The 268,752-nt window shown below is 40.0% G+C and overlaps 3 protein-coding genes and 2 long non-coding RNA genes across 9 annotated transcripts; 4 read left to right on the top strand and 1 right to left on the bottom strand.

Annotated features, from left to right (window-relative positions):
- Positions 1-23,874: 23,874 nt before the first annotated feature.
- RAB30 (RAB30, member RAS oncogene family) lies at positions 23,875-113,012 on the bottom strand. The gene is made up of 5 exons (XM_060157865.1): positions 112,873-113,012; positions 41,355-41,455; positions 37,931-38,014; positions 31,549-31,732; positions 23,875-26,788 (listed from the first exon to the last, which is right to left on the bottom strand). Exons 2-5 carry the CDS (start codon positions 41,445-41,447, stop codon positions 26,538-26,540), a joined length of 612 nt encoding a protein of 203 aa, XP_060013848.1. The 5' UTR covers positions 41,448-41,455; positions 112,873-113,012; the 3' UTR covers positions 23,875-26,537.
- Positions 113,013-113,252: 240 nt separating this feature from the next.
- LOC132526201 (uncharacterized) lies at positions 113,253-114,449 on the top strand. The gene is made up of 2 exons (XR_009542488.1): positions 113,253-113,369; positions 114,314-114,449. It is a non-coding gene; the product is annotated as an uncharacterized LOC132526201 (long non-coding RNA).
- Positions 114,450-114,637: 188 nt separating this feature from the next.
- On the top strand, positions 114,638-151,163 carry LOC132526202 (uncharacterized). 4 transcript variants are annotated; one of them, XR_009542491.1, is made up of 6 exons: positions 114,638-114,818; positions 121,035-121,115; positions 140,044-140,150; positions 143,145-143,269; positions 143,778-144,420; positions 150,623-151,163. It is a non-coding gene; the product is annotated as an uncharacterized LOC132526202 (long non-coding RNA). The 4 variants fall into 4 exon arrangements; XR_009542492.1 differs by lacking the exon at positions 121,035-121,115; XR_009542490.1 differs by lacking the exon at positions 114,638-114,818 and having other exon boundaries at positions 120,296-121,115; positions 140,044-140,231.
- Positions 151,164-172,294: 21,131 nt separating this feature from the next.
- PCF11 (PCF11 cleavage and polyadenylation factor subunit) lies at positions 172,295-199,509 on the top strand. Of its 2 annotated transcripts, none has more exons than XM_060160141.1 (16): positions 172,295-172,733; positions 176,420-176,545; positions 178,489-178,677; positions 179,049-179,243; positions 180,411-181,528; positions 181,937-182,117; positions 182,225-182,708; positions 183,260-184,824; positions 186,700-186,799; positions 192,212-192,331; positions 192,840-192,945; positions 195,005-195,188; positions 195,714-195,869; positions 196,271-196,363; positions 196,937-196,972; positions 198,383-199,509. In XM_060160141.1, exons 1-16 carry the CDS (start codon positions 172,542-172,544, stop codon positions 198,596-198,598), a joined length of 5,061 nt encoding a protein of 1,686 aa, XP_060016124.1. In that variant the 5' UTR covers positions 172,295-172,541; the 3' UTR covers positions 198,599-199,509. The 2 variants fall into 2 exon arrangements, with proteins under 2 accessions (XP_060016124.1, XP_060016125.1); XM_060160142.1 differs by having other exon boundaries at positions 182,225-182,315.
- A 6,613-nt stretch (positions 199,510-206,122) lies between these two features.
- Positions 206,123-261,491, top strand: ANKRD42 (ankyrin repeat domain 42). The gene is made up of 12 exons (XM_060160865.1): positions 206,123-207,173; positions 210,664-210,830; positions 218,496-218,603; positions 221,805-221,924; positions 222,781-222,916; positions 226,981-227,181; positions 238,465-238,590; positions 239,829-239,934; positions 243,975-244,150; positions 250,028-250,154; positions 254,247-254,391; positions 261,351-261,491. The coding sequence occupies exons 1-12, from the start codon at positions 206,123-206,125 to the stop codon at positions 261,438-261,440; spliced, it is 2,553 nt and encodes an 850-aa protein (XP_060016848.1). The 3' UTR covers positions 261,441-261,491.
- Positions 261,492-268,752: the final 7,261 nt, after the last annotated feature.

The raw sequence follows: 268,752 nt of genomic DNA on the forward strand, positions 1-268,752 counted from the left end.
TCAGTAGTTGTGGCATGTGGCTTAGTTGCTCCACGGCATGTGGGATCTTCCTGGACCAGGGCTCAAACCTGTGACCCCTGCATTGGCAGGAAGATTCTTAATCACTGCGCCACCAGGGAAGTCCCTTTGCTGAACCTTTTTAAGGTAAGCTGCAGATATGACATTTTACCTTGAAATACTTCAACATGAGTTTTCTTAAAATAAGGACTTTCTTCTACATAATTATTGGTACAATATCATTATCACACTAAAAACTGTAACAGTAGTTCTACAACATTGTCTAATGTTTAGCCCATATTTAAGTTTTTCTACTTGTCCCTAAGTTGTAATTGTTGTCAATGTTGTTTAACCAGGATTTCATTAAGGTGACTCCATGGGGTTTGGTTACGTCTCCTGTGTCTTTTTCTAGAAGTTCACCTCTTTTTTTCCACAACATTGGGTTTATGAAAATATCAGACCATTGTTTTGTAGAATGTCCCACATACAGATTTTTGTATTTGCTTCTTTGTAGTATCACTACCTTGTCTCTCTGTCTCTAGTATTTCCTGTAAATAAGGTCTAAAGACTTGATTAGATTTAGGGTTTGGGCAGAGATATTTCATGGATTTATGTTGTGCACTTCATATTGTATCAATGGAGACACAGTATCAAGTTATCCCACTATTAATGATGCTAAGTGAGATTGCTTGCTTAAGATGTTGCCCACCAGATCTCTCTAGTCTACAGGTACTTTTTTTCTTTTTTTTCCTTTTTTTAAGAGTAAAGAGTCTGTATTATAGTTGCCTACCAGTGGTGTTAATGAGTTTCCATTTCCTGCTCTCTATCACTATGTACTCAAGAATTTTTACTTACTCAGTGATGTACAGTCGGTTTCACTCATTCTTTTTGATACTCCATGTAATACTTGCTCCCTCACTTCTAGCTACTATTGTTTATAGCCAGTCTCCATCAAAAAATAGTCACTGTCAGCTTTCACATCACTCACTATTCAACCTGCTGCAATCTATTCTCTCTCCCCCACCTCCAGTGGCTATGGTGTTGGTAGTTTTCTAACCCTCAAATCCAATGGATTTGTCATTCCTTATTTTATTTGATCTCTTTGCACTCTATATACAGGTAACATTTTCATGGTTTCTGGTTTCTCCTAGTCTCTGATCAGGTATGCCTGCAGGGCAATTTTTTTTTTTTTTTTTTGCTGGGCCCTATATAAACAATTTGATTTTAAGATGTATTACAAAATTCATGGTCCCATGTAAGGTAGAGTTCATCAATGAAGATTTAGAATAATGGATAAGAAAAAGATGTGCATTTATTGACCAGTCAGTGCATGTGAAGATTCTTTATAGTATACAGGCAGCACCCCTTTCTCAGGCCAAGGATATAGTCTCTTCATGTTCTTTATTGTCAAATGTGCCATTCCTGGCTAATTTCATATCTCCCACTGTGATTAAAGAGTAGTAATGTAGTTACTATTGTATTGAACTATGTAGATCTTACCTCTACAGTTCCCTAATGTCATTTATTTAATGCTGGTTACATCTTTACTCATGCTGCATCCATTGTGCCACCGTGAGTACTGGCTTCCAGTAACTCTCTCAAATGTTGTTACTCTGCTTCACTGATGATTACCAAAAATGCAGATCTTACACAGAGTATGCAGGAAAATGTGAATAATAATTCATTTTCTGGTGATATTTAGCATTTGGACTTTTCTAGCATAAACGTAGAGCACGTGTTCTAACCGTGTCTTCTCTTGAACTTTTTAGGCTGTAATTACTGCATTCCCAAACTGTGATCTCTTAGCCACACCCAGGAAGAATAGTCAAGAGGCCCACGGATGGAGCAAGAAGAATAGTTTCATTTGTGCAAGGAATGCCCATTCCTCCATCAGCATGGCTTAAGCCCATACCTAGAGGGCACAAGGTCGCTGTCAATTGGAAATGAGAGGACATTGATTGGAAGAGCCAGTTGGCATAGCAGAGCAGCAGTCTTAAAAGGCCTCAGATTAGATGGGCCTGTCCTGACACACAGTGCAGAACCTGCAGAGAGGGTAAGGGGACCTCCCTGGTGCCAGTGGTGGGAGGTGGACAGAATTTAAGAACAATGTCACCATCCTCACAAACTTGGTGGTCTACAGACCAAAGACAGTCCCATAGTTGGAACACAGACCAGTGGGAGCCAATGCACAGACCCACACATACAACTCAATCTCAAGGGTCAGTAGTTAGGTAACCCCAAACCCTGAATTCATTCTGTGTCCAATATGAGAGTCACCTAAAAGCACCATTCTGGCAGCTCAGTTTCCTACTATTGTGTGAAGGAAATATTGCTTCGGCCAGTAGAAATGGTCCACTCTTCAGACCCAGGGAAATTCCATAGGCACAAGACCCAGAGCTCCTTAGAGCATTTGTTCCACATGAAGAGTAGGTGAGTGGGTTAGAGGTTCAGAGAGTACCTCAGATGGGAGAAATGGCACATATCCCAGCACCAAAGTGGGACTTGAAAATCTCAAGAGAGGCATTCTGGCGACCACATCTACGTGCGGACCAGATCCAGGCTCAGGGTGCCTTCCTTAGTTCCAGGAACTGGAGGTGAATTTAGAAAATCTTGAGGAAGACACTCCAAAGCATCAGTCTCCCTGAAGCATGGGGCTGGTCAGGGTCCTTTCTTACTCAGCTCTTAGAGGTACTGTCTGATCATCCCCTCTTATTATCCTTGACTGCTTCACTTGCCTGCCTTTTAAGAGATGGTGCCTCAGTGTTCTGTTATTGGCCCTTCTGTTGAAAACCCGAATGAACTTTTTGGCCAATCCAATACATGTACTCTTTGGTTGAATTTATCCACTCATCTGTAGTTACCACCCATAAGCTGTTTAATTCAAAATCTGTCTTTTATCTAGACTCTCCTGAGACCAAACTTGTATGTTAGTGTTTTATTATTCAGCTCAAAATGTTTTATAATTTCCATGTGGGTTCTTTGACCCCTGAATTTTTTACAAATGTATTTCTTCATTTCCAAACAGAAAGGATTCTTTCCCTAGCTATCTCTTTATGAATGATTTCTACCTGAATTACACTGTGGTCAGAAAAATTATTCTATATTATTTCAGTCCTTTGAAATTTGTTGAGACATTTTCTGGCCCAATCTATAGCCAGATTGTAAATGTTCTAGGTGTGCTTGAAACGAACATATATTCTGCAGTTACTGGGCACAGAATTTTATATGTGTATATTAAATATATTAATCATGTTCAAATTATCTATATCTGTACTGACTTTTCCCTTGTTTTATTAATTATTGAAAGAGGGATTTTTAAATCTCCCTCTATGATTATGAATATGTATATTTCTCCTTTTAGTTCTGTCAATTTTTATTTCATTTTGAGGCTATGTTATTAGACACAAATTCAATCTTGTGTCTTCCTGATGGACATGGGGAAAGTCCCGTTTCATTGCTATTAATGCTTTTTGTCCTAAAATCTAATTGTTATTACTGTACTACATTAGTTTTGTCTTGGTTAGTGGGTTTTGTTTTTCATTTCTCTTTTATTTGTTTGTTTATTTATTGGCTGCATTAGGTCTTAGTTGTTGTGCACAGGCTTTCCTCTAGTTGTGGCAAGCAGGGCTACTGTTCATTGTGGTGCGCAGGCTTCTCATTGCAATGGCTTCTCTTGTTGCGGAGCGTGGCCTCTAGGGCGTGCAGGTTTCAGTAGTTGTGGCTCATGGGCTCTAGAGAGCAGGCTCAGTAGTTGTGGCCCACAGGCTTAGTTGCTCCGTGGCATGTGGGATCCTCCTGGACAAGGGATCGAACCCATGTCCCCTGCATTGGCAGGTGGACTATTAACCACTGTGCTACCAGGGAAGTCCCTCATTTCTCTTTTAAATCTTTCTGTAGCTTTACATCATAGAAATGTTTCCTGTAAACCTCATATAGTTTGGTTTTGTTTTATTGTCCAGTTTGACAGTCTTTGTCCTCTAGCTGGAATATTTCATCCATTAACAATTAATGTAATAATTTAAATATATTTGAGTTTATCATATTTCATGCTTCCTGTTTATCCTGTCTATTCAATGTTTTGTGACTTCTTTTTCTTATAATCCTTTCCCAAAGACCTAAAATCTTTTTAATACATTTACTATTTCTTTTAATTATGTTTGTCATAAGTTTTAATTCTATATTTTTAACTCCACAAGATATAGTTTCTATAGTCAGTTTTTTATATATTTTTTGTTTTTGTTTTAGATTTACCCACATATTTACCATTCTCTTTGCTCTTCAATTTATGTTTTATCCTAGATCTTATATCACTTTCCTTTGGTCTGAAATAAAACCTTCAGAATTTTTTTTTTTAACTTTTATCTATGTAGTTTTTTCTTTTAATCCAGAGTTGTTTTTTGAGTTTTGAGTGTCCTAGCTTTGGCAGTTTACTGTTTATTTATTTATTTGGTTGCACCAGGTCTTTAGTTGGGGCAGGCGGGCTCCTTAGTTGTGTGCGGTATGCATGTGGGATCACCAGCAATCAAACCCAGGCCCCCTGCATCAGGAGCATAGAGTCTTAATGACTGTGCCACCAGGGAAGTCCCCAGAATTATTTCTTCTGTTGAGATTTTCTTGATGGAAAACTCAGGTTTTTTGAATTTGCATATTTATTTATTTGTTTGAAGATGTCTTTATTTTCACTCTCAATCTTTTTCTTTTTTTGGCCACTCCACACAGCTTGCAGGATCTTAGTTCCCCAACCAGGGACTGAACCTAGGCCACAGCAGTGAAAGCACCAAGTCCTCACCACTGATCACCAGGGAATTCCCAATTTTTCACTCTCAATCTTGAAAGATATTTTCTCTGAGTGTAGAATTCTGGGGTAGGAGTTATTCTCTTTCCACTCACAATGCCATTCAACTGTCCCTGGCTCTCATTGCTGTTGAGAAATCAGCTAACTGCCTTTTTTTTTTTTTTTTAAGTAATCTGATATTTTTCTTTCTGGATATTTTTATTCTGCCTTTAGTGTTCCTCAGTTCTATTAATGATGTGTTGAGATATGGATTTCTTCTTTTTTTTTTTTTTTTTTCTTTACGGTACGTGGGCCTCTCACTGTTGTGGCCTCTCCTGTTGCGGAGCACAGGCTCCAGACGCGCAGGCTCAGCGGCCGTGGCTCACGGGCCCAGCCACTCCGCAGCATGTGGGATCTTCCCGGACCGGGGCACGAACCTGCGTCCCCTGCATTGGCAGGCGGACTCTCAACCACTGTGCCACCAGGGAAGCCTCGGATTTCTTCTTTTAATTCTTCTTGAGATTCATTAAGTTTACTGAATCTGTGCATTAGTGCCTTTCAACAGTTCTAAAGATTTCTCAGCCATAATCTTAAAATATTGCCTCTACTCCATTCACTCTCATTTGAGAATTCCAATTAAACATGTTATGCATTCTCACTCTTTCATTTCTCTTAACCTTTCCTTGATTGTTTTCCTCTTTATATCTGTGCTGCATTCTATACAATTTCTTCTGACGTCTTCAACTGTGTCTAATCTACTTTTCTACCTACCCATTGAGTTTTTCTTTCAAAAATTATATATTTTCTGAAAGCTGGATTTTTTTTTTCGAATTTGCTAGATCACATTTTAAAGTGTTCTTTTTCCTCTAGACATTTTCAGGTTTGTCTGTTACTACTTCAGACACAGTAAGCATAGTTGTTTTATATTCTGTGTTTGACAGTTTCAGTAACTAAAGTCTTGATAGGTCCCTATTGTCATATTTTTTTTCTGCTGGTTCTCACTCATAGTGCCATGTTTCCTTGAGGCCTAGTTTAGCTGGAGCTACTTGTTTTCTTTGGAAAATTATTTATAAGAATTCTGAGGCCTAAGAAAATGTTTTCTGGGGAAGGATTTCCATTTGCTTCTGCCAAGTGCCTGGAATCACTACCAGTATAAAACAACTTAAACTAAATTCATATTTGAGGGCTTTTTATTTTTTTAATTTATTTTATGAAGTATAATTGATTTATAATGTTGTGTTAATTTCTACTGTGAGAGTTTTTTAGATCCGCCAAATGAGCTGAATTTGGGTTGCTAAATCATACAGGGGTCAGATTATGACTATAACTTCTTAGGGACTGTTTCCTTCCTCCACTGCTGAGGGTTTATATCTGATTCCCCCTACACTGAAGACCTTCTGAGGTCCTGCCTTGATGGGCAATTCCTAATCCTATTAGATTCCTTACCATGAGCAAGTTATCTTCTGTCCCCCATACCTCACACAACAATGAAAACTGAGTTAAGATTGTCCCCTAAGCATTTTGTCCATCTTTTATGGCTGAATTATTTGTGACTATATTACAGTATTTGACCTGCCATGAATTATCATTTAATAATAAATGTCCCAGGATTTTTACTCCTTTTAGATGATAAAAAAAAACTACCCTCAAAGTTGCAGCTACCTTATTAGACTGTTAAACAGTTATTAAATTTCTAAATATTGCATCTCATCAGTTCTTAGCATTTTAGACCTGGAGGGGACCTTGGAAAACATCTGAATCAGTGGTTCTCATCCATAGGCTGCTCATTTAAATCACTTGGGACCTTTTAAAACCATATTGATGCCTAGATCTCATCCCAGACCAGATTTATCAGAATTTGTGAGGATAAATCTCACATATCAGTAGTTTTTTTAAACTCTCCAGGTGATTCTAATGTGAATCCAAGGTTAAAAAGCACTGGTCTAAACCTCATAGATGAGGAAACTGAGACCCAAAGATGCTAAAAGTCTTCCCAAAATTCACATTTACATAAGGTAGAGATTAGAACGTGAAGTACCCTAAGTCTTACTCCAGGACTCTGTTGCCCCATTCTGCCTCCTTTATTATTGAATACTAAATAAAGATTGGCAACAACATTTCTTTTAATTCAAGAATTCATACAACAAACATCATGTGTTTTCTGGGTACTTGGCACTAATGATAGGATTATTAAATAGAAAAACACTCTGGAAACTTAAGGTTAGAGAAAAGCTGATGGAAAACTAGAAGGATTATCTAGTTAGCATTTGTTCTTTAAAGTCACTGCCTAGTCTGGATCTTCTACCTAAGATGCAACGAAATGTTTTGGTTATAATTTAATACCAGGGGCAAAAGAACCTGTCTTCCCATTAAAACTGATATGTTTAATTATTTTCTAATAATGAGAACTGCATCCTTGACTGTTTTTCCTTTTTCTTGTAAAGAATTCAAAACCAAACATGATGCTCAGTTATAGCCACTGTACTGGGTCTTATGCTTTGCTCCCTCCTTTTAAGTGATCTGAATTTTATTTCCATTTTTATTAACATTATGGCATAAGTGCCTTTTATTATAAGAATGCCTTTATTAGTTTTGAAAGGAAGTGGTGAAGTAAATTTTTAAATTTAAAAACCAACCTCAATTCATTAATAGATTGTTACCATTTAATGAGTAAAGTATATGTAAACTGCTGTTTTTTATTTCCCTAGAGTGTTTACCAAGGAAAACATAAAATATAGACTCCTAAATTTATCTAAGAGAGAAATTTTAGATACATGGTTTTCTCAATCAGCATTATTCATTTTATAGATTTCTTTGATAATTATCAGTTGTGAAAGTCATACCTATACCTATTAGATGACTGATTATGTATGCATACGTACCAGAATCTAATGTGATACCACAGCCAGCCAGACTTTTCTTTTAGCTGCTGGTCTTTAAAGAGTCGATAACCATTTCTTGATAGCCATAACTTATGTGGCAGACCTTTGTTAGGTTCTATCATTCATTAAAAGTATTCAGCAAATTTTTTGTTGCGTTCCAGAATGTACCTGGCACTGTGCTAGGTTTAAGATAACTGCTATCAAGAAGCTCACACTCTAATACATGATGTCACATACATTATATCATTTAGCTTTCATTCAATCCTGTAAAATATTGTTATCCCCATAGCCTCTACTATCTTATCTGTAAAACAGAAATAATACCTCTTAAAGCTACTGTGAGAGTTAAATAAGACAGTAAGTGTGGAACATGTTCCTGCCATCAAATTCAGTGTTCTTTCTACACCACCACACCTTCCAATACCAGAATTTTCTGTTTGCTTTCACCTACCCCTTTATTCTTCAGACACCATTTTGAATTAGCATCTGCTCTATGGTTGTAATACCTTTAACCAATTCCGATTCCTCACCTCCACCATGGCTTCTTCCCATCTTTCTCCCTCTATTAAAATCCAATCCTTTTCTGACCCCTTGCTTCCCCCTTGCAACTCAAAGTATTTTTGGAAATGATCCCTTATCACTGATTCATTGTTGATGGCAATGTAATTGGTATGAATTCTGTGTAAGATAATTTGGCATTATCTATGAAAATTATAAAAGCATTTCCACTTGTAAAAAGTTATCCCACAATTATATTCATATATAAAGAAGTATTAAAGAAAGATATTCCAGGGCTTCCCTGGTGGCGCAGTGGTTGAGAGTCCGCCTGCTGATGCAGGGGACGCGGGTTCGTGCCCCGGTCCGGGAGGATCCCACATGCCGCGGAGTGGCTGGGGCCGTGAGCCATGGCCGCTGAGCCTGTGCGTCTGGACCCTGTGCTCCGCAGCGGGAGAGGCCATAGCAGTGAGAGGCCCGCGTACCACAAAAAAAAAAAAAAAAAGAAAGAAAGATATTCCATATCGCATTGTTTTTAATAGCAAAATAGTGAAACAAATAATCATCAACATTTATAAATGGTTTTATATGTGTAGAATATTACTGGAAGGATACAAAAAAACCAGTGAAAATTTTTTTAAAAAGTGAAAATCAGAGTGTATGGCATTATATGTATACACATACACATATATACACATATAGACATATATATGTATATATCTTTCATGAGTATAATGATACTTTAAACACTAGGTGCCTTCAAATGATGATAGAGAACCAATTCATTGTCTTGAAAACTTATAAAAACAAAGGGAAAGAATTAAACATTTATCTTAATTTTCTTATATAAACTGTACCATTGGATAACCAAATAGCTGTAGGGAGATTCTCCTCATAAAGACTCCAACTAATACATTTCATAAATGATAGAAATGGAATATCACCATTTTGCAGTCCCCAATGAATAATGGATGTGCTCATTGAGCATCAATGGCTGCTAATATTCCAAAAAGAGACAAGGAGCACCTGTCTATTTACTAGATGACTTGCTGCCTGATTCATAAATCATTCAATAAAGTCAATTAGATCTTCAAAAAAACCAAAAAGACAAGATATTATATGCTTCCAGGTGAAAGAATATATCACTTCCTTTAATCTTGCCAAAAGTATTGAACCTGAGTCTAATCTCGCCTCTGTATCTAGCTGTCAATTTGCAAAATACACAACCGACAAAAGAACATGCAGACCTACACCAATAAAAATGAAATCAGCAAAATCCAGACTAGGAAACTGCATATCAGACAATGCATGTTCTTCAACAGATGATTTTAAGGAAAAGAAAAAGATGGTGGAGGAGCCTGTAAATCATTTAAAAGGCGCATGAAATTTTTTTTAATGGGCAAGACTAAACTCCAGTGCCTTGAGATGCACACTTGAGTATGTCAATTCCTTGATCACTATGAAGTCAAGATAGTTTCTTTGAGAAGGAGAGGAGATTCAGGAATGGTTGGCAAAGTTCTATTTCTTGACTCAAATACAAGTGTGTTTACCTTATAATAGTTTACTAAATGATACACTTGTTTTCCTGCATTTATGTTTTAGTTTATATTTTTTAATGTTTTAAAAATAATTGAAAAGAATGTAAGTAGGTGCATTGTAACGAGGGAAACAAAAGGCACAGACAGGTGGAGCATCTCTCTTTGGGCCAGTCCTCATAGTTATTTTACATACTTTGTCATTTACAGAAGTCAGGTAACTCACTCAAGGCCAAGGCCACATCACTAAGTGGCAGAGCCAAAGCTCTGATTTTTCCAGTGCACTGCACCGCCTCTCAGGCCTTAGGGGGAATGCTGCAAGAGCCCTCACCTCTTAGGCCAGGCATTTCTCTGTGAGACAACTTCTGCCTTCTTGTTGACCAGTGGCTGCAGCCACTTGAATAATTTAAGGTTGAAGGCAGGTGAAGTATTCTGCACTGTTTTTATCTGATCCATCACTTGCACTTTCAGCCTAAATTAATTTGTTATGTGATAAGAGAAAATTATCTCCATGGGAGAGAAATGAACTCATCTATAAAAATATTGCCTTTTCCCTAATAGGATTCAATCTGTTTCCTGCAGTTCCCTTTAGGTGCCAAGCTGAAGTGTATGACCGCTTGGCCTATCTCCCTTCATCACAATTCCTTCACTGGCTGAAGAATTTTCTGCTAACTCGAGCTACCAGCTCTGCCAAGAGCCAGGTGTTTGTCCATCCCTTGCCTGCCTTGGGTGGGAAATGATAACTCATGACATTGCAAAACCCAGGGCTGACCAGCAGCTTTCTCATTTTGTATACAGCAAATACAGGGGCTCAGGGCCTGGGTTGATGGACACAATAGCACCTGTAATTAGATCCAGGTGCTGTATACACTGGCCATTGACTATGACTCCAATAATTACAAAGTCAACCAACCAAAATAGATGTTATCAAAGATGGCTAAAACAGAGACCTAAAAATCAGCAGGAGCTGGAGAAGCATTTTCCCACTCTTTGAAGATCTAAGCTTAAGATGCATGTGTTTGGTAAAACAGGCATTTTTTCAGCAGGCCTTAACCAGATTACTTGTCTCAGGGCTTGCAGCTTGGCTGGTATCAGATAAAGGGATTCATTGAAAGCATAAGCTTAAGGGACATGATTAAGTTAACTGGAGTCAATAAATGCCATTGACAGTATGTTACAACTCTCTTAGATCTTGGGGTATTTCTTACGTAACAAAGGGGAAGTGGATATGGTAACTCTCATATTGAACCTGTAACTAAGCAGCCAGTCAGCCCAATTAACTAATACAATCTGCTGTAGATTGAATGTTTGTGTCCCCCCCCCATCCCCGAAATTCCTATGTTGAAACCTAATCCCCAAAGTGATGATGTTTGGAGGTAGGGTTTTTGGGAGGTGATTAGGTCATGAGGGAAAAGCCCTTATTAAAGAGGTCACAGAGAGCTCCCTCACCCCTTGTACCATGTGAGAACACAGTGAAAAGATGGCCATCTATGAACCAGGAAACATACCCTCACCAGATACCAAATCTGCAGGCACCTCGATCTTGGACTTCCCAGCTTCCAGAACTGTGAGAAGTAAATTTCTGATGTTTATAAGCCATCCAATCTATGGAATTTTGGTATAGCAGCCTGAAGAGACTAAGACACCATCTCTCAATGGCCTGCTAGATGACTAATTTTTATTTCATATATGTAGTGTTATTTATTATGTGCCTATTATATGCCAGACACAATGGCACTTTACTTGTATTATTTCATTTAATCCTCAGAGTAGCACTAGTATTCTGAGCACTAGTATTAGCTCAATTTTAAAGAAGAGAAAATTGAGGCACAGAGATAAAATAACTTGTTCAAGGCCATAACCAGTATATGGTAGAGCTAGGGTTCAAACATAGGTCTTTTGTCCATGCTCTTCCCACAAATACTAAGGCAAAGATTGCTAACAGCCTACCCTAGTATCCATTCTCTGCTTCTTCCTTTGTAATAAAACCCCTATTTTATTCAGGAGAGAAATATGCCCTATTGAAAGACTGTATTTCCCTGCCTCCCTGGCAGGTCAAGTTCTGGTCAGAAAGATATAAATGGAAATGTTGTGTGGAACTTCCAAGAAGTTTCCTTAGAATGAAGGGATCAAGCCCTTCTTCCTCCTTCCTTTCTCTTTCTTCCTTCCTGCTGTGGAGACTGGGACGTGATGGCTAGGCCTCTAGCAGCTATCCTGGACAGGAAGGTGGGCTTGAAAATAGAGGCCAGAATGAGAGAGAGCCCAAGTCACTGATAACACCATGAAACCACAGTACTACCCATTCCAGGCTTCCAACCTCTAGACTTCTTTCACATGAGAAAAAGAAACCCTGCCTTGTTTTCTCGGGTTTATTATTATATGTAACCAAATATGCCACATATATCTGTATTTCACCCACATTTTGCCTTGCACAATTATCTAAAGCTAAATAATTCTGCTCTCGATGCCCACTAATTAGTAAAATAGCTGTCTGTGGCTCCAGCTTGTTTAACTCTTTATTAAAAAGGCCCGAAGAGAAAAGAACTAACATTTGTATGCCTTCTATGTGTTAGGTACCCATATATATTATTTAACATTCTCACTGTCTCATTTCATGATCATTCCCATCAGTGCTAATATATCCTGCTTTAAACACAAAACTCTTTTTTTTTTTTTTTTTTTTTTTTTTTTGGCGGTACGCGGGCCTCTCACTGCTGTGGCCTCTCCCGTTGCGGAGCACAGGCTCCGGACGCGCAGGCTCAGTGGCCGTGGCTCACGGGCCCAGCCGCTCCGCGGCATGTGGAATCTTCCTGGACCGGGGCACGAACCCGTGTCCCCTGCATCAGCAGATGGACTCTCAACCACTGCGCCACCAGGGAAGCCCCCAAAACTCTTTTTTGACTTCATATTCCTCTCAACACCCCTTATCAGCAAAAACTCCTTAAAAGATTTATATTATAGCCACTGTTCATCTCTCTTCTGATTCTCCTGAACCCAAGCAAGGCATTCTCTCATCCCCGTCACTCTGATAAAATAACTCTTTCAGCATCATCCATGACCTTCACCCTTGCTAACTCCACGGTCATCTCTTAGTCCTTGCCTCTCTTAATATATTAGCAGCATTTGACACAGGTGATTGCATCCTCCTTGAAATACTTTCTTCACTAGGCTTTCAGAATACCACTCTGTTTTCTTCCTGTTTCACTGGTCATGTGTTCTATCCCTTGCTGGTTCTTTCTTATCCCTGACTAAGTGTTGGGAGTACTCCAGGGTTCAGTCCTCAGTCCTCTTTTCCACTTACATTCACTTCTTTGGTGACATCAAACAGTTTTATGACTTTCAGTACCATCATTGTGGTATCAGCTCCCAAATTTCTACCTCCAGCCTGATCTTCCCAAATTTCAGAAATATATATATAGCTGCCAACTCAATATCTCTATTTGGATATCGAATAGACATCTCAAACTGGACAGGTCCTAAACCAAACTCCTGGTTCACCCTGCCCGCCATAACTACTCCTCCAACAGTGTTTTCCTTATAAATGTCAGTAAAACACTACCAGTTGCTCAAGCCAAAAACTTCAGTGTCATCCTTGGCTCCTCTTTCTCTACATCTAAACCATGAGCAATGGGAATTCCCTGGTGGTCCAGCAGTTAGGACTCAGTGTTTTCACTGCCGAGGGCCCGGGTTCAATCCCTGGTCAGGGAACTAAGATCCCACAAACTGCTGTGCAGGGCAGCCAAAAAAATAAATAAACCATGAGCAAGACCTGTAGGCTCTTATCTTTAAAATATATACAGAATCCATGTTTGAGGGCATTAAAAATTATTTAAAACTTTTTAAATATGATTATAATATTGTTGTCTTTTAAATTCTTTTAGTGATACATTCTGAAGTATTTTTAGATGAAATTACATGATATGTGGGCCTTGCTGCAAAACTACAGAATGGAGAAAATGGGAATATAGAAGAAACAAGATTGATCATGAGTTGGTAATTGTTGAAGGTGAGTGATGTGTACATGGAGGTTCATTATATCAATACTAGTCTACTATGTTTTACCTATGTTTGACATTTTCTATAATAAAAAGTTAAATAGTTCTCATCACACACAAAAAATTGTTTCTGTGTGTGGTGATGGATGTTAACTAACATTATTGTGGCAATCATTTTGCAATATATACATATGTCAAATCATTATGTTGCACACCTGAAACTAATACAATGTTATATGTCAATTATAGCTCAATTTTTTAAAAAATATGAGTAGCTCTATTTTTTAGTATTTTATTTTTAATTTTTTTTTAATTTATTTTTTTTAATTTATTTTATTTTTGGCTGTGCTGGGTCTTCAGTGCTGCGCATGGGCGTTGCAGTGAGCGGGGGATGCTCTTCGTTGAGTGCACGGGGCTTCTCATTGCAGTGGCTTCTCTTGTTGCGGAGCACGGGCTCTAGGCGTACAGGCTTCAGCAGTTGTGGCATGTGGGCTCGGTAGTTGTGTCTTGCAGGCTCTAGAGCACAGGCTCAGTAGTTGTGGTACACTGGCTTAGTTGCTTCGCGGCGTGTGGGATCTTCCCAGACCAGGGCTCAAACCCATGTCCCCTGCATTGGCAGGTGGATTCTTAACCACTGCGCCACCAGGGAAGCCCCAGCTCAATTTAAAAAAATTTAAAAAGGTAAATAAAATAGAGCCAGAATAGGAGCACTTCCCACAATCTCCACACCTACTCCCATGTCCCAAGTCACTTTCTTTCACCTGGATTATAGCAGTGATCTCCTTAAATAGTCTCCCTGGTACTGCCTTTGCCTGTTTATAATCTACCCTCAACAGGGCATCAGGGTGATCTTGTTAAAATGTAAGTAAAGTCACTCCTCTACTCAAAACCCTCCAAAGGCTCCAGCTCACTCTAAGTCTAAAAACCAAAGTCTTTGCAGTGGACTCCAAAGTGCAATGATCCATGCCACCACTCCCCTCAAACCTTTGCCCCTCACTTTTTCATTTTGTTTTAGCCTTGTTGGCATCCCTTTGCCTTGAGGCCTTTGTACATTCTGTTCCCTCTGCCTAGAACACTTTTCACCAAAATGCATACACCATTCACTCTGTCACTTCTTTCAGGTCTACTATTAAATGACATATTATCAATGAGGGCCTCCCTTAACCACCTTATATGACGTATCAATACTCTACCATCACTGCTTCTCTCCTTGCCCAGGTTCATATTTTCTACCCCTCCCATGCTAAATCAATTCCATGAAATTAAGTTGTGTTTGTTTTGTTTTTTTAAACTTTGTTCACTGCTATAGTTTCTGTGACTAGAACACTACTTGGGACATACTAGGTGCTTGATAAATAAATGAATACCAATGTTGAGACCCTCATTTTATAATGAGGAAACTGAGATAAGAAGAGGTTAAATAACTTGCCTAGAATGCTTTCCATGTTCAAAGCAGGGTCTTAATCTTTGTCTTCTATACCAGTGCGCTTTTTTTTTTTTTTTTTTTTGGGCACACAGCATTCAGGGTCTTAGTTCCCTGACCAGGGATCAAACCCGTGCCCCCTGCAGTGTAAGCACAGAGTCTTAACCACTGGACCACGAGGGAAGTCCCTACCTGTGCAGTTTCTACTCCAAAAGTGCTGAAAGTATTTCACAAGTTTACAATCAGGATTAAATGTAAATATGAACATCAGTAAACTTTATAGAATTTTAGGCCACATGCAAGTTGTTAGTTCTTGTGGTTTCATCTTTAAGATCAAAGTCAGAAAGACTAGCCTGTTTCCTCAAGCTTATTTTTATCTAGATGTGAAAATACAACTATTCTCTGGGAAGCCTGAATAAATTCCAAGTATTAAAATTTAGATAGTCTGTCTTATGTTACTAATATGTGGTTTCCTGCAAGTAATGGAAATAAGATATTTTGATTCTTGAAATCTTCAGAGGTGAGCACCTGGCCAAAAGCACAGCCACATGATTGTGGTTTAAAAATAGCTCCAGGTTTCATCTCTCAGCTGCAGATGTGTTTGGGAGTATATAGATAGCATATAGCAGGTATATTCTGCCAGTCAGAAGATGTGAAATAATGGAGTAAATTAATGACAGTGATTCTCAAGTTTTTTCAAAACACTGATTTCCAATTTGCCAAAGAATTATATATCTGAATCATTACATTGCCCAAATGAGAAACACAGTGACCTAAACATTTAGATATTTGGGGAATAAACCACATTTATAATTTTCTTCCAGTGATCTGTACTGATTTGTATATGAATAAGCATTTAAAAATTCTATTCAAGTTTGCAATTTGTTCCATTTAACTAATGGAAAAAACCAATGCACAAGTTGAAATAAACTTGTCAAAATTCCCTTAATGGCAAAAAAACCCCCACAACAACAGAATGAAAACACTTAAGAGTCAAAGTTTCTCCTCCAACTGGTGGTATTTGCCTCCCAGTCTTTGCTGCTTACGACTAACTAGGTCATATTAGAATCATATGAAATTGCCAATATCTGACTGATTTTGACCTAAAAAACACAATTTCACATGGTTCAAATTAATATTAATAATAGAACACTTAAAAGCACAGGATATATAAATTCAGAAGAGAAATTCCTGCAAATACATCTTTTTAATAAACATGTTAAAAGAGCAAAATTGAGTCTTATACCAACTGCTGAGAAGCTATCATTGGACAAAAACAAAATTATAGTAAGTGATTTTGCAAAGCCCAATATTTATGAATGTTAAAATGTTAATGTCAAATAAGGTTACAGATTGCCTATGCTCAGTTAACTGAAGAACACCATGCCAGGGAGCCCAAAGTCATAGTGCGATTCCTTTTTATCCTGTTAACTCTACCATGCTCCATGACCCACTGTACTCAGTCTTAATCCAGGACATTTGTCTCTCAAATGCATATCGCAAGGCAGAGTGAGAGGCAAGAGGTGAAGTGGGGATGAGTTTCAAGAAAAGGTGCAAATCCGTGACTCCTGCAGTGGAGGTGAGAGACATCTAAAAGCAGATTCCTGCACCTACCCTATAGTATATGGTCAATAAATGGCGAATGAATGAATGGGTGAATGAGTGCCTTATTAGTAATGCATAAGTAGTCTTATTCCTAATTATGAAGGATAATATTTTAAATGATATCTCTAAAAAAATAGAACCATATAATGTGTTTTAGCTGGAAGGTATCTTAAAGATATCCAATCTAGTGCCCATATTTTACAGTTGGGAAAATAAAGGCTTGAAATTAAATGATTACCCTGAAGTCACACAGCTTCTCAGTATCAGCTGGGACTAGAATTTGACTCATGCTTCTCAGTGTAATACTCCTTCCAATATATGATAGGATAAAACATTTTTCTCACCATTAGAAATAACTAGCATATAATTTTCACCTCCTGAATATAGCAGAGGAATCTTATTTACTGTTATAATTGGAGGAGGCCTTACTCAATGTAGCCCCGTATTTTATAAGAAAGAAATCCATGGTGCAAAATGTTAAACAATTTGTCTAAGGTTAGCCATTTAGAGAATCGACATTCAAACTCAAGCCTCCAGATCCCCAAATCCAGAGCACATTTCATGCTGAAGGACATTAGTGTACTTAAAGCTTGTATGCTTTTTACATAGTTTGATGGCATATGATTGTCCAAATGTGGGCAACAGGAAATGTTTGTTTATTTACAAGTACATGGGAAAGCAATTTCTATTCACCATTTTAAAAAATTCTGTTACAAATAAAAAGTTGTTAATACATTCATCCTTTGCACACAAAATACATTCTTTTTACTTTTACTCTCAGTATGAATTATTTCTTAATAACAACCGAAGCTACAATGGACAGTCAAGTGGCTTGGCAATTTGACAATGTTTTTTCAAGAAGGAAAACCCAAACTTTAAAAGACAGTCGATATATGTAAAGGAAATTGTATATTAAAAGTGCTCCTAGGGCTTCCCTGGTGGCGCAGTGGTTGAGAGTCCACCTGCCGATGCAGGGGACACGGGTTCGTGCCCCAGTCCGGGAAGATCCCACATGCCACGGAGCGGCTGGGCCCGTGAGCCATGGCCGCTGAGCCTGTGCGTCCGGAGCCTGTGCTCCGCAATGGGAGAGGCCACGGCAGTGAGAGGCCCGCGTACGGCCAAAAAAAAAAAAAAAAAAAAAGTGCTCCTTCATTGAATCCTAGAAGATTGAGTGCTGCTCTCCAGCATGATTTGTAGCCGCCCTTTCAAAAAATGTGGAGGACTTGGAAATTCTCTAGTGATAACAATTCAACTTCTACAAGACTGAAGCAGTCTTCATGAAATTGACTATCTAAATGATAGGCTCATAGAAAAATTCTTATAGCCATATTAGGGTGTTAGCCATTATTCAAGAATCTCCTAATTGACCAGTTGATCTAAGATTATAAGTTGCATTCTCTAAGTAGGATTTTAAGAGGCCCTGCTTAAATGAACCCAAGTGACTTTGATTTGCTAGACTAATTAAAAGATGTGAAAACATATGCCCACACAGAAAACTTGTACACAGATATTTATAGCAGCATTATTTATAATAGCCAAAAAGTGAAAATAACCCAAATGTCCATCAACTGATGAATGGACAGGTAACATCTGGTACATATATACATACAATGGAATATTATTTAGCCATAAAAAGAATGTATTGATTCATGCTATAACATGAAACATGGTATAACATGAAACTTGAAAACATTATGCAAAGTGAAAGAAGCCAGACACAAAAGAGCACATATTATATGATTCTTTTTATATGAAATGTCCAGGATAGGCAAATCTATAATGAGAAAATAGATTAGTGGTTGCTAGATGATGGTGGGGAAGCAGGGAGAGTGATTGCCAATGGGTACAGAATTTCATTGGGAGATGATGAAAATGTTCTGGAGTTAGATAATGGTGATGGTTGCACAACTTTGTAAAAATACTAAAAAAACCACTGAATTATACACTTTAAAGGGGTGAATTGAATGGTGTATGAATTATATCTTAATTTTAAAAAGAGAAATGCAACTTCATTTTAAAATATTTTGCTCAGATTCCTGCTCCCTCATCCCCCTTTTTAATGTTGAGTGACGTTTTCACACAATCACCTTTCTATACAATGTTTTCAGCTAATTGCACTCAGGTCATCATCAGCTTATATTTCTAACAGGCATTTTATTAAAAAAATACATGAACACATAAGACATGATACAGCATCCTGTTAATATCTGCATATTAACATTTAAAATCAAGTATTTTGCTTGTGTTGAAATAGATTTTATATTCAGATGTATTCAGTTATTACTGAGAGCCTATGCTTGAAACCAACAACCAATTAAGAGTTGAGTTCATATGATTCCATGATGAACATGTTTGTGAAAACTATGTTTACATTTTGATCGAAAGAGATAGGAAAAGGGAAATCAGGGATTCTCTAAGTCTTCATAAAACAGCTTCTCTAAATATTTTAACTAGCTGCTGAGAAGACCTCCAGAATTATATATTTTGTATTTTATTTCATCCCTATACTAAAAGTCATGCATTAAAATGTATGCAACAATATATATGGGCACACTTTTTCCCTTTAGATGATCTAAAAAAAACTCAACCCTTTATTATCTGAAATTTTTTTTATCTGAAATTTTAAGCAAAGGTTTTTGTTTTTTTTTTTTTTGCTGAAAATAGCAATTTTACTCACACACTTACATTTATGTAAGTGTATTTAAGTAGCTCCCTTACGTATCAACAAAGAAGCCCCAACCTTCTGGTATGTCTAGAGGACACTTCAGTGAGCAGAAATTAGGAGTCAGCATTCCAGTCATTTGAAATTTTCTACAACAGGAACATGAAAGCCCCAACATACCTTAAAGGGATAAAAGGGTTCACACACAAAAAATTTTTTTAATAAATCAATTGACATTCATTGTCAGGGAGCCTACAAGAAAGTTCTACTAACATTCTGCAACTGTATAGGACAAGAGAATATATATTCTTAATGATTACTTTCCAGAAAGCAGTATGTTTAGCAGCTGTTTTTCAGAGGGCTTATCAAGTTTTGCTGTTGTTATTTAATCCAGGCATGACTGTGTAACCTTAAACAAAAGCTCTGTACCATTCAACCAACTAGTGACAAATTATCCTAGCAGACCGGATTCGTATCTTTTGATATTCTGTGCAGGAATTTTTGCTTTATTAGGCATTTGTTATTCCAATTTTTATTTCAGAACTTAGTGCACATGTAGAAAGGGAAAGAAACCCTGCTAAATTTAGGTGTTGGTAATTACGTCCATCAAATAATGTCATGTATGAAATTACATCCTAAAAGCAGTTGACAAAACTGGGATTCATGACTCCATTTTTACCAAGAGGAGAAAACAAGAGCCACATAACCAGAATAATTCTTCAGAAGCATGCTTGGTTATCAATTATATGTTAACTAAAGAAGAAAATACATGGATAACTGAAGAGTTAATCAACAGTAAGATTGTGATCTAAATCTGATATCAATAAGAAGCTAAGAATTTATAAATACCTATCCTGACATTCCCCAAGGGAATAATAATTATCACCTTAATGAGATTTTTCTGTCAATTAAAAAAAAATTGAGGCAGAAAGGCTATAATAAATGGCAAACATGGCCCTTTAAAAAGAAAACAGGATGAACGCATTTATCTTCTAATGGAGAATGGGATCAAGAAGAGAGAGGTTCAAATTGCACTGTGAGGTATCTCGGTAATAAGGTTAAGTTTCCTGATAATGAGTTTACGACCCTGGAATTGCCCACTGGGTAGAGAGAGAGAATACCTTTCTTGAAGTAGGTAAAGAAGTGGAGTCTCTTGGGTAACAGTTATGCCCTAAGGCAGAAGAATGGACCAAATGAGTGATTTTCTTTTAAGGCCCTTTCAGAAATGGAGTTTTTTTTTTTTTAAGTCAGGAGGATTCCTTGTTTTGTTCTAAGGATCTATAGTTGTATCAGACCATCCAAAGTCTGCTCTTAATCAAGGAGAAAACTAATATTTGAGTGTTTACTGTTTACCAAGCATTTTCAATTTATCTAATTTTTACAATAATTCTGACAGGTATTATTACTATTAGTCTATCTTGTGGAGGAGGAAACTGCAAGAGATTGTGCTTTGCATAATGTTATAGCTAATTCATGGGAATATTAGGACCCCTAACACCTAGCCTAGTGTTCCCCCCTTCTAAATACCTCCCTACATCACTCCCTGAAGTGTCAAAGTCACAACCCGCCAAGGGAACTAGAACACAATACCTCTGAAAATTCTGCTTTAACTCAGTGGGAAAGTAAAATTTTGACTCTTGCATGTCACAAAGTCAGTTAAAGAAGAGGGTAGCTTTTGTGCTCTGACTTCTTATCCAAAGGAGTCAAAGAAATTCTCACCCAAACTGAAGTGTTTCTCACCATACTGATGCAAGACCAATGACTTTTTTAGAAAGACCAATGAAGAGCCATCTACCAGCCTTCCAAGGTTGCAAGTTACCTTGCAGGTGGAGGAATCACTTGGGTAATGGGCTTTATTAGCAAGTGTTGCTTATAGTTATCTCTGATTTTCAAATCAAAGACCTATATTTTGTTACTTTCTACATAGAGCAATTTGGCCTCCGTTCTTTTAAAATTATTTTCAGATCATGCTTTTTCAAGAGAATCAAATCGACTAACCAAATGTCATTTGAGACTTTTCCAAAATAGATTTTGGGGCCTGCTTTTTGCCAGTGACCATCAGCCCATCTGTGACAGGAGCTGCAAAACTTTACATTGGTAATTTACGGGATTTTAACTGACGATTCCGCTCTGCTAAAGAGGCCTATCCTGAAATCCTGAAGAAATACCAACTACTCACTAACACTGAGCTTGGCCTATGTTTGGCAAGTGACAAATACATAATTTCCATGATTTCATGTAGACTTCAACTTCTACTAAAACAATACCTTTTTAATCTTTAACTCAAGAATCAGTTTGTGATTTCAACAGGATATCAATGAATGGACTTGGAAAGCAATCCCAGCCTAGGGCATAACAGCAAGCCAGTCTCAACCTAATGACATGTAACCACCCTCCTTCCTGGAGAGTAGGATGCACTTTGGGCAGAAGCGCAAAGCCTTAAAAAAAAAAAAAAAAAAAAGCTGTGGGTGAGCAGATATTTAACTGAACGTGTTACGAGAAGCAAAGTACTACAACATAGAATTTTAATAGGTCATCTGGGCCACCCCAACAAATGCTGGGATCTTCTCCACATCATCTTTGCCAAGTTCTTATCTAGCCTTTGCTTGACAGAGGCAGCCCCTTCCATGGTGAACCAACTTTTTGAGAAAGTTCTCCCTTACGTGAAGTTCAAATCTGTGGCCCTATGACCTCTATTCAGTGGGCCTCGTTCCACCCCTTTGAACAACAGAGTCTTGCTCTAATGTACTGTGTTCCTCTCTCTTTCCCAAGCTATATTTCCCTAAATCCTTCAAATATTCTTCAGATGTCTTAAATTTTAAACCCCTTCACCATCTTTGTTATGCCTCAGTTTGTTTTTAAACTATGGCTCCCCAGAATGATTGCAATGTTCCCATGGGTTTAGGAAAGGAGATGAAGTATCATCTCCCTTGCTCTAACATTATTAATGAGCTGTTGGAAGGGATGATAATTTCTTAATTCAGTATGCTTTCTCCCCAGTGTGAGAATGTCAGGGAAGCCAGTTTTCCCTCCAAACACAAGTAGGCTCATGTCACAGATATGAAATCCAAAAAGAAGAAAAACAAAAAACAAAAAAACACATCCCTCTCTTATCCCCAAATTAGTGTTCAGCCACACACTGCTTACATGGAGTACATTTTGTCAGAAGGATGAGATAACACATGTTTTTTCACTGCTTTTCATTTTCAAGTTAAGTCTCAAGAGGATTATAGTTGCACTGAAACACATCTGTCGGGGCCATGGTTGAGGAGAATAAGTAACCAGTTGAAGTTAAAAAAAAAAACTCTAGAAAAAAAGGGTAAACCCTCGAAGAGCTCTTCTATAGGCTAATAGGGCAGTAGTCCCTAAAGTACTTATGGTTATGAAATACAGAGTTCTGCAGGATTAAGAAATAGAAAATGTCTATCTTTAAAGCTATTGGTTTGATACATGGGGCAAAAAATTAAATAGTTTTTTCCTTATTATAATATGATCTCATTCACGTAGCTTAGTTTATTATTAAAAAAAAGAAGTTTCCATTTTAGTCAGAGGACCAATTCAAAATCACTTGCAACTGGTGTTTTTTCAGAAAGATGCATTAACTGAAACTTGATGCTGGATCTGGAAGAATTATGGGATAGCTTAAAGGGCAAACAAGGCAAATCATGATCTAACACTGGATGTCACCAGTGTCCTCCAAAGACATAAATTCATAAACAGAAGAAGAAAGAAGAATCCAGCCTTTGGTTAAATTCTGCCTCCCCTCTCCAGCAAGTCTAAATTGTTTACAGGAAACAGCCCTAATCCAAGTGTCTTATTTTGGCCAGTGGTTTTTACCTTTCTTACCAAACTCTAACTCAGAAATTGACACATTGTCAAATCAATCCATTTCACTTTCATTTTTAGTTATTTTCTTTCCTCTTTACTCAGGTAGAGGTGCTAACATGAAATGACTAAAAAAAAACAGAAGGAAAAAATGGCCAGGAAAAACTAATGGCCTATCTAAGTAATCCACAGAAAGGATAACTGGCCCCATATAATCAAATTTAAATGTTAATATAATTCAATAGATCTAACACAAGCACATAAAGGACTAAAAAGCCTTGCATAGGTAAAGGACAAAGCATAAAATCCTTTGAGGATACAGTCTGGACAAAGCCATAATATCATTAATATAAGCAAACTACATGATTTCACAGATTCCCCAAATCTGACTATATGACATGAATACGACGTGTTATAAATTGAAGAAAAGTTCGCCATATATTTAGTAACATTATTAAAAAAAAGAAAAAGATCACACCAAAATGGAGGCAGACATGGACTCTGGTAGTCTTATGAGTCAGATCAAGCCATACTGAATTATGAGAAAGCAACTCTCTTTTTCATCCACCATTAAATGAGAATTCATTTTTATTTAAGAAGGTTCATCTTAGCAAATATTGCCAAGACAATAAGGACTAGTAGGCAAACCAGTAAGTTTAGGTCCTGGCCTGTGTTAAGATGGCCACATTTAATTAGTGTCCTTTCTCAAGTTCTATTTGATAAATTTCTGTTTAACTGAAAAAGCTCCTCTTGGCACTAAGTCGTTTATTCAACTAATATTTATTGAGCACCTACAATATTGTCAGGGCTTGTTCTCAAACTTGAGATACATCAGTGAACAAGTGTCCATAAGGCCTAATCTAGAATTCATACAACTAAGAGAAAAAAAGAAACAAAGCCCTGCATTCTCATGTGTCCTTGCTGATGTGCCATAGATGGGTGACTGTAAGTACAGAAAGGCTGGGAAGGGTAACAGGGAAGAAAGGGGCCAAGAGCAGAGCTTTCTAATACCCTTCTGAGTTTGGCCAAGAGTAGATAAAGGAGACTGAGCCCTAGGAAATAATCTCAGAATGCAAGAGTGGCCCTACAACCTGTTATTTTACAACTAAATTTGTCCAGTCTAACAATGTTCTATTCTCTGAGTTCATAAAGCAACTTTATTTTCAACACACTTATGCTGTGAGACAAAGTTGAGTCATGATATGCTGGGGACTTTGGATTTTTGCCCTAAATGACAGATAGTGAACCTAAACTTAGGGACATTTCCTCAACATTTAAAAAGAGTTCTTCTGCCCACTTTGATGAACTTTTCTGAACACCTTTACTTGCTGGCTTGGTGGGGAAAATGGGGAGGGAAAGGCAACCATGATAAATTATTTTGTTTGGTGTTTATTAAAATGATTTTTCTTTCCTATAGAGATAGGTTCTAAAATAAAAGCATTTCAAACTTCTGGGATCTCTTTCTCTTACCCATAGGATCAGGACAAGCGTGGTGAGGCCAACCATAAGTATCAGTCCCTTAAACAATATGTACAGTCCCCATGTGCAGATAGGTCGCTCTGAAACCTACTAAGGAAATGCTAGAAAGGCTTCACCAATATTGTGTCTCCACATGACTCATTGCTTTAAAACTCAGTAGCTTTCACACATCAATATATCAGGACCAAGACTGCCACCATCTACAGCAACAGTGGAATTATGTATCATATCCTTATCCCATTACTCATCCCTCAATTATACTAAGCAGCAAGCTACAGAAACATCTGACAGCATCAACAGCAAATAGGTTTAATTATTTTCCCAATTTGCATTTATATCAGTGAACAAATTGGAAGGTATCAAAGTATGGCACTGAAGAAACAGTAACACATATTCAGCAGCATGGCTTCCATTTTGAGTTCTGTTTTTAAATTGGCTAAGTAAAGGCATATATACCTCCATTTGAATTGGAGATTTGCAGTAACACATGTATATAAGGAAGGGAGGGAAGGAGGGGGATAAGGAGGAGAGGAGGTAAAAAGGGAAGACCAGGAAAGAGAGAGAGGAAAAGAAAAAGAAACAGGAAAGAATGAATGGTCATGAGTCAGAGAGTAATATTACTACAAGGAGATGACAAATGACTACTCAATCTGCTTCTAGAAGCAGAATTTTTCTAAGGTTATCATTGCAGATACAAAAATTGTGAGACTTTTCATCTGTTGCTATTCTCACTTACCGTACTAAAAACTTCTACAAAATCCTAAGCCTTGGTCTGTCCAAGATGGGTAGTACCAGGAAGTAAAAGATGTGACCTGCTATCAAGGACTGTGCTCTGCTTGGAACTCTGCACGGCAGTCCATTAATCCACAGTATTTTGGTCAGATCGGGTCTGTTTTCTCACACTACTCATAATGTTTTAGAGCTAATCTTTTATATTAGGGTATCTACCATTCTCTCTTTTTTTTTTTCCATTTTTCAAACTTTTTCATTTACTTAAAGGGCAGGAAAGATGGGAGAATTGAAGAAGAAAGTGGTAGAGATTCAGAGGGGAACAGGAAAGGAAAGTATTCTCTTTCCCAACAAATCTACCCTAGAAAAGGTGATAATGAGACTTTGAGAAAGACAGCTGATTAATGGACTTCCCTTTTTTCTTTTTTTTGTTTTGTTTTGTTTCGTTTTTATTTCTATGAAATGTATTTAAGGACATCAATGTACTAAAATGTTTGGTCTGTGAAAGAGTGGAATCATTAGCACCAAAAGGAGTCATGGAGCTTGTATACATTAATAAAACAATGATTGCTACTGTTGTCACGGGTAAAGGTTTCGTTTCATTTTTACATCCCAAAGTTCTTGAAAGTGCCCATGGAAAAGAGAAATAACACTTTTCAAAATCTCCATGGAGCTATCAACACGCACCAGAGACAGGACTTGGCGTTCCCAGTTTTGGTTTACCTGGTAGACAAGAAAACCAGGGCCCCCAGAAGCCCTAAAGAGCAGCCCCCACATGCACCCACTGACGTGCAGGAGGGATCCCTACAGTACGTCTCCCCCTGGACTGTGTTCAGGAATGCGTTTTACTTGCTTTTTTAAAAAAAACAAAAGCAACATGCTCTGCAGATCATGGAGCGCCTAGTGCAATTTTCTCCTTGATCCGACTCCAGACTGCAAAAGGGTGAAACCATTATATGTTCTGCTAATGCTGGCCTGTGGACGAGGCCCTTGGCCTGCCATGCTTTGTAAGCTCAGGAGCCCACAGGAGTCAGAAGGTCCTAGAGCGGGACCCATAGTCATCGCCAGATCTCCCCAGCAATTGGTGGCCCATCAGGGCAACTGCTGATTCCTCTTGCTTCTCCTTGCCTCAGCCTTTAGTTGAAATTACAACAAGTCAAATAGCTGATACTTTTCCCTTCTCCAGGTAAGGGTGAGGATACATTGTTCACAAGTGTGTTCTGCCTGGCTTCACTGATGAGGCGGCACGCCAAGTCAAGGAAGAGTTTCTCCACGTTATCGGATTCCTTGGCTGAGGTCTCCAGGTAATACATGTCCTGAGCTTCTGAGAATTCTTCAGCTCTCTGCTGGGAGACCTCTCTCCTTTCAGCCAGATCAATCTTGTTGCCTAAAATAGTGGTAAAATCAAAGAGGAAATCGTCATTTGACTTTTTTGCAAGTTTGGAAACATCAAAATTCAACTCCGTATCTGAAGTCAAACCAGAGAGATGGGCAAGTAAAGCAAAACAAACGTGACTGTGATTCCTGGATTGTTTATTTTAAAATACCAGTGCCATTTGTAATGGCAAAGAACTGGAAACAACCCAAAAGCCCATCAGTTGGGCACTGGCTGAATAAACTATGTCACATCCATAGTTATTTGGAGCTACTTAGCACCATAAAAAGCAATGAGGAATATCTCTGTAGGCTGCCATGGAATGAAACATTAGGATATATTGTTAAGCAAATAAAGCAAAGTTGAAAAAAGTGTATATAATATACAATTCTCTAAGAAAAATGGATGAAAAAATACACTTTATTCTTATTTTTTTAATGGGAGACTAAAACAAAATTTTAATTTTAAAGATAATGGTTACCTATGAAAGGAACAAGCTTGAGGGATGAAAACCAGCCCTTTCTAAATATACTTCATTTTATAGATTTGACTTCAGAATCTTATCAATGTTTTACACGATTACACAATTAATATGAAATTAAATTTAAAAAGCAATTCCTAAAGTTGAAAGCAAAATTAAACAAATGAACCTGTTTATCATGAAGTGGCATAACCACACAAAGAGGAACTATTTCAGGTGAGTTGAAGATAATTTAACCAGTAATTTAACCATGTATCCCCAGTGGCACATACCCTAACGACAAAAAGAATTGAAGGAAAAAATCTTGAACTGTCCAGTAATTATCTTGTCGGTGGTAGTGTTGGCATCATTTATCTGGGGCTACTATACCTGTTTTAAGGGATAAAGCAAATGAGTAATTATGCCAGTGGCATTGGGACAGGGATTTTTAGCATGGGAGAAAGGAAATACGGATATAAGATTAATGAGGTTAAGTAAAATTTCTGTAGTCCTGAATTACAAATGGAAGTATCAGTGTGAATAATTCATGGTGTTATTTTATCTTTAAAAAATTTTCAACTTCTGTTTTGGAAATCTGACAAAGGTGATATGCCAACTGTGTTACTTCCCAACATTGCTCATGGTAAAAGTGACCCTTGATTGATAAATTCCATCTGGCCTGGGAATTCTATGTATGAATTATAAATACCTAATGGAAAGCCTTAACTTTAGGCTTCCCTGAGTGTGATGATTCTTCATCTGAAGAGACCCTGAAAGTTAGGCCTGTCGGGTTGTTACAAGAGAGATGGGCTCCTATGGGACATTGAGGCTTCTAGCCAGGGCAGATCCTGCACTTGCCTGAAGTGAGCCTTTTCCCTTCACATCTGAACTGTCCCGGGAGGTCCTGGACAGCTCTGTGGACTGCTATGAGGGCTGCTTCCACTGAAGAGGAATGCTTGATGCTGGCTTACTACTAAGCTGTGTTTCCTGTCCTGTATCCTTCTAAGTGACTGTGATACCATGTGGTCTATGGTAGTCTCGTCAATCAAAACGTTTCACAGAGCCTAATGAGACAACCCCCTGTGGATGCCACAGAATTCACCATATACGCACACACACACCAGCTCTGTCCACTGAAAAGCCTAAAAGCCATCACCTAGTAAAGACGATTCCTATCACCTTGGTTGTAGCCTCTAAATACAACTTCCCATTGAAAAGAAACAGCGCTTCCTGAAGAAATGCCTAATTCCAGGTCTGGGGTAGGAAATGCACTGGATGTGCCTCGAACACTTGTCATCCCAGAAATAAAGAAAATTATCAAAGATTCCTGAGTCATGTCAAAAGGACTCAGGAGCCCAGTTGAAGAAGCTCCCACTGTCAAAGTTGGAACAACTGAAGCATCAATAATAATAATTGCAAGGGGCTAGAATACATCAAATATATTTAAATCTATAGCAATATTCAAAATATAAACAAACTTCAACAGTTGCTTTGGAAGACTAGGGAACCAACTCATTACTTTGGAAAGTAATAAATGGAAAAGAAAGAATCAAGCATTTTTCTTGACTGTCCTATGAGAACAGTACCTTGGAATACCAACTATAAAGTATATCTGCTAAAATGAAAAACAAAACCTAAATCTGACCAGGCTCTAGATTTACCTACATATCTGCCACAAATTTAGGTGATAGAGGAACATATCAAATGATACCACCAGGGTGAAATAACAAAATTCAGACTTGAAAACTCCACAGGACAAACAAATGCTTTAACAAATAAATTCCCAGGGAGCAAAAATGGAGGGATAAGCTATAGCTAAAAGGAGAATCAAAAGACATAAAAATTAATTACAACATACAGACCTTATTTGGATCTTGATTTGAATAAATTTCTGATGGATGAGTCAATCAAGGACTCATTAATATTTTTTAGGTGTGAAAATGGCATTGTGGTTAGGTTCTCTTTTTTAAAAAATTTTATATCTTTTATAGAGATACACACTGAAATAATATAAATTGAATTAATATGACATCTGGGATTTGCTTCAAAATAATCTGAAGGGGAAGGCAGATAGAAGAGATGGGGAAAAGATAAAATAAGATGGGCTATGAGTTGTTAATTGTCAAATCTGAGAAATGGGTATATGGGTGTTCATTATACTGTTTTCTCTATTTTGCTTATATTTAAAATTTTCCATAATAAAAAAAATTTTTAAAGCCAGTGCTGGAGCCGCATAGCACAGGGAGATCACCCCTCTTTGTGACCACCTAGAGGGGTGGGATAGGGAGGGTGGGAGGGAGACACAAGAGCGAGGAGATATGGGGATATATGTATATGTATAGCTGATTCACTTTGTTATAAAGCAGAAACTAACACACCATTGTAAACCCATTGTACTCCAATAAAGATGTTAAAAAAAAAAAAAAGGCCAGTGCTGGGACTTTCCTGGTGGTCCAGTGGTTAAGAATCTGCCTTCCAATGCAGGGGAAGCAGGTTCAATCCCTGGTTGGGGAACTAAGATCCCACATGCCACGGGGCAACTAAGCCCTTGTGTTGCAACTACTGAGCCCATGTACCATAACTACAGAGCCCACGTGCTCTGGAGCCCACACACAGCTAGAGAGAAGCCCACACACCGAAACGAAAGATCCTGCATGCTAAGATCCGATGCAGCCATAAATAAATAAATAAACTTTTTTAAAAATAAAAAATAAATAAAAAGGTAGTGCCGGGCGTCCCTGGTGGCGCAGTGCTTGAGAGTCCGCCTGCCGATGCGGGGGACACGGGTTCGTGTCCTGGTCCGGGAAGATCCCACATGCTGCGGAGCGTCTGGGCCCGTGAGCCATGGCTGCTGAGGCTGCGCGTCTGGAGCCTGTGCTCCACAACAGGACAGGCCACGGCAGTGAGAAGCCCGTGTACCGCGGAAAAAAAAATAAAAAAAAAAAAGGTAGTGCCTCTTTCATACTGAGCTGACTGATCATGTCCCCTCATACATTCATTTAACTTCCTTTATATAGAATCCCAAGTAGTAATGCTTTGACTCATGTTCTCAAGGACTTTATGTCCAAAGTGGAGGTCTTTCAAGCTCTTCACAGCAAAGGTTCTCCATTGTGCAGAAGGGTTTTCAGGACCGAGCATGGAGCATTAGCTCATAGAGAGGCAGATACGTAACCCAGCAGCCTGAAGGAAAAGTCCAGCAATCTGTTACAAGGCAGCACATTACAGCTGGATAAACACAGGCTTTGAAGTCAGTCTTACATGCTGAGTGACCTTGGGGAAAGAACTTCACCTGTCTGAGCCTTACTTTCCTCATCTGTAAATTTGGGATCATGACACATAATATTCCTAATATGATTCCTGGCACATATACACTAGCTATAACGCTTTCTATAAAGTGTTTAACTTACTGTTAACATGATTTTTAACTTAATGTTTCTGAGGTTCTCTACTGGATTTCCAAAATTCAGGTCTTTCTAGAATATACAACAGTGTTCCTTCTTAGGAAGAAAACTTCTTTTTTTTTTTTTGGCCACACAGCACAGCATGCAGGATCTTAGTTCCCTGACCAGGGATCAAAACTGTGCCCCCTGCAGTGGAAGCTCGGAGTCCCAACCACTGGACTGACAGGGAATTCTCAGGAAGAAAACATTTTAACAACCAAATATTATTAACATTTTTCCATCACCAGTAGAGGATTTTTAACAATCTAATCTGTTTCGCCGCAATTTCATTTTTAATGGGTGCATTTGTCACCACAAAAAAAAACCATGGGTTATTTTCTGCTTTCCCCCCATACTAAATAGAGGTTCTACCCTCCTACAAGAGGAAACAAACTGCAGAATTTCCCTTATTCTTTCTGAAAATTAGAATTTTTCAAATCAGTATAAATGTAAGAAGGGAAAAAATTAACCAAAGTCCATTTTTTTAGGCAAAAAATAATTGCTTCAATAATGAATTCCTTATCAACGTAGATATATTTTACTTCTAGACCAGCAGTTTCCATGGCCTAGATTTTTTTGTAATGTTTAGCAGCCCACATAACTTTCATGGCAATCCACCTTCTTCCCTAGAGCCTGCACTGATAGGAAAATCAATCAGCAACATTTTCTACTTTACTTTTCTAAACCATCACCATGGGATAGGATCTATTTCATTTTCTCTTCAATTTCATTTAGAAGAACTGAATGTTGACCACATGAATTATACAGCTGTAGACTATACTCTCGGAAGGTACCAAGGCATGTGGCCTTATGTGATTCTAAATTCTCTGATGCTCACAAATCAATGTCCCTCCTCATTAGTCCTTACTTACCCACTAGCACAGTGATGACCTTGTTGCTAGCATATTGTTCTATCTCCCGCAGCCACTCAGGAAGGCAACGGAAGGATTCCTCACAGGTTATGTCATAGGTGAGGATCAAGGCATTGGCGCTTCGGTAATAACTCTGGGTGATGGACCGAAATCTCTCTTGACCTGCTGTGTCCCAGATCTGGAGCTGTAAAGGCATAAGAGAAGGATCAGGTTGGTGAAGCAAAAAAGAAAGACAGCACTGCCTTGCTTTAGTTTAGAAACAGAAGCACCTTCACCCAGATAACTTCATGGTTATTTTTTGCCCCAAGAAAAAGGCACCTACAATTTTTTTAAAGATTTGTTGGGTGAGCCTGGTTAAAGATAGGGATTCACTTTGATTTTTGTTTTTTAGTTTGTTAAATTATTTTGAGTTTCCCCTTTATTCTTTTTTTTTTAAGGCATTTAGATTATTTTTGTATAACTTCATTTAAAAGGTAAAATTAGGGTATTTATAATCTACTTAATTTTTATTATAAGCCTATTTCCCATAAGAATTGCTTTTTTTATCTGTAGACTCTTCATTGCTCATATCTTTAATTTTCCATTTTGTTTATTTCCTAAATCAGAAAGTATATTCCTATGTCTTATTAAAGCTTTGCATTCATATAACATATTTCAAACGTTCTCCTTTTGGTCATAAGCAATCCCTTCTATTCTTTATAAAAAATCTTAAAAAAGACAACCAAACTATTGAGCACTTACTTGCCAAGCTCTATTCTAAACACTTTACATAGAATAACTCACTTAACCCTCACAACAACTCTATGAGGTAAGTACTATTCCTATATCCATTTCTTACATGAGGAAACTGAGGCACAGAGAGATTAATTAACTTGCTCAGTGTCTCACAGCCAATATGTCCTAGAGCTGATTCAACCAGGCAGTGTGGTCCCAGAGTCCCTGCTCTTAATCATAATGCATGCCCAATTACAAAAGTCGGGATCCAGGGCAAGCTGTCACCGTGACTGTTGGCATTTCAGTCAGCAACTGGAGAGGGAAAAAAAAAATCCATTCAAATGAATATATTAAGGTATTATCTTTGTTAATGAAAACAGGAACAATGCCATGGCAGGCAAAGAAAATAATTTCTCTCCACCACTTGTAAGCTCTGTGACCTTGGGCAAGTCATTTAATCTCTTTGGGCTTCGATGGCTTCTTTATAAAAAGAGGTTAATAATATGCAAACTTGCTGAAGTCATTTACCTGATGGTTCTAATAACAAAGAAGGCAAAACTTCAACCTGAATTTCCCTGCACAGAGCAGACCTCTGAAAGAGAACTCTTCCCCAGAGCGACTGCTGAGTGCAGAACAAATCCGAGACCTTGAAAAATCACACCAACAACAATCTTCCCTTCTAACTGCATCAATTTCACATGTCACAAAATGCCTTCACCCCCATTAACAGAACATCATTTCCTCAAGGGAGACCTTCTGGAACCTTCAGATTAGGCCAGATTCCCCATCCCCACCCCCAAATAATCTCTCCTGCAATCTACCCTGCAATTCTCCCTCACAGCACCTGACACACTTGAATCACTTAGTTACTTGTAATAACTTGTTTTAGAACCGTCTTCCTCACTAGACTGAAAGCTTCATGAGGGGGAAGCTGGGGTCCATTTTACTCTCCCTTATCCCCTATACCAAACCCAGTGTCTGGCAAAGAGTAAATGTTCAAATATTTATTCACGGTCTCATTTCATCCTTACAACAACCCAGTGAGGTAGGCAAGTTTATGCCTCTCTTTCATTAACAGGTTACTCGCAAGGCTGGGACACAGACTCCAGGCCTTCTGACTCCCAGGAGAGGACTCAGTCCATACACCGTGCTGCTTTGCTGCCAGAGACTGATTTAAATGTACATCTGCATCCAAAGAGGATGAGGCAGTTGGTATCACCCTCTGCTCAGATCAGTCTAGCTGAGGAGACTGATGAGTGACCGGTGGTCCCTGCCACCAATCAGTGGCACACAGGCTCTCCTTTGATTTGGAGTCACAGCTGCCCTTTGATGATGTACATGAAAGCCTGTGTATGCTGAAGGCGACCATACAGATGTTACAGCTTTTGCCAGGACAAAAGCTACTTCTGTTCTCTGCCTCAAACCTAGGGACATGGTTCCCCTCTGCCAGGCTGTGTCTTAGAACAAGAGACTATTATTTTAATGCCGCACGGAGCCTCGAGAAACACTTGTGATTGGATTTAGTACTGCCAATCATTAGAAATCAGTATGTTCTCATGACTGGCACATCTTGAGAACAGCTCTGAGAATGAAAACCACTGAGATATTTTCTAGAATACTGACTGTATGTCTTGGCTGAGATGTAGGCTGTTTTCCCAAAGAGGCTGCCCGTTTCTAGGCCTGTGGTTAATTCCTGAGGAGATCCATATTCCACTGCCTTTATTATTCAACTTGGTTTCACTATTCTCTCTGCAATTCATTTGCTCTTTTTCAGCATTTATAGATCATTAACAGATGCAGAACACTGTGCTAAGCACAGATAGGATGCAAAGATAAATAAAACACAATCCCTGATCTCAAAAAGCTCCTAGTACAGGGAGGATGAAATACATAGTTGACTAACCATGGTAAGATATGAGATGTTTTATTAAAGAGGGGCCAGCAGGAGAGTGTCTCCTGGTGTTAGTCTTATGTCCATGAATATGTTCTCAATACCACTGCCCTGGGCTTTCTAACCACTCTCACCTCCAGTATGGGGCTGCACTGTTGTCTACTCTCTTCTCTGTACCACCACTTACACCTCTATTGCCTCACTGCTACAAGAACGTACTGCAATCATTGGTTTACTACTATGTCCCCTTGTTAGACTAGGTTCTCTAAGGGTAAGGGCTGCCTTTTATTTAACCTTATACCCCTACTGCCTTCCTAAAACAGGCCATGGTACGTGGTGGACACATTGGAATAATGGCTAACTGAATGAACAAAGGATGGTGGAATCACAAAGGAAGGATAGATTCATTCTGCTTAAATGATTAGCAGAGTATTAAAGAAGATTTCACAGATGAAACGTTTCAGCAAGATGACAGTAAGTTACTAGGGAACAAAGATGCTTTACCTAACACAGTGCCTGGCACAAAGCATCCACCCTAACACAGGATGGCTGGATAAATGAAAGGATGGACAGATGGCTGAGAGAGGAAATACATATGCATACTTTCAAGACTTTCCTATCTATGCAGTATATACCTGATGAGAGAAAAATCCAGCAAATCTTCTATTATAATCTCCTAAGGTTAAAATGTCATAAACTGAGCTTAGAGTTTTACTTATTACTCATTAATTTATGATAGGCTAGAAAAAATCAGTGGTTAGGAGAAACTTCTATATAAGTTTTAATTATAATTTCTACCCAAGGTCACCTTCATAATACAGACCACTTTAAGAGAAGGGCCTCTTCCTCAACTTTGCCTCTACTGATTGGGCACTAAGACTATGAGACCTATGAGAATCTTTCTATAAGACCTATGAGAATCTTTCTATCACCTTTGCTTAGCTGCCTGTGATGTTGGGAGTCATCCTAGAAAGAATGGGACTTGTAGGAGAGGCTGAGGGTGGATGATGAGCAGTCAGGAGAGAAACCAGGGTTCTGGTCCTGCCCTGCCGCTCGCCAGGTGGGTGATCCTGTACAAACCACGGGTGGATTCTCTTTCCATTGGCTCTGTGGGGCCCTGAGAAAGCCTGCAAACTACTAGCAAAAAGACACTTAACTCTCACCAAGAAGAGGTATTCAGTAAATGTTAAAGAACACCAACAATAATAAGACAACAACTGCTTCCTTAGTGAAGCCTGGGCTGCTCTCCTCACATGTCCAAGTGTTAATGAGACCCTTGGACTAATGTAGTTGAAGAGGGTCATTTTCTATCTTGATTCTACATATACGGCTAGAAAAAATCCCAGGCAAATTAATTAGGACTGGATTTCGGAGATGAACCAACTCTCACTTCTCATAGACGAAGGTCCAGAGGCCTAAAGTGATGATGGGAACGGGCACTGTGCTGTGATACAAAGATGAGTAAGATATAAACCTTGTTCTTGGGGAGCCTGTGGTCTCGTGGTAGAGTTAGATGCTATAAAAAGATGGATTTTAGCTGAGTATAATAAGTACTTCAAAATGAGGTTATGGTTCACGGAAAGTGGCATAAATGTAATACCTAAATCTGGGGATTCAGGAAGGAAAAATAAGCCTGTTCTTTAACAGTGGGGACCATTTCTTATTCACTGCTATCTATTCCCAGGGCCTGGCATATGGCAGGCATGAACCTTTCTGGTCAAAGGAATGAACTCATACATATATATGTATATAAATGGGAAACCCAAACATCTGGGAATACAATGCCTAAAACAGAAGTTACCTTAACCCAGCTCCTTGGGATGGTACCACCTGCCTCTGCTGGAACAGGAGGGAACTACAAGTGGCTCTTCCTGCCGCCGCCTCTCAAGTGCACACGCCTGGCTCCCTTCTCTCCCCACCCAGCTTCTTCTCACCACCCCAATGCACAGTTTTTCTGACCTTTCCAGTTGGCATTTATGTGGATTCCACACCCTGCTTTTATTTTCCAGAGCCCCCAGCTCTCCATCACTATTGTATTTAGTGTAGATGTCTTTGCAGTAAAAAAAAAACAAACCCTTTGAAGAGTCAGGGCTGGAAGAGGCACTAGGAAAGATACTGTCCCCCACTCAGGGGCCTCATCCTAAACACATCTCTGTATGTCTGTGACATGCTGTAAGAGCACCCCGGAGCTTCTCTGCCCTTCCTGAGGCATCTGAAGGTGGGAGTGCAGGTACCTATGGGAGAAGGATGCAAGTGACATGGACTCAAACTTGGGATGCTGAGGTTGGGATCTGGCTAGAACTCTGATGCCAGGGTCCTCACTGTGCTGCTGATGCCAGGGTCACCGCTTCTTTCCATGGGACTCAGCTCTGAAAGATCTGACCGTGGAATTTCACTAACTCTGAGGGGCACAGTGCCAAAGATCAGTATCTCTACCCTCCTTCCAAGTAATTTAGTCTTTTTTCTTCTTCTTTTTTGGCCACACCATGCGGCGTGTGAGATCTTAGTTCCCTGACCAGGGATCGAACCCATGCCCCCTGCAGTGGAAGCACAGAGACTTAACCACTGGACCGCCAGGGAAGTCCCCCAAGTAATTACTGCACACTTCTTTCCATCACCTCCCGCTTTCCTTGCTCCGAGATAATGGGCTTACTATGCTTTCATTCTCCTCTGCTCTCAGAGCAGTAGAGACCCCTGTCAGGGAGGCAGTGAGGTACACTGGCCCACACAAAACCGGTTCAGATCCTGCCTACCTCCCTTGCTAAACTGTGTAGCCCTGGATAAATAAGTCACTCAACCTCTCTGAAAACTATAAAATGAAGACAATTTACCACTTACCTCACAGAGTTTACAAAAAGGATTAAGTTAAATGTAAAAACAGGTAGCAGGGGGATTGATGCATATTAGGCACTCGAAAAATACTACCTCCCTTCTCCTGTTACTGAACTCAGACGCCATAGCTCATACAGGTACCAAACCATCCAGAGGCCACAAAGGGGACGGGGCAGATCATGGACCCTTCCTGGACCCCTCATTTAGTATTTCTCCTTTACTAGGGATAGGGGTAGGGTGGTAGACAGAATAATTCCAATAAATGATTCATACAACAGAATGACCCATAATGAATGTAGGAATCGGGAGGCTCTTTCATGAAGCTGCTATTAAGAAGAAACAGGGAGCTCAGGTCCGTGCTCTGTGATGACCTAGATGGGTAGGATGGGGGTGGGGGAAGGGAGGTCCAAGAAGGAAAGGATATATGTATACACATAGCTGATTCACTTTATTGTACAGCAGAAACTAACACAACATTGTAAAGCAATCGTACTCCAATTTAAAAAAAAAAGAAGAAGATATAGCTCTGCATAATGGCCCAACTCAAGAGATCCCCAAAAGAAATTTCTTCCTTTTTCTTTTTTTTGGCCATGCCACACAGCATGCGGGATCTTAGTCCCCTGACCAGGGATCGAACCCATGCCCCCTGCAGTGGAAGCACAGAGTCTTAACCACTGGACCACCAGGGAAGTCTGACATGACAAGAGACAGGACAAACTTGCCTCAGCTCTTCTCTCTCTGTCTTCCCATTTGTAAACACATCACCCATAACCCCTTCCTGCCCCTATAAATGGAAGAGAGGAACTCTGTTTGGAAATAAGCTGCCATGGCTGAGTATGTTATTTTCAGTGTGGGTTTCCATTAGGTGATTTAATAAATGTTATGAAAACACTACTTCCTCTCACACAACACAATGAAACCCTTATTGAACACTTAGTATCTTACCTTTACTTTTTCACCATTAATCTCCACTGTCTTAATCATAAAATCAACTCCAATTGTGGCTCCTTGTCCTGGGGGGAAAAGACCCTAAAGCAGAAATAATAGAAAATAACAATAAGCAAATCTTTCAATTAAATGAGATTCTCCCCCCACCCCACCCCATTACTACCCATCGCCAGCTCCTTCCTTTGGCTGAGTTAACTGTTAGAAGAGAGAACTCTGGCTAGTGTCATGGGAACCCTGTTTAATTTAACTTTGTGTGTATGTTTTGAGGGGAGGAGAAAGGAGGGTGGATGGGGGAGAGAGAAATGCTGAAAGAAGAAGGAAGGAGAAAGGGGTACAAAGAAAGGAGGAAGCAGACAGAGAGGGTAAAAGAAGAGAACTGGGAAAGGACGGGGGACCTGACTTCAAAGAATGAAACAGAAAAATCAGACACAAGGATAAGACATGGAGCTGCAGGGATGAGATCAGGATGGTCTGGGTGGGGGCAAAACGGACAGGTGCTCTAAAAGGTAAGCTCAAGGAAGATTCAAACTGGCTATTAGTCTAGGGCATGGACAGCCATGGGGGTGAACAACCAAGATGAAAAAACAAACAAGAACTCAACACAAGAAACATGAATGAGACAGTGATCCTCTGAATTTCCATCCGCCCTGAGAGTGATAACTATTTCTGTACCATACAGATATAACTACATGAGATCAGGGCCAATGACCCTGGGAAGATAACTGAAGAAAAGCAGTCACCCAGGGAGACAGTATAGTAGAAATAGCACCAAACCAGGAGGCAGCAGCCTAAGGATCTCTGAGTGACCTTAGGCAAACCAGTCCTTCTCTCTGGTATGATGTAAGTATTTCAAAACAAAGCTTTACATCAAATTGGAAGCTGAACTAGAAAGGTATGATTTTAGTAAAATTACATGTATAATGTAATTTACTGTCACATAATATTTCCTGTAAGCTTAGGGAGGGAGTTGAAGTGGGAAGGAATTCTATCAAGAAAGAACCCTTCACCTAGTTTCTCTTCCCTCTTCACATTCATACTCCAGAATTTCCAGAAATTAAAGTAAAATGGACTGTATTAGCTCTGGGAGCTAAGACTGGGGCATCTTTAATTAAGTCCATTCCCTAACAAGAGGGTTCTTTAATTAAAGTATGAACTTAAAAGACTGAGCATCAGACCAACAGAAACTGTTCCACTGCACGTCTGCAAAAGATGTAAATATAAACATTCACAACTTTGCTTACAAATATTGAATCAATTTTCTTCTATTTTGGTTTGGCTCAAACACAAGGCTGCCAAGCTTCAAGTTTACAGCTCCAGCTGTTTTGCAGTATAACAAATGCCAAAAAATAAAACAAATCCTTCCCAGTGTCTCCCTCATCATTTTGTTCCCCAATTCCTCATGCCTCAAAAACAGCTGAATCCAATTCATTTTAACTGTCTACTAAATAACAAAACTAAACATAATCCTGTCTATGAAATATGAACTTTGGGGGGAGTTAAGGGACTGGGAGGGGTAAAAAGTAAACAGAAAAGAAAAATAAGGGGTGGTGTGCTTATTGGTAAAAATTACTGTTTAAAAATCAAAGTATTTTTACCCCTAATGACAAGAATTATGCTTTTAAAAAGAAAAGCCAGACTCCTACGGTCTCAGAAGTTAGAACATGCAAAAGATAAAAAATATCACGCTGTGAACCGGAAGATCTGGATTCTACTCCTAGCCTTGCCACTAACATGATATGAGATGCTAACAAGTCATTTCATCCCTCTAAGACCTGAGTTTTTTACCTATAAAATGAGAAGAGCGGGCTGAAAAGTCTCTAAGGGAACTTTCAGTCATTAGACAAGGTCAAGGGAACTTCTGACAAAGGGACTGAAAACTTTAGGTCTCTGCAGTCTTGTCCTCCTGCCAAAAGCAGAAAGGTTACTAATGGTAGAGGGAAGTAAAACCAGTTGGAGTTTCCAATATTACGCCATGGCGGTTGACTGAGCCCAGATGCCTGTCAGCTTGTTACTTTTGATTTCACCAGGCCATGGCTTAGTAAAAAGTCCTATTCTGCGTTCATTATCATGGGAAAAACCTTGACATTTCCAAAGATGACTCTCTGCCCTCAAGCTATTTGTGTTAACCAATCTGTCTCTCCAGTTTTCCAGAGAACCACAGACTGTCAGAGCTAGAAGGGGCCTTGGAGATCACAGGGAGGCAGGAAGGCCCGGCAAGGGGGCGGAGTTTCCCCAGGCTTACGGGGCAAGAGCTGCGACGAGGGCCCGTGTCTCCACTCTCGAGCCAGTGTTCTCTCCTGGGCACCAGGTTGCCCTGTGTCTTAGACAGAAGAGCTATTCTCAACCTTCCCCGTTAGCACTTTATGAAAATGCAAGATGCATGCATGATAAATCCTGAAAAGGATGCCATTCATAATTTTCCAGGAAAACACAGAAGAAGGTCAACCTCAGAATGATTTCCCACCCATTTCTGTGTGAAATCAGGTATATAATCTCTGGCAGTAATTCTCAAAAGGGCAGCCCCAAAGGGAACTTGTACTTAGAACAAATGATAAGGACTCAACCCAGAGGGAACATTTAATTTAGTTCAAATAGTCCTTCACTGTTCTCATTTCATTCCCGTGGAATAGATTAGAAAAATCAGCATATTTGGTTCTAAACCAAAACGATTTGATCAGCTTTCTGGGAGGAACTGAGAGGGCATCAGCAGGGAGCTTGAGGGGTTTAATTTGAATTTGAGTTTTTAAAAAGTTAACATTTAGGTTTAACTTGACATCCAGATTCATTTGTTTCCACCTTTGGATTATTATTAACGAGTAATCTTTTTTTTTTTAATCTGATAAGCTATTTTTGATACTGCGGACTGAAAGCAAAACCACTCACCCCTTTTACTAAAAGAAGCCATGAGAGGCGTGGGAGGGCTGGTGGAGACCCACTGAGCCGTGCTCCCTGGAAATGGTTCAGAAACTCTAGTCTATACGAACTCTTACGTATAAAATAAATAAGCTGTGAGGATATATTATACAACACTGGGAATCCAGCCAACATCTTATAATAACTATAAATGGAGTCTAACCTTTAAAAATGGTGAATCACTATGTTGTACACCTATAATATAATACTGTACCTCAACTATACTTCAATTTTTTTAAAAAGTCAAAAGAAAAGAAAGAGCAAAGGATATTTCACAGAGAAAATAGTGGTCATGTTCACCGTTGCTGAGACTTCAAATAAGATGAAAAATTTTAAATGTCGAAAAAAAAACCTCCAGACTAGGCTATGGAGCTGGTACACTTGCAAAGGGCTCGTTAAGCATTGGCAGCCAAGAGGCTGGCATAGGTACCACTCACCCATCCTGTCAGGATCCCCTAACCCCGAAGGCCAGATGGAAAAACCCGACCCCAGACTTCAGACTTCTTACCTGAGTGAACCGTCGGACTAGGCACGTCTTCCCCACACCAGCATTGCCGATTAAAACAATTTTAAACAGGAAATCATAATCTTCCATACTCATTTACACAGCTGCAAGGCAAACACAGGCACGAGTGAGATGGGCCTGGTCAGACTTGCCCACAGAGCTCAAGCTGCACCACCCCGTCTCCTCGGGAACAGCAGGGCTGACTCATTTGAGGAGCAATTTAACACTCCCCTCTGGTGACCCTGCCAGTGAGAGAGGAACACAGGTGTTTGGTCACAGACGGACTTTATTCCTTCCCAGTCACCTCACACCACAAAGAGCAAATGACACAGAGGTCATTTCACCTGGTAAACTTTATTCTTCCAAGCAGTCAGGTCGCAGGTCTCTCATGTGATAAGATGTTTTCTTTTAGCATCAAAAGGAGATTGCAAATCTCTGTGCAGACAAGCTGGGGGTGCAAGGAAGCAGAGCGAAGGGGAGCCCATCCAAAGCTGAAAGGTGGTTTATGTACATGCTGTGAGTGCCTCTGGGAGGAAGGGCTAGAAACTGGGAGACTGAACAAAGGGAGGAAGCTTCCAGTCTCCTGCAAGCCCTGGGGGTCTTGGGGTCTTACCAGTGGGAGTTACTGCCATCTTCCCTTCTATCACCACCCCGTTGCTATACACCTCCTGCCAGCCTTGCTGATGCTGCAGTATCTCCCAAGGTGCTGGTCTTTTCATTCCCATAGGCTGTGTACATGGTATTTCCTCTATCTGGGATGCCCTCCCGCCCACCCTTTCTGTGTTGTGAAGTCAACCCTTTAAGGACCAATGCAAGCGTCTCTTTCTCTCTCAATTTTTCGCTGATCTTCCCCCAATAAACACGTTCATTGTTCCTCTGTCCTGAAACTTCATACAATTATTTGTTCAAACATCTGCCTCATCCTCGAGGGAAGGGATGATGTCTTTCAGCTCTATTTTCCTAGCCCATGGGACAGAGTTACACTCAGTAAATATCTTCTCTGTAGAATTAAATAATCAATGGACCTATGGCTGAAGTGTAGGCCTTAGTTTCTTAATTGTGCTAAAAAGAATACTACCTGCTCTGTCTACTTCAGAGGACTGTGGTGCAGATTTGAAAGAAAAAAAAAAAACTATACAAAAGAGGCTTGGTTAACCACAAAGCCCTACCCGCGTAAAAACAATTATTGTCTACTGAGTACCTACTACAGCACTGTGCTAGTCACCATAGGAAATACAGAGATGAGACAGTCTCTGCCCTTGAAACCAACATGAGAAAAGTTAGAAAACAATAACAGGGCTTCCCTGGTTGCGCAGTGGTTAAGAATCTACCTGTCAATGCAGGGGACATGGGTTCCAGCCCTGGTTCGGGAAGATCCCACATGCCGCGAAGCAACTAAGCCGGTGCACCACAACTACTGAGCCTGCGCTCTAAAGCCTGCAAGCCACTACTACTGAGCCCATGTGCCACAACTACTGAAGCCCGCGCGCCTGGAGCCCGTGCTCTGCAACAAGAGAAGCCACCGCAATAAGAAGCCCGCACACTACAACGAAGAGTAGCCCCCCACTCGCCGCAACTAGAGAGAAAGCCTGCAGGCAGCAACGAAGACTCAACATAGCCAAAAATAAATTAATTAAATAAATAAATTTTAAAAAAACAATAACAAAGTTAAATAAAATTGAGAAAACCAGAAAAAACCTCATTTCATAAGGTGAAGGCAGAACAAGCCCAAGGGACTCTGGAGGAAGAGGAAAAGGATGATCAGCGAGCCCAAGATGGTAAGGGTGCCTGGGAGGCTAGAGCAGCCCGGAGTCACTCCTACCAGCCAGCTGAAGCTCAAAGGGCTGAGGGTTGCAGGGTGGAAGGACAGAAGGGGAGTCCACTGCACTGAGACTTGTGAAGGAGCCAGAGGAGTAGATTCCCTGTGTGCAAAGGTGGTTTCTATGTGGATTCCAATGATCCTTGGAAAGATGACTGACGGCCAAGCCAACGTGCAGGTGGCAGCCCAGGGGGTTCTGTCTCTGTTCACCGGGACTGTGAAGGAAAAATATCTCTCTGTCAAGAATCTGGATCCAGGGCTTCCCTGGTGGCGCAGTGGTTGAGAATCTGCCTGCCAATGCAGGGGACACGGGTTCAAGCCCTGGTCTGGGAGGATCCCACATGCCACGGAGCGACTAGGCCCGTGAGCCACAACTACTGAGCCTGCGCGTCTGGAGCCTGTGCTCCGCAATGAGAGGCCAAGAGAGTGAGAGGCCCGCGCACCGCAATGAAGAGCGGCCCCCACTTGCCACAACTAGAGATAGCCCTCGCACAGAAACGAAGACCCAACACAGCAAAAATAAATAAATTAATAAACTCCTACCCCTAACATCTTCTTTTAAAAAAAAAAAAAAAGAGTCTGGGTCCATAAACAGTCACTGAACTCACTATATGCCAGGCACTATACTTGGCACTTCATGTCTATTTCCATTTGTTTTTACAAGTTTATGAGGCTGGTATTTTATGTTACCTGTTTTGCAGGTGAGTAAATTGAGGGTCACCCAAAGTCATAAAGCTAACAGCCAGACTTCAAGTTCAGAAGGTATACATGCCATCAAAAGAAGCCTCACTGCCATATGCTCCCACAGTCCCCTCCCCTGCCCTATAGTAACTCACCAAGTTTTACTGTACTTAATTATTTATATCTGTCTCACACTCCAAGTTCATCCCTCAGCATGCACGTGCACGCGCACACACAGCTGTGAGCAGCATGAGAGCAGTGAAGTCTCTGTCTGATTGAGCCCTGACCCCAGCCCCTCCCTATCATCACCATTGTCACCGTCATCATCATCATCACCTCATTCTTTATTATTAACTCATTGATCCTCACAACACTCCTATCAGGTAGACACTATTAGCATTCTAACTTGACAGATGGGGAGACTGAGGCACAGGAGAAGTTAAATAAGAAGTCATTAAGGTCCTACTTAACGGTGGGTCCCCCTTCACTGATGGAAGTGAAATTCAAACCCAGATAGCCTGGGTCCAGCTCCCACATCCCTGAAGCACTGCCCTACGGCGCCTTTCAGAATGCCTGGCTTATAATAGCATCTTAAGAAAGATCTGAAGAAATGGAATGATGAAGGGTAAGACTCAATAAATGTGATTTCCTTTTTCTCTTCCCCTCTGGCTTCAAATCCAGAACTCTTTCTACCACACTGTAGCAGTTTAAATAAGAACCAAGGTCAGACTCTGGCTAAAATGGCAGGGATTAAAACTCAATAAAGCTGTTAAAAGTGAAAAGGAAATATATCTCAGGGCTAGGTGCAAGGAGAGCAGGAAGATGTGAGGCTCTGTGGCTCATATGCGGACCATAACTCACTGCTTCCTAAGTCAACAAAAAGAGAACACAGTACTGGGCCACATTCTTTTTCTGTGCTTAGATTGTTTGCAACACATTTATTTCTCCATCTTTGGCAGAGGTCAAAGAAACAAAGCAGAGAATCGAGAGAAGAAAGTCCAAAAACAAAGACCTGAGAAACAGGGCTCTTAAGAGAAGGTCAACAGTGCCCAAATTATGCACCTTCAGAGAAGGAAGGCAAAGAGTTACGTGGCCAGAGTCACGTTCATAGTCAAGTCTCGGGTAGAGACCACCTGGAGCAAGCCACAGACTAAAAGTGAAGGCCCGGGCTTCCCTGGTGGCGCAGTGGTTGAGAGTCCACCTGCCGATGCAGGGGACACGGGTTCGTGCCCCGGTCCGGGAAGATCCCACATGCCGCGGAGCAGCTGGGCCCGTGAGCCATGGCCGCTGAGCCTGCACGTCCGGAGCCTGTGCTCTGCAACAGGAGAGGCCACAACAGTGAGAGGCCCGCGTACCGCAAAAAAAAAAAAAAAGTGAAGGCCCTTCTCCTTTCTATAAGAAATTATTTTAATGCTCCGTTAAATGTTTTTTTAAATAAACTTCTGGGAGAAAAAGTGTCTGGTCTCTTTAGAAATGCAGGCTGCCTGTGGCTACGGCTGGACTGTGAACTCCAGGTTACTGGCTGTGGTACTCTTCTGTTTCTAATAGAAAACACATTGCTGGATGAAAAGCTCACAAGAATCTCTGGAAACTATGCTCTGAGGAAGCCTTTCTGTTTGGGAAGTAATGTAACAGCTCAGGCATCACCAATCACCAAGTGATGAGACAGCATCCAAGGAGGGGGATCCCACTCAGTAGCAGTTAGTTACACGCAGCCCTAAAACTGAAAACAAAAGTTGCACCTTGTCTGGGGAGCAGACATGTCACAAGATATGCTACTGGCCAAGCACAATTCTAAGAACTGTATATTCTATTATTGTTAATAATAGCTGACACTTAATTCAATGTTTATTATGTGCCAGGTATTCTTCTACATGTGTTCACTTATTTAATCCTCACAACAACCGTATGAGGTAGGGTACTATGAGTACCATCCCTAATCATAGCAGAGGAAACAGGCACAAAGAGTTTATCCTAAAGTCATGCAGCTAGTTAGTCTTAGGACCAGGACCCAAAGACAGATCCATCTGACTCCAGAGCCCTGCTCCTACTGAAATAGGATGCTGCGGCCCCCTGCCTCGTGGCTGACAGCGTTGCTGTAACTGTCATGAGGGCTGCAGGGTCAGTTGAATGTGCCCTGAGGTCCCCTGGAGCTGCAGTGTTCTGGAACCTCCCTGGTCTAGGAGCAACGCACCCACATTGAAAGGACCACACACTGATTCTAGGTCATACAAGCACAGCTCCTCATGATGCCCTCCAAGCCCAGGTCTCTTTTAGGAGCTGGACCCAGACTTTTCCTTGAAAACCACATCCACAATTCAGTCACCATTTGTCCCTGTAACCAAGTATTGGCACAGGGAATATAAACAGGAACACTACTCAGATAAACAAGCGAAACCTCAAATATCATCACCACGATAGCTCTAAATAAATGGATATGTACAGAAGATTCAAAAAAGGAAAAAGAGATGAAGAAAAGAAAAAAATGAGTTCAAAAAGGATAAGGAAGCAAGATGTACTATGAAAAGCTTAAAAGAAAAAAAATTCTAAGCAATGTGATTTTGGCAACATAAACCATTTATCAAAGTGACCTTTTTAAAAAACAAAACAAACTGTATTCACTGCTGTACATCAGAACATTTTTTCCCCTTGCCCTTTTGGGCTCAGGGTAACAGATAAAGTCAAGGCTTCTGGTGAACACAGGGCCAGATCCCTGCCCTGGCTTCTGACCCCCAGCCCCTGCCCAAGAAAATGATACTCGGGGGACTTGTCCTCGTTCAAAAACCGTGTGTCTCACGCAGGTCCTTTTCTCTTTCAAGGTCTCAACCTTGGTCTATAAATGGAAGGGGTGGGTGAACAGGCGCCAGGGCCCCTCCTAGGACAGCCCCTCCCCAGGACAGCCCCTCCCCCAGGACAGCGTGTGCTGCCCCTTCTCTAACCCAAAGAGGCAGTATGAGAACTGGGTCTGCCAGAGAGCCGTGTAAAGTTTCCTCATCCCTAAAATCGGGATAGTATCAGAACCTACACCACTGAGTTGCTTGAGAGGCAAATCAGGTAATATATGGAAAAGTGATTCATAATCAAATGTATAATAATCAAATGTTTTAAAAAATATAATAATCAAAAAAAATTTTTTCCCTCAACCCTCTGACAAGAGTCACATATACTGATTGCAGAGCACACAGCCAAACAAAAAGGAAAGAAAATCACCTGGGGGAAATCTTTTTCCCTACCCACACCCCACCTGGGGGTAAGTACAGTTAATATTTTGGCATACATCCTTCTAAATTTTTAATATATATATTCTCACATCTATGCGTTTTTTCATTTATGGATTTTTTAAACAAAAACAATCATAATATTACAAGAAGTTTTTTGTTTTCTACAGAGTGCTATTTTCCCAAAACCCAGAATCAGAACTCACGGTCTACAAAAAGAATGGACACCCAGAATGCCCATCAGCCTTCACTCAACACTTGCTCCTATGACCCTAAAAACTCAGGAAGGGGGAGGGGGAAGATAGTGACATAACTGAGAAATACTAAATACTATAACGCAATGTTGGAGATTTAAAAGGTTTTGAAAATTTCCACAATGAAGAAAACTGGCTAACTGTTTAATCCAGGATTTACCAAACATGACTTTAGCTGAAAAATCTTTTCTTATATTAATACCTTTTAACATCCCTTGCTACTAAGCCTCCACGAAACATTAGTGTCAAATGCTATTTTATAGCATTTGAAATCAGGGCTACCCAGGTAGGGTTGCTAGAGGGAGGGAGGGAAGAAGGAAGGAAGAGGAGACCTAGCTAAATTTCAATTTCAGATAGCAAACAAATAAATTTTAATATGTTTGCTCCAAATATTACATGGGACCTATGAATAATTTTTTAGTATATAAGTATGACCCAAATACTTCCTATGACATACTTTTTTAGGCTGAGCTGGGTCTTCATTGCGGCACACGGGCTTCTCTAGTTGCAGCGCGCGGGCTCCTCTAGTTGTGGCATGCGGGCTCAGTAGTTGTCGCTTGTGGGATTAGTTGCAGTATGTGGGATCTTAGTTCCCCAACCAGGGATAGACCCTGGGTCCCCTGCATTGGGAGCGTGGAGTCTTAACCACTGGACTGCCAGGGAAGTCTCTGGGCATTCTATATTTTATCTAGCAACTCCTACCCAGGGAAAATTTGACTCATCAGGTCTAGTAGAAACAGAGGCCCTAAGCACAACCCCAGCTGTGGAGGAAGATGGGCAGGACATTAGAAACATCAAAAACAACCAAACAAGGAATAAAAAAGGGCAGCAAGTAATATTTGAAGAAAGCATTACTGAGCTGGGGTTCTTCAGAATCTGGGCCAGACTCCAGGGACTGGGTTCAGACTGGCACACAGGGCTGAGCAAGTGAGTCTCTCCCTCCTGGACAATCCCAGGGCACTGTGGACCTTCCTCCAAGTACATATCCACAGGTGGTCGGTCTGGTGGAGGGGGCCGTGCCCTACACATCTATTGCTCCTACTGTCTGTCCTTAAAGACAAGGACCATGCTTCAACAAGATACTCGTGTCTGCATACTCCACTGGCTGTGTTCAAGAAGTATAGGATGAATTGGAACTGTTTGATCTGTCTTTTGCTCTAACAAGGTTCTGTCTCAGGAAGCTCATTATTGCTTAATTACTAGAAGGCAATTACTAAACATTACTTTAATCAACTGCTGCAGCTCACTTGCTTTATATCAGCTGCTAATTTCAAGTTACTGTGAGTTAATTATTCTTCTTGGCCAGGGATGGCAAACACCCACCTGTGCCGTGGCTGCTCCTCATTCATCAGGCCATAATCCCCAGCATTTTCATAGGGCCCTTTACAGTTTACCAAATGCTTTCACAGACATGATCTAATCTGGACCTGCCAACAAGAACTGGTTCTTATCATTCATTAGGCAGGTGAGGAAACCAAGGGTTTAGGTGATGACGTGATTCATCCTAAGTCACACACTGGTGAGTTGCAAGGTGACCTCTGTATCCTACGCACCTAGAACTTCTCCCCGTTGCATGAACACACTGTTTTCCCAGGTTCCTGGGTATTTGGAACATGATTTGAACACTTACGATGTGCCAGGAACTGTGCTGTTTCCATATATAATCTTATTTAACTTTTTCAACAACCTCATTAGGTAGGCTAATTTTTAACATCTTTATTGGAGTATAATTGCTTTACAATGGTGTGTTAGTTTCTGCTTTATAACAAAGTGAATCAGCTATACATATACATATATCCCCATATCTCCTCCTTCTAGGTAGGCTTATTATTCTTATATATAGATAAGGAAACTGAGGTTCAGAGAAGTTAACCTATTTGTTCAAAATTACACAGCTAATGAGTAAAAGTATCAGGATTCAAGATCCAAGTTTTTCTGTGACAAAATTAAGTTGGAACTCTGTGAGAGTTATACTAAAATAAATTCCATATGGATTAAAGATTTGGATTTTTAAAAACGAAAACATGAAAGTGCTAGAAGAAAGCAGGATATACATAAATATATAAATCTTAAAGTGGGGCAGGCTTTCTAAGAATTGCTCAAAATCAAAGCCATAAAATAAAGATAGTGACCCATTTGACTAATTTTTTTTAAATTCTGCATTGCAAAAGAGTAAAAGATAAACTGACTAAAATACCTGAAATGCATATAACTAAGGGCTAATTTCCTTAAATGCATAAAGAGTTCCTACAAATCAATAAGAAAAAATGAATAACCCAATAGAAAAATAGGGCAAAGGACATGAGCAGATAGTTTACAAGAAGGAAATTAAAATGGTACTTACATTTAAAAAAAAGAAAAGATCAGCCTCACTCATATAGTTTGAGTAAATTCAAACTAAATGATTTATAATTATAAATAATAATTTATAATGAAAACTATAATCAATTTGTAATCAGAGGCCATTTTTCATATCAGATTGGCAACATTCACTCTGTATTGGACAGAGAGTAGAGAAATGGGGCATTGAATACTGCTGGTGGGAGGCAAATCAATGCAACTTCTATGGAGGGCAATACTGAGTTAAAACTAAAAGGGCTATTATAACCCCTCCGACCCAGCAATTTCACTCCTAGGAATCTGTCCTACACTTATACTGATACACATGTGCGAAAACACATGGAGTAGGATATTCCTTACAACAATGTTTGTAATAGCAAATAAGAAATCAGCCTAAATCCATCAGCAGGAAAATAGTTGTACATATGGTGAAAACCACGCAGCCCACTATGGATATCTGTAAGATGCATTAAGTGAAAGAAGCAAGGTGGAGAATGGTGTGTATGGTATGAAAAGAGGGGCATATAATTATTTATCTGCATATGCATAAAATATCTCCGAAAAATACAAAAGAAAACTAGCAACAGTGTTTGCTTCTGGAGAGGCTGTAGTATGTAGCTCTTTCTGGGAAAGAAGACAACCTCTAACTCTTAATAGACTCTGCCCTTTCATTCAGTTTACAATAGTGCTTAAAAGGCAAGGTAGGGCTTCCCTGGTGGCGCAGTGGTTGAGAGTCCACCTGCCAATGCAGGGGACACGGGTTCGTGCCCCGGTCCGGGAAGATCCCACATGCCGCGGAGCGGCTGGGCCCGTGAGCCAAGGCCGCTGAGCCTGCGCGTCCGGAGCCTGTGCTCTGCAACGGGAGAGGCCATAACAGTGAGAGGCCCGCGTACCGAAAAAAAATATATAATAATAATAATAAATAAATAAATAAAAAGGCAAGGTAGTTGTCCTAATACAGAGAAAGGGGCCCTTTTAAAAATATCTGTTTGGGGTGCTCCGTCTCTATTTGTTTTTCTCTTTGTCTGCCCTGCTGCACCCCTTCCTGTGACAGAGATTCAGGAAGGAATGTTCCACCCAAGTTCTGCAGTTGCTTTTTCTAGTTCATGGTATATATTAAAACATGTCTCAGAGCAGCAAGACTCGACATGGTAGGCTCATTCTTTCACATCAACTTCCCTTAAAACCAAATACCCATCGTATGACAGCCAAATCCAATGGACAGAAAAATAGTCTATTTGTGTCACTAATAAAAACAAAACTCTCGCCCATGTAAATCATGTATTACCACTCAGAAATTACTCTCACTGTACCCTGACACAGAATCTTCCTGAGGAAGCAGGAGAAGCCTGTCCTTTTCTCCCCATTTCACAGAAATGGCATTTGAAAGTAGGAGAGTGACTCACCTCAGGCCACTCAGCATGCAAGCAACAGAGTCAGAAGAGACACGTGGGTCCCCTGACTCTAAATCAGAGCTGCCGCCAGGACAAATAAAGTCTGCAAATATAAATCCCTACTGGGCGAGGCCACGGGCCTAACCACCAATGGAAGCTGGCATGGACCCGTGGATGGGAGGCAGGTCAAAAGCAGCCCTTGGCTTGCTTGCATTGGGAGGGATATTACATCCAATAAAAGGAATCTCGAAGAGAGGAAAAAGAAAAAAAAAAGCAGCCCTTGGGAATAGTTTTTAAGACATGCAAAAAAAATAAATAAATAAAGTAGGCCTGAGATCTCCACAATATTATTTTCAAAACCAAGACAATAAAATAGTTTACCTTCTTCTTTGTACATATTGTCTTTTATATTTTCCTATTTCCTCGAAATACAAAATGGATTTGGGATACCGGACAAAGAAGAAAAATGAAAAGTAATCCAAGAAACAGCATTTCATCAGAACTTTAACCAAAGCACACTTCCAAATGATCTTGTTTAAGTAAACAAGGCTCTTTCACCTTCCACAGTGAGAAGGTGTCACTGCCCTGAGCCCAAATGTGTGTTCCCACATATAAGTGAGAGGAGGAGGGAGGGCCACTGCTGAGGACCCACTTGGGCCCCCATTCAGTTCACTCCCCAGGCAGAGCTAATTTGTTTTGTACCACAGCACCTGGGGGCAGGTGCTTGACCAAGAGCCTTGGATGCGCTTGGTAGTATTGGCACCTTGATTTCCAGGGGAAAAGGAAGATACCCGTCCCACTCATTAATCCCTTTCCAAGATTGGGAGCCTCAGTCTGCAAAACATGTTTGTTGCACTGATCTAAAAAAGGCCTTCCCCAGACCCAACTTGCTGTTTCCAGCTTCTGCACAAGCCCAGGCCAGGCTCCCTCTATTGTTCTCCTCCAACAATAAACAATACCACCCACAAAGAGCTCCGGGGAGGGGGGGAGGTTTGTCCCCCACCCCCCACCCCCCACCATCGTGTTCTCTAAATCAGGGATTGTGTCTAATCTTTCCTCTGCAGAAGCTTTCCTGCGCCTGTTTGGCTGCACCGGAAGGGCCTCATTATCAGCATCTTTAGGCTCCTCCCCCAGGGTGAGCGCACAATGTGGCCCAGCCAAGAGACCAGAGGTCACGGCTGCAGCCCCAAGCACTTCCCTCTGCCTTAGGGACCCAAGGCAGACCAAGCATGGAGGTATCTCCTTCCCTGTCACTCCAGCCTGGACCCTACCCTCAGCTGTTTAAGCTGATTCCCTCCTCACTGGAAGCAGGAGACAAAGGAAAAGGAAAGCAAGTGTCCACGTGCACTATGACTCAAACGGATGAGGATAAAATGTAGCAATTCTCCCAAGTTTATCTCCCAAGATTGTGCCAGGTCACAGGAGAATGACTATTTGCCTAGAGCTTAGAGGCTTCATACACACCAGCCCATTTCATCCTTGAAACAGCCTTTTGGGTGGGATTTCATAGTTACTATCAATAAGCTTTTACATCTATAGAGCACCTCAAGTTTGCTAGGTGCTGTCCTGTAAATTATCTTATCTGCATCCTGGCAAATCCTATCTGGAAGATGGGGTAGAAATTCTCCTCCAGCCTGGTCCCCCAACACACACATACACGCGCAAGCACACAGCCTGCCATAAGCCATTTGTTGCCAAGGCCTGCAGATGTGCTGTCAGAAATGTATCTTGAATACCCCTCTCTGCACTACCTTTGTCTCTACCGCACCAACCTGGCTCAGGCCCTTGCCACCTCTCACCCAGCCAGTGACGTCTAAGCAGGTGAAGTATAAAGTGGCACAACTTTCCTCACTAGCAAGTTTTCAATATTTATCAAAAGCCTTAACAACATCCACACTCTTTGATCTAGCAATTTTGCTTCTGGAAATTTTCCTAAGGAATGATTCCAAGATGTGCACAAAGGTTCATTCACAGTAGCACACATAGAAAGTTCATTCCAGTATTACTTAGAATAGACCCCCAAAATGGATCGAGTAAAGCCTGTATCCAACAATGGAGAAATGGTTACACTTTTACTGAGCAACATGATATAACACTATGAAATATATACTTGGAAGAAAATACAGTTTTTAATAGATCTTTATTGGAGTATAATTGCTTCACAATACTGTGTTAGGTTCTGTTGTACAACAAAGTGAACCAGCCATATGCATACATATACCCCCATATCCCCTCCCTCTTGAGCCTCCCTCCCACCCTCCCTATCCCACCCCTCTAGGTGGTCACAAAGCACCGAGATGATTTCCCTGTGCTATGTGGCTGCTTCCCACTAGCTATCGGTTTTACATTTGGTAGTGTATATATGTACATACCACTCTCTCACTTCTTCCCAGCTTACCCTTCCCCCTCCCTGTGTCCTCAAGTCCATTCTCTAGTAGGTCTGCATCTTTATTCCCCTCCTGCCCCTAGGTTCTTCATGACCATTTTTTTTTTTTTTTAGATTCCAAATATATGTGTTAGCATACAGTATTTGTTTTTCTCTTTCTTTTTTTTTAACTTAAAACATTATATTTATTTACTGTTTTTGATATAAGGATAAAGTCTTCTCTTTGACAATGGTACTAGTCATTGAACCTCTGATTTACCTCTTTACATAAACCACATTCATCAAGTAGCATCTAATTTCCAGTTTCATTTCTTTAAAATAGAGATATTTGTTTTTCTCTTTCTGACTTACTTCACTCTGTATGACAGACTCTAGGTCCATCCACCTCACTAGGAATAACTCAATTTTGTTTCTTTTTATGGCTGAGTAATATTCCATTGTATATATGTGCCACATCTTCTCTATCCATTCATCTGTCGATGGACACTTAGGTTGCTTCCATGTCCTGGCTATTGTAAATAGAGCTGCAATGAACATTGTGGTACATGACTCTTTTTGAATTATGGTTTTCTCAGGGTATATGCCCAGTAGTGGGATTACTGGGTCATACGGTAGTTCTATTTTTAGTTTTTTAAGGAACCTCCATACTGTTCTCCATAGTGGCTGTATCAATTTACATTCCCACCAACAGTGCAAGAGGGTTCCCTTTTCTCCACACCCTCTCCAGCATTTATTGTTTGTAGATTTTTTGATGATGGCCATTCTGACTGGTGTGAGGTGATACCTCATTGTAGTTTTGATTTGCATTTCTCTAATGATTCGTGATGTTGAACATTCTGTCATGTGTTTGTGGGCAACCTGTATATCTTCTTTGGAGAAATGTCTGTTTAGGTCTTCTGCCCATTTTTGGATTGGGTTGTTTGTTTTTTTGATATTGAGCTGCATGAGCTGCTTGTAAATTTTGGAAATTAATTCTTTGTCAGTTGCTTCGTTTGCAAATATTTTCTTCCATTCTGAGGGTTATCTTTTCATTTTATTTATGGTTTCCTTTGCTGTGCAAAAGCTTTTAAGTTTCACTAGGTCCCATTTGTTTATTTTTGTTTTTATTTCCATTTCTCTAGGAGGTGGGTCAAAAAAGGATCTTGCTGTGATTTATGCCATAGAGTGTTCTGCCTATGTTTTCCTCTAAGAGTTTTATAGTGTCTGGCCTTACACTTAGGTCTTTAATCCATTTTGAGTTTATTTTTGTGTTTGGTGTTAGGGAGTGTTCTAATTTCATTCTTTTACACATAGCTGTCCAGTTGTCCCAGCACCACTTATTGAAGAGGCTGTCTTTTCTCCATTGTATATTCTTGCCTCCTTTATCAAAAATAAGGTGACCATATGTGCGTGGGCTTATCTCTGAGCTTTCTATCCTGTTCCATTGATCTCCAGCATTTATTGTTTCTAGATTTTTTTTTGACAATGGCCATTCTGACCCATATGAGGTAATACCTCATTGTAGTTTTGATTTGCATTTCTCTAATAGTTAGTGATGTTGAGCCTCTTTTCATGTGCCTCTTGGCCATCTGTATGTCTTCTTTGGTGAAATGTCTATTTAGGCCTTCTGCCCATTTTTTAATTGGGTTGTTTGGTTTTTTGATATTGCACCCCATGAGGTGTTTGTATATTTTGGAGATTAATCCTTGTCCGTTGTTTCATTTGCAAATATTTTCTCCCATTCTGAGGGTTGCCTTTTCATCTTGTTTATGGTTTCCTTTGCTGTGCAAAAACTTTTAAGTTTAATTAGGTCCATTTGTTTATTTTTGTTTTTATTTTCATTACTCTAGGAGGTGGGTCAAAAAAGATCTTGCTGTGGTTTATGTCAAAGAGTGTTTTTCCTATGTTTTCCTCTAAGAGTTTTATAGTGTCTGGCCTTACACTTAGGTCTTTAATCCATTTTGAGTTTATTTTTGTGTATGGTGTTAGGGAGTGTTCTAATTTCATTCTTTTACATGTAGCTGTCCAGTTTTCCCAGCACCACTTATTGAAGAGGCTGTCTTTTCTCCATTGTATGTTCTTACCTCCTTTGTCATAAATTAGGTGACTATATATGCATGGTTTATCTCTGGGCTTTCTATCCTGTACCATTAATGTATATTTCTGTTTTTGTGCCAGTACCATACTGTCTTGATTACTGTAGCTTTGTAGTATAGTTTGAAGTTGGGGAGCCTGATTCCTCCAGCTCCGTTTTACTTTCTCAAGATTTCTTTGGCTATTTGGGGTCTTTTGTGTTTCCATACAAATTGTAAAATTTTTTGTTTTAATTCTGTGAAGCATGCCATTGGTAGTTTGATAGGGATTGCATTGAATCTGTAGATTGCTTTGGGTAGTACAGTCATTTTCAATATTAATTCTTCCAATCCAAGAACATGGTATATTTCTCCAACTGTTTATGTCATCTTTAATTTCTTTAATCAGTGTTTTATAGTCTTCTGAGTACAAGTCTTTCACCTCCTTAGGCAGGTTTATTCCTAGGTATTTTATTCTTTTTGTCGCGATGGTGATGGGATTGTTTCCTTAATTTCTCTTTTTGTTGTTAGTGTATAGGAATGCCAGAGATTTCTGTACATTTTGTATCCTGCAACCTTACCAAATTCATTGATTAGTTCTAGTAGTTTTCTGATGGCATCTTTGGGATTTTCTATGTACAGTATCATATCATCTGCAAACAGTGACAGTTTTATTTCTTCTTTTCCAATTTGTATTCTTTTTATTTCTTTTTCTTCTCTGATTGCCATGGCTAGGACTTCCAAAACAACGTTGAATAACAGTGGCGAGAGTGGACATCCTTGTCTTGCTCCTGATCTTAGTGGAAATGCTTTCAGTTAGAAAATACATTTTAAAAATGCTTAGTCTAGGTGGTGGGATTATAGATTTTCTTCTTTATATATTTATATCTTTTCTAAATTTTCATCAATAAACATGACTCCTTTAGAAACAATACACTTTATTAAAATACATGGACTCAATACTGGTGAGTGAAACAGGAGACAGGTACACACAAACCCAGCTAGTGACCATCCACATTTTCAACTGGCTCTTCTAGAAAGCAGCATCTTCCTTGGTACAGACCAAAATCCATAACAGAGTTCAAACCTTCCATGCCCAGAGCTCACTACTGGGAATTCACTTTAAGAAAAGAACTGAACAAACTCAAAAAGCAACATGATCAAAAATTCTCATTACATCTTATCTAAAAGAACTGGAAACAATCCAAATGTCCAACTTGGGATAGTTCTGTATGGAACATCAACACCATGGAATGCAGGGCAGCCATAATCATGCCAGTTATGAAAACTATGTAGAAATATGAAATAATGTTGAAAATAGGCTGTAAAATTAAAAGAAGACACAAAGCTGCATTTGTCAGAACTGCAGCTATAAAAAATAAGCATGTATGTGAACAAGGGCATTTCAAAAGCAAGAACATATACTGTGTTTGGATTATGAGATCACAGGGAGCTTTTTGTTTTTTAACTTTCATTCCCCCCCACACCAGCTTTATAAACAAGCTTTTAACATTTTGCATGTACCACAGACACATTTTTTTAAAACGTAGAGAACGTAGAAAAAGGGAAAATGAATTACCAAAAGGAACACAATCATTGCCAGCATTTTGATGTGTTCTTCCCTGTCTCTTTTTCCTGTGCACTAGATGGTTTGGTTTGGTTTTGATCACTGGAATCATGACAACATTTTCTTTAAAGTAGTCACAAAATCATTTCAATTTTTTTTTTTTTTTTTTTTCAGTACGCGGGCCTCTCACTGTTGTGGCCTCTCCCGTTGCGGAGCACAGGCTCCGGACGCGCAGGCTCAGCGGCCATGGCTCACGGGCCCAGCCGCTCCGCGGCACGTGGGATCCTCCCAGACCGGGGCACGAACCCGCGTCCCCTGCATCGGCAGGCGGACTCGCAACCACTGCGCCACCAGGGAAGCCCCATTTCAATTTTTAAAAACTGGAGAACGTAACATAAGACCTGTAGGAACATACAGCGACGGGTTTTTTGAAATACTATCAAGAGAAATGACTTCATACAATGTCTGACTGTAAGCAAAAAACAGCAATATCGTACCATTGTGACAGAACAGATGGAATGATCAAAGTTCCTAACACCTGCAGAAGACTCGCAGGCCAGTATCAGTAACCATAAGTGGGGAGCATGGAGAGTGCTGTGCTACTAAAGCTGACATCGTTGGAAATTAGAAGGAATTTTCTCAGACTTGGAAAAGATAATAGATATGACAATGGACTAAGTTTTCAGATCAGAAAAAGCTTGAAGGAATCAAATCCAATTGGTCAGCTGACCCAGAATAGTTAACCTCCTTGATACCTACTGATATCCAAGCCAGCATGGACCCCTCCAGCGAGAGAAACTGCAACAGGGAAAATCACTATGTAAGCAATGCCTGGGCTCTGCTGCCCATTGAATGTGGTCCCTGGAGAGAGTGAGGGGAGGCTGAGTATGCTGTCGTCACGGAGGGGCTCGGTTTCTGCAGGAGTGTGACACTTTGGGGCTTTTCAAACAACTGACAAAGGATTAATCTCCAAAATATACAAGCCGCTCATGCAGCTCCATATCAGTAAAACAAACAACCCAATCCCAAAATGGGTGGAAGACCTAAATAGACATTTCTCCAAAGAAGATATACAGATTGCCAACAAACACATGAAAGGATGCTCAGCATCACTAATCATTAACAGAAATGCAAATCAAAACCACAATGAGATATCACCTCACACCAGTCAGAATGGCCATCATCAAAAAAACTACAAACAATAAATGCTGGAGAGGGTGTGGAGAAAAGGGAACCTCTTGCACTGTTGCTGGGAATATAAATTGATATAGCCACTATGGAGAACAGTATGGAGGTTCCTTAAAAAACTAAAAATAGAACTACCATATGACCCAGCAATCCCACTACTGGCATATACCCTGAGAAAGCCATAAGTCAAAAAGATACATGCACCCCAATGTTCATTGTAGCACTATTTACAATAGCCAGGTCATAGAAGCAACCTAAATGCCCATCAACAGACAAATGTATAAAGAAGATGTGGTACCTATGCACAATGGAATATTACTCAGCCATAAAAAGGAACAAAATTGGGTCATTTGTAGAGATGTGGATGGACCTAGAGACTGTTATACAGAGTGAAGTAAGTCAGAAAGAGAAAAACAAATATCGTATATTAACACATATATATGGAATCTACAAAAATGGTATAGATGAACTGGTTTGCAAGGCAGAAAAAAGAGACACAGATGTAGAGACCAAATGTATGGACACCAAGGGGGGAAAGCGGGGTTGCAGTGGGGGGGGGGGTGGTATGAATTGGGAGATTGGTATTGACGTATATACACTACTATGTATAAAATAGATAAGTAATAAGAACCTGCTGTATAAAATAAATAAGTAAAATTCAAAAAAAAATTCTAGAAATGGCTCAGTCTATACATACTCAGTAAAATTTGATCCATAGTTCAACCAAATTCATGGTAAAATAGAGTTTTTAATTGTAAGATTTTAAAAAAAGACATGTACCACAATGTTCATTGCAGCACTATTTACAATAGCCAGGACATGGAAGCAACCTAAGTGTCCACCGACAGATGAATGGATAAAGAAGATGTGGCACATATATACAATGGAATATTACTCAGCCATAAAAAGAAACAAAATTGAGTTATTTGTAGTGAGGTGGATGGACCTAGAGTCTGTCATACAGAGTGAAGTAAGTCAGAAAGAGAAAAACAAATACCGTATGCTAACACATATATATGGAATCTAAAAAAAAAAAAATGGTTCTGAAGAACCTAGGGGCAGGACAGGTATAAAGACGCAGACATAGAGAATGGACTTGAGGACACGGGGAGGGGGAAGGGTAAGCTGGGACGAAGTGAGAGAGTGGCATGGACATATATACACTACCAAATGTAAAACCGATAACTAGTGGGAAGCAGCTGCATAGCACAGGGAGTTCAGCTCGGTGCTTTGTGACCACCTAGAGGGGTGGGATAGGGAGGGTGGGAGGGAGGCTCAAGAGGGAGGGGATATGGGGATATATGTATATGTATGGCTGATTCACTTTGTTATAGAGCAGAAACTTGCCCACCACTGTAAAGCAATTATACTCCAATAAAGATGTTAAAAAAAAACAAAACAAAACAGGGTCCCTCAATACAAACTGACTCTTCATCTCTTACATGCATATCTAGCAAAGCCTCTGCCTTCTGTTGCAAGGTTGGGGGAAAGCTGCTGGGCTGACTGAGACAATGAGATGCCACCGCTAACATAACAAACCTCACTCAGATACTCCCCACTTCGAGGAAAAACGTCACGCTGCATTCTTTGCTTTAGAGGCTTTTAGACACTAACCCCCGGACAAGGTGCAGTGTGACTCCACTACATTTCCAAAGAACTAATCTGACCATGTCACTCCCACACTTCAGTCTCCTCAGGGCTCCCGGCTGCCTACACAAGCCCTCTGTGAGAGGAAGGACAGGACCCTGGTGAAGAGGGCGAACGTAGGAGCCAAACTGCCTGAGTCTGAGTCCTACCTCTGCCCTTCATGAGTTGGGTGACCTTGGGCAAGTTCCCTATCCTCTTGGTGCCTACATTTCTTTATTTGTAAATAGGGATAATAACTGTACCTACCTCATAGGGTTACTGTATGGCTGAAAAGAATTAATACAACAAAGCACAAAGAAGAGAGCCTGGCATACAGGAAGGACCCAATAAATCTTAGGTGTTGCTCTTATTATTGTCACTGTTGGAGAAAGTTCAAATTCCCTAGTAGGGCATACAGAGCCACCCATGACCCAGCCCCTGCTCATATCTCTGGCTTCATTTCTCGTGACCTTTGAGTTACCATCACCACGATGATCACATAGCCATGCCCAGCTCCCAGAGTGTGGCCCCCAAGGCAGGTTCATCCACAACTTGACTCACATGGGGCCATTCTCTCCTTGTTGCTGGCAAGGAACCACATAGCTCTGGAACCTTCCTCCCCTCCCCCCATGTGAATTAGCCGCTCTCTCCTTTACGCCTCCACTGTGTTCTGTGGAGACTGTCTTCATAGATACTTCATTATTCTCATTGGTTTAGGTATCCTGCTTCCCCCACTAGACCTAAAGGACAGAGGCCCTTATGAATTCCTATCTGTATCCCCATTGCCTGGCACTCAGTAGACCCTGAATAAATATAAATGCAAAAGAAATATTGATCAGAACATGCAAAAGCTAGGAATACTTTTCAGAGAACCTAAACACAAGGATGAGGAAAGCAAACCCCAAAACACTTTGATCCTAAGGAGAGTTAATTGGCAAAGATCATATAACCAAAGAAAAGAAAATGATAATTTCCCAGGGGAAAGCCAAACCTTGTTATAATGAAGTGTCTCTGTGTGTACTGGAAGAGGGGGAGGGAGAAGTGACATTAATAATGGTTCTAAACTTACTGATGTTGACTAGTTATTGAACAGCACTTTTTAAACCTTTTCTTTAGGGAAAAAAAAAAAGCTGATTGGGAAGTATTTTTTAACCTTGTTCAGAGTGCAGGTTATTTCAATATAAAATATTGCAGCGGACCCAGACTGCAAGAAAAAGAGAGAATTAATCTTTGCTCAATGTCTATAATGAGCTAGATACTTTAAAAATAATATAGTTTCTATTTATTAAGCAGAAGGTGCCAGACACAGAACCGTTCACTTTAGACGCATTATCAAATTTGATAACGCAAGTCCTCAACATCTCTGAGACATAAGTATTAGCCTCTGAATTCTACAGATGAGATAAACATATTCACTCATTCCATACACTTGTAGTGAGCACATACTATGTGCAAGTCACCGACCCACGAGCAGAGGATACAGTGATGAACAGGCAGACAAGTTCCCCCGCCACACATCTTCATAGAGTATACATTCTAGCTAGGCAGAAGAGAGAGCAATGAATGAATGTGGAAATGAGCACATACATAAATAAACAAGGAAAATTCCTGATAGTAGCAAGCGCTAATGGGAACATATGTGTATATATAACTGATTCATTTTGTTGTAAAGCAGAAACTAACACATTGTAAAGCAATTATACTCCAATAAAGATGTTAAAAAAAAAAAAAAAAGTAAAGGAAGGGACAGAGTGTACCCAGACAGCAATTTTAGAGTGAGTTGTCACAGAAAGCCTCTCTGAGGCAACTCTATTTAAGATGATATTTGAATAAGAAAAGGACAAGCACATGAAGACTGGAAGAGCATTTTAGGCTGAAGGAATAACTATGCAAAGTGCGCTAAAACAAGAATGGACTTGGCATGTGCAAGGAGCCAAAAATAGAACAATGAGGCTGGGTGCATGGTCAAGGAGAAGAGGGCTGAGACTGACATGGGGCAGGTCACATAGAGCTTGGTCAGCCAGGACAAGGAGTTTAGACTTCATTCTGAGTGCAACAGGAGGCCACCTGGAGGGAGAGGGGTGGTTAGAAATGTGACATAAACCAATTAACATTTTTCAAAGATTTCTCTGGTCCCTGCAATGGAGGGTATTGCGGTATAGATACCGGTTGAAGCAGGGCAACTAGTTAGGAGGTTACTGCAAGTAGTCTAGGTGAGAGATGATGTAGCTTGGACTAGGGTGCTGGTAATGAAGATGGAGGGAAGGAGATAAATTTGGGAATGTTTCTGAAGATAGAGAAGACAGAACTTGCTGAAGGATTGGATGATGATGGTGAAGAAAGAAAGAAATCAAAAGTAATGCCTAGACATTTTGGCTTGAGCACTTGAGGGGAACACTAGCACCACTTACTGAGGTGGGGAAGATTGAAAGAAGAACAAGTTTAGGGTAGAGACTAAATCAAGAGTTCTCTTCCGCCCACGTTAAATTTGCAATGTCTCTTAGAGATCTACCTGGACATGAATCTGGAGTTCCAGAAGAAGTTTGAGGATGAAGCTACAGATTTGAGGGTCATTAGCAAATGGATGTTAGGGAAAGCCATTGGATTAGAAGAGGACATCTGTGGAGGGTGAATAAATAGAGAAGAGAAGGGGGCCATTTCAGAACATGGGGCACATCTCCATTTAGAGGCTGAGGAGAGAAGGAGACTTAAGAAGAGACCAGAGTGGTAGGAAGAGACCCAGGAAAGTAGAGTGTCAAAGAAAACAGAGATCTACTTTGTCACATGCTGCTGAGAGAATAAGTAAGACTAAAACAAAGCAGTGGCCTTCGACTTGGCAACATCAAGGTCACTGGCAGACACAGACAGGAATAGTCCCTGTGGAACGATGAGAAGAGATTAGAGTCAGGGGAAGCAGTCAACGCCAAAACAATGGACAACTTTTAGGTTTTACTGAGAAAGGGAACAAAGAAACTAGAAGATAGCTAGAGGGTGGGTATAAGGTCAACAGAGTTTTAAATTAAATAACGAATTTATTTTATAACATTTGAGAGACAAAATTAGAAAACATTTTGGATTGTTTTGCGGGGGGGATTGTTTTCAGGTAAGAAATACTAGAGAATGCTTATTTGCTATTGAGAATTATCCTGTGATGAGGGTAAATTTCATGATGGCAGAGAGAGAGGGGGCATAATTAGAAGATCAAGGATCTACAAGACTTGGTCTTAACCCAGTTAATAATGTGCCCAAGGCAAAAGAAATGGTAGGCAGGGAGATGGGATACTAATCCAGGTCTGTTTTGACTCATACATGCATCCTTTTTCCACCACACCAATGACTGTAATCTAATAGAGTAGCATTTGCAAAAGATCACAACTCCAGGCTCTGAAGGTAATCAGAACAGAGTTAGAAGGGATCTTAAGAGAACCTGGGAGAGCTAACACAAACACACCGCTTCTTGTATGTAACCAAGCTCTGTTCATCATACAGAATTCTATTATTGCATCTTCACTCAAATGTCATTCATGAGTGCACATCTAGCTGTAGTCCTACTAGAGGCAGAACCCTCCAACACTGCCCTTTAATGTAAAGAGTGGGTTTGAGGACGGGAAGGGGACACTGAGATAAATCACAGAGCAGAGTAAGGGGGAACACTGCAGGGAATAAACTCTCTAGTGACTGTAATAAGGTAGTTAAAAATACTTTTAGAAGGTTAGTTGTGTATTTATATTCAGCAAAGTGAAGACGGAAATCATTATATGATCGTTTTGTTTCTTTCCTATTTACATAGCGACCTCAGGAAGCAAGTGACTATGGCTGTGCCAGGAAGTGGCCTCTTGTCATCTGTTTTCCATGCCCACTCCTGCTCTACCACATGGGCACGGCACCACCCCTTCAACCCCATCTTTCTCTCACCTGGTTTCTCACTATCTGTTCTAGTTTACTTCTTCCTTCAGGGCAACATACATGCCATCTCCCCCATGACGTCCTCCCTGATTTCTCCCTCTCTGAAACTTTATAGCACTAAGTACTAGTACCATGTAAATTTAGCTCTTGCTCACATTAAGCCTTTTTTTTTGTTTTTGTTTTTTGGTGGGGAGGGGAACAGAGAAAGGTTTACTGCAAGGTCCAAGCAAGGAGAACGGGTGGCTCATGCTCAAAAGACTCGAACTCCTTGATCACGTTAAGTCTTAAAACTATTCTCTGAGTCAAATATCAGAATGAGAGTACTTTTCAGTAGGAAATTCCATGTAATTGTTGGCCACTGTTACTTTGAGAGGAAAGATCCAGATTGAGTTGAAATTGTGGCTCTGTTCCACGTCTGATACACTGAGTGATCTTGGGCAAGTCACTTTCTGAGCCTCAGTTCCCCCACCTAGAAAACAGGAATACTATTACCTACCACCCACCACCTGGGTAGGTATCCAAAATGTGCTGGACAGCCCACTCTTCTGCTAAAAACCCTATGATGGCTTCCTATGGTTTTCAAAATCAAGTCCCAAACTCTTCAACCTGTTTATTATATCCTATCAACTTCTCCAGCCTTATTTCTCACCTACCTCACATCCTGTACTCTAGTAACAATGAATTCCTCATGATATTTCTCACTCCCATGCTTTCGTTTTTTTGGTCCCTGCTGTCCCTGCACTCTTAATCCACCTTGCTCAGGCATCGCTCTCCCCCTGGGAGCCTTCCTGGATTTGTCAGCTTCCACCCTTTCCCCACATACACAGGTTAGGTTCTCCATTTGGTTCTCCCATATGACCCTGACCACAGCTTAATCTCTGTAGTTACCCCACTGTTTATAATTATTTATTTACAGGCCCACCTACTCCATAAAACAAGGGTTCCTTGGGGAAAAGGACTGGGCTTTATTCATCTTTGTATCCCCAGCACAGGCACTGACTTCTGCTTCACCTTTTTGATGCTCCATTTCTGCATCTAGGAAACAGAAAGAATTTCACCTACTTGAAAGGTCAGGATTAAGTTTAAATATTCAAAGTTTACTGCAGGGTGTCAGGCACACAACTGGCCTTCAGTACATTTGATTTATATTCTCAGCATCTCCAGATTTTTCTCTTTTTCTGTCCTTCATGCCCAGGCTCTTACACTGGCCCTGTGCCTTCGCTGTGAGCCCTCTCCTTGGTCCATAGCCCTGGTTCCTACCCCTGACAGTGCCCTTTGAACTCTGAGGATTACTCAGTTAAGGCACTAAAGCAGTACTGCAACCACCTCGAGTACCTCCGTGCAAGACAATGTCCCAGATGCAGTGAAATTGTTACAACATGTACAAGGAATTTATGACCTACTAGGGGGTAGAGAAGAGGTAGGGAGACAATTAGACAAATGAAGCCTGGGCAATTCAAAGAAGGAAAAGTTTAGATATCTCTAGGGGAAGATGGGAAGGCTTTAGAGGAAGTGGCATTTCAAGTGGACCTCAAAGGATAAACTTAAGTTGAGGGGCTGTTTCTAGAGTTATATGTGTTCCACAAAACACGTTACTAAAATGCTCTTGGCCCCTCAGATGAAAAGTAAACTAAACTTAGGAAATGCTGCCTACTGCATACCCCTCTAGGAGATTCACAATACACAGCAGCAAGGCTCTGGGAGGTCTGGAAGGGACCCTATTTAACTTTGCTTAACGTAGCATCCCATATTTGTTCGGCCACTAGTTCTCCATTTCTTTCCCCCCTGGAAGATATCTATAGCATCTTGAGGATCATACATTAAGAAACAGGTTAAATGGTACCCTTTCAAAGTTATACATTTGCATCTTAACAGGACCTCTCCAAAATAATATCTTAACACCATATTTCTTTAACAACATCATCAGCAATTTAAAAAATTCTCCTGGCATCATGTCCAAAAGGAAGAAGACCCTGCAGGGCTGAGTGAGTAGCTAAGACAGAATGAATTCCCTCCCTTCTCTAGTGAGAGGCAGAGTGTAGACTACAAGCCTTTCAATCAAGGGAGGGAAAACAAGCCCTCTTCTGAGTGAGTCCATTCCTTCTTTGGTAGGATGTTTACACCCTTACAGCCACCCTCCCACCCTTTCCAACCTGCTGACTGGGTAAAAAAACACCAGACTTGAAAGCGAAGGGCACAATGTTGCATAACAACAAGCCGACAAGGTATGTTTTGCTCCTTAATATTTATCACAGTCATGACCTGTGAGAGGCAAGAAGAAAAGGGGCATTGTCTGCTTGCCTGTCCCCACCCTGGAAGCATGGTGCTCAATTACCCAGTCTGGGGGTTAACAAATGTTTACTGGGAGCAAGGTACAGTACAAGCTTTACTGTGCTCATGGTACAGAGAAAAACAAGATATAGTCCTAGGCACAGGTCCTGCTTCCCCGACCAACAGGGAAGATAGGTAAAAACCAACTGCAATGCAGCACACGGAGCTCAGGCAAACAGTGCTGGAATCAGAGGTGAGGACAAAATGCCAGCAAGGCATAAATGCAGGGACTCCTTAACTTTGCCTGGTCATAAGGTCAGAAGAGAGGCGTGTTAAAACAAGGACATTCCTCTTACTCCTCAGAAGATCGGAAAGGAGTTTTCCAGGCAAATAAATCAATCATCTGTAAATAAATAAAAGAGCGTTCTAGGTTTGATTAGAATAGGGATGGACATAGCAAAACTGAAAAACAAAAAAGCAGCCAATCTTCCTGAGAAGGGGCACACTGAACAGATGCATCTAATTTCACCGACCCCTGCTTTTTTTCTTAATAGCAAAACCGTTCAGGCCAGAGAGACAGGAGAGATGATGGTGTCAAATTTGGGAAGCCTGGGAAACAGATGAATAAGTAGTTAACAGACTTAGCAGACTCAAGAAATCTGAATCCTAAACCAGATGCAAGGAAAGCTGAGAATTTGGCTGATTTAAACCACAGAATCTTACCAGGCCCAGGACTGGCGGTACCAGGTATCCCTAGAGCAGGCGTATAGGATGCTTATATAGAGACCACAGTGAAAGCTGCCTGAAAAGAAGTTAGAGCCCCAGACACCACCTCCACCTCCCATCCCCGCCGACTGACGAAATTCTGGAGGCTCAGTCTCTAGAAAGCATAAAACAGAAATGTCTAGTATGTGCTTTAAAATAATCTGAGGAAGGGCATGGGGGATATGGATGAAAGGAAAATGTTCATGAAGCGATCATTTGTGAACCTGGGTAATAGGAACGTAGGGGATTATTGCACTATCCTCTCAACTTTTTGTAAATCTTTGAAACTTCCCATAATAAAAAGTAAGAGTGTCTCTGGCCCAGGAATGCCCAGCACAGTTGAAGGTGAACAGAAAAAGACAGGGCGCTGTGTCTACTGAAGGTGAAATGTAACAGGTTTTCATATGCCCTTTCCTCTTGACTGCCAGAACGTTGTCAAGTGGACCACACTCTGCTAGGAGGATGGAAGAGTCCTCCTGGGTGAACAGAACCAAGGGAAAACCTGAAGATGCTGTCCCAGGGGCTCCCAGCAAACAGCCCGCCCAGATCAAGCTACAGGGAGGCCCAGAGATAATGATCTCCATCCTATATTTGGTTTCTTGAAAGCGTTTTTTTTAATACAGCAGATTCTTATTAGTTATCCATTTTATACATATTAGTGTATAAATGTCAATCCCAATCTCCCAATTCATCACACCACCGAAAGCTTTTTTTGTTTTTGAGAGTTTTATTAAGATATAATAACAACTCATTTCACCCTTTTAAAAAGTGTACAATTTAAGGGTGTTTAGTATATTCACAGTTGTATCACCATCACCACCGGGGTGGTTTATTAAGCTATAATATTAAGCTTTATTAACATGTAACTTACATACTCGATTCAGTTTTTTAAAGTGTACAGTTCAGCGGTGTTTAGTATATTCAGAGTTGTACAACCATCACCACAATCGATTTTAGATCATTTTCATCACCGCAAAGAAAACCCTATAACGTTAGCAGTCACCCTACTCTCCAGCCTCAGGCAACTACTAATCTATTTTCTGTCTCTATGGATTTGCCTATTCTGGACATTTCGTATAAACGAAATCATACACTACGTGGTATTTTGTGAGTGGCTTCTTTCACTTACCAAAATGTCAAGGTCTCAACAGCTTTTTTTTTTAGTATATGTGCTGCCAAAACGAGCACTCAACAGCTTTTTTTATCCAACCGCCCTGCCCTTAATTAGAAGCAACACAACCAAGGATCACATTCAGAGTGACATATTGGGGAAGTCTCTAATGAAGATACGGACCACAGCAAACACATAAAAGCAACTGGAAGGAAACAGCTACTATGTGGAGAGGAGTGGGGTTTGGGGCAGGGAGTACCATTAATATTCTCACAAAAATGAAATAAAACTGTACCCATGAAACAAAAATAGGACACTATAAAAAAAGACACACTAAGAGAACAACAACAACAACAAAAAACTTTTAGAAATTGACAACTTAACAGCAGAAATTTTAAAAATTCAACAAAAAGATTGAAAGACAAAACTGAGGAAATCTCCTTGAGAGTAAAATCAAAAGATAAAGACATGGAAAAGAGGAAAGAAAAGTTAGGAATATTCTAGAGGACCAGTACAGGGGGCCCAATATCTGAATAGGAGAACTTTCCAAGAAAGAGAAAACAGAAAAAAGAAAAATTATAACAAGATAGTAATTCTCAACAGCATCAATAAAAACAAGAAGAAGATGAGCAATGCCTTTAAAATTCTGAAGAAAAATGATTTCCAACTTAGAATGAAATCTAAGAACCCAGTCAAACTATCGATCAAGTATGAGAATAGAACAAAGACATTTTCAGGTATATAAGATCTCAGAAATTCACATTCCATGAACCTTTTCTTAAGAAGCTTGTGTAGGAGGTCCTTCACCAAACTGTATAAAAGAAACAGTGGATCTAGTAGAGACAGGCAGCAGAGGACCCCAAGAGGACCACATAAAGAAGTCAACCAGACTGGAGAAGTACAACTCAAAGGGCAGACATGTTGAAGACGGTCATCACCAACAACCCCACTGCCATTAAACCCTCTTTGCTATTGTTGACCTAAATATTTAAAATATATGAGTATAAAATTTTCAAACATACTCAAAAGTAAGCCCCTGATACCCATCACCCAGATTCAACAATTATGAACGTTTTGGCCTATTAATTAATCTATCCTCTTTTTTCTATTTTTTTCTTTGTTTAAATATTTTAAAACAAATTTCACATCATAGCATTTCACCTCTGCATACTTCAGAATCCATCTCTACATTACCATTTTCTAACACCACATTACTATTATTGTGCCTAGAAAAATTAATGATAATTCCTTTTTATCAGTCCATAACAAAATTTCCCCACCATCTCAAAAATGTCTTTTTATACTTAGGCTGTTGTGGGCTGAACTGTATCCGCCCTCCCCCCCAAAAAATTTATATGTTGAATCCCTATGTGCTGGTATACTTCAGAATGTGACTATAATTGGAAATAGGGGTTTGAGAAAGGTAACTAAGCTAAAATAAGGCCTTTAGGGTGGGCCCTAATCTAACCTGACTGATGTCCTTATAAGAAGAAAGGAGATCAATGGAAAAGAATATGAAAAAGTACATATATACGTATAACTGACTCACTTAGCTATATAGCAGAAATTAACAATATTGTAAAACAACTATACCTCAATAAAATAAGTTTTTAAAAAAGAAGAAGAAGAAAAGAGATTAGAAAATACAGAGAGACACCAGGGTCACCTGTGTGCAGAGGGATGACCATGTGAAGAGGCGGGAAGAGGGTGGCCATCTGCCAGCCAAGGAGAGAGGGCTCAGAGGAAACTAACCCTGCCAGCACCTTGATCTTGGGCATCTAGTTGCCAAAACACTGAGAAAATAAATTTCTGTTATTTAAGCTACCCAGTCTGTGATATTTTGTTATGACAGTTGTAGCAAACTAATACACAGACTATCTGAATCAAGATAAGGTTCATGCGTTACATATAGCTACGATTCTTAAGTCACATTATTATTCTTTTCAGATTCTTAAGTCATATTACTATTTTTTTCATGCTGTTGACTTGTTGCAGAAGCCAAGTCAGTTGTCCAACACTCTGAATTCATCTGTTTGCTTCCTTAGAGTGTAATTTAATTTGTCACCCTTTCCCCTCTCTAATAAATCAAAGTTGGCACCATAAAAGAGTAAACCCTAAGAGCTCTCATCACAAGAAAAAGAAATTCTTTTTTTTTTTTGGCCATGCCATGCAGCATGCAGGATCTCAGTTCTCTGACCAGGGATCAAACCCACATCCCCTGCAGGGAAAGCACAGAGTCTTAACCACTGGACTGCCAAGAAGTCCAAAAAATTCTTTTTCTATTTCTTTAGTGTTGTATCTATACGAGATGATGGATGTTCACAAAACTTATTATGATAATCACTTCATGGGATGTGTAAATCAAATCAGTATGCTGTATACATGAAACTTATAGAGTGCTGTATGTCAGTTACATCTCAATAAAACTGGAAGAAAAAAAGAAATTTGCAGAAATGTAAACAAGGCATTCTTGCTAATTTCTTTTTGTTTTGGCAAACAGAGTTTTTATTTATGTTACCATACGATTCAATTTGTTATTGTTATTTTAAAATAAAGTAGTAAATTTGAAAAAAGTTAGCTCTAGAGGTTTGATTGATTTAGGGGTCAACTTTTAGGTAAGAATATTCCATAGGTGGTACTGCATACTCTCTTTTTAATCTGACAAGAATGACGGGTAAACTTGGTCCAGACTCTTTCTGGCACTATTGACCTTGACCATATGCTAATGAAGCATCTGCTCATCCCCTCCATGCTGTCCATCTGGATTAACTGAGGGCATTCACTTCACCCCACAGAAGAGATGGCCTGCTTTGGCCTACTTGCTGAGAGCTGGAGGTGGGCCACAAAGAAAGCAGAAGTAGAAAAGACATAGCAGTCCATTCTCCGTGCCCATATCCTACCGGATGTCCAGTGTCTGGCCCACACTGAGCCCCACCAGATGCCCCAGGAGTGGTGAGCCTTGTATTTCCAAGGATTCACTCACAGCCTTGCCCTCTGACTTCCCCATCAGGATCCTCTGCAACCCCCAGGGAAGCTACTGCCAGACTATGAACCTGCGTCTGTTCGGTTTATATTTAGATCTAATAGTGGCAATGTTGCCCTTTTTCAACAGGTTTGTTAGATTTGCACTTGATCCTTTGTTTTAAAAAAACTAAACAATGTACAGTTTAGTAATACAAACATGGGTGGTTAAACCATAAAGAAAAGTAAGGGGATGCTCAACGCAAGAGTCAGGATAACCATTGCCTTGATGAGAAGAAGAAAAAATAAAAATTAAAAAAAAAAGCGGGGGGAGATGTGATTTTGGGATAGAGGGTACACAAGCAGTTTCTAAGGAATCAGTAATGTTCAATTTGATAAATTAGATGGTGGATATACAATTTTCACCATATTGTTCTTTACTTGTAAATATATATTTAAAGCATTCTTTGGTATGTATGATAGTTTCCATTTGAATTACCTTTTTGTGAGCAGTCCACTGTGGCTAGAACATAGGATTTGAAGAGTGAAAGGAGAAAAGACTGGAAATGGAGTTAATTCTGAAGGCAAATGGGAGCCTCTGTGATGCTCTCTTGGGAGGACCATCAAGGACATGTATACTCGAGATCAATTAAAATGGCTTTCTCACAACCTATCCATCGAGAAGGATAGGAAAAATTCTTTTTTTTTTCTACTAAGTTACCTGAAGATGAAATATCCAACATTGTAAGCCTCTCATGGGGAAACATCATATGGTTTTGATGTATTTTTCCAGTGAAAGGAGATTCAGCTTGCCCTAGGGAACACATTTACCTCAAATTCTTAAAAGACACAAAGCTGAGACGGACATGGAACAAATGTTTTAGATGACAGAATTGGCATATATCTTGGTGAGCTGGAGTGACAGGTCAAATCTAGCCCAATTTATCTCAACATCTACCATCTACTGTGAACATACGATATGCCAAGAGTTTAACAGAGTTTATCTCATTTAATCCTTACAACCCCACTGGGAAGCTGAGACCCAGGGAAGTCACTTGCCCAGGGTCACAGAGCAAGTCAACAGCAAAGTCATGATTTTGAACCTAGATTTTCAGATTCAAGTTCCAATCTCAAGTGAGATTTCTTCAGCTACCACAAAATTAACATTTAAAAACAGAATCTTCTTTACTCTAATACCGTCTGTCACCCTCAGAGAAGTGACATCCAACCCCAATCCCTTGGGCATATGAGAGTATCAGCACCTTAGAAAAATGATTCGACCAGACTGATTTCATTCATTAAACATTTGGGGATCCTCTGACAGCTGCCAAGAAACCTTTATCTGCTCTCAAGAGCAAGTCTGTCATTAGGAGTAAGCTCTAAGAGGATTCTCTCTGCTACCAATTCCCAGCTCAGCTTTGTCTATCTCCACATCGGTACTTAAGAATCTGCGAAAATCAAGCTCTGCAGTTGTAGATGGGGGTCCCTTATCACAAAGACTGCTGAGCGAGACCCCTTAGCCAGCCTGTTCCCCACCTTCAATCTTCTCTCATCCTCAGGGCCACTGTGATTTGATGGGCCTGTGTAGCTGAGAGAACAGCACAACTGGCTCTGTTGCAGAGTCATAGCCAATGACTATGGAGCAATCCCAAAAGACAGCCAGAGAATTTTAATGAAAACCAGAAAACTCCTGGCCACTAAGTCCAACTGCATTCCAGGCCCACCAGCCCCTCCCCCTGCTGCTAGGAATCCCTGAGCCAGCTTCGCCCCAAAGAGCAGGGAGGAAGATCCATTTTGTATTCAGCAATGCTTTCCATAGCAGCCACCTTCCAGGGTCATTTAGGTGAGAGGCAAGGCACACGCTAATTGCAACAGGACCAAGGGACCCTGAGAAGCACAGGGTGTGGCAGCAGCAGGTCTGAGCCAACAGATTATGAAACAGTCATTAAAAAAAAAAAAAAAAAAGGGCCTCTTTCTTTCTGCCAAAGCTGTCTGAACACAGCTGCATACGCGGCTAGTGAGGAATCTTAACAAGCTTAAAGGGACAGTATTTCGGATACTCAAGAACCAAAAGGGAGGAAATGAATATTTTGATCACTTACTACGTGTCAGGCGCTCTGGTCTCATTCCACCTTGACTATGAGGTGGGAATTATAAACTGCATTGAACGGATAAAGCCCCTAACTCAGAGAAGTTAGATAGCTTGTCCAAGGCACACAGCTGGCAAGTGGGGAACCAAGACTCAAAGTTCAATATGGGTGAGGCTCATCATAAACAGACTCAAAATCCTGACCTGTCCTGTTTAATAAAAAAAATTATGTGCCTGGAAGTAAGCTAAGATTTCTGTACACACTATATCATCTACTCCTCACAGCAACCAGACAAGATAGGGGTCATTATTATCCCCATTTTCGATGAGGAAACTAAGGCTAGATGCTAAGTAACTTGGCCAAGGTCATGACGCCACCAGGATTTGAACCCAGGTCTATCTAATTCTGGAGCCCACCCCCATGTGAAACCAGTCACCCTACAGCCTACAGATGGGAATCACAGAGGCCAGTCATGCCAAGCGAGCAAGTTGCATAGAGACTTCTGCCAGCGTCTCAGCAGGTAATTCACATTCTGGGGTCACCTTTCAATTCCTCCAAGCAATCCACAGAATCGTGGCTCTGGGAAGGCTGACAGGGTTGTTTCCCATGGGCTCTGTTGACACTGCAAGTATGAAGGAGAAGGCCACCACCGTGACGGTGTAGCCTGTGATACCTGTGCGTGTAGAAGCCGACAGCTCCTTTCTGCAGGCTCTTCTCCATAAGCCCACACACCTCACAGCAACCCCCCTCCCTCTCCCATCAATAGCTCACAGGCCTATTTCGTATTCCTAACAGGAGAACGTGTGCCTTCTCTTAGAGCAACTCTGATTTCCCAAGGGAGACTACTGTCTAGACAGAGCATCCCGACCCATCCTGGCAAGAGACGGGCCACACAATGTCATGTCTGCTCATTGCGTTATTTGGGAGTCTGTGTTCAGCAGCCCAGTGAAGGCCCTGGGCTTGGCACCTCTGAGTTATCTGACTGAGCAACACTCTGTACCACAGCCGATATGCAGGGTTGGAACGGTCTTCCCAGGCAGGCAAGTGTTACCCGAGGGGAGTCACAGGCATCTTACACCCAGGCTACGGGGTCACGCACACACAGGCACACCATACAAACAGTTCCATTAATCAGGCTGAAACTTGATAGAACTCTTCTCCACATGTTTAGAATTAAGCACCAGGCTGGGAGGAGGACTGAACCCTTAATACTGCCAGGTGCTGCGGCAGGTACCTTCACAGCCGCTATCTCAATTAATCTTCATAACATACTGTGAGGTAGATAAGACGGCTATTGTACAGATGAGGCACCTGAAGCCCAGAGAGGTAACATAAGTTGCCAAAAGTCACACAGAAAGTGGCAAAGCTCAGATTCAAATGCGTTTTTGGGGGGTTTTTTTTGCGGTACGCGGGCCTCTCACTGTTGTGGCCTTTCCCGTTGCGGAGCACAGGCTCCGGACGCGCAGGCTCAGCGGCCATGGCTCATGGGCCCAGCCGCTCCGCGGCATGTGGGATCCTCCCGGACCGGGGCACGAACCCCCGTCCCCTGCGTCGGCAGGTGGACTCTCAACCACTGCACCACCAGGGAAGCCCTCAAATGCATTTTTAATAGGACTCCAACATTCAGTCATGAGGCCATGCATTTATTCCTCAGATATCTATTGAGCACCTTCTCTGGGAAGCTATTGTGCCACTTGTAGAAGATCCGACTGCTAACGTGTAATGTAGGTCCAGTTACCCAAGAACTTAACGTTCTCATTAGGAGATAAGACAGGCGATCTGAAAGAGAGGTGCAGATGATGAGATTAGGACCTCAACTGGGTGATCAGGGCAGGCCGCTCTGAAGAAGTGGCATTTTAGCTGAGATCTGAAAGAAGAGAAGGAACCGGGCATTTGCAAAACTAGAAGAAGAGTGCGGGCAGAAGGAATATGTTAGAAGGGCAAGTACCGCCTGTAGAAGAAGGCTTGGGACGTCTGAAGAACATAAAGGACACCAGGGACCAAGGCTGAGTGAGCAACAGGGAAGAAAGAACATTTGAGATAAGGCAGGGCCTTGCTGACCACAGAAGAGAGTTTGGATTTTGTCGGGAGGTCCATGGGAAATCAAAGAAGAGTTTTAATTAAAGCAGTGACACGATCTGATCTGTGCTTTAAAGGGATGATTCTGGCTGCTGTGTGGAGGACAGACAGCAGGGAGGGGGCAAGAGTTAGGAATCAGGGGAGAGATGATGGTGGCTTGGCCCAGGATGATGGCAGTAGAGGTGGGTTTTACATTTGGAGATAGGTCTGAACAGACTCGATGATGAACTGTATGTGAATGGGGAAGGAAACAAACTCCTGGGTTTCTAGGTTGAACAACTGGGTAGATGGAAGTACCATGTATTATGAGAAAGACTAGAGAAAAAGCAAAATGCTCATGAGATAGCATGCTTCTTATTCTTATCACATCAAGAAGAAAAAAAAAAGTAGGCCCAGTTGTTTGTTCAGGGAAAGCTGTGAATTAAAGGCTTGAAGCTACTTAATGGGGAAGAAAAGGTGTTGGGGGTGAAAATGGAGAATAAATGCCTTAGGAAACAGGGATTCCACTTACTTCATGGGCCATCCATCACTGCCACACCGGGACAAATGGATGGAAGGGAGATTTAGGAACAGAATTCAGTTATATATAAGGAAGGGCTGTCTCGTGGTCAGAGCTGTGGGAAATGGAATGAGGTGCCCTGGGGTGATGATGACTTCCCTGACACTGCAAGAGTTAAAGAATAAACCAGATGACCCCTTGGCTAGATGGTTAGAGAATTCAATAATTGGGTGGGCAAATCCTTCAAAACCTAAAATCCTTCTAAACCCTAGAATTCTATGGTTTTACGATAAAATGTTATTAATCTGACCTTCAGGACTAGAGTTTGCCCAACAGGGCAGAGCTCTCCTACCCTCTAGAAGGTAAATGAGAACAATATTAGCTTATTTCATTCACTGTAAAGTGACTCCTAGTTTACTTCTAAGTGTCATATAAGATGATGAAAGGCTTTTTGTATAAGCAAAAGGTACAAGCTATGGAATCAGATATCCTAGATCTGCAATTTATTAATTCTGTGACATCTGGCAACATATTTAAATCCTCTAAGTTTCAGTTTCTCTCTTTGAACAATGAGAAAAACAATACCTAATTTAGGATGTTTGTTGTGTGGACCCAAGTCCAGCATCTGACACATTATAGTGAGAATAATAATGATAACCAATATTCATTAAGCTATTACTACATGCTAGGCATATGCTGTGTGTTCTCAGTGCATTTTTTCCATTTAATCCTTACAACAACCCAGAAGGTAGGCACTTATTATCCCTGTATTAAAAATTAGAAAACTGGTGGACTTCCGGGAAGATGGCGGAAGAGTAAGACGCGGAGATCACCTTCCTCTCCACAGATACACCAGAAGTACATCTACGCGTGGAACAACTCCTACGGAGCACCTACTGAACGCTGGCAGAAGACCTCAGACCTCCCAAAAGGCAAGGAACCCCCCACGTACCTGGTTAGGGCAAAAGAAAAAACTAAACAGAGACAAAAGGATAGGGACGGGTCCTGCACCAGCGGGAGAGAGCTGTGAAGGAGGAAAAGTGTCCACACACTAGGAAGCCCCTTCGCGGGTGGAGACTTCGGGAGGCGGAGTGGGGGAGCTTGGGAGCCGCAGAGGAGAACACAGCAACAGGGGTGCGGAGGGCAAAGCGGACAGATTCCAGCGCAGAGGATCGGGCCGACCGGCACTCACCAGCTGAGAGGCTTGTCTGCTCGCCCGCCGGGGCGGGCGGGACTGGGAGCTGAGACTCCGGCTTTTGTCGGAGCGCCGGGAGAGGACTGAGGTTGGCGGCGTGAACACAGCCTGCAGGGCGTTGGTGCGCCGCGGCTGGCCGGGAGAGAGTCCGGGGAGGGGTCTGGACCTGCCGAAGAGGCAAGAGACTTTTACGTCCCTCTTTGTTTCCTGGTGCACGAGGAGAGGGGATTAAGAGCGCTGCTTGAGAGGGCTCCAGGGACGGGCGCGAGCCGCGGCTAAGATTGCGGAGCCCAGAGACGGACATGGGACGCTGAGGCCGCTGCTGCTGCCGCCAGGAGGCCTGTGTGCGAGCACAGGTCACTAGCCACACGCCCTTCCGGGGAGCCTGTGCAGCCCGCCACTGCCAGGGTCCCGGGATCCAGGGACGGCTCCCCCGGGAGAGCGCACGGCGCCCTCAGGCTGCAGCGTCACGCAGGCCTCTGCCGCTGCAGGCCCGCCCCGCACTCCGTGACCCTCCCTACCCCCCCGGCCTGGGTGAGCCAGAGCCTCCGAATCAGCGGCTCCTTTAACCCCGTCCTGTCTGAGCAAAGAACAGACGCCCTCCGGCGACCTACACGCACAGGCGGGGCCAAATCCAAAGCTGAGCCCCTGGGAACTGTCAGAACAAAGAAGAGAAAGGGAAATCTCTCCCAGCAGCCTCAGAAGCAGCGGATTAAAGCTCCACAATCAACTTGATATACCCTGCATCTGTGGAATACCTGAATAGACAACGAATCATCCCAAATTAAGGAGCCCTGTGGATGAAAGGCTCTTGGTGCTGCAGCCAGGAGTCAGTGCTGTGCCTCTGAGGTGGGAGAGCCAACTTCAGGACACTGCTCCACAAGAGGCCTCCCAGCTGCACATAATATCAAACAGCAAAAATCTCCGAGAGATCTCCATCTCAACACCAGCACCCAGCTTCACTCAACGACCAGCAAGCTACAGTGCTGGACATCCTATGCCAAACAACTAGCAAGACAGGAACACAACCCCACCCATTAGCAGAGAGGCTGCCCAAAATCATAGTAAGTCTACAGACACCCCAAAACACACCACCAGACGTGGACCTGCCCACCAGAAAGACAAGATCCAGCCTCATACACCAGAACACAGGCACTAGTACCCTCCACCAGGAAGCCTACACAACCCACTGAACCAACCTTAGCCACTGGGGACAGACACAAAAAACAACAGGAACTACGAACCTTCAGCCTGCAAAAAAGGAGACCCCAAACACAGTAAGATAAGCAAAATGAAAAGACAGAAAAACACACAGCAGATGAAGGAGCAAGATAAAAACCCACCAGACCTAACAAATGAAGAGGAAATAGGCAGTCTACCTGAAAAAGAATTCAGAATAATGATAGTAAGGTTGATCCGAAATCTTGGAGATAGAATGGACAATAGAATGGACAAATTACAAGAATCAGTTAACAAGGACCTAGAAGAACTAAAGATGAAACAAGCAACGATGAACAACACAATAAATGAAATTAAAAGTACTCTAGATGGGATCAATAGCAGAATAACTGAGGCAGAAGAACGGATAAGTGACCTGGAAGATAAAATAGTGGAAATAACTACTGCAGAGCAGAAAAAAGAAAAAAGAATGAAAAGAACTGAGGACAGTCTCAGAGACCTCTGGGACAACATTAAACGCACCAACATTCGAATTATAGGGGTTCCAGAAGAAGAAGAGAAAAAGAAAGGGACTGAGAAAATATTTGAAGAGATTATAGTTGAAAACTTCCCTAATATGGGAAAAGAAATAGTTAATCAAGTCCAGGAAGCACAGAGAGTCCCATACAGGATAAATCCAAGGAGAAATACGCCAAGACACATATTAATCAAACTGTCAAAAATTAAATACAAAGAAAACATATTAAAAGCAGCAAGGGAAAAACAACAAATAACACACAAGGGAATCCCCATAAGGTTAACAGCTGATCTTTCAGCAGAAACTCTGCAAGCCAGAAGGGAGTGGCAGGACATATTGAAAGTGTTGAAGGAGAAAAACCTGCAACCAAGATTACTTTACCCAGCAAGGATCTCATTCAGATTTGATGGAGAAATTAAAACCTTTACAGACAAGCAAAAGCTGAGAGAGTTCAGCACCACCAAACCAGCTCTACAACAACTGCTAAAGGAACTTCTCTAGGCAAGAAACACAAAAGAAGGAAAGGACCTACAATAACGAACCCAAAACAATTAAGAAAATGGGAATAGGAACACACATATCGATAATTACCTTAAATGTAAATGGACTAAATGCTCCCACCAAAAGACACAGATTGGCTGAATGAATACAAAAACAAGACCCATATATTTGCTGTCTACAAGAGACCCACTTCAGACCTAGAGACACATACAGACTGAAAGTAAGGGGATGGAAAAAGGTATTTCATGCAAATGGAAACCAAAAGAAAGCTGGAGTAGCAATTCTCATATCAGACAAAATAGACTTTAAAACAAAGACTATTAGAAGAGACAAAGAAGGACACTACATAATGATCAAGGGATCGATCCAAGAGGAAGATATAACAATTGTAAATATTTATGCACTCAACTTAGGTGCACCTCAATACATAAGGCAAATACTGACAACCATAAAAGGGGAAATCGACAGTAACACATTCATAGTAGGGGACTTTAACACCCCACTTTCACCAATGGACAGATCATCCAAAATGAAAATAAATAAGGAAACACAAGCTTTAAATGATACATTAAACGAGATGGAGTTAATTGATATTTATAGGACATTCCATCCAAAAACAACAGAATACACATTTTTCTCAAGTGCTCATGGAACATTCTCCAGGATAGATCATATCTTGGGTCACAAATCAAGCCTTGGTAAATTTAAGAAAATTGAAATCGTATCAAGTATCTTTTCTGACCACAACGCCATGAGACTAGATATCAATTACAGGAAAAGATCTGTAAAAAATACAAACACATGGAGGCTAAACAATACACTACTTAATAATGAAGTGACCACTGAAGAAATCAAAGAGGAAATCAAAAAATACCTAGAAACAAACGACAATGGAGACACAACGATCCAAAACCTGTGGGATGCAGCAAAAGCAGTTCTAAGGGGGAAGTTTATAGCAATACAAGCCCACCTTAAGAAGCAGGAAACATCTCGAATAAACAACCGAACCTTGCACCTCAAGCAATTAGAGAAAGAAGAACAAAAAAACCCCAAAGCTAGCAGAAGGAAAGAAATCATAAAAATCAGATCAGAAATAAATGAAAAAGAAATGAAGGAAACAATAGCAAAGATCAATAAAACTAAAAGCTGGTTCTTTGAGAAGATAAACAAAATAGATAAACCACTAGCCAGACGCATCAAGAAAAAAAGGGAGAAGACTCAAATCAATAGAATTAGAAATGAAAAAGGAGAGGTAACAACTGACACTGCAGAAATAAAAGAGATCATGAGAGATTACTACAAGCAACTCTATGCCAATAAAATGGACAATCTGGAAGAAATGGACAAATTCTTGGAAATGCACAACCTGCCAAGACTGAATCAGGAAGAAATAGAAAATATGAACAGACCAATCACAAGCACTGAAATTGAAACTGTGATTAAAAATCTTCCAACAAAGAAAAGCCCAGGACCAGATGGCTTCACAGGCGAATTCTATCAAACATTTAGAGAAGAGCTAACACCTATCCTTCTCAAACTCTTCCAAAATATAGCAGAGGGAGGAACACTCCCAAACTCCTTCTACGAGGCCACCATCACCTTGATACCAAAACCAGACAAGGATGTCACAAAGAAAGAAAACTACAGGCCAATATCACTGATGAACATAGATGCAAAAATCCTCAACAAAATACTAGCAAACAGAATCCAACAGCACATTAAAAGGATCATACACCATGATCAAGTGGGGTTTATTCCAGGAATGCAAGGATTCTTCAATATACGCAAATCTATCAATGTGATAAACCATATTAACAAACTGAAGGAGAAAAACCATATGATCATCTCAATAGATGCAGAGAAAGCTTTTGACAAAATTCAACACCCATTTATGATAAAAACCCTCCAGAAAGTAGGCATAGAGGGAACTTTCCTCAACATAATAAAGGCCATATATGACAAGCCCACAGCAAACATCATCCTCAATGGTGAAAAACTGAAAGCATTTCCACTAAGATCAGGAACAAGACAAGGTTGCCCACTCTCACCACTCTTATTCAACATAGTTTTGGAAGTTTTAGCCACAGCGATCAGAGAAGAAAAGGAAATAAAAGGAATCCAAATCGGAAAAGAAGAAGTAAAGCTGTCACTGTTTGCAGATGACATGATCCTATACATAGAGAACCCTAAAGATGCTACCAGAAAACTACTAGAGCTAATCAATGAATTTGGTAAAGTGGCAGGATACAAAATTAATGCACAGAAATCTCTGGCATTCCTATATACTAATGATGAAAAATCTGAAAGTGAAATCAAGAAAACACTCCCATTTACCATTGCAACAAAAAGAATAAAATATCTAGGAATAAACCTACCTAAGGAGACAAAAGATCTGTATGCAGAAAATTATAAGACACTGATGAAAGAAATTAAAGATGATACAAATAGATGGAGAGATATACCATGTTCTTGGATTGGAAGAATCAACATTGTGAAAATGACTCTATTACCGAAAGCAATCTATAGATTCAATGCAATCCCTATCAAACTACCACTGGCATTTTTCACAGAACTAGAACAAAAAAGTTTGCAATTTGTATGGAAACACAAAAGACCCCGAATAGCCAAAGCAATTTTGAGAACGAAAGAAGGAACTGGAGGAATCAGGCTCCCAGACTTCAGACTATACTACAAAGCTACAGTTATCAAGACGGTATGGTACTGGCACAAAAACAGAAAGATAGATCAATGGAACAGGATAGAAAGCCCAGAGATAAACCCACGCACATATGGTCACCTTATCTTTGACAAAGGAGGCAGAAATGTACAGTGGAGAAAGGACAGCCTATTCAATAAGTGGTGCTGGGAAAACTGGACAGCTACATGTAAAGGTATGAAATTAGATCACTCCCTAACACCATACACAAAAATAAGCTCAAAATGGATTAAAGACCTAAATGTAAGGCCAGAAACTATCAAACTCTTAGAGGAAAACATAGGCAGAACACTCTATGACATAAATCACAGCAAGGTCCTTTTTGACCCACCTCCTAGAGAAATGGAAATAAAAACAAGAGTAAACAAATGGGACCTAATGAAACTTAAAAGCTTTTGCGCAGCAAAGGAAACCATAAAGAAGACCAATAGACAACCCTCAGAATGGGAGAAAATATTTGCAAATGAAGCAACTGACAAAGGATTGATCTCCAAAATTTATAAGCAGCTCATGCAGCTTAATAACAAAAAAACAAACAACGCAATCCAAAAATGGGCAGAAGACCTAAATAGACATTTCTCCAAAGAAGATATACAGAGTGCCAACAAACACATGAAAGAATGCTCAACATCACTAATCATGAGAGAAATGCAAATCAAAACTACAATGAGATATCATCTCACACCAGTCAGAACGGCCATCATCAAAAAATCTAGAAACAATAAATGCTGGAGAGGGTGTGGAGAAAAGGGAACCCTCTTACACTGTTGGTGGGAATGTAAATTGATACAGCCACTGTGGAGAACAGTATGGAGGTTCCTTAAAAAGCTACAAATAGAACTACCATATGACCCAGCAATCCCACTACTGGGCATATACCCTGAGAAAACCATAATTCAAAAAGAGTCATGTACCAAAATGTTCATTGCAGCTCTATTTACAATAGCCTGGAGATGGAAACAACCTAAGTGTCCATCATCAGATGAATGGATAAAGAAGATGTGGCACATATATACAATGGAATATTACTCAGCCATAAAAAGAGACGAAATTGAGCTATTTGTAATGAGGTGGATAGACCTAGAGTCTGTCATACAGAGTGAAGTAAGTCAGAAAGAGAGAGACAAATACCGTATGCTAACACATATATATGGAATTTAAAAAAAAATGTCATGAAAAACCTAGGGGTGAAACAGGAATAAAGACACAGACTTACTAGAGAATGGACTTGAGGTTATGGGGAGGGGGAAGGGTAAACGGTGACAAAGCGATAAAGAGGCATGGACATATATACACTACCAAACGTAAGGTAAATAGCTAGTGGGAAGCAGCCGCATAGCACAGGGAGATCAGCTCGGTGCTTTGTGACCGCCTGGAGGGGTGGGATAGGGAGGGTGGGAGGGAGGGAGACGCAAGCGGGAAGAGATATGGGAATATATGTATGTATATAACTGATTCATTTTGTTGTGAAGCTGAAGCTAACATACCATTGTAAAGCAATTATACTCCAATAAAGATGTTAAAAAAAAAAAATTAGAAAACAGACCCTAGAGCTTAAATAACTTATCCAAGAGTCATATAGCTAGTAATTATTCAAATTAGGAAAACAACCAAGCAAATAAACAAACTTCAATAAAGGTTGAAAGAAAAAGACAAAGAAGCCATATTTCAATAATTTGAAAGAAAGTAACTTACTGTTAAATTTCACAAACAATTCAATCCATTTAGTAAATATTTTTGAACATATAAATGAATAATTGAATGAATAAATGATTCCAACAAACATTTATTGATTTCCTACCAGGCACAGCATCAAGAAACTAAGGTTATAGAGAATTTACATCGATTTAATTGAGAATTTGCTTTTAGAACCACAATCTTCAAACTGCAGATAACTATGACCCATAGTCCATGAAAAAAGGTACTAAGAAATGTCATTCTCATACAGACCAAAAGAAGCTGGAATTACTGTTGTTCTTAAGTCAAAACTGTTAGAGGGACACTCAGAGCGGTAGGCAGATGACCAAGAGCACACGATAAATGGAAGCTGAGGGAAGAGAGAGTCTCAAAGAAAAGTTGAGTAAGACTTCCAAAGGAAGCAGAAATCTAAGAGAACAAAGGCTAACTTAGTAACTCGGAGTTTGCTGATGAACTTCACTAGAATGGTGAGGAAAGAAACCAAGTCGCATAAGGCGTTTGGATGAATGGGTTAAAGAGGAAGAGGAGGCAGTCTGTTAAGAAGTTTGGGGGGCTTCCCTGGTGGCACAGTGGTTGAGAGTCCGCCTGCCGATGCAGGGGACACGGGTTCGTGCCCCGGTCCAGGAAGATCCCACATGCCGCGGAGCGGCTGGGCCCGTGAGCCATGGCTGCTGAGCCTACACGTCCGGAGCCTGTGCTCCGCAACGGCAGAGGCCACAACAGTGAGAGGCCCGCATGCCGCAAAAAAAAAAAAAAAAAAGTTTGGGGATAAAAAGGAGAGGGAAAGAACAGCAGCCTGATGAGGAGAAGCAGAAGGACCACTGACAAGTATAGAAGGTTAAGGAGCAGGAGACAAAAGACAGATGGAGGAGATAGAAGAAATAGAAGGAGGACCAGACCCAAGGAAGTCACGAGGGGAGGGACAGAAGGCATAGGGAAAGGCTACCCTTGGGAAAGGAGAGGTCACCTTCTGCTCTGGGACAGGAATCAAGGAGGAGAAACTGGTGTATGGACATTCTGAAAGAGACTCCAAATCAAGCTGGATGAATACAGAGTGATCAAGTTAGATAACACCATTTTGAAATCAGTATCAAAATGACACTGATTTTTTAATACTCAAAAATTAGTATTAAAAAAGATAAACCGGGCTTCCCTGGTGGCGCAGTGGTTGAGAATCTGCCTGCTAATGCAGGGGACACGGGTTCGAGCCCTGGTCTGGGAGGATCCCACATGCCGCGGAGCAACTAGGCGCGTGAGCCACAACTACTGAGCCTGCGCGTCTGGAGCCTGTGCTCCGCAATGAGAGGCCACGACAGTGAGAGGCCCGCGCGCCGCGATGAAGAGTGGCTCCCGCTCGCCGCAACTAGAGAAAGCCCTCGCACAGAAACGAAGACCCAACACAGCAAAAATAAATTAATTAATTAATAAACTCCTACCCCCAACATCTTCTTTAAAAAAAAAAAAGATAACCATCATTTTGATACAAGTTCTCTATGGTTAAAAATCAGACTTCCTGAGATATGCTTATATTCTGTTTCTTAACCTGGATACTGTAACTCTGGTATGTTCAGTTTGAAAACTCCATCAAGCTATATGCTTATACATGCACTTTTCTGTATGTACATTATACTTCAATAAAGTTTTTATAAACCAATCATTAACTTAGAATCACCACTCCTGTACTCTGCTCAGTTTTTAAAAGAGTAACTCAAACTCAAACTATATATTCCTTCCGACAGTCAACATTCCTTACCATTCTTTTAGATTTTCCAGAGCACTAAATTCAAGATTAGATACACAGTAGGTATCTAATAAATACATGTTGATGTGACTGAAAAAACTTTAGCACCCAATGTTCAGATTTAATACAAATCTATCTATAGGAAATGGCACCTTTAGGATTGCAAAATCTTGCAGACCCTAACTTAGCCAAGTGATTACACAGAATATCACCAATAATGGGGTAAACTAACATTATGTGCCTCCCCTTGTGAAGCAGTGGGAAGTAAACAACATCAGCTATTTAGAATTCTTGCCAAAAATGGCTAACCTGAATATAATCATGGAGAAATAATTAGACAAATTCGGATTGTGAGATATTCTTAAGAAAACAGGCCTGGGATCTTAAAATTATCAGTGTCATAAAACACAAAAAAGAGGAAGGGAGAATCATAGATTAAAAGAGACTTAAAGGGGACTTCCCTGGTGGCACAATGGTTAAGAATCTGCCTGCCAATGCAGGGCACACGGGTTCGAGCCCTGGTCCGGGAAGATCCCACATGCCGCCGAGCAACTAAGCCCGAGCGCCACAACTACTGAGCCCATGTGCCACAACTACTGAAGCCCACGCACCTAGAGCCCGCGCACCACAACGAAGAGTAGCCCCCTCTCACCGCAACTAGAGAAAGCCCGTGCGCAGCAACAAAGACCCAACGCAGCCAAAATATAAATAAATAAATTTTAAAAATAAAAAAAATAAGAGAGACTTACAGAGAGAGACAGAGAGAGAGAAAAACTAAAGATACATACCTAAATTTAATGCATAGTCCTTGATTAGCTCTTGGATTAAAAACAATTAACTGTTATCAGCATTATAAAATTAACAATATTATTCCTATTATTTGGACAATAGGGGTGTGACAGATTGCTTGCAAAAATGCCTGCACTTGTTCGTTCCCCTGTATCCATGCCCTTGAGCAATATGACTTTGCAGCACCTCCCTTCAAAAGGAGCTTGTGCCTTGCTTTGGCAAAAAGACTGCAACAGAAGTTATGCTGTGCCAGCTCCAAGCCTAAGCCTCAAAAGGCTTTGCACACTTCCACTCTCTCTCAGAATCTGCCTGTGTGCCGTGGATAAGTCTGGGCTGTACTGCTGGAGGCTGAGAGACCCTCTAGAGTAAAGACCAGCCATCCAAACTGAGGCAACATAGACCAGCCAGCCCCTAGCAGATCCAGCACAGATTCCAGATTCTGAGGGGGCCCAGCCAAGGTCAGCTGAGCCTGATCCACATTAGAAGAACCACCCCGTTGACCCACAGAATTATGAGCATTAATTAATAGTAGTTGTTTTAAGCCACAAAGTTTTGGCAGGATTTATTATGCAGTGAAAGGTAACTGATCAAAAGTGAGATTTAAATATAGACTGTATATTAGACAATATTAGGGAATCAATGTAAGTTTCTAGGGCATGATAATGGTATTGTGGTTACGCAGAAGGATATCCTTATACTTAGGTGATAAATACTGACAATATTTAGAGACCAAGTATGACGATGTCTGCCCCCCTAAAACATAAATCTGCATATAGAGAGAAAGCAAAGGTGGCAAAATGTTAACAATTAGTAAATCTAAGAGTTTTTGAATGTTCTTTGCACTAATCTGTTCATTTGAAATTTTTCAAAACAAAAAGTTAGAAAGAAAAATTACCACCTCTCTCCAGAACATGGTGACATTAAATATTTATCTGGTAACCCAGCACACCACTATGTAGTGAATAGATCCTTCTCATCCTTTTTTTGCCATCCTCTGCCTCCCATCCCTTTAAACAGACAGAGACTACTGTTGTTGAAGGGGGAGACAGAACAGATAGAAACTGCAGTAAATCAGGGGTACTGTAGTTTAAAAGTAGCAAGCAATCCCTAAGTGAGGTTTTCTCCCTGATATAATCAGAAAAAAATTGTGGCAAGGGCTTCCCTGGTGGTGCAGTGGTTGAGAGTCACCTGCCGATGCAGGGGACATGGGTTCGTGCCCCGGTCCAGGAAGATCCCACACGCCGCGGAGCGGCTGGGCCCGTGAGCCATGGCCGCTGAGCCTGCGCGTCTGGAGCCTGTGCTCCACAACAGTGAGAGGCCCGCGTACCGCAAAAAAAAAAAATGGTGGCAAGTTGGCTAAAGCATGAAAAGAAAAAAAGCTTTGGCAAAAACCACGGGCAGGTCTTTGAATTATTTTGTGTTAGAAACAAATATCAAATGTTTCTCTATTTTAAGGGATTTCTCAAATGCCTACAAATGAGAAAAGTATCTTGTATTACATCTCTTCCCCCTGAAAATCCCTCAAGATTCTTATCAATATAATGGAAATGTGTTTTTTCACAACCAGATGAAAGCCTCCTTTATTTAATTTGAATTTTCCCCCAAGTGGTATGCAGCAATTATTAATGCTGTGTATTGACTTATATGAACCAACCCAGGGGCCTAGGTTCAAAGGATATGGTTTTCTGAGATGAAGTCCAAGGACCTCGGCTTTCCTGTGCCATATAGAGGACGTCTGCCTACAATGAACAGCAAACAAAGCCCACACTGTTCTTTACATAAAAATAGTAATCTAGATAGAGTGATTAATTTTTCAGAACAATCTCTACAAATCTATTAAAATGTCTTCGACTTCAGAAAACTCCATTCAAGCATTCCCATGTGTTACCATTGTCAGGTAAGAAAAACATTCAATTTATATAAGAAAGGAAAGAAAATGTCTCAAGGTACTGTAACTTTAATGAGCTGTTGTTCTCATCCATCAAAACTGAAAGTTTAATGCAGCAAAAATATTTGTTTTAGGCATTATTTGACTCAAAGCCAAATCCATGCCCACTTTTTCTTACAGAATCCCTCAGTTCTTTAACCCACAAACCCCAGGATGTCTCAGACTATAGTTTGAAACTAGAACTTTAAATTAAAATGGTTGTGCAAAAGGAAGAAGGTACCACATACAGACAGCATCTTCCAGTGGCTCCACAAACTTCATCCGAATTAGAGAAAACAACCAGGCTGTCATGTCTTCAAGGGACCTTTGATGTTCAAAGAGAATTCTGTGCACATTAATTCTCAAAATTGTTCACTGACACTGTAAAGACAGCTGCAGAATGATGGGCTTTCCTGGCCCACATCTGCATATTAGCATATGTGTCTGGTAGAAGGACTAGACATCAGCAGACCTGGGCATGGGTCTGGCTCAGCCAGAGTCCCCATTTACTTGTTACTGCTTAAAGCATGTTAACTGCTTAAAGTCCCCATTTACTTGTTACTGCTTAAAGCAGTGTTAACTGCTTAAAGCATGGGTTGATTGACAGATGCATTGATTCATTCATTGAGAAAACATCTGTTGAGGAAATTTTACATGCCAAACCCAGAATGGGGAAACAGAGATGAAGGGGACATGGCCCCTGCCCACAAGGAGCTCATAAGCTAATGGAGAAGCACAGTCCAAACACTTAGACAAGCTGGAGTAAAGGGCTCTGAGCAGGTTAAGCACTTGAGCCTGGACTTGAATCCTGGCTCTACCACTTGGCTGGGTGAATGTGGGCAAATTTATTTAATCTCTTCAAGTTTAGTTCCCTGAGCTGTAAAGTGGGGACAGTAATCATATCTCTTACATTGAGTTACTGTCAGAATTAAGTGAGATAATATATAGTCCTATACATGTCAGTAAACTTTCAGTAAATGTTGGCTATGATTATTATTATTTATTATTATCTGGGTGGTTATACTAGATATCTTTTTAGGTCCTTTATAACCCTAAGATTCTATTAATTAGCTGTGACCCAGAGTAAGAAATTTAACATCTCTGGGCCTCACACTCTTTGTCTGTTAAATGAAAGGGTATAGCTAAGGGACCTCTAAAATTGCTTCCAGCACTAGAATATTAAAAGGCTCTATGACTGTTCTTATATGATTTCATATATGTCTCAGTAACACTGCTTAGATAAACTGGTACAACAAATAAACCATCTTTCTCTGAGTCGTTTTTCACTTTTGTTCCTTTAACCTCATAACCTACCTCTGCATACATAGGATGCGCACAAGGTATCAGTCCCCAGAGAGAAAAATAGGCAAGTGCAGGGGAAGCCAGGTCCCTGTCCCCTTCCTTTAGGCTGGGTAGTGGTTTCCAAAATACAAGTGTGGGAGAAGCATTGTATGGATTCATTCATTCATCCACACAAGCATCCCACATACTGAGGGAAGAGAGCCTTCCTGTGCTCCCGTGGCACCCACAACTTGTCCCCATATGCTACTCTCCACACTGCCATCTTATCTGCCTGCACCAGCAACTAAATTGATTGAGGGCTGGGACTTTGTCATGCTAACTTCGCATCCTCAGTCCCAAACACAGTGCCTAGAATGTGGCAGACACCTAATGACTTAATTAACTAAGATTCAAACTTCCCTCAAAACCAAAAGTATACATTTGCAAAGTTACTAGGCATTTTGAGATGTGGGCCTGAACCTCTGGGGATTCTTTACAAAGGGTCACCAATCTAGTAGTGTCAAGAAATAGCTGTGTGACCCTGGGTGGGAGGGGGAGGGGGGAGGCACGCAGTGGGAGGATCATTTCAGTTTCCTCTTTGATAAAATGAGGGAAATGGATTAGATCAGAGGTTGGCAAACTATGACTCCTGGGCCAAATCCAGCCTATGGTCCCCCCCAGTTTAGAGTGATTTTTACATTTTTAAAGGGTTATGAAGCAAATAAAGAATAATATGCATCAGAGACCCCCCTAAGCCAATGCGGTTCTCTAAACAAAACATATTTACTTTCTGGCCCTTTAAAGCTTGCTGACCCTGGATTAGATGAGCTCTAAAGTCCCTTTAAACCCAGAAATGTTAGCATTCTAATTCTGCTCAATCAATCCCATTCTGGCTCTGCACACAGAGCATTCCCAAGTCTGAATCAGTACGCACAGCAGGAGCTCAATTGTTATTTGTCTAATTGAATAAATGGATTCTGCAGCAGTAACCCTAAGAACTAAATCCCCCACCAAGAGGGTACACTGGGTCAGTGTGTATCAAATGATACAACACGGGGACCATGCAGCAGTTCTACTGGCCCTTTGGATGACAGCGGCACCAAAAATGGCCCAGAGCTCAGATAAACAGGATTAAGATTCACCTTGCTCCACCAAATCAAAAATACACTTAGCCGTCCCCTGAACAGACGCCTTGGGCAAATTGTAAAGCTGTCTAGAAGTTACTATCAGAAACCCAGATCATCTAAACAGATAATCTACCCCCCCCCCCCCCCGCAGTACACAGGCCTCTCACTGTTGTGGCCTCTCCCGTTGTGGAGCACAGGCTCCGGACGGATGCGCAGGCTCAGCGGCCATGGCTCACGGACCTAGCCGCTCTGCGGCACGTGGGATCTTCTTGGACCGGGGCACGAACCGGTGTCCCCTGCATCGGCAGGCGGACTCTCAACCACTGCGCCACCAGGGAAGCCCCTAAACAGATAATCTTAATAGCCATGGGCCCAAGAGAATAAATCCCATCCAAAATAAGGCATATAGGATAATTTAGCTCCCAACATTCTGTTTCTCTTTTCCTCTCTTGTTAAGAATACACAATACCGGGACTTCCTTGGTGGTCCAGTGGGTAAGACTCCATGCTCCCACTGCAGGGGGCCGGGGTTCGATCTCTGGTCGGGGAACTAGATCCCGCATGCCGCAACTAAGAGTTTGCATGCCACAACTAAGAAGTCTGCATGCCGCAACAAAGATTCTGCATGCTGCAACTAAGACCTGGCGCAGCCAAAAATAAATAAATAATAAATTAATAAATTAAAAAAAAAAAAAAGAATACACAATACCAAAACAAGGAATTCAAACATTTATGTCAGGGCAGCCAGCCAAGGAGAGTCTAGAATATATGATCCTATTATCACTAATGGAAGTTGGAGCAAGGTAATGAGACAATAAGGCCTACCTCCACTCTCACTACACATACTTTTCCAAAATAAACAGCTAGCAGTTATTCTTTTATTGTTCCTTCTCTCTACACCCATAAATCACTCCTGGGCATATACCTTTTGCTGGTTTCAAAGAGGGGGTTTCTGGTTTTTCTTTTTTTTTTTTTTTCTTCCTTACCTTCACTCTTCCTCTTTCTGGATGCTACCAAGGAGTCCTGAATGGACCTGGCTGTGCTTGTCTACAATCCCTCAGTTGAGCATCTCCAGTCCACGTGCAACACACACAAACCCAACTTCCCTTGTCAGACTGTCCCTTAGGAAAACAAAGTTGATCTGGGGATTCTGCCCTCTACATTCTCTGCTAAAGAAGCTACTTGGAGCTCTCTCTTCTCCCAGATGACCAGAGAAGTCTGAAGGCGCCCACACCCAATGACGAGGTGGATTCATACATCTCACTCCCATTCCCACCCCCAGGCACCATGCTCCAAATATACTGGCCCGGAAGGTTAAAACAACAACAACCTGTATATCTCAATCCTTAATTCCAGGCTTTTCAGAAACCTGAGGAGAGAAGAATAGTTTCTTTGGATTCTCTTCCTGACACATTAGGTAAGCTTTTTCCAATAGCCAGAACAGACAGACAGACACTGACCCTCTGCTGAGCTCTGCATAAGCTTCAAAAAAAAAAAAAAAAAAATTAAAAAAAAATCCCATTCCTTCTCAGTCTTGTTGTTTTCATGGGTTTTTCAACCAATAAAAAGGGTTTAATCTCAGTTGACATCTTTGCTTTAAAGATAAGAAGCCAACACTTGGGGACTTCCCTGGTAGCGCAGTGGTTAAGCATCCACCTGCCAATGCAGGGAACATGGTTCGATCCCTGGTCTGGGAAGATCCCACATGCCGTGGAGCAACTAAGCCCATGCACCACAACTACTGAGCCTGCGCTCTAGAGCCCGCGAGCCACAACTACTGAGCCCGCGCACCACAACTACTGAAGCCCACTCACCTAGAGCCTGTGCTCCGCAACAGGAGAAGACACCAAAATGAAAAGCCCGTGCACTGCAACAAAGAGTAGCCCCCACTCACCACAACTACAGAAAGCCTGTGCACAGCAATGAAGACCCAATGCAGACAAAATAAATAAATAAAATAAATTTATTAAAAAAAAAAAGAATCCAACACTTGGATTATATTATCAGAGCTCTAAGACCCTCCGCCCCCCGCAATGATCCCAGGGCCAAATAGCCTCACCCACATTTCCTCCAAATTCCATCACTGTAACCCCTGCTGCGGGACCCAGCACAGCCCTGAGCACCTGTTCCTGGCTCTTCTCCCTGCTGGAGCATGTGATTCAGAACCGCTAGGGCCAAAAAAAAAACAATCATCACGTGGTTTTTAAAAAACCACTGGAAGGAGTCTAGGTAATTAACGTACAGAAATGCAGACTGACTGCCTCCACCATAAGATAAATCTGATATCTACTCACTCTGTCTCTATAAAAGGTTTCGCAGACTATTCATTATCATTTGAACAAAGAAAAGAGACCCACACGTGCCTTTTGAATGTAAAGTTTCATAGGAAGCTTGAGGTGATTCAAATAGGTGTTGGAAGATACGTTGGACTACTCAGATATTATCATCAAGTATATATGAGAAAACTACATATTAATACTCAAAATACACTACTGCTTATTCTTTTAACAGTGCACAATCATCTTAGTAAACATGGTACAACCATTCTCACTCCTCAAAGCAGAAATGACCATTTCCTCTACTTTGTGGGCCCACTGGACCCTGTAAGGATGTTAATAACAGGAACTGTGACCCTTTATTTACTCGTTTGTTTGTATGATCATCTCCCCACACTCCACTGCTTCCACTACCCCAGGCTGTAAGTCCCTTGAGGACAAGGACCCCATCATATTCTTTTTGTTTTAATATTTATTTATTTATTTGGCTGCATCAGGTTTTAGTTGCGGCACGGGGTACCTTTCATTGCGGTGCACGGGCTTCTCTCTAATTGTGGCGCATGGGCTCTAGAGTGTGCGGGCTTAGAGTATGTGGGCTCTTAGTTCCCCAACCAGGGATCGAACCCGTGTCCCCTGCACTGGAAGGCGGATTCTTAACCACTGGACCGCCAGAGAAGTCCCCCATATTCTTTCTTGAGTCCTCAGTGCCCAATAGACTGCCTAGCACCCAGCAGGTACTTCATAACACCAGGATGAAAAGCAGGAGATGCAGTAGGTACTAAGAGAGCAGAAACTGAATCTGTCTTATTCGTTGTTACCTGGGCTATACATATTTTTTGAATGAATGGATGTACCGAAGAAATAAAAGACCAGTGGTACTAGGGCATGAAAGTATAGAGCTTGGTTGTGGAGTAATAAATATCATCTTTCATCAATTCTAAAAACATGTTTTCTTACATTTTGACAGCTTAGAAATTAGGATACATTTTACAATGGATGGCATCTTGGCATTGTGTCATAGTTTATTTGGAATCTTCTCTTTCTTTCTCAGTGGTACATAGAACAGTCTTACATGTTCAAAAATAATAGTGTCATAGATTCAGTGAAATACAATTATTTGATGTGGCTGCAGTAAGAAGGGTTGGAAAGATGAGTGTAAAGTTGCACTGAATTTTCCACAAGAGTAGAAACAAAAAGAGAGCTTGGGACTTTTTAGTGGCTGGCAAGTGGAGTGGCTATTTCTTTCAGAATGACTGCTCCTTCTCTAAAAGCAGCCCAATGGCCAGTCTATGCTAAATAATCCTGTCCTTCTGCCTACCACTGATTGGTCCAGGGTTGGTCACATGATCCAAAGTGAGCCAATCATTATTACTCTGAGATTTTTTTACTTGAAGCCAATGAGAGTGTAGGTCAGTTTGTCTCTGATGTTAGCAACAGTGAGATTTAGTGTTCAGGAGCAATCCCTGGCCATGCTCCCTGCCATGTAGGAGAGAAGCAAAGGCAAGAGACACAGTCTTGATATAATTTGAGTGCCTGTGTGGCTCAAACTAGCTACAGGCTCACAAAACCCATTTCTTTTTCTTCTTAGGCCATATTTCTCAGCCTCCTTTACCATTAGGTGGGGTCATGTACTGAGTAATAACTGACGGAATGAGGACAGAACTAATATAAGACACTTCCAGACCTGGCCCATGAAAACCTCACACGTGAGATCCTTCCACCTTCTTCTCCATCTTCAGGTTAAAAGGAGAGAACTCTGAGATACCTAAAAGAGATGGGAGCCACAAGATGGCAGGAGCCTGGGTCCCTGAAACATAGAAGGTAGCCTAACCAGAAAAAAACTATGTTGAACTGTTGTATGAATGAGAAATAAACTTCATTTGTGTTAAGCACTGAAATTTGGGGGGATTGTTAAGGCAATTACCTGCTCTAATATTTCCTGGTTGCAGCTGCACCCAACGTTCGTATGGTTACATGAAACATGCCAGGATTCTTCCCATAAATTCGCTCTTTGCCCAAGCTAGTTTGAGATGGGTGTCTTTCATTTACAACTCGAAGAATTCTGAAGAACACAGCCAAGAAAAATGAACTGCAGTCATTTGAAATGGCAAGAAGATAAAAGTAAGCAACCATCCCTAAGTGTCAAGGGAACACCTAGAAAATTTCTCAGAACAGAGTAATAATTCCAACAAACTGATGACAAATCACAAAAGATTCTTTTCAGTTTCTAAGGGCTTCTAGCTCTGAACTCATAAGCCACTTACAGTAAGATACTCTCTCCATTCTCATTTTATTAACAGAAACATGTATGAAGTTGTAATAACCCTGCCTTAAGGTATACCCTCGTGAGTTCTCACCCATCTAGAATCCTAGCAAGATAAACGTCACTTACCATACATAGTCAGCCCTGCTGTCCCAGGATTTATTGGGAAATGGATCCACATGTAACTCCAGAAAGTCAGATAATTACTCTGGGGCACAGAGCTCTGGGTATGAGTACACAAGCCTGACCAGAATTTTCAAAAATAAATATTCAGGAACCACCAAAGCTTAAGGGAGCATTTATAAGACTATAAATGAAAAGATTACAAAAATAAACAGAAGAGTGACGCCATGAATGCCTACGTGAGCAATGAAAAGTTTTGCCTGAACTGGGAGCCAGAGATGACAGAGCATGTATCCTGCTCAGTTTCCAGAAATGTCTCTCAATGAGCCCAAGTTTGTTTTAAAGCAAGCACTGACATCTATAATACTTTCTAGGGGCTCGTTACAGAGCACTTCTACACTATACATTGAGTAATCTGACTCTCACAATGACAGTAGGAAGCTGGGATTGTCGTCAGTTCTCCATTTACAGCTAAAAACACAGGCTCAGACAGGTCAAGTGCTCACAGCCTCAGGATTTGTGGTTTGAGCCAAGACTTGAGCTCCAATTTCCTGACCCCATATCCTCTGTCCATTTCGTTGTCACCCAAACTATGGAATGCCAGGGCTGAGAAAGCTGGAGAAGACTTTTCCCCACTGCCATAATTCATCAACCCATTTGGAGAGTAGTTTTCTATGTTTCATGCAGTCATATGTGGGAACTTTCCCGGGGGGGTGCGGGGGAGCGTTAAAGGGCCTGGGATAAATGCCTGGTCTGCCTGCAAACCCAGCTGGGAAAACACTCCCTGACAAGACACCACAGCTAGTGCCCACAGGGAAGCCTTGACACAGGAGAAAGGAGCCTGAAGCAGGGGGTTAGGAGTGCTGAGACCCTCATGTAATCCTGGCAGAAACTCATGGTTGGAAGCCTCTGAGAATCAGGCAGCAAGGTCTCTCAGGACCCCAAAAATAGAATCTGGAGCAAATGAACTGAAGTTACTCTTTGCTGGGGAGGGAGAGGGGATCAAATGCATAAACTTAGCTGGCCTCAAAAAGCATTCTCCGGGCTTCCCTGGTGGCGCAGTGGTTGAGAGTCCGCCTGCCGATGCAGGGGACACGGGTTCATGTCCCGGTCCAGGAAGATCCCACATGCCGTGGAGCGGCTGGGCCCGTGAGCCATGGCCGCTGAGCTTGCGCTCTGCAACGGGAGAGGCCACAACAGTGAGAGGCCCGCGTACCGCCAAAAACAAAAAACAAACAAAAAAAAGCATTCTCCCAGATGATTTTCATGAGCCGCTTCTGAGAGACAAATTGCCGATATCAAACACACACATATTACCTGGGAAAGACGAAAAAGGAAAAAAAAAAAGTGCTTTAGTAAAAGCCATTTATCCCTGGCAGCTGGTGATCCACCACCTCGGAAAGAAGACATAGGAAATTGGGGGAGCTGCCATTTGGGGTGTTGGGAAAACTGAGGAGTGGGCCTCTCCTGAATATCACTATTTCCCAGGCTCCAAGGATGAGAGGGAGGTCCTGTACCCTGGTACAGTTCCCCCAGAAACAGAAAAATCCAGGATCCTGAAGAAACATGGGATAGTGGAAGGAGCAAAGGCCTTGATTTGAACAACTTGGGCTTGAGCCACTGCTCAGTCTCTTGGTAGCTGGGACTTCAAGCAAGTCACAACCTCTTTGAGCCCCAGCTTCAATATCTGTAAAGGATACAACACTGACCTTACAGGATTGTGGGGAGGATAAAACAAAATTATTAATGTAAAGGGCAAAGCACAGTGTCTGATATATAAGAGCTGCTCAATAAATATTAGTTCTTTTCCCCCTCAATCCTCACTTCAATTCCTTAGTATTAGAATTCTAATACTTGGTCATTCTAATTCTTAGTAATTCACCAGTCCTTAGTAGTCTTGAGAGGATCATGTATATTATCCAATATCTTGGCCATTTCACTTGCCTCTTTGAAATATAAGCATCTGCGACTTTAGCTGTGAACATCTCAAATAACTCCAGGCCCTAGGGCCTCTTATTAGTCTACTTCATGCTTACTAAATTCCCTTAGACAAACAAACAAACAAACTGCAACCTTATAATCTTTCTCCAGTCTGAAAGAGAATCCAAACCTTATGGATATTTGGCACATAGCTGCACTTAACAACGGGCAAATTCAACTAAACTTTCCACAAGGCTTAAAATAAAAGAGTTTTGAGTTCACCAAAGCTTTACTGAATTTAATCAATATGTAGTGTGCCTATGAACATAGGGACAACAGGAATGATGAGGATCTTGTGGTCTTCTTCATTACCTTCCTGGTCTTTGGGACCATTTCCTCTTGACATCCACCTATCCAAGACAGGGCCATGCCCCTCCTCTAGGTCTTCTGTATATACCACTACCAGTGCTTTGACTGTACTACACAATAGTCATCTATTTTATGCCTCCTTCACTAGTCTACAATCTCCTTTCAGGCAAGAACAGTGTTCTACCAAATCTCAATTACCAGAACCTACCAACACAGTACCTGGTGCGTAACAGATACTGAATTAACATTGGCTCGATGGATGGATAGATGGATGAATAAACAAATAGGGTTTTTAGATCTGGGAGAAACCTTAGAAATAATCTAGTCTAATACAAGGGCTTCATTTCACAGATAAGGAAGCTGAGGCTCAGAGCTGTAAGATGACTCAGCCAAGGTAGCCTCAAAGGCAGCAAGAAGATGACAAGTGGTGGCAGTCACATGTCTTTTTTTTTTTTTTGGTATGCGGGCCTCTCACTATCGTGGCCTCTCCCGTTGCGGAGCACAGGCTCCAGACGCGCAGGCTCAGCGGCCATGGCTCATGGGCCCAGCCGCTCCGCGGCATGTGGGATCATCCCAGACGGGGGCACGAACCCGTGACCCCTGCATCGGCAGGCAGACTCTCAACCACTGCGCCACCAGGGAAGCCCTCACATGCCATTTTGACTGTGAGTTCAAAGGCAGACATCACTTCACACTCACCTCCAAGGGGAGGCCGTGTAGCTTGGTGGACACAGCATGGGCTCCCCGGTGACGTCTTCTGCTACCTATCAGTCATGTGATTTTTGATAAATTGCTACATCTCTCTGAGTCACAGTGGCTGCATCTGTTAATTGGGGCTATTAATAACTCCAGGGTTGTTGGGGGTATTAAATCTGCCAACATACATAAAGTGCCTCGCATAGCATCAGCACTATGTGCTAAACAAATGTTTACTGAGTGAATCATGAATGAGTCCCTGTCTAGCATACCACGACTTCATGATCCTGGCTTAGACTATATACTTAAATCTCTGCCCACGTGGAAGGTGGCTGGGACACCCATAATTATAGAGCCATGTACTTGGAGTTTGTTTCTTGCTGGAATTGCATTTTAAAGCCAAGTAGCCTCTGTAATGTTGTTCACTGTTCCTTTCACCTGGGTTGCCCTTCCTACCTTCCTCATTGCCACACAATAGTTACCCATCTTCCATTACCCAGCTATATGCCCTGTCTAGAAAGCCCTCTCTCGTTCCTATGATGTCTTCAGTCCTTCCTGTCTCACTAATTACTTTGCACCCTAGAGTAGAGGGGTGTATCTGTTTTGTTTTTTAAATTGTGGCAAAATACATATAATGTAAAATTTACCATCTTAACCATTTTTAAGTGTACAGTTCAGTACTGTTAAGTATATTCACATTGTTGTGCAGCCAATCTCCAGAACTTTTTCATTTTGCAAAACCAAAACTCTATACCCATTAAACAATGACTCCCCTATTGCTTCCTCCTCCCATACCCTGGCAACCACCATTCTACTTTCTGTCTCTAGGAGTTTAATGACTCTAGGTACTTCCTATAAGTAGAATCATACAATATTTGTCCACTTGTGTCTGGTTTATATCACATAGCGTAATGTCCTCAAGGTTCATCCATGTTGTAGCATGTGTCATAATTTCCTTCCTTTTCGAGGCTATTCAGCTTTGAACTACATTCAAGGCTGAATACATTGAATGATTATCCAATATTCCACTGCATGTACATTCTACATTTTGCTTATCCACATATCTGTCGATGGACACTTGGGTTTGCTTCCACTTTTTGGTTATTGTGAATAATGCTACTATGAACATGGGTGTATAGAGGTATATCTGTTTTATCTCCTCTACTTAAGTGTGAATTTTTCAATGACGAAGAGTGGGTCTCAGTCACCTCTATAGTTCTCAAGGTATCTGACACATGATGAGCACTCAATAAATACCTATCAAATAAATAAGACAGTAATCTGCTCCAAAGATGAAGTAAAAAAGTAATGATCTTCCACACACAAATTTTCAAAATGGCAGAATTACACAGCAGAAAAGCACAGTCTTTGCAGTAAGACAGTCTTGATTTCTGGTCTTGGATCTGCTTCATCTTAGTCATGTGATCTTAGACATGTTGCTTAAGCTCTTCAGTTTCTTTATGTGGTTTTTGCCACAATTAAATACTATAACTTATGTAAAGCAGTTAGCACAGCACTTGGCACACCATAAACTCAAAAAATGTTTGCCAATATTACTATTATAAAATTATATAATAAAAGTAACTTATTGCACATACAAACATGCCATTTAGCTTCCTGGCCAAGATGACTTTAAAAGCAAAGAACGTACAGAATTCTGAAACCAAACAATTATGACAGGTCATAGTCAAAACAGAAAGAAACTATACAGCAGTTACAATGAATCCAGATTGGTATCACTAAACATGGAATCTTGAGCTATACAGTTGCAGTTCTGGGAGCTGGAAACTTTGTCACATCAAAGGGACAGACTTAAATGTTGTACTAAGAATCATCTCACTCAGCAAAGCAGCCTAAGATCTCATAAATGTTTTTTGTGTTTGTTTTTAATTTTCTTTTTTTTAAAATAAATTTATTTATTTATTTATTTTTGACTGTGTTGGGTCTTCGTTGCTGCGCGTGGGTTTTCTCTAGTTGCGGAGAGTGGGGGTTACTCTTCGTTGCAGTGCGTGGGCTTCTCATTGCAGTGGCTTCTCTTGTTGCGGAGCACGAGCTCTAGGTACGTGGGCTTCAGTATCTGTGGCATGCGGGCTCAGTAGTTGTGGCTCGCAGGCTCTAGAGCGCAGGCTCAGTAGTTGTGGTGCACGGGCTTTGTTGCTCTGTAGCATGTGGGGTCTTCCCAAACCAGGGCTCGAACCCGTGTCCCCTGCATTGGCAGGCGGATTCTTAACCACTGTGCCACCAGGGAAGTCCCTCATAAACGTTTTTTTAATCAGGATGACTTGAGGGTTTTTTTGGTGCCTGGGCTAAATCTATTTTGGATTTGATCATTCATGTTTTGAACATTTCAACAAAACGATGAAAGAAATAAATAGATCTTTATTACTATTTCAGACAGAAGTATTTATTTCGATCTGTCTCAAAGGAAATTGAGTGTCCCCACCCCACTCCCAGATCTTCTTGGACATTAATTCCTTTTGAGGTTGCTATCCAAATTTTCCAGACCAGAAACATTCCTTCCAAAGCTAGCTCTTAGAAAGTAGCGTTCTTAAATGTTAGAAGGAAAAGCTTATTCGAGTTTCTTTTTGTCTGCCAAAACAATTAACATTTGCCATGGCTAATTTAAATGGCTCTCTGAGACAAAATCAGAAACTCAGTTGTGTGGTGGAGGAGAGGGAAGGGAAGAAAAAGAGAAGGTAAGACAGAGTTGCCTGAATGCTAATATTGGCCCAAATGTGACCCCAAGGGACCATAACTCCTAACTTTCCTAGGACAATCATGACTTCATGTAAATTTAACTCTATACTGAGATGATCTGTTAAATGGATAACTAAATGTGATGATATACATATATTTTATAAGACCTTGCAATTAATTTATAAATAAGGGTAAAAATTCTTTGTCAGACCATACGTTCCAATTTTGAATTCAGAACAATACTTTCCCCATATGCTACGTGTCAATTTTAATTTGGCTCCCAAACAACCGCTAAGGGCTACTGCTGCCTTACCCACCCAGGATACCCAAATGACGTCGAGGCCTATTAGGTGAAGGGCACCAGGGTGAGACTTGAAAGGCAGGGCCCTGTTTAATCTTCACAACAACACTATGCTCTAAGTATTGATTTTGGTGATGACTGCACAACTCTGTGAATATACTAAAAAACTACTGAGTTGTATGTACAGTTTAAATGGGTGAATTGTGTGATGTGTGAATTATATCTCAATAAAGCTATTTTAAAAGTCAGCATGATAGGGCTTCCCTGGTGGCGCAGTGGTTAAGAATCCACTTGTCAATGCAGGGGACAGGGGTTCCAGCCCCGGTCTGGGAAGATCCCACATGCGGCGGAGCAACTAAGCCCGTGCACCACAACTACTGAGCCTGCGCTCTAAAGCCTGCGAGCCACAACCACTGAAGCCCGTGTGCTTAGAGCCCGTGCTCCGCAACAAGAGAAGCCTCTGCAATGAGAAGCCCAATGAAGAGTAGCCTCAGCTCACCACAACTAAAGAAAGCCCGCATGCAGCAACAAAGACCCAACGCAGCCAAAAATAAATAATTTTTAAAAAAAATTTAAAAGGCAGCATTATATAAAATAGTAAATCTTAAGAAAGCTCACTATGTACACACACACCCCACTCACTCCTACTGCCCTGTGCCTGTAATCATTTTGTTATCTTATATCCTTCCAATTTCTAATGTATTTTCTTTTTTTTTTTTTTTTGGTACTCGGGCCTCTCACTGCTGTGGCCCCTCCCGTTGCAGAACACAGGCTCCGGACACGCAGGCTCAGCGGCCATGGCTCACGCGCCCAGCCGCTCCGCAGCATGTGGGATCTTCGTGGACCGGGGCACAAACCCGTGTCCCCTGCATCGGCAGGCGGACTCTCAACCAGTGCGCCACCAGGGAAGCCCTAAAATGTATTTTCTTATCCCCACTTCTTTCACAAAGTATGCACTCTTCTACACCAGCGTTCTTCTTTTCTTCTTTTTGGATCATCCTCCTTTCACTTAAAATATGCTTGGAGATCTTCGCATATCAGTACTTAGAGAAACCCTCATTTTTGTTTGTAGTTTAATAGCTTTCCCTTTTGTGAACATACCCATTTAATTAACCAGTTTCCCACTGATGCACACTTAAGGTTGTTTCCAATCATTTGCTATTAGCAACAATGATACAATGCTTGTGCTTTTTTTTTTTTTTTTTTTTTTTTTTTTTTTTTGCTGTGTCGGGTCTTCGTTTCTGTGCGAGGGCTTTCTCTAGTTGTGGCAAGCGGGGGCCACTCTTCATCGCAGTGCGCGGGCCTCTCACTATCAAGGCCTCTCTTGTTGCAGAGCACAGGCTCCAGACGCGCAGGCTCAGTAGTTGTGGCTCACGGGCCTATTGCTCTGCAGCATGTGGGATCCTCCCAGACCAGGGCTCGAACCCGTGTCCCCTGCATTAGCAGGCAGATTCTCAACCACTGTGCCACCAGGGTGTACCTTCTTTTTAACTTGGTTTTATCAGGTAACATTCTGCTCCTGGACTGTCAGGAGACAGCACCAATAGCAGGAACCACTTCAGAGTTAGTTGGAACCGGGTCTGCATCTAACCTCCTCTGCTAACTAGCTATTAGCTACATGCCTCTAGGAAAGTTACTTGTATTTTCCGAGCCTTAATTTCCTCACTTCATAAAGTGGGCAGAATTCCACCTACTTTATCAGTTTGCTTTTAGGGCTCAATGAGATAAGACTGGCTCCCACTGGCCAAACTTGGGACAATTTTTGTATCAAAAAGCATAAATATTGGGGGAGGGGAGGCAGAAGATTGGTAATGGACTATAACACATTGGGGGGAAAAGAATCCAGGAATCCAAGTGATACTAAAAAATAAAATAAAAATACAAAAATAAAAGAGGAGGGGAGCTGAAAGCTAATCTATCAGAAAAATGCCAGGAAACAAATACAGAAAAAATTCACTGCCTAAATTTTTTTTAATAAAATAAATAAAATTTATTTATTTTATTTAAAAGAAAAATGTCAGACTCTGACAAGTACAGGCTTCTGGTAACTGACGATACTGCTGAACTGAATGAATAAGCATTTTCAGAACTCTAATGGAAAACTGATGAATTCATAAAAGTTCTAACAAAAGATCAAGATGAAAAAAAAATTACATGGGACTGAGTGAACTGATGAGGATGATTATAATTTTTGTGACTTTCTGTTTGAATTAAAAAAAAAATCCCACAAGGACTCAGAGGCAAAAAAAACAAATCAATTTTCACTGCAAAGTAAAGGAGCTGTTACGGTGGAGGATTACTGGACTGAATGTCAATATTATGACACAATATGAGTGTGTTTCATGTTTGGTAATTGCAATCATTGTTGCTTTTGTTGTGGTCATCCATTTACAATGCTTGGTGTCAGTTTATTTATCTCTTGTAAAAATAAAATACAGTGTGTGTGTGTGTGGAAAAAAAAAGAAAAAAGAAAAATGTCAGGAAACAAATACAGAACGGAAGAGCAAATTAGAAAATCATCCTTTAATAGATGTTAATTAACCTAGGCCAGGATTATCAATAGATGTTTAAACCACTGAATGAAAGTTTTTGAGAAACAGGATATCCAAACAATCTCAAAGTATAACCCCACAATTTTATTAATTACAAAGAGAAAAGGGTTCCTTTACAATGCAGATATCAGGCAATGTCACCTCATCCAAAATACAAACCTCACATCACCAGTGACATGACAAACTGACAGAATGTGTCACCTAATGTGATGCAAGGGGAGGGATGCAGCATCGCCTCCAGGGAATTCTTACCACGAATGTTTAATCTGAGTCTAAGAATGAGAAAACAATTAGACAAATCCAATCTACAGTCTACAAAGCAGCTGAGATCAAAATGTCAATATTATGAAAGACAAAAAAGGCAGGGAAACTTTGCTACATTAAGAGAAACTAAAGAGACACGACTACATTGTGTAAGTAATCCTTATTAGATCCTGGGTCCCCCTCCCCCCAAAACGTTATAAACGACATTGGAACAATTGGGGAAATCTGAAGAATATTATTGTTTCAATATAATGATATTGTGGTTACAGGGGAGAATGTCCTTGTTCTTTAGACATACATGCTCCCGTGCTTAGAGGTAAAGTGTTGTCGTGTCTGCAACTCACTTTCAAATGGTTTAGAAAAAAAAAGTGTGTGTGTGCGTATGTGTGCGTGTGTGTGTGCATAGAATGGTAAAGCAAACAAATCTAGATGAAGGGTGTAAGAGTGTTCACTGTAATACTTTTGCAATTTTTCTATATGTTTGAAAATTTTCAAAATAAGTTGGGGAAAAAAAATCAAACCAAACATGTAAACCACTTGACCCAGCACCCAGTAGGTGCTATGATTGTTCCCATCATGGCTTCAACTAACTCAATACATCTACAAAAAGCTCCTCCCCTGTGCCCATGGGTAAAATAAACCAAATCAAAGTAAACACCACCAGCCAGCCAGTCCTGCCTTCAGAATGCTTACACTTTTGATCAGATGGCAAGGCAAAAACAGGAAGCAGCTGGAGATGAAGTAAGGTTTCGGTTCCAGAAAATCTACCTGGGGCCTACAACTGCAAATTTTTTTTAAATTAGGTAACTTTAAAAAAGAGAACAGAACCAGTTACTTACCGTCACTAAGAATTGTTTCCTCATTTACATGGAAAAGTGGAGCTAAAATCTACCACCCAGGTTGACAGAATAAGACAGCATACACAATACACCTTTGTAAAGCATATATTATTGAAGACTCTCATTAAAAGATATTAGTCTCCTAGAATAAAAGCAGAGAAGGAAAGCTCCTGGATGGTTCCACCTTTGTTTTCCTATCAGAACACCCAGCAGAAGAATTTGCATTTAGCTTATGCTCACAAATATTGGATGAAGACATAATAATAAGACATTATGAGACAGAATGCCTAAAGAAAGTCTTTTGGGTAACAGATGCCACTGGAATTAGAGGAAAGATTAATATGAGCTGGCCCAGCCAGAGACAGCAACACCTTAACAAAAGCACATATTTATGTGCACATAAATTTGCCAAAGCCCTATTACACACATTATCTCATCTGAGCCTCACAATAATGCCCATTTTGGAGATGAATAAACTGAGGCTTGAAAAGACAAATTACCCACCTAGCACACAACTCAAATTTGTGTTTGCTCAACCCAGCCACAGAAGAACAAAAATAACTGGCTAAAAGAATGGAAATAATTCACAGCTCAGCGATCCCAGGGTCTCTGCTGGGACAGTGAGTCACTGATGGCCACTCCTAAACTCAGACCTTTTACTAAAAAAATGCCAAAAATCTGCCTTGGGATTGCTTCTATGGATATTCAGAAAGATGAAAAATCAGGCCTTTTTACCATGTGCTTCAGATATTAAAACAGTGGAGCTTAAATTCCCCTTTCTTGTGTGGTTATGTGAAGGAGATGGAGAGGAAGTGAGCAGAAGAGGTTATTTTCACTTCAAGGTTGATGGTGTCTGCATTTTAGTGAAGTTAACCTTAACTCAAAGATAAAATTTTTCTGCAGAATTTTCTGGGGGAAAACTCTTGGCTGCTTTACTATTTCAGATCACTTCTTAAACATCCTGCTGTGTTGCAGACTGGGAAATATATTTTATTTCTCTCTTCCAGAGGTTTCCATGTTATTTACATATCAACCTTTACTACAGCCATCACAAAAACCAGCAGGAACTCTTAATTCCATTTTTCCCCACTTTCTGTCCACCCATCACTAATTCCTTCCCTTAGTAAGAGAGGGTAGCCCAAGTGGCTAATGGACTTGACAAATGGCAGTGTCAAAGACTGCGATACGAATTTTTTTTAATACTTATTTTATTTATTTTGGCTGCACCAGTCTTCCTTACGGCATGCGGGATCTAGTTCCCTGACCAGGGATCGAACCTGGGCCCCCTGCATTGGGATCTCGGAGTCCTACCCACTGGACCACCAAGGAAGTCCCTGCGATAAGAATTTAAATCAGGGGGCAATTAAAGGGAAACTGTCCGTGCCCTTTGACCCAGCATTTCTACCCCAGAAATGAATCCTACAGAAATATTCCCACAAGTTCATTACAAAAGGATGCATGCTCAAATGCTCACTGCAGTAGTGTCCAACAGCCACTGAAAAGGGCAAGTTAGAGGAACATGCAAATACATGGGGCAAATGCCTGAAAATATATTAAGTAAAAGAGCAAGCAGAATATGTATTATAATAATATCATTAGCATATGTGTGGGACAAAATGACAGCCATACACATCAAAATCGCAACAGTTGACTATGGTGGGGTGGAATCAAGGGAATTTTCCCTTTGTACAGTAGTTTGTTGTATATTTCTGTAATGAATTTTGCTTAATCTTACGTTATGTCTAGAATCAAAAAACTAATTTAAGATATATATTTATGTGCTCTTTCATGGCCTTTCCTCTTTGCAGTCAAATGCTCTACTCCTGAGTTATAGCCCCGCTTATCTTCGCTCTTCACTTTGGAAACAGCTAGCGTTCTACCTGCATTACTACCTCTAGAAATAAAGAGTGCTGGCTGTAGAAGTTTGCACTCTTAGGGAGTGACAGAATCATGGTTAGAAAGGACAGAAAAGGTCACCTACAATATCTGCCAACAAGTGGTATTCCAGCCCATAGGCTAATTAAATATGTGCTGTTATCAAGAAAATCACTATCTTCTGAAGCAGGCCTTGATGTCTTGTAGCTTTGCTGTGACATTCCTAAACATGACATTCAGGAACGGGCAACTGACCTGGACACCAATGTCCACAATGTGGCAGGCTAAGCAGACAGAATCATTATCACATCCAAGAAAACTAACATTGTTACACTGTCATCTCCTATGCAGCTCCCATTCAAATTTCCCCAACTGTCCCCACAATGTCCTTTATAGCTTTTTTTTTTAAGTCCAGGATCCAATCAAGGGTTGCATGTGGCATTTGGTTGTCACAGCACTTTAGTCTCTTTTAATCTAGATTAGTCCCCCATTCATTTTGTTTTGTTTTGTTTCTCTTTCATGACATTGACATTTTCGAAGATCGCAGGCCAGCTGTTTTGCAGTATGTCCCACAATCTGGACTTGCCTGATTATTTCCTCATGATTAGATTTAGGTTAAACATTTCTGTCAAGAATTCTACCTTGGCGATATTGTGTACTTCCCATTGCATCAAGTTTCTAGTTACACTGAGTTATCTTTTTCTTCATTGTGTCACTGTGGGTACCAAGAAAGCATCAGCCAATAAATAAAATATGTAAAATAATAAATAATGTCAAAAACAGCTTCAATGAGCACCAGCTATTCCAGGCACAGTGCCAGACATTTCAAAATGTATTAGCTCATTTAAACCTCACGACAATCATGCAAAGAAAGAGGTTCAAAGAAGTTAAGTCATTTGCCCAAGGACACACATGTAGTGATAGAAAAATGCACAATGCACATGTGAACTCACACACACACACACACACACACACACACACACACACACACACACACAAATGATCTCTGGGGTTCATGGTCTCCTTGAGGATCTTCCAGGGACAAGTTAAGAAGCCCTATCTTAGGGCTTCCCTGGTGGCGCAGTGGTTGAGAGTCCGCCTGCCAATGCAGGGGACATGCATCCATGCCCCAGTCCGGGAAGATCCCACATGCAGTGGAGCGGCTAGGCCCGTGAGCCATGGCTGCTGAGCCTGCGCATCCGGAGCCTCTGCTCAGCAACAGGAGAGGCCACAACAGTGAGAGGCCCGTGTACCGCAAAAAAAGCCCTACCTTAAACTAATCTCGAGGAGTCCTACCTAGCTTTCGAGGGTTGAATTCCTGTGAAGAATAAACTGAAAATAAATGATCTGTGGTCCATACAAAATTCTTCCACACTTGGAAATGTTTGGAGATGGGCCACCTTTCCACCATAGCCAAGAAAATAGGGCAATGGTTCCATAAATTATTTTAACATTCTGGTATTTGTTTGTCTTGTTTTTTACTATTCTGCAATAAAATGAAAAAAATAGAGAATTTTTCACAAAGCTAAATATATTTTTAATTTTAAAATTATGCTCTTTCTACAACTTTTGATATAAAATGTCCTTTATTTCATGAGATAAAGCGAAGGAGGACATATTTTTTAAATATCTTTACTACAGAAAAATAACCATTGGCAACAACTCACCCAATTTTATCTTATTTTTTGTATTTTTACTTATCTATAAAATTCAAAAGTCTGAAACCCATTGATCTAGGGAATTCTATACAATCAAAATTATTTTTGAGAAACTAACTGGAATAAATGAAGTTCAGCCCAAAAAGAAACCAGATCTGAAATATTTCAAATTTCCCTTTAAGTCAACCAAAAAACATTTCAGAAGCTTGGGTGTCCTCATTTTAATGCATTTGTTAAAACCATTTTACATTTTATATTTGCATTACTCATTGCCATCTTCCGATATGTTGATATTTCCTGCTTTTGAATGGGCCCTTATGACTTAGATTAGTTTATTCAGTCTACAAACATTCACAGAGTCCCCAGTTTGTGCAAGGCACTCTATTAGGTGCCTGGGAACCCAGACTGGTGAGTTTTTTCTTGCCTCCATGTCTCAGGTCAAAGGTCACCAACAACTTTGTGAACACTGCTCCTCCCCCGCCAAGGAAGGATGAAAGTCCCCCTTGGGGCTGTGCTCTCCTAGCACTGCCTACAAACCTCTCTGTGTGTGATTATATGTTTATGTTCCACTCCCTCACCTGAGCAATTTTTCCAAAGCAAATACTATCTTATTCAATGCTGTATTCCTAGCACAGTGCACGTATACCTGGTGATCAGTATAAATTAGTGGAATAAATATATCTTATGATGAGGAAACTAAAGCTCACCAAAAAATATGACGTGTCCAAAATCATACAGCTAATAAATAAGTAGTACTCAGTCTTAGAAAGCCTCACCAGAGCTCTCTTCCATTCCACCATGCTGCATCCTACACACAGACAGGGTGAGTGAAAGATCTTAGATGTCTTCCTGGAACCTGAAACTCAATATGACCAAAAGTCCCTCCTCCTTGAGAAAACAAACAAAAATCTGGTCCCCAGCTAATGTTACCTTTCTCTTGTAAGCGGCATCTCCAGTGGCTCAAGGAAAAACTCAAGTCATCTCGACTCTCTCTTTTCCCTATACCCACATCCAATCAGTCTACAGTCTTATCACTTATAATCTTCAAACTTAGTGTCTCTCCAATCTCTTCCCTTCTGTCCTAGCCCCTGCCACCACCCTAGATCCAAGCCACCACCATCCCACACGTAGACTACAAAAATGACGTGCTACCTCATCTCACGTTCACTTTGGCTAATTCTTTCCAGTCTCTTTCCCACTTAACAGCCACCGTGATGGTTTTAACATCATTCTACCTGCATATGTAATTCATCTAGCTAAGTAAAGCCATTCACTTAAGATAAAGACCAAATTCACCTGTGGCTCAGAAAACTGCCCACTCTTTAGACTCTGTCCACCTCTCCAGCCTCATTTGTCTTCATTCTGGTCTCTCTCTCTCTTGCTCTGCCCCCATATACTAACCTTTTAAATCCTCATATTTATCGCTTTCCTTTGTACTTTGAACATGCAGTTGCCCTTTGTCTCCATTCTCAGCACCACCCATTGCCGTCCTAAATTACTTACACTCACTCTCCAAGTCTTCTTGAAATGTCACTTCCTACAGAAAGCCTTCCCTGATTCTCCCAGACAAGGGAAGCACACCACATTAGGCACTTCTATCCCACCTAGTAGTACATCCCCCTTTGGCAGGAGCATTCATCACACCTGCAATTACTTCTCCAATGATTATCTCCCCTATTAGAACATAAGCTCCATGATGGCAGTGGAAGCGTCTCTTTTCACTGAGGTATCCAGTCCTTAGAATATAGTAGCTGCTCACCATATCTGCTGACAGAAGGACAGGCTGAAGCCATAACATCAGGCCAAGTAAACCAAGGGGAAAGGATTCTTATCCCTTTGCAAAGGATTTAAACTAATGGAGAGGACTTCCCTGGTGGAGCAGTGGTTGAGAATCCGCCTGCCAATGCAGGGGACACAGGTTCAAGCCCTAGTCCGGGAAGATCCCACATACCGCAGAGCAACTAAGCCCATGCACCACAACTACTGAGCCTGCACTCTAGAGCCTGCGTGCCACAACTACTGAAGCCTGCATGCCTAGAGCCCGTGCTCCACAACAAGAGAAGCCACTGCAATGAGAATATGTGCACCGCCACAAAGAGTAACCCCCGCTCACCACAACTAGAGAAAGCCCGCGTGCAGCAACGAAGACCCAATGCAGCCATAAATAAATAGTTTAAATAAAATAAAATAAAATAAAATAAAAGAGAAAGGAATGCACAGTTTTTCAAGGTCACAGGGATAGCAGTGATAGGGCCAAAACTAACCTTCCATTCTGCTCATTTCTCCTCCCTAAAACACTAAAAAGCCTGGGTAGGAGAGGGCACAGCTTAGAAGAAGGGATGAAAAGACGGTGAGTGAGAGGTCCAAGATGACAGCTTCTGAATCTGCCTGTCACACTAATTGCCTCCAGATGGGCAGCAGTTAGACTTTTCATGCCTAGAGAAGCACTGTCTTACACAAACATAACCACTACCACATCCTTCTCCTTAATAGGAAGTTTATAAAATAACAAACTTCTTTCATCCACAAAGGAGAAGAAATAACAGGAGGAAAAGCTGTTGCTGCTCCAAGCACCTTAAGAAAAAAAAAAAAAACAAATGGCTAGTTTGGCCACCTGGACCTGCTCCTCAGCAATCAACAGGGAAGGGAGGGGAAAAGACAGCCTTCCTACCACATACTAAAGCAGGGAAAGGAAAAAAAAAGTATTAAATGAGGCAGAAGCCATTCGAAGTCTACTTGTTCTTTGGGAATTATGAGAACATTTTGTGTAGAGCATTTAAAAACCTTGCTAATGCATTGGCAGCTCTTAATACAGGTACCAAGGAAAGGAAAAGTGGCATGAGCTCAACTGCAACAGTTAACTGTCCACGTGCTGCTGAGGCCAAACTATGTCTGTCACAGAAGCCACAAACCAGGCCAAGGGGTCAGGTTCGTTGCTGTTCATCCTGCCAAGCACCAACTGCAAGAAAAAGAAAAGGCAAAGCCTCTTCAATGAGGACTCTGTAGAATAACTATTAGCACAGTCTCATTCACCCTGGAATTTCTGGGTGAAGAAGAGAAGGGATGAGAGGGTATTAGAGACTGGAAAGTGACTCAGAGAAAGAGATGTCATCTACTGGTGATAAGAGGGAGATTTTGAAACACAGAGGAAAAATGAGAATTGCAAATGGAGAGGCAGGGAAATAAACTGGAAGAACTTCAAGAGACACAGAGGGGTGGGGAAAGGAAGGTACAGCGGGAGGGATGCTCAGCAAAGCAGACAGTAAGCAACAGAAAAACACAGAGAGAAGCAAAGCCAAGCAGTCCATCTTTTCCCAAATCCCAAAGCTGCTCATTGCATCCCAATAAATCACTCTACCACAAAGCCCATACAATGAATTGTCCTTTGCATCCAGTAACAAGCAGCATTTAACGAAGCATCGCCCAGCTGCAACTTTAGAGACCTAAGGGTCTGAATTAAAAATGTACAAAATTGGTTCAGCAACAGAAGACAACTAGTAATGACTTTCCCCCAATGCCTGCCTTGGCTATGAAAGGTTTAGCATTTTGAAGTTAAGCATAAAACACTCTGGCATTTCTCCTTTTTACATTCCAAGAGGGGGTGTGGTTGACCCCAGGTCCATTCATTTCCAAGGTTGTAGATCTCTCAGCTAAGACTGGCCCCATCTGTTCTGGAGTCAGCCAGCTGTTTATTTCAAAATAACATATTTATTGTACTAATCATCCTACTAACTCTTACAAGAAGAGAGCCAATATCATACGGGTCGAAATGCTCTCTGTCTTGTTAAACGTGTCAGTTTGTTTAAAAACCAAAACCAAAAAGCAAAAAAAACTCTACTATCCTCCTCGGTTTCCACCTCCAGGATCACTCTTCCATGCGTACCTTTCAGTAACGGCAAATGAAGGTTAATGGCGCTTCTAACTTTTCCTTTCCCTAACGCTTTAAAATGAACCAGAGTGTACCTAATGATCCCTTCTCCAAACCGTTATTTGTGACTGGTGACTGTGCCTCAGGAAACGGCAGCTCATTATGGTACCATTGTCAGTGGCAAGGAGCCTATTGCAATGTAATTTAAAACACTCACACAAGCACAAATCTGTCGGCTCCACTTCCAAACAATCCTGAAATCCTGCAGTTGGGAGAAGAAAAACACTTAACAAAAATGCTGCATCTAGAAGCCCAAGAGAACCTTCACCAGACACGTGAAATGTTTCTGACAGGCACGGAGTGCACCATTAAAGGACACTGTCACCTCAAATCAGCAAAAAAGGCGAGACAAACGACGTAGACACACATACACATAAAATAAAGCCCCACAAAACTTAACCTACTCAGAAGCACGTTCATCTTAAAAATGAATAGTGTGTGCTCGCCCAAGTGACATGAAATGTTCCAAAGTAGTGCGACCACATTAAATCACTGTCTCCATTTCTCCCCACGCATCACCCCTTCCCACTCAAATCTGAGCACTCGGGCCGTGTGTGACAGGACTGCAGTCCCCCAACCTCTGCCTTCCTCTGATTTTCCAAGAGCACTTCCCAACGTCCTCCGCAGCCCAGCCCCCTCTCCCAGACTCCAAAAAGGTTGAGGGGAGTTGCGACTAGGGAACTGGCAGGCATAGGTCCTCCGGCGGGGGAAGGTTGCTGGAGTTGTTCTTTGCAGTGACCCAAATTGCACAGAGCTTTTCGCTTAGCAGCGTTTGCGAGCACCTCCCCAGTCCTCCCGCCCCCATCTTCCCAAAAGAAAGCCTTGAGAACTAAGCGGGAGGAATAACTTGGTAAGAATCATTTGAATAAATCACTTCAACTCACCTGGTTTGGGATTTTTCTCCCCACCCCAGGCATAAACAGAAAGGATGTGCGAATGAGTCACGCACGCAAGGGAAGGTGTTGCGATGTCCTAAGTCCAAGGGCTGGAGTCAGTCCCTGCCCTGGTGCTGCTGCTACTCTTAGCTCAGCTGGAGCGAGCGGCAATCGCAAGCCTAGCAGCAGCAGGGGGGTGGATAGACCTTAGCACAATGAATGCAGTGGGGTTTTTGCAATGACATCATCCCTCTGTCCAAAAGGCCCCAATAGCCATGCTCAGGTGCGGTGCATTCTGGGAATTGTAGTCTCCTCAAGGGCTGGCGGGGACACCGAGGCTGTTGCCGGAACTACAATGCCCAAAATGCGCCAAGGTCGGACGCGCCCAGAGCGGGCAAAGGGAGCGAAGGGGACTCGGCCGCCATGTTAGGAGTGCTAGGACGTTTCTGCGGAGCTGGCTGAGGTTTTAGGGAACGCGGGAGCCGAGTGGTGGTGCAGAGGGGACGGTGAGGAGGAGGACAACCCGGTCGGAGAGCCTGGGTTCCAAACCTGGGCACCGGGGGATGGAGGCGGCATCGGGGGACTGAGTAGGACGCGTCTGGCTGGTGGCGGCATGAGAGACCGAGTGGGCCTTGACCTCACGGTCTTCCAGGGGTTGCGGAGGCCCTCTACTCCTCTTGCTCCATTTTATAACTAAGGGATTGAGGGAGTCAGTTTACTCCTGGTGTCAGAGCGTCATTGAGACCCGCTAACAGGATAGTCGGGGGGGGGGTTGTGAATTTTGGGGAGTGCGGAGACCCCGGGTGGCGATTCTGTCGCCTTTGGTCGGAGAAGCTTTCACCTAAATGAGTTGGGCTCTCCCTCCCAAATTTATTTTTATCTTCTTGTCATTCATTTTTGAACCATCCTTACCCTTCCCCAGGGTGTCGTACCCTCATTGGTTTTTCATACAGCAATGATTTGCAAAAGGTTCCAAAGAAATCGATGTTGGAAGGGAGCTAAGGTGGAAGGGAACGGTGCTTTGGCCCCGAAATAAAAGACAGGAAGAGTCCTACAGGAGTAACACACCCGGTTTAAAACGACATCTTCATACCTGCCAACGAAAGCAGGGAGATGTTGAAAGGGAATATTGATGATAGACCGATTGGCGGCTGGCTATTGGTTCCGGAGTAACTGGGATTCTTGAATAAACCTAGAGCGTTATGCTAAAAATACTGTGGAAACGGGATGTTAAGTAGCATGGATCACGGACTAACTTAAAAAATACATTTAGTGTTTAATTTGTGGAACTCCATATATACGACCACTTTAGGAACTAATTTTCTGTTGAACTAGGTAGCTGAAACCGAAGTCATTGGTCTTTAAGTTGTTTTGCCCAGTATTTCAAATGGACTGTGTTTTTTTCCCGATTGTGTTACTAAAACAATGCTGTGTGTTTGTTCTTTTTCAGAGTCTGTCTACACTATGAAAAGATGGGAAATTTCTTTCTTCCTGAGGGTGTCCGGAGGGCTAAAAATGCCGATATATTTGTGCTGTTTTTCTCCTTTCCTTTTGTGTATTATCCTGAAAAACAAAATTAACTGACACTTTGGGTCATCAGGGGTATGCACTTCACTTGTTAGGAGTTAAAATTATAGCTGATAAATGGATTATCATATCAAGGAAAGACTAGGCAGAGTGATTATAAACGACAAAAGCATGGTCCAAAAACATGTCTCAAATGTATGCAGATGATAACTACAAAAACAGTTTTTTTTTTTTTTTTTTTCAAAAACAGTTTTATAAAGAATGATCTTATATATGTCATGTTTCTGGGAACAAGGCAGATGAGTGGCTTTGTTTCATTTTTAAACAAAGGTAGTATGTATTGACCTCACTTATCCATGGATACAACAATGGGAAGAGCTTATGAAATTATTTGTTATTCAGAAATACCTTCTTTGCAAATAATGTTGGTAAGTATAGGAAAAGGTACAGAATGTTTACTGTTTTCTTTCTGATCATCAGTATAACTATAGATGTGTTTTAAGCATAATAGAGATGAAATAGACTGAACAGGTTTACATTTAGGCTTAGTTTCAAACTCTTACAAATTATTCTTAGGGCTTGGTGATTCAGGGGTGGTATTGTGTCTTATATGAACTTATGTTGTTCATTTTATAATACTTCTTTATGTAAGCAATAACCTCAATTTGAGTTACTATGGAAGACAAATGGCGGGGGGTTGGGGGGAGGGACCCAGCAGATTTCACAGAAATACTGTATGTGAGAAATGAGACCTGTATAATGTAGTGATTTCTATAATTTGTCATGTGATTGGATAGTTAGAAATTTTTCCAGCCTTATATCCAATGAACATCTAACCATAAAGAAATGAAACAAGTCTAGTTACTATCTCAAAAAACAACTCCGTGACCCTTAACTTTTAGAAAAAAAAATTATGTACTCTGTAGAAATTTCATTTAAAAAATTAGTATTAGAGGAATTGATGATGCCAGCTTCTGAAAGAATAACCTCAGTGTCCCAGAGGAAAAACTGGGTTAGAAAGCTGAAAAGTGGAATTAGGAATGCCTTAAGTAAATAAAGAAATCTACCTTCTTTTTCTGTTAAAGGGGAATTAGGACATTGATTTGTATTATAATTATAGGTAGTTCATTAAAGAGTATTGAGTTAGTTGCTATTATATCAAGGGTTTTTTCAACAGGGTCAAGTGTCTGGAACACCTGTAGAACTCTAGAAATGTGTAGCTTTTGCCCACCATTCATCCAGCTGAATTATTGTCCAGGGTTGTAACCAGCTGTTGTTTATTTTTAAAACACTAGAGGTGAGTGCACAGGGGTGGGGTAGAGCAGCCTTCCACATCCCATATTTGTGGTTTTTTGTGGTGTGTCACACAGGTAATAACAAAGTTTTGGCAAGGATTTTAGGTTTATTACTAAATATATTAATAAATGAATTTTGAAGATGTGTAGATAACCTAGGGATCAATTTATGCATGGTGTGGAGGAGGGGACATCAATTTTAGCTTTAAGAATACCACAATATCCTGACTTCCTGGATATTTCTTTTTTTTTTTTTTTTTTTTTTTTTTTTTGCTGTACGCGGGCCTCTCACTGTTGTGGCCTCTCCCGTTGCAGAGCACAGGCTCCGGACGCGCAGGCTCAGCGGCCATGGCTCATGGGCCCAGCCGCTCCGCGGCATGTGGGATCTTCCTGGACCGGGGCGCGAACCCGCGTCCCCTGCATCGGCAGGCGGACTCTCAACCACTGCGCCACCAGGGAAGCCCTGGATATTTCTTAGAGTGAGGGTTTAGTGTAATACGAAGAAAGTCTGATCATAAGAGACACTTAACCAGTAAGAGCTCAAAGCTATGACAGAATTATGGTAAAGTTACTCAGATATTTAAAAGAAACTGAAGTATCTAGACAGAGGCAAAAAGATATTAGAATTTTCTGAAAATAATTTTTCTTTAACTCCTTGCCCTAAATCCTAATTTTTTTTAATTATTGATGTTATTGTAGTATTCTTGGTATTTGAGTACGTGATATATAAGAGTATCTTTTTTTTTTAGCTCAAAATTCTTTGACTCATTACTACATTTGTGATCTTTTCATTCAAAGTCATGTAACATTCTTTCATTCATATCTGCTAAAGGATAAAGACAAGACAAAGAGAACAAGCATATGAAAATTTTAAAGCAGCCCCAAGAGTCAAACTCAATAAGTCTTCCTTCAGAGGAGGGAGGTCCTCTTGGAGATGGTATATGAAGACTGACTTTAGTGTGTTGGGCAGTAATATTAGTGGCCTTTCTGGACTCCTGTTGCTTCAGTTTTAAATCTATCTTGAATAGCTTGCTAATTTTTTACAGAAATTCGTAACATTCTAAGCCTCAGTGGTAATAGCAGCCTCATGGGGGTGATGGTTAGGATTAAACAAAGTTATGTAAAGCATTTAGCAGAGGACTTTGGAGCATGTAAGTTTCTTGTGGATTTTTTAAGTTTTTAAAAAAGTAGTCTCAAAGTACTTAGGACCCAAGGACAGGGATTACCTCAGCTGAACTCTTAGCAATTTGTTGATAAGTCAAACTTGTATGACCAAATTGTTAGGAAAATACAGTTCCAGTTTTTCCTTTGATAAAGTGATGATATAGGGCAACAGTTTTTTTCAGCCCATGCCACGTAAGGAATGTAAAATTCTTGTTATTGAGATCGTGTTAGTGCCTGGGATGGCTGAAGTCAAAAAAATTACAATAAAATTTTGTTTGTGTTCTTGTATAGTTTGAAAAATCCCGACAGTTGATTATGAAAATTAGGCCCTGTCTTTACTGAGGATCAGTGTAGTTAATTAATTCTGTAAAAGATGATGTCCTAAATTATGAAAAATGTTAGAATTGTTTCATGCCTTCAAAGTTCTAAAATGCTTTTATATTTTAAGCTATGAAATTTGAGAGAACAGCCGTCAGTTATGTTTTCCACCTGTCTGTGTCTCTTCCAAAATAGAATCAATTTTCTTAGCATTCTCAGAAATGAAATGCCGGCAACCCAAAGGTGATGTAAACCCAGCAGTTACAGTAAGAATTATTTTAAGCTGATCACAGAATTGAGACAAGCGAACTTAAGGGGGAAAATGAAAAACATTTTACCAAAAATTATCTTTATATTATAATTATTATAATTATAGCTTTATATTGAGTTAAATGTTTTCAACAGCGTGTATTTTTAAAGTAGACACAGATGAGCCTGTCATACAGGGTTCAGCAGTTGTAGTTTCTCCAGGGAAGATCTTTAACTCATTCAGCAAACTTTAATGTTTCATATTTTAAGCATTTTACTTTAACAACATTCAGAAAACTAAAGTGTATGTTTTCTAGTCTTGTTTAGTTGACCCACTGTTGTGTTTGTAACAAGTTGGCATAATTTTACCTGCTGGGTTTAATAGGCCACAAAAGGTATGTGTAGTAAATATAAATATCGCAATGTCAGGATGCAAAATCAAGATGCTCATAGCTAATGATTAACCAGAAAAGTGAGCCCTCTATCCTATGATTTTTTATTTCTCAGTTTTTAATAGGTTTGGATAATTAAAGTGGCACTAGAAAAACATTTCTTTGCAAGAATATGAACTTAATCCAATATAAATATGTTCATGAATATAGCCACTTAAGGAAAGTGCAGAGATATACAATTGTAAGCAATTAATGTACAGTAAGTTGGTACATATTCATAATTCTTAATTTGATATGGACTATTTGATGGTGATGTATGTTATTGAACTTGCTGTAAAGATTAGTCCTCAGTGAGTTCTGTCTTAAAACATTTTAGGAAATGTTCGTCAGAGTCACCCTCTTTACACCTAAGTCATGATTTGGTGAATTTGGCACATAGGTGCTTGTAAATGGAACAGCTTGGAGACTTTTGAGCTACTCCACCACCATAAGATAAAGTTCAGTAACCATAACCCTTAGCATAACCTAAATGATAATATTTTTTCACCTTTGAGCCAAAATAAAACTCAGCTTTCCTCCTTCCTTACCCTGTACCACCAGACTTTTAGTCATTAATGTAGTATTAAGTGGGATCTTTCATAGTTTCTTGGCAGTTGTCCCCATTGAACTGGACAGCATTTATGCTGTTGGCTCGGTGTTAGCATATGTAGAGCCATTTTCTTGTGAATGTTTCATAATATCTTATATACAAGACAGAAAAATTATAGAAAAACTTATTAAACATGCTGAAATAAAGCAGTTGCCTAAGTGGTGATGTACAAAAGTATACAATTGCAAATAACAACATAGTAGAGTACTTCATTACAATTGCTAAGCTGCAACTAAACGTCTTACATAAGTGTGATATAAATGACCTTTACCAGTCCTATACTATTTCAGTGAAATACTTTCCTAATAATAGGATGGTACAGCATTTACTCTGTCCCAAAAATTGAGAATGCAGTGAAAATTAAGTGCTTTTTTGTTTGTTTTTTGTATTTCAAATCGGAAGATGTTTATTGAGCATCTACTATGTACAAGAAAGATACTTGTCTAATACTGCAATGGATTAAAACAAACAAATCTGAACCTTCCACCAAAAACTCCAAAAAACATAAGATACCTCTGAAGTAATCAACACAGTTCTATATGTTTGTAATACCCTTTGGGGAATTAAGCAACATTTACTAAACACCTAAGCATATCAGAGTGCTCTGTTAGCAAGCATTCTAAACAGAACGATCTGAAATATTAAAGTAACAATGCAGAACTGACAAATATTAGTCTATTAACCAAGATTTGATGAATGAATAAAGAAATCCATACGAACTACTAAAAGGAAGGCTTCAAAGGTGCTTCAGAGGAGATGGATTTTCTTCTTGGCTAAATAAAACATGATAGAAATGCTGGTCCTTTTCTGGGGTTCGGCTTACTAAAAAGCCTATACTTGGAGTTTATGACGTTTTTCTTTGAGCTTGGGATATTAAAGTTGCAAAGGTTGGAGAGTTCTGACGTAAAGCCTGAGGACAGCTAGGTGGATTGGTTGAAATCTGGTCCCTGAGATGAAGGGACAGAAATGTGCTGTTCTGGGCCCAGCATGGGTAACACATCTGTAGGAAGAAAACTGGCCTGGAAGGCAAGAAACCTGGGTTGAAAAGTTGATTTTGATACTAACCTGCAGTCTCAGTTTTTTAAAGGTCATTTGAAATCTAAGTACAGGAAGTACTGTTTTTGATGATGAACTTTACATTTATTTATTTAACATTTGGCAAGCTCAATGGAAGAATCTCCATTTCAACTCTGCTTTGTTTACTCTTTGTATCTTTAATATTGGGTATTATGCCTCTTGAGTTTCAGTCCCATGACTATTCTGTTTTCAGTATTCATGTTTTTGTCTTTCTAAAATTGTTTGCTTCTTTGTTTCTTACTAGTCCTGAGATAATTTATGAGCAATTATTGTAGCATTTCATCTGGCAGTGTATTTGCCTAAGATGGGTTGCTGGATTTTCTTGTTTTCCAGATAAACTCTGCACTCTCGTCTTTCTCATTCTTGGAATCCGTTTTGCATTCGTTGCAGTTCTGGGTTCTTGTATGGAAATTCTAATATTTATGGAGTACTGAGAGGAAGCCAGATTTCAGGAGTTTAAGGAGTGAGTGAAAGGAATGGGGAAAAAAGTAGGCACTGCATGTAGATAATTTTTAAGAAGTTTGGCTCCAGGGCTTCCCTGGTGGCGCAGTGGTTGAGAGTCCGCCTGATGATTAGGGGACACGGGTTTGTGCCCAGGTCCGGGAGGATCGCACATGCCGCGGAGCGGCTGGGCCCGTGAGCCATGGCCGCTGAGCCTGCGCGTCCGGAGCCTGTGCTCTGCAACAGGAGAGGCCACAACGGTGAGAGGCCCGCGTATTGGGGGGGAAAAAAAAGAAGTTTGGCTCCAAAAGAGGTAAGAAATAAGAGTTTACAGAGGGCATGTGGGATTGAAAGAGGGTTTATATTTAAATCTTCCTACTTCGGGGTCAAAATCACATTCTACTTCACGCGGTCTGATCATTTCCCAAAGGAATCAGGACTTAAAATTCTACCTTGCCCTGAAATCGGGCCAGGAGGAGAGGAGGAAGAGCTCTGAAGTATTTTTGTGATTTTTTTTTTTTTTGTATGTAATACTCAGCTTTTCATTTGATTTGATTATTTTTCCTTCCCAGTTTTCTGGTCTTTTCATTTAACCTAACTTGTACTCCAAGAATAGTGGTTTTTATCACAGTTCCAAAAAAAACATAGCAATGACCATGAGCCTCAGCTTCTTTTGAAAAATGCCTTGTTCTAAAAGGTGGTGTCTGCCCTTTATACCTGTATCATTAATTCTTCCTAGCCAGACTGACTGGGATGATCTTCACAACCACTTTTAGAAAAAATGGTGCTCAGTTGAACCAGGAGGTTAGACTTGAACAAGACATGTCTGTTTCTTGTCCAGCTAAGATTTTATCAATGTACATTTACCTAAAGGAGGAGAAATCTGAGATAGTCAAATTCTTTAGATTACTTACATGAGGAGGGTATAATTGTCACAAGGAGAGAAAAGCAACTAACACCTTAGGGCAACCAGGCCCTCCACAAAAGTGGAAAATACAATTCTGACTGATATGAACTAAATTTTCCATAACCTGTACTCACTCTCATCCCATTACCCAGTAACGTAAATGAGCTGCTGTTTCTCTCTGGGAGTTTAACTGGCAGAATAAATGGAAAGATGTCAGCAAAAGAAGGAAGCAGGTAAGACAGATAAGATTTTGTATAATCAAAACATATATCTAAGGTGTTGGTTATTACTAGATCTTGGCACAGTAACCCAGGTTTCATTGCTTTCCATGAGATGTACCAGAAGAAATAACCTGAGGTATTTCCATGAAAAGAGAAACTTAGGGCTACCCGTGAATTGCTCTGCTATAAGTTACATTTTGGATTGCAGTGCATAGTGCAAGCCTCCATACATCCAGCAAGATGCCCCATTTTAGGCTAAAACTTGACTGTCCAGACTAATAACCTATTTCTAACAAATTTAAGACTATCTCATAGTCTCCCACCTCTTCAACCATCTGGAGAGAGGAAAAGATAAAACAGTATTACTTGAGTAATTGTCATGGGCCCAAAGTTGTACCCAGATTCAGAAAGTTATTGGACATCCCTGTTCACTGCTGAGTTGTTTATTTAAGGTGTTACTTATTTAATTGTTAATTATTAATACCTGCTCAGTGGTCTGATGAAGATAAACTTCAAATAGGCTGTTAATTTACATGCCTGAACCCATTCTGCCTTTCAGTAATCTGAGTAGAAACTTAAAAGTTATGTGTAACACATCGTAGCTTGAGAGAACCCTAAATTTCTAGAATATATCTTGATACTGTGTAAAGTTCACTTAAAATGCACTTAACAGTTCAAATAACTGGAAAGTAATTCCTCTGATAACACTGGCAAGGACATGCTATTAAAATATTTTTGTGCTAGTTGAAGTCAAAATAGACCTACAGCCTATCTGTCACATTGTATGTGTTTATATTATGCATTATGATGGTTAAATCCACTTAAGATCATCACCATAGGATCATGAGAAGTTAATTTAGTAGTTGAGAGTATGAGCGTTAGCAATTGAAAGACCTGGGTTTGAATCTCAGTACTTACGTGATTTGGGGTATATTCATCAGTCTGAGACTTTGAATCCTATAAAAATAGTATTTGTCAGCTTCATTGAGTTTTCCGAAGAATTAAGAAAATAATATGAAATTTAATAAGCTCTCAAAAGGCAGTATACTGTAGTGGCTTAGAGCATAGTCTCAGAGCCAGTCAGCCTGGGTTGAAGTCACACTTCTGCCCATTGTGTTGACTTTGAGCAAATTATTTAACTCTGCCTCAGCTTCCATCTGTGCAGTGGGAATAGTACCTCCCTCATTGGCTTGCTGTGAGAATTGAATGCATATATAAAGCAGTGTCGCCTGTGAGATCACTTTTGAGGCAAAAACTAGTTTTTTACAAATCTCACCATGTATTAGGATTCACTGAAAGTACATATATCCTTCAAAGTTAAACCATTTTTAATCATGGAGAGTATGATTCTCTCTGCTTTAGATGTTATAAGTTAATGCCCCATCAGTTTTAACAGTTTACCAAATACCTAGCTTAGTAAATGATACTTTATACGCTATATATTTTATGCATAACATATATGATATTCGTACCATAGTTTATAATTAGCAGGGATTCTATCACAGTTTAAAGATTGAGAAGATAAGGAAAGTATTGTCTAAAATAAAACCATTTTCAGGGTTTGGTCTGCAGATACCTGAAGTGAGTTCAATCTTTATGGTTCACTTTAAGAATGTTGGGTCTGTAAGACATTCCAAAGGCAGAGCTTGAAAGAACTGCCTTTGAGTCAGGCCTGGGTTCTGGATTTCTGGTCTAATAAGCTAGGAAGTAAGGTATCAGCTTAGGCAAATTAACTTTTTTTTTTTTTTTCCCTTGCAATACGCGGGCCTCTCACTGTTGCGGCCTCTCCCGTTGCGGAGCACAGGCTCTGGACGCGCAGGCTTAGCGGCCATGGCTCACGGGCCCAGCCGCTCCGCGGCATGTGGGATCTTTGCGGACCGGGGCACGAACCCGTGTCCCCTGCATCGGCAGGCAGACTCCCAACCACTGCGCCACCAGGGAAGCCCGCAAATTAACTTTTGAATCTGTTTCCTTATCTTTAAAAATACAGTAACATTTAACATAGAACACCAGATACGTAGGGTTTTTTTGGTTTTTTTGGCCACGTACCACATGGCATGTAGGATCTTAGTTCCCTGACCAGGGATCAAACCCACAACCCCTGCAGTGGAAGCACAGAGTCTTAATCACTACACCACTAGGAAGTCCCTGGGGACCTGTATTTTTAAGGCACTCACCATGTGATTTCCTCTTCACCTAGTTTTACTTGAAAGCACCGTGGTAAATTAACTTGCCAAAGTCAGGCCTCAATACATAGGCCCCCTCTCATTTTTGTGTTCCTAACTACTTTCCATTGTGCTCACTATTTCTTATTGCTGCAATTCCAAGACACAGTTGCCAAAACTTTTTAAATGTTTCTTTGTAGGTATGTTCAATGAAGAATGTAATCCACCCACATCAAGTATTGCTTAATTCAGGTGTATAAAGTTTATTTTAGGGAAATTAACAAATTATATGATCCATGTCTTCATCTAAAGCATTTGATTAAAAAATTTTGAATAAGAAGCAGCCCTACGGTATCCTATTATAGACATCCAGAGTGTCAGTATTTGGGGATAGGGGGTACTGGTTCAACCAGTTCTAAATCCATTTATTTTGTTTTGTACATATGTATTGATTAGTTACCAAGTGAGAGGCTGTGGAGGTACAAAGATTACTATGACCCTTTAGACCATTAGACTCAACCTTTTACTGTCATGTACCCCTTGGTCAATCTAGTGAAGTCTATGGATCACTTTTCAGAAAAGTTTTTAAAAAGCATAAAATACAGGGCTTCCCTGGTGGCGCAGTGGTTGAGAGTCCGCCTGCCGTTGCAGGGGACACGGGTTCGTGCCCCGGTCCGGGAAGATCCCACATGCCGCAGAGCGGCTAGGCCCATGAGCCATGGCCGCTGAGCCTGCGCGTCCGGAGCCTGTGCACCGCAACGGGAGAGGCCGCAACAGTGAGAGGCCCGCGTACCGCAAAAAAAAAAAAAAAGCATAAAATACAGTATATTGGATAATAAAGGGAGACAATGATATTGAAATAATTATCAAAAAATTTTAATTTTGGACGTAGAAATATATATGCTTTATAATTCATTAACAAGCAAGTTGTCTGCAGCAATCGTAATAGGAAAACATCAGAGTTCAGCTGTGACACGTTTACGCCTAACACTACTATGATCTGTTGCCTGCATTCAGATTTTATTAGAAGTTATTGAAAATAGAGATGTAATTTTTCCCCATCCAATTTCATGGACCCCTGAATTCTGACTATGAACCCCTGATTAAGAACCCTGGCTAAATTTTTTAATAATAGGAACTTTCTCTTTTTCACTGTTGTACCCAAGACCCAATTAAGATCTTTAGAGACCCAAGCACTGAAAAACTTGTGACGCTCTACCTCATATATTCAAAATCAAAATAGTTGCACCATAAAGTGGACTTAAGGAAGTTCTCAAATTTCTCATGTTGAGGACATAGATACTTTTAGAAGGTACTAAATTATCTCCATTTGTTTCGTGGGGGCAGGCAGGGAAAGAGGCTGCTTTGCTGTTTTCTGAAAGTATCCAAGCTTGTCTATATCTGCTATACTTGGTACGTGGTTAAGAGCTCGATAACAGAATAAATGAATGAACCTTTACCATAAGGGGTTCACGATTTTAGAGAATATTAAATTCATCAAGGTATAAAATGAAAAAATGGAATACCATGCTAGGGAGTACATGCTCTGCTCCATAAATGGACAGATTAGAGGTGTTTGTAACTAGTATCTCTTATAGATAGAAAGAAAGAATAGGGCTGGTATCTTCAAGTGGTCGCACTGGAGTGTAAGCTCCCTGAGGGAAGGATTTTTGTCTTTTTTCACTGTATCTGATATATTCCAAAAACCTAGGAAAGTTCCTGGCACGCTCAACTAGTTTATCCTTACCTAATCAGCCTCAGATCTGTGGTACCTCTATTTCTCTAGACACTGCTCAAACATTTCAACATTAACCTACCTGCAACTATGGAAATTTTAAAAAAATACCTCTTCTTCCTTAGACATTCAATAAGTGAATGGAGGGTTATTGTTTTTCTCAGTAGCAAGCTAGTAAGTACTGCCATAAATATATGTTTAGCTACCACTTTCATTCAACAGTACTTCAGGGTAGAAATCACCTGCATTTTAAAATTAAGGGACAAATCAGCTGAGGGTCACCTGTTAACAAGTAGAGAGGAATTGAAAATAGAACCTAGGTTTGTTTGACATTTTTTAAGTCTACACAAGAACTGCTGCTAGTATCTTTTGCTTTTAGGTGAAACAAAAAAGGAAAAAGGAAATGTCACAGACCTAAGTAGCTTCCATTTGGCCAAGACTACAAATGTAGTGTTTTCCCTTCATTTCCCAAAGAGGTGCAACAACCATGTGACACCAAGGCCTTTTGATGACAAAACAGAAGTTCCATAACTATTTAACACATTTTTTAAAGTCTCATTTGAAAATACACATTTTTTAAACTTTAAATATAGATAAGCTGTAGTTTATGCTTCAGTAATCTCTGCTTTATTTTCACAATGTATTAGTACTTGATATTCCTTTCATATTTTCTGCCCTCCAAGAAAAACATTTCAAGGTTTCTGGGGTTTGTTTTGGTAATTTACAGCTAAAAGGATTTTTTAATGCCCTTCTCCTACCTATACCCACCAATATCAATGGGTACATTTTCATATAGCTTGTTTAGAAGGCAGTAAAGCAGCTTAGACAAAACATCATTGTTTAGACTAAGGAAATGTTTATGAAAGTGGAGTGATTTTCAAGCCCTTTTGATCCACATGGGGAGCACTAGACCAATATCTAAATTAATGCATGATACAGATAACATATTTCAGTTCTGACTCAGCATTCATGTTGGTCAATCCATAACTTGGAGAAGTTCAATAGAACTTCATTTTACATACGAAGAAATTGGGTACCTGGGAAGTAAAACCTGGCTTGGCCTGTGGTTACGTGAAACCATTTATAGGCTTTATCCGTGCTGCTTAGTGTGAGCATTCATTCACTTCACTGCAGAAATACTGTTTGATCACAGCGTGCTGCCCCAGTCCCTGCTGGAGACATTCCATAATATGTGGTATATGGACCTATTGCCATTGTAAACTATAAGGAGTTCTGAATTCTGAATCACACCTGGTCCCAAGGGTTTACAATAAGGGATTGTTGACCTGTAGTTATTTTCTTTCCAGAATAGTCATCTAGGTGATTTGGTACTTAGAAGCATAAATACAGTGACAATATTCTACCTTCTAACCTCTCCCCTTTCAGCGCAAAGCTGCAACATGACTGGGTCATAAGCCAGTAAACTGCCTTTGGCCGCCAGATGTTGTTGTTAACAGTAGGTAATACGCTCTTTTCTTCTGCCAGGCACATACGCAGTTAGGCATGCAGCAATTGTTTAATGGATAAATAAGTTGTTAAATTATAACACTTTGATGGATTGCTCAATCCTTTAAGTAATAGTTGACTTACATCACCTCTTATAACCTGATTCTTTTGTGACAGATGTTAGCTAGTGAAGTGGACTGTTACAGACAATGAAGGAAATAGAACATTGTTTATGAAACCGTAGATGGCCTGGACAGGAGACTAAATTGGAATCCTTAATTCCCAGTGCAGAGAGGGCCTTGATATTTAAGAATAAAAATATTAATAGCTGAGCTTTATGTCATGTGTTTAATGTCATGACCATAAAGCCATTACTGTAACACTTAAGTTTATCTTCTAAAGGAAGCCTGTGAAATGTTTCCAGAATGACTTGGTTTTTAGTGATATTAATTATTGTTTTCCTTCGGGACCTGATTCTTTGTAGATTCCAAGATGATGCAGTTTCGTCAAAGGCTGTTCCATCCTCAGTTTCTTTAAAAATAAAAAATACTCTGCAATTAGGTAAAACATTTTTAGATGGACTACCGCCATCTGGTCTCTTTTCCTGTCACCCAGGTTTTTCATCAACCACAGCTCTATGAAAGGACATTGAAGGGTCCCCTGTTACACACAATATACTAATGCTCATTATGGTACATTAAAATAAGATGAAAGCTTCCATTATCAGCCTACACAATAATCTTTCCCTACCTTCTGTCCTCTTATTTCCCACTTAGTTTGTGTACTACTAACTATATTGAGGTAACATGACCACTAAGTTTGAAGATTCTTTGAGACCAAGAGCTATACCGTATTTGTTTTCACATTTCCTTCTGTGCTTAAAACAGGACTTCTGTTTCTTCAGTAAATATTCATTGAGTATCCACTAGGTGTCAGATATTATACTAGGTAGATTCTGGGACACCAAGGTAACTAAACAGGGAACATGCTATTCGGAGTCTAACAGTCTTGTGGAGGAGAAGTGGAAAAATAGATCTGTAAGTCAGAAAAGCTGCAGTGTAATATTATAGTGGAATAGATGATTTCCTGGTTTAAGAGTTCTAAAAAAATCATTTCCAAAAACATCTCCCCAGTAAGTCTGACTCAGTGACTAAATTTCCACCACTAGAATGTCATTATAAGACATTACACTGTGGTTGCTTCTGGGCAGGAAAACTAAAGGATATTAATGGGCTGTGAAATCACTTTTTTATTCCCCTTTTTAAAGTTTTTAGATTTACATAGTACAATTCACTCTTTTTTTTTTTTTTTAAATAAATTTATTTATTTATTTTTGGCCGCATTGGGTCTTCGCTGCTGCACGCAGGCTTCTCATTGCGGTGGCCTCTCCTGCCGCGGAGCACAGGCTCCAGGCACGCGGGCTTCAGCAGTTGTGGTGTGTGGGCTCAGTAGTTGTGGCTCACAGGCCCAGCCGCCCCGCGGCATGTGGGATCCTCCCGGACCAGGGCTCGAACCCGTGTCCCCTGCACTGGCAGGCGGACTCCCAACCACTGCGCCACCAGGGAAGCCCCAATTCACTCTTTTTGATGTATAATTCTACAGGTTTTGGCAAATGCACAGTCATGTAATCACCACAATCAAGGTATAGAACAGTTGGATCACCCCCCAAAATTCTCTCTTTTTATAATTTGTGATAAAAATTAATTTTATTTTTCAAAAATTAATGCTGGAATGTTCTATGTATATCTACTCTTAATTCAAAAAAGTATGTCTTTTGGGACAGCACCTTTTATCTTAAGCCTCTTTAGAAATACAGATATCCAAAGAGGGGCTGAATCATTATGCCATTGTTAGTTGTCCACACCTTGGTTTGTAGATGAAGCTGTTGAAAGGAATTAGGACTCAGAAAAGGTAAAGGGTGCATTGTGTATGTAGTGTGTGTGTCTTAGGTTAGAAAGAGGGTAGGGGTCAGTGGGCAGAATTGGAGATTAGGGCCTGACAGTGGAACAGTGTACATGGAAGGGTAGATATGGGTAGTGTGTTTTTTGTTTTTTTTTTTTTTTTGCGGTATGCGGGCCTCTCACTGTTGTGGCCTCTCCCGCCGCGGAGCACAGGCTCCGAACGCGCAGGCCCAGCGGCCACGGCTCACGGGCCCAGCCGCTCCGCGGCACGCGGGATCCTCCCGGACCGGGGCACGAACCCGCATCCCCTGCATTGGCAGGCGGACTCTCAACCACTGCGCCACCAGGGAAGCCCGGGTAGTGTGTTTTGTGTTTAGTATAAGGGCCCTGGGTTCTCAGAGATAAGAAACACCAAATAAAGAGATGAGCCCTGAAGAGGAGGTCTTCACGTGAAGATGAATTTTTATCTGGAGCTACAGAACTGGGATTCTAGTACTGATTCTGCCAGTAACCTGTTCTCAAAAAGTCATATCCCCTTTCTGGGCCTCATCATCTATAAAAAAATTTGCATCAAGTATATTCTAAAGCCCATTTCAGTTTTCTTCAACTAGAAACAAACCTTTGTGTGTGTGTGTGTTTCTGAATTTCTGTCCTCCAGTTTCAACTAAAGAGACCCATCTGTAGATAACAATAACCAAACTCTAGCAAGCATTATGATCCCCTAAAATTTCATGTAGTTTGATGTCAGAAGCTGCAGAGCACAGTTAGGGCTGATCTGAATTGGGCTTCAGTGACACAGCTCTCTGACCCTCAGTCTTCTCATTTATAGAATGACTGTATATACTCTATGGTTCCCTGTAGTTCTCACATTTTATGACTATGAAACCTATTAAAACTACCAGTGTTGGGCTTCCCTGGTGGTGCAGTGGTTGAGAGTCCGCCTGCAGATGCAGGGGACACCGGTTCGTGCCCCGGTCCGGGAAGATCCCACATGCCGCGGAGCGGCTAGGCCCGTGAGCCATGGCCGCTGAGCCTGCACATCCGGCGCCTGTGCTCCGCAACGGGACAGGCCACAACAGTGAGAGGCCCGCGTACCGCAAAAAAAAAAAAAGAATTCATTTAATCTTCCTGATTTACTAGTGTGGTAGAGACTAGTTGTTCATCAAAACATGGGCAAGTAAAAGGACTACATTTCCTGGCCTCCTTTGCAACCACATTACTGTGTTCTGGCCAATGAAATAACGGGCAGAAGTGATCAACACCACCTCCAAACCTGAGCTATGAAGCTTTCCCATGCAATTGTCCATGCTCTCTTCCTTCATCTATCAGAGGATCCATTAGAATCGTTATGCAAGGGGCTCTCTCTTTCTCCCCCTACCACCTGCAACCTCCATTGGATTGTAATTTGAGTCAGAAATAAACTCGTTGTGTTAAGTCACTGAGATGTGACCGTTACAGCAGTTAGTGTACCCTGACTAAAACAAGGTTTGACAAGAACCCAGAGAAGGACGAGAGAAATTGTTCACAGTGTCTGGCTCATTATGTACAATAAAAAGGGTGATTAACCTCATTAACTTAAAAGATGACGATTACTTTTATGGGAGATATGAGCAAATAGCTGTTAAAGTACTTCAGGTAAAGTGTGAAAAATGTAAGGATTTACACTCTGGTTTCCAAAGATTTTCATAGACACCCTGGGGACACCTCAAGGAATGAAGATACCATCCCTACAGTGTCTCGTACGCTGTGCTGCTAAATCAAGTGAACACATTTCACTAAGTTTTATAAAGATGTAATAACAAGTATGAATACATTTTTTATGCTGCGTTGGGAATCCTTCCTCCATTTTCTTTTTGCTGCACGCGGGCCTCTCACTGCCGTGGCCTCCCCCGCTGCGGAGCACAGACTCTGGACGCACAGGCTCAGCGGCCACGGCTCACGGCTTACGGGTCCCCCGCTCCGCGGCATGTGGGATCCTCCCAGACCCGGGCATGAACCCGCGTCCCCCACATCGGCAGGCGGACGCCCAACCACTGTACCACCAGGGAAGCCCCTTCCTCCATCTTGATGTTTTTCTCTTGTTTATTCAAATCCAAGAGCTGAAATGTGGGTTTTCAATTTCTCCCTCGAGTTAGCCTATATATAATCAATAGCTTCCTTCACTCTTAACACATTTTCTGAACATTGCAGTATTTAGCTGGAGCCATATTTTTATCTTGAGGAATTAAATTTCTATAATTTGGTTTACCCTTGGTTTTTGAATGATCTAATGTCATATATATATATATATATATATATAATTTTATTTATTTATTTATTTATTTTTGCTGTACGCAGGCCTCTCACTGTTGTGGCCTCTCCCGTTGCGGAGCACAGGCTCCGGACGCGCAGGCTCAGCGGCCGTGGCTCACGGGCCCAGCCGCTCTGCAGCATGTGGGATCTTCCTGGGCCGGGGCACGAACCCGTGTACCCTGCATCGGCAGGCAGACTCTCAACCACTGTGCCACCAGGGAAGCCCCTAATGTCATATATTTTTAAATTTATTTATTTATTTATTTTTGGCTGAGTTGGGTCTTTGTTGCTGCGCGGGGGCTTTCTCTACTTGCAGAGAGCGGGGGCTACTCTTCGTTGTGGTGTGTGGGCTTCTCATTGTGGTGGCTTCTCTTGTGGCGGAGCATGGGCTCTAGGCATGGGGGCTTCAGTAGTTGTGGCTCGCGGGCTCTAGAGCGCAGGCCCAGTAGTTGTGGCACACGAGCTTAGTTGCTCCGCGGCATGTGGGATCTTCCCAGACCAGGGCTCGAACCCCTGTCGCCTGCATTGCCAGGTGGATTCTTAACCACTGCGCCACCAGGGAAGCCCTCGTGCCATATTTTTGATCTAGCAACTTTTTGCTGTGTTTTCTCTTTTTTATGCTTATTTGCAAAGTTGATTCCTATGGAATTGCACGGATAGCTACTTAGGCTTTTAGCTTCACATTTTCTCCTCAAATGCAGATGAATTATTTCTTCTTGACTTTGGTGAATCAGAATATTAGCACAGCCTCCCAAGACTATTTGCTGCTATTACCCTTATCGTGCTCCTTCTCTGAATCTTATGTTTTCAAAACATTTAGGAGCTGGGCAATTGGTTTTGAAGCCTTGATAAGTGTTCATGGAAGCTATGTGGCTTAGAGGAGACAAACAGGCTTTGTATTCAGACAGACCTGATTTCCAGTACTGGCATAGCCACCAACTATCTATATATGACACTGGTCAATTATTCACTTCTTAGGAGTCACAACTAAAATTAAGATGGTAAAACCCACTTTGCAAAGATAAATGGGATATATAGGACGATTTCTATTTTTCTTTCTTTTTTTTTTTTTTTGGCTATGCGGCATTGCATGCTGAATCTTAGTTTCCCCATCAGGTATTGAACCCATGCCCCCTGTGGTAGAAGGGCAGATTCTTAACCACTGGACCACCAGGGAAGTCCCTGATTTCATTTTTTTTAATATGGATACAATAATCTTAAAATACTAGCAAACCAAACCCAGAATGTACATTATAACCATGTATTTATATCAGGAATATGTTTGGTTTAATATTTTTAAAAATCAAAATATAATTCATACCTTAACTGATTGATGGGATAAACACATTTCATCATTTCAATAGAAGCAGAAAATTTTTAATAAAATTCAACATCCATTCATAAAACCGAAAACCTTACCAAACTGGGACTAGAATTTATCTTTTTCTGTTTTTTGAGTGCATCAGGTCTTCGTTGTGGTGTGCAGGCTTCTCTCCAGTTGTGGCGTGCAGATTCTCTCTAATTGTGGCACGCAGGCTTCAGAGCGCGTGGGCTCTGTAGTTTGCAGCACGTGGGCTCTCTTGTTGAGGCGTGCGAGCTCAGTAGTTGTGGCTCACAAGCTTAGTTGCCCCTCGTCATTGGGATCTTAGTTCCCTGACCAGGGATTGAATCCACACACCCTGCATTGGAAGGCGGATTCTTAACCACTGGACCAGCAGGGAAGTCCGTAGAAGAGAAGCTCTTAAGCTGATAAAGGATATCTATTTTTTAAAAACTTATGCTTTAGGAAGCAAAAGCTGTATTAAATTGATAAAGGATAACTTTTAAAGTATATAATACTTAATGTTTAAAAGATGAAAAATTTTCCTTTGAGATCAAGAATAAAAGATTTATTTTATTCCCCATTGTCCTGGAGGTCCTAGCCAGCACAGTAAAGCAAGAAAGAAATATAAATAAAGGTGTTAAGGATTGGAAAGGAAGAAAGGAAAAACAACTACATTTAAATTATTAGACTTAATAAGAGCTTAGAAAGTTTACTGCATACAAGACTAATTATAAAAATCAATTGCATTTTTATATACCAGCCACAAATAGTTGTGGTTTTTTGTTTGTTTATTTTTTGTTTTTTTGCGGTATGCGGGTCTCTCACTGTTGTGGCCTCTCCCGTTGAGGAGCACAGGCTCTGGACGCGCAGGCTCAGCGGCCATGGCTCACGGGCCTAGCCGCTCCGCGGCATGTGGGATCTTCCTGGACCGGGGCACGAACCCGTGTCCCCTGCATCAGCAGGTGGACTCTCAACCACTGCGCCACCAGGGAAGCCCCACAAATAGTTTTTAAAAGTATCTGAAATGGACAACTTATAATAGCATTAAACATAACAAGTACCTAGGAATAATCTAACAAAAGATGTGTCTATCTCTAGAGAGAAGACCAAAACTTTATTCCGAGACATTAAAGAAGACATAATAAATATTCCATGTTCAGACTAACTATCTTTCACCCCACTTCTTAATGCTCTGAATATAATACCCTTTCTGAAGCCCAAGTCCTGGTGCTTCAGAAACCTTCTTGTCTCCAGCTCTTTGTTGCTGTAAACAAATGTCTGGATAAGAAGGAAGAACTAAAACTCTGCACAGAAATGGCTCCTAATAGTCTCAGCACTGTTGTGTCGAATCCTGGACACAAACTTAACTGTCACAAGCTCTGATGACAAGGGACACTCTACTGGGACTACATGGTACACCCTGACCTTTGAGAGTTCTGGGGAAGCCCAGCACATCTCCAAACAAAACAAAAGTCAGCATTTATAGATGGGTTCACTCTATCCAAATCACATTCCTTCTTTTGATCCTTAGTACAAGCCTATGGGGAACAGTTTTGTATTACCCCCATTTCATATGTGAGAAAGCTGAGTTTCCTCAAGGTTAATGACAACCAAAAATAGTCAACTATAAAGCTGGGACTCAAATCCAGGGCTTTTGACATCAAATTTGATGCATTCAAACACAGCATTTTTTTTTTTTTTTTTTTTTTTTGCGGTACACAGGCCTCTCACTGTTGTGGCCTCTCCCGTTGCAGAGCACAGGCTCTGGACGCGCAGGCTCAGCGGCCATGGCTCACGGGCCCAGCCGCTCCGCGGCATGTGGGATCTTCCAGGACCGGGGCACGAACCCGTGTACCCTGCATCAGCAGGCAGACTCTCAACCACTGCGCCACCAGGGAAGCCCCCAAACACAGCATATTTTTGAGAGCAACCCTGTCCTACCACTTTTCCAGGGCAAATACAATGTCTTACAGATTCTTGAGTCTTTTGACTGGGCAAATCTTTTCCTGATGCCTCTCTTCTCAAACAATTGAGTTTCTAAAGGCATTATATTTTTACATCTTAGAAGGAAAGCAAAGGAGAGAAAGGAGAGAGAAAAGTAGGGACTTTAAAATACTTGCTTCACAAATTGGCCGTTGATTTTTTTTTTAATTGAAGTATAGTTGATTCACAATGTTGTGTTAGTTCCCCGACCAGGGCTCGAACCCGTGATATATATATATTCTTTTCCCTTATAGGTTATTATAAAATATTGAATATAGTTCCTTGTGCTGTACAATAGGTCCTTGTTGGTTATATATTTTATTTATAGTAATGCATATCTGTTATTCCCTACCTCCTAATTTATCCCTCCCTCTCCGGCAGTTAAATTTTATAGTCAAGCCAAAACTTTCTTTCCCTTACCTGTGACATGAGATAATAGATTTACGTCTCTTTCTCAGACTTTTTAGGATTAAATAAAGTAAAAAATGGAAAGGGCTTAGCACAGTGCCTAGCACATAATATGTGCTTAGTAAATGTTGTTGGCATTTATTGTTATTGGCAGCTACTATACCACCAGAAGATAATCCCACAGGCTTTACAACCAGAGTATTGCCCAGATCAAGGCAGAGGAAGCACAACCCCAGACTAACTGCAGCCTTTTTTTGCCAGGTCTTTTGTGCTATTCTTAAAGAGACATCCTTTCCCTAGAGAGCTGCAGAGGGGAGGAAGACCCCTGGAAACTAAGTGTTTTTGGTTCTCAACATGTGATTCACAGGGAAGCTATATTGTTTAAGACATCTCCTTTGTTCATTTGTTCATTCTTTTTATTTTTTACTCAATGGACCTTTATTGAAGAGCCAGCTATGTACCAGGCGCTGTGCTAGTCACTGAGAATGGAGAGAAATACATCATAAAATAGCGTTGTAGAGGGAACTCTGGGGCGATCATCTCAGGTGCAAAGCTCTGGGGGTCCAGGACTGTTCCTTTGGAGGAAGAGGGGGCAGACTACCAGTTATGGCGGGAAATGTATGAGCTTGACATCAGAGGGATCAAGGTTTGAATCAAGGTGCTGCTTACTTTCTGTGTGAACTAGAACAAATTCTTCATATTTCTAACCCCCCATTTCTTCATCTTTTAAATGGGAACTAAATACTTACCATGAAAGGGTATTATAGAGATTCAGTGGTGTCATGTAAATGATATGCTTGGCCTTTAGTGACTCCCACTCCTCATGAAATTGATCCGCCCTCCGCCCCACCAACCTCTCCCCTCCAAATTGCATTTTTCTTTGTTGTGGTTTCTTTTTCCCTTTAAACCTGACTTTAATTTGCTGTAAAACTGCTCTCCAACAAATAATAATAATAAAATAAGTGGAGAAGTGAGTGGGACACACAGTGTACTTTGCCCCCAACCAGGAAGCCACCCTCCCACTTCTCTTCCCACACAACCATCATGTTTCAAGAACAAACTACTGGGTCTCAAAGGCCAGTCATCCTTAATTGCCCATAACCAAGCATTTCAGACCATCTCTGATTAGTACATCAAAAGGAGCCCATTGCGTGTAGGTGGACTATTTCCACATTCGCTCTTTATCCCTCAGTAACTGGTCAGACTATTCAGAAGGGAAAAGGATCTTGAAAGGTTGTTGACTCTAGAAGAATGCTGAGTATGTCATCCTGGGCTCTTGATGCATCAGGACAAATATCCTTTGTTCTCTCCTGGATAGTGATGCCATAGCTTCTTGGTTTCTATTTGAACCCTGCTCTAAACACTGAAAAGTTGTGTTTTTCATTTATTTACTTCACCATTTATTCATTCATTCACTCACTAGACATTTATTGACCACCAACTCTGTACCAGGCCTGTGCTAGATCTTGGGGATATATCAATGAAAAAGACAGACAGACTAGACCAGGGTAGACAGACCAAAAAACCAAAAATCATGTCATCAAATAAATTAACAAGAAAATTGTGATAGATAATTACTGTGAAAGAACTAAACAGGTAATGTATAAAAGAGTAAGTAAGTAGAGAGGGGAAACAGAGTGGTCAGAATGGGCCTATTTAAATTGAGCCCTGGGACTTCCCTGGTGGTCCAGTGGTTAAGAATCTGCCTTCCAATTCAGGGGACGCGGGTTCGATCCCTAGTTGGGCAACTAAGATCTCACATGTCACGGGGCAACTAAGCCCATGTGCTCTAGAGCTCGCACGCCATGACTAGAGAGAAGCCCGCAAGCCGCAACAAAGGGCCCGCGCACCAAAACGGAAGATCCTGCGTGCTGCAATTAAGACCCGATGCAGCCAAATAAATAAATATTTTAAAATAAAAATGAATAAATTGAGCCCTGAGGTGCCAGTATGAGAAAAGCCAGGAAGAAGCTTTCTCAGCAGAGGGAACAGTAAGTGGAAAGGTCTCTGAGAGGGGGGAGAGCTTGGTATGTTTAGAGAAATTAAAGGAGTATGAAATGAAGACTAAATAGGGTTTTATAAGCTAGGACTATGGATTTTACTTTAAGTGTAATTTACTAACTATTCAACAAACACTGAGTGCCTAACCTGTGCCAGGCATTGTTCTAGGCTCTGGACATGCAACATGTAACTCTTGAAAGTTACATTCTAGTGTGGGAGACAAGGAGTAAACAAAATAAATAAGTAAAATAGATAGCATTTTTAAATAGTGCTAAGGAGAATATTTTAATAAACTAAGAAAAGGAGTTACGTGTAGGGTCGTAATTTTAGATAAGGTGGCCAGATAAGGCCACACTGAAAAAATTACATTTATGTAAAGATTTGAAGTGTCCATGTGCTGTCCAGGGGCAGAGCCCAATATTTAGAGGTCAAGGAAGATGAAGAGCACAAGGAAAGGGGAATGACAAAAGTATCTGGAATAGTAAGAGAAAAATCAGGCAATTGTCCTGGAAGCTAGAAAATGTTTCAGGGAGGAGAGAGATCAACAGTGTAAAATGCTGCAGATAGTAAATAAAGATAAAAACTGAGACACAATCATTGGATTTAGCAATGTGGAGGTGGAGGTCATTGGTGACGTTGAAAGATCAGTTTCACTGCTATAGTGGAAGCAAAACCCCAGTAGGAGTATGTTCAGAGAGCATTGGAGTAAGGGAACTGGAGACCTTGAAAATAGAGACACTTTCAAGGAGTTTTGCCATAAGGAAAGGGATGAAATTAGGTAGTAGCCACAGGAGAAGTTAGATCAAAATAGAGTTTTTCCTCCAACTTTTAAAAATGTTCATTTACATTTTTGTAAATGTAAAAAGTTGAAAGAATAGCACCGTACCCATATATTCTTCACCTAGTTGTAGCAATTGTTGACATTTTGCCATATTTGCTTTCTCTCTAGAGAGAAGGGTTTCTTTAAAGATTTTTTCAAACTGTGAAATATAATGCACATACAGAAAAGTCCACAAAACAAAATGTGTAACTCAATGAATGACCACAAAGCTAACACCCATGTAACCAACATCAGTATCAAGAACTAGTACACTGCCTGCATCCCTACAGCCCCCTTGTGCCCACTCCCTCCCATTAAAAGGTAACCACCAACCTGAATTTTCATAGTAATAACTTCTTGCTTTTCCTTCTAGTTTTACTGCATAATAGTGAATTTCTAAACACTACAGTTTCATTTTTTGCTTGTTTTTGAGCTTTAAGAATGGAATAATACATACAGCGATATTCTGTATATCTAACTTCTTTAGCTCATATGTTGTGGGTTTATTTCTCCATTGTATAGTATTCTGTTATAAAAATATGCCACCATTTATTATTCATTGTACTGTTTATGGTCATGTTGATTGTCTCCAGTTTTTCACTCATACGAATAATGCTGAATGCTGCTGTGAATGTGCCTGTATATGTATCTTGGTGCACATGTAAATGCATTTCTATTGGGTATATTACTAGGAGTAGAATTGCTGGGTCATAGGTATGTATAAATGCAACTTCCACAGCAAATACCAAAGAGTTTCCCCATTGGTTGTGCCAATTTACATTCTCATCAGCAATGTTTGAAAAGATGTTGCTCCACATCCTTTTCCTTCTTTTTCTTTTAAATGCTTGCCATCTTAGTGAATATGTTGTGGTATATCATTGTGTAATTAACATTCCCCTGACTACTGATGTTCTTTGACCATTTGGATATCATCTTTTGTGACACGCCTTTGAAGATTTTTGCCCATCTATAAATTTGAGTTGTTTAACTTCTATTGATTTGTAGGTGTTTTTTCTATATACTAGATATAAGTCCTTGTAGATTATATGTGTTGCACATCTTCTCTCAGCCTGTGCTTTGCCTTTTCATTTTCTTAATGCTGTCTCTATATGAATAGAAGTTCTTCATTTAATGTAGTTAACTGATCAGTCTTTCTGTATTGTGCTTTTTTGGGTTCTGTTTAGGAACTTTTCCTCTATCTCAAGGTAGATATTCCCTGATGTAATCTCCTAGAAGTTGTATTGTTCCACTTTCCACATTTAGGGCTATAATCTACCTGGTGTTGAGTTTTGTATATTGTCTTTCCTTTTTTTAGTATATGGATATCTAATGACCCAGTACCATTTATTGAAAGACCATCCTTTCCTCACTGTTCCACCTCTATGATAAATCAGATGTTAATGCGGCAGTTCATTCCTAAGCTTCGTGTTTTACCCCATTGGTCTATTTTCTTGCCTTGCCGTTACCATACTGACTTAATTACTATAGCTTTAAAATAAGTCTTGATATCTGATGAAGCAGTTAGTCCAACCTTGTTCTTTTTCAAAAGTGTCTTAGCTGCTATTGGACCTTCCATGTCCCTACAAATTTTAGAATCACCTTATGGAGTTTCATAAACAAAACAAAAGTCTTCTTGGGATCTGGATTGGAATTGCAATGCATCTATAGATAATAGAATTGATATCTATAAAATAATCGAGTCTTCCAACCCATGAATATAGTATATCCTTCCTTTCTTTTTTTTAGTTCTTCTTTAATTTTTCTCAATAAAGTTCATAGTTTTCTATGCAAAGATCTTGCACATTTTTTTGGTGTGAATTTATTTCTAAGTATTATTTGAAACTTTAAAGATTTTAATTCCTGTTTGTTGCTGGTGCATAGAAATACAATTGATTTGTATTTTGGCCTTTATACTGCAACCTTCTTAAACTTGCTTTTTAATTCTAGTAATTTATCTGTAGGATCCTTTGGATTTTCTATGTATATAACCATGTCATGTGTGAATAATGACAGTTTGTTTATTCCTTTTCTTCACTCTGAAATTACAAAATACCTCCTTATGTCTGTTAGTAATTTTAAAATGATAATGAAATCTTTGATTTATCTGGAATTTATTTTTGGTATACGGTATGAGATATGGCTACAAGCTAATTTTTTTTCCCCAGATGAATATCCTGATTTTTTATTTAACAGTTATTGAATAAGCCATCTTTCCCCAATAATTTGAAATGAGACCTTTATAATATATTAAATTCCTATGTGTATTTGACTGTATTTTTTATGGTTTTTCCTCTGTTCACTGATCTCTTTCTGTCTTAGTTATTGTAACTTTAAAATATTTTAATATATGGTGGGACTTTTTTATAGAGTATTTATTGCTATTCTTTTAAATTTGATTTATATGAATTTGAGAATCAGCTTATCTACTTCCAAAAGAAAATTCTGTGAGGATTTTTATTAGGAGAACTTGAAATTATACATTCTGTTTCTGATGTTGAGTCTTCCTACCCATGAAGAGGAGCTGCCTTTCTAATTGTTCTGTGTTCCTTAGTATTATAATAGAGACCTTGTGCATTTCTCATAATTTATTCCTAGACATTTGTCTTTTTTGTTGATATTGTTAATGAAGATATTTACTGCATTATATTTTCAAACTGGTCATTGTTTGCTTGAAGTTTGCATAGTAGTTTTTCTGTGAGTTAATTTTGTAATCCAACCACTGAACTAAATTCTCTTCTTGTCTGTAATAGTTATTCAGTTGATTCTCTTGTTTTTCCCCAGGTAAGCAATTATATCATCTCTAAACAATATACAATTTATTGCCGTCTTTCTACTGTTTATTTCTCTTCTTTTTTTTCCATTAAGGGGTTACAAGCAGGAGGGCTATATAATCTGATTACAATATTAAAGAATACATTGTCTGCAAAAGCAGAACCAAGGAAACTTTTTTGGAGTCCAGTACAGTAATTCAGGTACGAAAAGATTGTGGTTTGGGCTAAGAGACTGACAGCAGAGATGGACGGAAGTCAATAGACTGGAAATATATTTCAAAGGTAAAATATGTGACAGAGAACAGGCTGATCATATTATGTTAAAGATTTGCAAACATCTTGGAAATCTTCAGAATATAAGAATCATAGTTAGTTAGAAAGGACCATAAATATAATCAAGTGTGTACTCTAATCCTATCTTTTCTTGGATTCACTCCAACTTCCCAGCCACCTCCAGTGATAGCTCCCTACCTCCCATGTAGTCTATTCCATTTACTCAATTTACTCCGCAAACCCTTCTCTTCATCAGGTACTGGGTGGGGCCCTAAGAAACATGGGTAATCAAGATTCACTCTCCTCTCTGGGGGAACTCAGAGAAAAGGACAACTCTCTTAGAAAGTTTCTTTCCTGACAGATTCTGCCTTCTAGTTTCCTGTCTAAATTCTCTTATAGAACAAGGCTGATCTCTCTTCCTATGCTGCTCACACCCCAGATGTTTGTAAAGCTAATCATAGCCTTTTGGGGTTTCTTATCCCCTTTTTCTTTTTTTCTTTTTTTTTTTTTTTTAACCTGATCTCACTCCAAGTTCCCTCTTTATCCTGGTCCAAATTTAAGAAACTTGAAACTTGTACTTTTGTGTTATTTTTCTGAAGAGTTATTATGTCATATCTTTACCTTTACTCCATAATTCAATACCTGGGGAATTAGTGTTCATTATATATAGTTAGATATTCTTGTTCATATTTTTTTGTTTTGACTTAGTGTTTCCTTTTTTTAAACTGTCTTCATTAAGGAGTTAGTATGTGAAGTGTATAATTAGCTTTGGAAACAATAGACTAAAGAGCCATGTAATCAATTACCTTGCCAGGCTCAGCAAACACTAACTGGTTACAACGATAAAAGCATTTATCCAATGAAAAGACAGAATAAAATAATAATGCATATGGAAGGAAGCTCGCAAGTTGATTTGTGCTAAGTGAAATATAAATATATGATTTCTCCAAGATAAGCAACGGTATAGAATCTGCTTTTATGGATACTATATAACATCCAGTCCAAATAATAAGAATTTTTTTTCCCCAGTAGCCCATTACTCTTCCAAAGTAGTTACATTAATTATGTGTTCACAATCCCCATCCAATTTAACAGTCAGTATATTTAATGAACATGTTATCTTCTTGGCCAGCCATTTTTGTGTAACATTTGAATATAACTATTTACAGTATCAAAGTCTTAATGCAATTTGACATGTTTTCCCAAGTGAGTTGCAGAGAAGTGACGGGGGGAAGGCAAGAGGTTGTTTTCTGTGAAGAGGGTAACTGACCTTGGTCAATTCAGAATGGAGACAGCTGTGAATTATAATGGGTTCCTCTGATAATTGTCATATTTAAACTAAACTGATGATATGATAGCTCAGGGAATAATTCCTGGTGCTTTGCAAGTGTTGTGGGCAGTTTGCTTCCCTGCATGATGTAAGATAATTTTTTCTCCTTAAATCTTTTCTTTAAGCATCGGTAACTTGAAATAGTATAAATGGTTTTGCAGTCAGATATGTCCAACTTTGAATTCTGATATGAATCAGGACAATTCAATAGTTTTTTATTTTGCACGTTACTTAACTTTTCTAATTTGGTTTTTAAAAATTTAAATGGATTATAATATTTCCCTAATAAGGTTATTGTGAATTGAATTAATACAATGTGTGTGTATTATTGTCATTGTTCAATGTTCATATATATATATATATATATATATATATATATATATATAAAACCAACTAACAAAAACCCTTACTTAGTAGGTATTTAGTAATGTTAGAGGCCAAATTCCCCATCATGTGTTCCCTTTCTTTGCAATCCATTCATTTGCCTAAATTACTTCTCTCTTCTTGCATATCTGACATTTATTGGGTTAAGTTTTTTTGATTCTGCTTCTGAAATGCTTTTCAAATTAGTTTCACCACCTCCATTCTTTTTGGCAGTGCCTTAGTTCAGGATACTATTGTCTTTAGCCTAGATTATTGCATCAAGTTTTTAACTAAGGTTTTTCCCTCCCTCCAGTTCCCTTGGCACTTCCAGTACATCATCCAAACTGTCCAAAGATTCTCAAAACACTTTTTTTTTTTTTTTTTTTTTTTTGGCGATACGCGGGCCTCTCACTGTTGTGGCTTCTCCTGTTGCGGAGCACAGGCTCCGGACGCGCAAGCTCTGGACACGCAGGCTCAGCGGCCATGGCTCACGGGCCCAGCCGCTCCGCGGCACGTGGGATCTTCCCGGACCGGGGCACGAACCCGCGTTCCCTGCATCGGCAGGCGGACTCTCAACCACTGCGCCACCAGGGAAGCCCGTCAAAACACAATTTTGACTATGGCAACTTCTCTTGCCTAAGTATTATTAATAGCCAGTCTTCACTGCACAGATCTTGTCTTCTTCATCTTTCATCTCCGATATCAAACAGGGTGTTCTATGTTATCCACCCTCTTCCATTAGCTTCTTTAACTTTCTGTTATTGCATTAGGTTATAGCAAACTTTCTGAACAAAAAATGGCTTTTGAACATATTTTATTTTTTTAATATTTATTTATTATTTATTTATTTTTGGCCGCACCAGGTCTTAGTTGTGGCATGCGTGCGGGATCTTAGTTCCCCGACCAGGGATTGAACCTGGGCCCCCTGCATTGGGAGCATGGCGTCTTACCCATTGGGCCACCGGGGAAGTCCCTGAACATATAATAAAGATGTTCAGCTTCACTTAGAATGAGAGATCTGAAAATTAAAACTACGTAAGATATTATTTTTCATCAGTTTGGCAAAGATAAAAAAGTTTGACAATACATTATTTTGGCTAGGGTATGGGGAACTATTCTCATACGTTGTTGATGGGAGCATAAATTAGTACAATCTTTTTGGAGAATAATTTGACAATATGTATCAAAAATGACCATAACTTTGACCCAGCATCCTATATATCCTACAGAAATATACATACAAGATATATATGGAGAATATTCACTGCAGCATTGGAACAGCAACAGGTAGAGAATAACCAAAATGTCTATCAACAGGGTGATGGTTATGTAAATTGCAGTATATCCACAAAATGTAATTCTAAAGAGTCAAAAAGAATGATGCAATCTCTGTGCAATGATTTTTTTTTTTTCCTTTCTTGCGGTACGCGGGCCTCTCACTGTTGTGGCCTCTCCCGTTGCGGCCTCTCCCGTTGCGGAGCAAAGCTCCGGACGCGCAGGCTCAGTGGCCATGGCTCACGGACCCAGCCGCTCCACGGCATGTGGGATCCTCCCAGACCAGGGCACGAACTCGTGTCCCCTGCATCAGCAGGCGGACTCTCAACCACTGGGCCACCAGGGAAGCCCATGTGCAATGATATTTTTTAAATCTCTAAAATAAACTAAAATGCAGAGCAGTATATGTAGGATGCTATCATTTGTATAAAAATTTTAAAAGATACGTATGCATGTATATTAAGTATTAAAACATCTCTGGAGTAACATACAAAGGATTGAAAAGAGTGATAACCTCCAAGGAGGTAAACTAGGATAGACTTACGCTTTATGTTCTTCACTACTGTTTGAATTTTTTTTTTCACCAGGCACACATATTATTTTTCAAAAAAACCCCAGAGCAATGGCTAAACAAACTATGGCAGATCACCTTGATGATATATGAGTCTGGTACTGTGCTGAATTCAAAACAGTCCTATGAGATGGCATTGTTCATCTCTAACAAAAAGCTAAACTGATGATGGATGAGATGGAATGTCTGGACAAGGTCCCCATGTCATTAAGAAGCAGAAGGGATATGAGCCTGGCCCTACCTGGCACCAACTCCCTGCAGCCTGCCTCGGAAGTACCTAAATTGTGAAAAATACCCCATTTTATTCTAGGTATGACTCTGCATGTCTGTGCTGTTTTTTCACTAGATTGGAAGCTTCTTGAAAGCAAGAGCCATTCATCAGTTTATCATCAACTACTATCACAATGGCTGGGGTGTGGTAAGTGCTCAGTAAAAGTTTGTTGATATCAACAGATGATTTTCTTTTAGCAACCAGATATTTATGAGATGTAAATGCTAGAACCTGTCATCTTTTGTAAAAGGTAGAATATTTTGTTTTAATTTTTTTCGGCTACACCGCGCAACTTGAGGGATCTTGGATCCCCGACCAGTTATTGCATCCGGGCCACGGCACTGAAAGCACCAAGTCCTAACCACTGGACCACCAGGGAACTCCCAAGGTAGACTATTTTAATTTCTGTCTTCATTGTACCAAGCAATTTAAAATGGAAAAAATTGAGCTTGCCTGGTGGCACAGTGGTTAAGAATCCACCTGCCAATGCAGGAGACGCGGGTTCAAGCCCTGGTCCGGTAAGATCCCACATGCCGTGGAGCAACTAAGCCCGTGCGCCATAACTACTGAGCCTGCGCTCTAGAGCCTGCGAGCCACAACTACTGAAGCCCACGTGCCACAACTACTGAAGCCCACGTCCCTAGAGCCCATGCTCCACAACAAGAGAATCCACCACAATGAGAAGCCCGTGCACTGCAAGGAAGAATAACCCCCGCTCGCCACAATTAGAGGAAGCCACGCACAGCAACGAAGAACAAAAGCAGCCAAAAATAAATAAATAAAACAAATAAATTCATTAAAAAAATAAAAAGGAAAAAGTGGAATCTTGATGGTAAACACTGTAGCCACAGAATTCAGGAGCAAGCTATTCTCTTTGATGTTTGGTTTTCTAATGCATAAGAGAATAGTACGAAACATTCTAAAAACACGTGCCTCTCCACATAGCTGACAGAGGCAAGTGTGAGACTGACCTTGTGGATTATCCTGTGAAAAATTTCGCTCGATGCCTTTTGTTTCTAGCTCCGTTTGGACTGCTCAGAGCAGGAGTTGTTGGCCCCGAGCCTGTTTATGCCTGGAGGAGCTCTGCCTCATGTCAGAGGATTTCTGGCCCTATCAGCTCTAGTGACCTGCTTCTGAGATGTGCAAACACTACACTCATTGCAGAGCTTCTAGACTTTGGAAAACTGTGGTATTTAGACTCTCCAGAGCAATCAGCAACTCCTAAAAGGTATTTGTTCAAAGCCAAACTGAAAGTTACTAGACATTTTCCAAAATAGTGCTTAAAGCAATACTTAGTTCACTGAATCTGAATTTATTGGTCTCCTCTAATTTCCCATCTTTTCTGGAGGTGTGAGTCAACCAATGGTGAACAAGGGTGAGGGGCTAGGATGTGGTTTGGGTCTATCAACTGAGACTTAAAACTTGGGTTTATCAACTTAGAATCTCAGAGAATTCCTTTTCCAGCATCACCTGGGCAAAGCAGAAAAGTAATAAAAATAGCACAGACTGAAAGCAGGCTGACCAGAGTTTGAAACTTGGTTCTGTCAACAACCGGTCATGTGACCTTGGGCAAATTTCTTAACTTCTTTGAGGTTTTGTGTCCTCATTTTGCAATGTTGTGGTAAGAATTTGATAGATCATCATCAGCACACTTCCAGGTGTGTTTTAGGTGCTCAATAAGTCTTGATGAGCAACATGAGTTGAATAACATACTTAAGATGACTGGCATATAGAGGAGTTTAATAAATATTAATTCCCTCCCTACTCTCTACCCTCTCACTTTCAGTTCAGGCTATATGTTGCCCTTTGGTGAATTTTTCCCCTTCAAGATTGCTCCCAAAGGTCATCAAAGACTATTTTTAACCAGAGAAAAAAAATTAAGGCAAAAAGGGAGCATGCAGTGGAAATGTATTCACTTTAGCTTCCAAGCCCCAAAGGGATGACCTTGTTTTTCTATTTGTTTGGTCAAGAATAAACCTGTGCAACGCTGTTGAGCAGAGAAAATTTTTAATTTTAGTTTTTAAAACTGTTTATAGTGTTGCAAAATAGATTAGAAACTACAAATGGAGAGCGGCCATCGCCAAACCATGCATTAGAATCTTCTTACACTTTTATTACAAAGGCACCATGGATCAGTAGCTGAGCACATAGCTTTAATCTCTGACCAACCTAGATTAGAGTCCAAACTCTGTCCCTTATTTTCCTTGTGAGCTTGGGCAATTTACTTAACCAATCTGAGCCTCAATATGCTTATCCGTAAAATGAGGCTAATAACAGTATCCACCTCATAACAGCACTATTTACAATAGCCAAGACATGGAAGCAACCAAAATGTCCATCGACACATGAGTGGATAAAAAGGATGTCGTATGTGTATATATATATATATATATATATATATATATATATACATACATACATACATACACACACACAATGGAATGTTATGGAATATTACTCAGCCATAAAAAAGAATGAAATAATGCCATTTGCAGCAACATGGATGGACCTAGAGATTATCATACTAAGTGAAGTAAATCAGACAAAGACAAATACCATATGATATCACTCATATGTGGAATCTAAAAAAATATAAATGAACTTATTTACAAAACAGAAATAGACTCACAGACATAGAAAACAAATTTATGGTTACCAAAGGGGAAAGTAGGGGGCTGGGGGAGAAAGGGATAAATTAGGAATTTGAGATTAACATATACACACTACTTTATATAAAATATATGAACAACAAGGACCTACTGTGTAGCATAGGGACCTACTGTATAGTTATTCAATATCTTGTAATAACCTAAAACGAAAAAGAATCTGAAAAAGAATATATATATGTATTATATATGTATATACATATAACTGAATCATTTTGCTGTACACCTGAAACTAACACAACATCATAAATCAACTATACTTCAATTTAAAAAAGAAAAGGGTATCCACCTCATGAGTTTTGTAAGGATTTAATTAAATAGTTACTATGCTTACAATGGTGTCTGGCATAAGGCTCACTCTCAACAAATTGTAGCTGTTATTTTCATCATCTCATTTAATATAATCCCACAAGCCAGCTACCATTATTGCCTCTATTTTACGAATAAGGAAACAAGAGTCTGAGATGATGAATATAAAAGTATTTAGCATATCACCAGGCAAATAGTAAAAGCTCAAAATATGTGAGCTTAAAAAAAAAAAGAATAAAAGCAATGTTCCCCAACCTGCAGATCAATATCTGTGATTAGAACTTAAAGTCGAGTACTGATCCTTTATGCTCTGCAGGCATTTTGAGTAGAAAGAGGAAACTAAAATGACCTATTAACTTGTCTATCTACTCCCATGTGCTAGGAGGATATGGCCAGAGTCCCCATACAGCTAGCATGTAGGTGCTGCACGTGCTCAGTAAATATTTGCTAATCAACTAAGTGAAGCAGTGAGCACACAGCGGCCCTGTTCTGAATCTTTCCCATCAGGAGATGTTGTGCAGTTCCCGTTCCTGACCTACCCCCCTCTTCATTGTGACTTCCTTCCTCATCTTAAACCTTCAGGAAAATTAACACGGGACCCTCCTCGCTGAAAGATAAGAGGATGTGTGCCTTCAACAAAACACTTGAGCATTCCTGGAGATGTCAACCCTGCAAATTTCACCCAAAGTCCAAAAACTGGGCTGACCACATCTAGTTGAGAAACCATAGTAGAGTCTTTATTAAAAGTAGGCACCTGATGGACTTCCCTGGTGGTCCAGTGGCTAAGACTCCATGCTCCCAATGGAGGGGGCCCGGGTTCGATCCCCGGTCAGGGAAATAGATCCCGCATCTGCAACTAAGACCCGGCATAGCCAGATAAATAAATATTTAAAAAAATAAAAGCAGGCACTTGAAAGATTGTAACATTTTGAGGGGATGAGCAGGACTCATGTTGTTTTGGAAAGGAGCATGTTTAAAGCCTGAATAATAAATAGTTAAGCATTGAAAAACTTACTTGCTTCAGTGATGCATAGTACAGGGAATGTGCCCAGCAAATGGTAGTTTTTATTACCAGAAAGAAGGGCAAGGGTTGAGGCCAAATCCCTTAATAATAAGTTCTCATATCCAAAAGCTCAAGTCCTCAGAAGATGGTCCTCAGAAACAGGATTTTATTGGTATGTTTACAAATTGCCTAGAAGACAGGCAGCTGTGATGGGAGTAATTGTGAGATTTAAGGTTAGAAGAATTTAGGTCCCAAATCCCAACACTAACATTTTTAGGCAGTGTGAATTGGATTAATCTCCTGTCATCTCTGAGATTTGCGTTCCCCATATGAAAGTAATTCCCAGGATTTTTCTGAGTAACAAGAGAAACGTGGATTATAGCCCTTTATAAATTGTGAATTACTCTTAAAAACACTAGCAAGTCCTTTTGTCTCTGGCCCTGTACCAGCGATGCCCTAAGAAAGGAAATACGGTGCTGTGCCTGAGGCGCCAGTTTTCCCATCAGATGGGCTGCAGAGATCTCATGAACTCACAGCCACTCTTGTATCAGATGCTGAGTTACTGACAGGGTAGAAGGGGACATGAAGGGGATCTGGGACACAGGAAATTCCACATCAGCTTTCTCAGATCTATCTAGCAAGGAACTCTTCGCCATCGTTCACCCTCATCAGGAAAACTCATCTGCACTCTCAACTTTCTCAAGGAAGAAATCCCTCTTACAAAGGATCCAGGAACTTGGAGGAAAAAGGGAAGCTGGAGGAAGAATGTTATTGCTCAGCACTTTGTTTTCAGAATATTCCTGCAGTGACTTTTCATCTTCAGACTTTTTCATCTTCATGTCAGTGTGAACAGCTGGCATGTTTCATGAGATCTTTCTTACAGCAGCAGTGTGGTGTCACACACAGAGCTTTAGAGTGACTCAAGGCTTGGCTCCAAGGCCCTATCCTTTCACTAATGTGTGACCTTCAGCTGATTTCTACTCCCTTTGAACTACGGCTGCTTCTGAAAACTAAGCAAAGCCATGGAGATAGAAGAAACATCACTTCTTAGCTCAAATTTTTGCTCTCAGAAGCCACACTTTTAGTTCCCAATTAGATTTCCTCTTGAATTGGTCTCCAAATGATATTTCCTGAGTTATTCTAGTCTCCTCTACGGTTGTGACCTCCAACACGATCTTCTTAATCTGAGTACTTAGTGCCCAGGCCTGAACCCAGCACACAATATGTTCTCAGTACATGATTGTTAAATAACCAATTATAGGTATTAACTTAAAACTCATTGTAATCTCTTTGAGTGAAGCCCCCAAATTACCCACACAGTGCAAAGCAGGTGCTCAAGAAACACAAAGTGATTAATTCATCCGTTCTGCATTTATCATCTCTTCCACCTGCTTCATTTGCATCTTCTCATCTTTGGGAAGTTGAGATTTCCTGCTGTGTTTTCTGTTTCCCAGCTGTCACCAACCACTAGTACAAACTGCCGTCTTCTTGGAAAATCTCCCCTTAAAGGTAGGGTTTCCAGGTTTAGCAAATAAAAATATATGACAGCAAATTAAATGTGAATTTCAGATAAACAGTGAATAATTTTTTTAGTATAAAGGTGTCCCATACAACATTTGGGTCATACTTATACTAAATTTTTTAACAGTTTATCTTAAATTCAAATGTAACTGAAATCTATATTTTATCTGGCAACCCTACTTAGAGGGTCTTACCCCAAGCATAGACACCAATATGAAAGCTGTCATTTCTCGAAATTACACCTTTTAGGCTCCATGCTCATTAACTAGTCAGTCCCCAAACATGCCTAAGGAGAGAGCAAGCTGTTTTATTTTCCTTCAAGCACAGGCCCTGCTCAGAGTGATATGTTGGAGAAGAGAGAATCAAGTCTCTTAGTTTCCTTGCTGATCTCAAGTTTCCTTCCTTCCACCAATGAGCTTCTCTCTCTCTCTCCTCACCCATGGGATAGGTGCTTATAGAAATATTCCATCAGCACCCAGAAATCAGAGTATCCAAACACTAAACTTTGCCGCTCCCAAAACCAGTTTATCCTTCCAAATCTCCCTGCTGCTGTCATTGAAACAGAAACCTCACCTTCTCCAAACACAGGAGATGTTTTAACTTCTTTTAACGTCTTTTGTATGTCTTTTTGTTTAATGTCTTTTGTATGTCTCCTCCTTTTGTGTGTATTAAGTCACAAAGTCCTGGGTTTGTCCTTTTTTTTTTAAATTCATTTATTTTATTTTATTTATTTTTGGCTGCATTGGGTTTTGTTGCTGTGCATGGGTTTTCTCTAGTTGCAGCGAGCCAGGGCTACTCTTCGTTGTGGTGCGCGGGCCTCTCATTGCGGTGGCTTCTCTTGTTGCAGAGCATGGCCTCTAGGCACAAGGGCTTCAGTACTTGTGGCACGCAATCTCAGTAGTTGTGATGTGCAGGCTCAGTAGTTGTGGCTCATGGGCTTAGTTGCTCCGCGGCATGTGGTATCTTCTGGGACAAGGGCTCAAACTTGTGTCCCCTGCATTGGCAGGCAGATTCTTAACCACTGCACCACTAGGGAAGCCCCTGGGTTTGTTCTTGCTGCTGTTTTTTATTTTTTGTTGTTTACCCTGCAGAAACATCTCTTGGACCTGCCTCTTCCATTCCACTTCTCCAGCCAGCCCTGCTGATTTAGTGTCATCACCTGGGGCCTGGATTGCAGCAACAGCATCCCAGTTCTTCTGGCTCCCTGCATCTGTGCAACTTCTAGTAAATTCATTGTTATATAGTGCCCTTTTCCCATCTGTGATTCCCTTTTGGGAGAGGCTGGCATGAGTCTCTATTTCCTGTTTAACAAATAAATACCAGGCTTCACAGCCCAGTCTTCAAGGCCCCAAACCTATATAGCTTCTTCTCCATGTCTGCTTTCCATAGACTGATGAAATCCAATTTCTATTTGCCAGTACCTGCTTCTGGCAACACCAACCCCATCACCGTATTAGCTTTGAGTCCCTAAATCCCTTCCTTCTCCTCCTCTGGGTCAATCCCCATCCCTTGCCTCCTTCAAAACCCAGCCCATTAGAAGATAACAAAGCCAATCTTGGGGTGAAGCAGGTCTTTCCAAATGAAAGAAAGCAAAAGATGAAAACATAAAGGGATTGTACAATAAATTTGATTACACAAGAATGAAAATTTTCTTTATGTCAAAACTTCCTATAATCAAAACAAGAGAAACTAGAGAAAATGTTTACCATGTATAACAAAGTTAATATTCTTGAAATAATTTTACAAACCAATTAGAAACAGACATTCCAAAAGAAAATGAAGAAAAGATACTAGTGTGTAACACACACACAACGTAGGAGAGGCCAAGGCCGAAAACATGAAAAACCATAATACTTCAGTAGTAATAGAGAAATGCAATTAAGATAAAGATGAGCTTCCCTTTTCCTTTATCAAATGGGCATTTTTAAAAAGGATGATGGGACTTCCCTGGTGGTCTGGTGGTTAAGAATCCGCCTGCCAATGCAGGGGACACGGGTTTGAGCCCTGGTCCGGGAAGATCTCACATGCCGCGGAGCAACTAGCCCGTGTGCCACAACTACTGAAGCCCACGCACCTAGAGCCTGTGCTCGACAACAAGAGAAGCCACCACAGTGAGAAGCCTGCGCACCGCATGAAGAGTAGCCCCCGCTCGCCACGACTAGACAAAACCAGCGCGCAGCAATGAAGACCCAACACAGCCAAAAATAAATAAATAAATAATAAAAATTAATTAATTATTTTAAAAAATTTTTAAAAAGGATGATGGTGTCAATATGAGTGCAAGAACAGGATTTTTCACACATGTTTTAGCAATCAATTTCAGGGTGTTTCTTGTACTTCTTTAAAATTGCATAGATTTGAAAAAATATTACTTTTTTACCTTATTAACAGTGTTTCCCAATTTTTCTACAGTAAATATGTATCCTTTTTATGGTTAACAATATACACAAATGCATTTTTTAAAATCCTATAAAAATTAAAATGAAGATGAGGAGAGAGAAGAAGGAAAGTACATTATCTTAACTCTGAAAGACATGGTTTGGGAATCCCTGATGGCCAGTAACTAGCTGTGATTAACCTCTCAAGTCTAGAATCCTCACCTCAGGAGCTGTTTTTAAGATGAAACCAAAAAAATGGTGTGTAACCTGTTGCCACAGTACCTGGCATTTTGTAAACATTCAAAAAATGGTGGCATCTATTATTATTCTGTTGTATCCTCAGCATCGAGTTTCAGTGTTCTGCGTATAGTAGGTGCTAAATTAAAATATCTGACTGATGATGTGATCTTATCTGGACCTTTAATATTTTCCTCTACTGACCCCAGACTCTCTTTCCCCTTTTCCTTTCCTCCTGCCTCTTCCACATCTGTCTAGCCATCCCCTTTCTCCTTCTCATTACACTCCATGTCTTATGGAACAATATTTCCCAAGTACTCTGAACAGCATTTTTCAAAATGCAACTCCCAAAGCCACTGACTTGTCAGCCTTACCTGAAGGTCAACAGCAATGACAAAGGTTGCCAGTCTTCTCTTCACTCTTTTACTAATACCTGGCCTGAAACTCACCTGTCCTCGGGATGCTTCCTTTGCTTGACTGTACCTGAGTCTGCTCACATGAGTGCTTCCTGGTGGCTTGTGAAATGTCTGGCTGCTGGCCTTTTCTTTCCTCCAGGCTGAAGCTAATTCTATGTTTCTTATGATGCTTCCTGCATGTTCGTGTTCATCAGTCTTGTAAATTGTTTACAGCATTTACTAGTCAGCAAAATATCCCCCTTCCCTTTCTTGTCTTCCCCCCTTCATCCCTTCCACTTCTTCACCCTCTCCTCCTGAAAATATAATTATTAATTTTTTTTTCTCTGACATAAATTTGTATTTGCTTTGGGAAAGTAGGATGAATGCTTTTGTGCCTATGACCCATAGGCACAATATTGACTATATGTCCTTGTGTTATATTGATATTTCAGAAACATACACTAAATACTTTAGGGCAACTGATAAGAGATAATAACAGCAGGATGTGATGCTGCAACAAGCTCTGGATTCTCTCCCTCATAACCTCATAGCTGTTAAAGTATGTGATTATGGGATGTATCATTAGACCAGGTTTGAATTCTGTCTCCAATACTGTACAACCACAGGCAATTCACCCATCCTCTCTGAGCTTTAGCTTCTTCATCTATAAAAAGAAAATGATAACATCTATCTCAAAAGGTGAGAATTAGGGCTTCCCTGGTGGCGCAGTGGTTGAGAGTCCACCTGCCAATGCAGGGGACACAGGTTCATGCCCCGGTCTGGGAAGATTCCCACATGCCGCGGAGCCGCTAGGCCCGTGAGCCATGGCCGCTGAGCCTGCGCGTCCGGAGCCTGTGCTCCGCAATGGGAGAGGCCACAGCAGTGAGAGGCCCGTGTAATGCAAAAAAAAAAAAAAAAAAAAAAAAAAAAAAAGGTGAGAATTAAATGTATGTAAAGCATGTAAGAGACAATCTAACACAGAGTAGGAGTAGGGACACTCTAACATAAAGAGAAATGTGAATTTCCCCCTCCCTTTCCAAATTCATTAATTCCATGGGGATTTATAATCCAATAGAAAAAACCAAGACCTGCATAGATGAAGTAAACACTAAACACAGTCAAAATGAATTTATCAAACACATAGCATATACCATGTGCCAAGTACTCTACTAAAAGCATTTTGCAAACATTACCTAATTTAATCTTCACAATGCTTACTATTATATCTCTGTTTTAAGATGAGGAAACTAACATCCCACAGATCCCACAGTTAGTAAGAGGTGGAGCCCAAGCAATCTGGTACCAGTGTTCATGTTCATAACCACTGTGTCGTACATTTCTCACTCATGCCTTGCACATAGTAGGAACTGAAGAATTATCTTCAAGTCTCTCCTAGCCTTTTTGACCAAATCAAAGAGTAATGACCACACATTCCTGGAAAAGCACACCTTACCTAGTCTTTGATCAAAACAATTGACTACTTTGCAGACAGGCTAAAACTCCAACCCAGTCTGGTGCAAAGGAACCAAACTGGGGTATTTTTTTACTGTCAATAGGCTAGCTCCCCTAGGGCCAGTGACTCTGTAATAATAAATACCCTAGGTTGGGAAGAGGTTGACATTTTTTAAAGGTCCCTTTGGACTCCACAGATTTTTTCAGAGAGATATCATTTGGTAAGCCCCTTTAATATTTGTTTTCTCATTTAATTCTCATAGCTACCTTATAAAGTATCATTTATAGACCTAATTTATACTGACAGAGAAACTGGGGCTCATAAATGTTCAGTTCCCCAAGTTCACCCTAGCCAAGAAGTATTTAGGATTTGAACTTTGGACTGTCCAAAGCCACTGAAGTTTCCATTATCCTACTCTTAGAAATGGCAATATCTATAAGGCTGTCCTTATCATCACTGGGTCCAGATGCCTCGCCTGTGGACTCAGAGTTCTGACTACTTGTGTGAACCCAGTGTGCACATTTGGAAGTACTCTCTGTTCTCAATCAACAATGAAGGAGTAACTCTGGCAATAACATTTTCTCTTAAAACAGAGCATTTAGAGTAAGTCTTCAGGACACCAAAGTAGTAGCTGCAACTTAAAGCCATGATAAGGGGCAGAGAACATTTTGTTCTAGCCAGTCTGTGACTCTATCCGTCAAATTAATGATTCCAAAAGACTTTGAAGGTTCAGACTGCTATAGAAAGACTAATTGGAAAAGCCCTGGACCTTGATTTTATTTAACCCTGATTCAATAATATTAACTGCTTGCCTTGCTGGGTAAGTTTTGTTGTGAGTGCCTCTTTAAGACATTTGAGGATGTGGCTAGGAATATGGTTGACACCTCCGGTGTTGATATTTCCTATTGAAATCATTATGGACACCGTCTTAAAATTTTTTTTATTGAAGTATAGTTTATGCACAATATTATATGAGTTTCAGGTATACAACATAGTGACTCACAATTTTTAAGATATACTCCATTTATAGTTAGTATAAAATATTGGCTATATTCCCTGTATTGTACAATATATCCTCATAGCTTTTTTTTTTTTTTTTTTTTTGCGGTACGTGGGACTCTCACTGCTGTGGCCTCTCCCACCACGGAGCACAGGCTCCGGATGCGCAGGCTCAGCGACCATGGCTCACAGGCCCAGCCACTCCGCGGCATGTGGGATCTTCCCGGACCGGGGCATGAACCCGTGTCCCCTAGCATCGGCAGGCGGACCCTCAACCACTGTGCCACCAGGGAAGCCCGCTTATTTGTTTTATGCATAGTAGTTTGTACCTCCTAAAACCATATCCCTAACTTGCCCCTCCTCCATCCCTCTCCCCACTGGTAACCACTAGCTTGTTCTCTATATCTGTGAATCTGTTTCTTTTTTGTTATATTCACTAGTTTATTTATTTATTTATTTATTTATTTATTTATTGGCTGCATTGGGTCTTCATTGCTGCATGTGGGCTTTCTCTAGTTGCAGCGAGCAGGGGTAACTCTTCACTGAGGTGTGTGAGCTTCTCACTGCAGTGGCTTCCCTTGCTGCAGAGCATGGGATCTAGGCGTGCAGGCTTCAGTAGTTGTGGTGCGCGGGCTCAGTAGTTGTGGCTTGTGGGCTTAGTTGCTCCGCGGCATGTGGGATCTTCCTGGACCAAGGATCGAACTCGTGTCTCCTGCATTGGCAGGCGGATTCTTAACCACTCCACCAGCAGGGAAGTCCCTACTTTATTTTTTACATTCCACATATAAGTGATATCATACAGCATTTGTCCTTCTCTGACTGACTTATTTCACTTAGCATAATGCCCTCCAAGTCCATCCATGTTGCTGCAAGTGGCATTATTTCATTCTTTTTTATGGCTGAGTAGTATTCCATTGTATATGTTTACCACATCTTCTTTATCCATTCATTTGTTGACACTGACTTTTCTTGAAGTAAACAATGCAACCCCTAGAAGTTCCACAAATTTATGTTTTTAAGCAGAACCTCAGCTCTATTCAAAAAGAAATTCCGAAATTATTCCATCTCAAGGCTTTTTTTTTTTTTTTTCCTGTATGCGGGCCTCTCACTGTTGTGGCCTCTCCCGCTGCGGAGCACAGGCTCCGGATGCGCAGGCTCAGCGGCCATGGCCCACGGGCCCAGCCGCTCTGCGGCATGTGGGATCTTCCCGTACTGGGGCATGATCCCGTGTCCCCTGCATCGGCAGGCGGACTCTCAACCACTGCGCCACCAGGGAAGCCCCAAGTGATGTTTTTTTAAGTTAACTGTATTGAAGTATAGTTGATTTATAATATATTAATTTCTACTGTACAGCAAAGTGATTCAGTTATACATATATATACATTCTTTTTCGTATTCTTTTCCATTATGATTTATCACAGGATATTTTATATAGTTCCCTGTGTTATACAGAGGACCTTGTTGTTTATCCATTCTATATATATTCAATAATAATTTGTATCTGCTAATCCCAAATTCCCAATCCATCCCTCTCCCACCCCCCTTCCCCTTGGCAACCACTAGTCTGTTCTCTATGTCTGTTTCTGTTTCATAGATAAGTTCATTTGTGTCATATTTTAGATTCCACATATAAGTGATATCATATGGTATTTGTCTTCTCTGTCTGACTTACTTCACTTAGTGTGATAATCTCTAGGTCCAACCGTGTTGCTGCAAATGGCACTATTTCATTCTTTTTTATGGCTGAGTGGTATTCCATTATATATATGTACCACATCTTTATCCATTCATCTGTCGATGGACATTTAGGTTGTTTCCATGTCTTTGCTATTGTGCCACAGTGAACACTGGGGTGCATGTATCTTTTCTAATTATTGTTTTCTCCGGATATATATCAAGACATGTTTGTTTTTTTTGCGGTACGTGGGCCTCTCACCGTTGTGGCCTCTCCCGCTGCGGAGCACAGGCTCTGGACACGCAGGCCGAGCGGCCATGGCTCACGGGCCCAGCCACTCCGCAGCATGCAGGACCCACCCAGACCGGGGCACAAACCCGTGTCCCCTGCATCGGCAGGCGGACCCTCAACCACTGCACTACCAGGGAAGCCCCCAAGACATGTTTTTAATGAGAAAATTATCTAGTTCTAAGGTGAAGATCAAGCTAAGCATAAGAACAAATGGATTCTGAACCCTCATTAACCTAGATATCACCTATTTAGACTTGGTGATAATTTTGACTGCGTTTAGGGTAAATTAATCTTAGCTTAGCAAACCCTTTCTTCTTAAGACTAACTCACAACGTGGAGTTCCTGGATACTTAATGGATCTGTGAAAGTGGTTATGGAGGTTTCAGAACAATTTCCAACCTCAAGTGGGACCTATCAGGCTAACTCACATGTTAACTTTGGTGTTGTAATGATCTATTCAGTGTGACAGATCAGCTCCAATGGGCAGTCACAGATGATCTTAACTATTTAAATAAATAATGAAACAAATAATTATCATGAATTATTGTAGTTTGGTTGACAACATTTTTCAAAATTTGGGATACATGGTGTTAGGGGGTGGGGTCTATGTGTACAAAAAAGAAGTCCTTGATGGTGAAAAGTTTGGGAATTACTGTCCTAGAGTATAAATTAACAAAATCAGCAAGACCACAGAGGGATGTGTAAAATGTAGTATACTTTTATGTATATTACCCAAAAACTCGAATGGGAATAACTGAAATGTAACAGTGGTTGTTTTTGGTTTATAGTCTGTAGGCAATTAATCATTTTCTTGTTTTCTGTATTTTTTGGATTGTATTTAATGAGTGTGCATTAATTTTTAATTGTAACTACATATAGGTTTTGTAATTTAAAAATCAGATCATGATTTCTAAGCAAGTATTTTAGAGAACGCTAACCTATACACATTTATGTATTATTCTTTTAAAAAGTTTTATTTTGTATTGGAATATAGTTGATTTACAATGTTGTGTTAGTTTCAGGTGTACAGCAAAATAATTCAGTTATACATAAACATATATCTATTCTTTTTCAGATACATTTCCCGTATAGGTTTTTACAGAATATTGAGTAGAGTTCCCTGTGCTATACAGTAGGTCCTTGCTGGTTTTCTGTTTTATACATACTAATGAATATCTGTTAATCCCATACTCCTAATTTATCCCTCCCTTTCCCCTTTAGTAACCATAAGTTTGTTTTCTATGTCTGTGAGTCTGTTTCTGTTTTGTAAAAAAGTTCATTTGTATCATTTTTTTTTAGATTCCACATATAAGTGATATCATATGTTATTTGTCTTTCTGTATTATTAACATGTTTCATTTAATCAGGTCCTTAACACCACTACATTTTCCCCTATTTTATCCAACTGAGACCCAAAACGTATACCTAGAAGTATTTAATACTTTTAGATTGATGGTGAATAACCTCTTGGGGGTCTGAATTTTGATATTGGCTTGCAACATCCAGAAAATAACATCAAACCTGTCAATTGATTGGTAATAATCTAAAAGCGGGTAGGCCGGGGACTTCCCTGGTGGCACAGTTCTTAAGAATCGCCTGCCAATGCAGGGGACACGGGTTCAATCGCTGGTCCAGGAAGATCCCACATGACGTGTAGCCACAAGTACTGAGCCTGTGTGCTGCAACTACTGAAGCCCGCATGTTCTAGGGCCCATGTGCCGCAACTACTGAGCTCGCATGCTGCAACTACTGAAGCCTGCGCGCCTAGAGCCCCTGCTCTGCAACAAGAGACCTTGAGGGTAAAGTCTGTGACTGTTTATCTTTGTATTCCCAGCATTTAGCCTAATTCCTGGTTCATGGCCAGGCTCAGTACATGTTTGCTGAATTATTAGCAAGATGACAGGTCTGATGCTGTGATTTGCTTCCCTTGGTAGAAATAAAAACCATAAAGATACTCTGGATTACTTGTTTTATGGGAAAAAAAAATAGTGTATTGGACCAGGTGAAGGACAACCTGGATGTTAGTCCCAATCCCAGAACTTCCTACCCAGTGAAGTATATTCTTTGAATATTTTTCACCTCTTTGAACATCTATACCCTCATCTATAAACTGGGATATGATGATCTCACAGGGCTGTAATGAGTATCAAGTCAGCGATTGTGGGTAAAAGCTTTTTGTAAATGACCTAGTAAGCTTCAGGCAAGAACAAATTTAAAACTGCTCAAGTTCTGAGTTTGTCCTTTTTAAGGCAGCAATAATCCCCAGAAAATTCTCTTCCCAATCCTCTGGGCACAAAGATAACTATGCTATAGTTCAGGTCTCTTCTTATTCCTAGAGCCTCCGTGAGGTGAGGCAGCTTTCAAATTTTGAGGCCCCTCATCTTGAATCAGTCTTCTCCCTCTGATGTAGCTAGTATTAGGGATATCTAAATTTCATTTAGGATTAACATTTGTGAGAAGGCTTTTCCTTGCTCCTTGCAGATTCAATACTGAAGAGTGGCCAAAAGCTGAGGCCTCCTTGTGCTTGAAACCTGGGCTAAATGGCTCCAGCACATGGAATACCCCTCCCCTCAGCCTCTGAAAACTGGGCCTCTTAGTACCGTGAGAAAGAATGTAACACTCATGTCGTTTTTCTCCTGTTCTTTGAGTCTCACCTTGATTTGCTCTAGCAGGCTAAAGAATTTAGCCACTAAGTCAATGAGAGGGAGTCCTTAGGATTTAAAGACTTTTGGGAAGGGTAGAAGAGGGGGCACCGGGGAAGATTACAAATGAAAGAAGTGCCTTCTAATTGGTTACCCTTAGGGATGTTTTCATGGGCCTCACCTAGGGCTATACTTAGGATCAAATGGAAAGATGGGATCATTAACTCTGCCCTGGAATGCAGTCTAGCAGCACTGAAGAGATGATTGCTACCCTCTGATTCCTCCTGGCTGGCTGCTCACAGAGGCTCTGGTTGTTGTTGGGAGCTGTGAGCATTTTGCAAATTTCTCCAGTGTTCCTACTGCTTCTGTTTTCATGATAGTTGTAACTACATTTTCCCCTTTATGGGAGAAAGGACCTTTTTCCTTTATGGTGCCTCTAATCTCAGATTAGGTTTTTGAACTTTAAAGATTTCCTTTCCAGGCCATATGTGTCCCCACAAACACAGGAACAACTATAACATTCAGTTGTTCAAACCTGCTCCATTCAGACGATTTCTACCACATTGGCCATATTCAATCTTATGTATTAATTCCTAATCTTTGCCCCCATTATTGCCCCCACCCAGAATGCTCCTCCCTTGTTAATCTTAAATCATCCTAGGAACTTCTCTGGCCATCCAGGGGTTAAGACTCTGTGCTCCCACTGCAGGGGGCACGGGTTCAATCCCTGGTCAGAGAACCAAGATCCTGTATGCCGTGATGCCAAAAAAAAAAAAAAAAAAAAATCCTTCTATAACCAGTTCTCAAAAGCCGTCTCAATTTAATCCAGATTTACTCAAGCTACTATGTATTGTGTAGTAAGCAGTGTATTAGATTGTGGAGACAGAAAGTTTAAGGAAATGAGAATGTGGTTCCTGACCTCATGGCACTCACATTCTTGGAGGGAAGGAAAGCAGGAAAACTCATTGAATAAAATGTGATCAGAGATATCACTTTTAGCCACATGGGAAATACACATGACTGAAAGGGTTTGGGGCAACTCATATATCTTCTATGAAACTGTTTTGAACCATTCAAACTCACACTTACGTATATTTACTGGAAACTCATTATACTCAGAGTCAGTTTAGTTGATGTTATTTTTGTGTCACAATCAGATTTAAGCCCCTTGAGTTTAAGAACCATATTTTTTTGTATCCCACCAACGGCACATAACACTCAATAATATTTATTTGGCTTAATAGTTGGTTACTTGATTTGGAGAAGAATGGAGTTGAAGAAAGAGCTTGGATTGGGGAATCCGGCAGCGCTGAGTTCTAATTTTAGCAGTAGCATTTGTTAGTGGTAGACTTTGGCAAGGCATTTAGCCTCTCTGAGTCTCAGTTCTTCTTCTTAAAATGGAGATGAGAACACCTTCCTCTCAAGTTGTTATGATTTTATTAGATAAGTGAAATGTTTGGATTTAAAGTAAAATTCATTCTTCTTCCTCCTCCTCTTTCTGATAGGACTATCGGAAAAGGGATGATCCTTTGCACCTACCTCTTCACAGCCAATGTAACCATATTTTAAAAAATGAAAAATACGGACATAGGCTTTAAAAACTTTTTTCCAACTTATGAAAAGTCTTGCAAAAGCATAAAAATTAAACCATATCTAGTGACTCATGTAATTACAAGATGTAAGTTTCACAACGGCAAGGATCATGTCTGTCTTGTTCAGTATTGTGACTTGCTTATCTCATACTAGGTATTCAATAAAAATCAAAGGAAGAGATGAATAAATTGATAATAATAAATTTATATAAAAAAATATAGCAATTCACAAAAATTAGTTTAGAATATCTGGAATATTTGAAATTTGGGCTGTCTCAGAAAATCCAGATCAAATCTTTATACTTCTGACCCCAATATGACTGCCTGTGGCACAAACCCATGGGTCTAATAGAGTTTGATTTAGGACAATTGGCAATAGGATTTCATAGTGAAGAAGTTGTTCCTGACAGCTCTGTAGCTGCAGGCAGAATAGGCACAGAAGGGCAGTTTCTCACACAGTACAGTCTGAAAGTGCCTCAAAATATCAATTTTGAAATGAACAGGAAGAATATCATCTAGCCAACTATCTGGAAAAAAGTGAAGCTTTCGACCAGTTAAGGGGATAGCACCAGGTTTCTATGATATTTTCTAGTTTCTAAAACTATTTTCTAGTTTTCAGAACACTTTTATACACATACTGTCATTTGATCTCTACAACAACTGTGTGAATTAGGCAATTCAATAAACATTTGAGCATTTTCTAGGTCCCAGGTACCGTGCTTATTACCATAAGACATAAATTTGGATAAGTCATTGTTTTTTCTTTCTAGTAATAATAATAATTATCATTTTTTGGGTTCTTACTACTTGCCACGCACTATCGTAAGTTATTTTTTGAAATGTATCATTTAATCCTCAAATAACCTGTGAAATTGGTATTATTATTATTATTTGTTTTAGACATACAGAAAATGATGTTTATAGATGTTAATAACTTGTCACAGTCACACAGTTAACAAGTAAGACTGACAACTAAATTAATAAGTAAGATATGGCATTCTAACCTGAGCTTACCTGACTCCAGAGATCCTGTTCTCTGAACAAGCTACCAGAAAATCCTAGTAAATAATTTGACTAACAGTTGCTCACTGCTAGAAATGGGTCTCAAGTCCTATGCGAAATAAAATAGGATATAATAATTTAAAAATTAAAAATGTTAAATGGTTCTTGTTAAACAGGCATTCCTTATGCCAACTTTTTTTTTTTCAATTTAGTTTTTGTTGCATTGGGTCTTAGTTGCTGCACACAGGTTTTCTCGAGCTGCTTCACGCGGGGGCTACTCTTCATTGCGGTGCACAGGCCTCCCATTGCAGCGGCCTCTCACGTTGCGGAGCACAGGCTTTTAGGCACGCGGGCTTCAGTAGTTGTGGCACACAGGCTCAGTAGTTGTGGCTTGCGGGCTCTAGAGCACAGGCTCAGTAGCTGTGGCACACGGGCCTAATTGCTCCACGGCATGTGGGATCTTCCCAGACCAGGGCTCGAACCTGTGTCCCCTGAATTGGCAGGCAGATTCTTAACCACTGTGCCACCAGGGAAGTCCCCTCTCAGGTTTCTTGACTGAGGTTACACAGCTAGTAAGAGCAAAGCTGAGATTTCATTCATTTTTTTCATTTGTTTATTCATCACTTCCAGGGAAGTCCCTATGCCAACTTTTTTGGAGGTTATTGATCAAAATTTGAAATGCTTAACACTTGTGCCAGGAATTCTGCTTTAGTAATTATCAAATGAATCCAAGTAAGCAAATATATGATAACATTTTAGGTTGAGTTCTTCCTGAAACAGTCCTTGAGACAAGGATTTGAGTGTAAGTGATTTATTTGGATAGTGACCCCAGAATCACGTGTGAGGGAGTGGGGAAATGAGAGAGGGAAGGGTAGGTGCAAGATTAATTAACAGATCACTACTGTGGGCAACAGGGGTTCATTCCTACTCAGGGGAACTATACAGAATTTGCCTCAGAGGTGTCTTACCCAAGAAAGTTGAGGTAGTTATCCACAAATTCCCATCCATCATTGGATGGTGAGCCGCTGGTTGTTAATGCCTGACCCATGCATGATGCAGGCTCTCTCCTCCCACTCAGAAAGTCTAAGGCCAAGTCACAGGTGCCTGAAGCAGAAAGAGATCCCCTAGTGTAAAAAAAGCATTGAGGGCCTAGGGAATATCTGTGGGGCACTGACAGCTCTGTTGCAGTATATTAATACTCTACAATGGTGTAGTATATTTAGTGTACAACTATTTTTAGTGTAGTATATTTAGTGTATATTTCATATACAACCTAAATATACTATTTTTTAAAAAATAAATTTATTTATTTATTTTTGACTGGGTTGGGTCTTCGTTGCTGCATGCGGACTTTCTGTAGCTGTGGCTAATGGGGGTTACTCTTTGTTGTGGTGCACGGGCTTCTCATTGTGGTGAGCACAGGCTCTGGGCATGCGGGCTTCAGTGGTTGTGGCACACGGGCTCAGTAGTTGTGGCTCACGGGTTCTAGAGCACAGGCTCAGTAGTTGTGGCGCACGGGCTTAGCTGCTCCACCGCATGTGGGATTTTCCCGGACCAGGTCTCGAACCTGTGTCCCCTGCATTGATAGGCGGATTCTTAACCACTGTGCCACCAGGGAAGCCCCCTAAATATACTTTAGAGGGAATTGGCTAAAGTTTTCTGAATAACCTTATGGCAAAGAGATATAATTTCTGTTACGCTTTTTCCAAGACTTAAAACTGGGAGTCCTTAACCTAGTCTGGAGGGTCAGAGAAGGCCTCTTTAGGAAAGTGACAGTAACCATGTGTATGTTGTAGGGAGGGAACGCTGAGGGGAACAATTCAAGCAGAGGAAATGACTTTTTTAATTTTAATATTTATTTATTTTTTTTGGCTGCACTGGGTCTTTGTTGCTGCGCACAGGCTTTCTCTAGTTGTGGGAATTGGGGGCTACTCTTCACTGTGGTGCGCGGGCCTCTCATTGCGGTGGCCTCTCCTGTTGCGGAGCACGGGCTCCAGGCGCGTGGGCCTGAGCAGTTGTGGCACTCAGGCTCGGTATTTGTGGCTCACAGGCTCTAGAGCGCAGGCTCAGTGGTCGTGGCGCATGGGCTTAGCCGCTCCGCGGCACGTGGGATTCTCCCGGACCAGGGCTCGAACCCATGTCCCCTGCATTGGCAGGCAGATTTCCAACCACTGCGCCACCAGGGAAGCCCAATGACATTGTTAAAGCCCTGAGAAAAGAAGATCCTTGGAGCTCTGCTTAAGTGGGGGGCAAATTAGAGAACCAAGGCCGACTGGCTTTCTGCGGCTCAGGGGGAGGCAAGGGCCAGAGTCGGTGGGAACTTGTAGGATTAGGGACTTGATGGGGCACTGGGAAGCCATGGAAGGGTTTAAGTTTTTGCAGCAGATGTTTAGCATGATGGCTCCGCCGCAGAATAGAGAAAGTGGGGAACTACACTACACTGCTTGGCCTCTAAGTTCTTTGGCTAAATGAAGAATGTGAGGCTGTCAAGAATATATTCCAAGGTCTCTAACAGGCTGATTATTGTTGTATTTAAACAAAAGAATGATATATTCATTTCAGGTAATCAGAGATACTTTCCATTTTTACTACCTAACTTGATTTAACAAAGGACCTTGTTAATGTAAATTTTTAACTGTCCAAGAGCTTTGCACATAGAAAAGACTTCATAGGTATTGGAGTTATTAAAAATGAATATTCAATATATTAAGATGACAATTGAAAAAACTTAGTTTTCATTGTCTTTGAACTTAATATATTCAATTATTTTATTTATATACCTAGAAAATGTCAAAAATTGCCTGATGAATGTTCAATCAACTTCACTTGAGTAAACAAATCTTCATCAAACAATTATACTTAATCACGTTTCTTTAAACATTTAAACTGAGTTTATAAATTTAGTACATTCTATTTCTTTTAAACACTTTAAATGCTTGCCCTCATAAGCGAAACTTTCCAAGTTCTTAGTTCTCTTAAATATTGCAATAATATTTATGAACAGTAAGATTATTTTATGTCAAAAATCAGTTACTCAATTACACATTTTTGTTTGAAAATTGTAAGGTTATGTATCAGATTCTCTAAAATGTTAAATTCTCTCAAATTACAAATACTCCTTTTTATTTATTTTTGCAGTACGCCGGTCTCTCACTGTTGTGGCCTCTCGCGTTGCGGAGCACAGGCTCCAGACGCGCAGGCTCAGCGGCCACGACTCACGGGCCTAGCCACTCTGCGGCATGTGGGATCTTCCCAGACCGGGGCACGAACCCGTGTCCCCTGCATCGACAGGCGGACTCTCAACCACTGCACCACCAGGGAAGCCCAATACTCCTTTTTAAAAGTGAATTACCTAAACTGATATAATAGTCAATTTATTTAAATAAAACCACTCATTTCAAAACAATGAGAGTTCTTTGAGCATATCATAAAAGGTGTAAAGTCTATTATCTGAGGCATAGTGTTACAATTCTTGTTCAGAGGCAGAGGTTTTTAGAGAAGGCTGAGGTTGTTAAGTCCTTTGATTTGTATCAGGGAGAGTAAGACATTTCAAGGATGGTAAGAATAAGACCATGTAAAATGTCTTACAATCCGAATTTTTCTTTGATTTAAAATGAAATGAATAAATAGAAGCATATGAAAACCCTGGCTCCTCCAAGATCATAGGGCAGTTGGTTTTTCTGGATTAATCTGTCAATGTCAAAACAATTTAAAAAATAAACACAGTTATTTGTTTATTTGTAATAGAACTTTCTCTGAAATGTTCTAGATGATGAAGGTATATAGGAGGTCATGAGTCCAAAATAGAATGCATTCACAGACTTTTTGCAAAAGGTTAATATTCTTCAACAGAAAGAAAATGAAACAAATCCTCTGAGGAAATGATTTACTTTAGAGCTAGAATGTTAATATGTTGCTGATGAGATCAAGGTGTTTCACAAGTCTCTTATCAGCTATATCAAAATATTTCACATATCCAATCAAGGTGATTGGGAAATAATGGCCATATATTTACTGAGCTACATTTATAACTTCATGTTTTCTTTTATTTCTGTAATTTCCATTTGGTTATTTCTTTTTAGAGATTCATTTCTTTGTTTAAATTATATTTCATTCATTTTGTTCATCTTTTCCTCAAATTCTTTTAATATATTTATAGTAATTATATTAAAGTTCTTCCATCTTAATTCAACATCTGGGTCATCTGTAGATCTGCTTCTATTTTCTATTGACTTCTTTCCTCTTGATTTTGGGTCACATTGCCTAGTTTCTTCTCAAGTCTTTTAATTTTTAATTGATGTCAGCCAGACAATGTTTTAAAAGACCATAGATACTAGAGTACATATTACCTCCTCTCCCCTCAGAGGACATGCCCTTTCTTCTGTTAGGCATCTAGGATAAGGAGCTGTTCACTTTGGTCCAATCAATAGTTGAGGTGGTCGAGGATGGGTTGCATCTTTAATTAGTTTTGTTTCATTTCTGTTTTCAAATGTCTTGAGGGAAAGATAGATTCTATGTATATTAGATGCCTCTTTTCTAGTAGTATGTTTTGACCTATGTACCATAAGACCCTGTCTTTGTCATCTAGTGCAGTCTTCAGTTTCATACTTTGCCACACACTCAGCAAAAGTCCTGCTGCTGGGTCTTCCTGTCTTTCATGATCCAGTGTGTGGTAGCAAAGGCACCTTGAGCTGCTGTACTCAGCAAGGTTGAAAGCTGAGGAGGCAGCCTGGGGTCAGAGGAAGGTGGTGGCTCATACTGGCTGCAAACTCATACTACTGCTGCTATCTTGCTCCCTTCTCTCTCAAATAAATACCAGATATATACAGATTATTCCAATATTGGTTTGATTTACTTCATTGTCTGTATGTTTACCAACCCAAGGAAACTGGGGTTACCAGTTCAGCAGGATGAGGTTGTTTATGAAGCAGAGATTTTGTATCTTGGGCTGCATATACCCAGAGTCATTATTCTTAAGCCATTAAGGAGCACACTGAGCTCTTTTAAAATGATATGATAGATTGAATCATTGTTCCCAGTGCTTCATGAACTTCCTGTATGCAATTCCACATCCACATACTTATTATATAATATCTATCATCTCATTCCATCCTTGTAATTACCTTATGAGGTGAGACGTCATTCATTCCTTTTTACCTATGAGAAACCAGAAGCTTAAAGACGGAGATAACTTTCTTAGAGACATTGGGCTAAGAAGCTGCTACAGGGAAAGGAGTGAAACTATTTTATCATCCTCCATGCTTTGAACCACTATTCTGACTTACGGTTTCTCCATGCAGTATATGTGTACACTCCTTCAGTTTAATTCACTTACCTGATAACAGGCTCTATTCTTGCCTTGGCCCAGTTTATTTCCTGGCACAGAACAGTCCTGGAATTAGATGAACTGGGCCTCTCAGAGCAAAAGTCAGTACCAGAAAATGACTTAAGTAATAAGAAGAACAGGGCTTTTTATTTTGAATCACAAGAATTTCAACCACCAAATAATCTGGGAAATGAATTTTAGAATGTGATACAGTTAAAACTAATCCACATAATTCTCAGAGTAAATTTTATAACCAAACCTATACATCAAAATAACATTATGTATAACCACTTTTCCCCCCCATGAAACTTACACTGTAGTTCCCTTTGTTTAAGCAACATCATTTTTTTACTTAAATACAAAAAAAGACAACCCTAAGTGTTTAAAAGAAATGTAATAATTTTTTAACCAAACCTGGCACTGCCAGAATTATCGTTTTCATACAAAAATCTAGCCCAATCCCTCATAAAAATCCTTCAGTGGACTCCCATTTCTTGTACTACAAAGCTCATAAGAGATCATTTGTGATTGGCTCTTACCTCATAAATTCTCCTACACACATATTTTTGATCTGTTTTGAAATACTTGCACATCTCAGAGATATATTTCCTTCTTTGAACAGGTCTCTTCAAATAGGTGGACATAGAGTGAAACTGGCAAAAACTCACTTAACATGGGCCATAAAATTTTATATATGTAATATTGTGTTCTTTTTCTCCAAGAAAGTCTTCCAAGTTGTGTGTGCTTTGGGACCCACAAAACCTGGATCTACCTGTCTTTTTTACCAGGAATGCCCTTTTCTCCCTTAATCTAGTTATTCCAATTCACTCCTTTGAAACCTGACAACTGTTAACAATTCAGGGAGGGCTTACCTGACCACTCCAGTCTGATTTAGATGCGTCTTTCATACTTATGGTCTATCCTGCTATCTTGTCACACTGTATGGTAATTGTTGGTTTAATTGCTTATCTCACCCAGCAGACTATGACTCTCTCTCTCTCTCTCTCTCCATACATATATAGAATAAAGACTATATAAATACAGTGTAACTATCTCCACAAAAGCAGGGGCCATGTTGAATAGGCTAATGAAAAACTGAACAACTTTTTAGCAAGGAAATCTATCTACATATAATTTGTTATGAAATAATATTTCAGAGTTTTTCTATTAGTATACATTTGCTGCATATTCTTTTGCTTTTTGCATGCACAATTGGAAGGAAATGCCGAATGCTTAAGATAAATATATGGGAGCAAAACAAATTGAGAAATTATATCAAGTCATCTTTTTCTGCAAATGAGTGATAAGATTGCTAAAAGTAGGGTTGCTGGCAAAATTTCTAAGGCCCGAAAAACTATGAACTGGTTTTTTGAACATGGTGATCACATCATTTGAATTGTCAGTCAGCCTCTCCCCACTGATAATCTCTATCTCTAAACTCCATAACTCAACTGACCCTGTATTTCCCTATTTGAGCTACTGGAATACAACAGTGGACAAGCTAGGTGAAACTGAAATCAGAAGTTCTGGATCAGTCAACAAGTAATCAACAAATATTCATTGAATATATACTACATGCCAATTTTAGAACTTCCTTTAGAGCTAACACTAGAACTGCTTTATTCTTTTTTTTATTTGCGGTACGCGGGCCTCTCACTGTTGTGGCCTCTCCCGTTGCGGAGCACAGGCTCCGGATGCGCAGGCTCAGCGGCCATGGCTCACGGGCCCAGCCGCTCCGCGGCATGTGGGATCTTCCCGGACCGGGGCACGAACCCGTGTCCCCTGCATCGGCAGGCGGACTCTCAACCACTGCGCCACCAGGGAAGACCCTCCTGCATATTATTGATACACACTGGATTCACATGTTAAATGCAATATTCCATCTCCTGGCAGTGTTAGTTAACTATATGTTTTTAAAGGGATTGCTTTTTAATTCTTATTCACTTATTTCCTTTTTACTTCTATAGATTTGCTGATTTATATGCTCAACGTGTTTAGTATACACATTTTAGTCTTTCTGATGGCATCAAACATTTACATCAAAAAGGTACTTGAGGACTTCCCTGGCGGCGCAGTGGTTGAGAATCCGCCTGCCGATGCAGGGGACACGGTTGGATCCCTGGTCTGGGAAGATCCCACATGCCGCGGAGCAACTAAGCCCGTGTGCCACAACAACAGAGCCTGCGCTCTAGAGCCCGCAAGCCACAACTACTGAGCCCGCGTGCCGCAACTACTGAAGCCCCTGCGTCTAGAACCTGTGCTCCGCAACAAGAGAAGCCACTGCAATGAGAAGCCCATGCACCACAATGAAGAGTAGCCCCTGCTCGCGGCAACTAGAGAAAGACCCCGCGCAGCAACAAAGACCCAACGTAGCCAAAAATAAATAAAATTAAAAAAAAAAGTACTTGATTTCTTAGAACAGAGGGTTTTTTTTTTTGGGGGGGGGCGTTAAGTCCTCTTGTAAGCACTCTGAACCAAGGGAGGAGTGTAGTTATTTTCCTCAAAACAAAACAAAAAAAAAGGAAATATAACCAAAGGGTTTGATTTTTTGAAATAGCTCTGGGATACCCACTGTTTCCTGGTCAGGTGTAGTACTTTTTCATATTATCCCATGAGATTATAATTGGGCTATAAATTTTGTGAAGGCCAGGCCAAGGACCTATTATGGTCACCACTGCACCTAGCATAGAGATGGGCTTAATGCTGGTGCAGAGTGCATTAGCTGCATATTTTGATGAAAGAACCGGCATCGAAACTATCACGGGAGAAGTTTCATGCATTCATTTGTGTGTTTAAAAATACTGATTATCTAGTTCGTGGTCTGTCCAGAGGATATAAAGTAAAAGTATTCCTGTAGTATAGCACATGACTCAAATACAGTTGCTACGTCGCTCTTGAGTTTTCCACGTCTTTTGTGGGTACATAGATTTGCTGATTTATATGCTAAGCATATATTGTTTACTCTCTGTGTAGCTTCGGAGGGATACAATAGAAGCCAAATCAGATCTTCGAAAACTTATTTTTTAAAAGTTCACTTGGTTGTTAAGATGATATAAAAGAATAAGGAAAGGCAGATATTTTCTGTAACTCAAAGTTTAGTAACTAAATTGAGCTTTAAAATTACAAGCAAAACTATTAGAAGGACTATTTTACTGCCGACATGTCCCTCCAGAAAACAGGAACGTTGACAGTTCCTTAATTTTAACTGTGTCTGTTATATCTAAGATCATCACTAACAATGGTATGCAGTTGAGATCCATAAATACCTATTCAACAATATTCCTTAGTTTCAAATGACAAAAGATAAGCTCTCCTCCCCAGGCTTCTCATTTATATGCGATATCACGTTAGGAAGAAATGAAAAACACATGTCAAACCAATCCTGTACACTTTAAATACGTGCAGTTTCTTATATATCAATAACACCTCAATAAAGCTGCTGAAAAACCCCAAAACAAAAAGTAATGAAAATGTTACTTTATATGGGACAAATAAAGGAATTACTTCATTTCTTAAGAGCGGTTTCTTCTGGGGAACAACAAAGTACCTCTGCAGAGCCTAGTAGCCTGAGGACAATGGTGAAGCACATTTTATGTAATTAATACCTAATTTTTTTTTTAGCCTACACCTACCTTACTATCTCTACTCAACGAAAAAAATACCCTTTTAGTTTATTGTGTTATGCTGCAGCTCCACGGCAGAACTACTTGAATGGTTTGTGTTTTGCATCATTTCCAGCCTCCAAACAGGATTTTAGGATCCTTAGAAGTAAAATATATATTATCTACGTGACCGAAATTGAGTATCCTAGGTGTGTTTCGAAGTGCAGAAGATCGAGGAGCTATCGGCTCGGGGCTGGGTGTGGCTGGCTGTTGTGAGAAACCTTTCCTAGTGCTCGAAGTAGGCTTCCCAAAGATCTCCTCCAAATCCCTTATGGAAAAGCCTTTCTCTCTCTCTCTCTCTCTCTCTCTCTCTCTCTCTCTCTCACACACACACACACACACACACACACACACACACACACCCTCTAAATAAAGGCATTTTCCTCGGGGTTCAACACCAGAGCGCCAGCCTAGGTGTTTTTGTTTGTGGAAGTGGGAAGCACAGTGCTGAAGCCAACTCTAGGGGTCCTTCCCGAGGTTCCGGGTGAACCCGGCGCCTCCCTTCGGGCCTCAGTTCCGGGAAGGACAGTCGGCCGCAGCAGCTGGACCCGCCCAGGCTCTCGAAAGCACCTGAGTCGCGAGTGGCGACATAGGGGGCGGGTCGGGTCGAAAGCGTCCGCTCGGCTCAGCCCCCACCCCCGTGGCGGCGGCCCAGCAGGCTGAAGGGATGATGATTGACGGAGCGGCTCGGCGGCTAGGGCGTCGCAGAGAGAGGGTAGAAGAGGGGACGACTGAGCTTTCCCCTTAAACTGGTTGGGTTGGGCCTCGGGAACAGCCTTCCCCAGGCCTATTGGCCTCCCTGAACGGGTTGTTATGGTAACAAATGACAGACCGGTGCTTTATGAATCGGCCAATGAGAGGGGCCGTCTTTTCCACCCCACTTCTGAGCAGTAGGTGTTGCGAAAGCCCGGGTAGAATCCCGAGAAGAAGGTGGAGCCAGGACTTTCAGCGGAAGGGCGGGGGGGCGGGGCTGGCGACCTGGCTGGGCGAGCCAATCACGCCTGGCTTTATCAACGGCCCCGCCCCTTTACCGCACAAGTCCCCTCCCCTAGCTCATTTCGCACGACGCAGCGGTTGGGAGTACAGACATTTTCGGAGCTGGAGCCGCCGCCATTTTGTGTCTGTGGAGAAAGAAGATTCTGTGGCGGCTGGAAGTGGACGGAAATCACCCGTGAGACGGCGGCGTTTCACACCCGAGGTTCCCCCCGTGTCGTCCCCCAACCCCCCTCCGCGGTCAGCATGTGGTGAAGCCGGAGCCGCGAGACCCGGGGAGAGGAAGCGGAGTCGGAAGGGAGGCGGGGTATCGAGAGCGGCTTCAGCTTCAGCTGCGGCGGACCTCGGAGGGGGGCCGCGGCGCAATGTCAGAGCAGACGCCGGCCGAGGCCGGTACTGCGGGGGCCCGGGAGGACGCCTGTCGGGATTATCAGTCATCACTCGAAGACCTGACCTTCAATAGCAAACCGCACATCAATATGCTGACCATTCTAGCCGAGGAGAACCTGCCCTTCGCCAAGGAGATCGTCTCTCTCATCGAGGCCCAAACCGCCAAGGTTTTTATACACCCCGCAGCCTCCTATTCTTCTAATACTCCCTGATTTTAGTGTCAGCCTCATCCCAGGTCTCGCTTCTATCCAAAGGGGGACGGTGTTCCTCCTCTCCAACCCTCCAACTCAGGCTCGGTCTCTGGCCCAGGCTTCGAGCGTGGGCCTCTCTTGGGGGGAGGGAGTGGGGAGGATAAAGGGTGGAGTCCCACTTCCGCTTACCAGCTCCCTATTTAGGCCACCGCATCGTGTATCCCGACGCACACGCTTTGAATAGAGCCCTTCGGGGAGGGGGAGAATTAAAGGCAGTTCGTGGTGTGGGGATGTAAGAGTTAAAACCATTTGAACCCCCTGGGATGGTGGGGAGTGGTTCTCCCCCCGTCCCGAACTCTTTTGGGTAACTGTGCTCTGTGGGTTGGAAGGAGGTGAAGGGGGACCTGGGAGCGAGCTGTTGGGGGGTGGGAATAGGGCCTTGGCCCCGAGTGGAGCAGCCGCCTGTTAGGAGCCCAACATGGCGCCTGAAAAGCACATGATGCGAAAGGGAAGAGAGGAGAATCCATTCCCTGCCAGCCAGGCAGCTGCTCACACCCGTCAGCCCCATTTTGGGGTGGGGGCGGCTAGATATAATTTGTATTCTCCTATCGGAGGGTCTCATTTGCCCCCAGATACGGGAAATTGGGGTTGAGGGTGGGGTTGGAGGGGGTGGGGAGGAGATCTTATCCAACCTGTAGGTGGAGAACTGGCCCACTGGGTAACAAGTACTTGTAGTTTTCTTTTGAAAAGTTCAGTTCCTCCTCCTCTTCCTTTTCTCTTTTTTTCCTCCCTTCCTTCCCTGAAAGTGAAGACGTGCTTTGCTTCACCCCTTGACAGCAGTGGTCCTCTGCCACCCTATATTTCCCTGTAGTCCTCCTCTTCTGTGGATTCATGTGGGAGCGATTTGTCATTTAAGTAAAGTTACTGTTAAACTTAGTTATCGTAATGAGTTTTAATAGCTTCCCAGTACTACATTTTAAGTTATTTTTGAAGCTTGTACTTACGGTTTAGTTTTTTTCTAGTTGTTAGTGATTGAAATGATCAGGATGAGCCTCCTTTTAGCAGAGTGAACCCCTTTTAAAAGGCCACTTTAACAACAACCACCAATATATTGTTTAGAGGCGCTTTCTGTCTAGTGTAAAACTGAGTGGTCTGACTTTAATAAATGGTTTTGAAATGTGTGACTGGTATTATAAAATTTGTGAATAAAACATATAAAATATGTATTTGTCTTTTTTATTTACCTTTGTAAGGTGTAGAATTTGTTTCCAAGACTTATTTTTATCTACGTGGTTGTGTGTTTTAAACAAAAGTCTTTAAGTGACTTGGGTTCATTCTTCTTTAGGTTCCATCCACTCTTTTGGGTAAATCTGTTCACAAGATACACGGTTTCAGGTGGTCCTTTCATACCTTAAAGAGGACAAAAAGTAAGGTTTTTTTTTTCTCTTTAGGGCCCAACAAGTTTGTCATGCTCAGTCTGACAGCTAAAATACAAGTCCTTATTCACCTTTTCCTGTGAATGTCTGTGTGAAACAGCTATTGTTCTTTTTTTAAAGTATGAGATTTTAAAAGGAAGCATTCCTCATACTCAACATCCTTTTTATTGATACAACAAACATGTTGGACATGAAAACTTAGTTTTGCCTTGTCGAAGGCTTAACATTAAATGCCTTTTAAAAAAAAACAAAAATGCACTTGCGTTTTTTTAAAAATAACATTGATTTTAAAAAATTCTACCTAGTATTTTTGGGGTTACTAATATTCCACAGAGCCTAATACTTAGCAGCTCAGGTTGTCACTCAAAGAACCATTTTCTTGCTGGTTTTTAATGGATCCAGAAGACTTTCAGAAGTGAAAACTAAATGCTGAATATAGTGACCACATTAAAATTTGTATTTGTGTGTGGCTACACAGAGTGGTGAAAATAGATGGACTATTTGCTGATGAAAGACAGCTGAAATTTTTTTGGCACACGTTTCCTGGTTATTTTTGTAAAGCCAGATTGAGGAAAAGATGTAACAGTCACTTTGGGGAAATAATTTAATGGGGTTGGGGTTGAGGGTGAGGGGAGGGATTTTCTGTCATTTGGTAGCAAACTGGCTTGGTTTTGTGTTTCTCGAGGTGAATGTTTGTGTCCTTATCCTCTAGCGTTTCAGCATTACTAAACTTAAGGATTCACACTTACTTGACTCCTTCCATGAGGCAGTAGTAGCAAAAAAATATTACATATAAGAATTCACTTGTACAATAAAAAGTTAGCCTACTGAACAGATTTTGGTTTTAAAGAGAGCCTGTTTATCTTCATAAGTACAACAATGACTAAAATGGTATAAAACATGACATGGTAAGATAAAGACACAGCAATAAAGCAGTTGACGTGTTGGTACTTAATAGTTTACCCACATGCAATAGCCTTGTGAAACCCTTTTATTAGTACTGTAAAAGAAAACTTTCATACAAAGTTATTCAAAGGTTTCCTTAGTCAACTTTGGTTGTTATCAGAAGCAAGAGCACTTCCACACACTTGTATGGGCAATTGGTTTTGTGAAATAATGGTGGCATTGTGTACTGCAGAACTGTGAGCTTACCCTGGCTACAGGTAGCTGTGGGTAAGTGGTGTTCAGGGTTAAGATTCCTATACACGTGGGAAGGGTAAATGGGGATAATTTTTGTTTTTGTTTTTAAATCGTGGGTACTCCTTTGGAGTGGGAGTTAACACTTAGTTTATGTGGTGTGTCTTAATGCTCCTCAACAAGTCTGTGAACCTGCTGATGCTTTCTGGAAACTTGCTGTGCCTTCTAAAAGCCAGTGATGGGTAGGCTTTACAGTTGAGCTGGGGCAACATTGCTTTGGAAAGGGCCGCCTGTATCGGCATCATCACACTGGCCCTGCACAAATTTAGAACAACTGGTTTGTGCGTGTCAGAGGAAAAATATTTCGACGGAGAGTCTGTGCTGTGAAGAAAATCTTGAGGACAAATCCTGGTTTCCAGAGTCAAGTTCAACCTGATTTACATGACTCAGCGGCTGCTCCATCCAGTTTTCCTTGTATCAGTAACAACTTGCACTTTCCTGCATGTTCATGTGCAAGTTTAAAAGTGTTTTTTTGCCATTAACTTCATATGTGAAGTGTACTTAATTTCTTTTGTTCATTGGATTATAGAGAAGTAATCCTAATGATTTTACAGGTAACAAAAGGTTCATAGACTTTAACATATAAAATATGCCTATGGAAATTAGGGTTTCTGCCAGAAGTCTGAAAACTTTTTGTTTCATTGAGTCTAGGTGCATCATCATAAGTTAATGTGGGTCACAAAGCTTACACTTGGATTACAGAAAATATCCTCCCCCTTTTTTTGTCACTTAAAAAACACAGTTTTTTTTTTTAACTATACGAACCTGAAATTCTATTGAGTGTTAAATGAGAGTACTAGAGACTTTTTTCTTTCCAGTAATTCTGAGCTTATTTTGTATGCTCAACTAAAGATCATTGTAAGAGGTGAGACCGTGAACACTTAAATTTCATAAAGGTTAATATTGATTCAAAAGTAATATCAACAAAATATTGAGGTCTGTATTGTACGTTAAACGCTCACTTTTAAAAGTAGTTCTTTGTTGGCAATTCATTGTACTAAACTTTTCAGTTTCTTTTTATTACTTCAGGCTCCCTCCTCAGAGAAGCTTCCTGTTATGTACCTTATGGATTCTATCGTGAAAAATGTTGGAAGAGAGTATCTCACTGCCTTTACTAAAAATCTAGTTGCAACATTTATTTGTGTGTTTGAAAAGGTATATATACATTTAGAAACATTTGAATTTTTAAAACATGTTCCTGATTAAATAAATACTTGCCTTTGTGTTGGGTTTTCTTGGGTGGTGAAATGTTTTATTCTTTTGAGCATTTAACATGCTAAAGTTAGTGTTTCGTATTTAAAGTGGGTTCTAGGTGTTTTACATTATCCATTCAAAAATAGATGTGTTTGCTTTTAGAAGTTCATGTTTTTGATTGACTTTGTTCACTTGAAGATCTGTTTCATCACTAGAATACGGGCAAAAAGATCTGAAACTATCAAGAGTACTTCAAATTTCATTGTTTAGGTTTCTGGTTTTAGGATGTTGACTATTTCTGTCTTAAAAAAAAGAAAAAGAAAAAGCATAATTCTAGTGTGTGTCAACCTGTGATGGATGCCTGGAACTTGTGATTTTTTTTTTTTTTTTCCTGGAAATGTTTCCTCTTGTTAACCTTGTTCAAGTATATTTTGTGTGAATGTTCTAGGTATGTGTGAATGGTGGATCAGTGAATTGCTTTAGGTTATTTTGGAAATACTTCTTCCCCACCTCTGGCCCCTCTTAGTGTTTAGAAGAAAGGCTTGTTAGTTTCTATACCTAGAGATTGTAAATTCCTTTCATAACATTGTATCTGGTAGTTTGGTTAATACAGTATTATGTTGAGGAAGACAAAGGATTTGCTGAAGTAATTCTCTTTCCTGTCAGGCTTCATCTTTCATACTGAGAAAAGGGGCATTTATAAGATATTTGGGTTTAAAGATTGTTTCCTAACAAAAAATCGGTGGTTCTTATATTTTAGTAGATGCACCTGTTGTGTCTCGAGAAATCTTAACAGTTGTCAGGCTTGGAGAATTGGGATTATTTTGAAAGAACTCACTATCAGATTTTACTTGTTTGTTAGAACAGAAAATGTGTAGTGGCTACTTGAGTAATTTTTTTCCCTTTAAGTTCTTAGAGAAAAGAAATACTGCTAAGTAAGTATATGCAGAAGAAATTTGGAAAGCTGTATTTCAAACTGTATTATGGAGATTGTTAATAGTGTATTGTAGACTTTTGCTAAATACTGCTTACCTGAGACTCTAGTCTAAGGAGAAGTCAACTGTGCATTATAGAAATTGGGGCACTAAACCAATTTCTTGGTTTCAGTTTCAGTGTGTTCAAATTCATTTGGGTGTTTGGTAGAAAATGTTTACTGACTCTTACTGGGCCTTAACATTGAAGGTGATGAAAATGACCTTGTTTGTAGTAAATATTATCTAAAGACTGGAATATAGTCAAGGCTTTATTATTCTAAAGTTAGAACTCTAGCTCAGTTTTCCCAAGTGCTAGGTTTCTCTGATGGCTAATTTAAAAAGTATTATTGTTGTTACTATGCCCATCACAAGCATGAGCAGATAAGATACAAAACTAAAGCTCATCAGTAGGTAAGATTTTGTGAATTTCAATTATTCAGGTGCCTTCTACACCACAAATAGCTTATTCATAGGTACCAGCCATATTGTATTGCAGGAGATTAGTTAGTTTTGTTTTACTTCGTACTAAATGTAAATAACTTAAAAAATTTAAGTCATCAGATAAACTATTTTCTAGTTGTTTTATATTTTTGTCCAGAGTGAAAGTAACAGTAGGAATACTGTGTCAAGCCCTAATATTTGGGAACATTTTGTACTTCTAAAAATTCAGACTTGTCTAATTGTTTGCTTTCATGAAGGCTAGGTGATAATGACTTTAATTTTTCTAATTTTTTTGACAGAAATTTCTTTATTAACTTTACATCTGCAAACAAATGTACTTTTAATAAATCATTACTGTTGTATATATTTATGAATTAGTAGTATGTGTGTTATATGTGAAGTAGAACAGAGATTTATGTAGCATTATGCTTAATATATAAAACATCCTATAGTAACTTAACAAGCCATAGAATTGTTCTGTTGTTCTAGGTGGATGAAAATACTAGAAAAAGTTTATTTAAGTTACGTTCCACCTGGGATGAAATATTCCCTTTGAAGAAACTTTATGCCCTGGATGTCAGAGTCAATTCGTTAGATCCTGCTTGGCCTATTAAACCTCTGCCCCCCAATGTGAATACATCTAGCATCCATGTGAATCCTAAATTTTTAAATAAATCGGTAAGTTTTAACATGAATGGTATATAACTAATATTTTTAACTGTCAAATTTTGACTTCTCTAAAATTTCCTGCCAGATAAAAGTAACTAGAATACCCTGTGCTGAATCAGTTTAATTAAAAAAAAAAAAAAAATTTCCACCTTCAGGTTCACAGTACATTTAAAGTAAATGTTTTCCTTGTTTAGGTTTTACATATTTATTTTGGTTTTTAAATTCCTGAAAACTTTCTGTGTGCTTTTAAACATGATTGGCCATTTAAGATTATGGATAGGGTTTATTAAGAGAGAAGCTGATAATTTTTAGCTCCCCCCTTAGCTGCTTCCTTTTTAGCTGTGATTTTTTTTTTGTAAACAAATTATTTTTTCTTATAGCCCGAAGAGTCTTCAACACCTGGCACAGTGGTCAGTTCCCCTAGCATCTCCACTCCTCCAATTGTTCCGGATATACAAAAGAATCTTACCCAAGAGCAACTAATAAGGCAGCAGTTACTGGCAAAACAAAAGCAGTTGTTAGAACTTCAGCAGAAAAAGCTGGAGCTTGAGCTAGAGCAAGCTAAGGCACAACTGGTAAGTAGAGGAGATTTGGCATTTTGAGTATTTTTAAACCTGTTTTCTGATGGATATGGAATTATTTTGTATTTGAATTGTATTAACATGTTACTTTTATTAATAGTGTAATTTTTCCACTTTTATTTATTTTGCAAATTATGGTGTATTTATTAGTCTAAATTTGTATATCCTTTTTGTAAAAGTCACTTTTAATATAAACTGCACTATTTTCTTTCAAATACTTTTTATTAGAGTGCTGTCTTATAAGATAGCCCCTTAGTTTTGTTAAAAATTATATCATGCGGGGGCTTCCCTGGTGGCGCAGTGGTTGAGAGTCCGCCTGCTGATGCAGGGGACACGGGTTCATGCCCCGGTCTAGGAAGATCCCACATGCCGCGGAGCGGCTGAGCCTGCACGTCCGGAGCCTGTGCTCCGCAGCAGGAGAGGCCACAACAGTGAGAGGCCCGCGTACCGCAAAAAAAAAAAAAAAATTATGTGGACGTAGTGTCAGTTCCAAGATGGTAGTTGTGTTGTGGCAGATGTTTTTGCCTAGTCTTTAATATTTTATGAGCTTATGTTTCATGAGCAGAAATCCTTAGCAGTTTCCTTAGAAGGCTACAAAAAAAAAGCCATCACAAAATTAAGGAGGCCAGGAAGATTATGTATTTCTGTGTATGAATAACGTTATATTAAGCTATTTTACTTAATTACTTAGCACTTGACCTTATTTGAGAGTAAGGGAGTACAGGAAGGCAGAATTTTGTAAGTGCATTATCAGTGCCACTTTGAGACGAGCTAAATTTTATGACTTAGAATTTACCCGGAAAGACTTGGATGCTTGTGCAGCTGGAGTGCAGTGACTTATTTAGTAGTTTCTTAATATCAGTGTGGCCCAGAATTCTGAATAATTAGGAAGAGGGAGGGTTTTTTTTTTTCCATTCTTCCTAGAAGTTATAAAACCCCAAAGTAGAGGATTAGTAAGAAATAACAGGCCACATAAATATTGTATATGACCTTTTTCCTTTCATTTTAATATCCACTTAAATACTAGAAGTATACAGTATAAATACGGTATTGAATAAATGGATTTATTGAATAAAGCATTATATTCCTTAGTTTTCAGTTTCTTGACAAATAATCTGAATGTTTTACAGTTGTAACATGAACGTTTATCTTGTATTTCAGGCAGTTTCTCTTAGTGTTCAGCAGGAGACATCCAACTTAGGTCCTGGAACTGCACAATCCAAATTACATGTTTCACAAATTCCCCCTATGGCAGTTAAATCTCCCCATCAGGTTCCTGTGCAACCTGAGAAAAGTCGTCCAGGTCCATCCTTACAAATTCAGGATATGAAAGGAACTAACCGGGATCCCCGTCTTAATAGGTTGAGTCAACATTCTTCTCATGGAAAAGATCAGAGTCACAGGAAGGAATTCCTAATGAACACATTGAGCCAGTCTGATATTAAGACAAGTAAAACTGTACCCTCTGAAAAACTAAATTCATCCAAGCAAGAAAAAAGTAAATCAGGTGAAAAAATAACCAAGAAAGAACTTGACCAATTAGATTCTAAATCCAAATCTAAATCTAAATCACCATCACCTTTGAAAAACAAATTATCCCACACAAAAGACTTGAAAAGTCAAGAATCTGAAAGTGCAAGGGTGTCTGATATGAGCAAGAGAGATCCAAGATTAAAAAGACATCTTCAGGATAAGACTGATAGCAAAGATGATGATCTAAAAGAGAAGAGAAAAACTGCAGAAAAAAAGGATAAAGATGAGCACATGAAATCATCTGAACACAGACTGGTGGGAAGTAGAAATAAAATCATAAATGGCATTGTACAAAAACAGGATACCATAACGGAAGAATCGGAAAAACAGGGGACAAAACCAGGGAGATCGAGTACTAGAAAGCGATCAAGATCACGATCACCCAAGTCCCGGTCACCGATTATACATTCTCCCAAGAGAAGAGATAGGCGGTCACCCAAGCGAAGGCAAAGGAGTATGTCTCCAACCTCAACACCCAAAGCTGGGAAGATTCGCCAGTCAGGAGTTAAGCAGTCACATATGGAAGAGTTTACACCACCTTCCAGGGAAGAAAGAAATGCGAAGAGAAGTACTAAACAGGATGTTCGAGATCCAAGGCGAATAAAAAAGACTGAAGAGGAACGACCACAAGAAACTGCAAATCAGCATTCCACCAAGTCAGGCACTGAACCAAAAGAAAATGTAGAAAATTGGCAAAGTTCCAAGTCTACCAAACGATGGAAATCTGGTTGGGAAGAAAATAAAAGGTAGGTTGTTAACATTTTTAACTGAGTAGAATAATGTGTACATTTAAAAATACAGTGTTGATTTAAAAATTGGATAATGTTTATTGGGTGCTATAATTAGTACTTTTTCCCCCTGTTTAATTCTTAAAACCCTGTGGGTTAAGTACCATTATTATTGCTGTTTTACGTATAAGGAAACTGAAGTTTAGAAAGGTTAACTAATCTGCCTAAGGTGGCACATCCAGGACATGCAAGAATCAGAATTCATATCTGATTTTCCTGACTTCAAATCTTGTGCTCTTAATCTTTAAATTAACTTTTATGGTTACATATATTCATTTTAGCCAGATCCTATTAAGGATCTTAAAATATGGTCCTGAGTATTTAAAAATTTTTTATGAAATAACATAATTGCTTTTATGGTTTCAGTTTACAACAGGGTGATGAACATAGCAAAGCTCCTCATCTAAGGCATAGGGAGAGCTGGTCAAGCACTAAAGGAATCTTGTCACCTCGAGCTCCAAAACAGCAGCATCGATTAAGCGTAGATGCCAATCTTCAGATTCCTAAAGAGTTAACTCTTGCAAGCAAAAGAGAATTACTTCAAAAGGTAACTACTGTGTTCCCATGTAGTCATTATTCTTCTTTTGTCTATAAGTTTTTTGTAAGTACTTTTTATATTTAAAATATTGATTTCCTTTTATCACCCCTATGCAGACGAGTGAACGTTTAGCATCTGGTGAAATTACACAGGAAGACTTCCTTGTTGTTGTGCATCAAATTCGACAGCTATTTCAGTATCAAGAAGGTAAACATAGATGCAATGTACGGGATAGTCCTACAGAAGAAAATAAAGGTGGATTAAAAAAGAAACCTCTCTTAACTGATGCTGAATTAACCTACTATGAACATAAAGCAAAACTGAAAAGGACACAGGTTCAGCATTCATTTCCAAGACTTGATCTCTTAGATCCTGATATTTTTGACTACCCTTTGACTGATGCCTTGTTGTCTGGAATAGAATGTGAGCCATCCAAAAGTAAACATGCAAGTAGGAATAGTGGAGCACAGTTTGACAGAAAAGAACAATTTAGTGAAAGAGCAAGACGTCTTTCTCCTATATCTGGGAGTCGTACTTATGCTGAGAATCTTTCACCCCATGAGGGCCGGAGAAGACATGACGAGCAAGTCTCTGCTAAAGGTAGAAAAAGTTAAATCAGATTATGCCTATTGAATCACACAGCAGTGAAGGGAAAATGAACAAGCTAAGTGGGGATGGATTTTTGTGACTGTTCAGACTTCTGTTTTGTCGTTGTTTGTTTTGTTTCGGTTTTTCCCTCAAAGGGAAGGGAAGGGAGCTGATATTTATAAGGCCAACCGTGTATTAGGTACTTTACTAGGTTCTTTATATATGTAATCTGATTTAATCCTCACAATGACCTAATGAAATATATATTATACCCATTTTACAGATAGGAAACAAGACTGGAGAGGTTAAATAAGTTGCTCTCAGAGTCAAATAATTAGTAAATTGACTGACTGGGTATTTTATTTTACCCAGGTGTATCTGACTCTAGAGGGCATTCTCTTACTTGCTGCCTGTTGCTGTCTTTTTCCCTCCCCTCTCATAAAGTGAGATAGTTATGGATGTTTTTGAATAAACATTTACAAGAATATACAAAGAAGATTTTAGGATAATTTGATATAAATTATCAGATTCAGGGAAAGTAAATTTTTTTTTCTTTTTAAAAGGTGTACGAGAAGAGCAGAGATCACCATTCAATGATCGTTTTCCACTTAAGCGACCTAGATATGAAGATTCAGATAAACCATTTGTAGATAGCCCAGCATCAAGATTCGCCGGCCTTGATACAAATCAGCGACTTACGGCTTTAGCTGAAGATAGACCATTATACGATGGACCTAGCAGGCCATCAGTAGCGAGAGATGGCCCAACCAAGATGATTTTTGAAGGACCTAATAAGTTAAGCCCTAGAATTGATGGACCTCCTACGCCAGGTTCTCTTCGGTTTGATGGGTCACCGGGACAAATGGGGGGAGGTGGCCCTTTGAGATTTGAAGGACCACAAGGCCAGTTAGGAGGTGGGTGTCCTTTGAGATTTGAAGGTCCTCCGGGACCAGTAGGGACACCTCTGCGGTTTGAGGGGCCAATTGGTCAAGCAGGAGGAGGTGGTTTTCGGTTTGAAGGTTCCCCCGGTCTGAGGTTTGAGGGATCTGCAGGTGGTTTGCGATTTGAAGGACCAGGGGCCCAGCCTGTGGGTAGTCTCAGGTTTGAGGGACACCGGGGTCAACCTGTGGGTGGTCTGAGGTTTGAGGGACCTCATGGTCAGCCTGTGGGTGGACTTAGATTTGATAATCCCCGAGGTCAGCCAGTAGGTGGACTTAGATTTGAGGGAGGTCATGGTCCATCAGGGGCTGCAATTAGGTTTGATGGACCTCATGGTCAGCCATCAGGTGGGATCAGATTTGAGGGCCCGTTGCTACAGCAGGGAGTTGGGATGAGATTTGAGGGCCCCCATGGTCAGTCAGTAGCTGGTATGAGATTTGAAGGGCAACATAATCAACTTGGTGGGAACGTTAGGTTTGAGGGTCCACACGGTCAGCCAGGGGTTGGGATCAGATTTGAAGGACCTTTAGTCCAACAAGGAGGTGGAATGAGGTTTGAGGGTCCTTCTGTACCAGGAGGCGGCCTGAGAATCGAAGGACCTCTGGGTCAAGGTGGTCCAAGATTTGAAGGTTGTCATGCTTTAAGGTTTGATGGGCAACCAGGTCAGCCATCACTCTTGCCAAGATTTGATGGATTACATGGTCAGCCAGGTCCTAGATTTGAAAGAACTGGTCAGCCAGGCCCGCAGAGATTTGATGGACCACCTGGACAGCAGGTTCAACCAAGATTTGATGGTGTACCTCAAAGATTTGATGGTCCACAACACCAGCAAGCATCAAGGTTTGATATTCCTCTTGGTCTTCAAGGCACACGATTTGACAATCATCCTTCACAAAGGCTTGAATCGGTATCTTTCAATCAGAGTGGCCCATATAATGATCCACCTGGCAATGCTTTTAATGCCCCATCCCAAGGACTGCAGTTCCAAAGACATGAACAAATATTTGATTCACCTCAAGGACCAAATTTTAATGGACCACATGGCCCTGGAAACCAGAGTTTCTCGAATCCCCTTAACAGAGCTTCTGGACACTATTTTGATGAGAAGAATCTTCAGAGCTCTCAGTTTGGAAACTTTGGCAATTTACCTGCTCCAATGACAGTAGGAAATATTCAGGCATCTCAGCAGGTAAGTCTGTTACAGTTATTCTGAAAGTATATTGTATGCAGATATGAACCATTTTTAATGTTTCTAGTGTTTGAGGAAGGTTTTCAGGATATAGTTTATTCTATAGGTTGGAAAGGATTTTTTAAAATTTAATTTTTTTAGTAAGTTTTTTTGGGGGGGGGCAGTTTTTAATGTACTTCAAAACCCCACCTGCTAGGAAAGTGAGATGAGAGTCTTCTGGGGCTGAAATTTGCAGTTTAAATCCAAAATTGATCTTAGTTCTTTCAGGATCTAGAGCATCCTCTCAATCTCAGTCCCCCCCGCCCCCCCACAAATCTTTTCTTTTTTAATAGACTTTTTTAGAGTAGTTTAGGCTCACAGCAAAATTGAGCTATGAGGTATAGGGATTTCCCATATACCCCTTGCCTTCACATATGCATAGCCTCCTCATTATGGTTTTTTGTTTTGTGGGTTTTTTTGTTTTGTTTTTGGTTTCTAAGGTATTAAAGTATAATACAGTTGTGTGTGTTTCATAGACCTCTGCTACATTGTACAACTTTTGAGCCTTGATGAGCTTTATAGTAATCATAGAGCTGATTTTATAGACTGTTCTTTGATATAGAACTTCCTTAGCCTGAGTTAACAAACAAGAAAATCAAATTGCTCATGCTTTTACAGTCTGTAATTCTTTTTCTTCCTCTCTTCCTACTTTTCACCACCTTTCCGTCATTCCAGTCAACTGCAGTTGTTTGATGTTTGATGCTTATTGAAATAGTGTTAAAGCAATATGCTTATAATTTGTGGTTAATTCAGTTGATATTAATGATTACTTTTGCTTGCCTGCTGAAATTCTCCTGGGCTCAATTTACTTTTTTCCGGGTAGTGACACTTTCTTACTAGGACAGATTTATTATGCCAGTAACATTGCATGGAAGAAAGTGTAAAACAAGAAGAAAGGTTTTAAAAGCATGTTAGAAGCATTATTTATAGAAAGCAGCCTTCTGTCCATATCCAGTGGTTTGGGAAAACAATTGGCCTCCTTAGTTAGACTTATACTCTACTGTATGTTTTTAAGAGAAATGGTACTCTTAATTGACAAGATACTCTAGAATGGGACTTGGGTTAGTCTTGTTCCTACATTATAAAGAATTGATGGGGTTTTTATTACGCATACATACCACTGAAGGTTCACACAGGATACTGAACAAGGCTTATAAATGGGCATTTGTTTACATAGGAGCAATATGTAGAAGTCCTACCTCATTCTTGACTACAAATACAATAATTGTATGCCTGTACAGTACTTGGTTCATGACTTTTATTTTTTAACATTCCTTTAAAATCTTTTACAGTCCACTTTGTAACTCAGTTTGATGGCTAACAGAATGATCATAAAGGAGTTCAGATTGCTAATTAAAGCAGGCTTTTGACATCTGTATAAAGGAGTTAGGTCAGTGAGTGAGTTCTGGCCTCAGCTTTGCTGTTTACTGGCCATTATGATTGTGTACAGATCACATCGCTGGATGTCAGATTTCTATTTGTAAGATAGGAGAAAACACTGGCAAGGTAAAGTGATTTGTGTAAGGTCACACAGCTAGTTTTTGGCTACCTTGTGTTTGCATGGTATCTGAAACTTTTCAAAGAACCTTCACATCCATTATCAATTTTTTATAATTCTGTGAAAAATATAAGGGAAGGTCTTATTCCTTTTTATAGAAAGCCTAGTCAGGTTACACTTGTAAATCTTGTAATTTACACTTGTAATTTACACTTGTAAATCTTCATTATGGTAAACAGGCCTCATGATATCTGTGAATATATTAACGTAATTTGAATGTTAAAGTTTTACTTAAAAATATAGAAAAGATGTTCTTAAAACCAAGATTTCTCTTAAAGGTTCTGACTGGTGTTGCTCAGCCAGTAGCATTTGGCCAAGGACAACAATTTTTGCCAGTTCATCCACAAAATCCTGGAGCATTTGTTCAGAATCCTTCAGGTATGTAGAACTTTGTGTTTTTCAAAAGACAATTATTGTTTGAGTAGCTACCTTGTCAGTTTTAGAAAATGACAATTTTGAGAGGGCATATGCAATTTAGAGAAATTTAATCTGACTGGAATGTTGTATTTTCTTTCTGAGTTTGTTTACATTGTTGATGTATATTCACACTAATCCCCTTTACAACTAGAGATGGTTAGCCAGGACTTGTAGACCACAAAAAAGAGGGAAGGAGACCTAGTAGGTGGAAGCTAGAGGGTGGGGTAGGAATGTGACATTTGTGTTTAGGTAAAATGAAGTCAATGGCAAACCTCAGAAATATCAATTACTTGATACTTTGAATTTTTGTTTTGTGTGTGTGTGATGATCCAATAAACATTAAGTGAATACTGCAGACATCACATTATAAGCTGATTCATTCATATGTCTTTATGGGCACTCAAGTAATAATTGTACACAACAACATGTTAAAAGAATTTCCTAGCTAGATGCCCATGATAAGCATCTATGGGGTGAGGCTTAACGATATTGTTATGGATACAATAACAATAGTAGATACGAGGGCTTTAAAAATAAGTTTTAGGGGGTTTCCCTGGTGGTGCAGTGGTTGAGAGTCCGCCTGCTGATGCAGGGGACACGGGTTTGTGCCCTGGTCCGGGAAGATCCCACATGCTGCGGAGCAGCTGGGCCCGTGAGCCATGGCCGCTGAGCCTGTGCGTCCGGAGCCTGTGCTCCGCAACGGGAGAGGCCACAACAGTGAGAGGCCCGCATACCGCAAAAAAAAAAAAAAAAAAAAAAAAGTTTTAAGGACTTCCCTTGTGGTCCAGTGGTTAGGACTGCATACTTTCACTGCTGAAGGGCCCGGGTTCAATCCCTGGTTGGGGAACTAAGATCCCTCAAGCCATGCGGTGCAGGCAAAAAAAAAAAAAGTTTTAGTTTTAATATGTGAAAAATGAGAAGTATATAAATTAAAATTATTGGAAAGTCAATATATTGAGAGCTAACTCAACCAAATTGTAGTGGTACTTGCTTTATTTCTGAATCATTAAAACAGCCATCTTCAGAAACATGCTGTAGCGTGGCTCTATTAAGTTTACAAATTTGGAGAGTTTTCCAAAAGTTCTGAAGTAACTAGGGAAGTCCTAGCCAAGCAAGCTCTAGTTTATGCATTAAGTATTAAACTGTATCATCACAGGAAGCTCACTCAATTAATTTGAAAACGTTTTGTTTTTAATTGCTAGATTGACAATTAGGATTAGTATTCTTATTTTTTGTTTTCACTATAATGAAAAGGGAAGGAAAGTACTGAATATTTGGGGTCTAAAGTCAGAAGACCAGGGTTAGAATCTCCACTCTGCTACTTTACAGGTAGGTGGAGTATAAGCAAATATCCTTTCTGGGATTCAGTTTTTTCCTCTGCAGATAGCATATGATAAAAGTCAGGATTTGCCGGGGAATTTTTTCTTTTCCCAGAGAATCAAATGAGATCGTATGTGCAAAAGTACCATGTAACTTGTGAAGTGCTATATTGGTGTATTTTCCTTTAGAACTCAGTTTTTCTTGTAGAGTAGAGGATTTGTTGTATTGGAGTTGGTAGCTTGAGATAGCGTGCAGCAACTTCAAATTTTGCTCTTTTTTGTATGAGATAATATACAAAACCTGCATGTTTTCTTTTGCTTTTACAACCTTGAGGTGCTTATGTATACAAGGCATAGCAGTGTCACAGAGGAAATCACATCTTATTTCCTGGGTTGGAGGTTATTGAATGAGATGTTAGATATGCTTTCCTTCTTCAAGTTTTACTTAAAGAGATATGAAAAGTATTTAGTGTTCAATATTTGGCTTCTGTAAGGTTTTTTCTCAAAATTTAAAGTAAAAACACTCTTTTCCTAGTAGTAAATATACTCATGTTCATTTATTCACATCCAAACAAATAGTGATCACTTGCTATATTCTAGGCATTGTGCTAGGATGACTTTAATAAGGTTTATCCTTCTAAGGGCTTTATAGTGTAGCAGGATCTATGGACTTTTTTTTTTCTTCCTCTATAAATAGTTGTTCAGACTTCCCTAGTGGTCCAGTGGTTAAGACTCTGTGCTCCCAATGCAGGGGGCCCAGCTTTGATCCCTGGTCAGGGAACTAGATCCTGCATGCTGCATCTAAGAGCTGGCACAGCCAAATAAATAAAAACAGTAAAATAAACATTAAACAGCTGTTCACGAGGTTGATAAGTTAGACACCATCATTGGGTACCTGATTATGAAATTCCAAACCTGTTCTGAGAATCACCTCTTATTCCTGTTTCTAAATGCACAGAAAATCAAATAAAATCTGAAAGTGTCCTAAGCTTTTTTTTGTTTCATGCAGCTCAGAGTATTGTTTTATTTATTTATTTTTAAAATCTTTATTGGAGTATAATTGCTTTGCAATGATGTGTTAGTTTCTGCTGTACAACAAAGTCCATCAGCTATATGTATGTGTATATCCGCATATCCCCTCCCTCTTGAGCCTCCCTCCCACCCTCCCTATCTCACCCCTCTAGGTCTTCACAACTCATCAAGCTGATCTCCTTGTGCTATGCAGCAGCTTCCCACTAGCCAGCCATTTTACATTTGGTAGTGTATATGCGTCACTGCTACTCTCTCACTTCGTCCCAGCTTCCCCTTCCCACCCTGTGTCTTCAAGTCCATTCTCTACTGTGTCTTCATTCCTACCCTGCCACTAGGTTCATCAGTACTGTTCTTTTAGATTCCATCTATGTGCGTTAGCATATGGTATTTATTTTTCTCTTTCTGACTTACTTCACTCTGTATGACGGGCTCTAAGTCCATCCATCTCGTTACAAATAACTCAGTTTTGTTCCTTTTTATGGCTGAGTAATATTCCATTGTATATATATATGTGCCACATCTTCTTTATCCATTCATCTGTCGATGGACATTTAAGTTGCTTCCATGTCCTGGCTATTGTAAATAGTGCTGCAATGAACACTGTGGTACATGTCTCTTTGAATTATGGTTTTCTCAGGGTATGTGCCCAGTAGTGGGATTGCTGGGTCATATGGTAGTTCTATTTTTAGTTTTTTAAGGAACCTCCATACTGTTCTCCATAGTGGCTATGTCAATTTACATTCCCAACAGCAGTGCAGGAAGGTTCCCTTTTCTCCACACCCTCTCCAGCATTTATTGTTTGTAGATTGTTTTGGTGATGGCTATTCTGACTGGTGTGAGGTGATACCTCATTGTGATTTTGATTTGCGCTTCTCTAATGATTAGTGATGTTGAGCATCTTTTCATGTGTTTGTTGGCAATCTGTATATCTTCTTTGGAGAAATGTCTATTTAGGTCTTCCACCCATTTTTGGATTGGGTTGTTTGTTTTTTGATACTGAGCTGTATGAGCTGCTTCTGTATTTTGGAGATTAATCCTTTGTCAGTTGCTTTGTTTGCAAATATTTTCTCCCATTCTGAGGGTTGTCTTTTTGTCTTGTTTATGGTTTCCTTTGCTGTACAAAAGCTTTTAAGTTTCATTAGGTCCCATTTGTTTATTTTTGGTTTTATTTCCATTACTCTAGGAGGCTTTTTAAAAATTTTTTTCTTCTGTGTGTTTTTTTAAATTATATAAGTTATAGGTGTACAATACAGTGATTCACAATTTTTAAAGCTTTTGTTTGGTTTATAGTTACTATAAAATATTGACTATATTCCCTGTGTTATACAGTATATCGTTGAGTTTATTTTATACCTAATAGTTTGTACCTCTTAATCCCTTACCCCTATATTTATATTGTTCCTACCTTCTTCCCTCTTCCCACTGGTAACCACTAGTATGTTCTTGTTCTTTTTGTGTCTACCTCTTTTTTGTAATATTCGCTAGTTGTATTTTTTAGATTCCACGTCTAAGTGATATCGTACAGTATTTGTCTTTCTCTGTCTTATTTCACTTGACTGTTTTTCTTTAAACAAATATTATATATACTGCCAAACACCTCAGTGCTTTACAAATATTAATTCATTTAATCCTCATAACAACCTTAGGTAGGAACAATTATTGTTACCCTTTTACAGGTAAAAAGAACAGATACAGATAAGTATCTTGATCATGTCACACAACTAGAAAGTGGAATTTCTAGTTAGAATCCCAGGAGTCTGGTTCCATAGTTCATGCTCTTTTTTTTTTTTTCATAGTTCATGCTCTTGATCACTAAACTTGACTGCTGGAAGACATGTGATAAGCTAGTTATGATTCTTAGACATATAAATAGCTAATTCTAATGAAAGGTAAATGTTAAACTATTGTGTGAAGTGGCTGTTGTAATTGATCGTTGAGGTTGATTTATTCATTCATGTAGTCAGACATTTCATTTCAACAGACATTAATTAGCCTGGCACTGTGCTAGGCTAATTAGCACAGTGCTTAGCACCTTGTGCTTAGCACAAGGCACTGTGCTAAGTGTAAAGAATATGCAGTGGTTAAGGGCAGAGATTATGTATTGTATTGTGGATGCAAATTGAATTTCTGCCATTAAGAGGAATTTTTAGTGATTCAGAACATTTTTCTAGAGGTATGGTAAATAAGATGCATAGTAGTGACATACAAATATATTAAAATTCTGTTTTTATAGTTGAGTTAAAGAATTGTAATTTTTAAATTAGTGCTTAGCAAAATATGGAATTGGATTGATTCCTCACCAGTGAGCTTAAGGAAAAGATTGTTATCCTTGTTTCATTTATTCAGATTTTTGAAGCTTTAGTAAGCCTGACACCTTTTCAGCAACAGCCTGAACTGCTTTGCAAGGGCAGTAATTGAGCAAGGGTCAGAGGGGCAGGTATATTCTGAGCCACATGGCTCATCTCCCTGCATTAGTTCCCTTGGGTAGTTATGGGAAGGTGGGGGGGCTGGGGGGCTGGGCAGGAGTACTTCCATTTAGGCTCTGGGTATTTTTTTCCCCTAGAAATCTGTGCTAAGAGATGGTAGCCTACTTCATCTATGCAAAACGACCTTTGCCAATATGGTTAGGTGAAGAATAGAGAATTGGAAGGGTGAAAAGTTGGACCTAGAGGTGTGGTGCTGCATTGCATAGAAGGGAGCATGAAGCTCTCTGCCCTCAGTATTCTGCTTTTCTTTGGCATGGATTTAATTGGGCAACAGTGGGTAATACTGGTTTTTTAAGGTAACACGTATGCCCGTATAAAGTATTAGTGGGTTTCAGTATTCGTCTTAGAATATATTTTTAAGAGGTCATGATTTGCTGACATAAATGCAAAGTTCACTTTTGGTAATTACACTGATCTTAACAAGATTTTATTAAGTTTAATGTTGATAGGATATCTTGAAGAAAACTTTAAAAATCCTTAGTATAATTTGCATCTTTAAGTTCTACTTTTATTTTAAGAGTGTTATTTTTTTAAAGGTGTCCTTCCTAAGGGATATCCTGATAATCATCTCAGTCAGGTGGATGTAAATGAATTGTTTTCAAAACTGCTAAAAACAGGAATTCTCAAATTGTCCCAGCCTGATTCAGCTACAACACGTAAGTATGGTTCTGTAATTCATTTACACAAAGCTTTATTAAGTTATAAAGATGTATGATATGATACAATGATGTGTTCTATGCTAAAATTTCTTACAATGTTGAATTCTTAGGTATACTTATATAACTGGTTTATAATAAAATAAAAAAAAATTTTTCTAACAAGGAACTGTTAGCCTTATAGAGGACATTGTTTCAGTTAACTAACATTCCTGCAAACACCATGTGCAGACTTTTTCTAGTTATTCTGTATTATTTTAGCTTATTTATAATTAAATAATTAGAATGTTGATGAATTTCATGAAGATTGACTTTTAAGAGACCAGACCTAATATCACTTATCAAAATAAAGAATTGTATTAGGTTACTTGCCAGTAAAACCTAAGATCAGGAGCACTGAATAGGCAAGATGGGGCTCTCCATATGCTTCTAACATTATAGCGTTCCCCTATAAAGAATACATGGACACTGGTTTTGAGATATTTGTTGTGTTTCTTTTCAATTGAAGAAGTAAATGAAGTTGCTGCTCAGCCCCCTGCTGAGGAGGAAGAAGATCAAAATGAAGATCAAGACGTTCCAGATCTTACCAATTTTACAATTGAAGAATTGAAACAGTATGTAATCTAATTTTCTAAGGTAAAAGGGACGGTGACTTTAATAACAGTGGATATTATCACTAGTGCTATTCGTCTTACCCCTCACTGTTTTTAAAATTTAGGAAGCCTGTTTTCCCTTTTTTAATGTGGTAAAATATACATAACATAAACTTAAGGAAGCCTGTTATCTTCTTTTCAAATATGTTTGCTGCACAAGTATTTAGGCCAAAAGTCTACCCCCAAATTTCTGTTTTTTATTATCTCTGTTTAGTATAGCAAGTTTAGTGAGTTTAAGGATTAGGTATTAGTAATCACTCAGGTTTTCCTTTTTATCTCTATTTTCTCTTAATCATCACTGTTTTTTCTGTATTGATACTCTCATGCCTTTGAAGTTAAGAAAATGAGGTTTTTGTAGTCTAGTATTTAAAAAATAAATTTTTTTTTCATTTTATAGAAAATACAAATGAATAAAATCAAGAAAATAAAATTACCTACAATTTCCACTTTACTGATAACCAGTGTTAACATTTGGTGCATATATTTTCATAAATTTTTATTGCCTATATTATATAAAAAACATTTATAGTTGCTTTATAGATCCATTATATTGTTATGAGTACTTTTAAAAATAATAGAACAGCTAATGGGTTTCATCTTCTTTTTTAAATTGAAGCATAATTTATTTACAATGTGTTAGTTTCAGGTGTACAGCAAAGTGATTGTTTTATATATATATAATATATATCAATATACACTTTTTCACATTCTTTTATTATAAAACACTGAGTGTAGTCTCCTGTACTATACGGGTTTCACCCTTTTAAAGACAATGTTTTTCAAAGTGATACTTTTCACATAGTTAAAACTTTATAATGAAAGTCTTACAGTAAAGGCTTATAATAAAAGATGGCATGCCTTTTTCCTAGTACTACTTTTTACCTGAGGCAACCATTTCTTAACTCTTTTATCTATGGTTCTTGGCATTTACTTTTTTATTTCTTAAAAGATACATAGTTTTCTGGGCTTCCCTGGTGGCACAGTGGTTGAGAGTCCGCCTGCTGATGCAGGGGACATGGGTTCGTGCCCCGGTCCGGGAGGATCCCACATGCCGCAGAGCGGCTAGGCCTGTGAGCCGTGGCCACTGAGCCTGCGCGTCCGGAGCCTGTGCTCCGCAACGGGAGAGGCCACAAAAGATACATAGTTTTCTGATTTATTACATTTCTTGATTTATCCCATTTAGACAATTTATTGACTTCCTGAAAGTGAAGATTTAGGTAGCTCTTTTACTGCCCTCCCAACTCTCCTCCATATAGTTATAAAGCCATTTATCATTAAATTTTTATTCAGTATTAATATTATGATTCTAAATATTTTGTTTTCTGGTATACAAAGTACTATGTACTGTGCTTTGCTTTATTCTACTATTTAAAAAAAATTTCTGGAGTTAATAACTGCCCGGTTTGTTCACTTAGTTATTCTGCATACCTATTTCTTTCCAGATAAGGAGTGCAGAATTTTAAAAAACTGATTATTGCTGACTTCAGTATCCCACTAGTCTTCTACTTTTTCTTTATAGTTACCCATACTATTATTACTTCTTCTGTACCTCTTTCAGTATTCTTTACATCAGGGTGGGACAGTTTAGTTATTTAAAACCGCGAAGATCTGGAGAGGTGAAATCTAATTGTTCTGCCATATCCACCCTGATATTGACATTACTCTAAGAACAGGCCAACTATTGCCTTATTAGTTAGCAGATGATCATTCCATTATTAGCTAGAAGGAAATAAGTAACTGGGCCAGGCCTATTGATAAGAGGGTAGACACCATGTTCCAAAATTAACCAAAGTTAAGGTAAAGAGAGTCACTGACACATTACTAGAGAATATTATTGATCTTTGGATATTAATTCTTTCAGCCAGCTGTTGGCTGAAACATTATTTTGTTACATAATAATGGCTTCACCATTATCAAAATATGGAAAACTGAAGTACTTATAACTGCCTTTTTTTTTTTAAGGCCATTAAGTCAGCCACAGTATCAGAACTAAAGATTATTTCTGTATTTTTCAAAACAGACGTTATGATAGTGTTATAAATCGACTGTATACTGGTATTCAGTGTTACTCTTGTGGAATGAGGTTTACAACATCACAGACAGATGTATATGCAGATCACTTGGACTGGCATTATCGACAAAATAGAACTGAAAAAGATGTAAGCAGAAAAGTCACTCATAGACGTTGGTACTACAGTTTAACAGTAAGTAATTCATGTGCCTCTGAACTATCTTTTAGTCTTTAAATTATATCATTCAAAAGTATATTAGTTTAGGTAACTGCTGAGCACTAACTAGTGAATTTTTTGAATAAAATTTGACCCTTAGAATATAAAAGGTTTTTTTAATTAAAAAAAATGTGAAGAGTATGTATTTGTTTTTTGTTGAAATTAAGAGTAGAACACAGGTTTCTTCTAGTTCTAAAATTCCAAGGTTCTATGACTGATTTTTTTTGGTAAAAAATTGTGCATGAAATTTATCTTATTTACATTAGTAGTTGTAATTCTAGAGTTAAAGGAATGTTAATGTTAAGATCTTAATTGTTCATTAGTTGCTTTATGTTGTCTATTAGTTATGGGGCTCAAAAAGATGGTATAATTCTAAATAATCAATATCAAAGCATATTGTAGAAGAAAGTACTCTTACATTTAAATGGCATTGTATTGAAGGTGTTCAGTAAGAGTCTAGAAACAAATGAATATACTCTTTTTAAATTAACTCTTTTTAAGGACTGGATAGAATTTGAGGAAATAGCTGATCTGGAAGAACGTGCAAAGAGCCAGTTTTTTGAAAAGGTGCACGAAGAAGTCGTGCTCAAAACTCAGGAGGCTGCTAAAGAAAAGGAGTTCCAAAGTGTACCTGCTGGACCAGCAGGATCAGTTGAGGTAAAAGAACAATGTTCAATTTTCTACCTCTGGTCATGCCTTTCACTTCCTTTAAGTAAATAATCATAAATATAACTTTATTTACATCCCCTTTTTAATGATTTTGAGACTTCTTGTAAGCTTTACTCTTCAATGTTATTCTTGTTATCTGGCTTCGGGTTTCATAACCACTGTAGTTACTACATATTTATCTGTGACCAAGAGCTGTGAAATGTTAATTATTTTTGCATGGAAGAATGCGAAATCCTTAGATCTTACTTTGTATTATATATTTGAACATTGTTTAAATTTTCAGAAAACTCTTAAATTCCTTTCTCCACTTAACAAAATGTTTCTGTATTTTTACTTAATGGCATTGTGTTCTATTATGTAAACTTCATTTTTATATGGTTCTATTTTAGAGTTGTGAAATTTGTCAAGAACAATTTGAACAGTACTGGGATGAAGAAGAGGAGGAGTGGCATTTAAAAAATGCTATTAGAGTAGATGGAAAGGTAATTTTCAGCTCTTTATGAAGTACTTTAAAAGGAAGTATTAAGATTTTTTAAAAAAAAATGTTTATAGGGGTAGCTCACTACTTTGAAAGAAAAGTGTTAATTGCATTTTTTTTTTTGGTTTTTAATAGAAGTGGTATTTCTAAGGTATTGGACTTTAGAGAGTCAGAGTGTGTGAGTTGGAAGGCATTTTAGCAATCATCTGGTCCTGTACTCATTTTATAAAAAAGGTTGCATAACTAGTTAATGATAAATCCAGGACTAGATCTTCTGAGTCTAGTTAGTCTTCTTTCTGCCTAACCACACTATTTTGATTCTGAATTTATATTTCATCATCAAAATTGTTTCTGTCTTAACATACCGTGTTAGCTACTTAAATATATAAAGGAAGTTTTAAGGGAAATCAGGATGAAAATTTTGTTTTTATCCGTTTTTGTGACCAAATGATTTTTTGTTGCCTTTCCAAAGATAGTTTATCTCTGGTTTAAATTTTAAAAGAAAATCATACCAGAATAGTCCATTAGAAATGAATATGCATGTGAATACTTACTTACTTTTTTGTTTTTGCTTCAGATTTATCATCCATCATGTTATGAAGATTATCAAAATGTAAGTTCTTTTTGGTTAGTGTTTGTTCTCCTTTACATTGATAAATTTTATTTTCAGTTATTTTTTGCATCTGGGCAACATTTTTATTTTAATCTTGATGTGTTGAGCTGTCTTAGTTTTGATGTAGCATTTAGGTTGTTCACAAAATATTGGTGCTAGGTTGATAGGGTCTGATTTAAATTTTGAAATTTTTGTATCATTCCTCGCATTCTCTTCATTTGAATCTTGATGATGTCTTCTACTAGAGTACTAGGCCTAGAGAATGAGAAGGTTCATGATGGGAATAATTTTCTATAAGTTACGGGTAGCATTTACTGCTTACTCCACTCGGCCATGTAATATAGGAATAATTTTTAAATTATCATACATGAAATACAAAAAAAAATCAGTCTCTTGACCTTGGAAATTCAAATTTTCATATTTGTAGAGTGACCATTTTTTTTTTAAACCAAACAGTGGAACATCTTAACTGTCAAATAATATTTGTTTCACAAGTTCAAGGGGCAGTTAGGAAGATATACTTAGGTCATCAAAAGATTAGAGTTTGTAGGGTGTTTTGATGGTTTTGAGGGATTTTTTAAAAATCCTTGGGGTAGGGCTTCCCTGGTGGCACAGTGATTGAGAGTCCGCCTGCCGATGCAGGGGATATGGGTTCGTGCCCCGGTCCTGGAAGATCCCACATGCCGTAGAGTGGCTGGGCCCGTGAGCCATGCCTGCTGAGCCTACGCATCCGGAGCCTGTGCTCCGCAACGGGAGAGGCCACAACAGTGAGAGGCCCGCATACTGGAAAAAAGAAAAAAAAAATCCTTAGGGTATTTGAAATTAGGAGCAACAAATCCCAGGATATATGTAGGGGGTTATATTGGGATTAAAATATAGAAACGGGTCTAATCATTGAATCAGCTTCTTTTGTCGTTATATTACTGCTTTTCTTACCATAGCTCATTGCTGAGCACATATCAGATGCTCAATATACATTTTATTTATTTATTTATATTTATTTTATTTAGTTGGTTGTGCTAGGTCTTAGTTGCAGCAGGCGGTCTCCTTCGTTGCATGTGTGCTCCTTCATTGAACCAGCAGGCTCCTTAGTTGCGGCTCGCTGGCTCCTTAGTTGTGGCATGTGGACTCTTAGTTGCGGCATGTGTGTGGGATCTAGTTCCCTGACCAGGGATCAAACCCGGGCCCCCTGAATTGGGAGTGCAGAGTCTTAACCACTGCGCCACCAGGGAAGTCCCTCAATATACATTTTATTAATTGGCTGCCTTTATGGCATGTTTTGTGGGAAAGCAGGGTTTTCAATTGTGTTTGGTATATATTTCTTTGCCCATACAAGGGTCTTATAAAACTGTCACTTAATGTGATATTTGTGAACTTTAATCAGTACTTAAAGGGTTTTTCATTTTGTAGACATCTTCATTTGATTGTACACCATCTCCCAGCAAGACACCAGTTGAAAATCCCTTGAACATTATGTTGAACATTGTTAAAAACGAATTGCAGGAACCCTGTGAAAGTCCCAAAGTTAAGGAAGAACGGATTGATACTCCACCAGCTTGTACAGAGGAAAGCATAGCGACAGCCACTGAAATTAAAACAGAAAATGACACAGTCGAGTCAGTTTAAGTAAAATGAGAAAGGTATGTTTTTCTTTTTTTTTAAGAAAAAAAAAAAGCTGCTGTTGAAATCTAGAAGGTGAAGAATTTTTTATGTATATACAGACATATCTATATAAATTGTCTAGCTGAGGCAGGGCCTTCAGCTATCATTTGGTTAATAAATACATTTTAGTATTTGCATTTCCTACTGCCTGCACAGTTTCAGGTGCTTGTTGTGTGAAAGTTCTGTAGATGTGTGCAAATTTAACAAAATGAAATTGTATGTGTAAAAATGTACGATTTTCACTTGTGAAACTGTAAATTATAAATAAAAAAATATTTTTGCTATCTATGGAGTGTAATATTTATGCACACCATCAAATAAAGACAGTGTTTCTGTACTTTTTATTGGGTGAAAATGGAATTAAACAGCAATTTCAACATAAGATTTTTTTCCAGCAGCTTCCCATGATTAAAGAAGCAAAGTCTGAGTTAGTTTTATCCTTCAAAAGGGGGTTGTGAGAGCACTGCAGGACTTTTCTCAAATTGAAAAGCCAGATTTGAAAAAATTTTTTAAATGGAATAGGACATAATTGCATATATATATATCTCCAGCTATAGAGAACCATCCAGATATCCATTTTTGCAAAGCATCTAATGAAGCAACTTTTATTCTTGAACTTGGACACTGATGCCATCAAATGATTAACAAATATATTTAAGTACTAAAGGTGATTTTTTTTTTTAAAGGACATTTTTCACATTTGTCAAATAACTTAATGCAGATGAACATATTTCTATTTTAAGTTACAGGGGGATCTGTAAGAATGTTAATTTGAAACATGGTTAACCTTTTTTCCTTTGTTGGTTTTGACTGAATTAGATGGATGCCATGAGATGTTAATATTCATACATGTAATAAATAGAATGATGAAGAAACTCCAGTTTGTATCTCTTTTATTTCTTAAGTGCCTTTAGAAAGTGACTTCTTTTTCCTATATTTTTCATCACTCTGTTCTTGAAAACATGAATGAGGCACCTGCTATGAGCCAGGCACTCTGAGATGCAAGATTAATCTTTTCTGCCATCTGTTGGAGGAGATAGGCATATAAAACAATGAAATGTGTTGAGCACTTACTATATGGTAGGCATTGGCAAACTCTTTACATATATTTCCTCTGATACTTACAAATAATTCTAAATGGTAGGTGGTATCCCCAGTTTACAGATGAAATTGAATCATTCACTTATAAAATTGTAAAATAAGAATGAGAACCTGGCTTTGCTTCATTCCATTCCATAATATTTCTGCAATTTACAAAAATACCCTAATAGGCACATCAGACTACCTGGAGGTTGGTTAAGGAAGACTTTATAGAGGTGGTGGTATTTGAGTCTTGGAGGATCAATTGAAGTGGTGTCCACACTGGTAGGAGGCAAGGGTATCTATGAAGAATAAGCAGCAAAATTGAAGGCTCGAAAACACTTCATGTGTTTTTATATGGTTAAAACCCAGTAATGTTGAATAGAACGAGTCTTCTTGGTCATGCTGAGGACTGTGTATCATACTGATGACCACAGCAGCCACTAGAAATTTTAAACAGAGGTGATATCCTTTATGCATCTAAGGTTTTTTTTTTTTTTTTTTTTTTTTTTTTTCGGTACGCAGGCCTCTCACTGTTGTGGCCTTTCCCGTTGCGGAGCACAGGCTCTGGACGCGCAGGCTCAGCGGCCATGGCTCACGGGCCCATACGCTCTGCAGCATGTGGGATCTTCCCGGACCGGGGCACGAACCCGTGTCCCCTGCATCGGCGGGCGGACTCTAAACCACTGCGCCACCAGGGAAGCCCTGGCCTTTGTTTTTAAAGAATCAAGTGAATAAAAATTTAAAGAGATTAGCAAATGCTACAGAGAGGTCGAGTGAGAAAACGTGTCCACTGAATTTGAGAGAGAGAAACACATTATGTGATGCCCCAACATATGAATATACATGAACAATATCATGGAAGAAATGCTGGGGTCTGAATCTAAAAATGTAGGCAAAACTTCCTGTTGTGCCTTTTTTGGGGAAGACCATCCATAGCTTTTACCAAATGATTAAAAGTATGTCACAATCAAGAGGAAGGCAACATTCAAACCTACAAGTGTACTAAGGGTATTTGGGAAACATTTAAAGACTTATAGGTGGGGAGGTGAGAAATAAGCACAAGTAAAGAAGTAAAATAAAACCAGCAATGGGAAAAAAATTTTTTTAAATAGGTAGTCAGCAAAGTTATGAAATACGGAAAAATTAAGACGTATCCCCTATTGACTGAAGAAGAGTTGAGTATGGGAGAGAGGGGACAAAATAATAAAAGCTGCTAATCTCTGAAATTTAACTGGAGAGATTTAATTGTAGTTGAACAAATAGAGATGTTAGCACTTAGGTTTAAAAGGAACTTGTTGGAGAAAGATTGAAAACAGATGACTGATAAGTCAGTCTCGGAGCTAGGAGGAGATACTATCAATAGCACAAAAGGTTTAGTTGGAGTGGCGGAGGGACAGTATTTCTCTGAGATGTTCATAGGTATTTGCAGTTGAAATTGAGATTCCTAGTTTTTGTTTGATGTAGATGTTGGGTATTGATTTAGAAGTGTGCCCCCCAATTTGGCTGTGCATTAGAATCACAGTGAATGCTAAGAAGAGATTGCTTATCTCGAGAGTCTTATTTAGTAGATTCTCATTCAGAGACACCTCTAATATTTAAGAAGCTCCATAGCTGTTTAAACACCAAAGCTAATGTTTTATGTCAATTACATTCCAATTTAAAAAAGCTCCATAGTTAATTCTGTTATAATAAATGGCCAGATCTGACAACTGACCTAGAAATCAGCAACACCTAATTTTAGCCCCCTAAAAAAATGGAAAAGTAGTAAACACATACCATTAGGAACTAGAACCATTATTCTACACAAAAGAGTATAGCAAAGAAAGCTAAAGGAAGCCTCAGGGAAGCTGGAATATTGTCTTGTTTTTTTTGGCCACACTGTGCAGCATGTGGATGTTAGTTCCCTAACCAGGGATCGAACTCACGCCCCCCGCAGTGTAAACGCGCAGTCTTAACCACTAACCACTGGATCGCCAGGGAAGTCCCTGGAATACTGTCTTTTGAAATAAGAGTTGAAGTTTGTGAGAAGAAATAAAAGGAATATTGTATTAAAATCTACAAATTTCATTGTTCATACCCTATTTACAATGTTCTCTGATTTCAACATAATTTACCTATTTTTAAACATCCAACTTTTAGGTTCCATTAAATACTACAAAGGAATTTGTTATTCAGCTCAAAATAAAATAAGCTTTGGGGAGAAAAATAAGGACCTAATTATTATATATATTAAAAATTTAATAAGTACTGTGTGATATCACTATATGTGGAATCTAAAAAATAAACTAGTGAATATAACAAAAAAGAAAACGACTCACAAATATAGAGAACTAGCAGTTACCAGAGTGAAGGGGGAGGGGCAAGATAGGAGTAGGGGATCAAGAGGTACAAACTGCTATGTAGAAAATAAATAAGCTACAAGGATATATTGTACAGCACAGGGAATCTAGCCCATATTTTATAATAACTATAAATGGATTATAGCCCTTAAAAACTGTGAATCACTGTGGTACACCTGAGACTTACATATATTTCACTATATTTCAATATTAAAAAAAGAAAAAAAAGATTCTCACAGAATAGTTTAACCTAAAATAAACAATTTTAGATTCTAGTTATATTTTCCTGGCTGTCTTTCTTTACAGCCTATTTAACATCTAACGAATGCTTCGAGGGGTTTATACAAAACATTCAGGAAGATATAAGGAGGCATCTAAGCATGTCTACAAATGGAAAGGTTTAGCTGACTAAAGAGGTAATCTGGAGGTAGAAATGGAAAATCAGACTAGTGTCAAGAAAGGCCTGAACTTCTACTGTAGGAGTAGGAAGTTTCCTCCTACTCTTATATGGGGTCAGCTCTCTGAAATAATGAACACTTTGTTGGGCAGGTGGGGAAGAGCAAGTTAAAGAATAAGAGCAAAAATGCACCCATGGGGTGCCCCAGTGAGGGATTAGAGGTGAGCACCAAAGGGAAAGAAAGAATGCTTGGGAAGTAAGAGGGTCTATAGGCAGAAAAGAGTAGAGACGGTTACCAAAATCCACTTAATTCTTGTCCTGGAGTTGGTCCTACTCCCTCCTCTAGAACTAGATGAAAGAGCTGGTTTACAGGGGATTAGAGGAACAACCTGACTTATCACCCCACTTTGGAAAAATTGAGGTAGAGATGGAGGACTAGCCAATTTTACTCATTGTAACCATAAGCTTCCTACTTAAAAGGGTTTTGAGTCTCTGGAATGCTGAGATGCCCACTTCAGTGTGTTCTGAAACCTGTTTCACTTGAGAAACTTCCTTCATAGTCAGTCCCTCACTTACCTTGAAATCCCGTGCAATCTGGTTTTTACATCTTGCCTATTTCATTAAAATTGCTCTCCTGAATATTATCAATGACTCCTTGCCAAAACCAGTGTGCTTTTCTTAGCCTCTTAATCGCTATTGGCCCACATAATTCTTTTTAATTGAATTTTTTTTTAATTTTATTTATTTATTTTTGGCTGCATTGGGTCTTTGTTGCTGCTCACGGGCTTTCTCTAGTTGCGGCGAGTGGGGGCTACTCTTCATTGTGGTGAACGAGCTTCTCATTGTGGCTTCTCTCATTGCAGAGCACGGGCTATAGGCGTGCAGGCTTCAGTAGTTGTGGCACACGGGCTCAGTAGTTGTGGCTCACGGGCTCTAGAGCACAGGATCAGTAGTTGTGATGCACGGGCTTAGTTGCTCCACGGCATGTGGGATCTTTGTGGCCCAGGGCTCAAACCCGTGTCCCCTGCATTGGCAGGTGGACTCTCAACCACTGCGCCACCAGGGAAGCCCGGCAGGCAGATTCTTAACCACTGCACCACCAGGGAAGCCCAGGCATTCTTTTATAATTATCAGTTTATTAACGTTTTCTAACTCTTCAGCCAATTTTTAAAAAATTTATGTTTTCCTAAAAATTGTCCAAGTCTGGGCTTCCCTGGTGGTGCAGTGGTTGAGAGTCTGCCTGCCAATGCAGGGGACACGGGTTCGTGTCCTGGTCCGGGAGGATCCCACATGCCACAGAGCGGCTGGGCCTGTGAGCCATGGCCGCTGAGCCTGCGCGTCTGGAGCCTGTGCTCCGCAACGGGAGAGGCCACAGCAGTGAGAGGCCCGCGTACCGCAAAAAAAAAAAAAAAATGTCCAAGTCAATTTTCAAGATTATAAGGTTACACTAAATAATTCACTTGTTTTCAAAGTCCCTAATATCTGTAATGTGTTCCCTTTGCTTCTGATATTGTTTTCTCTCTTCTTCCTCAGATTTGCTGTTTATTGTTCTTTTTGAACATCAGCTACTATTATGATCAATTTTATTTTCTATTTCTTTAACTTCTGCTTTTATTTTTAATTCCTTTCAAGTTTATTTTGGGAGATTTTACTTTTTCTGCTTCTCTATGTTTCTGTTTCCTTTTCTGATCCTTTCCACCAAGTGTGTATCCTTTAAGAGTGTGCTGCCTTATTCCCTCAGCCTCAGTGTGTTTATCCATACAACAGAGCAAAAAAGTAATGCCTTTACCATTATTATATAAGTGGCTACAAACACTGTATTAATTTGGAGTTCAGTCATAGTGGGTTCCAACTCCCCACCACCTAGTTATGGGATCTTGGCCAAATCTTGATTTCTTCACCTGTAAAAATAGAAATAATAATACAGATTAAGACTATTTGCAAATCATTTAGCATAAAAACTGGCCCATATTAATAACTCAATAGATGTCTGGTAAGACAATAGGCCTCAGTTGCCCCATTTCCAAAAATGAGGGCATTGGGCTGACTAATCCCAAATTCCTTTCCAACTGAAAAATTTTACTTTTCTTACTTTTCTTTTGGCCACGCCAAGCAGCATGCAGCATCTCAGTTCCCCGACCAGGGATCAAACCCATGCCCCCTGCAGTGGAAGTGCAGAGTCTTAACCATTGGACCACCAGCAAAGTCCCTGAAAAATTTTACTTTCAATCTATCAGTTCATCCACCAGACAATCAACCAACCATCAACCCACTTACCCACACAACAGTTAGTAATTCCTTCCCTTCAACTAAGTATTCTAAATGTTAGGAATGCCATGATGAATAATGATACAGTTTCCACCTTCCAGAAGGTCAGAGTCCCTGGGGGGTAGGGGTGAGACCCACCTGTTAAACAGGTAATTGTAATACAGTATGATAAGTGGTCTAATAAAGGATGTGGGAATTCAAGAGATTTCGAGGAGTATGCACAGCAAAATCAAAGATCTAGGTTGGAAACCTAATGCGAGGACTTAATACTTACTAGCTGTGTACCCTCAGGCAATTAACTTTGGTGCTGTACTTCTCTAACTGTAGAAAGGAACAGTAATACTATCCTGGTAGGTTAGGTGAAGGATTAAACAGAAAAACTAATATAAAGCGCTTAGTACAGTGCCAGATTCATCATAAGAACTCAACAAATGGAAGTTATTAATGTTACAAGAGGCCATGGAAGTTAAAGAAAGGCATTTACTGTATTTCAAGAGAGGAAAGGTAGGGTCGGGGGAATTTGCCAGCTGTGTTCACTAAACAAAACCTGTGGCAAAAGGATAGGAAAAAACAGGGTAAAAGGAGAATCAAGGTGGGTGATGCCCTTGGAGGGCAGAGAATTCTAATTTCTGTATTTTCAGCTGCTAGCACAAGACCTGACCCATATATTTGCTATAAATATGAATGGAAGAATACACGTTATGCAGTAGGCTTGCAGAAAAAGATTTGGGCCAAAATGTTGAAAGTAAACATTTTACAGTGAAAGGAACCTTGGAGTCAGGAGACCTGGTGCAGCCTTTTGACTGATGACCTGTTTTTATACTGGCTTCACAACTTACCTGCTGTTGGATCTTAGCAAATTACTGATACCTTGAATCTCCTCACCTGTAAAATGGGGATAACACCTACCTTACAAAATTAGTGTGAGAATTAGTACCAAGCGATTATCAAAGAGCCTGGCAGTAGTAACACGCAACAATGATAGCGCTGCAGCTGCTAACTCCTCCGTTAGGTCTTTTGTCCATACTTATGAAATGATAGGGTAAGAATATATTTTCTCCAATGCTCCAACCACCACTGAAAAATGACACTCGGTTTGCCGAGGATAAAAGGCCCTGCCCGGCCCGAGGCACACACGCAGGTCACCTACATCGACTGCAGTCCTGGAGTCTCCACGTGCGTCGCCGAGCCACGGCGGGCGCGACCTATGCCAGGCCGTTATAGAGGCGGGGCCTAGACAGGCTGAATGTGAGACCGAGCGGAACTTCATCGAAAACCGGTCCATTCCACAATCTCTAGAGGAGAAGCTTAGAGGTTAAAAAACAAAAAACAAAAAACAAACAAACAAAAAAAAAATTTGCAGGGAAGCCGGAAGTGACGCACGACCACGAGGGAGCGGAAATGACCGCAGCACGCCGGAAGTTTACTCATTTCCAAGGCGACGGCTCCACCATCGCTGCAACGGCTGGAGTCGGGACGCTGGAAAGCGACTTAGAGGAGAGGGTACTCGCCGACGGCGGCCGCCGCCACAGTGAATCGCGGGGAGTAGCAACCGAAGACGGCGGCCGCCGCACCAGCCATCGCGTGTGGAGGATAAACGGCCTGCACGGCCATCGCGGCGACCAATCCAGGGAAAGAGTTAGCGAAGGCCAGGGCTTTAGTCGTAGCGAAGACAGGGAAGGAATCCGTGAAGGCAGCGACCACCGCTGCAGGGTACCGACGGGAAGAGCAAGTGAAGACGTCCGCTTCTCCCGCAATGACTCAAGAAGGGTTAGTGAAGACCTGGGCCACCGTCGCAGTGTCTCTCAGGAGAGAGTCAGGGGAGACCGTGGCCACCGTCCCAGCAACTCTTGGGAGAGAGTAAGGGGAGACCGCAGCAGCGACGTGAGTTTAAGTGAAGTCGGAAGCCACCCCACTAGTGACTCCGGGGGAACGGTCAGAGAAGACCGCGGCCTCCATCTCAGTGGGACTTGGGAGGGAGTCAGGGAGCTCCGGGGTCCCCGAACCAGCGACTCTGGGGAGAGAGGCAGTGACGACCACAGCCGCCGCCTCAGTGGCTCTTGGGAGGGCGGAAGTGTGGATGGCGGCCGCAGCCTCAGCAGTTCCTGGGAGGAGGGGGTGAGTGAAGACCGCGGCTACGTGGCCAGCGACTCCTCCGTCGTCAGCGTCAGCGAAGACGCCAGCCGCCGCCGCTTCTGGGAGAGAGAAAGCGAAGACGAAGGTTCCCGCTGCCGGGGCTCCTGGGAGAGAACGACGGAGGACGGCGTCCCCGGGCCTAGCGACGACGAGGAAGACAGCCGCTGCTGCACTGGCTCGTGGGTGACAGCGAGCGAAGACCGCCGCAGCAGCAGGGGCCTGGACTCGACTCCTCCCCGGAGTCCGAGGGGTCGCACCATGCCCGGGGTGTCCGGTTCAGGCCCCTTCACCTTCTGCACGGAGACTGCGACCCCGTGTGAGTCAGATTACTTCACTGGCCCTCATCTCTGCCACACTCCTTTTCTCACTTCAGCTCACAGGAACTTCGCCCCTTCTGGCAGTTCCCTTTCTCACCTGTCACTCCTCATTTCCCTTAATTGATCTGTTTTCAGTAGGTCACAGAGCTGCTCACCTGGCCCCCATCCTTCCTCATTTCAGCTTTACTTCCTTTTTTATTTTTCTATCTGCGCGCATTCCTGAGACTTCGTTCCCAGCTGACATCAACTCTTGTTAAAATGTATGGACCCTTTTAAGTTCTACCGTCTCTGCAGTATTTGACTCTGGAGATAATGTTAGACTTATCTCATTTTCTTCCTTCCACTCTGCTGACTCTATCTATCTATCTACCTACCTACCTATCTATCTACTTATCTACCCTGAATTTTCTTCTATCCTCTTTTTAAAACGTTGCTTTTTCCCTTGGATAGTGCCATCATTAGTGCTTTTTTCCTTGTCATGTACTATGGCTTCAACCCTAGTGACGACCCCGGAATCTGTTATTCATTCAGTCATCCAGTAAATATTTATTGAGTGCCTATTATGTGCTTTGTCTTAACGATACGTAAGCAAAGAAGACAGGCACATTCCTTCCTTCTAGTGGGGAAGATGAATACTCAACAAGTAATTACTGGTGTGATGAATGCTATAAAGAAGAATAGAGAGCCGTTGGCTCCAGTATAGGGTGAGGTTGGGGATCAGAAAAAGCTGCCTAATACTGAGACACAGCTAACACTGAGAACTCAACTCCAGGCCTCTCACTGGAGCTGTAGACTCATATGTACAACTCCTTTCTGGAACTCTTCCATGGGCACCTCAAGATCAACACATTCAGAATATAATTTTGTATTCATATGCCCTCTCTGTCCTTTCGTGTTCGCTGTCTCAGTGGCAGTACGCCACTTATGTAACTAAGCCAGACACCTTGGAGTTGTCCCGTTACTTTTCCCTTATTTCACCCACTATATCCATCCAAGTTCAATTCATCCTGCTTCCTTAATACATGTTGAATCTGTCTCCTTTTCTGTTCCTACTGCCATTCACTTGGTTGAGGGTCTCAACCTCTCTGGTGTAGACTACTGTAGATATCTTCCTACATGGTCTCCTTGAGTCTATACTCTTGCGCTTTGCTCAATGAATTCGCCTTACTGCAGCCAGCCATATACAAAGCATTACAAATCTGATCATTCTTATTCTTCTGCTTAAAATCCCTCAATGACTCCCCACTCTGCTCAAGTTCAGCAAGTTCCAGCACAGCCTGCCTCTTGTCTAATTCTAGCCTCTTTTCCTTCCACTTTATGCTTCAACAATAGGGTGGGTATTTTTATAGTTTCTTGACCTGTCCAGGATGCCTTTCCCCACATCCATTTCACCTGGCAAATTCCTGCTAATCCTTGAAGATTCATCTTAGGTGTTACCTTCTCTAGGAATCTTTTTCTGCTCTCCTTCCCTCCTACCCTAGCTAAGTTAGAAGTCTTCTGTGCTTTCATAACTTCTTATGAATATTTCTGTCATTGCTCTTACTACATTGTTTTGTAATTGTGTTTGTATATCTCTGTGAGTCCCTTGAGGATAGAGATCATGTCTTATCTTTTTATCCTTATGGTAGATACCAGATTAATGTTGAGTGGATAGATAGGTGGATGAATGAATAAATTGGAACGGAATGTGGTGAGAAAAAAGGCTGTCAAATTAGATGGAGCCAAATTATGGGAGGGCATAGACTGTCATACTGAGGGCTTGGATTTGGTTCTCTAGACTAGCAGTGGATAACCAGAAGCAGTTCAGAGTGGAGGAATGAAGTGATCAGAATAGTGTCCTTGTATACGATGGATTAGAGCGTCCCTGTATAAAATGTATTAGGGTGGGTAGAACGTCATTTGCAGTACTAATTTAAAGGAGAATAATGGAAGGCCCTGGAGGTCCAGTGGTTAAGACTCCGTGCTTCCACTGCATGGGGCGCGGGTTCGATCCCTGGTCGAGGAGCTAAGACCCCACATGCCTTACGGCATGGCCAAAATATAAAAAAACAAACATAAAGGAGAGTAATGAAGGTCTGACCTAGGGGATTAACATCATTAAACATTTACCAAGTGGTTTGGTTTTCTCGGGGTGCTTCCTTACTCTCTTTCCAGTATGCATAGATCTTAATTGTTCTTCAAAGACTTGCTCGAGTGTTTCCTCCTCCACCTTTATTTTACCTGTAATCTCTTAGGATGTTACTGTCAGGCTTTCGATTTCATCGAATTTATCCCAATAGATTTTAAAGTGTCAGTGGAAAGAAAATGTCTTAAATCCATGTCTATTCATTGTGTTATCATAGCGCCTGGCATATGGTACATGCTCAAAGGACTTTTGAGTAAAATGCATAGCATTTTGCTAAGGGTTGGTATAAGAAATGATTTCAGCTGTCAAGAAATTAACATGCTAATTGTGGAGAGAGGACATATACATAGATATAAATAGTAATACAAGGCTGCATAGATTATCTGCCAGAGGTGTTGGTGAGTTCTTTTCAAAACAATTTGAGTTCAGGAATTGTGCCTGTTTGTTTGGTTTAGGAAATGCTTTGATTGAACTATTTACTTCTTCCTTCTCCAACAACTGTCTGTTCGTGCTTAGATACTTTTATTACTTCTGGTTCACAATGCACATTAAAATATTTCACGGTACAGTAAGGCTGACAATCCAGTCTTGATGTTTGGAACATTATATTATAAAATATAAGACGCTAGAATGTATGAAGTAAAAATTGTGACCTGCCATTCCTTTCTTAGTGTAGGACATATGAGGAAGATATGAAAAATATTAGTAAAATATATCTGCCTATGTGAGATAAGGTTCTGGTAAAGTCTTTTTCACTGGAGAGTAGGCCTTTGTTACAGAGAATAGCTGGGCAGATTTCAAAATGGTTACCTCTCTCCCCCTTTACCAAAGACATGAAGTGATTTTTCTTGGTTTTTCACAGTGATAACCTGGTGGCGTTTTGAAGGTAAAATCTATGAAAATGAGGGGACCTCCTAAGACTATGGCCCCGAGGAGTTTCTCACTGTTAGGCTACTACATACCCAGTCCCCAGCAATTTGTCAAAATTACTATTTAAGTGCTTTTAGAAGCTTATGGTTCTAGTGACTTCTGCTCCAGGTAAGCTGAACTTGACTGTGTTTCTCTGTATTTGCCTGTCTCTCCAAATTCAGGGTGGCCATTTGCCCCGAGACCTCAATTCTTTGATGAGTGCAAGAAAAGTTGTTGACTTTGTTTGTTCTGCTTTTTTCCTGTATGGATGGGGGTGACAACGTCCGTGCTCTTTACATATTAGAGCTGAAATTGAAGTCAGATTAAGATGTTAATCACAAACATCTTTGTAGTAAATTATTTGGAAAGCCAAAGTGATTTTGTACTTTCAGTTCAGTTGTTGCTTTAGTCTTTTTTTAGTTTTGTAATATATTTTAAGCAATTTTGTTTTTCAGTGGGTGCCAGGAAGAAAGTGCATTTTGGTAGCATACATGATGCAGTACGCGCTGGAGATGTAAAGCAGCTTTCAAAAATAGTAGAACGTGGTACGAGCATTAATGAAGTTGACGTTCTCCATAAACTTACCCCTTTACATTGGGCAGCACATTCTGGCAGTTTGGAGGTAAGAAACTATATAAGTTATTAAACTGAGGTAAGTTTAGCGCTGTTGACAGTTTTGTAAATTTAGCAAACAGGACTGAGGCCTTATGCTAGGCACTGAAAATATTTTTCTTTTCTTTTTTTAAAAAAATTTATTTTATTGAAGTATAGTTGATTTACAATGTTGTGTTAATTTCTGCTGTACAGCAGAGTGATTCAGTTATACATTTATATACAAATATTTTTCTTTTCAGTTCAGTCTAACATTTGGGTGTTCTGGTTACCTTAGTAATAAGTTATCCTAAAACTTGGTGGTATAAAATAACTATTTATTTATGCTCAGGAGTGAACCAGGAATTTGGATTTCAGGGACAGCTTGTCTCTACTCCATGATGTTTGGGGCTCCACCTAGAAGATTTAAAAGCCAGGGCTGGAGTCTTCTGAAGGCTTGTTCATGCAGACATCTGGTAGTAGATGCTGGTTGTAGACTGCACCCCTTGATCCCTCTCCACGGGGGTCTTTTTGTGAGGTCCCCACATGTGGGTTAGTCTGTGCTTCCTCACAGGGTGGCAGCTGGGTTCCTAAGGCAAGCGTACAGGGTAACTTGCAGAGGATAACGTAATGCATACCTGGCTGTATGAAATCCTAATATTTTTGCTGTAGTTGCTTCAGATTTTTGGAAAAGAAATGGAGTATCACAGATACATTTGAAGTCCCTGAGCACCCCTCCCAGGTGTCATTTCTCTCCTTCCAACTCCAGAGATAACTATTGCCCTGAATTTGGTGTTTATTATTACCATATATGTTTTATGCTGTTATTACATATGATTATATCACTGTTTTAAAGAACATGTTTTATATAAATGTCATCATATTATTTGTATCATTCTGCAGCTTGCTTTTTTTGTTCAACAATGTGTTTTTGAATTTTAACGACGTGGTTACATATATATACTCTAGTTCATTCCTTTCAGCCATGTTGTAATAGTCTATTCTTAGATGAATATCAGAATTTATCGATTTTTTTGATTGATGGATATTTCATTGGTTTCAATTTTTCACTAGTACAAGCAGTGTTTAGTGAATATTGTTATGCACAACTTCTTTTTTTATTAATTTATTTTATTGAAATATAGTTGATTTACAGTGTTGTCTTAATTTCCGCTGTATGGCAAAGTGATTCAGTTATACGTATGTATATATATTATTTTTCATATTCTTTTCCATTATAGTGTATCACAGGATATTGAATATAGTTCCCTGTGCTGTACAGTAGGACCTTGTTGTTTATCCATTCTGTATATAATAGTTTGCATCTGCTAATCCCAAACTCCCAATCCACCCTCTCCCACCCCCCTCCCCCTTGGCAACCACAAGTCTGTTCTCTATGTCTGTGAGTCTGTTTGTGTTTCATAGATAAGTTCATTTGTGAGTCTGTTTGTGTTTCATAGATAAGTTCATTTGTATAAGTTCATTCATTCTTATCCTTGGGCTGTGTTTAAAGCCAACTGGAATTTTTCTCACAATTCATGGTTGTGTGTGGGGAGCTTATTTTAGCTATTACATTTCTCCAGTCTGTAGGCTGCAGTAGGTCTATTCACTATGCAACTCTCTTTTTTCCCTGCCACACAAACAGAGTCTGCTTTCCATGAATATGGCTCCTCTGTGTGATTTCTTTGTTTGGGCTTTTCTGCTTTTTGGAACCAAATCTGGTCCAAAGAATCTCTCTGCACCAGTTTGTGTGCCCCAATTGAACTGTAGGGGTTTTTGCTTTGGCCTTTTAGTGGCTTCCTCTCACCTGGGAGAAATGTGCCTTGACGGGTCTTTCTGTGCTTGCAGCCCTGCATGGGGATTTTCTCTGGTGTTTGCTCCCACATTCCTGTTTGATCTATATTTTGGCAGCTTTCCCATCTGTTTTGTGGTTTCAGATATCTCCTAGCTTCATCAAAGATGGGGTTTTCTTGCTCTTTTTTAAATTTTTTAAATGATTTTGAAGAGAGGAGGAAATACTGATTTTACTCTGCCATATTTGAAATAAGATAGGACTTGTGGCTATACCATTTATTTCATCTCTTTCCTGGGATCTTTTCAGCTTCTCTGATTAACCTACCCTGCCTTCTCTAAAATTAGTGGTTTTCTTTATGCTCTTGCCAATGGGTGTCTCTCTTCAACTTTACACTCTCTCTCCAGGCCATTTTTAGACTTCCTTGGCTTAATCACTTCTACATAATAATTCATTGATTCGCTTTCTCTCCAGAATTTGAATTCTGGTTTCTGCATCCGGCGCTTATCAACAGCTCATACATATCTGACTGGCATCTTAAATTTAGTTGGTCTAAAACTAAACTGTTATTCTTTTCCCTCCCTTTCTTAGTTTTCCAGGCTAATGTCCTTTGCATCATATTGTGTCAGGATTTTACAGAAGCAAAACACAGTATCAGCATTTGTCTAGGTCAAGTGCTTCATGATGCACATTGATGTAGTGAGAACTGATCCCTAAGTCAGTTGATTCTGTTCCATCTTTGTCTCTCAAATTTGTCCTTTACACCTTCATAGCCACTGCCTTAGAGCTACTTGATTTCCTTCTTTCCTCTCTTGTCTACTTCTAGTTCATAACGGGCATACAAAATTATTGCTCTAAAACAAAAATCTGCTATTACTTAAAACCTTCCTTAAGTCCCTGTAGTGACTCTCTATACCCTGTAGGATGAAGTTTAAGCTATTTAATATGGTAGACTTACCTCTCCAACCTCATCTCCCGTCAGACTTGTTTCATGTTGCAGTACTGGTGACTACTCTCATTTCCCAAACTAGTCCACTGTTTCATATTATCATAGACTGTGTACATGCCGTTTCATCTGGCTGGTCTCACCTCTTCCCAGTGGTTAGCTTGTTGAAATCCAGGTCAGGTAGCACCCACTTGGCAGGGCCTTCTGTGTTTCCCCCCTCAGTATCCTCCAACTAGCAACTTTTCCCTCAATTTTATACACATTTAAAAAATTGTATTTATCACATTGAATTGCATTCTCTGTTAGACATTTTTTAATATTCTTTTATAAAAAAATAGTTATTTATTTGTTTTTTATTTATTTGTCTGTGCCGGGTCTTAGTTGCAGCATGCGGGATATAGTTCCCTGACCAGGGATCGAACCCGGGCCCCCTGAATTGGGAGCACGGAGTCTTTACCACAGGACCACCAGGGCAGTCCCTCTCGGTTAGATTTTGAGCTCTTTGGGGCCTCCCTGGTGGCGCAGTGGTTGAGAGTCCGCCTGCCGATGCAGGGGACACGGGTTCGTGCCCCGGTCCGGGAGGATCCCACATGCTGCGGAGCGGCTCGTCCCGTGAGCCATGGCCGCTGAGTCTGCGCGTCCGGAGCCTGTGCTCCGCAACAGGAGAGGCCACAACAGTGAGAGGCCCGCGTACCGCAAAAAAACAAAAATAAAAACAATAGATTTTGAGCTCTTTGAAGGTACCATTTGGATTTTATTTATCTTTTTTCCCACAGCATCTAGCATAGTGTCTGGCATATTAGAGTCACATTGCGGGTTCCCAATAAATGTTTGTTGTATTGATGAATTTGTTGAATTAAATTTATATTTTTACTGTATAGCATAGTGCATAGCAGCTGTTCAAGAAATGTTTGTTAAATTTTAACAAAAATAAATCTCAATCAAAAGGTTTTGGCGACTTTCTACTTTCCCATTTGAGGATCATCTCCTAATTCTCTACTTGAGTACTGCATTAATACCTTTACATTTTGTTATCCTTTCTGAAATTTCTTAAGACTCATGGTACTATGTTGGTAGTATAAAATGATCACTAAATTAACAGCTGGTGAAAATTGTGCTTTGTTAGACTTCATTTTTTTTCTCCTGTCAGATGAAATCAGCTTTTGAGCCCCTGTAGTAAACTTTTATTTCAGATATACTTTGCACCTTCAGAATTTTCTTTTTTTTTAAATTCTGTCTCTTTATTTTCTATTTGATGAATCATTGTCATCATATTTTTGTTTGATTCATTAAACATAAATTTTTAAAAATTAATTAATTTGGCTGCATTGGGTCTTCATTGCTGCATGCAGGCTTTCTCTAGTTGCAGCGAGCGGGAGCTACTCTTTGTTGCAGTGCGCAGGCTTTTCATTGTGGTGGCTTCTCTTGTTGCGGAGCCCAGGCTCTAGGTGTGTGGGCTTCAGTAGTTGTGGCACGTGGGCTCAGTAGTTGTGGTGCACAGGCTTAGTTGCTCCACAGCATGTGGGATCTTCCTGGACCAGGGCTCCAACCGGTGCCCCCTGCATTGGCAGGGGGGTTTTTAACCACTGTGCTAACAGGAAAGTCCCAACATAAATTCTTTAAAAAATAATTTCTTTTAGTTCTCTAAAGCTATATGTAATAGCTGCTTTGAAGTCTTTCTGAACTGAGCATCTGGGCCCTCTCAGAGATGGTTTCCTTTTTTTTTCTTTTTTGTCCACACCTCATGGCATGTGGGATCTTTGTTCCCTGACCAGGGATGGGACCTGTGCCCACTGCATTGGAAGTGTGGAGTCTTAACCACTGGACCGCCAGGGAAGTACCTCAGAGATGGTTTCTATCGATTCCTTTTTATTCCTGTGTATGTGTTATACATTCTTGTTTTCTTTGTATGTCTCATAATTTTTTAGTTTGGACATTTTGAAAACTGGACATTTTATTTTTATTTTTTGCAGTGCTTAGTATTTATTAGGTGCCTTGAGTTTTGGTATGTATTGACAAAGTATATTGTCTATTCCTCACAATAACTTTGATATTAGAATTCTTTTTAAAAAAATTTTATTGAAGTATAGTTGATCTACAATGTTGTGTTAATTTCTGCTGTACAGCAAAGTGACTCAGTTATACATATATATATATCCTTTTTATTTAATATTTATTTATTTATTCTAGGCTGCGTTGGGTCTTTGTTGCTGCGCACGGGCTTTCTCTGGTTGTGGCGAGTGGGGGCTATTCTTCGTTGCGGTGCGTGGGCTTCTCATTGCGGTGGCTTCTCTTGTTGCGGAGCATGGGCTCTAGGCATGGGGGCTTCAGTAGCTGTGGCACAGGGGCTTAGTTGCTCCACGGCATGTGGGATCTTCCCAGACCAGGGATCGAACCCTTGCCCCCTGCAGTGGGAGCGTGGCGTCCTAACCACTGGACTGCCAGGAAATTCCCCTCTTGTTTTTATTTTTAAGCCTGGCTTCATAGGGGTCACCCCTGGGTCAGCATAGCTTAGTGATCAGCCAGTGATTAATCAGAGGTTGTGCCTAAATACCTTGAGCCAGTAAGGAGTCCATCTTTTGCTGATAGATCTGTGTGTGGTTTGGGGAATGTTTCCAAAGTCCAAGCAGTTTACAAGTCAGCCTGGCTTTTTTTTTTTTTTCCCCCTGTGTTTTCAAGGCCTTATGTCTAGCCAAGAATGTCTAGCCAACTTGGGACCTCTTCAGTCTTTCCTGAGTATGAGTGACTTTGTACATGTACACAGCTTTTTATATCACAAGGGATAAGTGGAATCTTAGCAAGGCCCACTTTGGCTGTCTCATTTCTTGTATTTTTCTGTCAATTTTCTAGGTGGTTTTTAGTTTTGTTGTTTGCCCCAACAAGTATCATGACTTCAGGCTAGCTCTGATGTTGGCTTTCCTAAATTGTTGCCACTGAGGATTAGAATTGTTTTTGAAAATGTGCCTGGGCATGGACTTTTCAGTCCCTCCAGCAGGGCAGTGGAGCTGTCCACCTGGGTAGAACTTATGCATCATGACGCTACGGGTAAGGATCCTTGTAGTCCCAGGCTACTCTGCCACGGGCTCTCTCTGTTCTAACTGAGAATCAGTAGATTTTTCTTGAATAAATGCTTCTCATTTTGTTGTATGCCTTCCAGAGTCTTTAAATGGTTTTTTTTTGGCCACACCACGTAGCATGTGTGATCTTAGTTCCCCAACCAGGGATCAAACCCGTGCCCCCTGCAGTGGAAGCTTGGAGACCTAACCACTGGACTGCCAAGGAATTCCCTAAATGGTTGTTTTTGACAACTTTGTCTAGCTTTGTCATTGCTTCTTGGGGGAGGATTTACCAACCTCCTCACTTAGTCATTTCTGAAGACCTGCTGATTGGTCAGTTGATTTTTGACAAAGATGCAGAGGCAGTCTAATGGAGAACAGATAGTATTTTTATTAAATGGTGCTGGCACAGTTGGACAGTCATACGTAAGAAAATGAGCCTCAACTCATACTTGGTACCATATGTAAAAATGTACTGAAAGCAGATGATAAACAAATGTAAAACTTAACCTTCTAAAACTTCTAGAAGAAAACATTGGAGAGAATCTTTGCAAATCATAAATATGACTAAGAACTTGTAGCCAGAATATATGAGACTCTTACAATTCAGTAGTAAGAAAACAACCCAATTAAAAATGGGCAAATGACTTCATTAGACACTTTCTCAAAGAGGACATGTGGATGATAATGAGCACATGAAAAAAGTGTTCAACATCATTAGCCATTAGGGAAATGCAAATTAAAACCACAATTAGGTGTCACTACACACCGGTTAGTATGGCAAAACAAAAACAAAAACATAACCCAGAGAAATGATAATACCAAGTATTGACAAGGATATGGAGCGACTAGAACTCTCATACACTGCTGGTAGAAATGTAAAATGGTACAGTCACTTTGGAAAACAGTTTGGCAGTTTCTTATAAAGTTAAACAACATATACTTACCTGTGTCCCAGAAATCTCACTTCTGCATATTTACCCCGGAGAGATAAATAACTTGTACACGAATGTTTACAGTGGTTTTATTCTCCAGTACCTGTACAGTGTTAGCATATAGTTGGTTCTCCATAAATATTTGTTGAGTAAATGAATGACTTACTGTGATTATTAGTGAGGTTCAACTCTACCCCTCCCCATATTTTATTGGCCATTAATCTCCATGACAGGCAAATGATATCTAAATGATTAGCCTTTTCAAAAAATGATATCACAATGATTGATGTGACAGTGTATCCCAATGATACAATCAATTCTTTTATAAAGAAAGAAACTTCTTTAAGGTAGAATCTACAAACTTGAATATATAAAGAGAGTAACACTATATGTGGCACAGACCTCTTGTACTGAATTATATTGAGACTTAAGTTAATTAAAAAAAATCTTAAATGAAGATGTGTTTTACTCCCTCACTTTGTTTAATATGCCACTTATTTTCTTAGAAAGTATCATCAGAATTACAGTGTCTTCTCTGATACAGAAGTTTCTGGACCCATTTAAAGACCTATGGCAGAGATTGTAAATTGGCAGCTGTTGAGTGAATTTGACCACAGATGTGTTTTGTTTGGCTTGCAGAGTATTGGTCAAACGTAAGATATGGACCAGCATTTCACTCACTGCAAAAACTGGCTAGAATTGAGTAGTATTTCACCTTATGGACAGGGAATGTGGTCTCCAGTTTGCCATAGCTCCTACCACTCCATATTGTTTACCCAACAGTAAGGCCAAATGTGGGTTACCATATCATTGTGCTTGTACTTTTGTTTTTCTTATACCTGGCCCCCTCATTCACTTATGATGCTTCTCAGGCTGTAGTATTTCATGATGATAGACTAACTTTAAAGATATAAAAATGTTAAAAATATCTGCTAACATGGTTAACATGGGTATTTTCTTAACGTAGTGTCTTCATTGGCTCCTCTGGCATGGAGCTGATCTCTCACGAGCAACCATGAGAGGTTGGACAGCAGCTCACATAGCTGCCATCAGGGGACAGGATGCTTGCATGCAGGTAATAATATGGTTACTTTTTTTAAAAATTCAATAAGTTTAATTACTTTAGCATAGTTCTGTTGGGCTATTGCCTTTATTCTAATAATTTGATCCCATAGACTTAGTAGTTCTGTGTTCTAAACAAAAACTTACTGGATTCCAGGACTCATATTTTGGTACCAACTGTCACTCAGACAGATTGTATAAGATCGGAAATTATATTATCTCTAAAGCAGTTGGCTATCTGTTTGGGTTGTTTTAAGGGATGTCATAGTCATGCCCAGATTATCTTCTTTATAGCTTGCCATGCCTAAAATTCCTCATTTAATGTATTTCCTGGCCAGAGTTATACATTAATATGTGGCAGGATCTAGTTTATTAGAGTAAATAGACTTAATCAATGTTGTGAAATGGACTGGAGCTTCGAGGAATACAAAATCATATAAGCAAACAGTCCTTGCCTATAAGAAGCCTGAGATTCTATTGGGAATGACAGTAGCTTTACTCAGTGAGTTACAAAACAGTACAAATCACAGTCTCTGAGTAAGGTTCTCATGAAAAGTATAGATGAGAAAAACTGTAGAACTTAAGAGAAGATAAGGGAATCATAAATGGAGGAAATGAAACTTCAGCTAATCCTAAAAGAATGGGTCGATTTTTTTTTTTTTTTTTTTTTTTTTTTTTTTGCGGTACGCAGGCCTCTCACTGTTGTGGCCTCTTCCGTTGTGGAACACAGGCTCCGGATGCGCAGGCTCAGTGGCCATAGCTCACGGTCCCAGCCGCTCCGCGGCATGTGGGATCTTCCCGGACCGGGGCACAAACCCGTGTCCCCTGCATCAGCAGGCGGACTCTCAACCACTGCGCCACCAGGGAAGCCCGAATGGGTCGATTTTAAAAAGATAAGTAGTGAAGAAGCATTGTAGGTAGGGACGGTGTCAGGAGCAAATAAAAATAATGATTTTAATTTATTGAGCACTTTTTATGTGTCAATCACCGTCTCCCATGCATCACTTCATTTAATACAATAATCTTATGAGTTTCCCTTCATGTAGATTAGGAAACAGATTCAGAGAGTTAAGTTTGTTGCTTAAGTTAGTGACAAAGCCACGGTTTGAACCCAGACTTTGTCCCATTAACCTTTATGCCGTAATTCTATGTGAAATCTTTGAATTGGAAAAATGAAGTGTGTTCAAGGAATATACCATTATATGAGTTTGACTGAGTGTAGATGATTTGTTCTGAACTAAGTTTAGATAAAGCCAGACTTGTAAAATGTCTTAGGAATAGAATAAAGATTCATTTGTATAGGAAAGAGAATTTTATATGTATACTATACACATGTATATGTGTGTATATATATGTATATACACACACATACATACATACACACACATGCACATAGACATTAACAGGAGAATGTAGTAATGAAAACAATATTTCAGGAAATTATTCTAGCAAGATGTATCCAGGATTATGTAGGATGAAGAGGGTGTTTGGAAGCAAAATAATCAGAGACTTTTGATATTATCACTAACCATAGAGGGTGAGATTAGTTGGTGGCAGTGGGAAACAAAGAAAATTATTTAAAACATCTTGCATAGCAGGCATTGGCAAAGTAGTGAGACTGTAAGGTTTTGAGTCAGAACGACAGATAATTATGGCACTATAGATAGGGACATCTGAAAGGCAGGGGAGGTTCGGGAGGAAGGATGTTGAGTTCAACTTTGGCCCATGTTGAGTTTAAGGTGCCTATAGGTCATTCGGGTGCCGAAGGACAGGGCAGTTGAAAAGGACACTGGTGACAAAGATTTCAGGAGTAATAAAGCTTAGAGAAGAGTACAGAGTACTGAGGATTGAATGGTGAAAAATGTTACTAGTAGGGATGGGAGGAAGCAGCGAAATGAGTAAGGAGTTCAGAGGAGAAAGAGAGATAGAGAGTCAGGACCCATTAGCGCTGTGCAAATGAAGGAAGAAGTTGAAGTCAGGCAGAGTATCACTTACAGAATAAAACTAAGGGGAATAGCACTTAAGGAAATGCCATTGAACTAGCGAACTCTCTATAGGGAGAGGTTGGCTATATTTCTATGCAGTGATAGGGACAGCACCCAATTTGCAGGTGGATTTGAAGTCGAGGCATTGAGGTATTTGAAAAGTAGGCAGTGAAAGAAAGGAGCAAATACAATAGTAACTTAAGGGGATATCAGGGTCAAATGAAGCTTTACTTGTTGCTTTCCTTCCTCTAAGCATTAGTTTAACCCACTCCCTCTCCCTTGATTGTCCTTCTGTTCCCCAAAGTGATCTCTTCATTCTTAGAGCTTTTGTGATGCTTTGGGATACTATAAGTAAGTAAGTAAGTAGTTGTTACTTACCAAGGACTGCTTTGTATAGTTGATTGTCTTTGTCTCTACATGTGTCCTAATTCCCTAAGTTGATATATCTTCATATTCTTTGTAGTGACATAGTAAGCACTCAGTATATGGTTTGTGATGATTATTGACTAGTTTGTTAATGGGAGTCAGGCAAAATCATGGATCCTGTTCTTCCTAAAACTCTTGGTAGGAATTATGACTAAGTAAACTTTTGCTGAGATGCTGGTAAATATAGCCTGGTTAAAAGAAAAAAAGTCTGAGGGAGATAAAACTGAAAAATATTTGCTAATAATTTTTTAAACCAATTACTCTGTATATTATATAAAGGGGTGTGTTGTGTATATGATATAACCCATATACAGAAATTGGGCCAATTGTAAATTCAGATGGAATCTCCTCAGATGCCGTTAGAATTTTGATTTGGAGCTTAGAACTGGTTACTTTAGTAATGAAATCCTTTTATTGTATTCAAAACCCAGTTAATAAAAGATTCTGCTTTTGAAATAGAGGAAGTTTAAATTTCAATTTTATTAGCTTAGCATTAAATTATTTAACTTAGTGGTTGTTAATCTGTGCTCATGAAAAGTTTGTTTTATAAATTGTATGTACATGCTCAAATCAGAATGTGAAATTGGGTATACATGTCTCCTAGGCAATGTTAAAAAGGATCTCAAGCATTTTCTTAGGACTAGCTAAGAATTTCTCACACTTTGTGTGTAGCACACATGTAAGAATTTACATAATAGCTTAGCTATAGGTTAACAAATTCCTTGCCTTTAAATAATCTGCATCTGCATTTATGATTTAACATCTATCTTCATATAAACTCATTCTTATGTCTCTACTTTCAGACTCTTATAATTAATGGAGCTAATCTGGCAGCTCAAGATGATCGTGGATGCACTCCTTTACACCTTGCGACAACACACGGACATTCTTTCACTTTACAAATAATGCTCCGAAGTGGAGTGGTGAGGGATTCCTGTTAATAAGTGAGAATGTATAATGATATGGACTATAGTCCATACAGTCCATATCATATGGACTAACATTTGGTAGTCTGGTTATCTCTTCCTGACTTTGTAAATCCCTTATGTGACTTTGAGGAAGTAATTTGATCTCTCTCTTTAGCTTTTCTATCTTTAAACATGGGAGCAATAATTTAGATAAATCATCAACAACAACAAAAAAAACAGCTTAATGGTACAAAATATTTCAGAGGCTATGAATTCTTCATGTTAGTTCAGAGTTTAACAGGGAAGATTCTGAAGCTTCCAGACACATCTTAACCAGGGATTGTAAATCTTTCTGACTTGCTGTGTGTTTACCTGTTTCTTTGGTAACTCTTATTTCATTCACTAATTTAGAAAGTGATTTATATCTCCAGAAATTTCATTTATTGTGATATTTATTTTTAATATTACCCAGTGGCTGTAAAAAGTAACTTCTTATAAGAGTTAAATATTTTTTCATTAACTCTTTGGTTATGCTCCCAAGGATAATATTTGATCATTTGAATCCATCTCTTTCATTTTATTGGTCAGGAACTTGTGACCAGTAAAATGACTAGTTAAGTTCCTTTTTAAAAAGAACCGATTTTTATGTGGCTAGTTATGTTCTTTTTTAAAAGACTTTATAATTTCATTTGTATATTATTAGCTCATATGTTCAAATCAGTGGTTGCAGTAAATATTTCTATGATATTTAGTGTTTGCCTTATAGTTTTAAGGACAGCCTCCAATTCTCATTTGCAGAATTAAGCTGCTAGACTTAGTGTTTCCCCTACAAAACGTAAAAGAACTGAGTCCTTGTGAATGTTACCTCTAGGATCCCAGCGTGACTGATAAGAGAGAGTGGAAACCTGTGCATTATGCAGCTTTTCATGGGCGGCTTGGCTGTCTGCAACTTCTCATTAAATGGGGATGTAGCATAGAAGATGTGGACTACAATGGAAATCTTCCAGGTATTCGCAAAAGCAAATATTTTGTTTTTCTATTAATGTAAACTTTAACAATGTTTGATCATGTTTAAGAAATTTGAACTGTCATCATTCTGATATTTCCTAACAAAACTAAAGTAGTAAATATGTTGACATGAACATTTTTTATCTTATATTATGTCTATGTTATGTACCCATCATGTGACTGATTTTTTTTTCTGGAACCATATTAGCAAAAGAGAAATATCCAAAATTAAACTTGGATTTACTCTTCCCACCAGCTGTTTCCCTCATCTACTCTCTAGTGTTATTGTTTTTTAACTTCATATGTCTCTTCCCCACAGATTACTTAAAAAAGTAATAGTACAGATAGTGGACACTAGTGTATTTGAGTTAATTTGCTAATTGCAGTTGTCTAGCCTGCGGTCAACTAGCCAGCTGAGACCTATACTCTTAAGTACCCTGTCTTCTTCTAAGAGGTGCTGTAGAAGTTCAGAAGAGAGTTAGACCACAGTGAGATTGGTTACTGAAACAATACTTGAACTATGTCTTAAAGGAATCTTAGGTAGCAAACAAATGAAGGGGAAGTCCAGGCAAAATAATCACTTTGATTATTAAAAACTCCCTAGATCCCAGTGGATCTCTGATTACTTAGCTTGGCATGCTGGGCCTTCATAATTTGGCTCTGACTTTCCTCCCTGCCCTCATCTTCCATCCCTTGACACTGCTATCTTGGATCATTTTGCTTCTTTCTGAAGGACATCCTTTAGTGTTCATTTAGTGAAGGTTTGTTGGTATGACCCTCTCGATTTTTGTGTATCTGGAAGTAACTCTTTTACTCTCAGTCTTTTTAAAAAAAATTTTATTTTTGACATATACATACAGAAAAACGCCCAATTCAGATGCACAGCTCACTAAATTTTCACAAGTGAACACTTCTCTGTGACCATCAGCTAAATCAAGAAACGGGGTAGTCTCCTTTGTGTCCTCTTTCTAGTTACTGCCAACTTCCAAAGTTAATCACTACCTTGACTTCCAACATAAAAATTAGTATTGTTTTTTTTCTGAACTCCATGGAATAAAATAATACACTGGTGTCCGTTTGTGTGTGGCTTCTTTTGACTTTCCAAAGTGGTTGTTATCAATTTATACACCCACAGGCAGTGTTTAAGGCTTTCAGTTACTCCACTTTCTCATCAGCACTTGACACTATCAGTTTTTTTAGTTTTCGTCATTCTTTTGAGTGTATAGTAATATCTCATTGTGGTTGTAATTTGAATTTTCTCTGATGACTAGAGATGTAGAACATCATTTCATATGATTAATGGCTGTTTAGTTATTTTCTTCTGTGAAATACCAGTTTGAAGCTTCTGCACTTTTTTTTTTTTTTTAACTATACGCGGGTCTGTCACTGTTGTGGCCTCTTCTGCTGTGGAGCACAGGCTCCGGACGCGCAGGCTCAGCGGCCATGGCTCATGGGCCCAGCCGCTCCGCGGCATGTGGGATCTTCCCTGACCAGGGCACGAACCCATGTCCCCTGCGTCGGCAGGCGGACTCTCAACCACTGCGCCACCAGGGAAGCCCTGCATTTTTTTTTTTTTTTTATTGAGTTGTTCCTCTTTTTTTCTAATTGAGTTGTAGGGGTTCTTTATATATTCTAACCACAAGCTCTTTGTCACTTACATGTGTTGCAAATATCTTTTCCTTTTAAGTATCCTTTCCATTCTATTGTCTTGCCTTTTCATTCTTTTAAGATATCTTTTGATGAACAGAAGTTTTCATTTTACTGTAGTCCAGTTTAATAAGCTCTTCCTTTATGGTTAGTACTTTCTGAATCCTGTGAAAAAAAAGTAAGGAAAGACATTTTTTAACAGGATTCAGAAAGTCTTCATTTCATGAAGACACTCTTTTATATTATCTTCTAGGAATTTTATTATTTTATTTTCACATTTCCACCTGGAATTGACTTTTCTTCAATACAAGGTAGGGGGGAATTTCATTTTTATTTAGTTCTTTATTGAATTTGCCTGATCACTTTGTTAGTCTCTTGTTGCCCGCTCATTGAAAAAAAAATCAACTTTTATTTCCTTAAACATGTATAATTATTTTATAACCATGTGTAGTATATTTTTTAATAGTATAAGGTAGAGGTTAAGAATGTGGCCTCAGGACTAGACTGCTTATATTCAGACCTCTCTGTTAAAAACTATTAATTCAAAATTTATTAAGCATCTGTGTGTCAGTCCCTAGGTGCTGGGGATATCACTGCAAGTAAAACAGACAAAAGTCTCTGCCTTTGTGTGTGGTGAGGTGGGAGACAGACAATAATAAAAATGAATTAACAGAATATATATTGTATTAAATAGGGATATGTGTTTAGATTAAATAGCAAAGGGGAGTAGAGTGTTACAGGGGATGAAGTTTGAAATAGGGTAGTCAGGGAAGCCTTCACTGAAGAGGTGACATTTGGGTGAAGACTTGGAGTTGAGGGAGCAAGTCTTGATATCCTGGGGGATGAACATTTTAGGAAGATGTAACAGCAATGTGTAAAGCTCCTGAGGCAGGGTCATGCCTTGCGTATTTGAGTAACAGCAAGTCAGTGTGGTTGGAACAGAAGTGAGGGTGTAATAGATGATGAGGTCAGAGAGGTCACAAGAGCCATTGAAGCATTTTGAGCGTGGGAGTGACATGATCTATGTTTAAAACCATCATTTTGGCTATTGTGTTTATAATACTAGATTGTAGTGAGGGTGTGGGCGTGAGTGGTTAGGAGCTTGATGCAATAATTTAGGTTACTGTTCGGTTGGACTAGATAATGAGAAGTAATTGGGGTCTGTGTATCTTTTACAGATAGAGCCAGTAAGATTTGCTGATTGATTAGATGTGGGGAGTGACAGAAATGGGAGTCAAGGATGGCTCCAGGGTTTTTGGCTTGACCTTCATGGAAAGGAGAGCATTTCCATTAACTGAGATGGAGAAAGCTGTGTAAGGAATATGTATGCAAAAAGGGTAAGGAGTTCAGTTTTTGACCTGTTAAGTTTGAAATGCCTATGATACATTTCATGTGTATGATGAGTAAGCAGTTAGAGGAGTCTGAACTTTCAGAGGGAGTTTTTTAGTGGAAGGTTCAGCTGAGAAAGTGTACACTGTCATGTGCTAACTACTTGTGGACATTGTTACTTAATTGATTCTCCTGAGTTTTACTGGTGACTTGGGCACTGCCCTACTTCTCCAGAGCCAAGATTTATATACAAATTGGAGTCTTTCCCAAATAGTCACTTCTCAAGAGGTGTAAAGGCTCTCTTGTTCTTTGTGATCATTGCCTCTAAGCTTGTAATACCCCAGAACCATTCCTGTTTTTTGCAGCTTTTGGGTTATGGCTGTCCCTCAATCTGATTCATTATATTGATATTTTCTTTCAGGGATTCCTTAACATTTCTTGTCTGTTCGTGGTGTTCTTGTCTGTTTTTCTTGTCCTTTATGGCTTTAAAAAATATCTTTCTATTATTTTCAAGAATTTAAGAGAAGAAATGGTGAGATAGTGTGTGTGCTTAGTCTGCAGTTTTGATCTAGTCTTCTTGTTTATAATAAAAATAATGTTATGAAAAAGTGACAAAATACATAGTGATAAAAATAACATCACCCCTATTTGCATAGTGACTATTTTGGTTTATTTCTTCCACTTTTTTCCAAAATATTAAGATAAATTTATCTATCTAGCACCTATATTGCATAGAACGCATTTTTTTCATATAATTATAAGCTGCGCAGTTGGGATTTCACTTTCCAAGAGAATTGTCTGAGACCTGCTCTTTGGTGACCCTCACTTGGCCTCTCTACATTCACAGTAAGTGTAGCTATTCAACCATTTAATCTACTGCTGTGGCTTGACTAGAAGGCTGACTGAGTAAGGACATGTAAGCTGGAAAAATGGTCTGTTATCCTTGCATCCAGAGTACATCTCTGTTATATAGGATAGGGATAGTTGTCTCCCTAGGAGGTTTAGAGTTAATGTGTTGTTTCTTTTTTCAAGATATTTTATTGTCAATTTAAAATTAAATTATTATTATTTTTTCTCTCACCCATAGTTCACTTAGCAGCCATGGAAGGCCACCTTCACTGTTTTAAATTCCTACTCAGTAGAATGAGCAGTGCCTCCCAAGCTTTGAAAGCCTTCAATGATAATGGAGAAAATGTATTGGACCTAGCCCAGAGGTTCTTTAAGCAGAACATTTTACAGTTTATCCAGGGGGCTGAGTATGAAGGAAATGATCCAAAAGATCAAGAAAGTAAGTAATAAACCTGAAGTGTTTTAGCATTTAATAAGTAGAATAAATGGAGGAGGAAAAGAAAGGAGTTATAAGACATGTTATATTAAAATATGTTATGTATCATTGTCCACACATTCATCCAGATTCTCTTCTTTATATGAAATATTTTAAGCAGAAATATAGAGAGATTAATGTAATATAATGAATACTTTTTTTTAACATCTTTATTGGAGTATAATTGCTTTACAATGGTGTGTTAGTTTCTGCATTATAACAAATTGAATCAGCTATACATATACATATATCCCCATATCCCCTCCCTTTTGCGTCTCCCTCCCACCCTCCCTATCCCACCCCTGTAGGTGGACACAAAGCAGCGAGCTGATCTCCCTGTGCTATGCGGCTGATTCCCACTAGCTATCTGTTTTACATTTGGTAGTGTATATATGTCCATGCCACTCTCTTACTTCGTCCCAGCTTACCCTTACCCCTCCCCGTGTCCTCAAGGCTGTTCTCTATGTCTGTGTCTTTATTCCTGTCCTGCCCCTAGATTCTTCAGAACCATTTTTTTTTTAGGTTACATATATATGTGTTAGCATATGCTATTTGTTTTTCTCTTTCTGACTTTCTTCACTCTGTATGACAGTCTCTAGGTCCATCCACCTCACTACAAATAACTCAATTTCATTTCTTTTTATGGCTGAGTAATATTCCATTGTATATATGTGCCACATCTTCTTTATCCATTCATCTGTCGACGGGCACTTAGGTTGCTTCCATGTCCTGGCTATTGTAAATAGTGCTGCAATGAACATTGTGGTACATGACACATTTTGAATTACGGTTTTCTCAGGGTATATGCCCAGTAGTGGGATTGCTGGGTCGTATGGTAGTTCTATTTTTAGTTTTATAAGGAACCTCCATACTGTTCTCCATAGTGGCTGTATCAATTTACATTCCCACCAGCAGTCAAGAGGGTTCCCTTTTCTCCACACCCTCTCCAGCATTTATTGTTTGTAGATTTTTTGATGATGGCCATTCTGACTGGTGTGAGGTGATACCTCATTGTAGTTTTGATTTGCATTTCTCTAATGATTAGTGATGTTGAGCATCCTTTCATGTGTTCGTTGGCAATCTGTATATCTTCTTTGGAGAAATGTCTATTTAGGTCTTCTGCCCATTTTTGGATTGGGTTCTTTGGTTTTTTGATATTGAGCTGCATGAGCTGCTTGTAAATCTTGGAGATTAATCCTTTGTCAGTTGCTTTGTTTGCAAATATTTTCTCCCATTCTGAGGGTTGTCTTTCGTCTTGTTTATGGTCTCCTTTGCTGTGCAAAAGCTTTTAAGTTTCATTAGGTCCCATTTGTTTAGTTTTGTTTTTATTTCCATTTCTCTAGGAGGTGAGTCAAAAAGGATCTTGCTGTGATTTACGTCATAGAGTGTTCTGCCTATGTTTTCCTCTAAGAGTTGTATAGTATCTGGCCTTATATTTAGGTCTTTAATCCATTTTGAGTTTATTTTTGTGTATGGTGTTAGGGAGTGTTCTAATATCATTCTTTTGCATGTAGCTGTCGAGTTTTCCCAGCACTACTTATTGAAGAGGCTGTCTTTTCTCCATTGTATATTCTTGCCGCCTTTATCAAAGATAAGGTGCCCATATGTGCGTGGGTTTATCTCTGGGCTTTCTATCCTGTTCCACTGATACATAGTTTTCTTTTTGTGCCAGTACCATGCTGTCTTGATTACTGTAGCTTTGTAGTATAGTCTGAAGTCCGGGAGCCTGATTCCTTCAGCTCCATTTTTCTTTCTCAAGATTGCTTTGGCTCTTTGGGGTCTTTTGTGTTTCCATACAAATTGTGAGATTTTTTGTTCTAGTTCTGTGAAAAATGCCACTGGTAGTTTGATAGGGATTGCATTGAATCTGTAGATTGCTTTGGGTAGTATAGTCATTTGACAATGTTGATTCTTCCAATCCAAGAACATGGTATATCTCTCCATCTGTTTGTGCCATCTTTAATTTCTTTCATCATTGCCTTATAGTTTTCTGCATACAGGTCTTTTATCTCGTTAGGTAGGTTTATTCCTAGGTATTTCATTCTTTTTGTTGTGGTAAATGGGAGTGTTTCCTTAGTTTCTCTTTAAGATTTTTTGTCATTACTGTATAGGAATGCAAGAGATTTCTGTGGTTTAATTTTGTATCCTGCTACTTTACCAAATTCATTGATTAGCTCTAGTAGTTTTCTGGTAGCATCTTTAGGATTCTCTACGTATAGTATCATGTCATCTGCAAACAGTGACAGTTTTACTTCTTTTCCAATTTGGATTCCTTTTATTTCTTTTTCTTCTCTGATTGCTGTGGCTAAAACTTCCAAAACTATGTTGAATAATAGTGGTGGGAGTGGGCAACCTTTTCTTGTTCCTGATCTTAGTGGAAATGTTTTCAGTTTTTCACCATTGAGGATGATGTTGGCTGTGGGTTTGTCATATATGACCTTTATTATGTTGAGGTAAGTTCTGTCTGTGCCTACTTTCTGGAGGGTTTTTATCATAAATGGGTGTTGAATTTTGTCGAAAGCTTTCTCTGCATCTACTGAGATGATCATATGGTTTATATCCTTCAGTTTGTTAATATGGTTTATCACATTGATTGATTTGCATATATTGAAGAATCCTGGCATTCCTGGGATAAACCCCACTTGATCATGGTGTATGATCCTTTTAATGTGTTGTTGGATTCTGTTGGCTAGTATTTTGTTGAGGATTTTTCCATCTATGTTCATCAGTGATATTGGCCTGTAGTTTTCTTTCTTTGTGACATCTTTGTCTGGTTTTGGTATGAGGGTGATGGTGGTCTCGTAGAATGAGTTTGGGAGTGTACCTCTCTGTGGTATATTTTGGAAGAGTTTGAGAAGGATAGGTGTTAGCTCTTCTCTAAATGTTTGATAGAATTCGCCTGTGAAGCCATCTGGTCCTGGGCTTTTGTTTGTTGGGAGATTTTTTTTTTTTTTTGGAGGTACGCAGGCCTCTCACTGTTGTGGCCTCTCCCATTGCGGAGCACAGGCTCCAGACGTGCAGGCTCAGCAGCCATGGCTCACGGGCCCAGCCACTCCGCGGCATGTGGGATCTTCCTGGACTGGGGCACGAACCCATGTCCCCTGCATCGGCAGGCGGACTCTCAACCACTGCGCCACCAGGGAAGCCCTGTTGGAAGACTTTTTATCATAGTTTCGATTTTAGTGCTTATGATTGGTCTGTTTGTTTTCTGTTTCTTCCTGGTTCAGTGTCAGAGGGTTGTGCTTTTCTTAGAATTTGTCCATTTCTTCCAGGTTGTCGATTTTACTGGCTTATAGTTGCTTGTAGTAATCTCTTATGGTCCTTTGTATTTCTGCAGTGTCAGTTGTTATTTCTCCTTTTTCATTTCTAAGTATATTGATTTGAGTCTTCTCCCTATTTTTCTTTATGAGTCTGGCTAATGGTTTATCTATTTTGTTTATCTTCTCTAAGAACCATCTTTTAATTTTATTGATCTTTGCTATTGTTTCCTTCATTTCTTTTTCATTTATTTCTGATCTGATCTTTATGATTTCTTTCCTTCTGCTAACTGTGGGGTTTTTTTGTTCTTCTTTCTCTAATTGCTTTAGGTGTAAGGTTAGGTTGTTTATTTGAGATTTTTCTTGTTTCTTGAGGTAGGATTGTATTGCATAAACTTCCCTCTTAGAACTGCTTTTGCTACACCCCATAGGTTTTGGGTCATCATGTTTTCATTGTCATTTGTTTCTAAGTGTTTTTTGATTTCTTCTTTGATTTCTTCAGTGATCTCTTCGTTTTTAAGTAGTGTATTGTTTAGCCTCCATGTGTTTGTATTTTTTACAGATCTTTTCCTGTAATTGATATTTAGTCTCATAGCAGTGTGGTTGGAAAAGATACTTGTTACAATTTCCGTTTACTTATATTTACCAAGGCTTGATTTGTGACCCAAGATATGACTTATCCTGGAGAATGTGCCATGAGCACTTGAGAAGAAAGTGTATTCTGTTATTTTTGGATGGAATGTCCTATAAATATCAATTAAGTCCATCTTGTTTAATGTATCATTTAAAGCTTGTGTTTCCTTATTTATTTTCATTTTGGTTGATCTGTCCATTGGTGAAAGTGGGGTGTTAAAGTCCCCTATTATGATTGTGTTACTGTCAATTTCCCCTTTTATGCCTGGTAGCATTTCCCTTATGTATTGAGGTGCCCCTATGTTGGGTGCATAAATATTTACAGTTGTTACACCTTCTTGGATTGATTCCTTGATCATTATGAAGTGTCCTTCTTTGTCTCTTGTAATAGTCTTTATCTTAAAGTCTATTTTGTCTGATATGAGAGTTGCTACTCCAGCTTTCTTTTGATTTCCATTTGCATGGAATATCTTTTTACATCCCCTCACTTTCAGTCTGTATGTGTCCCTAGGTCTGAAGTGGGTCTCTTGTAGACACCATATATATGGGTCTTGTTTTTGTATCCATTCAGCCAGTCTATGTCTTTTGGTTGGAACATTTAATCCATTTACATTTATGGTAGTTATTGATATGTATGTTCCTGTTACCATTTTCTTAATTGTTTTGGGTTTGTTATTGTAAGTCTTTTCCTTCTTTTGTGTTTCCTGCCTAGAGAAGTTTCTTTAGCATTTGTTGTAAAGCTGGTTTGGTGGTACTGAATTCTTAGATTTTGCTTGTCTGTAAAGGTTTTAATTTCTCCGTTGAATCTGAATGAGATCCTTGCTGCGTATTTTTCCCTTTCATCACTTCAAGTATGTCCTGCCACTCCCTTCTGGCTTACAGAGTGGCTGCTGAAAGATCAGCTGTTAACCTTCTGGGGATTCCCTTGTATGTTATTTGTTGCTTTTGCCTTGCTGCTTTTAATATTTTTTCTTTGTATTTAATTTCTGATAGTTTGATTAATATGTGTCTTGGGCATATGTGTCTTGGCATGTTTCTCCTTGGATTTATCCTGTATGGGACTCTGTGCTTCCTGGACTCCATTCACTCTTTCCTTTCCCATATTAGGGAAGTTTTCAACTATACAACTATAATCTCCTCAAATATTTTCGCAGTCCCTTTTTTTTTCTCTTCTTCTTCTGAGACCCCTGTAATTTGAATGTTGATGCGTTTAATGTTGTCCCGGAGGTCTCTGAGACTGTCCTCAATTCTTTTCATTCTTTTTTCTTTATTCTGCTCTGCGGTAGTTATTTCCACTATTTTATCTTCCAGGTCACTTATCTGTTCTTGTGCCTCAGTTATTCTGCTATTGATTCCTTCTAGAGAATTTTTAATTTCATTTATTGTGTTGTTCATCATTGTTTGTTTGCTCTTTAGTTCTTCTAGGTCCTTGTTAAACGTTTCTCGTATTTTCTCCATTCTATTTCCAAGATTTTACATCATCTTTACTGTCATTACTCTGAATTCTTTTTCAGGTAGGCTACCTATTTCCTCTTCATTTGTTTGGTTTGGTGGGTTTTTACCTTGCTCCTTCATCTGCTGCATATTTCTCTGTCTTCTCATTTTGTTTAACTTACTATGTTTGGGGTCTCCTTTTCACAGGCTGCAGGTTCGTAGTTCCTGTTGTTTTTGGTGTCTGCCCCTAGTGGGTGAGGTTGGTTCAGTGGGTTATGTAGGCTTCCTGGTGGAGGGGTCTGGTGCCTGTGTTCTAGTGGGTCGGACTGGATCTTGTCTTTCTGGTGGGCAGGACTGCTTCTGGTGGTGTGTATTGGGGTGTCTATGACCTTATTATGATTTTAGGCAGCCTCTCTGCTAATGGGTGGGGTTGTGTTCTTGTCTTGCTAGTTTTTTGGCATAAGATGTCCACCACTGTAGCTTCCTGGTTGTTGAGTGGAGCTGGGTCTTAGCGTTGAGATGGAGATCTCTGGGAGAGCTTTTGCTGTTTGATATTACTTGGGGCCGGGAGGTCTCTGGTGGACCAGTGTCCTGAACTTGGCTCTCCCACCTCAGAGGCTCAGGCCTGACACCCGGCTGGAGCACCAAGACCCTTTGAGCCACACAGCTCAGAAGAAAAGGGAGAAAAAGAAAGAAAGAAAAGTAAATAAATAAATAAATTTATTTTAAAAAATATAAAATATTATTAATAATAAAAAATTAAGAAGTAAAATAAATAAATAAAAAGGAAAGGAAGAATGGAAAACAAAAAACGAAAGAAACGAAAAAACAAATCCACCAATGATAAGAAGCGCTAAAAACTATACCAAAGGGCTTCCCTGGTGGCGCAGTGGTTGAGAGTCCGCCTGCCGATGCAGGAGACACGGGTTCGTGCCCCGGCCTGGGAAAATCCCACATGCCGCGGAGTGGCTGGGCCCGTGAGCCATGGCCGCTGAGCCTGCAAATCCGGAGGCTGTGCTCCGCAACGGAAGAGGCCACAACAGTGAGAGGCCTGCATACTGCCAAAAAAAAAAAAAAACTATACCAAAAAAAAAGGGACAGACAGAACCCTAGGACTAATGGCAGAAAGCTATACAGACAAAATCACATGAAGAAGCATACACATACACACTCACAAAAAGAGAAAAAGGGAAAATAAAATATATATATATTAAAAAAAGAGCAATCAAATCAGTAAACAAATCTACCAGTAATAATAAGCTCTAAATACTAAACTAAGATAAACATAAAACCAGAAAGAAATTAGTTGCAGAAAGCACACCCCAAGTCTACAGTTGTTCCCAAAGTCCACCATCTCAATTTTGGGATAATTCGTTGTTTATTCAGGTATTCCACAGATGCAGGGTACATGACGTTGATTGTGGAGATTTAATCCACTGCTCCTGAGGCTGCTGGGAGAAATTTCGCTTTCTCTTTGTTGGCACAGCTCCTGGGGTTCAGCTTTGGATTTGGCCCTGCCTCTGTGTGTAGGTTGCCTGAGGGCGTCTGTTCCCCACCCAGACAGGAGGGGGTTAAAGGTGCCACTGATTAGGGGGCTCTGGCTCACTCAGGCCAGGGAGAGGGAGGGGAATGCAGGGCGAGTCTGCTGCTGCAGAGGCTGGCGTGACGTTGCAGTGTGTTATCCCAGGGAAGTTGTCCCTGGATCAGAGGACCCTGGCAGTAGCGGGCTGCACAGGCTCCCGAGAGGGAAGCTGTGGATAGTGACCTGTGCTTGCACGCAGGCATCTTGGTGGCTGCAGTAGCAGCCTTAGCGTCTCATGCCCGTCTCTGGTGTCTGCTCTGATAGACACAGCTTGCGCCCGTCTCTGGAGCTCGTTTTGGTGGTGCTCTGAATCCCCTCTCCTCGCGCACCCCAAAACAATGGTCTCTTGCCTCTTAGGCAAGTCCAGGCTTTTTCCTGGACTCCCTCCTGGCTAGCTGTGGAGCATTAGCCCCCTTCAGGCTGTGTTCACGCAGCCAACCCCAGTCCTCTCCCTGGGATCTGAGCAAAGCCGGAGCCTCAGCTCCCAGCCCCCACCCGCCCCGGCGGGTGAGCAGACAAACCTCTCGGGCTGGTGAGTGCTGGTCAGCACCGATCCTCTGTGCAGGAATCTCTCCACTTTGCCCTCCACACCCCTGTTGCTGTGCTCTCCTCCGTGGCTCCGAAGCTTCCTCCCCCCCCCGCCCCCCCCCCCCCCCCCCCCCCCCCCGTCTCCGCCAGTGAAGGGGCCTCCTGGTGTGTGGAAACTTTTCCTCCTTCACAGCTCCCTCCCACTGGTGCAGGTCCCGTCCCTATTCTTTTGTCTCTGTTTTTTCTTTTGCCCTACCCACGTACGTGGGGAGTGTCTTGCCTTTTAGGAAGTCTGAGGTCTTCTGCCAGAGTTCAGTAGGTGTTCTGTAGGAGCTGTTCCACATGTAGATGTATTTTTGATGTATTTGTGGGGAGGAAGGTGATCTCCACATCTTACTCCTCTGCCATCTTGAGAGTCTTCAGTGAACACTCTTTATACCACTAGATTTAAGAATAAAATATTATAGATAAGATACACTTGAAGCTTCCTGGTTCTCTCTCCCTAATACCATTCATTTCCTTTTCTCCCTCAGAGGTAACCATTATTTTGGATTTATAATTCCATTCTATGGTTTTATATTTAGTATATATATACTCACAAAAATTTGCAGTATCATTTTGTGTATTTTTAGTTTAACAGACTAAACTGTTATATCTAATAAGAAATCCTAAAATTCAGCAGCTTAAATTATATAGAAGTTTATTTCTTTTATATAATAGCCCTGGTTGGAGAGTGCATCTGTTCTATGTAGTCATTCAGGGACCTGTTATCTTCCTAACTAGCTCTCTCTAGTTGTTGCTAATCCAGCAGGAGGTGGGGAGAGAACAAGAGTATAAGCTAGGATTTTTTTTTTTTTTTTTTGCGGTACGCAGGCCTCTCACTGTTGCGGCCTCTCCCCTTGCGGAGCACAGACTCCGGACACGCAGGCTCAGCAGCCATGGCTCATGGGCCCAGCCACTCCGTGGCATGTGGGATCTTCCCGGACCGGGGCACGAACCTGTGTCCCCTGCATCGGCAGGCCTATTCTCAACCACTTCGCCACCAGGGAAGCCCTAAGCTAGGATTTTTAAGGTCTAATTTGCAGTCATCACTTTTGCTAACATTCTATTTGCAAGAGTTTAGTCACATGGCCACACCCAGCTGCAAGGAAGCCTGGATAATTTAGTACCCAGCTGAGAGGCCTCAGCTCAGATGCAGCTCTTGTTACTGTGGAAGGAAGGGGATTTTAGTGGACAACTAGAAGTCTTTGAAACTTCTTTTAAAACTTTATAAAAATGGCATGAAATAGTAATGTATACTTCTCTCTTTCTTTTTTCACAAAATGTTATGATTTTTGAGGTTTATTAGACAGATAGATGTATTCTAGTTTATTCTTGTAAATTGTTTGTGGTATTGCATTTAATAAAACACTGTTTATCCATTCTCCGATTTGACGTTTAGATTGTTTACAGTTTTCAGAATTACAATCACGGTGGTAATTGATATTCTTGTATGTGTCCTTGTTTACATGCACAGGATTTTTTTTGTTTGTGTTTTTTTTGGTTTTTTTTGTGGTGCGTGGGCCTCACTATTGTGGCCTCTCCTGTTGCGGAGCACAGGCTCCAGACGTGCAGGCTCAGTGGCCATGGCTCACGGGCCCAGCCGCTCTGCGGCATGTGGGATCTTCCTGGACCGAGGCACGAACCCATGTCCCCTACATCGGCAGGCAGACTCTCAACCACTGCGCCACCAGGGAAGCCCCAGGATGTTCTTTAGAGAAGTGCTTCCCTACCCTTTTCACACTTTGCCCACATAGAAAATGATATTTGTGTGGCATACTGGTACTGTTGGATGAGGCTTCTTGAGGTACTGCCTATCTTCTCTGAAGATTGAGAGTTAAGAGCACTGCCTTGGTAAATAGTTGGGAAACTCTACTTTAGGTTTTGCTTGTTGGGATATGCCCATTTTCAGTATAAATAGTTATAAATGCTGCATTCTTTATCAGAGTGGTTGTAGTAATTTACACTCTCATCAGCAATGTTTGGTGAGAATTTAGAGAAACAATATTCAGTATTGTCAGACGTAAAAATTTTTGCCACTTAGTTGGGTATGAAGAGGTTTAACTTGTGTTTTTATTTGCATTTTTTTGATTACTAATGAGGCTGAACATTGTTTAGTAAAGTTATTGGCTATTCTAGTTTTCTATTGAATTGCCTGTAAAATTGTGTTCTTTGTCCTTTTCTAAATAATTTGAGCTGTTTTATATAGTTCTGATACCAATCATTTATTAATTTTATCTGATATAGATATTTTCTCTCACACTGTGGCTTGTTTTTTCACAAATGATACCCTTGTTTAAAAAAAGCAACTTTATTAAAGTATGATTTACATAAAATAAACTGTATTTATTTAAAGTATGCAGTTCATCTCAAATGTTTTTTCATACCCTCTTGTAGTTCATCCCTCTTTTCACCCTGGCCGCACACAGCCACTGATTTGTTTTCTGTCACTATAGATTAGTTTGGGTTTTCTAATGGAAATGGATTTCTAATGGGTTTCTCTAATCTTTTGAGATTCATTTGTGTTGTGTATATTAGAAGTTCGTTACTCTTTATTGCTGAATAGTATTCCATTGTATGGATGCATATTTTGTTTATGCATTCTGTCTTATTGGTAGGTCTCTTTGCCAGTACTACAAAGTGTTTTTTTTTTTTGAAAGAGAGGAAGCAAGCTCTCGTGTCTCTCTTTTTTTTTTTTAAATAAATTTATTTATTTTATTTTTGGTTGCATTGGGTCTTCGTTGCTGCACGGGGGCTTTCTCTGGTTGCGGTGAGTGGGGGCTACCCTACTGTTCGTTGCGGTGCGCGGGCTTCTCATTGCAGTGGCTTCTCTTGTTGCGGAGCACAGGCTCTAGGTGCACAGGCTTCAGTAGTTGTGGTTCGTGGGTTCTAGAGTGCAGGCCCAGTAGTTGTGGTGCACTGGCTTAGTTGCTCTGCGGTGTGTGGAATCTTCCCAGACCAGGGCTTGAGCCCATGTCCCCTGCATTGGCAGGCAGATTCTTAACCACTGCACCACCAGGGAAGCCCAGTACTACACAGTTTTTATTACTGTAGCTTTATAGTAAGACTTACAGTCAGGTATTATAAGTCTCCAACTTTGTCCTTTTTAAAATACTCCTTGGGTATTCTAGGTTGTTTCCTTTCCATATGTAGAAATGAGAATAGCTACCTCAGGGTTGTTGAGGGGGTTAAATGAGGCAATCCTTACAAGTGCGTACTACCATGCTTGGCATTCAGTAAGGGCTCAGTATATCTCGTTGTTATCATTAAAAACATTTTATTAAGTATTTACTATGTGCTAGGCACTAGGTCAGGTGTATTCACACCTGTCTGTGTCTATGTTTATGTATAGATACACACATATACTTTATCTCCTTCCAGTTTCTTTTGCTTTCTTCACTTGTAAACGGGGAGGGAGTGGTCTATGCAAATGTAGGACTTGAGACCAAGTATGTCTTTATACAAAGGGTTGAAAATGACCATCTCCTTGTGTTTTGTGGTGGCCTGAGAGAAACAGGGAAGATGGCAAGAATAGTTCTGGTACATATATTCCTGGCATGTTTGAGATCCTGAGGGATGGAAAGACTACACAGTTAATAATAATCTTATTTTATGATTCTCTTTTTATTACTTGTCATTGCATCAACTGAACTAATTCCAATGTAACATTCTCATAGTTGAGTTAATACTGAAACCTGAAATGTGTGACTGATTAAGGCAGGGAAAAGGAACGAATTCCTATGTTTCCTGAAATGCTGAATTTTTAATTCATAGCTTTAGCATTTCCAGGTCATGTGGCTGCCTTTAAGGGTGATTTGGCAATGCTTAAGAAATTAATAGAAGATGGAGTAATCAATATTAATGAACGTGATAATAATGGATCAACTCTTATGCATAAAGGTAAGTTATGATTCCTGCTTCATCTTCAGTTCTGACACAATTGCTGTTGAGTTATTTAGCTTTTATTTTTTATTTATTTTTTTAAAAAATTATTTATTATTTATTTTTGGCTGTGTTGGGTCTTTGCTGCTGCGCACTGGCTTTCTCTAGTTGGGGCGAGCAGGGGCTACTCTTTGTTGTGGTGCGCGGGCTTCTCATTGCAGTGGCTTCTCTTGTTGCGGAGCACAGGCTCTAAGCACACGGGCTTCAGTAGTTGTGGCACATGGGCTTAGTTGCTCCACGGCATGTGGGATCTTCCCGGACCAGGGCTCGGACCCATGTCCCCTGCATTGGCAGGCGGATTCTTAACCACTGCGCCACCAGGGAAGTCCCCCCTCAGGTTTCTTGACTGAGGTTACACAGCTAGTAAGAGCAAAGCTGAGGTTTCATTCATTTTTTTCCATTCATTTATTCATCAACTCTATAGACGTTTATTGAGTGTCTTTATATGCCAGCCACTTGCTAAGTTCTGTCCTGTCCTGCAATCTGTTGTTTAGTGGACTTAAACTCAGATCTTTTTAGACTGAGTTTCCCCCCAACAGTTTCCCTGCATTTTGAGATGGACCTAGAAGGAGGGGAGAAATTAGATGATCATATGATTGAGTGATGGGCACTAGGTGAGAAGACACATAAGCAGAGTTGTGGAGGTGAAAATTAATATTGAGTGCATGTGTTTTAAGGAAAGGTGGTGAACAGTTTAGGTAATCAGTGAGGGGCCCTGAACATTTTGAGTTATGAGGGTCAGAGGAATAAGCTACTTATACAAGATGGCAAAAGATTTTCAAAGTCTTTCACATTCACACAGATTGCACTTACATTTGGCCTGGTACAAGATTGGTCAGGAGCTATGAATACAGTAGATGAGCACTGGATAAGGATTAGAAAAAACCTAGATTATAGTTTCAAATCTATTACTTACTGGCTGTATGATGTTAAATAGCCTCTTTGAGCTTCAACATCTATATCTGTATGTAAAGCTCTCTGCATAGGGGCTGAGTACAGCAGATACTTTATTAAATATTTGTCTAATGAATGAATAAATGAACTAGAGAAAATAACATCTGGCCAACCTACTTCTGCTGGTTATTGTAAGGATTAGTATTTACAAAAATACTCTGCAGTGGTACTGTCCAAAATTTTAGAAAATTGTTCTAATAACAGTAACTTTTTTGTGTGTACATTTTGTTTTGTTTTTACAGCTGCTGGGCAAGGCCACATAGAGTGTTTGCAGTGGCTAATTAAAATGGGAGCAGACAGTAATATTACCAACAAAGCAAGGGAGAAACCCAGTGATGTGGCTAAGAGGTATCCCTATCTGCTTTGCTTCTTTCTTTTGTTTTTAAAGTTTTGCATTTACTCTTCTATACTCAGAAATCTCTGAAGATTTCTGGATTATAGGACTCAGTCAAATGCTGATGGAATGATAATTTTCAAGCTGAATTGACATTTGACAACATATCAGCTCTCTAAAGCAGTGATTCTCAGCTGGGAGGTAGTAGTCCCCCTTCTTGCGGGGTGTGCATTTGGAAATGTGGGGAGGGGGTTGTCACAGTGATGGAGACCATCACTAATGTTTCATGAGGTCAGGTCCAGGAATGCCAGACATTCTACAGTGCTCAGAACAGTAGTGTACAACAAAGAATTGTCCCACCCAAATGCTGGTACCTGTTGAGAAATGCTGTGTGATAAAAAGGAGTAATCAAAAGGAGTCACATGGATTTTGAAACAAATTTTAATATTTATATTTGAATTAAATGTAACACCTATTATAGAACACCTCTAGCTCATTCAGGTCAGGCCCTCACAGAATATTTAGTTCATCCATTTGTTCATTTGATTGTTTTTTCATTCAACTTCCTGTATACTTACCATGCTCCACGTGCTATGGTTAGCATTAAGTTTACCAAGATGACAAAAAATAGTCCTTGCCCTCAAGAAACTTACAGTCTTGTGGAGAGACAAATGTACAAACATAACTTTTATTGATTATAATCAGTATGTCGTATTACATGTCATGTATAAGGTGCAGTAAGAGCACAGAAGAAAAAGTGCCCAAGTATTCCTGTTCTAAAGTTGTGGGGGAGAAATGTTAATACAGATGATGGTAAGAGTTATGAAGGCAACTGCGGGGGACAGAATTTATATAGAAGTCTGGGAAAACTTTTTTTTGGAGAAAGCAACATTTATGCTGACACTTGAAGGAGGAAGAGTTTTAAGATAACACCTTGTTTGTCTGAGGAACGCATGTGGTTCAGAACTGCTTGAATCTAAACTAGGAGTGTGGGCTAAAAGTTACACATGAGGCTTGATGGGATGCAAGGGCCTAATTATTCATTAAATTGCCATGCAATTTTTGTTTGTGAGTTCATGTTCCTTAAAATTTTGTCTGTGGGATCTCTTTGAAGCCATGGAATATGGTTTTGTTTTGCCACATAGTAGCATCATTATCAACTCAGGCCCACTATTTTTTATTTTTTAAAATAGCTTTATCAAGGTATAATTGGCATATAGTAAAGTACACATATTTGTACAGCACAAACTGATGAATTCTGATATATGTATATACCTGTGAAATCATCACCACAATCAAGATAGTGAACATATCCATCACCTCCTAAAATCTCCTTGTGCACCTTTGTAATCTCTCCCTCCTACTGCTTTCCACTGCCCCATCCCCAAACAGACACTAATTTGCTTTCTGTCACTATAGATTAGTTTGCATTTGCTAGAATTTTATATAAATGGAATCATACGGTATGTACTCTTATATATTTGGCTTTTTCCACTCAGCATAATTATTTTGAAAATCATTCATGTGTATTAGTGGTTCATCTCTTATTGCTGAGTAGTATTCCATTGACTGTGGAATTCCATAGTATTCCATAGTTTGCTTATCCCCTAATCTGTTGAAGGATATCTTGTTTGTATCTACTTTTTGGTGATTATGAATAAAGCTGCTATGAACATTCAGATACAGATTTTTGTGTGAACGTAAGTTTTCAGTTCACTTGAGTAATACGTAGGAGTAGGATTGCTGAGTCAGATGCTAAGAGGGTGTGTTTATCTTTATAAGAAACTGCCACAGTGCCTTCCAAAGTGACCACACCAATTTGCATTCCATCAGCAGTGGATGAGTGTTTCTGTTGCTTCTTACCTTGCCAGCATTTGATATTGTCAGAGTTTTTGATTTTCGTAATTCCAGTAGGTGTGTAGTGGTGTCTCATTGTGTTTTTTGTTTTTTCCTAATGGAAAATGATTTGGGGCATCTTTTCATATACATATTTGCCATTTGTATGTTTTCCTTTGGTGAAGTGACTGTTCAGATCTTTATCCACTTTTAAAACTTGGGTGGTTTTCTTATTGTTGAGTTTTAAGAACTCTTTCTATACTCTGGATACTAGTTCTTTCTCAGATTTTTGTTTTGTGAAGATTTTCTCCCAGTTGTGGTTTGTTTTTTCATTCTCTTAACAATGAAGAGCAAATTTTTTTTATCAATTTGCTCTTTTATGGGTTATGCTTTTGGTATCACATCTAAGAAATCTTTGATTTACACCAAGTCACAAAGATTTTCTTTTATGTTTTCTTTTAGACATTGTTATATATACAGTTTTAGGTTTTACATTAAGGTCTGTGATCCATTTTGAGTTAATTTTTGTATGTGGTATGAGGTATGTATCCAAGTTCTTTTTTTTGCATATGGATATCTAATTGTTCTAGCACCATTTGTTGAAAAAGCTGTCCTTTTTCTTCTATTGCCTTTGTGTCTTTGTCCACGTCAGGTGTCCATGTATGCGTGGGCTTATTTCCGTAGTCTGTATTTTATCCATTGATCTATTTGTCTGTCTTTATATCAGTATTACATGGGTGATTTAGTACTGTATCTGAATATATTCATAATTTCTGACCCACATTTCTTTGTCATTCATGCACCAAAGTGCTAGTGTGAGTGTAGTGTTATAGAAACAACCTTGAATCTGGCATAAAGCAAGTACTCAGTAAATGATAGCTGTGAAGTGACAATCTAGTAATAGAGATAACGAATTCTATTAACCGTACAACTTCCTATGTTTATTACTATATTGTTAATGATTTGCAGTACCTGGTGAAAGGTAAAGATATATGTGTGCATGTGCACATGGTTATGGAAGTGTGTGAACAAAATAAAATTTGAGGTTTTTATGTTTAGCGAGTAATTCTCCATGTCCTAAGAGAAAGCATTGAACATTTTTTTAAAAAAAATTAATTTATTTATTTTTGCTTAGGTTGGGTTTTTGTTGCTGTGCGCGGGCTTTCTCTAGTTGCAGTACGTGGGCTTCTCATTGCGGTGGCTTATTTTGCTGCAGAGCACGGCCTCTATGCGCCCAGGCTTCAGCGGTTGTGGCACACGGGCTCAGTAGTTATGCCTTGCGGGCTCTAGAGCGCAGGCTCAGTTGCTGTGGCGCACAGACTTAGTTGCTCCGCGGCATGTGGGATCTTCCCAGACCAGGGCTCAAATCCGTGTCCCCTGCATTGGCAGGCGGACTCTCAACCACTGCACCACCAGGGAAGTCCCAGCATTGAACATTTTAATTAGCAAAACTGTGGGAAAAATAATGCAGATTACATACAATCACAACAACAACTTGAAAACCAAGGGTATATTATTAGAAGCTTCATAGAGATGTGGGAAAGATCAAAGAAAATAAGAAATGTGGATATGAAAGTCATTATTTTTCCATTAAATTTCAAAGCCATGCTGAGTGCTTTGAGGGTTGAGGAAGGATGAAGATTAAGGGGGCTAGAGCTATAGTTTTCCCTAAAACTGGAACCAGAACTAATTCTATGATCTAAATTAGGCCATCAGGAAAAGGTAGTAAATACAGGTAAATCAAGTAGGGTGGTTCCGGGCTTTCTACTCAGTTGAGCAGTTCCGTTTGGGGACACACCAAATATTCTTTTGATATTGGGTCACTTCTTTCAGTTGGATTTTTGCCACTAAAAAATGGAATCTGGGAATTCCCAGGCGGTCCAGTAGTTAGGACTCCTCGCTTTCACTGCCGAGGGCCCGGGTTCAGTCCCTGGTCGGGCAGCTAAGATCCCACAAGCCCCGCGGCGTGGCCAAAAAAAAAAATTCTGGAATCATTCTTTAATATGACTGCTTGTCCTTAGTTTCCACTAACTGTTTGAATTCCCCGCATTGCTGGATATGCATCAAATTGTCACTGACCTTCAGATACAGTTTTCGTTCTTCATTGGTGCGTGAGTTGGTGGGATAATGTAGAGTGTAATTCCCTAAATTAAATGCAAACTGCTATTTCAATTTGAAAAAGATTGTGGATCTTGTAATTACTAATTCTTTTCTACAGGTTTGCCCATTTAGCAGCAGTAAAGCTATTGGAAGGACTACAGAAATATGATACAGATGATGAGAGTGAAATTGATGAAAATGATATTAAGTTTTTCATAAGACATGGTGTTGAGGGAAGCACTGATGCCAAAGATGATATAGGTCTCAGTGAGTCGGATAAAACAGATGCCAGAGGTAAGTGTGCCAACTCTTCCATGATTTTTCCTTTAAAAAATACCACAGATTTGAGAATTATTTTAAAGACAACTACCATCTACAAGGTAAAATACTTTGATATTTTTTGGGGAACCAGAACTAGTACAGATTTTTGTACTAGGGGTTGTTGAACATATAAAGAATGTGAGACATGATCTTTGTCCCTCAAAGAGGAAAGGGGTATTTTCCTGCCATATAACCCTGATTTCACTTCTCATGATATTTGTCAGAGAGCCATGGTTCATATGAATGGATGAGAAGAACTGTTTCAATGGCACTCTTTCATAGAAGAAAGGTGAGAAGGATCTTTTTGAACGGAGGCTAACCAAAGCAAAGGCAGCTGTAGTAAAGTGAGCAGAGCTTGGCACTGGATTCAGACATCAGAGCTTCACCTCTTTCTAGCTGTGTTACTTTCTGAACCTTGGTTTCCTCATCTGTAAAAATGAGAATATTAACGTAATGTCATCCCGCAGACTGCACTAGAGAATGGGAAGTGCCTAGAGGCTTAGTAAATGTCAATTCCCTTCCTCGTGATCTCTGGAAAGTATTTTCAGTTATTCTGGCAGGAAAAACTAGTACCAAAACTGTATTGTCTGAGAAAAACTTCTAATTCAGGTCTAAATTTAAAAAAAAAATTTTTTTTAAGAGCTCCCAGAACATCGTCAGGCAGAACCTCACTCTCCAGGTGATGGTAGAAGCCTCTTTCCTGGTGAATGCAACCTAAAAGATGCTGATATTAGGGGCTCCCAACAAGCAGCCCACCACAGTGAGGCTCAGAGTCAGTGATCCCTTCAGAATTTCCTGACAGCTTTATTTTAAATAGCTTCACTGAGATATAATTCACATACCATTCAATTTACCCATTTAAGGTGTACAATTTAATGGTTTTTAGTATATTCAGATTTGTGCAACCATTATTACAATAAAATTTGTAACATTTCCATCACCCCCCAAAAGAAACCTCATACCCATTAGTAGTCAATCCCCCTAACCTCTACCTTCTTCTCCCTTCCCCTTAAACCACCCCCCAATTAGGCAACTGCTAATCTACTGTCTGTCTCTATAGGTTTGCCTATTTGGGGCATTTCATATGAATGGGATGATACCATATATGGTTTTTTGTGACTGGTTTCTTTCACTTAGCACAATGTCTTCAAGGTTTATGCACATTGTAACGTGGATCATTACTTCATACTTTATTCCTTTTTATTGCCAAATAATATTTTTGTATGGATATACCACATTTTATTTTATTTTTAATTTTTTATTTTTTTTTTCCTAAATTTATTTGGCTGCACTGGGTCTTAGTTGTGGCATGCAGGATCTTTGTAGCGGCATGCAAGCTCTTAGTTGCAGCATGTGGGATCTAGTTCCCTGACCAGAGATCACACCCGGCCCCCCTGCATTGGGAATATGGAGTCTTAGCCACTGGACCACCAGGGAAGTCCCTATACCACATTTTATATATCTACTCATCAGTTGTTGGACATTTGAGTTGTTTCCACATTTTGGCTATTAAGAATAATGCTGCTGGGACTTCCCTGGTGGTCCAGTGGGTAAGAGTTCACACTCCCAGTACAGGGGGCCCGGGTTCGATCCCTGGTTGGGGAACTAGATTCCGCATGCCGCAACTAAGAAGTCCGCATGTTACAACTAAAGATCCCGCATGCCTCAACGAAGATCCCACGTGCCACAGCTAAGACCCGGCACAGCCTAAATAAATAAATAAATAAATATGAAAAAAATAATGCTGCATGAACATTTGTATACATTCCTTTTTGAAAATGGAAATGTATTTTCATTGCTCTTGGATATACACCTAGCAGCTGGAATTGCTGCATCATCTGGTAAAAATATATCTAACATTTTGAGGAACTTTCAAGCTGTTATGCAAAATAGCTGCACCATTTTATATTCCCACCAACAATGCCTGAGGGTTCCAGTTTCTCCCCTTCCTTGCCAATGCTCGTTATTGTTTGTCTTGTTAATAACTAAAACTGTTATAGTGAGTGTGTAGTGGTATCTCAGTGTAGATTTGATTGGTGTTTCCCTAATGAATAATGATGTTGAGTATCTTTTCATGTGCCCATTGATCATTTGTATATCTTTTGGAGAAATGTCTATTCAAATCCTTTGCCTATTTTTCAACTGAGTTGTTTATCTTTTTACTATTGAGTTTTAAGAGTACTTGCAGATATAAGTCCCTTATATCAGCAAGTATAAGTATTTGCAGATACTTTCTCCTATTCTGTGGGTTGTCTTTTAACTTTTTTTTTTTAACATCTTTATTGGAGTATAATTGCTTTACAATGGTGTGTTAGTTTATGCTTTATAACAAAGTGAATCAGTTATACATATACATATGTCCCCATATATCTTCCCTCTTGCGTCTCCCTCCCACCCTCCCTATCCCACCCCTCTAGGTGGTCACAAACCACCGAGCTGATCTCCCTGTGCTATGCGGCTGCTTCCCACTAGCTATCTATTTTACGTTTGGTAGTGTATATATGTCCATGCCACTCTCTCACTTTGTCACAGCTTACCCTTCCCCCTCCCCATATCCTCAATTCCATTCTCTAGTAGGTCTGTGTGTTTATTCCTGTCTTACCCCTAGGTTCTTCATGACCTTGTTTTTTTTTTTTCTTAGATTCCATATATATGTGTTAGCATACGGTATTTGTTTTTCTCTTTCTGACTTACATCACTCTGTAAGACAGACTCTAGGTCCATCCACCTCACTACAAATATCTCAATTTCGTTTCTTTTTATGGCTGAGTAATATTCCATTGTATATATGTGCCACATCTTCTTTATCCATTCATCTGATGATGGACACTTAGGTTGCTTCCATGTCTTGGCTATTGTAAATAGAGCTGCAATGAACATTTTAGTCATGACTCTTTTTGAATTATGGTTTTCTCAGGGTATATGCCCAGTAGTGGGATTGCTGGGTCGTATGGTAGTTCTAATTTTAGATTTTTAAGGAACCTCCATACTGTTCTCCATAGTGGCTGTATCAATTTACATTCCCACCAGCAGTGCAAGAGGGTTCCCTTTTCTCCACACCCTCTCCAGCATTTATTGTTTCTAGATTTTTTTGATGATGGCCATTCTGACTGGTGTGAGATGATATCTCATTGCAGTTTTGATTTGCATTTCTCTCATGATTAATGATGTTGAGCATTCTTTCATGTGTTTGTTGGCAATCTGTATATCTTCTTTGGAGAAATGTCTATTTAGGTCTTCTGCCCATTTTTGGATTGGGTTGTTTGTTTTTCTGTTATTGAGCTGCATGAGCTGCTTGTAAATCTTGGAGATTAATCCTTTGTCAGTTGCTTTGTTTGCAAATATTTTCTCCCACTCTGAGGGTTGTCTTTTCGTCTTGTTTATGGTTTCCTTTGCTGTGCAAAAGCTTTGAAGTTTCATTAGGTCCCATTTGTTTATTTTTGGTTTTATTTCCATTTCTCTAGGAGGTGGGTCAAAAAGGATCTTGCTGTGATTTATGTCATAGAGTGTTCTGCCTATGTTTTCCTCTAAGAGTTTGATAGTGTCTGGCCTTACATTTAGGTCTTTAATCCATTTTGAGTTTATTTTTGTGTATGGTGTTAGGGAGTGTTCTAATTTCATACTTTTACATGTACCTGTCCAGTTTTCCCAGCACCACTTATTGAGGAGGCTGTCTTTTATCCTAACTTTCTTAATGATGTCCTTGCCAGTGCAAGTTTTTAATTTTGATGCAATCCATTTTATCTATTTTAAAATTTTGTTTGTGCTTAAATTTCTTTTTTGTTGATTGTACTGAGAATTAGCAAGGACTTATTAGCACTGCAGAAGATGAACAGTTGATTTGTAGAATTTCAGTGTCTTCTGAAATTAGTTGATTAGGAGATTTTTGTGAAGTGATCATTGTCAGTGAATCACAAAAATTTTAAAAGATGTTTAAGGAAAGACCAAGAACGAAGCTAGAACAGTTTCCTTCTGTGGTGTGTTTGACACAAATGCACTCTTACACCCTTGCCATATAGTGAGGCTCTGGCTGGTGCCCAGCTGGGGTGCTTGCAGCTAGTGAAGGTACTATATATGAAGTCATGTGCTATTTGACATAACTATTTAATTTTATTCCAGGGCAAAATCCAAAGGACTGGCCAGTCTCTTGGAATACTAGGTTTTGCCAGAGTGCCTACGGGGGACTGAATGGATTTCTTGTCATCACAGACTTCTTGGAACTGAGCCTCAATTCAGAGCATTCTTTAGTGAATTAGGTTTAGGGTCATGGCATCATAGAACCCCATTTGAGGTTTGATTCCTGGCTCAACATTCCTGTCACATGTCATCCAGCATCCAATCACCTTCAGTGACAAGGCCCCCACTATCACCCATGTGGCCCATTTCTACCTTTTGACAGGGGTAAATGTATAAGGCACTTATCGTAGTGTCCTTCCCATCACAGGCACTCCACAAATACATGATAGCTCTTAACTGTTTTTTTTTTTAACATCTTTATTGGAGTATAATTGCTTTACAGTGGTGTGTTAGTTTCTGCTTTATAACAAAGTGAATCAGTTATATATATACATATGTTCCCATATCTCTTCCCTCTTGCGTCTCCCTCCCTCCCACCCTCTTAACTGTTTTTGTTGAAAAGTTTCGCCTTTGTTAAGATCTTTCTTCCTGGAACTAATCCCTATTAATCCTAGCTCTTACCTCTGATGATCCCATAGAACAGCCCTTTCAAAACATAGCCTTCAAATGTTAAAGAATTAAATAAACCATCACAATTCTTTCCATTTTATGTAACATTAAAAAAAAATCCCCTCTACTTGTTTGCTATTAGTTATGGTGGATCCCAAACCTGTCTGCCCGTCAGAATTGTCTGAGGAGCTTTTACTAACTACTGATACCTGAATTTGTAGGACTGCTATGGGGCTCAAACATATACATTTTTAAAAAGTACCCCAGTTGATTCTGATGTATGTAGTTTGGAACCTGCAGCTCTAACCTATTGAGAGATAAATCAGAGTGGTGAGTGTCAGGGAGAAGAGGCTGTGATTTGCTAACCTGGTTGTAAAGCAGAGTTTCTCAGCTTCTGTGTTATTGACATTTTGGGCCAGATACTTATTTGTTGAGGGGGGCCCACCTGTGCATTTTAAGGTATTTAGTAGCATCCTGAGCCTCTACATGCCAATAGTCTGTTTCCCTCCATGCCCCGAGGTTTAACAAGTAAAAGGTCTCCAGATATTGCCAAGTGTTCCTTGGAGGAGAAGATCACCCCAGGTTGAGAACTTGTACCACAAAGGATAGAAAAAATCATGGTTTTGATAGCTGGAGAATAGCTCAAGGTAGCTCTTAACACACTTCCTTCTCAATATCCTCTTGCCTAGATATTACAAGTGACTAATCATAAAATTGGGGGGCTGAATTAGTTCTGATTTATCATAAATCAATCAAGCATATTTCAGTTTTTCTAATTTTCTGACATAAATAGATTGTGCATGGTCCTGTAATGTACAACTAGTCCTAAAACACTGCTAGCCAGCCTCCCTCCCCTCCCCTCCCCTCCCCTCCCTTCCCTTCCTTTCCCTGGTATTAATAGTCATAACAGTGATATATCCTCCAACAGCAGGAACAGAATCCTCCATTTAGATATTTCACTGCTTGTTCACCCTAATACTCTGCTACTGATATGTGTCCTTCTATATAGACACCACCCTCCCTCCATCTCCTTCCCCGAACCATACAGACACTGACCATGCAGACACTGGCTTTAGAGGAAGAATATGCTCCAGGACCAGCATCCTGTGAGCTCATGAGCTGTTATCTGTCTAAACTAGGTTCCTGTTCAACTTTGTCTTGCAGTGAGAGCTTATAAGAAAATTGTAGAATTGAGACACCTCCTGGGAATTGCAGAGAGCAACTATAAACACTTGGGAGGCATAACAGAAGAAGATCTAAAGCAGAAGAAAGAACAGCTTGAGTCTGAAAAGTAATGTCCTCAAAACTTTGATGGTTTGTTTTTACTTACCTTTCTAAATGCCACGTGAGGGTTTGTTGATTAACAACTTATTTTTTCATCCCCACCAAAGGGTGTGAGTTTCCAACTTGTTTTCCTCCTAAGCCCCCAGATGGAGAAGGTGTTAAGATTTTTAAAAAAATTGTGGTAAGGGACTTTCCTGGTGGCACAGTGGTTAAGAATCCACCTGCTAGTGCAGGGGACATGGGTTCGAGCCCTGGGACGGGAAGATCCCACATGCCGCGGAGTAACTAAGCCCGTGCACCACAACTGCTGAAGCCCGCGTGCCTAGAGCCTGTGCTCTGCAACAAGAGAAGCCACCGCAGTGAGAAGCCTGTGCTCCGCAACAAAGAGTAGCCTCCACTTGCTGCAACTAGGGAAAACCTGCGCGCAGCAACAAAGACCCAACACAGGTCTTCGTTGTGGTGCCAAAAACTTGTGCACCAATTTAAAAAAATTTTTTTTAAATTTTTTAAAAATTAAAAAAAATTTGTGGTAAAATACACATAAGCATAAAATATATCTTAACTACTTTTAAGGCAGAATTCAGTAGTGTTAAGTACATTCCACATTTTTGTATAACCATCCTCCAGAACTTTTTGTCTCGCAAAACTAAAACGCTAAGAAGAGTTCCTGTTTTCGTTTTTTTGTCTGTTTTTTTTTTTTTGCAGTACACGGGCCTCTCACTGCTGTGGCCTCTCCCGTTACGGAACACAGGCTCCGGACGCGCAGGCTCAGCTGCCATGGCCCGCGGGCCCAGCTGCACCGCGGCACGTGGGATCCTCCCGGACCGGGGCACGAACCCGTGTCCCCTGCATTGGCAGGCGGACTCCCAACCACTGCGCCACCAGGGAAGACCCTTTGTTTTTTTTTTGTTTCGTTTTTTTGGTTTTTTTTTGCGGTACGCGGGCCTCTCACTGCTGCGGCCCCTCCCGTTGCGGAGCACAGGCTCCAGACGCGCAGGCTCAGTGGCCATGGCTCACGGGCCCAGCCTCTCCGCGGCACGTGGGATCTTCCCGGACCGGGGCACGAACCCGCGTCCCCTGCATTGGCAGGCAGACTCTCAACCACTGCGCCACCAGGGAAGCCCGACCCTTTGCTTTTTTGAGACCACAGCTACTTTGAGCTTTTCAATCAACACAGTCTCTAGCCATCCCTATCGAATTGGACTGCTTGCTCACAAGTCACCAACCTAGTCCTATGTTCACGGACAGTGGCACCCCTCAGAACGCTTGCATATTCCCTCACCTTTCACTTCCTGCACCTGAAATTGGCTCTCGGTACATATGGTACCTCTCTAGTTAATTAATGGCTGCTGGGATAGAGGATGCAAAGTGCTTATTTCCTCCCACTGCCTCTTTTCTTGTCTTTGCTTTCCACAGTGGACAGGGACCACAGGGAGACAGGAGGGGAGACTTGTAGTTTAATCAAAACACGGGTCTGTAAAGAGCAGTGCACATGGATTCTCCACTTCCCCTGCCCTTTCCTTTGGTTGGGTCTCTTTCCCTCATACTCTTAGAACCTCCTGTTTCTTTTGCATTCACCCTCTTCTGAATTTAATCTCAGTAAGAGGTCTGGTAAATGTATTCAGAGTAACATCTAAATCTTTGATAAGATGGGTACTTGGGAGTTTGAACAGAAGACAAAATCTTAAGCCAAAATACTCTGTCTCTTAATGGGATTTTAGGCACCAGGAAGTTGTGGTAGACCAAAAAGAAATTTTCTTTTTTTTAATCAGGGGCCTTCTTGGTATCTCATAAATCACATCACATAAGTAGCTGTCCACTGCCTCTCTCTCTCTCTCTCTCTCTCCCCCCCCTCCCTCCCTCTCTCTCTCTCTCTCTCTCTCTCTCTCTCTATGTATGTAGGTAGGTATGTATATTTTGGCTGCATTGCACAGCATGCAGGATCTTAGTTCCTTGACCAGGGATTGAACCCGTGCCCCCTGCAATGGAAGCGTGGAGTCCTAACCACTGGACCACCAGGGAATTCCTGACTGCCTCTGTATTGATTAAAGTGTTTGAGATGTAGACTATTTTTAGTATTGGCCTCTGCCTAAGAACCTAGCCGAAAGTTCTTAGCTCCCTTGTAGTCTAGAAAAGTACTTCACAGTAGAGCATATATATATATGTATATATTGTTTCATGCAGTCTTCACAGCTCCATTAGCTATTATCTCAGTACGTGGATTAGGAAACCAAGACTGAATTTACAAGTAACTCGCATGAAGTCACAAAGGGAGGACTAAGCGTGGGGGATGGAGCCAGGATTTGTGTCTGAGTCTATATGACTCCAAACCTATTATCCAAGGTCATTACAATTTTAATAATAGTCTTTAATGGAACGTTTAATTCTAATGTTCACATTTCAGTGTGAAATGGTTATTATATTGATGTAAGTCATTTGAGCAGGATTTTTTTTTTTATAAAGATTGCTTTAGCCTTTGTGCCAGATTGTAGTTTCCTATTAGCTGAGACTGCAGTGTTTCCTCTGAGTAAGCTTTACTTCTTCTCTAGTATGTGTTTCTCACTTTGTGTTGAGTACATCTGAAGACATTTATTCTTTGGGTACAAACTCCTGATCTTATATCTAATTGTAAAGGAAACCTGGATAAGTATTAGTTTGAGAGATGTCCTTTTGCCTTTGTCATTATTGATTGGTTAGATGAAACTCAGAATACAGCAAAACGTGGTTGTGTTATTCTGTCCTGGGGCTGATTTTCTCTTCTCATTTGCTGAATTCTAGGTTTCCACAGTTAATGTTCTTCTTTCCTATCTCTAACCTCAACCCCACTCACTTCCATACCAGGGCTACTACTGTATACTCTTAGATTGCCCTCCTTCAGACCTGACATCCAACTCAACATGCCTTGGGAGTTCTGGTGCCCTCACCATCCAGCAATAAGGCAGAAAGAAACCCAGTCCTGGCATCGCTTGTCTGGGTATATTCTAACATCTTCCTGATATGTCTCCCAACTTCCTGTCCCTGCTCCCTCACGCCCCACCCTCATCCCCTGCAGTCTGTTCATCATGCTAAAACCTAAGTCAGATAAATCTCACATATTATTGACTGAAAGAATCCAGGCACACAAATGAATATAATGTACAATTTCATTTACAAGCAGAGACAAAACTAATCTAACACGATAGGTATTCAGAAGTGTGGTTACCTCTGCGAAGTGAGGGTTGCCTGGGAAGGGCATGAAGGAACTTTCTGAGATGATGGAAGTATTTTGTATCTTGGTAGTCATGGTGGATGCATTAGTGGAAACTCATTGAATTGTTTAGTTGATATTTGTGTAATTCACTCAAAGTAAATTTTACATCATTAAAAAAAACAAAGCTAAACAAAGCAAAAGACATTTAAGTTAGAGCATGCCGTTTCTCTGTTGAGATCCTCTAATGGCTTCCCATTTCACTCAGAGTAAAAGCCGAGTCCTTGTTGCGACTTACCAGGCCCTACTTGTTCTGGCTCCCTTTTACCTCTCTGACTCTACTCCAGCCACATTGGCTTCTTTCTTCGAGTTCACCAGGTGTTCTTCTGCCTTAGGGCCTTTGCACTTGCTATTCTCTCTGTCTGGGATGCTCGTCCCCCAGATGTCTACTTGATTATCTCTTATTTCCTTTTGGACTTTGCTCACAAGCCCCCTTCTCAATAAGGCCTTCCCTGGTCATTGTGTATTAACCCCCTCCTCAACAACATTTCTATTATTTTCTTGCTTTATTTTTTTCTCCCTTAGCATTTATCACCTTCCAGCATACTTATATTTACTTACTTATATTGAAATACATATATTTACTTATTTATTTTCTTTACTGTCTTCCACCACTGCTGCCAAGGTAGGCCCCACAAGGGTAGATTTGGCCTGTTTTGTTCACTGCTTTTATCTCCAGTATGTATAGATCAGTGCTGGCTCATAGTACACTCTCAGTATATATTTGTTGAAAAAATGCTTTCTTTGTTTTATTTGCCTTAAATATAATGTATATAATGTATGGATACTTTATTACCAAAAATAATTGCTAGTTGATATTGGAGATTGATTGAAACCAAATTTTTTTGGCAGGACTATCAAAGAGCTGCAGGGCCACCTAGAGTATGAACGACTACGCAGAGAAAAATTAGAATGTCAGCTGGATGAGTATCGAGCAGAGGTAGATCAACTCAGGGAGATGCTGGAAAAAACTCAGGTTCCCAACTTTGCGGCTGTGGTTAGTATCCTTCTTAACACATTTATCTTTCTCAAGAAGTAGTATACAAGAGTAGCTAAGAGTACCAGCTTTGGAGGGGGCTATTTGGGTTTGAATCCTGGCTGCAGCCCTTTTTGGTTTGGACAAGTCATTTAACCTCTCTTTGCCTTATTTGTAAATTGGAGTTAATAACATATTTTCTAGGAGTAAGGAGTAAAGGAATACACATATACACATACATATATATATATATACACACACACACACATTACTCTATAAAACTATATATACATACACATACATATGTGTCTGTCTATGTACCTACCTATCAGTTGGAATAGCAACCTGGTTCATATGTGTGCAGTAAGTTTTATTATTATTGTATCATGTAAGGAAAAAAATTTTATAAGCAGAGTAATCAATAAGAATTCTGAGACAGCTATGGAGTATGTATGTTTTAATTCTAAATATCCAAAATAAACTGCTCTAAAAAGAAACTGACATGAGAAACATAACAAAGAACAAATGAAGAAAAGCAGGTGGAGTATAGAAAATAGAGTGAAAGTGACAGCAAGAAACCCCCAGTGGTGCTTGCCTTTCAGGCCATCCAGTCTCAGTAGAACAGGCAGAAAGCTCACCAGGGAAACTTTGACCCTCACTCTCCCCTGCTCTGAAGATGTGGCCTTTGTGGACAGTTCATGTGACACAGTGTAGGGATTCAGGTACGTTTCATATTTTCTTTCCATAGGGAATTTTTTTCTTCAGTCCTCGTGGGTAAGTTAATTTTGTTCAGATCTACATAACCTCAAATATGATATATAATAAAAACTTCCTGGCTTCTTTTTATTTTGTACAAACTAATCATTAGTCTCTTTAATAACCACTTAAAAAGTATTAATATATGTGCTTATTGTAAAATGTTAAAAACAGGGCAGACGCTCCTCCCCATATCAAGTTCCACTCTCCAGAGGAAGTCGCTATTAATGGTTCGGTCTCATATTAGACAACATTCTGTTCATCTGCATACGTGTGTATTTCTGTATACAAATTCACTTTCTCTGGGTTTTGGTATCCACCAGTGCTTAATTTTCCAAGGGATAGAAATAATCATCATAATCCATTATCTTCATTCTTGCAGTGACCATCTTATACCACGTTTAGCCTCTGGGAACACTTTAGTATGGAGAGGCTGGCTGGGGCAGTCATGTGGTGTTGGCTAGCGGACATACACCTTTTATAAACTACCACTGACACTCCAGATCCGCTCCCTCTCCACCTTGTGGCAGGAACTCTGCCTATTCTAGTCTCCTCAGAGGCAAGAACATACATTGTTCTTCGCTAGCTAGCTGCCTAGATCTTTGGAGATCACCCGAGCTGCACGCCTTTTGAGTCAATCCAGATTGATGGTCTACATAGAAAATTTTTGGTTTTTAGCTATTTAAAATTATTCTTTTCTTGCCCAGAAATGTCTGTTCCCAGGGTGGTTTGATGTCATACACTAATAGAGCACATCCTTCCTAAGACCTTGCTCTCTACCAACAATGTGTAGCTTTCAGGAGCGCTGACTCGAGGTCCCTGTACTCTGGGCCCATCGTTTTTTGCGGTCCTGCTGTAGGTTACACGAGTTTTTGTAAATGAGCAAATGTCACTGACCTCTAATGGCAGCTGCTTATTTTCTGTTCTGCAAGAGCTTCTGGGTCTCATAACACCTACCTCATGGGATGGTATTGATGTTAGATGAAATACTGTGTAGAACTCCTGAGGTATTTTCTGTCTACTAGTATTCATGGTATTCTCCCTTCCTCATATCCTTTTCTTTTTTTTCCTTTCTTTCAATTTTCTACATTTGAGTTGTATAAACAGTCAGTGGATAAATGTGTGTAGCCCTATGCATCTGAAAGGAGGAGGAATTAGTTTATTGTGGAGTCTAAATATGTAAAGTATAAATAAAATGAACTTTTGATTCAGTGCTCATTTATATAGAGGCTTCAAGAAGCTCTGACTAAATCTCTCCTGCCACCTTCTGGTAAGGACCTATGATTGCATATGACTTTTTCCCCTATAAAAGAATCTGCAAGAGCATAATTTTTAGCCAGAAAAAAATTCCTAGGATAGTCTGACATAATGCACTTAAATAGGTTTTTTATAATAATAATAACTGGTTTTGATAATAATACATTTTTATAGTGCTTTCTCACATATTGTCTCAGCCTGCATTAACCCACTTCACAAGCCTTATTTTCTATTCTCCTACACGTCGCCTACCTTTTCTGAACTTGCCCCACACTTTCCCACCCCCAAGCCTTTGCTCGTTTTGTCCATATACCTTGAAGCCTTTCTGTCAACTCTGCCTCTCAAAATCCTCTTTAGGAACCATCTTGTTCATCAACCTTGTCCTAACCCCCCGGACCACAAATGATCTGTCCTCCTTTCAGCAAGCACTTTGTACTGCTCTGAGGGCACCTCATCATTTGTATTATAGTTCAATTGGCTACTTTACACACAGCACTGAAAATTTAAATTCTGTGAGATCTAACTTGCCTTGATTGATAGCATCATCAACAGTTACTGAGTATTTGCTATGTGTTGCGCTCAGTGCCAGGAACTTTATATCTGGCAGATGTTATTTCTTCATTTTACAAATAACAAACCAAATCTCAGAGAAAATAAGGAATTCGCGTAAAGTCACACAGCTTGTTAGATGGGCAGCCACGATTTGAACCTAACTGCCTAACCCCCTTTTAGTGACACTTGTTACTGTCAAGTAACAAGTTACCCCCTTTGCCCTTCCAGCTCACTCACTGTGCTTATGAGAAGATTTAGTTTGAAAAATTGGTCTTAAAAAATTTTTTTTAAAGAAGATGTTGGGGGTAGGAGTTTATTAATTTTATTTATTTTTGCTGTGTTGGGTCTTCATTTCTGTGCGAGGGCTTTCTCCAGTTGTGGCAGGTGGGGGCCACTCTTCATCACAGTGCGCGGGCCTCTCACTATCGCGGCCTCTCTTGTTGCGGAGCACAGGCTCCAGACTCGCAGGCTCAGTAGTTGTGGCTCACGGGCCCAGTCGCTCCGTGGCATGTGGGATCCTCCCAGACCAGGGCTTGAACCCGTGTCCCCTGCATTAGCAGGCAGACTCTCAACCACTGTGCCACCAGGGAAGCCCGGTCTTTAAAATTTTTGATGTTAGGTCTTCAAATAAGTGAATTTATTTATGAAAATTTAAATATAAAATTTATAGTAATTTGATAAAATGTTACTTATACTGGAATTATACACAGTAATTCAAACATTTATTTCAAGATATGTCTTAAATACAAAGTTGAGGTGATGAAGCTTCCAAAAGATAACACAGTGGGATATCTTTGTGACCTTGGGGTAGAAAAAAAATTGATAGATTCGACTTTATTAAAATAAGACTTCACTTTATCAAGGACAACATTAATAAAGGCAAGCCAAAGAGTAGGAAAATATATCTCCTTCCTTATTTTCCTTCCTTCTATCCAAAAGCACAAAGAACTTACACAAACCAGTATGAAAAAGACAGACAACCCAGTAAAAAACCGGGCAAGACAGGATCAGGCGCTTCACAAAATAAGATATACAAGTGGCCAATAAACATGAAAATGTACTCAGAAGTGTTACCAGAATTATTAGTTATCACAAATATAAATTAACACCCAACAAGATGTCAATATACCACCAAAATGGCTAAAACAATACAAAACAGACATTACCAAGTATTGATGGGGATGTGGAGCAAGTGGAACTCTTATTCACCACTGTTGGAGTGTAAATTGATTTTTAATCACTTGGGACAATTGTTTGGCCACATTGAGTACAGCTGAACATATACACATCTGTGACTCAGTTCCCAGTGCAATGAGTACATGTCTCTTGATGTACACAGATGGGCACCAAAAGACATGAACAAGAATATTCATATTAGCATTATTATAAATATCCCCCAAACTGGATAAAAAATTCTACCAACAGTAAGAATAAATACATTTTAGTATAATCATACAATGGAATATTATAAAGCAATGGAAATGTATGAATTACTGCTCTACACATCACTATGGGTCAATTTCACAAACATAATGCTGAGCAAAAGAAAACTACAGTATGATACCATGCAGTCCCAAAATATGTAAAATAAATCAAGTTAATAGTGCCTGGGAGGAGGCAAATGGATGATTCTGGGATACAGGTAATGTTCAGGTTCTTGTTCAATTTCTTGATTTCAGTTGTGGTCACATTGGGTGTTTTCACTTTGTAAAAATTCATCACACTGTACACTTTTTGGGGTGCTCTTTGATAGGTGTATTGTACTTAAAAATGTTTACTTAAAAAACGTAAACTAGATGGGAACTATAATAGCTTTGGTAGAGATGTCTGTCTACAGATTGATGCAGGACTGAACTCGCTTCCATCTCCAAAACCAGTATCATTCGAGAAGTCGCTGGTCTAAAGCTTTGGGCCATGCTTGCTAATCAAGAACAGCCAACCTGGAACTGGTAATATTCTATGAATACTTCTGTGTTTAACTTACCCTTGTTTTCTGTCTCTGCTGGGCTTCTCCCTGTCCTCTGACATCCTAGCCTGTGAGCCTGTAAGGGTCCTTGGAGCCTGTAAGGGTCCTTGGAGCAATCTGAGGGCTTAAGTGAGTTTATCCAATCTGAGCTGTTAGTCTAAGGAAGTTCTAGAAATTTGTGATTTCTCTCTATTGGTTACTGCTTTGACACTCTGATAAGAGACTGTTCTGGTAATCAAAGTGGGATTTATCTCCCTTTAGTTGTGTATGCTTCCCAAAACTTATCAGATTGCATGAAATTGTTTTAAAAACAAGAATTCCATATACCCAGGCAATAATTTGTAGACACATAACCTGTCAACAGTTTCACGCAGTATTATTAATCTCTTCAACAAACCTGTAAATTCTTTCAGATGGAAACCGGTTAATATTTAAAATATATACATTTTCACATAGGGGTGGTGGTTTAATTTACACTTAGAATTGCTTTAGGTGTCTAAGCACCATGAATCATGTGTTTAATATCTCAGTATTGCAGTTGTCTTTTCCTGAGTTTGCGAGAAAACACATATTAGGGAGAAATATGTTTCTGTCTATAATTTATGATGAGGAAATGACTAATCTTGGTGAAGAATGTTCCCCAAATGCAGAAACTTCTGGAATTTGGAACTTTCAACGAACACTTACTGGAGGCCTATTGAGTGCCAAGCACATATTTTCTTTTGAACTAGTTTACAGTAAGGCTTGCTTGGTTTGATAGAACAACATACATATTTGATGTTAGTAGATGCTTTGGTATTTGACCACTATTTCTAGAGTATGTGGGATTGTTTAAACTCCTTCAGGAGTTAGCATATATGAAAAGTAAAGGAAAATAAATATTAACTGTTTCTGAAAGTCTGGTAACTATTAAGCACTAGAAAATTGGCTACCTCTGACAAGTAGCTTCCTCTCTTTTCCTACATTTTCTATATTCTTTCTCTAATTCTATCTATCTAGTTGGATGAGGTTAATAAACTCCTGCCCTACCTCAGTGTTCTTTCATAGACATTTTTGCATTCATCCCCTAATGATCTTGAGGACCTCTTGAAAGCTGGGGAGTGAACTGAGCACCTCTTTTATATCTGCTATTCCACCACAGACTCCTGAGTGGGAACCAGATCTCATTCCTTTTTGTATACCTGTAGCATAGTATACACAGTGTACAGTGTAGTTTTAGGAACTGAATGAGCAAATTTTTTGCTGGAAGACAGGATGGAGGAATGGTTACAACATGAACTTTGGTGTTGGACAAAATTTGGATTTGAATCCTGCCATTTACTTAGTTTTGTGACCTTGGGAAAAGTTGATTAATGTCTTTGACTTCTGTCCTTGTATCTATAAAATGTTGTTAATACAACCTATTTCACCTTGTTATATATGTAAAGTATGAAATACAGTGGGTACCATATGCTAAGCCCCAGTAAAAGGTTTGTTGTTACTGGTCTTCAGACTGGTTGGTAAGCTTTTTCAAGAGAAGGGACCATCATGTTGCCCTATGCTTACCAGTGCCTGGCCACTATATGGGAGGGCCAGCAGATTCCCCATCTATTCCTCTCTCAAGGGGTAGGGAACGTGTGTGGTTCTGTTTTCCTGGGTGGTGTTGGAAAAACAGCAGTTTGCTTCTATGTTCACACACTTCTATGAGTTAAGCTGACTGACCTCATTAGCAAAGGTGTAGGTGGGAACACCTTGGGGAATCCTACCTCCAGCCAGGGGCTCTCCTGATGGACATGTGGCCTTGTGATGTTCCTGAAACTCCTGCATTCAGATCTGTCCTGCCCAACTGGGTGCAGAGCACTTTTCTGACTAGAAGAATTATTCAAAGATGACTGACATCTAGTGAGTATCCACTGTGTTTCTAGTCCTCTCTTACTCCTTCCCAGAGCATGTATTAAGAATCTTCTGTGCTAGGTACTGAGAGTACCACAACGGATGAGAAATATTCAGAAACGGTGTGTGGCACGGCAAAGTGAAAGAGACAAGAGCAGTTGAGGGATGTTTTGTGAACAGAGAAGGAAATACAGGATCCAGGAAATGTGATTCCTAACAGAATGGGGCTTGCACAGAATCCAGAGGATGCCATGCTAATGCTTTGTGTTATTTTGTTTAGTAATATGTTGTAAAATGTTGGTCTAAAATAGAAGCAGAAACAACAAGGTGTTCTGTGTGGGGGATGTATGAGGTAAAGGTAGGACTGGATGATTTCTCAAGGTGCCTCCCAGTCTGATGAATCAGCACAATATGAACTGGTGCTTCTGATGTAAGTATTTACACAAAATTCTAAAAGAAATGTAAATCAGAGTTGAAAATGTTGTCATGGTTAAATTTTTTCTTTTGGAACAGTAACGTAGAAAGACAAAAATGTGTCTAGCATAGAAATCTTATTTGGCTCTCTTTTCCTTTGTAGGAAGATGACCCTTCTTGTGAGTCAAGCAAAGAGAAGAGGCGAGTGAAGAAAAAGGTGTCTTCTGGGGGAGTTTTTGTGAAAAGGTACTAATCAGTGAAATAACTTTAAATAAACCTGCTTGATTTTTCTTTTCTTTTTAAATTGATATAAATGTAAATCTATAAATTCTTCTCAGAATTACTCAGACATGCTGTTATTCCAATTCTGAAGGCAGAAATGTATACTGTCAAACGGATTAAAATTACATGGACTCAGTTGTATTCCCCCTCCCAATATACTTTTTATATATTTATGTAGGCAAGTCAAAACTCTAGATTTATGAGTAGTTAATTTTGCAAGTATTGACATAAACTTTACAATATAAGATAACACAGTAATCAAAAGGTCTAGTTATAAAGATTATTAGAAGTTCTATTATGGCTTCATAATAGAATTATATTTCTTTTACTTTCTGTAGAGAGTACCCTTTTACTAGTGTAGGTATAGCTTTTCTCCCAACTTTTCAAATGACTTGATTTTTTAAAAAAAATTTATTTTATTGAAGTATAGATATATAATGTTAATTTCTGCTGTACAGCAAAGTGATTCAGCTATACACACACACACATTCTTCTCCATTATGGTTTATCACAGGATATTGAATATAGTTCCCTGTGCTATACACTAGTATCTTATTTGTTTATCCATTCTATATTTAATAGTTTGCATCCCAATCCATCCCTCCTCCACCTTTCTCCTCCCTTGGCAACCACAAGTTTGTTCTGTGTTAGTCTGTATTTGTTTGGTAAATAAGTTCATTTGTGTCATATTTTAGATACCACATATAAGTGGTATCATATATGTTTTTCTCTGATTTACTTCATTTAGTATGAAGTTAATGTTGCTGCGAATGGCATTATTTCATTCTTTTTATAGCTGAGTAGTATTCCATTGTGTATTTATACCACATCTTCTTTATCCATTCAGTTTTTTTTTTAACGGTATGCAGGCCTCTCACTGTTGTGGCCTCTCCTGTTGCAGAGCACAGGCTCCAGATGTGCAGGCTCAGCAGCCATGGCTCACGGGCCCAGCCGCTCTGCGGCATATGGGATCCTCACAACCCGGGGCACGAACCCGTGTCCCCTGCATCGGCAGGCAAACTCCCAACCACTGCGCCACCAGGGAAGCCCTATCCATTCAGTTCTTGATGGACACTTAGGTTGTTTCCATGTCTTGGCTATTGTGAATAGTGCTATGAACATAGGGGTACATGTATCTTTTTGAATTATAGTTTTGTCTGGGAATATGCCCAGGAGTGGGACTGCTGGATCATATGGTAGCTTTATTTGTAGTTTTTTGAAGGCACCTCCATACTGTTTACCACAGTGGCTGCACCAATTTACATTCCAACTAACAGTGTAGGACAGTTCACTTTTCTCCAGACCCTCTCCAGCATTTGTTATTTGTAGATTTTTTTTTATTTTGTCTACATTTTTTTAACATCTTTATTGGCGTATAATTGCTTTACAGTGAGTGTTGTGTTAGTTTCTGCTGTATAACAAAGTGAATCAGCTTTACATATACATACATCCCCATATCTCCTCCCTCTTGGGTCTCCCTCCCACCCTCCCTATCCCACCCCTCTAGGTGGTCACAAAGCACCGAGCTGATCTCCCTGTGCTATGTGGCTGCTTCCCACTAGCTATCTATTTTACGTTTGGTAGTGTATATATGTCCATGCCACTCTCTCACTTTGTCACAGCTTACCCTTCCCCCTCCCCGTGTCCTCAAGTCCCTTCTCTAGTAGGTCTGCGTCTTTATTCCTGTCCTGCCCCTAGGTTCTTCATGACCATTTTTTTTTTTTTTAGATTCCATATATATGTGTTAGCATATGGTTATTTGTTTTTCTCTTTCTGACTTACTTTACTCTATGACAGTCTCTAGGTGCATCCACCTCACTACAAATGTTGCCATTCTGACGGGTGTGAGGTGGTACCTCATTGCAGTGTTGATTTGCATTTCTCTAATGATTAGCGATGTTGAGCATCTTTTCATGTGCCTATTGGCCATGTGTATGTCAAATGACTTCAGTTTTAAAAAATCTGAACTTAGGAGACAAAGACAAGTAAGTTTTAGAAAAGGACAACTTTTTACAATAACAACCAAATATCTCCAGGGAAGTTTACATAAAATGAAAATCAGCTTTCATAAAAAGAAAAAAAATCGTAACGCATGTTTGCCAAAAATATACATTTAAATAATCTGCTTTAGAATTCAACCAACCATTGTTTTGTCTTGCAAGCCTTATAAGAAAGGAATAACAGAGATGAGGTTGACTGGACAGGATGAAAAATATGTGGCTTTATTATTCTTTCTTCTCTTTTTTCTCTTTTCCCTTGACTTTGCTGACCAAAGAACCACCATGGCATTTCATTTCAGTTCTGACTTCAATTCCCTCACTTTTCCTACTCCACCCTTTTCTTCCTTGAGCTAGCAAAGACGTGTGACTCTCTTGGGGCACTTGTGTAGTTTCTGCCTCCCTCTGAAGATCTGATTGCTGGCTTTGAGCTTGCTTCACTGGCATCAGCCTTCCTACCATACCCCAGACTGCCCATCTCTAGGCCCTGGCAAGTACCTTACATGGACAGGCCATTTCGGCCCAGTATCATCAGGACCAGTTTGCCCTGACACAAGTGCATTTGATTGCTAAGACCAGTTTAGGCTGGTCAAAGGCCTGTAAGGAAGTGTTCAAAAATGGTTTACCTATCCTTTTCATAACCTTTATAGTCATTATTGTTAGTTTCTCTGTGGTTTCCAGTAGGCTTTCAATCTGTAGTAAAAACATTTGTCAACATTTATTGGGCACTTACTATGTGTGTGATCTGTACCAAGTCCTTTACATGTATTACTGCTTAATTCTCACCACAGCTGTATGAAAAGAGGTACAGCATTTCATACATGGAGATTAAGAAAGTCACCCAGTCACACAGCAATGTGAAGCTGGGATTCTAACCTTAGGAGGGGAGTTTCAGAGTCTGCATTCTGGAATTCCCAAAGCCAACATTTCTCTCACTTTCTGGGACTACACACAGCCTTACCTTTTCCTTCTAGCCTGATGACTCTAAAGTAATCCCAACCCTGGAAATAGTTTGTTACACTTCCTCCTGTTTTCTCAAGGCCACATCTCTAGTCTCTGTACAAGTGAGGTAGGAAATACCAGAAGAGTGTTGTAATAGAAGCATGCACCCTTGTGGCAGAGGTTCCCTGGATGTCTCCCAATACCTCTTTCTCCCCTTTTTCTATAGTATTTATTAGGGTTTACCTGGGCTTGTGGCTGCTCAGGATAAGGACTGACTTCCCAGTCGTCTTTGCAGCTAAGATACCAAGTGTGGCCAATAGAGTGTGAGCGAAAATGGTGTGTAAAACCCTAGGGGTCATGTCCCTAAAGGGAAACGGCTTTCCCACACCTTCCCCTTTCTTCTTCTGGAATGTGGGGTGGTAGCGAGTCACTGAACTTTGCAAATGAGAGCACTACCAGGGGTGATGGAGCGTAAGACAAAAAGGAGCCAGGACACATGGAAAGAAGAGCCTGGACAGTATTGCTAAGTATTAGCAAAATGCAAATCACAACTACAGTGAGTTCTCAGAGAACTCAACTTGGAGATTACTCTTACTATCGAGTAAGAACATAAAATCTTGAGTTAAAGTCTTGTGACTTATCTGCCATGTGATCTTGGCAACTTCACCTGTGTGAAGTTACAACTGTGTGACCTTAACTTCACTTACCTGGTTTCTTTAGCTGTAAAATGAGGATAATACCACCTACCTAAGAGAACTGTGATGAAAAACAGGTGAGTTGATATATATCATTTAGTATATTCACTGTTATATATATAGTCAATGTAGCTATTCTACAAAATGACAATCACTAATTTTAGTGTTGGTGATGACCACAGTGCTTTCCACTGCCTCATTTTTTTCCCCTTTATAAGTAGAGGGATGTGGAGCTCACCTCCTCCCACAAATACATCAAAAAATCCAGCCACGTGTGGAATAGTTCTCACAGAACACCACTGAATGCTTTCAGATCTCATACAACCAAAGCTTCAAGAAAGATCCCCATGTAACTGGGTAGGATGAAGGGAAAAGGGAGAAGAGGAGGAATTGGAATGGGACCTGCACCCCTGGGAGGGAGCTGTGAAGGAAGAATGCTAACCTCACCGTGGGAACCTCCTTCACCAGCTGGGAGGTATGCCAGGACAGATAGGGAACTTCAGAGGCTGAAGAGGAGGGTATGGGAGTTGGCCTGAGGCACTGCAGGGTATGGAGAGACCAACACAGAAGGTCCTGACCACATCACCACGCTTCCCAGCCCAAGATGTACGCCTGCTGGTGTGCAGAGCGACTGGGTGCTGAAACTCAGGCTTCAGCAGACAGACCCAAGGAGAGGACTCTGGTTGGTTGCATGGAGACAGACCAAAGGGTCTGGAGCATGGTCCAGACCATAACTGGGGGCGTGTGCATGTGGAGGTGGGGCTGAAAGCTGAACTGATAGCTGGCCATCCCACTGTGGTTGCTGGGATGCAGCTCTGGCAGGTTCCTGCTCTGGCGGACTTTTCACTGGAACCACACATGCGTGCCTGAGGGCACCCTGGGCTGACTGCGGGTTCAGGGGATGCAGCTCCAGTGGGTTTATGCACTGGTGGCTTGGTGAGCGCGTATGCTCTGAACTTATTACCAGGAGGTGGGCCCAAAGGGCAGTGCCAGCAACACTGATCTTTGTGGGTGCACACACCAGGTGGCAGGCGGCATCACAGAATCCCACGTCCTGGCAGGCAGCTCCTGGGGAGGAACATGCAGTGGCTCCTCTCCCAGAGGGAGCGCTCCAGTCCTGCCTACTTCACACCACAGCTGAGAACCAGATCTGGGGATCTACACTACAACAACTGGGGAGCAGACCCTGCCCCTGACAGGGCTGTGACACCCAGAGAGCAAAGAGGAGGACTTGCTCAACATCCATTATGGGCTCTGGTCACCATGACACTAATCACACTTCCCTATCAAGGGGATAATTGCTGGCGCACACACAGGAAAGACGTGGCAAGCATCGATACCAAAAACAGCTCTTGCACCAAAGATATTGGACTCAGGCAGGCTACACTGGGATGCTCCCACATAAAAATAGCCCTTCCAGACCACAGTAGATAACTGCTTCTCCTAAATTCATAGAGAAAATATAAGAAAAAAGAAGCAAAGGAATTACTCCCAATTAAAAGAACAAGAGAAATCCCCTGAAAGGACAAACAGTGAAACAAACCTCTACAGTCTACCAGACCCTGAGTTCAAAAAGGAGGTAATAAAAATGCTGAAAGAATTAAGAAATGCTATTGATAGAAATGTAGATCACTGTAACAAGGAACTAGAAACTGTAAAGAGGAGCCAATCAAAATTAGACAACTCAATTGCCGAGATGAAAACCGAAGCTAAAGGCAATAAACAGCAAAGTAAATAATGCAGAAGAACAAAAAAGTGATCTGGAAGATAGAATAATGGAGATCACCCAGTCAAAACAGCAGACAGAACGTATGCTATCTATGGGATAATATAAAGCACACTAATCTACTACGTCTAATAGGGTTCCCAGAAGAAGAAAGAGAAAAGGGGATTGAAAATGTATTCAAATAAATTATGGCTGAAAAGTTCCCAAACCTAAAGAAGGTATTAGATATCCAGGTCCAGGAAGCACAGAGGGTCCCAAACAAGATGAACTCACACAGATCTACTCCAAGATATATCATAATTAAAATAGTAAAAGAGAGGATTCTAAAGGCAGCAAGAGAAAAACAGTTATAAAGGAACCCCATAAGGTTATCAGCTGATTTCTCTACAGAAACTTTGCTGGCCAGAAGGAAATGGCAAGACATATTCAAAGTCCTGGAGGGGAAAAACCTGCAACCTAGGATATTCTACCCAGCAAGATTATCATTTAGAATAGAAGGAGACAAAAAGAATTTCTCACACAAGCAATAACTAAGAGTAAACAGCAATATTAAACCTATCTTAAAAGAAATATTGAAAGCTCTTCTCTAAATTGAAAAGAAGCAACAATCTATAGGAAAGGGAAAAATCACAATAGAAAAGGTAAATATATAAAAGGATTGAAGATCATTTAAATAAGACAGTACACAGTTAAAAAACAATCCAAATTCTGTGAAAATGATTGAACAGAAAAGGATAAACATGAAGATGTAAAATAGGACATGAAAATCACAAAATGTAGGTAAGGGGAGTAAGAAATGTAGATCTTTTAGAATGTGTTTGAGCTCATATGACTACCAGTCTAAAGCAAGTAGATATAGTGACAGTTAACATAGTTGAAAACCAGAGTAACCACAAATCAAAAAAACATACAATAGATTCCCAAAAACCCAAAAGAAAGGAACTCAGGCATAATACAAAAGAAAACTATCAAATCAAAAAAGGAAACACAAAAAGAAGAAAGGAAAAAAGAAGAAATACAAAATCAACTGGAAAACAAGGTTTAAAATGGCAATAAATATATATTTATCAATAATTACTTTAAATGTCAATGCACTAAATGCTCTGATCAAAAGACACAGAATGGCAGACTGGATAATAAAACAAGAACCTACAATATACTGCCTACAGGAGATCCACTTTAGGGTGAAGGACACACACATAGATTGAAAATGAGGGGATGGAAAAAGATATTTCATGCAAATGGAAATGACAAGAAAGTGGGGGTAGCAATACTCATATAAGACAAAATAGACTTTAAAAAACAAAGGCCTTAAAGAAAGATAAAGAAGGACCCTGTATAATGATAAAAGGATCAATACAAGAAGAGGGTAGTACACTCATTAACATATATGCACTCAATATAGGAGTACCTAAATATATAAAACAAATGCTACCAAACATAAAGGGAGAAATTGACAGGAATACAATAACACTTAACACTTTAACACTGCACTGTCATTAATGGACACAGATCTTCCAGACAGAAAATCAATAAGGCAACAGAGATCCTAAATAGCACAATAGAACAGTTAGACTTAATTGATATCTTCAGGACATAACACCCCAAAAAACCAGTATACACATTCTTTTCAAGTGCACATGGGACATTCTCTAGTATAGACCACATACTAGGACACAAAACAAGCCTCAACAAATTTCAGAGGATAGACATTATTTCAAGAATCTTTTCTGACCACAACCCATGACATTTTTCACAGAACTAGAACAAATAATCCTAAAATTTATACGGAACCACAAAAGACCCAGAATTGCCAAAGCAATTCTGAGGAAAAAGAACAAAGCTAGAGGCATAACCTTCCCAGACTTCAGACAATACTACAAAGCTACAGTAATCAATACAGTGTTGTATTAGCACAAAAAC

This window comes from Lagenorhynchus albirostris, chromosome 9, assembly GCF_949774975.1.
Source record: "Lagenorhynchus albirostris chromosome 9, mLagAlb1.1, whole genome shotgun sequence".
Classification (NCBI taxonomy): domain Eukaryota; kingdom Metazoa; phylum Chordata; class Mammalia; order Artiodactyla; family Delphinidae; genus Lagenorhynchus; species Lagenorhynchus albirostris.

Bases quoted from the DNA above. Each gene is read 5' to 3' on its own strand.
- RAB30 (XM_060157865.1), bottom strand. From the start codon at position 41,447: ATGAGTATGGAAGATTATGATTTCCTGTTTAAAATTGTTTTAATCGGC. The intron at 38,015-41,354 runs GTAAGAAGTCTG...TTTCTGCTTTAG, and splicing joins TAGTCCGACGGTTCACTCAG to GGTCTTTTCCCCCCAGGACA. The intron at 26,789-31,548 runs GTAAGTAAGGAC...CCACTATTTTAG, and splicing joins GGTCATCACTGTGCTAGTGG to GCAACAAGATTGATCTGGCT.
- PCF11 (XM_060160141.1), top strand. From the start codon at position 172,542: ATGTCAGAGCAGACGCCGGCCGAGGCCGGTACTGCGGGGGCCCGGGAG. The intron at 176,546-178,488 runs GTATATATACAT...CTGTTGTTCTAG, and splicing joins TTATTTGTGTGTTTGAAAAG to GTGGATGAAAATACTAGAAA. The intron at 196,973-198,382 runs GTAAGTTCTTTT...TTCATTTTGTAG, and splicing joins GTTATGAAGATTATCAAAAT to ACATCTTCATTTGATTGTAC.
- ANKRD42 (XM_060160865.1), top strand. From the start codon at position 206,123: ATGACCGCAGCACGCCGGAAGTTTACTCATTTCCAAGGCGACGGCTCC. The intron at 210,831-218,495 runs GTAAGAAACTAT...TTCTTAACGTAG, and splicing joins CACATTCTGGCAGTTTGGAG to TGTCTTCATTGGCTCCTCTG. The intron at 218,604-221,804 runs GTAATAATATGG...CTCTACTTTCAG, and splicing joins GACAGGATGCTTGCATGCAG to ACTCTTATAATTAATGGAGC.